At 43.5% G+C, this 288,358-nt stretch overlaps 2 protein-coding genes across 14 annotated transcripts in view; both read left to right on the top strand.

Annotated features, from left to right (window-relative positions):
- Positions 1-10,288: 10,288 nt before the first annotated feature.
- PTBP3 (polypyrimidine tract binding protein 3) lies at positions 10,289-211,479 on the top strand. 9 transcript variants are annotated; one of them, XM_075593948.1, is made up of 15 exons: positions 98,853-98,921; positions 99,042-99,192; positions 131,815-131,890; positions 138,914-139,083; positions 144,225-144,371; positions 153,654-153,818; positions 155,043-155,153; positions 168,932-169,106; positions 176,821-176,886; positions 182,102-182,226; positions 188,659-188,692; positions 190,649-190,741; positions 198,973-199,189; positions 200,657-200,734; positions 202,951-211,479. In XM_075593948.1, exons 3-15 carry the CDS (start codon positions 131,866-131,868, stop codon positions 203,081-203,083), a joined length of 1,539 nt encoding a protein of 512 aa, XP_075450063.1. In that variant the 5' UTR covers positions 98,853-98,921; positions 99,042-99,192; positions 131,815-131,865; the 3' UTR covers positions 203,084-211,479. The 9 variants fall into 9 exon arrangements, with proteins under 9 accessions (XP_075450053.1, XP_075450045.1, XP_075450036.1 ...); XM_075593938.1 differs by lacking the exons at positions 98,853-98,921; positions 99,042-99,192 and adding an exon at positions 10,289-10,407; XM_075593921.1 differs by lacking the exons at positions 98,853-98,921; positions 99,042-99,192 and adding an exon at positions 22,032-22,108.
- Positions 211,480-258,128: 46,649 nt separating this feature from the next.
- The window catches only part of SUSD1 (sushi domain containing 1), a 179,803-nt gene continuing 149,573 nt past the window's right edge, over positions 258,129-288,358 (top strand). For 2 of the 5 annotated variants that reach the window (XR_012800399.1, XM_075593999.1), the window contains exons 1-2: positions 258,129-258,425; positions 281,075-281,197. Coding sequence is in view for 4 of the 5 variants with exons in the window: in XM_075593999.1 (XP_075450114.1) it covers positions 258,341-258,425; positions 281,075-281,197 (208 nt within the window). In the remaining variant the exon portion in view is untranslated. Of the gene's footprint in view, positions 258,426-275,093; positions 275,238-278,520; positions 278,570-281,074; positions 281,198-288,358 lie in introns of those variants that run through there. The other 3 variants (XM_075594032.1, XM_075594012.1, XM_075594022.1) reach the window with 3 other exon arrangements.

Raw genomic sequence — 288,358 nt, forward strand, 5'->3', positions numbered from 1 at the left:
TAGTTAAATAGATTTTGTTATTAAAATAAAATGGTAAATACATGAAACCACCTCTATATACACTTACACTGCAGATATCTATATCACACACTGCCGCCCCTCTGTGTACACACGCACACACGCACACACGCACACACGCACACACGCACACACGCACACACGCACACACGCACACACGCACACACGCTCTAGACACACAACACAGCACCTCTACACACATAAACACACACAGCAGCTCTACACACACACACACACACACACACAACAAAGCAGCTCTACACACAAACGCTACACCCATAAACACTGCTGCTGACACTGACACACACACACACACTGGAGCTCTATACACACACACACACACATCAGCTCTACACACACACACACACACAAACTGCTGCTACATACAACAGCACAACACAACACACACACACACACACACACTGCAGCCACAATAAAAAAAGCTGTGTGTGCTGTGCACGCGCATAGTAAGTGAAACTTCTTTGACTTTTGTCACAGAAATTGTATTTGTGTTGGTGATGTTTTAATTAAAAATCAAAATACAATTTCATTGACAAAACGCAAATAAATTTGACTTATAATGCGGGTGCTCGGCACACATCCCCTGTATTAGCTATTTGCACTAAGTGTGAATTCCTTGTGTGAATGTGTGTCAATCAGTGTGTGTGTGTGTGTCAGTCAGTGTGTGTGTGTGTCAGACAGTGTATGTGTGTATGTGTGTCAGCCAGTGTGTGTGTATGTGTGTCAGTCAGTGTGTATGTGTGTCAGTCAGTGTGTATGTGTGTCAGTCAGTGTGTATGTGTGTCAGTCAGTGTGTATGTGTGTCAGTGTGTGTGTTTGTGTGTCAGTCAGTGTGTGTGTGTGTATGTGTGTCAGTCAGTGTGTGTGTGTGTATGTGTGTCAGTCAGTGTGTGTGTGTATGTGTGTCAGTCTGTTGCTAGGATACGGCAGGTGCTGGGTAGACAATTACCCTCTATTGGCTATAGAGGGCAGGGTATTTGCCTACAGTGCACAGATTTCAGGGCAGCTCCCTCTTTGCACATGAACACTGACAGGAGGGTTTCCTGGGTGGGGACAGTGACAGGAGAGGGTCCCCTGGGTGGGGACAGTGACAGGGAGGGACCCCTGGGTGGGGACAGTGACAGGTGAGGGACCCCTGGGTGGGGACAGTGACAGGAGAGGGTCCCCTGGACCCTGTGCCTCATACATCTGTCCTTAAGCCCAGGTCACAGTCCTGAGCCAGCCCTGGCTTTCTATCCCCCCATTACTCCCTGCCTGAGGTCCCGTCCCAGGGGTGGTTGCACTCATTGTCTCACAAGTGAACCTGCCTCCATACAGGAGACTGGGGACCCGGAAGTGTGTGTTCAGCAAGAACCACAAGTACCACAATGCACTGGGGGGGCTGGAACCCGGAAGTGGGGTTCTCAGCCTGACATGCGCCCATTCGCTGCACCCCGATATGTGACCCTTTCCCCTGCCCCCCGCTCGGACATTATTGGGGGTCTCCCTCACCTAACGGGGGCGCGCATGGCTCCTCGCAGCTGCTGCTGCCGCCGCCGCCCTCCGGGCCTTCCTCCCGGCAGGCCTCGCTGCTGCCGCTCTCCAGACCTTCCTCCCGGCAGGCCTCGCTGCTTCCGGCCTCCCCGGTACCGGAGGGGGCACAGGACAGGGATACTGTAGCCCGCGCCAGAGACATCAAGCGGTTTCCTCCTATGTGTGTCAGTCAGTGTGTGTGTGTGTATGTATGTGTGTCAGTCAGTGTGTGTGTATGTGTGTCAGTCAGTGTGTGTCTATGTGTGTCAGTGTGTGTCTCTCTCTCCCCCCCCCCCCCGAGGTACACGACCGCGGAGCAGCCCCCATTCTCTACCCCCGGTAGAGCTGCGTTTCCTGCTGCAGGAGGCTCCCGGCGGAGGTACGGGGCCACAAGGGGGTTACAGGAGGGCACGAAAATGCGCGTGGGGCGCTCTTCCTCACCCCCCTCTGATGGTGCTGTGGGGGACGCATTCCCTTGCACAGCCAACACCAACAGCCTCTTCTGCCGCCATCACTGCTGCGCATGCGCGGCATGGGAGCGGGAATGGCGGACGTTCACTCGCCCCCGATAGCAGCACAGTTGCGCAGCATGCAGACCCCGCAGCCATTGGTGTTGGCTTCCTCCGGCAGCCGGGTCTGCGGCCTCCAGCCCCCCGGGGAGCTGCTGTAACAATGCATCTGGGGGGAATAGCGGCACGCATGTGCTGGAGCGACCGGGGCTGAGGGGAGCGCATGCGCAGCATAGCAGCAGGCAGCGAGCGGGGAACGGCGGCCGTTAGGAGCGGCGTCGCATCTGATTTTGTGAGCAGTTGGGATGTCAGTGTTGGGGTCGGGCTGAGCCAGAACACAGCCCGGCCTCAACTGCCAGCACTGACGTCACAACATTTCTGTCTCCACAATCCATTTTTGGCCCAGTTCGAATGAGGTGCCACTAAAGAAGTTTCACTTAAAAAATGCAGCCACTTACTAAACTTTGCACTCCCCCCCCCACCTCTACACACAACACAGCAACTTCACAGCACCTCTACACACACAACACTGTACCTCTATACACAACACAGCACCTCTACACACACAACACTGCACCACTATACACAGCACCTCTATATACACACACACACACAAACTGCTGCTACACACACATGCTACACCCATAAACACTGCTACTGACACACACACTGGAGCTTTATACACACACACACACACACACACACACACACACACACACACACACACACACACAGCACCTCTACACAGATATACAACAGCACAGCACACACACACTGCTACTGACACACTCACACAAACTGCAGCCACAAAGAAACTGCAGACAGCCATTTACTTATTTGCCTTGCAGACTCTCAAAACCCCCCCCCCCCCCCCCCCAATTCAACTGAATCTGCTCAGAAAATCTGTCAGCTCGGGAGGGGGAGGAGTCAACCCGTGGCTGATATGTCCTGACCAATCCCCTGCCCTGTCTCAGAGCTGTTACTTCAATCAGACGAATCCCCTGCCCTGTCTCATTTGTTCTGAAAGCTGATTGGCTGGAAATAAACACATTGAAAACTACACATTCTGCTGCTTAAATTCCGGGCATTACTGATTGGTTAAAATTCTGGGCATTATCCAATCAGAGAGCAGGGTTTTCAATAATGCCTGAATTTTACTGCTTTAGCCTACAGCACCGGCAGCTTTTATTCTAACACTTCCCGCACGGCAGGATGCGTGCGGGAAGCGTGGTGACGCGGCTTGTTGCGGCGTCACTGTGACGTAAAGTGAGGTAAGCGGGGGTGCGGGGAAGCAGAGGGGCAGAGCAGGGGTCGGGAAGGGGGATAAAATGCGCGCGAAGTGGAGGGGGGTGAGCGGAGGAACACGCGTCGGCGCGCGGTCTAGACCGCGTGCCAGCTGGAGTAGATCCCGGAGTGCCGCCGGTAAAAGTAGTAATAAAAGCTGCCGCTACTGTATAATAATTCTTACTAGGAATTTTCAAAAATTGTTTTAAAGTGGGGCGTGGCTATGGGCATGTCTAGGTGGTGTCAATGTTCCAAATTGACAAACGGGGTTCAGTTGATAATGAGTAGTTTATTGCACAGTATCATCATACTCATTCAGAAGTCTACAAGACTTTCTCTGCCAGGGAGTGTCCAGGCAGCAACCTTTATACATTTCATTTCCTTTGTTCAAAATGTGTTACTAGGCAGATTATACTAACCACTCCTTAATTCTTAAACCAATCATATTACATCTTATTAAACTTGGTTAGAACTGGCCTCAAAACAGCTATGAATAGGTACCTGGTACTAACTCTCACAAGAATATGGGCGTTACTTTAGGCACAGTCGTAAATGTTCTTAGAAACGAAACTCTCTCATTCACACCACATACACATTCTTACTCACAAAATGGATACTAGACATAACTAACTTTACAAAATGGAAACTTAACATCACTTTCAATCCTTATCCAGAGACCCCCCAGTCCATTTCAATAATATATCAACAGTATCTTCATTTCAGCAATATTATTTCGTCAGTGGCAAGTAGATTTTTTGTCGACCACTGTGTGTGTGTGTGTGTGTGTGTGTGTGTGTGTGTGTGTGTGTGTGTGTGTGTGTATGTATATATATATATATATATATATATATATATATATATATATATATATATATATATATATATATATATCTCAAATGAAAGATCATGTGTGAGCACATTCACAGGTCTGCAACCCTGCTTTTCATAGCATGCAGTGCTTCTGCTGCAGTGAGGGATTCTGGGAAATGACATGCTGTATATAGACAGATCAGCAGTAAGAAATCTAAACAGTAATACAGTAATACTTTAAAGTTCTTTGTTCTTTTGTACCATTACTTCATTATCAACCCATATCTGACCAAGTATAGTCATTACTATGTGCAGATTGTATCATTGCTATACCACAGCCCTTATTTGATCAGCAATTAGAGCATGGGCTAGTTCTCTTCATTTAGCTTTCTCACCTATGTTACTGCACTGCAGAATATGCTGGTGTCTTAGAAATAAAATGATATTATATGTGTAACTCTGTGCATGCAAATTAATAGATGCACTGTGACAGTATTCGGGGAAAAGTGACAGAGGGAAGGTACTTACAAATGTGTCCAGAGTTCCTGTTTTTGATGCCACGCAATGCAAAGGGTAAATCTCCAACACTTACTAATTAATTTAGATTTTGGGTCCCGACAGCCGCTACTAAGCTATGGCTGCAAAGATTGAGTTTCGCGGCAGCCGTAGTACTCTGTAGTACAGATAGGAGTCGCTAGTGAGCTAGTGTATATAATGTAAATGCAATGTAACCCACTCCTTAGTCCCATTCATTTTATATTATATGATATCCCATTCATTTAAATGTAACCCACCACATTACCCCATACAAAAACTTCTGATGACTAGAAAGTATTTTTAACGTTAGAAACAAAGTATTAGTGTAAATAACAGTTTAACAAAGACTTTGTTCTTCTTCAATCTTCTTACAATAATACAAATCTTCTTCAACCAACATCTTGCTTTCTCTTGTACAGTGTCACCAGCAAACGAATTGTGAGATTGCATGCTCTATGCCAGGGGATGAGCAAACCTTTTTATGTCGAGGCACCCTTTTCTTCTCTGCTATTAGTAGGGCCCCTCTTGCCTGATGTAATCCAAATCACATGAAAAATAAAATAAAAACTTTATTCACAAATACGTAAAAATACTTGCATCTTTCAACATTTTTAAAACAGCAAAACATGACAAATCCGTGTAGTAGTATAATATAATACTGACTGCAATTTTTGTTCTCTCTGCCCCACCCTCCTCATCCTCTCTGCCCCACCCTCCTCATCCTCTCTGCCCCACCCTCCTCATCCTCTCTGCCCCACCCTCCTCATCCTCTCACCTTCCGCCCTCATCTCTCTTCTACCCCCATCTCATCCTCTCAACCCCTCCTCCTCATCCTCCCTCTCAGCCACCCTTCTCCTCATTTTCTCTCTCCCTCCTCGCCCTCTCTCCCCCTCCTCATCTCTCACTCCTCCTCTCTCATCCCCTCTCCCCCTCTCTCATTCCCTCTTTTCCTCTCTCATCCCCTCCTTCTCATCTCCCCCTCCTCTCACCCCTTTCATCTCCTCCTTGTCCTCTCACCCCTTCCTCCTCTTTTAACCCCATCCTCCTCCTCTCACACCCTCAACAATGCCTACCTGGCTTCGGTGGACCGCAGGAGTGGAGCAGGGCGGTGGCAGTGGAGGATGTAGGGTCCCCAGAGCAGAGCAGAGCAGAGCAGCAGAAGAGGATGTCCAGGGAGGGGCGCGCTGTAGCAGCGGCAGACATCGGAAGTCTGTGAAGACATCTGGGTCGGACCTCTGAGGCGAGCTTCTCCCCGGCCGTCCTCCTCTGCTGCCCTACTCCGCTCTGGCGGGCCGCCGTCGTCATCTTCTCTCGCCACCACCCTGTTCCACTCCCGAGGTCCTCTGCGCCCCCATAAAAAACCTTGAGCCCCCCCAGTTTGCGCATCCCTGCCCTAGAAGACCCATCAAACAGGTGTCAGTACATGTTTACTATATACATAGCTTCAGTGTATACTTTCTGGCAGAATACTAAAAAACATATATATAAATATAATGGTACAAAGATACAATGAGACCAGTTACTGACAGTGTTCATGCACTTCAAAGAGTGTCATTACCAACATGCCTCTTATGCATATGAATGAGCACGTGTTTACTTGGCATGGGAAATGCTAAGTTTCTGCCACTCCTAACACGTTTTATGACACAGAGTCGATTTCTAAAACATTCAATGGAGATTAATAGCCTATCTTTTAAGAAGAACAATGTATAGAGTTATTTAATTTCTTTCCTGAGCCCTGAAATGAGCGTCAGAAAAATGCAGTAATAAAAATGAACGAAATGGTGCGTGTTGCTGTGATGGGTGCCACCAGCACAAACTCCAGAAATTACCCTTTCAGGCCCATATTCACTAAAGGGTGCTAAGCTTTACCACAATCTAATTTTAGAAGTATCCCTCCGCCCCCATAGAGAATATGGCCCTAGAATCAAGCTGACTTCTAGTGCCGGCGACGGTGATGTCAGGCTGCGGTTGCTGGAAAAATCAAATAGAGATGAATTCCAGCGTTGCGCCGCGCTTCCTATAAGCGCACGCGACGGCGGCAATGCATTTGTTGTGACGCGGCTGTTGCCGGCCCTATGAGGCTGCGGTCCCAGTCTGCACTGCAGCATGTGCGGCGCGTGCACAGCGCTTCACTGCGATCTGCAGCAGATGCCGGAGATTGCGGAGGGGGGGGGTGGGGGGAGGGGTGTGGCAGGGTTTTTGCAGGGGCGTGGCCATGACCTCACGGATGGTTCGCCTTCATTGGCCGAACTGGTGTGGGGGCGTGGCCACCCCTCCGTCACAAGTTCTAAACACAATTTTGCTGCCTTTTGAAAAACTGGTAGTAGAGCGCGGCAGCCAAATGCGCGCGAAGGCACATACTGGGCCCAGCCCCATTGAGGGGCGGTTCTTGTACGTGCAGCACACGACGTGGCGTGGCACTGCAGAACGTACTGGGGCCGCAGCCTAAGGGATTCATAATTAACACTTCTCTCTAACAGGAGCATTGCAACAACAAGGAACCCTTCGTTTTTTACTGACACAAGACCTTTAGACCTCCATTTTGTTTCCCCTGAAGGGAACAGAACAGAGAAAGGTGCACTTCCCCCTACTTGTTCCCGCCCCTTATTTTTTTTTTTATACATGGGAAGCAAGGGTCCCCTGGAGCTGAACCATCACCCGTCGCTGCTTCCTATTGGCCCATGTGATGCTGAGAATGTAACTAACCAGGAAGTGCAGGCAGCACCTTTCCCAATAAGTATCTTGTGAACCAAAGCTACAATGAACACGGTTCAGCTCCCAATCTATTGAAAAAGGAGGTGCGCAGAGGGGGGAATTGCTCCTTTAATGAGCATAAAACCCACCAGAACTAAGGCAGCGTAAACATCCTCACAGCTCCTCTATCAGAATAAAATATTTATCAGTGTCTTATAAGAGAGGAAGGTGTATGCAGAGCTCGATAAGCAGAGTCCAATGGGTTATTTGTCCCAGCTTTGAAAACCCTGTATTCACAGTAGCAGCTGTATATCATTCTGGATATAATTTGCTCTGCACATACATCTACGTTTTGCTCTGCAACAAATTGCTCTGCATATACTGGTTCGCATTGCTCTACAACACATTGCTCTGCATATACTGCTATGCATTGATCTACAACACATTGCTCTGCACATACATCTATGCATTGCTCTGCAACATATTGCTCTGCACATCTATGAATTGCTCTGCAACATATTGCTCTGCACATCTACGCATTGCTCTGCAACATATTGCTCTGCACATACTTGTACGCATTGCTCTGCAACATATTGTTCTGTACAAATGTCTATGCTTTGCTCTGCAACACATTGCTCTGCACATATACACTTTGCTCTGCAACACATTGTTCTGCACATACTTCTATGTTTTGCTCTGCAACACATTGCTCTGCACATACACGCTTTGCTCTGCAACAGATTGCTCTGCACATACATCTACGCTTTGCTCTGCAAAACATTGCTCTGCATATACATCTACGCTTTGCTCTGAAACACATTGCTCTGCATATACTGCTACGCATTGCTCTACAACACATTGCTCTGCATATACAGCTACGCATTGCTCTACAACACATTGCTCTGCATATACTTCTACGCATTGCTCTACAACACATTGCTCTGTACATACATCTATGCATTGCTCTGCAACATATTGCTCTGCACATCTACGCATTGCTCTGCAACATATTGCTCTGCACATCTATGCATTGCTCTGCAACATATTGCTCTGCACATACTTCTACGCATTGCTCTGCAACATATTGCTCCGTACAAATGTCTATGCTTTGCTCTGCAACACATTGCTCTGCACATACTTCTACGTTTTGCTCTGCAACACATTGCTCTGCACATACACGTTTTGCTCTGCAACACATTGCTCTGCACATACTGCAACGTTTTGCTCTGCAACACATTGCTCTGCACGTACACGCTTTGCTCTGCAACACATTGCTCTGCACATACACGTTTTGCTCTGCAACACATTGCTCTGCACATACTGCTACGTTTTGCTCTGCAACACATTGCTCTGCACATACTTCTACGCTTCCTCCGCAACACATTGCTCTGCATAAACATCTACAGCTTGCTCCGCAACACATTGCTCTGCACATATTTCTAGGTTTTGCTCTGCAACACTGCTCTGCACATACTGCTACGTTTTGCTCTGCAACACATTGCTCTGCACATACTTCTACGCTTCCTCCGCAACACATTGCTCTGCATAAACATCTACAGCTTGCTCTGCAACACATTGCTCTGCACATATTTCTAGGTTTTGCTCTGCAACACATTGCTCTGCACATACAGATAAAAAATTGCGTGGTTATTTGTTTAGATGTATTGCTTTGAAATTAGCTAGATACAGCACATTGCTGTTTTACCTTGAAGCACATTGCTCTGCAAATACCGTACGAATACTGTACATACTGTACTACTTTGTTTGTCTCATTCTTCTGCATATATCTATCTATCTATATATATTGTCCTGTATCTATTCTTATTGCTCTGCATACCTTCTGCATATATTCTTGTTGCTCTGCACATATTTATATGTGTTCTTGCAAAACTTTGTTTATACTGCACTGCATAGCCCTGCACATACCGATATATACACTGCACTGCATAACCCTTCACACAAATATATACACTGCACTGCACAGCCCTGCACATACAGATATATACACTGCACTGCACAGCATAGCCCTGCACATACAGATATATACACTAAACTGCACTGCATAGCCCTGCACATACAGATATATACACTGCACTGCATAGCCCTGCACATACAGATATATACACTGCACTGCCCTGCACATACCGATATATACAATGCACTGCATAGCCCTGCACATACAGATATATACACTAAACTGCACTGCATAGCCCTGCACATACAGATATATACACTGCACTGCATAGCCCTGCACATAGAGATATATACACTGTGCTGCATAGCCCTGCACATACAGATGTATACACTGCACTGCATAGCCCTGCACATACAGATATATACACTGCACAGCATAGCCCTGCACATACAGATATATACACTGCACAGCATAGCCCTGCACATACAGATATATACACTGCACTGCATAGCCCTGCACATACAGATATATACACTGCACTGCATAGCCCTGCACATACAGATGTATACACTGCACTGCATAGCCCTGCACATACCGATATATACACTGCACTGCATATCCCTGCACATACAGATATATGCACTGCACAGCATAGCATAGCCCTGCACATACAGATATATACACTGCACTGCATAGCCCTGCACATACAGATATATACACTGCACTGCATAGCCCTGCACATAGAGATATATACACTGTGCTGCATAGCCCTGCACATACAGATATATACACTGCACTGCATAGCCCTGCACATACAGATATATACACTGCACTGCATAGCCCTGCACATACAGATATATACACTGTATACCACTCTTTCTATACTCCATGCTTTGCAGACCGTTCTGGCACTGAAGCCGTTAAAGCCATCACTCCCCCACCTCCTCTCCTCCAGTCGCACCTCTCTCCCTGCCCTCCCCCTTCCCTCCTCCTCCTCTTCTATCATCTTCCTTCCTTCTTCCCTCCTCTCGCACTGGGCTTCTTCTGCACTCTCTGTGTCTCCCTCTCCCCCTTTAATGCTCTCGTCCTCCAGGCCATGGATGGGTGAGTAACTATAAAATCCTTGCCTCTTTGCCCTGAACCCTAGGAGGGTGGTAAATGTGTATACTGTATGAGACATATATGTATGGCACAGGGGCAGAGAGAGGGGGTTCCCACCCTCTGCTTCTCCATGGTCCTCTTCTGCTTCTCCCTCGAAATTATAATCCCCTTTGAACAGCCCTCAAGGGTGGGTGTGTATCTGTTTGCAAAAATCTTGGCAGAGAAGCAGTTCACCGACACGAGTTTTAAGTGACTATTTAAATAGAAGCGGTGTATGGTTCTATACATAAAGTATATTATAAATATGTCTACCTGAATTTCTGTTTATATGTGAATTATGTTTGTGTTTATGCATACGTGTGTGTGTTTGTGTGCACACACACTTGTGTATGCATCCTCTTTCTGTTGAAGTTTGTGTGTGTATAAAAACTCTAAATACTTGTGTGTTAATCTATATTTAGAATCTCATTAAATATTTGTATTGTTCGTTCACAGTCCTTTTAGTTTACTCATCATTTTATTATTTCAATATATAGATATACTTTTTTAAAAAAAATATGCATAGGCCTATAATTATATATACACATATTAAAAAGTATAAATAAAAAATAAGGGAGGGAAGAAAAAAGGAACGAATACCTAAATGTGTGTGTGTATATATATATATTCCTTTTTTTCTTCCCTCCCTTATTTCTGTCTGCTCCCCTTGCTGGTGCTGAGACTTTGTGTTGCAAGCTCAGGCTGTCATTTTGTGAGGATGGTGTAGGTTTCCTCTTGTGAGAGAGCACAAAGTGGGGGGAGGGAAGGGGCTAAAGCTTTTAGTTCCTCCCTCTTGATGTAAACACACCTGTACTGTACAGCTCCTGTCCTACAGGCAGCTGCAGGCAACACTTGGGGAGTCTACTCTTCCTTCTATAGGCCCACTGAAGTGAGTGGACATTGGCACTATGGTTGATCAGTGACAGTCTCCGGGAATGGGTCAGTGAGAATAACGCCTCCAAACAATTAATTCAACTATTCATACCAGCAGGAAAGCTGGCCATTTAAAAACGTGCATGCTGTATGTAGTTGGTATATAACGATATCGTGCGCCTCTATCATGAAACTATCATGTCACTTTTATTGTGGGCTAAAGTAGTAGTGAATCTGGCGGAACGTCAGAGTAAGGGCGGCCCCCCCTGGGCAGTTCTCTTACCTGCCGTCGCGGCGTCATCAGGTTGCTGTGACACGTGACTGCACGTTGTCATTGCAACGCATCACCATGTGACATGGTCTCGCCATGACGATGCAGCGTCTCATGACACCGCAATGTCAATGGAGCATGGCTGCTCTCTTTCCCCCTCGGCAATCCGTTTCATTGCTGTGGGGAAGAGCGCAGGGCCTCTATAACCTCTTGGGGGCTGGGGGTGTTTCATCACAAGCATCGTTCCCGGGCGGTACTTGAGCCACGGCAGGGAATGGTGTGTTCCAACATGGTTTCCAATTCCAAAGATCCAAGACAGAGATGGATCCTAGACCCAAAAAAGAAAAGGGGCATATTTTTACGGCCGATTACAGACGTCTGTTAGTGAGACCCCAGTGCAGAATGAGTGACACCCAAATAAGTCACTCATTTAAAATGTAGTCTGTAGTGTGTGCTACAATTCTTAACTCTGTTTTATGTAAGTTGTCATTTTGAAATTCCAATTGCCCCAAATGTTAACTGTTAAGAAGAGATTTTACATAGTGTAATGTAACCTACACTCTGTTTGCATTCCATTGACCTTTACCCTTAATTGATAACAAAATGGAAATTCTCTACCAGGGGGAGGGGGAGAGAATTTGTGGGCAGTATAAACATGTAAAACTGTCATCAGATGTAACAATTGGAGCAACTTATTTGTCATATGATCTCTCAGTAGATAAAGTTGTAGGCCGTATAAAGGAATGTACTGTACAGTAGAATTAGATTGTTCTGCAGCCTGTTCACTTTCAAGTGGAGGGGACAAGCAACATAAAATGCTAGAGTATTACAATGATTGGAAGCTAGTATAATTTAGGATACCATGAAAGTGATCTCACATTTCTAGTAATACAACTCTTGCATTGCCCAATCATATTGGAGTAGTGAATTCTATGATCTGTGCGGTGATCAAAATGGGAAGCCAGAGCGTGTGGACAACTTAAGTGGGTTATTCATCAAGCTCTATTACACACCAAGCTGGCGTTGACTCCTATTCAAGATAATAAAGGGAGATGACGCCCATTTGGGTGTGTTCACCTGTAACGGAGCTGGATAAATCCGGGGGTAAGTCTTTTAGTTTTTATAAATGTGCATTTATATTGAAGTGTCTGTTTTCACAGCATAAATATACAGCTGCAGCGGCCGTTGTTCGAACACTTCACGCGTTGTGTACATCGGAATACCGATATCATGACGCGGGATGTCTTCCAACCTTACGCCTCAAGACGCGAGTGCAGAAAATGGCATTTTAGAGTTCTGGCTTTTAAACACCTTAAATTGACACAGTAGCACTGTACTGTACACATTGCAATTCATTCATTTCTTTGCACCCAAAGAAACAGAATCCATGAAATTCAACAAAGCAATCGGGATAAGCGCGGGTGCCTGGGGCGATTGGCCGCGTTCATGCTGCGTGGGGAACAGCAGAGCACACAAAATCGGCAGCATGATTTGTTCGAATAACGGCCGCTGTAACATAAATTTAGAGTCCATGTAGCTTTGCCCACTTAAATGAACATAATTAGGCTTTTAATGGCCCCTTGATAAGTGACACACAGAGTTAAAACATGATATATTTTGCCACTAAGGCCCGTAATATAGTGCACACACGTGCGTCAATTAGAATTGTCTGAGTCCAGGCCTGGCGTGCTATACTTCAGCCGCGCGCGCACACGGCAGTGAGTGGTGGTGCGGCAGATCACAGCAGATACGTGAAAAATTATATTTGCGCGCTGCTGCCACACCACATGACGCTCTTTAGCCAATCACAGCGCGGCTGGGATAGGCGGGGGAGGGGGGAGTTCCTGGGGCAGGAGGAGCAGGGCAAGTTAGAGAGTACCAAACCTAATGATACATAGATATTGTACAGTAAGTGTGATATTGAATTAACGATTCATATAAAGTCTAACTTGACAACTTAAAAAAAATGACATTTATTTAAAATGTGGACTTTTTTACTGTATTATTTTAGTGAACATAACATTTAGGATATTTGTATGCTAATTTTACAAAAATAGTTATTGTTTGAAAATTTTCATATACTGTATTTAGTTTCTGTCACTGTGGTTGTTGGCCGCTATACTTGTGTTCTGATCATCACAACAATACTTTTTTTGTTGCATTAAAAATGCCAGACAGATTAAAAAAAGCGGAGTGGGACTGGTATTGATGTGCAGGTTGTGTGAAGCCGGGTGGGACGTCCTAGCCACGCCCACCTGTCGCTCATTGCACGGACCCGTACACACACAAAGAGTGCGTCACGTGCACGAGCATTCGCACGCGTGCGAGCGCGCCAACTATAAAACAAGCCTAAGGTGATTCCGAGGTCTCAACGGGTTGGTCTTCGCAAAGCTCACCATACATGATATGTCCATTTCAAGCCCAACTCTGTTCAAGGGACTTTTTCTTTGTAGCCGTTCTGTGACTGGGATCACCCAGTTCAGGTGATATTCATCATGGGAGTGGTGGGTAGGGGAGAGAGGCCACTGGAACCCTTGTATCTAGCAAGCTAGTGAGCAATTCCCCTTCTTCATGTGCTGTAACAGGCCACGACCATATTTTAGGGAGGTGAGAGTGGACACTGCGCTTGCTGGGAGGAAGGGGGGGGGGGGGAAAGGGGTGTTTGGGGTTAAAAAAATGTTATTTGGGGGTGTGCTATTCAGTGTGATTCAGGATCTGTTAACGTGATGGGAGCAGGGAAAATATGTTGGTGTGCAGAAATGCGATTACTTATTCTTGTGGTATCTACATTGAGGTCCATATTTGCTATGTTTTGCAGGGACTGCCATGTAATGGCATACACATACACATACACATACAATAGGAAATCTATGAAAAAATAACATACAAATAAGCTTCTCGTGCTTTACAAATCCTTGCATCGCTTGAGTTAAATAGGAGTGTTTTCTGTTTTGGCTGCAGCACTTTTTCTTTCCCTCCCGCTTCCTGCACAAATGGCATGACCCCAGGATGACATGACTATCCCTCTTCCCCGCAACCATTTTCCAATAACCCCAAAACACAAACATACTATAAATAAATAAGACAAACCCATAGATGGTGGTGAAAGGCCACAGCACTTTGTTGTTTTAATTTTGGAAGAAAAAGAAAAAAAACATAAACCGCCTAAACCAAACCAGACCTTGCCAGCTATAAAATGAAATCCACACCTCCGGCCTTACAACGGAGAGGAGGATTACACCACACTTAATATATCCATGGGTGGTTGATATCCAGCTCTGCCTCCAAGCCATGCATTTAAATCGCCCTCCCATAGCTCCTCCGACAATTGGGAGAAGCCCAAACCTCATCAGAAATTGACTACATCATCAACCCTGGTAAGGCCGCACTGTGCTGTGACTAGCAATTCATTTTTTTTTTAATACATGTTTTTGTTGTTGTATAAATAGACTTTTAATTCAACAATCCTAATATATATATTATAAATATATATATATATATATATACAGTGGTTGACAAATCACCAAAAAATCTACTCGCCACACAAAAAAATCTACTCGCCACCTAGTACCAAACGTGTGCTGCTTGGGCCAATATTTACTCGCCCGGGGGTTAAATCCACTCGCCCGGGGCGAGCAAATGTATAGGTTTGTCGAACACTGTATATATATATATATAAATATATATATAAACCAATTATAAAAAAAATGATATATATATATATATATTATATCTTTTTTTTTTATAATTGGTGCTAATTATAACTCTTAAATTACAAAATGCACACATTTACCCAACAATCCACAGTAATTCATAAATAACTGCAACAAGGTAAAATATGGTGGGCAGGGAGAGCAAAACTGTTTTTGTGTCTCACAAACCGTAGGTGAAGCTGCACATGGAGCAAGTTGTATAACCATCAGAGCCTGCCAAATGGAACCGCCAAACAGGGTCCGCAGCATAATCTACCTCACTACCTTAGAGACCTAACACTATCACCGCCTACAGTAATATACAGCTGAAACGCATACCTAACCAGCCAATCAGACACCTGCATGCCACAAGTCCCCACCAGGTAAAAAAATACAAAACTCAAAGGGGTGGTTGGGGGGGGGGGTGAAAAAAACCCATTACAAAAGTGGTGATGAAATGGGATGTTGGAAGGGGACATGTATCCAGGGTCCAAATGCCCTTTACTGATTGCTCCGGGCTACCTAGAGTGTTGTTCTTCATGTTCGGCCGGAAGGTTGGGTCCCTCCTATAAACGTTCTCATTTGGCCATTCCAATCAGTCTGATTTACTGACTTAGTGAAGAAAACTATGCAAACAGTGCATGAGAGGTGTGGTCTTGGTATCAGGGAGTGCTTTTAAAACTTGTTTACACCTTTGTAGATATCAAAGTTGGTCTGCTGTGACTTGCCTGTCAGCCTCAGCCTCAGCTTTGGTTTGTTTTTGCCAACTTTTAATTGCAATGCCCATTGTTTGTATGCAGGCTGTTAATCTCTATTAAAGCAAACGCTGAAGCAATGGGCGAAATAAGGGGCATACTCTAGGGCAGGGGTGCGCAAGCTGGGGGCGGAGTGCGGCGGTTACAGAGGCCCCGCACTCTTCTCCAAGGCATTTAAATTAGATGCCGGGGGACCGGGCGAGGTCTCTGCAACTCTCTTACCTTGGCTTCCAGCGACGTGGCGTTATGGCAGTGCGGCGTCAAATGATACCACTGGGTCACGTTACCGTGATTCCGTGGCGTCATTTGACGCCTGAGCCAAGGTAAGAGGGGGACAGCATGTAGGGGGGCGCAGGAAGAAAAGTTTGCACACCCCTGCTTTAGGGCCTGGCATTGGTTCTATGCTTCACAATTTAAAACATTTTTTTTGGTTTATCTGCATCTTTATCGCTTGATGGCTCTTCTTTTTATGAATTATTACTCTCATGCTTTGTTTAAGGCCTGACCTCGGCTATCCACCTATTTTGAGGAACTAAAAATAGATATAATGTACCGCCTTCATTTATTTATTGGTCATCCTTTCTGAAGTCCATTTATATCGCTAAAAAAATGGCCCGGACATCAGAAATCGATAACGCGTGGCTCGAGGCGCAAGACATGTAAAAATGACGCAGTCCTGCTCGCTTTTTTAGACTTGGTGTTTTCGCCTAGGAGAAACCCAGTTCAACACCCAGCGAATGCTTGTTTGAGCTTATACAATTCATTCCTCTCCCAGTTCTTGTTGTTTTTCTGGAAATTAGACTGTAAACTATTTAATGATTCATCGTCCCTATATGTACAACACGGCATTTACGGACATTGGTATATAAAACAAAAGTATCATTTGATGAAAAGCATCTGACTTTTTGTTTTGTTGACTTTAAACCACTTCCTTTTAGAAACAGATTTATTAAGGACACAAGGGGAGAGTTAGCCACGAAAGTTCCCCTTTTTGTTGCTTGCAGATTCTATATTAGTAGGATAGAAAATATTGAGGTTTTTAATACAGTACATCAAATGCGAGCAAAGGGTGCTAGGAGACACACAATTTGCTTACGTCTGTCACTACTTTAAAAGAGCAATTCATGCGCATTTTTTATTTATTATTTTTTAACATAGGTTTGAAACAGGGGGTCTCCGGAACTGAACCCCGTTAATATAAGCTCTGGGTACCCCCTGCTTCCCGAGATACTTACCTCCAAAGGTGTTGCCAGTGTCTTTGCATAATTGAAAGCCCGTGTCACGTGGGCCAATAGGAAGCCTCACCAGATGAAGTCACAGCTTCCTATTGGCCCGCAGGAGCTTTGAAAAGCGGCCATTAAATGAACCCTGCTAGCCGAGCAGACCAGCTACTGGCATCACTTACATAAGGGGTCCCCGGAGCTGAAATGAATGGAGTTCAGCTCTGGAGACCCCTAGCTTGAATCCTCTGATAAAAAAAAATCGACTGCTTGGATTGCCTCATTACATTTTCCATGCAATATTTTGTGCCTTGCAGGAACTGTGCTGTGAGTTTAACACGGTCACTATCAAAGGAGCCTGCAACGGGGCCTTCAGTAAACAGCCCCAATAATCTCCCCCTCTGACACACAGATTTTCCATTTGACATTGAAAAATAGTGACACAAATCAACATCTCTGAGGTTCCCGCCCATTCGTCAGAGAAAAATGACGCAGTAACTTAGTTGGCAGAATACTGTTAATGTATACATAGTGACCATGTCACTTTTCTCTGAAGCAAGAGGTTCCACTGAAACTAGGCTAGATTAGGTCTCCACTTTTCTCTGTTTATGATTACAATCAAATGAACTGGATCTGAATGAGGGGACATAACTACACATTTCCTCTCTGTGTTAGTGCACCATGTTCTTTATTATGGACATCTGTTCAATTACACATGACACTTTACCCATCTGATGAAGTCACCTCTGCAGTGTCGAAAGCCTGTGCACAAGAAAACGTTGTACAATTGGCATGTTGGTTCATTAAAAGGTATCACAACGTACAAAGTATATTGCACATTACACACAGCAAGAACACCGCCAAATTGTTCTGGCTTACATTTTGATTTTCATGGCCTGGTGTTGGAAGGGGCGTGCAGTGGTTTCATTCGAGGAGCAAAGGGGTTTTCACAAATTATAATAACTTTATTTCATAGAGTGCGTTTCTCCCAATGGGGATTGAAAGCGCTTCAGAATTGCAGTGTAGTGCGCAGTAAGTGGCATTGTACATAGGATTCCTACAGACACAGCCCCTGCCCAGATGAGATTACAATGTATGCTTTTGGTACCTGAGGCACAGGGAGATAAAGTGACTCGCCCAAGCTCACAAGGGGGTGACACCAGGATTTGGTTGTTTTCATAGTCCTCGCCTTAAATCATTGAGCCGCTACTTCTGTATATTTTTTTAGGAAACGGCAGGGCAATATTTCTCAACATGCCGTGAAGTTTTTTTTGTTTTTTTTTTACATTTACGACTTCTCAAGTATGCTTACTCATGACCAAGTATAACCGACGCATAAGCGCAGCTTATGAAAGAGTGGGAGCTGGCGAATCCCGCGCATGCGCCACCCAGTTCGTGGTATACCCTGATTGAGTATAGATGTATCATTGTGGTGCGTGTGTGTTGTGTAGAACCGTGGGTTGAGCTGAGTGATATTTGGAATTGCATTCAATTACCGTTATAAAAACATTGTTACAAGTAGCTGCCCTAAAAATGGATAGAAAAACCCAGTTTGAGTGAGACCAGGTCAAATAAGATTTCTAAAGTTCGTCGCCCGTATGTGGGCAGTTATTTAAGTATGGGATTTTCTTGGTTTGGAGATAGTTTTTCCTCTCCCGTGTGTGTGTGTGTGTGTGTGTGTGTGTGTGGTGATTAAACTTTCGAACAAAGCCATGGTTCCAAGCAAAATAAAAAGCCATTTTACCATTAAACATGCACATCTCGAGGGAAAATATTTGAACTATTTCTAAAGGTTGGTGGTACTGCGATCGAAACAAGCGTGCAATTTTGAACAAAGAGTAAATGAGTCAGATTTTAAAGTTTAAACTGCTTCTCGACAGGTAGCAGAAATCATAGCACAGCAAATGAAGCCACATACTATAGCTGTGTCACTTATTTTGCCTGCGTGCCGTACGGTTGTTAGGACAATGTTCGGTGATGAAGCGGAACAAGACATGACCAAAACTCCGCTCTTAGATGATACAATCCAGGTGAGAAATAACATCAAACACAGAGGAAAAGGTTTCTAATGAGCGTAAAAAGTCCGGTTTTGTTTTACAAGTTGACGAGCCCACTGACATTAGCGTTTGTTAGCTTCATCCACGGAAATAAAATGAAAAGTACATTTTTATGCTGCAGAGAACCTCTATTTTCGATACTTTGCCTACCTACATAGAAAATGTAGAACTTTCATGGAAGTCATGTGTGGGTACTTGCTCCGATGGTGCTCCGTCCATGTTGGGATATGTCAAATCCAGATATGATATCTACCCATTGCTTTCTGCATAGGGAAGCCCTTGTTGGAAAGATTATTAGGGATCAAATTGAAGTCTGTATTAGACCAAGCTGGAGAGGGTAATCTTGAAATGTTTCCTCTGATACCAAAACCCTAACAAATTACATAGTGGCCCTCGTGGTGGAGCATTTTGAAACTATATAAAATTATATACATTTTACAATACAAGTATGTGTAGTTTTTATTTTCTATCCAAAGATCCCGAGTTGGAATCCCAGGTGCGGTGAAACAGCTGGGCGGGTTTCTTTGTCTCTGCTCAGTTGGCAGTATCGGCGCTGAATGACTATTTGGTCCCAGTTCCTGGCTATAGGCCAAAAATCCATATAAACCAATCAGTTTTTTAATTGTAGTGTGCCGCAAAGCAAAAACATTTTTTCAAAGTGCCGTGAGCACCATAAGGTTGAGAAACACTGCTGTAGTATGTATGTATAATTTTACTTATATATCTAATTGTTTCCAATGGAAAACCCAACTTGTATTCAACATCCATTCCTCCTGGTGCTTCGTATTTATTAAATGCGCAATATATTTCGTAGAAGTTTCTTAAACAAATAATGTCTCAGACTTAGCAGGTTAAATTACTGTGTTAAAGTATTATATTATAATATCACAAGCATTTTTTGTTTCTATAGCGACCATTTACAAAGTCACACCCCCTTCCTATTCTGAAACAGGCTCTGGCACACCCCTTTTTGAGCCCTGCCCTGTCTCTACCAGTGCACCAATTGTATTGTATTGTATGTCTTTATTTATATAGCGCCATTAGTGTACATAGCGCTTCACAGTAGTAATACATGTGGTAATCAAATAAATAACAGATAATATAAATAACAGATCATGGGAATAAGTGCTTTAGACATAAAAGTAACATTTCGGAAGAGGAGTCCCTGCCCCGAGGAGCTTAGTCTAATTGGTAGGTAGGGAGAACGTACAGAGACAGGAGGAGGGAGTTCTGGTAAGTGCGTCTGCAGGGGGCCAAGCATTATGTATCGTGTTCAGAATATCTAGTGACTGCCTGGTCACATGATCTTCCCCACAGAAGATCATCTTTGGTCCTCTTCTGCTGCACTGACAGACATTTAGTGAACCCCCGAGCCGAATCTTCGCCGATCGATCACAGGAGAACGAATCGATTGGCAACTTCGCTAATTACTTACCAACTGCTACGCGGTGCTCCGCGGACTGTCGAGGCATTGCACGTGGTGAACCAGCGCATTCTATGCAGCCCCATGACCGACCATAGCTGCACCTGTATCATTGTGTGGATTGTATTGCTGCACATATTAAAAGGAAAAAAAAATGGAAACCCAGCAACTTGGAATTGCTGCTTTTAAAGGCGAAGGAAAAACAAAACTTATCCATGTGCCATATTGGCTGATGAATAGCTACTAAAGGGGAAAAGCTGCACACCACATGACAATAATAAAAAAGATACAACTACCGGTGCTCCTGGCTAAGGATTCTCTGTGATGATCCAGCTTACAATGGAAAGTATAAGAAACAGGGCTCCACGCAATTTTAAAGATAAATTTATTGCCAACAAATTGACTGACGTTTCGGCCACAATTGGCCTTTCTCAAAGCAGCATGGCATAATGATTCTGCTTTGAGAAAGGCCAATTGTGGCCGAAACGTCAGTCAATTTGTTGGCAATAAATTTATCTTGAAAATTCCGTGGAGCCCTGTTTCTTATACAGTACTTTCCATATTGGCTGATGAAGCAGAGGATATAATAGCAGCCAAAACTGAATACTTTTATACATACAGTATGGTGTACATACCATGGCGTACCTGATTCATTTACTAGCAGTTTATAGCTCAATACTGTGGGAGTAAGAATGCAGAATACAAAACCTCGCCTTTTATCGTGCGTCAAAAATGATATACCACGTGATCTAATAAAGAGCATCAAAGTGTGGCTGTGCTCCCACAGGTGCATCTCTCTGGGCAGATATATATATATATATATATATATATATATATATATATATATATATATACAGTGTTCGACAAACCTATACATTTGCTCGCCCCGGGCGAGTGGATTTAACTCCCGGGCGAGTAAATATTGGCCCAAGCAGCACACGTTTGGTACTAGGTGGCGAGTAGATTTTTTTGTGTGACGAGTAGATTTTTTGGTGATTTGTCAACCACTGTATATATATATATCTATATATATATATATATATATAGATATATAGATATATAGATATATAGATACACACATACACACACATACACATATACACATACATATACACATACACACTGGGCTGTAGATGCTTGTGCCCTGGTATGTGGATACCAGATCCATGAATTACCTCTCGAGCATCATTCTAAAATGAAAGGTTAAACTAGCAACCTCCTACCAAATCTGTCGCTCTTTCTTTTCTGTTAATGCTACATTTCATTTTAACAAGCTCCAGCCAAGTGCTCACAGCTGCAGATCGCTCAAGCCACATGAATGTCAAATTGCCTTTGCGACCGGCGACTCGCTTTTCAGGTCTCTCCTCTTTCCAGGTACGGCAGGGTTTTTACTGCAAGTCCACTGGGAAACGGGGACAGATGGCCATTGTCTTTCACATATTTCATTATTATTTAAAATAAAAAAATTCTAGTGGTAAAATAAACCACACTGCTTTTACGTGTCTCATAATAGCCTGCAGTCATGACTATTGTCCCACAGTCGCTCCTACGAACCATTGTGGCCAAGCACTGCCATCTACTGCACTTACTCCCTCACCTGCTGCCTCTGTAAGTCTCCCATCATACCACTTAGGGCCTCATGCAGAGAGCAGCGCTATTTGAAATCTCGCCATTTTCCAGAGAAAATCGCGCTAAAAACAGCTGAAAATGGCGAGCTAGGGAAAACGCGCCATTTTTTTTTCTATTTCAAAATCTCGCCGCACGGCTGGCGAGAAACTACATCTCGCCAGTCTGAAAAATATCCGAATTCAGAAAGGCGCGCTCGCCATCTAGCGGCTGTTTTTGGCGCGATTTTCGTCAATTTTCTCCGCCAACTAAAGTTGGCAAGAAGCAGGAGGTCGCCGGCTATAGGGAAAAAAAAAATGCGGAATTTTTTTTTTCCCCTTTCAGCTGCGCGCATCTCCTCATTTACAATTCTCCACATGCAGTAATGCTAAAAATAGCGGATTTCGCCCATTTCTGCATCTGGAGAATAAAACTCCATTAAACCTACTTTTTATTCCCCTCTCCAATTTTAAAAAGCGCTGCTCTCTGCATAGGCCCCTCAGATTGTAAGCTCTCCGGGGCAGGGATTTCCTTTCCTATTGTCTGGCTTTGCGCTTATTGCATTATAATTCCCTGTACGGTATTGTCTTTGTAAAGCGCTGAGTACACTGCCCATACATACATATGTGCAAGAGGTTCTTCAAGAGCCTTGTAGAAATAAATGGCTTCCAGAAACAGCCATGGTGGAACATGTTATCTCCATTCAGAAAGGCCCCAGAGGCGATTTATCTCTCTGACTATTAAAATATGAACAAATAGAAGCACCCGTCTCTTCTAAGATCAACGGTGGCGCCATTTTTAAGAGGTTAAGCCTACTATGTGGTTGCAAGGACAAAGTGCCTGCCCCCTCATTGTGGGAGCGGCAGAGCTTGAGCGATTTGTGCTCATAGAGTTTGCACGACATAGAGGCGTGGCGGAGGCGTGACCGTGATATCACGTGAGCGGCCCGCCCATTGGCTGAGCCGCGGACGTGACCCGGCCTTCGCGCGAAAGGAGAAAATAATTTGTCTTTTAAAAAAAAAAATCTGCCGTGCGGTCTCTTATCGCGTGGTCACGCGCACTATGGGCGGCCTCATAGAGAAGAGGTCTGTTGCTCGCACCGCGCCCACTATAAACGCGACCTCAGGGTAGGTCAAAAAGTGCATGAAACACTTTCTTGCCATGCCATTTCAAGAGCCCCGTTGAAAAACAAAGTTAGATATTTGTTTTACGAATTATTGCATTGTTTTAAAGAAGGCGATTACATTGTCAAGTGGTATATTTCTTTGGAACTAAATGGGTCTGCCCTTGTAGGGTCAGTTCACCACAGAACAGAGGCCCCATTTGATTACATTATACATTATGTTTACAGTGTGACGTACTGCTTGTTTCCATGTAATGAGGCGCCATCAGAGAGAATTTATGCAGGATTAATTTTTCCTTACAGGCCGCATTGCACAATGTGTCTTAGGTACGCTTAACTGTAAAGTGTATATATTTTTAAAAAATATACAAATTAGATTAGACATTGTATAGCAGCAGCAGCAGCAGCAGCAGCAGCAGCAGATTGATTGATAAGCACGTCTGTACTGCTCCATTTTCTCTTGTTGTGCCATTTTTTTTTTCTTGTGTGTTACCTGAACTGGGTCCCCCGGATCCTGAAATGTCTGCACTTCTAGTCTGCAGACAAGAATACAGAATGGCAGCTGGGGACAGCTGCGCTCCGGCGGCTAATAAAGCGCATAGTTATTGCGAGATGACGTCGCAGCTTTTCTACCCCACTGCCATATGTATCTTTTTTTTATGTGTCAGAAACCGGCACAAAAAGCCACTGAGTGGTCCCTGGAGTTTGAAGCATCAGATCGGCTCTGAAAAATATAAAAAAATAATACAGAGGATTGCAGCTTAAAACTAGCACTAGGGGAGTAATTCATGAGGTTGCCCCGAAAAGCTCCATTTTAGATGAATTGGGGGTTTCGGGGGATCACGGTGCCATCGCCTGCTTCGCTGCATAATAAATTGCTCCCTAAATATTTTGAGTAGTTTTTTGGTCTGCCTGTCAGGATCTCACAGGTGTCCTATAAGCTAAACATGTGTGTGACTGCTGTATGCAGTATCACACCCCCTGCTGTTCCATGAGCTGGGGGTCGGGGTATATCGTGCCATGGCCAAGATGCACCAACAAAAGGCATGGATGTTGCGGGGGAGCCTAATGTCAGAGGAGATTGGTGGTGATATGTAATTATTTAGAATTTACGTTATAAATATGCTGTGTACTTGATATTACTGTAATGGAGATTTAAAGAAGCAATCCAAGCATTAAAAAAATAAATCTGTTTTAATATATGCAGCATTTGATTACCTTTTATTGAAAACTAATTACCTAAGCTGCCGATTTGATTCGTTCTCCCGTGATTGATTAGCAAAATCCTGTTTCCCAGGGTTCATTAAATGGCCGCCTTTCAGTTTCAAATCCATTCTTCAGTCAATGTAACTCAGCAGCTACAATATATTCTTATATGGTGACATTATCTATTGTCACAGTTTGCAGCTCAAACTGCTGGGAATGTTGGCAACATATGATCACAAAACAGGGCAAAGAGTTGCAAAGATCTTGCACTGCCGGGGAGGTGGGTTAAAACCGACTATAGAAATCAAAGGATGCGCAGTATATTAAAACTCATGAAAAATGGCGTTAAGAGTTGAATTTAAAACTAAAAAAAAAGTAGCAAGTATTATCCAGTACTACAGAACTGATTTATTTTTAAAAAAACATGTAGGAAATTGCTTGGATTGCTCCTTTTAAACCAAGTTATTTTCCATGTATAATTTTCTACCTCAGGAAAGCATTGAAAGAATGAGCAGATGACGTTTCCTTCCTTTAAAACAGGTTGACTGCTGGGGGGTTTGCTAATAATTCTCAGGATGGCCATAAATTGAAAATGTGCTTCTGACGCAAGCAGCTCCAACAATTAGTTCTTCTTGTCAGTCTGCCTCTCCTGCGTGTGGGATGTACTGGCAACACGGTGCCGGCTGTAGCTTTCTGTAAGGAAGATACAAATGCATGTTAAAACGAGTCCTCTTTGCTGAATTAACGCTTGTTTCGTGTTCCGTGGAAAATAACTACAGCCCTCCATTAAAATAATATCTCGCATGAAATAGCGATAGTGAGTATCGAAATAGGACCTTCGCCCCAACTAGCGCCATTCATTTTTTTTTTGTTGCTGGCTCTGCAAGGGTTAAACCACCACATTCTGGCTCACTCTCAGGAGTCTGACATTTCTGTAATGGTAGCGGTACAGGAGGATGCTGCCTCTTTCATGGACCTTGCTGGCAGGCTCGAGCGTCCTGGCTCGTCTCGCTCAATACTCGTAGAAAGTTCACAGCACAGCCGCCACACCGGGGGAGCTCGACCACTTGTAGAGTAGATTAACCACATGTAGAGTGGTTAATTCATCCGATTTATGAGCAGAAATACACCAGGTTTAACACAGCCTTAGCAGCTCTGCCCATTTGGTCTCATTCTGTACATGCCCCTGCTGCCTTCTAACGACCAGCAATAAGCTTTGACACAATGGTGGACTTTCTGTTTATACCCCGTGAAGCCTTAGGCTCCGTTCATAGACGGACAGGCCGTGCTGAGGCGTGCGGACGCTCCGCGCTGAGCCCCTGCATCCTCAATGAGGATGCCTTGAGAGGGGGCTCACGCGAGCGTCTGCAGGCGTGCTGAGGCATTGGAGGTTTCAGCCGAGCGCCAAGCTGTTTTTCAGCGCGCTGTCGGCTGAAAACCTCCAATCGGTGCACAGCAGCGTCAACGGCGCCGTGACGTCGGCGCCGTGACGTCGGCGCCGTGACATTGACGTCAGTGCGTCGCGGGCGATTGGCCCAGCGACGTCACTGCCCCGCCTCCAACCACCTCCCCCCGGCTCCCTTTGCGCACGCTGGCTCGCCTGCAAGTCCGTGCAATCGCGCTGACTGAAGCAGGCGAGCCTCAGCGTTAGCGCGCCTCCGCTCTCCCCACACCTCTATGGCCCGGGCCTTAGGCCTCGGACATGGTGCCGCAGACACGCTCAGCGAACAGACTGCCTTAAGGCAGTATTCTCGTCTATGCGGCGTGCGCGCGGAACTGGCAGGGGGCGCGCGTTGCGCAAGAAATCAGTCCAAACTGATTTCATGAAGCGACAGTCCAGTCGCTTGAGAGGTGCGCCCAATGAGGGCGAATCAGATCCGTGACGCCCCTCGGCACGCCCCCCACGGCCCGTTTAGTTTGGCCAGGAAAAGCACCCGCTCTCTCTCAGCCTCCGCACGGAAGAACTCACTATGTCGAGGCGTTATAGTGCGACATGTTCTTTATTTCCAAAAAGATCATCAACAATGACTCTAGAACGAGCAACATTCACATTTATGTATCGGCATCAGATTTCTGCAGATTTTGTTTACAATCGATGTCTTTCACACACTTTTTTTTATTTTTATTATTATTATTATTTTTTAATGCACCTTACATTTTTCACCATCATTATCATCGTTCACGCAGCTTCTGATCGCAGCTGGAATCTGTACGTCTAGTTGAAGGGAATTAAAAAAAAATGTATGTGAGAGGCTAACAGAAATGTATTACAATGAAAGCTAGCAGCACAGCCAGTTAATGGCCGTCATTAATTTGCTTCTGTGGCAGTAGTTGGACTCCCACAAGCCTCATGAAGAATTCCAGTCAAACCAGCACAGCAGCTGTAAGTCCCACACTGCTGCATTAACACTTTTATTAATGTGCAGTCTTTATTGGTATAGACATGTTACCAGGGACTTTGTGGCTAGCAATGATAGGAACGCGTTGAGGATCCGTTTGTACACCTAGTCAGCCCATTCTCCCTACCTGTAGTAAAATCACAGACTTTATTCTGCACTTCACATTGGTGTTTATCCTAAAATAAATAAATAAAATAGAAACTTTCCATTTCTAGCTATGAAATACAAAGTTAATGATGCAGTGTTTGTCCAGGCCCTGCCACGCCTTTGGAAATAAACGTGTTTCTGTATAATGGGAAGCGGAGTTTTACTTCACACTTACAACCAGCTTACACTTCTATAGGAGGGCTGAAACTTAAAATCAAAATATTGTTGGGGTTCCAGGTGCTTAACAACACGAATCATCTTCTGTACTCCACATTTACTATACTGTAAGTGTGAGATGGCAACAACCTTGCTCCAGGAGGCTCTCACCAGTCTTACCACTGAAAACCCACTCCATCACCCCTAATTGGGTAGATCTTCATCTCTGATGTTCTTTGCAGAGTATTGAAAATGGGCAGAAGCAACATAATTGCAGACAAACCAATATATAAGTGTATATTCGAAGCTATATATACATATCGCGCTATGGCACACAGCATTCCCCTCCCTCAATAGCTGTTGAACCCAGTGCGTGCATCTAACAGGAAGGAGAAGTACACAGAGATGACTTCCCTGCCTTTGAGGAGGGGTGAAGCTGGTTTGAATCGACGTGTCGGCTTCTTGTGACTGATACATGGTCACAGGGGCATATTGTTTATTAATGTCTCTGTTTGCACATATTTAAAAAAAATTGAATAAAAATATGGATAATATTTCAGGGAGGGAATAGTTGGATACAAAATTAAAATAAGGGAAAGGTCGCGGAATACTCAAACATGAGGTCAATCAATGCATAATTTGAAAGATAGAAATATTTTTTGCTATTCTGGGAAAGAGAATTGAAGGGACCGTTTCTCCTACATGTTTGTTTATTTATTTTTCATAATTTCTTCATAATATTACGCCAGATTTTTTGCAATAAGGGCTGTATTGAAAAGGTCATATGATCTGCAGATTTTACTTTTAGTGCTACAAAGTTTGAAAAATGCTTACAAAATTTCACGAGAAAAAAAGGGGAAATTACGCTTGCTTTCCAAACTTCAATCTCTACCTAAAAACTATATTAACCCAGCTGCTAATGTAGTGAAGTTAGTAGATTAGTCAAAGAAATGGGAAGATTTAAGATTAGACATATTTTTTTTTCTGATCAAGCCCTTTATTATCTGCATGGAAAACAGCTCTGTGCTACCTACGGGAGTGGACAGAGAGAATAAAGTGCAAAGGTTACCATGCAGACACACTACTACTTTTTGACAACTTTTAAATAAAAAAAAAACTAAAATAGAAATAAGGTTGATAATCTGCTCCGCACCCTGAATGACATGCGGGACGGCACACTAGGGGATTCATCATGTACACGGTATATCATGCTATAAAGGTTCGTCCATTAGAGTGGTTCACGCGATCGGGTTGGTATTAGACCATGCTCCCACATGTGAAGGGGGGGAGGGGGGCTGAGCGAGATCACGTGATCACTACACAAAGCGATCACGGAGTGGAGATCCAGCCGCCAGTCTTCCGACACTCCCTGGGTTAAAGGGTATAATATAGAGCAGGGGTGCGCAAACGTTTGGCCCTGCGCCCACCTGCCTGCTCTTCCCCCACTGCTCGCACCCCCCTCTCACCTTTTGTATCAAGCGTCAAATGACGCTGCGGACTCACGTGGTGTCACGTTATTTGATGCCGCTTTGCCATGGCAATGTGTCGCCCGGAGCCGTCCGAATCAAGGTAAGTGAGTTAGAGGCATTTCATTTAAATGCTTTGGGGAAGAGCACGGGGCCTCGGTAACCGTGCCTCCCCCCAATAAAATCTGCTACCCAGTTTGCACACCCCTTATGTAGAGAGCTTACTCGTCAATATCTCTGAAATGTCTAAAATGCTTATTTTAAGCGCGACGCGACGGCTTGGTCGCGATCGCTGGAAGTCATCTAAATTAGATTTTTCCAGCGTCCACAGCCTGACGTCACTGTCGCCGGCACTATAAGCGCAGCCTAAAGCCTGTTCTTGTTAGACTGCAAACTCAGGCAGGAGAATATATTCTGTCAGGGTGAGTATGAGAGAGTTCTTCCGCAGGGACGGCCTGCAGCTCTCCCGGAGCCTGCGACAGGTGGAGGCGCTGACCAACGAATGAAGGGGAACCAGATATCACCCCTTATGCCTGTCCTGTTTCCCCAGCAACATCAGCGGGATCTTAGATCTTCTGTGAGCAACAGGTATGCCGCAGCACTATACACCTGGTAGCCGGGGAATCTCCCATAGGGGGGGGGGGGGGGGGAGAAACACTGCTACATATGGAAAGAATGTTATGTATTGCATTTGCTAACCCTATATTTTCATGGAGGATTATCAAAGTAGAAATACTGACACGCTTGACTTTTTTATTAATGTGTATCATAAATATAAGGATAATTTGCCTGAGGAAAATATTTTCTGACTGCCGGTTCAGACAGGATCTGCCAGTTGCTTGTACACGAAGCTGAGCCCTTGTAGTGAATGTACAGTATATGTACACATTTTATCGGTGTGTTGTTTCGAAGTATAACAGTCGCATTGGGTTTTCCAGGGCTGCGTCCCTTTTTGTAATAGCCTTGCCGTTCCTAAAAAGGACATTAACCTTTTTTCGAGCAGGGTGTCACCGGAGCCGAAGCACATTCCTTTCAGCGTGTTGCACCCCCTTCTTCCCGAAATACATACCTGGTAGCAGCGCCGGCTGGGCATGGAAAACATCTGTTTCAAGAACAGGGGAGTTGTCCCGGGCCTGGCGGCTATGAGGGGCCAGACGGGCCCAGCCCAGCCAGAGGTTGGGCCCAACTTCTGTGCCTGGCCCCAGTTGCTGCTGCCTCGCCGGGCAATGTTGGGCCCAACTTCCGCATCCGTACATGACTGACATGGCAAGGGAGGCTTTCAACCCCCAAGGAAAAACATATATACAGGCATACCCCGCTTTAAGTACACTCACTTTAAGTACACTCACCAGTAAGTACATATTGCCCAATAGGCAAACAGCAGCTCACGCATGCGCCTGTCAGCACGTCCTGAACAGCAATACCGGCTCCCTACCTGTACCGAAGCTGTGCGTAAGCGGGGAAACTATAGAGCCTGTTACACATGCGTTATTTACATCAGTTATGCACGTATATGACGATTGCAGTACAGTACGTGCATCAATAAGTGGGATAAGGTAGTGCTTCACTTTAAGTACATTGTCACTTTACATACATGCTCCGGTCCCATTGCGTATGTTAATGCGGGGTATGCCTGTATATATATATATATATATACACACACACAGGTAAACCCCGTTATAACGCGAATCGGTTATAACGCGGTTTTCACATGGCTTCCGTTTTTTTCTGCACACAGCACACACTCACTGCACACACTGCTCACTGCACACACTGCACACAGCACACACTCACTGCACACACTGCTCACTGCTCACTGCACACACTGCACACACTGCTCACACTGCACACACTGCTCACACTGCACACACTGCACACACTGCTCACTGCACACACTACACAGCACACACTACACTACACACACTGCACACACTCTACACTGCACGCACACACACCCACTGCACACTCCCACTCCCACTGCATGCACACTCCCACTGCATGCACACTCCCACTGCATGCACACTCCCACTGCATGCACACTCCCACTGCATGCACACTCCCACTGCATGCACACTCCCACTGCATGCACACTCCCACTGCACACTGCACACTCCCACTGCACACTCCCACTGCACACTGCACACTCCCACTGCACACTGCACACTCCCACTGCACACTGCACACTCCCACTGCACACTGCACACTCCCACTGCACACTGCACACTCCCACTGCACACTGCACACACCAGACACTCACTGCACGCACTCTCACTGCACACACTCTCAATGCACACACTGCTCACAGCACACTGCTCACAGCACACAGCTCTCACAATACACTCACATGTCAGCAGCCCACCCCCCCTCACATGTCAGCAGCCCACCCCCCCTCACACGTCAGCAGCCCACCCCCCCTCACACGCCAGCAGCCCACCCCCCCTCACACGTCAGCAGCCCACCCCCCTCACACGTCAGCAGCCCACCCCCTCACATGTCAGCAGCCCACCCCCCCTCACATGTCAGCAGCCCACCCCCCCTCACATGTCAGCAGCCCACCCCCCCTCACATGTCAGCAGCCCACCACCCTCACATGTCAGCAGCCCACCCCCCCTCACATGTCAGCAGCCCACCCCCCCTCACATGTCAGCAGCCCACCCCCCCTCACATGTCAGCAGCCCACCCCCCCTCACATGTCAGCAGCCCACCCCCCCTCAGCCTGTTTTTCACACACACACCCCCACCAGCCCGTTTTTCACACACACACACACACACACACACACACACACACACACACACACACACACACACACACACACACACACACACACACCTCCCCCCCCTACCTTAGATCAGCTCAGCACATCCTCTCTCCCCAGTACTAAGCCTAAGCCCCGCCCCCTCATGCTCTGACCTCTCCGGAAGAAAAAAAAACACACGGCTGCCGGGGGCTGGGAGGGAGGGGGGAGGGATGAATCGCCGCCGTTTTTTAAACTTTTTTTTTTTTTATTTATTTAATTAACTGGCGCCCGGCCAGAGTCATCGCGGGCCCCACAGAGTGGCCAGACGGGTCGCATGTTGTGCAGGCCTCTTCCTTCCTTCTCTCCTCACTCCCTCCCGAACAGGCGCACGGCGGGCAATTTTTTTTTTTAATTAGCGCGACCCCGTTACTAACGCGGTGGTCTCGGGGTGGACCCCGAGGACCGCGCTATATATATATATATATATGTATATGTATCATGTAGAGGTATCAGTACCGTGTTAGCCGAGCTTCAATAATCAAAAAATAAATAGATGATACCGTTCTGTGGCTAACGAAATGCTTTTATTTGTGCGAGCTTTCGAGATACACTGATCTCTTCTTCCGGCGATGTTACAATGAATGAAGCAGGCAAAAGCTATACTATAAACAGTGTCTATTGGAATGTTATCTGTGCTTGTCATATGTATATGCTATGTATATATGTATGTATGTGTGTGTGTGTGTGTGTGTGTGTGTGTATTAGAAAACAACACAACAGCGCAATAACATAAGCTAACCGTCCTCAAACTATAGACATAACAATGATTAATGTGTATTATAATGAAATAATAATAATCTCATGAAATGTAAATAAATTGGTATAAACAAACTTATTAGTCCAGGTAAAATGTTAAGTCCAGGCTTCGATTCAGAGAAAAGCTGTAAGCCAATTGTTTGAGCGGGGGGCAGCCAAATCCAAGGAAGGAATCGCTTCCACAGCTGAAATGAAAAAGAAAAGGGCGCATCCCCTAGTGCATTATCTTCTCATTGAATTGCATTGAATATTTATTAGTAAAAAATAGATGGTGGGCAATGCTGACACAGTCGCGGACGAAACGCGTAGGGCTGACGTCACCAGAATCTCATGACACATCCGCGTTACTCTTGGAGAGAATACTATTGAACATTTAGGAGCCTATTTATCGCCTGAATTTGGGTTGAGGACCCTGCGGTTAAGCCTGGGTAGTGCCATTGACCAACGAGCGCAGGCTGTGTACGGCACGGGAGACGCACTCTGCCCAGTAGAATCGCAGTGAGTTGGTTGTGCCCCCATTCCATCCTTCGGTCAGGCATCCAGACTCCCTAAAAGAAACGTTTATAAGTGAACTTTGCTTATTTTATTCTTGTAAGTGTGCATTGCCCACCATCTATTTTTTACTAATAAATATTCATCTTCCTACTGTGAAGACAATGCACTAGGGGGTGCACTTGTTTCTTTTCTTTATATATATATATATATATATATATATATATATATATATATATATATATATATATATATATATATATATATATATATATATATATATATATATATATATATACACACACACACAGTAGAGGCAACTCTTATTCTAACAAAAACCAGTGGCAATTCCCAAAAATACCCAGGTTACACCCAGGTACATTCTGAATACATGCCTTAAACTTTCCTTAAACTAGCCCCAGCATTTCTGCATTGATTAATGGCCTATCAGATTAACAGCAGGGGGTCCCTGGCAGTCCCATTGAAACTGAATTGGACTGCCAGGGATCCCTGCTGTGTTAATCCTATGGGTCCTTTGTCAATGCAGAAATACCTCAAACTAGCCCAGAACATATCCAGCACATACCCAGCACATACCCAGCACATACCCAGAATGTAACCCGGCTAGTTTACAGCAAAGTTAGAATAAACGTTGCCTCTACTGTGTATATATAATATATATATATATATTTATTTATATTATATTATATTTTTTTTCAAGTGTGTGTGTGGGGGTTGATTTGATGTGTTCTTCCCTCCCTGCTGCCCCATCACCAGGGCGTGTGTCCCACACAGTCACGCGCTGTCCCTGAGATTAGGCCAGGGCTATGCAAGAAATGCTCATGCGGAGGGATTGAGATGGAGGGAAGGAGGCTGGGGTGCTCGGTCTGCTTCTCTTGCTGTCGGCTGAAGGGGCGCGAGGCACCCCGTGTGCTGTCCTGCCTGGTTACAGCATGTGCAGGCTGAGGCTCCCGTTACTAGGCAGTGGGACAGGGCTGATAACATTTGCTCAGACTGTTTCCTCTTCACACCTAATGTGTTTTAATGCAGCTTTACAATTGAATTATGGGGTGGAGGGGGTGAGGAAGAGTTGAATTATGGGTGGGTGGGAGGTGAATTGTATGTGTGGGGTAGGGTGAATTGTGTGTGTGTGTGTGTGTGTGTGTGTGTGCGCGATGAGGGAAGGGCAGGGGGGAGGGAATTGTGTGTGTGTGTGTCCAATGTCTGATTGAATGAGAGGCGGGGGGCATTGAGTAATAGAGGGGGAAATAGAGGGGGAGAGTGTGTGAGTGAGAGAAGGTAGAGGGGAGTAATACATGGGGGAGTGCGAGACGGGGGTGGGGGGAGGAAATTGAGAAGTGAGCATGGCCTTGCAAGGCCACCGACAGGGTGGGCCCCAGGGGAAACCCTAGTCCTGGGCCCCCGAGAAAGCTGTTGGCAGCCCATGGAAGACCGTGTCATCCCTTGCGGCTTCCTATTGATCTGTGTGGCATGTGACCTTTAAAGCAGCAACGCAATACTACAATCTCTCTCTCTCTTTCTCTCTCTTTCTTATGTGAAGCATGTGACAATGTATTATTCTGCATTCTTACCTAGCCTGGCAATTGCTTGGTGCTCCTGTTATAAATCTGTCAAACTACTAATTGTGCGACTAACATAATGGTCGCCTTTCAGTGTCAATCATTCCATCAGTCAGTGTAACTCAGCAGCTACAATGTATCCATATATTACGAAGGTAACATTCTCTGTTGTTACAGTTAGCAGCTCAAACTGCTTTGAAATTTGGCAACAAATGATCCCAAACAGGAAAGTGTTGCAAAGATCTTGCGCTGCTTGGGAGGTGTGCTAACCTGCTAGAGGAATCAAAGGATGCTTTTAAAACTCATTCAAAATGGCATTTAGAGTTGAAATAATAATACAAATTGCAGGAAGTATTACCTAATACTACTGAACTGATATATTTAAAAAAAAAAAAAGATTTCACATGTTTGCTGCTATAAACTGCCATGAGATACTGTCAGACCCTATCGCGGTAAATATCTTGGGGAACAGGGCGTCCCCAGATCTGAAATTAACCCGGGTCAGCTTAGGAGACCCCCGGCTTCCCACCTAGGTAATGCTCCTTTCAGCTGCATATGTCAGGGGACGTCTATAGGAATTGCTTGGAAGTACCTCCAGCCAGTACGAGAAAAGGAACTACAGCCGGTCCTCGCTTATCCGACGTAATGCGTCCCGCAAACCGCCGTCGGTTAACGCAGCGGTGCGCAAAGTGGGGGGCGCGACCCCCAGGGGGGGCGGGAGATTGTGCTGGGGGGGCGCGGGCAGTTGCAGAGGCCCCGCGCTCTTCCCCCAGGCATTTAAATTAAATGCCGGGGGATCGCGTGAGGCCCCTGCAACTGTTTACTTACCGGGATTCAGCCGCCTGTGTTGCGTCGCCATGGCAACGCGGCATCAATAGACGCCGCGGCACCATGTGACCTGACGTCACACGCCCACGCAGCGTCATCTGACGCGGCTGAAGGAAGGCAGGGGGGCGCGAGAGCCGGGGGCAGAGAGACAGGGGGGCGCAGCACAAAAAGTTTGCGCTCCCCTGGGTTAACGGACCGTGGGATTGTGGGTTCATGTTAATCAGCGGTGGTGACCAGTGGATAAGCGGGTCAGACGTCGGATAATGCGTTCAGTGGACTGCATTATGCGGCGTCGGATAAGGCATCCGTCAGAAAGCGGCCCATCGGATACCGTGGACGCCTTGTACAGTGGTATCTATTGTTATGTGCAGAATGGCGTATGATCTGGGAACCTATGTACTGTTTCAAGGTAAAAAAAAATGAGTTCTGTGACACATAGCATCTTTTCTTTTTTCCCTGCCTGTGGCTGCTGCAGATCACGTTTCTTATGCCTGACTCCGTTTGTTAGCTAGATATGTAGGTTTATGCCTGGAAGACTTTTTTGTGTGTGTGTTGTTAATTTAAGAGGAAAATGATGCATATAGACAGTTTGGTATCTGTGATTCTCATATCGCTCTCTTTTGCCCCAATTTTTCTCTCTTTCCACCTCTCTCTCTCTTTCCCTCCCCTCCGTCAAAATCTCTATTTCAGGGTCTGGTTGGGAGCTAGGCATGACTTAAATAATGTAGCGTTATTTCCTGGTGTTAACCTTAACGGAGCTTGGTGAATATGGCATGAATATTATTTAGGCTATATAATGAGCTCATTTGTAAGTCATTTACATTATGCTTAATGTTTGCCAAGAAGCCCACACATTTTAAATTCCCTGCTGGTAATGCTCCATGCCCAGTCCCCCTTTTGGGTGCCTAGGCCCAACCTCCTATGACTTGGGTAGGGTACGGTACAGCCCAGCTGCATAAATCGGCGCCTCCGTCCTGCACAATTTCCTCGGGTGACTTTACAATGGGACCAACCACATAAGTTGGCATCTCCGTTCTTGGTGTTTTCTGGCACCCTTAAGCTGAATAGCCTGACTGTTCCATCGAAGCTCTGACGATGAATCTGGTGACAGAAACTTACAGATATGGCTATTTTTAGGGTTGGGAGGGTGGGAAAAGAAACAATTAATTACCTTCAGGAAGGGGCACTGGGTATTTAAGTGCCATGCCCTGCCCCCTTTCATCCACTAGCAGATCTCGGTCGGCTAAACCCACCTACGACCCAGTAAAATCCATGAAGCACTTCAACACCTAATGGGGATGACGTAGCCTCATTCTGGGACCTCTGCTTTGTCTTGTGACCTCATGGATGGACTCATTTTAATCTGCGTCAGACCATGAAAAGCTACAAAGTAATTGGCACTACCAAGGATCGTAACTACAGATGCCTACAGAATATGTGCACAAGGCGCACAAGGCACACAAGACACGCAAAAGCAAAATATTACTCTGACAATCTTCACCAGAATACATAAAACCCAGCTAACTTCTGGAAGGTTATCAACAATATATTTCAGCCTTCTAGCCATCAATAACCAAGTAATATCACTAAGGAGGATATTACTCTGACAAACCCCACTAACATTGCAAATGCATTCAATGATTACTTTGTGGGGAGTGCTACTAATTTATTAGCGAAATGCAACCCAAACCACAAACATGAACCTCATTCGGAGAGTACCCCGATATAGCCCAACCCTCTCCCAACACTGCTCACAATTTTCAATTTGGCCCAGTATCCAAAGAGGAGATTAGACAAGCAAATTAAAACTAAACAGCCAATGTGCACCTGACTTACTGCAATCTAAGTTCCTAAGACTTGGTGCCCCAGCCATTGCCAAACCAATTGCATTCATAGTCAACTCTAGGCCACATCCTAAGACCTGGAAAACTGCCAGAGTTATCCCAATCTTTAAAAGTGGGGGCAAAAACCACTCTCGAACCGCAGGCCAATCTCTCTTCTCCCAAAACTATCCAAAGTCATGGAAAGATGTTTCCACTCCCAATTAAGAGATTTACTATACCAAGACAAATTTCCCTAGCCAATTCCAATCTGGCTTTCACCCCAAACACTCCACCGTAACTACCCTGCTAAAAGTTTGCAATGAGATCCAGTGTGAAATGGAACAGGGACAACTCACGTGTGCAATATTCCTAGATTTTATAAAGGCCTTTGATAGTTGATCATGTTATCTTGCTTAACAAACTCCAGTGCTCTGGAATAGGGAAACATGCTTTAAACTGGTTTCATTCATACCTATCAGATAGATCCCAACATGTGTCTATCTCAGGCTCTAACTACAACCCATTGTATATCACCTGTGGTGTCACACAAGGCTCTGTTCTGGGGTCCCTACTCTTCTCAGTGTTCGTCAATGACCTTCCTACAGCTTGTAAGGGAGCTTCAATACACATGTATGCAGATGACACAATCCTATATGCACACAGTCATAGCCTCTCCGACCTTCAATACATACTTCAATCTGACTTTTTGAGACCTGAAACTTGGATTTCCCAAAACAAACTGTTTTTAAACACTGACTAGACTGTAACAATGGTATTTGGGACCAAGACAAAAATGTTAAAGCTTCCAATGACTGAGGTCCAGATCAGAACCAACGCTAATACCATAATACCACCCTAACTCCTGTTACTAGTTTTAAATACTTGGGCATATGGTTTGACTCCCATTTAAGATTTGGGATGCACATTAATACCCTGACATCCAAAACCTATGCCAACCTAGGTGTACTTTACAGGAACAAATCCTCCCTAAGTATGTTGGTCAGAAAGCGTTTCGCACAGCAGATGCTAATGCCAATTATCAACTATGGGGACATAGTATATGGCTCGGCACCCCAAACCCACATAGCAATCTTGATACCCTCTACAATTCAATATGCTGTTTTGTTCTCCAATGCAACTACAACACACACCACTGTGAAATGCTCAAAGAACTAGATTGGTCATCACTTGAGTCTAGGCGCAAAGTTCTTCTCTCCTGTCTTGCCTTCAAATACTTTCAGGGCAAGTTACCTGTCTATCTGAACAAGCTCCTCACCCCTACCACATGCAGCATTTATCAACTGAGATCTGACTCGAAAAGACTGTTTATGGTCCCAAGGTTCAACAAAGTATCCGGCCGTTCCTCCTTCTCTTACCGTGCACCCCAAAACTGGAACAATCTACCGGGGACTCTCACAGCCACACCAATCTTAAGTTCTTTCAAAACTAAAGCTGTCTCACATTTTAATCAGCTCTGCAACTGTTACATATGCCTATAATATATATTATCTCTTAACTGTGCATGCAATGTCTTGTATATAATATATACCCTGTTCACTTATGTAACTATGTATTTATAACCATGTACTAATTGTCATCTTAACTCTATGCCCAGGACATACTTGAAAACAAGAGGTAACTGTCAATGTATTACTTCCTGGTAAAACATTTTATAAATTAAATAAATAAATGATGCCTAGGGATTTTTCAATAGGCTATTTCTCTGGTGAACCTTGCCTTATTTGCAGCCTTATTAAATATCCTTAAATTCACATTTTTTTTTTACACATTTTATATTTTTTAAAGGTGTATGAAGTTTTTAAATTGGACGCAGTACTCTGGTCATATTTGGCCCTTGCTCCTGTCAAGCAGTTGTGAGATTTGTTATGATACACATATTAGATTGCATGCTTCCATATACTTTTCTCTACTTTTCATGCATCATTTAAAACAGTGACTGCCATAAGGGCATGCAATGCTGAAGCAGTTAAAGCATCATACCAAAACTTAGATTGTAAGGTCTCCAGGGCAGGGATTTCCCTCCCTATTATCTGATTTTGTGAGCACTTATTGTATTATAATTCCCTGTACTGTATTGCCTCTTTTGTAATGAGATGAGTATGTTGTGGGCACTATTTAAACAACGACATACTGTACTAACATACATGCCATACATACTGTACATACATACTATACATGCATACATATATTTCCCCCTAACTATCCCCACTTATTTTACAGGATTGGAATTAAGGTTACTATGGAGCTTACCTTTGACATTTTCAGCTCTGGGGATGACCCCTGGGATACTTACTGGTGAAGTTAACAATATTACAAATAGCTTTCTAAAGGATTTAAATGGTGTTCAATGATTTTGCGGCTTCCTATTGGCTGCGATATGGCAGCCATTTTGTTGCACCTGGAGGGAGATTTAAACCTAGTAACTTCACCAGTAAGTATCTCGGGAACTGTGGTATCCTCGGAGCCGAAAAAAAACCAACCAAAAAAAACCTGTTTATACTCAAGAAAACTCCCGTTATACTCAGAGTCCCTGTCCTGTAAAAGAAAAAAAGATTATTACAAGAACATACAGTTGTAATAAATGAAAATAATGTAATCAAATAAAAAAAGATAACAAAGAATTCCTATATATATTGCCACTAAACATGTATATTGTTTTTTCCTCACAAAGATCTTGAGTGGCAAAGTATGAGACTTCATGTATCTTGTTGACGTCAGATACGCCCTTACTTGGAATCTAATTTTTTATTCACACATGCAAATCTTTATGTCCAAACAATCTGCATTAAAACCCATACCTTTTCATCAATCAGCCCAACAATTTTACGGCTTTAAAAGACGACATTTAAACTTTGCCTCAATATATCAAAGACTTCATAACTTTTTTTCCGTAATACTTAGACACACGTCATCTTCACTTTAGCGCCTGTGTACGTAATATACTCGCCTGGGTATGAAATATAACCATATACCTTCTATTTTTGCCTGAGAAACAGATATCAGAGATTATACATAGAAGACTCTGGTTTGTGGTATCATTTGATTCATGTAATCGCCGCGGTTACAAATATCTATTTATTATTCTTGCAAATTGCTGTCAGGTCCGCAAATCTAATAACTTAACAAACTTTTTTGGGAATACCTTCCTAGCCCAACACTAGTATCTGCAGATCCCCTTAAGAATGCCTTTGAAGGTACATTTAAAAGGGTCTTGTTTATTCTAGTGTCATGGAAGCCACATTTAAATCCCCCCACTTACAAGGACTTACAGATGTCCTCATCGCTAGATACCATCAGTCCTATAAACCACAGGCCCAGCCAAGGGTTTAACAGGCCATAAAAACAATTCATCTATCTTTAAGACCATTTGTAACCAACGTCAACCTCTTGAGTGCCAGATTGATTAACATACTTCATATCTCATGATATTATCATTATAGAGGGTAAAAAATAAAACAAGTAGGGAGGATTGCTGCTTTAACCAACAAAGGTCCACACATCCACCATAGGGTGCTGAGCTTTTATAAATGGCCAATAATTTTTGGGCGACAATTGCACGAACAGTGACTTTGGTATATACAGAATAAGTCTCTGTATCTGCCTAATCATTTTTCATCATGCAAATAGAATTGAAATATAAATTTGGCCTATATAGATATGCCGCTAGATGTGAATTTGTCAAATAAAATAAATATCAATAAAGTTGGATCCCTTTATGAAATGGAGGACCTGTAGGCATTTGTTTTTGTGTATAGTCTTTAATAAGACCGAGTGTTCATAATACCGGTATCGGACAGTAGAGAAAACAGAAGCTTTCTTGGTTTTGTAAAACTTGTTAAATACAATGATTGTTTGGCCAAGTCTGCAAGCAAATTTTTGTTAGTTGTGTTAAAAGACGTGCCAAGAGATGGGCGAAATTTTAGACGGAATTCGAATCCGTGCTTGCATTGGCCAGTTCCTTTCATTCGTGGTTAGTCTCAAAATGGCAGATTCTTTTCCCCTTCCTACAGTATTTCTTAAAATCCAACGGAATCCGTCAAACGGAATTATTCTGGGAGGAGGAGTATATAAATAGGGGGTGTTGCCTCAATTTAAAGCCATTGGGTTGTTGGCAAGGTTTGGGTTTGTGTTGGTTGGGTTGCTGCTGCAGCACTGCAGGTTATATATTTATACATTATTTACTATTTGTAGGCAGGAAGTGGGACTGGCAGTATTTCTACGTCCTGTTTAAAATCGCTTGGACTCCGTTGACGGATTCAATGTAAAGACGTTCCGCGGATTCGGATTTAAGTTGAATCCATTGATGGATTTTGAAGAATCCGCGTGACGGATTCAGACAAATCCGCCCATCTCTATATTAACAAAAGGTACATGAAACCTTTGAGACTATAAAAAAGATGAAGAAAAAAAATGAATTGGCAATTATTTAGTCATGAATATTAATTCGGATGGGTATTCGTTAACCTAATAAAACACTTAATGCTGCATTTTTGCTGTGGATTGTCTATGACATAATGTACTTGAGGATGATAGTATGGATTATTCCAGGGGAGTGCAAACTTTTTTTCCCTGCGCCCCCCCAGACGGCGGTTCACCTCTCTCCGCACCGCCCCCTCACCCAAGCTTACCTCGGCTCCGGCGTCACGACGTCACATTGCAATAGCAACGTTGCGTCACATGACCAACGCTGCATTGCCATGGCGACGCGTGTAAGAAGCTGCCGGAGCCAAGGTAAGTTAGGTTTACAGAGGCCCTGCAGCTCCCCCGGCACTTAATTTAAGTGCCTTCGGGAAGCGCGCGGGCCTCTGTAAACCCTGCACCCCCCCCCCCCCGCAGTCAGTCTTGCGCCTCCTAGTTTTCGCACCGTTGGACTATTCTATAGTATTCTGCTGTAAAGCGGTCTTACTCTTACCTCAAAATATTTAGGCAGCCATAATATTCCAGGGCAACTAAATCACAACTTTTAAAGCAGTGAAACATCAACATTAATGAAGGAAAAGGGTTATTTGTTTCAAATGCAAACATGTACAAATAAACTATTAAATGAAACAGTGTATTTGTCACTATTACATGTGCTCTGTATTGCTAGTTTTATCACTTTAAAGTGACTTTACCTCTTTTATCTCCAGGGCGTTCCTGGAGCTGAACCGCATTGATTTCAGACTCTGGGACCCCCTGCTTCCCGAGATACTTACATCAGAAGGGGCTGACGTTGGCAGCTCTGGCCAGGCACAGAAATGTCTGCTTAAAGGTCCTGTATCCAGCGGGCCAATGGGAAGCTGTACAAAGAAAAAAACGTGTCAAAGCTCCAGGAGGTTGGAAATAAAGCCTTTAGGCAGTAGTAAAGTGATAATAGGAGTTGACACCGGAAAATAAAGGATTAAGGGGCTGCAGTTTTCTGTGTTCAGATAGATAATGGTGACAAGGAGGGGACACGGGGGGACAACCAATTGTGAGGTGCAGTCACTATCGTCCCCCTTACCCTGGCTATGCCCGGCGTGGAGTACCCTTTACTCACAATGATACACCGCCTTGGTCATCCTTTCTTGCTGCAGCTGCCCTGACGCTGCCAAAAGCGTCTCCTCCAGGCATCCGGTGGTGAAGCAGATTCTCATACACAGCAATAGAACAAGGTAAGAATAAAAAATCCAGCCGCTCCATAATACAAAAAGTAGGCACTCGCCAGCAAAAAAGGGGTTAAAAAGGTATACTTTAATGAACTACATAAAAAACAAAAAAACAGACAGTACTAACTACTCTCCCACATGTTTCACGCCTACTGTGGCGCTTTCTTGAGAAACAGTACTTCCACTGCAGCAAGGGATTATGGGAAATGACATGCAAATGAGCACACTGTGTCACCTTTTGTCTGAAAAACCATTGTTACATGAGCCCATATAAGCTAATGCTCGCTGTTAACACAGCTATAAAGCCTAAGACATGTGAATGTGCTCACAAGTGATCTTTTTATTTGCTATATGCAATACGGTGGAGGTTTCTTGTTGCCTTTTCCACCCACCATAACTTAAAACGTGATGGTAAACCCTACAGTCTTGAAAATGCAAAGCCAGCAGTTCCACCAACTTCACACTGATTATCCCCATTAAGGTTGAAACATGTCTGTGAATAGTTTCTCTGGCTTTGCATCTGATTCCCATGCTATGCTTTAAAGCTGTGTTAACAGCGAGCATTAGCTTATATGGGCTTCATGTAACAATGGTTTTTCAGACAAAAGGTGACACGTGTGCTCATTTGCATGTTATTTCCCAGAATCCCTTGCACTTTATGCTGGGGATAATGGTGAAAGGCAAGGTTGCAGACCTGCCTAAGGCTGCGTCCATAGAAGGACAGGCCGTGCTGAGGCGTGCGGACGCTCCGCGCTGAGCCCCTGCATCCTCAATGAGGATGCCTTGAGAGGGGGCTCACGAGAGCGTCCTCAGGCGTTGGAGGTTTCAGCCGAGCGCCAAGCTGTTTTTCAGCGCGGTGTCGGCTGAAAACCTCCAATCACTGCAGAGCAGCGTCAACGTCACGGCGCCGTGACGTCGGCGCCGTGACATTGACGTCAGTGCGTCGCGGGAGATTGGCCCAGCGACATCACTGCCCCGCCTCCAACCACCTCCCCCCGGCTCCCTTCACGCACGCTGGCTCGCCTGCAAGTCCGTGCAATCGCGCTGACTGAAGCAGGCGAGCCTCAGCGTCAGCGCGCCTCCGCTCTCCCCACACGTCTATGGCCCGGGCCTAAGGCTAAGGCCCCGCTCCCTCCGTCAGCGCGCCAGCACTGCAGACAGGCGGGGCACTGACAGACACAGACCGCGATATGCGGTCTGTAGGGAGCGGGAGCCGGGGCTAGAGTGGGAGGGAGGGGGCGTGGTTTAAGCGGAGGGACCCGCTAATACGGTGCAGGTTTCTTGTTGGCTTTTTCACCCACCATAACTTAAAACACACATATATATATATATATATAGTATATCTATATCCTTTTGGGCTACAAACATTATCTTTAGACTGGTGTCATTGAGGCTTAACCATGTTTTGATAAGTGACCTCACTGCTAGAGAGGAAAGGTGCAGCAGAGGATCGTCTCCTAAGGCCTCGATTATTCCAGCTCCGGTTGGGCGGCCGCATGATCCGGTGACATCATCCTCCCGATGCTGCCGAGCGGCATGTGAACTGCAGGCAGGAGACAAGCAGAGGAGACGCGGAGACGTGGCCGTGAGCGGTTCGCCCTCATTGGCTGATCCGCTCATGCGACGCGGCTGTTGCCTGCCGTGAGCAAATTCTCAAGTCAGCCGCCCTGCCGTTCCAGGCCGTGTGCATGTCGCGCAAGGTTTGCTTGCTTTCATTGGATTGCTGCAATTTGTTTTTGAGCTGCGCTCAATCACAGCCTTAGCCAATCGCTCCCACTTGCACCAGTCACTAACTGCTGAGTCCATGGAGCCGTGCGGAGGCGCGCTGAGGCTGAGGGAAAGTGGGTGCTTTCCCTGGCCTTAGTTCGCGCGCTGTCGGGGGGCGGGCCAGTGACATCACGGAGCTGGTTCGCCCTCATTGGGCGAACCGCTCACGTGACCCGCACTGTGCTCCCGTGAATAGGCGGAGGTTTTTTGTTGCCAAATGCACACCAGTTCTTGAAAATGGTTCCTTTGGGCAGCAACAGGGTGTTGTTCTGTAACATCCGGGTCAGATCCAACTACTTCACTATTGCACAATGAACGACATAAACCAGTTTTTTTTTTTTTTATATCACTTAATTTACATAACAAGTCTTCCTTGTCTTAACTAAATCAAAATCAAATGAACTTTTCTATTACAACTTGTCCTTGTATGCACTCGTCATTTTCTTGCATTTCCCAAGGAGTCATTTATATAAAATTGAAAATAATGAAAATAAATGTCAGTGTACTGTGTTACCAATGTGGCTCTCCTGTCCCTGAAAACTAACATGCCTCAGCACCAGACAATGCTGAGATTTGCTGTGCTTTATTAAAAGCAACAATACAGGTTTGAGTTTTTATTCATTACAGGAGGGGAGCAGGGCTGGACTGGCCAGGGTGGCAGGGAGGCAATTGCCCACCAGGCCGGTCAGATCCTCTCTGCATGCTGCTGGTCATGGTTAGTGTGCGTATATATATGTGTATATATGATAAAAGGTGTGTGTTTGTGTGTATATAGAGAAAAAAGAATCTGCAGCACTCACCTAAAGATGTGCAAGAATTAATTTATTTGTACCATCTGGCAGATCACAAAAAAATGAGTGACATTTTGGACCATAATAGTCCTTTGTCAATAAGGTGTGTGTGTGTGTGTGTGTGTGTGTGTGTGTGTGTGTGTGTGTGTGTGTGTGTGTGTGTGTGTGTGTGTGTGTGTGTGTGTGTGTATATGCATGAATTGTGTATGTGTCTGTCTCTGTCAAATCAAATTAGCTTTATTGGTATGACGAAAGAACATTTCAGTATTGCCATAGCATGAGTTAAACAGTAAATGAATAATAGGGGGTAGGTTATAATAGTTACACAGTACATGGGTAACAGTTACACACAGGGATGTGGGGGTTAGTGGGCCTCTCTCAGCCTCTGTCTCTGTGTGTGTAGTGTGTGTGTTTATTGTGCTTTTTGTATGTGTAAGGAGATTTCTGATTGTATAGTGTGTGAACTTGCCAACCAGCCCCTGGTTTCTGCAGCTGAACACCACTAATTTAAGCTCTGGGACCCCCTGCTTCCAGAGATACTTACATCCGTAGGGCGTGCCGGTATCTCTGCAGCCAGGGAACAGTGTGCCTAACGAAATGGCAGTGTTAAAATGTCCTGGGCCAATAGTAAACTGTGATGTCATCCCTTACGGCTTCCTATTGGCCCACGTGAACGGGACATTTAAACTCCACAGAAATAGCGGCACGCAATACGGAGGTAAGTATCTCTGGAAGCAGGGGGTCCGCAGAGCTGAAATTAACACCGCTCAGCTCCAGAGACCCCTTGCTTCAATCCTGGAATTAAAAATAGAATTAAAAAAAATGAAACCTGTATTGCGGTTTAAACTGACTAAAGTTTCCTCAACTGTCTTTAGAGAACAGAGACCAAATAACATTAATAGGGCTTTCCAGAAATTACAACAGCCCAGTCTTCCCCAATTTCCCCACAGCCTTCTTCAAACATTAAAATTCCCTTCTGTGGGAATAGACCATATTGTTGATTTTAAAGGAGCAATCCAAGCCATTTTTTATTTTCTTCTTTTTTTTTTTTTGCAACGGGTTGAAGAAGGGGATCTCTGGAGCTGAACCCCATTAATCTCGGCTCTGGCAATCCCCTGCTTCCAGAGATACTTACCTCCGAAGGGGGTGCCGGTATCTACTGCAAGTTTAAAACTCCTGCGTCACATGGGCCAATCGGAAGCCGCACCGGATGATGTCACAGCTTCTTATTGGCCCGCGGGGCGCGGGAGCTTTGAAAAGTGGCCATTATGTGAACCCTGATAGCCGAGCCGGAACAGCTATTGGTACCCCCTACGGAGGAAAGTATTTCCGGAAGCAGGGGGTCCCCGGAGCTGACATTAGCAGGGTTTTAGCTCCGGACCCCCTGCTTCAATCCTATGTTAATAATGGGGATCCCAGTTTTCGGTGTGTTTTTTCGGAATATCGTTTTTTTTTATTGTTTGGGGGTTTTCATATGATTAAAAATTCAGTGTTCATCAGTGTTAACAATGAAAGAAGTGGCCAGGCATTTGAATGTGGTGTACAGTATATCGGACGGAGCACTTTGTTTTAGTTTCCATACTCCCCAGTGATGCCGTTGTCTCCGACCTGTGGACGAGCTGACACAAGAGGAGGAAATGTATCAAAATTCTTTCCGGGTTTTTATCGGTTTTAACCAAAAGGGCAAGATGATGAGTCTGTGTTTTTTTTTTCTGGTTAAAACCGGAATCCCTAATTATCAATGTAGGCTAGAGCAGGGGTCCTCAAGACCAGCCCAACAAGTCCGCTTTTAAGGATATCCCTGCTCACAGCACAGGTGGTGCAGTCTTCGACTGAGACACTGATTGCACATCTGTGCTGAAGCAGGGATATCCTTAAAACCTGACCTTTTGGAGGGGTCTTGAAGACTGGAGCTGAGCACCCCTGGGATAGATGGCAGGAGGTGCTGAGAAACAAAATGCTTATACATTTTAATTGTAGATGGGTGGATCCCTATACTGGATGCCATATCAATAACAATCATCAATCCAAGAAAGTGCTTAATTCGCAGGGAAGTATCACCGGAAGCAAGGGGTCCCCAGAGCTGAAGTGAATGGAGTTAAGTTCCGGAGGCCCCCTGCTTCAACTGTGTGTGTGTGTGTGTATATATATGTATGTATGTGTATGTATGTGTATGTATGTATAGTATAAAAAAATTGCAGCCTTGTATTGCCTCTTACACCTGATCGATGAAAATGGAAAGGAAAGGAAAAATGCACAAGCTATAGGTGCAAACTTTGATGCATTACAATATTAACTATATCATCCTGTAACTCCTACAATCACTGCCTAAAATGTCCAGCAAAACACTTTATAGAGAAAGGTGAAGCAGAGTGAAAATGACACAACTTACATAATTTGGAGAGAGACGTTGTTGATTTACTACACGAATGACTTCCAATGAAAAATGCTAAAAGAATAGTCTCTCAAAAACCTCATTTAGATGGATTTTATATTTGTATTGTCATCCTTTTTTCATCCTGGAAATCTATTGTCTGTGAAATTGTGAAATGGTTTTGGAAGATTGTGATATATTGATAAATGATTAAAAAAATACATTTTTTAAACACGTGATATAAATTTTCTTTGTACTGTAGAACTCGAGCCATGATTTCTACATGAGCTTCTAATGAAAACAGTGATTATTTGCTGTTGTGCTGAGTTTCAGAATCAATAAATTAAATATATTGTGCAACATGTTAAAAATGGACGAGATGTTGCATGAGTGATTTCTATTGAAAACACAAATGTTTATTGATTAGGATTGAATACACCACGAGGCTCTTTGACACTGCGGAGTAGGCTCAAGTTGTTATAATCTGTGGTGAATATAGTCCATTAATGCAGCGGTGTGCAAACTGGGGAGCGCGAGATTGTCTGTCTGCGGGGGGCGCGGGGTTTACAGAGGTCCCGCACGCTTCCTGAAGGCACTTAAATTAAGTGCAGTGGAAGCGGCGAAAGCGCCAGTAAACTGCACTTACCTTGCTCCTGGAGACGCGTCGCCATGAAGTCATCTGACGCCGCGAGGTCATGTGACATCATGTTGCCACGGCAACATGACGCCGGAGCCAAGGTAAGAGGGGGGGGGGGCGCGAAGAGAGGGGAAGAGACGGCAGGGGGGCGCAGGGAAAAAAGATTGTGCTCCCCTGCATTAATTGATGTCACTCCTGCTAACTAACAGTGTGATAACTATCCAGGCCAGTCAGTATGAAATACAGCAAGTCTTTTACATCGTATGAAATGTTGTTAACAGACCAGTAAATAGGAATACAAAACCAAGATTAGGCTGGAGTTAGTGGGCAGGTATAGGTGAGGCTTGTAGTTAGCATATGAAAGGAGTGTAAGATTGATACAAAGGATTTGTGAATATTAACAGGGAAAATATTTGGATTATTATTTTTTTTTACATATACATAACTCCTTGTAATCTAGCCGTTCCTTTTTTTAATTTAAATTTTTTGTTTTTAAACCGAGAATTAGTTTTTTTTTTTTTGTTTTTGTTTTTTATGTATCTACCTCCATGCATTTTTATTTTCATTACAATTACTGTATTGTTAGTAGTGAACGTGAGTGCAATGCAGCTTTTCACGCGATGGGGTCCCGATCGGCTGTATCGCAGTTTTAAAAAATGTTTTTTTTTTTTTAGATATCGCTCATAGAGTTCAGCTGTTGAGAATAACCTATGCGTTCCGAAACTTGTACCAGAAGCTGACATCTATCATGTTTTATCCATGAGCGAGGGTTTCTGTATGGTTTCTGTATGCATGCTGATCACCCCAAAAGTAAAACTCATTCTTTTAGAAGAAGCAATACTGGGATTTACATTGGCATTTTATTTATTTTTACAATATATATATATATATACAGCACAATTCTGTACAGACCTTTAAAGGAGCAATGTCCCCATAAATAATTTTCTATGCTTGCCTGAATCAGGGCTGCAGGGTCACAAAAAGAAAGTCGCAAGGCTTGATCCCATGGCCAATTTCAATCCACCAGCAACTATTCTTGTCGGCAGACAAAAACAGCTTGTTGCTCAGGAATTGGGAGTGTCGCTGAACATCAGTGGAACAGCTCTGGGGGATCCCTGGTTCAGGTAAGCTTAAAAATAAATAAAAAATACAACTTAAAAAGGAGCATCACCGACTAATTCTTTAAAGTAGATGCCCTTATGTAGCAGTCAAAATCTGCTGAACCGACAGTAAGTTCCTTTTATTTCGTTAAGGTAAACTGACAGTCTCGAGAGTAACGAGTTCTCAATTGTTGAGTCACCATTCTCTTATCTCGAGGCTCTTAACATGTCCCTGGGAGCCTGACTTGTGGTGTGGTCTCCAAACTCATTATTTTTGTTCTATGTAATTTTGCTCTTCCACGAGTACTTTTCCACTTCACAATAATACAATACTTTGAATATCTGGGTGCGCAGCCTTCGAATTGTCAGCAACCCTGTGACATTTTACCAGTCCAATTAAGAACATTTGGGAACAAAAGAAAAGAGATCTCCTCTTCATCTCCCACTGACTTTTGTATGCGGTTTGAGTAACCGTGGATCCTTCCTGATGAAGTATAACATTAATCTGCTGTAGATGGGCAAGACCAATGCTGCTAAAGTAAGTGAGTACATCAATGGTGCAGGGATAGTAAGACTTACTGTCCCCGGCACCCCGGACGCAAAAGCGATCGCGTGGTGGGTGATCCATGCTTCTGAATGGACCTCCCACCCCCGCAGCATTAATTCCCCTGTGCCGTGACAGTCAGCGGCTGTAGGTGATAATCAGAAGGGCAGTTCTCCTTACCAATTCTATCGCACCTTTCTGCTGCTTTTGATAGTTGGCCGTCCTCTCCTCCTATACACCCTCCATGTTATTGGCCTGGGTGACACTGCCCTCTCCTGGATTACTTATTACCTATGTGACCCCTCCCTCCCTCCGTATCTCCTTTTCTGGCATATCCTCCTCTGTGCTAGGGTCTCTGCTCCTCTCCATGTATACCTCTTCCCTTTCACTCATGATCCTCAAATCTAGCTTGTTCTCTATTTCACCTAAACATGAATGATAAAAACACTTATGAGCACATTCACTTGTTGCAGACTGGTCCCCAAACCTGCTTTACCCTATAATTACACAGCATATAGTGTTAAGACTGCAGACAGGGATTCTGGGTAATGACATCCAAATGAGATTTCACAGTATACTTTTTGCTTCTTATGCACTTTAACATAAATCCCTTTCAGCCTATGCCTGCTGTTTTTACACAGCTTTTACAGCAAAGCATGGGTTAAAGAAGTACAGTATATGGCCAGCAAACCCACTCAGACCGCTATGAGTGCTCATTTGTATTGCATTACCCAGAATCCCTGGCAGCAATTGACACACTGCTGTGTCATAATTGGATAAGGTAGGTTTGGGAACCTGAGACAAGTGAATCTGCATAGAAGTGTTCTTTATCTAAAAATGACATATAGTTTAACAAATCTACCTCAGTAGCAATTGTGCAGCCATCTCTGGTGGTCTGGCATGCACGTATATTGCTTAAACAAGTGTTACATTTAACACACACTCTTGTTTTATTCATAGCCAACCACTTAACCACTATGCAGCAGCAGTTAAAATAAATGTTCTGAAATGCATAAATCTACAGCAGGGATGGAAAGCGCCTAACATGTTGTCCCTGACGCCTGTTTTGTTGCAGTGCGGACCTGTCAGTCACCACTGCAGCCGGTCGCAATGCGCCCAATCCTGCTTTACTAGCGCGACGTCAGAGCAGGCTCCGGAGGGGGGAGACCTAGAGTGCGGGCGGCACAGGTGCACTGTGCCCGTCGCTGCTCTTCATGAGGTCCATATCGAGGTTAGGAGATGCTGTGCGTGTGTGTGCGTGTGTGTGCGTGTGTGTGTGTGTGTGTGTGCGTGTGCATGTGCGTGTGTCACAGATGCACCTGACACGCACACAGTCTGACATACAGAGCCACCAACGGGGAGAATTTTTAGGAGCGGGGCTGGGGGAAGGGCAGAGACTGCAACAGCCGCACGCCTTGTGATCCCCATCTCTCCTACCTTTCCTCTCCCCCTGATCAACAACACTTTGGCTCCTAAAACTTCTAGCTAGCTCCTAAGGGTTAAAAAAAAAAAAAAAAATGTGGTCACTCCTGGTTTTCAGTAATTTATTTCAAATAATCACGTGAAGGTCCTTAGTTACGACGTGGAGCACAAAGAATAATTGTATTTTCCCCCCCCCTCATATGAACAAGTCTCCCAAACTGACCAATCCTACACTTTGTAATGGTTCAGGGATACTCGTATTTTAAACAGAGCACCTATGTACATTTTTAACACAAAAAACATAAATGTTGTTTTGCATACCCAGACGATAAAAGGAAAATGTCGTTCAATACATATGCAACCTGTTTAATGCAGCAAAACATTTGAAATCTTTATTTTATTTTTATATTTTAATAAATCCGTTCTGTAGTATTAGATAATACTTATTGCATTTTATCCTTAAATTCAACTCTTAAAGTCATTTAAATGAGTTTTAAAGCATCCTTTGATTTCTATAGCTGGTTTTAGACCACCTCCCAAGCAGTGCAAGATCTTTGCAACAGTTTCCTGTTTGTGATACTTTGTTGCCAATTATATATTTATTTATTTATTTATAAAATATTTTACCAGGAAGTAATACATTGAGCGTTACCTCTCGTTTTCAAGTATGTCCTGGGCACAGAGTTAATACAAATAATACATAGTTACAAATACAGTTACATAATGAACAGGGTATACATTATATACAAGACATTGCATGCACAGTTAAAGAAAATATATATTATGGGCGTATGAAACAGTTACAGATCAGATTAAAATGTGAGACAGCCTTAGATTTGAAAGAACTTAAACTGGTGGTGGATGTGAGAGTCTCTGGTAGGTTGTTCCAGTTTTGGGGTGCACGGTAAGAGAAGGAGGAGCGGCCGGATACTTTGTTGAGCCTTGGGACCATGAAAAGTCTTTTGGAGTCAGATCTCAGATGATAAGTGCTGCATGTGGTAGGGGTGAGGAGCTTGTTCAGATAGATGGGTAGCTTGCCCATAAATAATTTAAAGGCAAGACAGGAAAGGTGAACTTTGCTCCTAGACTCTAGTGATGACCAATCTAGTTCTTTGAGCATTTCGCAGTGATGTGTGTTGTAGTTGCACTGGAGAACAAAACGACAAATTGAATTGTAGAGGGTGTCAAGTTTGCTAAGGTGGGTTTGAGGTGCCGAGCCATATACTATGTCTCCATAGTCAATAATTGGCATTAGCATCTGCTGTGCGATACACTTTCTGACCAGGAGACTTAGGAAGGATTTGTTCCTGTACAGTACCCCTAGTTTGGCATAGGTCTTGGTTGTCAGGGTATCAATGTGCATCCCGAATGTTAAATAGGAGTCAAACCATATGCCCAGGTATTTAAAACTAGTAACAGGAGTTAGGGTGGTGTTAGCGTTGGTTCTGATCTGGAGCTCAGTCATTGGAAGCTTTAAAAATGTAGTCTTGGTCCCAAATACCATTGTTACAGTCTTGTCAGTGTTTAAAAACAGTTTGTTTTGGGAAATCCAGTTTTCGAGTCTGATAAAGTCAGACTGAAGTATGTGTTGAAGGTCGGAGAGGCTATGGCTGTGTGCATATAGGATTGTGTCATCTGCATACATGTGTATTGAGGCTTCCTTACAAGCTGTGGGAAGATCATTGATGGACACTGAGAAGAATAGCCAATGTTCCCAGCAGTTTGAAGTGTAAACTAATGTAGCACCTTTCCCCCCCCTAAGGCCGTGCTTATAGTGCCAGCGACGGCGACGCGACGTTGGCCGAAAACAAAAGCATTGCGGCCGCTTGCGCTTATAGTGCGCGCGATGGCGACAAAGCGGCGTCGCGAAAACTGTTAGCCGGCAAAATTTGATTTTTCAAGGGCTGTCATGTCACGTGACGGCCCTTAAACAAATCAAATTTGCCGGAATTACGCGCCGCCGCCGCCCAGCGAAATATAACTTTCTCCGGTGGCGACGGGTGACGTCACCCATCATGTCGTCGTCGCCATCGACTGCACTATAGGCACGGCCTAAGGGAGATGTGTCCGCTACCTGGTGTTTTGTGGTGCTCACCTCTAGGTTCTCAGGAGCTCTGAGCGTCCGCCGATGGTATTGTGGATCAACAGGTCAGGCTTTTGGTGTTTCCTCTTCTATCTCTTTGGTGCTGCACCTCTATCCTCCAGGGGCCTTCTTCCTCTGGAATAACTCATACTCAGGCAGGCTAAACCAACAGTGTCTTTATTGTCAACAGCATGGATATATTCTGTCATTCCCTGGAGCAAACCAAGGGGCTTGAGACCCGAAGAGCGCCTCCTTAGCTCCCTTACCCCCGATGGGATAAGGGGAATCAGCTCCCACTCCCCTGAGGGAGGGAAGGAAAGAACATGAACCAGAGCTCTGTCTCAAACAAACACACACACACACACACACACACACACACACACACACACACACGGCAGCAGTGGGGTTATATGGCTACACTAACAATAGATAATGTTACCTTCGTGATATAAGGATACATTGTAGCTGCTGAGTTACACAGACTGAAGTGGCCATTATGTTAGGAAGACAATCAGGATTTTGATAGATTTATAGCAGAAGCACCAAACGATTTCCAGCTTAGGTAAGAATGTAGAATTATACATCGTCGCATGCTTCATATATACAAATAAGAAGAAAAAAAAGGGACTGTAGTATTGCTGCTTTAAGTTTTCATATTTATGCCTTTATTGTTTTTTTTTTTGATGTTTCAAACAATTTACCAGTTTGATGTCCTAGGATACAAGGCACACAATGAATCCTTTTATTTCAACAAGAGTCCTGGAAAGACTACATTTATGAGCTTTTTGTTCAATGTTTACTGTGCAGTATCTGCAAAAAAAAAAAAAAAAGGAAATTAATCAATAACCTGAGGAGATATGACTTGCAAGTCATGCAGCTTGTACACAATGACCAGTCACAAGCGGCAATTCTTTCTTTCTTTTTTATTCAGCTTCGGTGGATTCTAGTTATTGTTGAGTTTTAGCCATTTTTATCCAAAGAAAAAGTCCACTCCGGGGAAAAAAATGTTTAAAGTGTAATTTTTACACATTAACCCTTACCTTGAACGTCATCGGGGCCGGCACTCTTAGGAGCCCTTTGACATGTCATATAACGCAATGCATTTCTTGCACGTTTTTGCACGTGGATTGCGTTCACCGCTCCATCGGAGCGATGGACATGTTTGAAAGTGGAGCCCTCTCCACTTCCGTTAGCGTCACTTTGGGGCCACTCACAACCATGTAATCACTTCCCCGCGAAACGGTTAGGCTGAGGCCCAGCTGCGGTTGGCGGCGCGCGGGCCACCAGCCCCTTACCTCAAGGGTGCTGGTCCCCGCCGCCTCCTTGCGACGGGGTTGACTGCGTGCTGTGACGCGTCAGCCCGCCGGAGCTGCAAGCTCCTGGTGATTTGCAGCTCTCACGCGTCACGTGGTGCAGCAGTCAGCCAATGAGGAGGGGAGCCGTCAAGCTACGGGAGGGAGGAAGGCGGTTACGGGAAGGGAGGGAAGCGGCTACCCTCTCCCCGTGTTTGCTGAGGCGGTGACGGGACACAGATCCGCTCGCTGTCTCTCCCCGGCTATGGTTTGTGGGGAGCTGCAGAGACGGAGGGGAGGGGGGGGTGGCTGTGACATCCGTGGGGCCGCACAGCCTGGAGAGGACATTACCCCCTGTCATCGCCGCGCCCCCGTCCCGTCTTGGCCACGCCCCCTCGCTGAAAAAAGTCAGCTGCAGATCGCGGTGCAGTGACTTGCACGCGCCGCCGGCAAGCAAGGCGGCCGTGCGGACGCGTGCAGAGGGGCCTCAGCCTTAAGGAGCAGAGCTCTCCACGGGGGGAACTCTCATGCCATTAAAAGGTGAAACACCGCAAAAATAACGAAAGAGAAAAGGATGAATTATCTGATCACGGCAGACATGTTAATACTTGAGTGTCATTTTTTGGCGAGGATTGCTTCTTTGTGTAGTGTTCTGAATTAAATATTTAACATTTCAAATATTTGCTTTTATTCTAATTATATTCCAGTGTATACATACTTCGAACACTGTGGCATAAAACATTGGCCAGTGCGGGCACAATTATTTATAGTTTACATATTTATCATTCATGTGTGGCACATATTCAAAACTATGACTGGATTCAGGATTTAAAAAAAAAAAAGAAAAAAAAAAAAGGGGTAGTAACTTACCCTAATATGTAGTCTAATGAGGCTATTACCTAATTGGATTGCCAAAACTAGGATGCGTGCCAACGCAGTGTTTAGAGGGAATGAAACAGGCTGGAGTCAAGATGTGGGAGGCAGAAATAAATGAGTACTGGGAATATACATTCACAGAGGGCTCATCAGCGACCCGGTGTATATATTTTTTTAGCAACAATCCACCAGCTCTCCATTCTAAGACCTAGGCCGTAGATAGAAAAAATAGGCTAAAGCGCTCCAATGCAGGTATAACAAAATGAAGTAAGCCAAACTACTAAACCAAGGTATAAGGAATGAGTAATGATATTAGTACTTAATATCCAATAGTATGGGTACTATCCTCCTGAAGACAGGTGGTAGATGGTACATGCCCACCCACCATCAGTCTCATTGGCAGGTTCCCCTGAACATAAACAATACTCCCGATCCTAGGAGTGGTAGGCAGGCTGTGCAGCTTCCAATGTGTAGTATAACAGGAGTGAATGGAGGACAAAAGCGCACTAGCAAAAACGGAGCAGGAAGGACCCAGAATCAAAAATGAATTAAAAGGGCATTTTGAAAAAGAACGCTGTGACGTTCGAAACGCGTTGGATGGGTCTTTTGCCACATTAAAGTGCCCTTTTAATTCATTTTTGATTCTGGGTCCTTCCTGCTCCGTTTTTGCTAGTGCGCTTTTGTCCTCCATTCACTCCTGTTATAAGACCTAGGCCGTGTAAATATTTCAGACCCTCCAACTACAGTATGGTAATTGAATGCTGAATGCATAGTGCCGTTATGCACTGCGCATCGGCAGCGTTGAACGGCCTGTATATCAAGCGTTGCAAACTGCTTCTTGTGGGCGCATGTCAACTGCGCTTGGATGCGCTTCTGCGCTAACCTCGCATTTCGCAGTTGGCGCATTTTTTCCCCACTCGTTTTTGGTGCACAGAAATGGACGGCGTTTGGTGAAAATATGTAAAAGGAATGTAATTAAAAATAACGTTTTTGTGCGTCAACACAGCAAAGTAAAAAAAAACTCTATTATGGTGTTGGTCATCGAATTAAGTTGCTATGTATCAAAACAAAAATGTATTTGACACAGCAGGTGTAACGCGTAGCTCACCACAAACGAGGCGCGACCGCGGGGCTGAGGTAGGGATTGGTATAGAACGCCGACCACAACCGCGAGGGCGCGTCTAGCGTGTAGGATAGTCTTGCAGACAGGATCAGGGTAATAGAAGACACCGTAAACGTGATACTTGCCGGGTCTAGGAGTGTAGAGTATCGGATCGTTGGGGTACGTAGCCGGAGTCGGGATTGGAGAGAGTAAGAGTAGTCGTGGAGCCAAAGCCAGGGTCCGTGCAGGAGAGAGCAGCGTCGTCGTAATCCAATGCCAGGGTCAGTGCAGGAGAGAGCAGCGTCGTCGTAATCCAATGCCAGGGTCAGTGCAGGAGAGAGCAGCGTCGTCGTAATCCAAAGCCAGAGTCGGTGCAGGAGAGAGCAGCGTCTTCGTAATCCAATGCCAGGGTCAGTGCAGGAGAGAGCAGCGTCGTCGTAATCCAATGCCAGGGTCAGTGCAGGAGAGAGCAGCGTCTTCGTAATCCAATGCCAGGGTCAGTGCAGGAGAGAGCAGCGTCGTCGTAATCCAAAGCCAGGGTCAGTGCAGGAGAGAGCAGCGTCGTCGTAATCCAAAACCAGAGTCAGTGCAGGAGAGAGCAGCGTCGTCGTAATCCAATGCCAGGGTCAGTGCAGGAGAGAGCAGCGTCTTCGTAATCCAATGCCAGGGTCAGTGCAGGAGAGAGCAGCGTCGTCGTAATCCAATGCCAGGGTCAGTGCAGGAGAGAGCAGCGTCGTCGTAATCCAATGCCAGGGTCAGTGCAGGAGAGAGCAGCGTCGTCGTAATCCAATGCCAGGGTCAGTGCAGGAGAGAGCAGCGTCGTCGTAATCCAATGCCAGGGTCAGTGCAGGAGAGAGCAGCGTCGTCGTAATCCAATGCCAGGGTCAGTGCAGGAGAGAGCAGCGTCGTCGTAATCCAAAGCCAGAGTCGGTGCAGGAGAGAGCAGCGTCGCCGTAATCCAAAACCAGAGTCAGTGCAGGAGAGTGCAGCGTCGTCGTAATCCAATGCCAGGGTCAGTGCAGGAGAGAGCAGCGTCGTCGTAATCCAATGCCAGGGTCAGTGCAGGAGAGAGCAGCGTCATCGTATCCAGTCCAGGGTCAGCGCCGGAGAATATCACGAGGTACAAGTTCCAGGCAGGGTCAGGCAGCAAGATAAGGCAGACAGGCTCAAGGAAGTGAGGTTCAGCGTCACACAAACTGGAGTTATGCTCGGCAAGGTAACAGAGTGTAGAGAGTATATTTAAAGGGAGGCAACCAGGAAGTGGGGCTGTGGTTCCTGATAGGCTGCTGGATCGTGCAGGTGCGTCCTATTGCACAGCCAATTGCGACCACATCAGAGTGTACGCGCGCGTCACGCAACCCGGTCGCGCGCCGGTACGGGGGCGGAGACCAGAGGCGGGGCCCGTGGGAACAGAGGAGGAGCGCGGAGCACAGCTGCGCAGTGTAGTCCTGACGTCAGGGTGGGGGCGGGAACGAGGGGCGGAGACCGCAGACCGACGCGTCCAGACCGGAGGAACGTGAGCGCGCCCTGCGCCCAGAGACAGAAGAGGCCGACGGGACCCGCGCAGTACCAGTGCGTCGCACGTAAGTACCATCGCTAGGTTGCCACTCTTGAGTGCCACGGGGATCAGATAGGCGAGTAAGGGTTAAGGGGACAGAAGCACCAGAACGGCGAATCCTCACAGCAGGGATGTTTCATAAATAGGTTAAACAATGTATTATTTTCACAGTATGGCTCTTATAAATAAGATTACACAAATAATTGATAATTACTAATAACTACAGTACTTATTTTTTTTTAACTATTCATCATTCTGTTTTTAATTACGAAAATTTCTATCAATTGGGTATTCATCATGAGGAACGCATGAAAAATTATTTCAAACCACAAAATATGCTTCATATACAGTATATGAAGTCTACATTCAGGCCTATTTGATGAATGTCCGTATTTTTAGCACTGACATTTTTAACGCAGCACAGATTTGGAAAAATATGTTGGTACATAATCCCCCATGAGTGTGCTCCATTAAGCCAATACAGTACTCCATACCACAGACACGTTCGTGTGGATTTGTTTCTGCTGCTCATGAGCAACTCCCAATTATTACCTATCTACTTAAATGAAAATAATATACTAAAGGGGATTATAACAATAATTCTCTTTCCACCACAGCTGCTGTTTAGACCATTTTCAACCAAAAATACCCATTGACTTCAGTTAGGATTTTCGGCTCATAACGACCTAAAGATCGGAGGATACAGAATTACTTCTAAATACTGTAGAATTTTCTCTACAATTGCAAATGAGACCACATACACACACACACACACACACACACATACACACACACACACACACACACACACACACACACAAACACACACACACACACACACACATACATACACACACACACACACACACACACACACACACACACACACACACACATACACACATCCCAAATGCGCAGACACATATAACTTTGTAGATGTCCAAAAGTGTCAGCAAATACCCCCTGCAGCCTAATGCCTGGGACATAGTTGTTTTAGCAGTGCGGAGGCGCGCTGAGGCTCAGGGAAAGCACGTTTCCCCAAGCGTGCTGACGCGTGCGTGAGCCCCTGCTAAAGCGCTCTCATTGCGGCTGCAGCGGCTCAGTGCCGAGCAGCAGCACGGGTCAGCGCATAAGCGCTGACCATGTCCCCGGCCTAAGTCTTGAGCAGGTGCTCCGTTCGCCCGCTGTGAAATCCAGCCGGATCTCCAAAGAGAAGAACAAGAAGACAAAGTGGACTGGGGTAAGTATTCTAAAAATATATTTGACGATCACAAGTGGCATCTAAAAGTTACTATTCGTAAAATAACGTGGAGCTCCATAAGGCACAATGAGTCCCGCGGTCCATAGGTGGTATACAGCAGAGACCGGGTGCACCGGGTCCCGGGGACTGATATCAGAGAGACAGAGTTTTCAGGAGTGTTTGTGTGTAATGATGTGGTAACGAGCACTGACGGAACCTTAACACGTTCCAAACGTAGACATGCTACTGTACATCAGCGGGTAACGTCACTGTGTGTGTGTGTGTGTGTGTGTGTGTGTGTGTGTGTGTGTGTGTGTATGTATGTATATATATATATATATACATATATATATATATATATATATATATATATATATATATATATATATATATATCTTTATATATATATATATATATATATATATATATATATACAGACACACACACAACATAATTGGACTAAATAAAAATAGTCCAATGCATAAAATGAGGACTAATACTTATCTAGTGGAAAGGTATATATTCTCTATATGAAAAATTGGGTGGATTAATATATCAATATCTTTATCAATCTCATACATGGTGTAAAAAAGCCTTGCATACAAAGAGAAAACTGGTTTACTAATTGGAATATAGTGGAATCAAAATATTTAGATTTTGACCTCTCAAATCGAGCTCCACATTATTTTATGCATGTGAGTTTTAGATGCTACTTGTGATTTTTAAATATATTTTTATAGTACGTACCCCTGGTGCGCTTTGTCTTATTGTGTATATGTATATATAGAAACAATATGGATGCAGGAACACAGTGCTGCATGTTATAGTGTTCCTAGCACACTTACTGTAAAGGAGCTGCACAGCTGCTTCTGTTCTGTTGGACACAGGCTGGGATATGTTCTTAGCAGGGCTTCTGGTTAAGGCTCTAGGGAAACTAAAGTACTGTAGTTGGGAGGAGACCAGGGCAGAGTAGGACTGGCAGTAATAAATCTACAGTAGCTATGATTATGCCTGTAACTGCTACCATGTTAATGAACGCTTCCACTGAATTCAATTTCAAGACTGCATACTGTATCTCTCTCTGCGTCATTAATTAGTCTGATAAATACCCAGATATCCCAGTGGTGTCATAATGTAACAACAGGTTAACATCACCAGGGCCCACAGAATAAATAGGAATCCCTCTTTTTTTTTTTTGTTCCGGTCTTGTTGAGACCGCATGAAAAGCTATCAAACTGGCCTGGGAAATAGAGCTACAGGCTTTATAGACCGGCCTGGGAAATAGAGCTAAAGGCTTTATAGACCGGCCTGGGAAATAGATCTACAGGCTTTATAGACCGGCCTGGGAAATAGAGCTACAGGCTTTATAGACCGGCCTAGGAAATAGAGCTACAGGCTTTATAGTCCGGCCTGGGAAATAGAGCTACAGGCTTTATAGACCGGCCTGGGAAATAGAGCTACAGGCTTTATAGACCGGCCTGGGAAATAGAGCTACAGGCTTTATAGACCGGCCTAGGAAATAGAGCTACAGGCTTTATAGACCGGCCTGGGAAATAGAGCTACAGGCTTTATAGACCGGCCTGGGAAATAGAGCTACAGGCTTTATAGACCGGCCTAGGAAATAGAGCTACAGGCTTTATAGACCGGCCTAGGAAATAGAGCTACAGGCTTTATAGACCGGCCTGGGAAATAGAGCTACAGGCTTTATAGACCGGCCTGGGAAATAGAGCTACAGGCTTTATAGACCGGCCTGGGAAATAGAGCTACAGGCTTTATAGACCGGCCTGGGAAATAGATCTACAGGCTTTACAGACCCGGGGCCATTGGCGTAAGTACTTACAGATGTAGCACATGACATTATACTTTCATATAACACAACTTATATCACTGTAACGCAAAATATCACACATGTTCGGCAGGTTTCAGTTGCACTGCTGGTGCAGAATTTAATTTATCCCACCATGATGCTCCAGAGGGGACAATGAAGGTATATGTATGTCTGTATTTATATAGCGCCACTAATATACATAGCGCGTCACAGCAGTAATACACGTGACATCATAGAAATAACAAATAATACAAATAACACATAAAGGGAAGAAGTGCTTCAGACGTAAAAGTAACATCTAGGCAAAGGAGTCCCTGCTCCAAAGGGCTTCCAATCTGGATGGCTGCATATATACTTTATAATAATTTAGAGAGTTACAAAGAATATGTTTAATTTCTTGTAAAATATTACCCTAAGCCCTCGCATGCCTCCTGCTCTCCGATTACCTCTCCTCAACAGTGTGCTGGTGACTTGACTTGTCAGTCACTGCCGTGGTCAGAGCACTCTAGGTGTAGATTCGCCAAGCACCAATGTGGGGTATTACACCCTAATCCAGTGTTAACTGCTTACATGTGTAGCCGTGTTCTAGAATGACCCATGGTTCTTCCCATTTCTTCTCATTACTTTTTTTACGTCTTGCTTTTCCATTATTGGAAAGTTCAGGGGAAGAACTGCAAGCATAATTTGTTTGTCGTCTGATAGATCGTTGAGAGGTTTTTGAAATCTGTTAATAGCATCCCAACTTAATGTGGCCATGAGGAATGTTTTCCAAGTGCACTCGTTAGATTATTAGCAACAAAGAAACATGAAGAAAAATATTTCTCCTCCTTTGCTCTCACTTTAGCAGCAAAACATGTAGCACTGCACCATTAGGCTGAGTCCAGCGCTGACCCGTGCTGAGGCGCGCTGACACTTGTCAGTGAGCCCCTGCAGCCGCAATGAGAGCGGCTTTAGCAGGGGCTCGCACACGCTTGCGGAGGCATAGCTCCTAAAAAAAATTCTAGTTTGAGTGCTAACGGGAGCGCAGGGCCGGTCACTTGAGCGGTTCGCCCAATGAGGGCGAACCAGCTCCGTGACGTCACTGGCCCGCCCCCAGACGGCGCACAAACTAAGGCCAGGGAAAGCACCCGCTTTCCCTCAGCCTCAGCGCGCCTCCACATGGCTGCAGTTACCATGGACTCAGCCTTAGTATTTTACAGATTTGTAGCACGGGGGTTCTCCAGAGCCAAACGGTGTTATTTCAGTCCTGGTGACACCATGCATCCACAGATACTTATCTATGTAGCCGTGCCGGTATCTCTGCAGCCAGGGAGCGTGTGGGTCTAAAAAAAAATGTCCCATGTCATGCGGGCCAATAGAAAGCCATGATGTCATCCCTTGCGGCTCCCTATTGGCTCGTGTGACCTGGACATACTCCAGAGAGATACATGCACCCCGCACGGAGGTAAGTATCTCTAAAAGCAAGGGGTCACCGGAGCTGAAATTAACACAGTTCAGCTCAGGAGACCCCCTGCTTGAATCATATAATAAAAAGGACACAAATCATGCAGTGCTACATGTTTTGCTGCATTAAGTAGCAAACGCCTGAGGGGGACATGCAGTATGCTGAAAGAGATCCCATTGCCATACATGTTCAAGGCAGAATTGCAGCCAACTATAGACATTAGGTCGTGTTATCATTAGCATGTGTACTTCTATCCATATTCAATTAAAAAAATGAATAGTGATGATATATAATTGTTTTATATTATGTAAAAAAAAATATATAAATCTGGCATTTTTGTAGCCATATGAGACTAGACGTTTTAAAGACGCAATCCCCCCTACTGTTTTTGTGTCTCAAAGTTTTATTTTCTATCCACAATCATAACCTGGGGTGCCTCCAGAGCTAAACCGCACTGAGAAATGGGCCTTTTTGATTTTGTGCTTTAAAAAATTAATAATTTAATTCTCTTTTGGAAAATTAAAATTGCCACCGGTTCAGCCTCTCTCTCACAAGCCAAAAGGAAGCTGGAATGTCTTTGGGGCATTACATGGTGGCTTTCAATTGGGTGACCCCAGTGGCCATCTTGATTTTTTTTTTTTACTATCATTTTGCTAATAAATTATACAGATAACTTCTCTCCAACTGGGGTTGCCAGAGTTGAGAATATTGAGCTCCAGATGGTTCTGATTTGAAAAATAAAGTGCATTTACGGACCTAGATGTGCTAGCAGCACCAACCCCCCCCCCCCCACAGCCCCCCACGTTTTACCCCCTGGTTCCTGAGATACAAACCAGGAATGCTAGCACTGGTAGTTGAAATCCCCTGCTTCACACGGACCAATAGCAAAGTTTCGGCTTGGCGGGAGATTTAAACCACCATTTTGTTTCTCCTGGAGGGGACTTTACAGGTGCTACATTTTCCGGTGTTTATCTTGGTAACCGGGGAGGGTGGGCGGGGGGGGCATTAGAAGTGAACGCAGTTCAGCTCTGGAGACTCCATGGGTGTAAAGGAGGGACAAAAAAACCTTGCTGTCCTAACCTAAATTTACATTACGTTAATAGCAACACTGTATCCATGAAGAGCAATAACTCCATGGTTTCTCTCGTTAGCGTAGCATTCTTGTTAATGATGAAAATAAGAAATTATCGTATCATCTCCTAGGCATTAAAGACCATTACAGTTAATGGGGGGGGGGGATTTAGCGGTGCGTTATTTAAATCCAGGCTTGGCGTTAGTCCCATCCAGATTGTGAAATTAGGCATGCTTTTAAAAACATAGCGCTCTCTCCCTCTACTCTGTCTCTATTCTAGCAGGAGCCCTATTTCTGGGTGTGGATAGGAGTAATGCCTTGCCTACCGTGGCGTTATTGTAAGAAAACGCAACGTTATCCTGCCAAACTGTGACGTTAACCCGAGTTTGTATTGAGATGTACATAGGACGTTGACTCGGGGAACATAACTATGTCTGTTCCTGGTTTAGGTGATGTCATGTTGCATATGCCTAAACCGGGCGACACCTTTTTATTTGGAGTAAAACATAATATACATATTTTTAATGATTCCCATACTCTTGGTTAGTGCCTTATTCTGGCCTTTTTATTTGGACCAAGTAAATAAATGCAAAATCCACTCAATACATTTTTACCTATGTTTACTTTGACTATGTTTACTTAAATACCTGTTTGGGTTTTCTCTTCTTTTTTGATGTTTTTAAAACAAAACACTACCTGCAAAGTAACATTTGAATTGCTTTGTATATATATTATATATTCTTTAGACAAATCTCTGAGCCTGAAGCTTGCACATTGAGATAAAAAAACTGAAGTTTTGTTGTGAAAAAGTGTATACAGCCAGTGTTGCTGTTCAGGACGTGCTGACTGGCGCATGCGTGAGCTGCTGTTTGCCTATTGAGCGAAATGTACTTACTCGTGAGTGTACTTAAAGTGAGTGTCCTTAAAGCGGGGTATGCCTGTATTTTAAAGCAGCATCCTACTTTCCAACTTTTTTTCTTATTGTTATACTGTATGTGCAGCATGTGACGATGTATAGTTCTTTCCCTAACCTGGTAATCGTTTTGTGCTCCTGCTATCAATCTGTCAAAATCCTGATTGTGTGCCTAACAGAATGGCTGCTTGAGTCAGTGTAACTCAGCAGCTACAATATATACTTATATCACTAGGTAACATTATCTATTGTTAAAGTTTGCAGCTCAAACGGCTGGGAATATTGGCAACAAATTATTACAAACAGGAAAGTGTGGCATAGATCTTGCACTGCTGGAGAGGTGGGATACAGCCTGCTATAGAAATCAAAGGGATTCTCATTATATTAAAACTCATTAAAAATGACATTTAGAGTTTAATAATAATAATCATTTTTTTTTAAATGTAAGTAATATCTAAAACTACAGAACTGATTTATTTAAAAGCACACGTAGGATATTGCATGTCTTGCGCCTTCAAATCGTAGCTGGATCTTACGTTACGTTCAGTAGAGGTAAAATGTCTAAAACCCTCTCTAATAAATGGGGAGTGGAATCCCTGCCCTGAAATCATTGGGGGTTATATAAGAAGACACATTGGTGGCAGTCTATAGAATAGCAAATACTACGTAGCAGCTTCTACAAACTGAGAACTCCTTAAGTGGAATTGCCCAAAGCATAAAGAGATTGCTGAAGTTACCTATGCATTAGTGACGGGGGCATAGTAAAAGGGTTTCCATAAGTGCACCTGGGGATAGGTTGACAACAAAGGTGTCCACTGATTCCTGTTGTTTTCTTTGCTGGGGGAGGTGTTGAGTAATATCATCCATTCTTGAACCGGGTTAAAACAAATGGTCATTTGTTTTAGAGCGAACAGCCTGTTTTCGATGCTTCAACAGGTATGTAGTTTAAAGGAGCAATCCAAGCGGGCCATTTCTTCCTAATTTCTTTATTTTGTGAACATAGGATTGAAACAGGGGGTCTCTGGAGCTGAACCCAAGAGTTTCATCTCGGGGGACCCCCTGCTTCCCGAGATACTTGCCTCTGAAGGGGGTGCCGGGATCTCCTGCAAGTGTAAAGCTCCCACGCCACGCCGAACCTGATGACGTCGCGGCTTCCTATTGGCCTGCAGGGCGCTGGAGCTTTGAAACTCACGTGATCCCTGCTAGCCGAGCGGAGCGGCTCCCGGCACCCTGTGCAGAGGTTAGTATATCAGGAAGCAGGACGTCCTCTCTCTCTCTCTTTGCTTCTCTCTCTCTTTATTACCTCTCTTTCTCTCTCACCTCCGCATCCTCCCCAAACTCTTTCTTACTTGAAGCATCCTGCACATAACAAGAGAATCCCCCAAAATGTGCAGTTAGAAAGGAATATATTTATCGGTTTTGTTAATAAATGGGGAGAGAAAATGGTCGTCCAGTCAAAGGGGCGTGGAAGGAGTGGGCAATTTTCCTGCCTCCTTTTTTCCACTGAGCGCAACTCTCTTCCATTCTGCTTTCCATTGAAATATGATTGTGTGTATATAAAATGCATAGTCATAGTGTTGATAGCAGCAGTTCAGCAAAACATTATTGAGAAGAAGGTGGGCTGAAGAAGTAGCTTAGTGGTAATGTCACTGCCTTTGATGCAGATAAGTCTAGTTTGCATTGCAGTGTCAGCTTTCCTTGTAACCTTCGCAAAGTCACTTTATATCCCTCGGGTACCAAAATAAGATTGTAAGCTCTTAGGGAGAAGGGATCCAGTATGCCCACAAGTCTGTGTAGCGCAGAATACATTGTCAGGGTTGTGTAATAATAAACAAATATTATTACTTTAAACACATCCGTCTTCAAAAACAAGTATTTAATAATCATAAAATTAAAAAAAAAGTATATTCCTTGAAATTAAAGTTAAATGCATTTAATCAAAATGTATTATTTCCTCTAAAAAGGGAATGGCGGGAACTTGGTACATTGACATCCGCAACCCATATTCCAAATGTTTACTTTAGCATCGATCTCAATGGGAGATTATCATACACCCCACAGAGTTCTGTTCAAAGTTGTATTCAGCTGCATTGATTGACATTTTGGTGGAAAACTCCAGCCCTGGATCTTCATAAAACAAGACATGCTGTGTTCTAAAGAAAGAGGGCTTTATTTCTTTGTCTGTGAGTGGCACGAGTCTTCAGAAGCTATTGGAGAAACACTCCAGGAACATGACTGTCAGAGAATGCGTCTGTGTCGCTTTTTGTTTTGATAAAGTCGTCCACTTGATAATGGTCTGGTATAATTTGGTTCTCTCTTTGCAGTATTTTGAACTAGAGCAGTAGACAATTGTATGGCTATAGTTCAGAGCGAGTTGTTTAGCTTTGTGAGAGTGGGAGGGGGGGAGAGAGCTTAGGACCTACTTTATACAGTATATATAAAAAAAAAAACTATATATATATATATATAGATATATAGATATATATATATATATATATATATATATATATAGTTTTTTTTTTTTTTTTTTACCTATTCTGTCAATGGGCCTTCAAAACCAATCAGTGAGTTTAAGATGGCTTCTTTAGCAAAAGTATCTGTGGAAGTAAAGTAATCCTATAACAGCCCAGATTCATCGTGCCAGTTGCGGTAACACATACTGGCTCTTGATATATCAGGGTCAACGTGCTTTCTATTCAAAGTAGTACAGTACATCATAAAATAAACCGAATAGATGCCTAAAACCTTCTGAGGTGGATTTAAATGTGATTTAGGTAAATTGATTGCAGCTATGCAATGGAGAACGCCTTTTCATACATGATACATTTTTAACTCCTTGTTAACATATGTACTGTATGCCTCACATGAACTGTGACAGCCTGTGTATTATAATAATAATAGCATGTTCTTGTATAGCGCTGCTAGTTTTACGTAGCGCTTTACAGAGACATTTTGCAGGCACAGGTCCCTGCCCCGTAGAGCTTACTATCTGTTTTTGGTGCCTGAGGCACAGGGAGATAAAGTGACTTGCCCAAGGTTACAAAGAGCCGACACCAGGAATTGAACCAGGTTCCCCTGCTTCAAACTCAGTGCCAGTCAGTGTCTTTACTCACTAAGCCACTCCCTCTCCCTTACTCTATTACACAGTTCTATGCACAAAAATGAGATTGGGTATGCAAATTAACTAAAGGAATACATGCAGTGGCCTACTGGAAGTGGTAATGTCCGTTGGTAGGAGCCCTCACGGTACTGTGGTATACGTTGTCACTTGTGCACCACCAACAAAATCCAGGGGGGATCAGTATCTAGAATGAATAGCAAGTTGACACTCACAGGGTCTTGTAATGTAGAAAAATATCAATTTATTACAGAATAGGATCAACGTTTCAGCCCACTTTTGACAAAGTTCCAAGAGTGGACCGAAACGTTGATACTTTTCTTAAATACACTGATATTTTTCTACGTTACAAGGCCCTGTGAGTGCCAACACTTTTGTGATTCCTACTGGAAGTGGTAATATACCGTTTCAGGTTTTATTAAAGTCTCTTGGTTGCAAAAAGGAAGCGAAACTCCTTCCAAAAAATCCCATTATATTTTAGAATGCAATTGCATACATGTGGTGCACGCTTTTTCCCACTGGTATTGCAGCAGGGTGACGCAAGTAAATCATTCCAATTTGTGTCAATTATTTGTGGCCTTTGTGAAATGCCTTGAATATTATCTGTGCTTAAGACACAAAAACAGGAACCAATGGATTGTAAGCCCTTTTGTGATAATTACGTGTCCATGAAATGTGCTGCACAGAGAATCCCGAACATTAATAAATGGAACCATCTCAGTTAATTTCCCAGCTGCAAGACCAGTGCAAAAGAATTGTCGAGATCTATCAAACGAAAAACTCTTAATGGCTTTCAGTGGGATTTGTTCTCTTTATATATGGTGCTTTGTTTTGCAGGTGGGAGAATTTTGGAAATGACCCTAATGCAAAGGTGCATTTTTGGGGGAATGTTGAGATGGGCATTAAAAGTTTAATCTAATTTGTATAACTGAGAATGATTATGATGTAGTACTTCTACATGCTAATAGACAGAGTGCTAAATACAAGCTCAGTACTGACTCTCAAGGTGAGCAGATCTGTTAATATTTCACCATACACAAGGATGTGGATGTGGATAAAGAAGAGCTATATTGTACCATCCAAGCTGCTCAATTAATTGGAAATACAAAGCTAACACACACACACCCAATCCTGTGCTCAGCAATTGAGTAGGGGGTAACTGGGGGGGGGGGGAGAGAGCGTGCAAGACAAAGGTGGGGGTGAATCAAGCAGTCAGAGGGTGAGGGTGTGTGCAAGGCTTTCCTGGGGCCCAGGACTAGATTTTCCACTCCCCCCTCCCACACACACACACACGCACACCCCAGTGTCAGCGGCTTTTGCGAGAGGCAACCCCTCGCCCCTCTCCCTCCCCAACACCCACCTTTCCCTCACCCCCGCCCCTCTCCCTTCCCAACCCTCACCTTTCCCTCACCCCGCTCTCCCACCTCTCTCCCCAACACCCGCACCCCCACACCACCTGTCGCTATATCTCCCACCTCTCGCTCTCTCTCCCACCTGTCGCTCTCTCTCTCCCACCTGTCGCTCTCTCTCTCCCACCTGTCGCTCTCTCTCTCCCACCTCTCGCTCTCTTTCTCCCACCTGTCGCGCTCTCTCTCCCACCCACCTGTCGCGCTCTCTCTCCCCCCCACCTGTCGCGCTCTTTCTCCCCCCCACCTGTCGCGCTCTCTCTCCCCCCCCACCTGTCGCGCTCTCTCTCCCCCCCACCGGTCGCTCTCTCCATTTCCCCCCCACCGGTCGCTCTCTCCATTTTCCCCCCCACCGGTCGCTCTCTCTCCCGCCTGTTACTCTCTCTCTTCCCCACCTGTCGCTCTCTTCCCGTTTCTCCCCCACCTCTCTCTCATTCTCTGCCCCACCTTTCCCCCGCTCTCTGCCCCACCTTCCCCCTCCCCTCTCTCTCTCTCTCTCCCCTCCTCCCCCTTCCCCCAATACACACACCCTTACCTTAGGGGTATGCCTGACCATCTCCGGTAAGTATCTCGGGAAGCAGGTTCTCCCCGGAGCTGAAATTAACGCGGTTCAGCTCTGGAGACCCCCTGCTTCCCATCTACATAAGAAAAAAGGTGCGGAGGGTGGGGACGGGGAAGGGAGAGAGAGAGGACAGCTAGAGGAAACTGCTGCTTTAAGAAATGTGTTGTGAAATTGTGGTGCATGTGTGATACTTACAGTAGACGTTGAGGTGAAACATTGTCTCTCCACCTGTCTTTTTAAATAAACAGTAACGATCTGCTTGGCTCAGGGCTGAATGAAAAGCCCGAGTTGCTGATGTTTGTGGAGTACTTCGCCCTTCCGCTGAGTAACAATGCAGTTTCCCTGCATGCAGTGCACTGGCTGGCCATTTGTGAGCAGGCGTCAGATGCAGGACCCAGATTTCCTTCTATCAATGATTTCTTTTTGGTTATTATTTCATCTCCTGTATCTGTGTGTATGACCGTACCAGTTATGCACGTAGGGGGCCCAAATTGCGATGGCAACTTTAATCGTTAGCTTGTATTGTCAGCCCGAAACAAGTTCTCCACCCTATGCATGTGTGTATGTCTTTATTTGTGTAGTGCCAGCCATGTACATAGCGCTCCACAGCAGTAATACACGTAGCATAATATTATAAGACCTAAAGGAATAAGCGCTTTGATATCAAAGTAATAATAGGAAACGGAGCCCCTGCCCCAAAGAGCTTACAATCTAAGTGGTAAGTAGGGAGATCTTACATAGACAGGAGGGTGTTCTGGTAAGCGCATCTGCAAGGGGCTGAGGTTAGTGCATCTGAGATGTATAGTATCAGCCAGCTAACCATATGCTTCGTTAGAGAGGTGTGTTTTACTAAAGGTTCTAAAGGTAGAGCGGACGGTGCCAGCCGGATATTGAGGGGAAGGACATTCCTGAGGTGTGGGGCAGTGAGAAAGGATTTAGGTGGCACCTTTGCACCCCGGAGGTGGATAAACCCTTAAAGGCAAAACATAAAGTAACCTGCTGGTGTAAAAATATCCCCGACCAATTGTTTTTTGATGAATATAAAGGAATACATAGCAGACACGTAGCAATAGATAAAAGATTATTTTGTGTGCGTGCAAAAAAAGTACCAAGACTTCGGTCCCCTCATACAGTATGACCCTCTATCAGTGAGGTGGTTCCATTAAGGAACCGAAAGGTTTTTTGTTTTTTCTCTTTTTGTCTGTTATTTATTCCAGGTCAACAGTGTGATAATGATGATCAAGGCTGTTTTTTTTAAAATCCTCATTCGAGACTGTAAAGGGGATAAAAAAATAAATGGTATAGTGTTCCATTTCCTATGCTAAATGGAAGTACCGGCACGGTAAGGCGTTGGGTTGCACGACTCTTATCAGGTTCTGCCCTCGTCTTTTCAAACAGAACATTAAAATCGAACGTCTCCTCTTCCTGTGTTTTGTTACCTGAGCAAACTGGTTCATATTTCCTCTATTCTGTAGCAGGGACAGGAAGGCTGTGAGCGCCTCAGTTTGCTTTGTCCTTTAGCCTGTCTGTTGGCAAGAAAGCTTCTACCTCAAAAATGGCAGCATTCAGTAGTTGAAGTGAGAAGGTTCAAACCTAAGCTTGTAGAGTAATGTGTTTATTTTAAAGCTGCAGATCAAGCTGCCGTTTAAAAAATAAAAATAAAATTCCCCATTCAATATGTGCATCAGTACAATCTGCACACTGACAAGTGATTAGCTAAGTTGCAGATCGATCCATTCTCCTGTAATCGATCGCTTGCTCCGGGTTATTTAATTCAGTTCTTGCAAAGCATTCTGGGCAATGTAGTCCTAGAATATGATTGATTGGGCAGTTACTAGATACAATAGGTTCACTGCTAGAGAGAGGGCGGGGCTCAAGAGCCAGAGCCCATCAGAAGGGGAAGGGGGTGTCACTTTGGAAATGCTTCCTACATTAGAAACATTAAAAATGTCTTTAAGACATTTTTTTTTAAATGCTACAAGTATTTTCTCATAGAACAGAACAGATTTTTTTTTATTTTTTTTTTTAAACCACGTAGGATATTGCCTGAACTGCTGCTTTAAAAATAACCTCTTCACTTATTTTATTTTTTTTTTTTTTTTTTTTTCCAAACTTTTTTATTGGGTAGGTACACAGTTACATGAATACAAATGACAACATTTTTCATCCCAATACATAACGCCATTTTCAATTTTTGTAGGGGGAGAGGCAAGGCAGCTTGCCCATAAGGAGCATTTCCCAAGAGGGGGAAGCTTGGTATAGTACCAAAGTGGGGGAAAGGGAGAGGGGGAACCTGTATGGGGGGGGGGGGGGGAGGAACAGGGAGGGAGGGGAGAGGAGGGGGGGGGGGAGTATTCCTTCTTCTGGGCGTCCTGCGTCCCAGTTATTAGGGCTGCTAGATCTCCATGGGGGGGGGGGGGGTCCTGTTTTGACCCGAGGGGGACCCTCGTCCTATAGTGACAGCCACGTTTCCCACACTCTTTCGAATGAATTAGCTTTTTGCTTTAGGTAGGCCGTAAGCTTTTCCATAAGCATCACTTCGTTGAGTCTTTTTTTTATCATTCCCTTAGTAGGGGGGGCTACCTTCTTCCAGGAAGACGCTATTTCACATCTTGCCGCTGTGAGAATAAAGGAGATCAAATTCACTTCACTTATTTTTCTAATGGCATAAATATTTTCTCAATTGCTTTGCAGGATTATTCTCTACCTGCATTTGACCACAGTACTAGCGTAATTGCAACTACAAAGCCAATTTAAAAGGAAATCCAATACAAAATGGCTGCCCCCAATATTGTCCATGTAATTGGGCACAGAGACACACCCCTGATTCGGAAAAAGCAAAACATTTGAATTAAATTGTTTTTTTTTTTGCTGAGAGCAGATTGAAAGAGGGAGCGTATGTTTGTATGTCTTTATTTATATAGCACCATTAATTTACATAGTGCTTCACAGCAGTAATACACGTGACATTCATATAAATAACAAATAATGCAATTAATAGGTCATAGGATTTGATAGGAAGCCAGGAGAGTGATTTCGGCAAGGGAGACGCAGAGACAGATTGAGGAAAGAGTAGAGTGATTCTGGCAGCAGCGTTTAAGATAGATTGTAGGGGACACAGGTGAGAGGCAGGAAGGCCAGACAGCAGGAGGTTACAGTAATTGAGATGGGAGAGAATGAGGGCCTGAGTCAGAGTTTTAGCAGTCGAGCAACAGAGGAAAGGGCGTATCTTTGTTATATTGCAGAGGAAAATGCGACAGGTTTTAGAAACGTTTTGAATGTGAGAGGAGTATGTGAGAGAGGAGTCGAGTGTGACCCCTTGGCAGCGTGCTTGGGCTACTGGTTGAATGATCGTAGTTCCAACAGTAATGTGGATTGAGGTAGTAGGGCCAGGTTTGGGAGGAAGTATGAGGAGCTCTGTTTTTGCCATGTTAAGTTTAAGTCGGCGGAGGGTCATCCAGGATAATATCGCAGAGAGACATTCAGAAACTTTGGTCTGTACGCAGGTGTAAGTAAGGTCAGGGGTTGAAAAGTAAATTTGTGTGTTGTCTGCATAGAGGTGATAATTAAACGCAAGAGTTGTGTGATTAGGTCACGTAGAGAAAGTGTGTGCAGAGAAAAGAAAAGAGAAGAGGTCCCAGGACAGAACCCTGAACGTGCTCACAAGTGATATTTTTTATTGGCTATATGCCAACGGTGAAGGTTTTTTGTCGCCTTTTTCACCCACCGTAACTTAAAAAAAAAAAAAATACTATATATATACTGTATATATATATATAATCAAAAAATAAATGGATGATACCGTTCTGTGGCTAACTAAATGCTTTTATTTGTGCGAGCTTTCGAGATATACTGATCTCTTCTTCCGGCGATGTTACAATGAATGAAGCAAAAGGTATACTTAACAACAGTGTCTATTGGAATGTTATCTGTGCTGGTCCTTCCCCCGGTGTGGATGTGTTTTATGGCTAGAGGTGTCAAAAGGTTCCTGAAAGCAAGTGATACAAGAGTGTGTGTGTGTATCAGTGTGAATAAAAATGAATGGAGAGCCCACAGTATATACAGTGCTTTACGAAAGGTGTGTGTGGAGTGGGAGTGGATATAAATGGTGTGGGTGGGTGTGGAAATGTGAGAGATTGTAGCACAACTAAAAGTGTGTGTGGATACTTTGTGGTCCCTATTGGTGTATAGGGATGGAAAAACAAGGAGTATTAGTATGTGTAAGAGACAGCTGTGTGTGCATACATATAGCACAGTATGTACAGACATGGCCTTTAGCGCTCATGGGAAGAGAGTTCACTTGTGTCAGTAATGACTCATAAAATTTCGATCTCTGTATAGGCCACTGCTAAGTGTCCCGAACAGTTGCATAAATTTGTTTTCATGCAACCGTCTCTCTTTCGGTGTTTTAAGATTACCTTTGAGTATGGCAACCCTCAGATCGTTCATCTTATGGCCAGAGTCAGAGAAATGTTCGCCAACAGGACTGTCTCTTGTTCCGCATGTGATGCTGTGGCGATGCAGGTTCATTCTCTTGTTTAGCCCCTGCCCTGTCTCACCTATGTAGTAGCAGCCCCCTGGGCATTTCATGCACATGATGAGGTACACGACATTGCTGGAGGAACAGGTGAACCTTCCTCTGATTTTGTATTCCCGATTCCTGTGTGGTATTTGTATTGTGTCCGCTGTGTAGAGCATTGCGCAGGTTTTGCATCTTGGGTCCTGGCATGGTTTTGTCCCGCATTCAGTTGTACTGCTGAATACTTTACTCCTCACCATAATATTCTTGAGATTATGGGGATGTCTGTATGATAATAAGGGTGCTTCAGGGAAGACCTGTTGCAGTCTTGTATCTTCCTGGAGGATGGGTTGTAGTTTCCTGGCGATTTTGCGTAGGGCTCCTAGGTGTGGTTATACTGTATGTGACCACCAAAGGTACCCTGTCGCTTGTCTCCTTCTGTTTGTATTCAAGGAGATCACTTCTTGATATTCTGGTGGCTTTGTGAATTTGCTGGTCTACAATTCTGTGGTTATATCCACGGTTTATAAAGTCTGATCTCAAGGCTTTAATCCGCTGGTCTCTGTCTGCTGTGTTGGAGCATATCCGGTTGTATCGTATGGCTTGACTGTAGATGGTTGCATGTTTGGTGTGTGTCGGGTGGAAGCTGTTGTCCCTCAAATAGCTGGGTCTGTCTATAGGTTTGCTGTATACAGAAGTCTGTAGTTGGTTGTTCTTTATAGTAATGTTTGTCTAGGAAATGTACTTCATCCGGGGAATGGGTGAGTTTGAGGTTGATGGTCGGGTGGAACATATTGAAGTTGTCATAGAACTGTAGGAGGTCCTGTTCGCCAGAGGTCCAAATCAGGAGGATGTCATCGATGTAGCGAAGGTATGTAAGGGGTTTCAAGTGACAGGTGGAAAGAAAGTCACTTTCCAGTTTTGCGCAGAACAGATTGGCATACTGTGGCGCCATCCGAGTATATATATATATATATATATATATATATATATATATATATAAAGTAGATTTTACCAGATTGGAGTCCGGAAAAAACGAGACAGCACACAGTCCAGTAGTTCCAATGAAGCTGTATTCAGAGTAACATGGCACCACCTCCATGTGATTTATTTATATATATATATATTTTAAAGTTACGGTATATATACACACACACACACACACACCCCAGACACAAAAAGAAAAATAGCCACAAAATAGTGTAATATGTCCCCACAGGGAATGAGTAATGTTGGGGTTTGGTGGATAAATTAATAATCCTACTAACATATTCCCACTCAAAACAAGCATAGATAATTAGATTGTAAGCTCTTCGGGGCAGGGACTCCTTTTCCTAAATGGTATTTTTATGTCTGAAGCACTTCTCCCCTTTATGTGTTATTTATATTATGTTATTTATAAGATTGTCACGTGTATTATTGCAGTGAAGCGCTATGTACATTATTGGCGCTATATACATAAAGATATTCATACATATATATACGTATATCCCAGTCTGTGGCCGTTTTATCAGTGGTCATTGAAGAGGGTAATCGCAGACAGAGAGGAAACGATAGACGGTCTGCACTGTATGTATCGAAGCGTAAAACAAGAAAATGCGCGCTCACAACTTGACACAACTAGAATGTATCTGTCTTCCCGAGCTATGATCTCACCGCTTCAGCGTCCCACCTGATCTTCACATCGGCGTGTCCAGTACCCGGATGAAAAAGGCAGGAAGGAGCACCACGTCTTTCTGGTCACGGACCTTCCGGCTCAACGCGTTTCACCCTTGTAGGCTTCCTCAGGAGTCAGTGATGATGCTTTGCCCGAGCACTAGCATTTATAACTCCACTTAAATTGATTATAATTTTTCAATCTAGGATATATTAACCAATTGGTGCACATGATATTATGCATGATGTTATTATAATTTCGGAATCTGGAAAATGTGAAACAGCCTCTTTCTACAAGTTAATGTGCCGTGATGACAGCATTAACACTTCCAAAATATGTCTTGCATCTATCTCTGACACATATAATCTACATAGATCAGAATCACATTTAGTATGACTACAGGGGGTAGGCTATACTAATTCTTATCATATATGGAACATCTTGCGTAAGAATTATTTTAAAAAGAAATATGTAATCTCATATCTCATTATGTAAATATAAGACACATGTCTCTATTACAGAAAAACACATTTGCAAAGGGATGATAAAAAAATAAGAAAAAGGGGAGAGAAAACATTTTTGTGAATCCAGAATTTCTCCCGTTTGGTTAATTCTGTAAATATTTGGGGATTTAATGTGTCTTCCCACGCGGGAGAGTGACACAGAATTAACCAAATGTGAGACATTCTGGATTCACAAATTGAAGACACTTATACCAGGAGGGCTGAATGGGGATATTGAAATCGATGCCTTTTTGGTGTATTTATGTTACCGTCCTAATTTTGACACACATACTGTAGATCTCAGACCCAGAATCATGTCATCAAAGTCGAGGTCAAACAAATGTGATAATTCGGAAGCCCTTCCTGTCTGAGTAAAGAGTTTTATATGGATTTCCAAACTTTAATGTAAATATATAAATGGACCCTGCAGTTCTGGGTACTGTATAGCAAGAAATGGGACCTCTCTAATAAACAACTAACAGATGTACCATAGATATATGAGCAACAAAAGACTGATTTTGAGTCCCACAAACAAGTTCTCCAGATGAAAACAGGGAACCTCTATGAAAGTGTATCTATGTTGTGCATAACAAAATGTTAATGTGTGTTTTCTCTCCCCTTGTTCTTATTTTTTTTATCATCCCTTTGCAAATGTGTTTTTGTATAATAGAGACATGTGTCTTATATTTACATTATGAGATATTTGAGATTACATCTTTATTTATAAATAATTCTTATGCAAGATGTTCTATATATGATAAGAATTAGTATAGCCTACCCCCTGTAGTCATACTAAATGTGATTCTGATCTATGTAGATTATATGTGTCAGAGATAGATGCAAGACATATTTTGGAAGTGTTAATGCTGTCATCACGGCACGTTAACTTGTAGAAAGAGGCTGTTTCCCATTTTACAGAAACATAACATCATGCATAATATAATTAACACATACATTCCCAGCGCGCTGTAACTCCAACACCCACTATATATATATATATATATATATATATATATATATATATATACTTTTAAGTTATGCACCGTATTGCATATAGCAAATTCTCCCTCATATATATAGATATATACAGGCATACCCCGCATTAACGTACGCAATGGGACCGGAGCATGTATGTAAAGCGAAAATGTACTTAAAGTGAAGCACTACCTTTTCTCACTTATCGATGCATGAACTGTACTGCAATCGTTATATACGTGCGTAACTGATGTAAATAACGCATTTGTAACAGGCTCTATAGTCTCCCCGCTTGCGCACAGCTTTGGTACAGGTAGGGAGCCGGTATTGCTGTTCAGGACGTGATGACAGGCGCATGCGTGAGCTGGCGTTTGCCTATTGGGTGATATGTACTTACTCGTGAGTGTACTTAAAGTGAGTGTACTTAAAGCGGGGTATTCCTGTAGATAGATAATACGATACCGCGTTGAAACGAAATCAGAGGGAGCACTCCAATGGATAATCAAAAAAGTATATTGTGAGTTACCAAGACACCATAACCATTTGGTTATTATCCACTGGAGTGCTGCCTCTGATTTCGTTTCAACGCGGTATCGTATTGCCTATTATATTCTACAGGATTTGCACCCACTATATTGACTATTTTGACGGAGTGCCTGCTGCTCCTTGCTTTATTCTATATATGTGTATATATATATATATATATATATATATATATATATATATATATATATATATAAAAAGGAGTGCTACTGAGCGTGGCCAATGTATACAAACAAAAGACAGAGTTGCCCAATGCTACATCCAATTGACAAAATATATAAAGTAATAAGAATAAAGTTGAAATACTTCAATAATAATAATATTTACTTGGTTATTCAGTTAAACCCTTTGGCCACAGCGACATTAGCCTGCATACCACGTCATGGTATAACCAAAGTTAATGCAGGTCCTAACACTAAACTTTGGTTATACCTTGACGTGGTATGCAGGCTTATGACGCTTTGGCCAAAGGGTTTAACTGAATAACCCAAGTAAATATTATTATTCTTGATGAACTTTATTCTTATTAAAGGACAACAGGCAGAATGGTGCACTGAGTGGCAAATTATTTATTAAAACCCCGGGGGTCAGGCAATAAGGAAATAATAACAATGGTACACAAATAATGAATGGCAATAGGAAGATGTTGAAACAAAAGACAGAGAGGAGGTGGCGGGGCAAGTAATCTCACTGCTGGTTTAACAATAGGGACACCCGCGCTCTCCAAACACAACCTCCGCAGGGACACAGGTCCACAGGGGCAGCTTCACGTAACCTCTACGCGTTTCGCACGTAGTGCTTCGTCAGAAGATCCAGGAGCTCACGTTTTCAGGGGGTGTGGAGTCCCTTAGGCAGACGGCAGCAAGAGGGCTATTATTCCTGTAAGACAGCACCAGCGCGGAGTGACCCTTCTGTTTTTATTCTTATTACTTTATATGTTTTGTCAATTGGATGTAGCATTGGGCACCCCTGTCTTTTGTTTGTATACATCATGCATAATATCGTGCACCAGTGGGTTAATATATGCTAGATTATAATTTTTCAATCAATTTAAATAGAGGTATAAATGCTAGTGCTCTGGCACAGCATCATCACTGACTCCTGAGGAAGCCTACAAGGGTGAAACGCGTTGAGTCGGGAGGTCCGTGACTGTAACGCTGTGCTCATCACAAACAAGGTGGGACCCCGGTACTGAGGTGGGAATAGGTAGAAACGCCACCCACAGCCACAGGGGCACGCCTGGAGAGTGGATGGTCAGGATTGGAGAGTATAGGTTAGTCTTGATACTTGCAATAGTCATACCATTACTCAAAAACAGCAAGCTTGACCCTACCTGTCTTTCTAACTATCGACCTGTCTCCCTCCTGCCTTTTGCCTCTAAACTCCTTGAACGTCTTGTAGTCTCTCGCTTGCTGCATTTTCTCAACACCTATTCTCTCCTAGACCCTCTACAATCTGGCTTCCGCACTGCTCACTCGACTGAAACAGTCCTCACTAAAATAACTAATGACCTCCATGCTGCCAAAGACAGCTCTGCTCATACTACTCGACCTCTCTGCAGCATTTTACACCGTGGACCACCCTCTTCTCCTTCACATTCTCCATACTCTTGGTATTCATATCAAAACTCTATTCTGGATCTCCTGTTGCCTCTCCCATCGTACTTTCAGCGTCTCTTCTGCTAACACCTCCACCATCGATCTCTATGTGGGGGTACCCCAGGGGTCTGTCCTGGGACCTCTTCTCTTTTCTCTGAACACACTTTCTCTGGGTGACCTAATTACATCTCTTGGGTTTAAATATCACCTCTATGCTGACGACACACATTTACTTTTCAACCCTTACACCTGCTGTACAGGCCAAAATTTCTGAATGTCTCTCTGTGATATCATCCTTGATGGCCCTCCGCCAACTTAAACTTAACATGGCAAAAACAGAGCTCCTCATACTTCCTCCCAAATCTGGCCCTACTACCTCCTTCCACATTAGTGTTGGAAGTACAACCAGAATTCACTCAGTAGCCCAAGCACGCTGCCTAGGGGTCACACTCGACTCCTCATATTCTCCTCTCACATTCAAAACGTATCTAAAACCTGTCGCTTTTTCCTCCGCAATATTACAGAGATACGCCCTTTCCTCTGTTGCTCGACTGCTAAAACTCCGACTCAGGCCCTCATTCTCTCCTGAGATTACTGTAACCTCCTGCTGTCCGGCCTTCCTGCCTCTCACCTGTCTCCCCTACAATCTATCCTAAACGCTGCTGCCAGAATCACTCTAATTTTTTGTTTCTATAGCAACCATTTACAAAGTCACATCCCGTTTCTCTTCTGAAACAGTCTCTGGCACACCCCTTTTTGAGCACTGCCCTCTCTCTAGCAGTGCACCAATTGTATTTAGTGACTGCTTGGTCACATGATCTTCACCACAGAACTTTGCATCTTTAGTCCTTTTCTGCTGCACTGTCAGCCATTTTGTGAACCCCCAAGCCGAATCTTCGCTGACTGATCACAGGAGAACAGATCGATCGTCAACTTAGCTAATTACTTACCGACGTCTAAAAAAACCCGGCAACTTGGACTGCTGTTTTTAGTAGGGGGGAATCTAATCTGACAATGCACACAACATAAGAGAGGCAATCAAACCCCTCCCAAGCCTAACTTTTAAAAATAAAATAAATACCTATGTCAGATTTGGGTAACAAAAAGGTATAAATGACCCAGATGTGACCCCTTAAACATGTCACTGGAATTAGTTCACTTTGGTCCTAGGAGGTATTGCTCTTTTAAAGAATATGGCTATAAAAACACAGGCTTGAAATTCAGTGTATTGTCTCTCCTTGGTACGAACAGTCAGATATATTGTACTAAGGACTTGATTATACCAGATGCCGCTGAGCGGCAGCTCGATCTGGTGACGTCACCCTGCCCTGCCGCTGATGAGCATCTTGAACATACAGGGGAGAGGATGCAAGGAGGCGTGGCGGAGGCGTGCCTGTGAGCGATTCACCCTCATTGGCTGAACCGCTCACCTGACGCGTCCGTCACCTGACAAAAAATTTTTTTGCAAATCTCTTCAGGAGACTGCACAGGCGGTGTGCTGGTATGTAAACATTCATCAGATTTCAGCTATTTGTTTTCCAGCCGAGCGTGCCACTGCTGCCGGCGATTTCTGGTATAATCACGACCTAAGAAGCTGCATTTCTTGCGCCGCTACAACGAAATATTCACGCAAGTTTGTGAACAAGGTGAAATTTTCCTTCCCCCCCCCCACGAAAACTGCAACCTGCACGAAATATTCACCAAACATAAAAAGTGGACGTGCAAATTCTAACACCGAAGCAAAGGGCAGCAGGTCTCATGGCCCTTTATATACTGCCATTTTCGCAAACTTCTGCTGAAAGCCGCAAAATATTGTGGTGGTCTGATGGGAATGTGCCTTTTTTTGTCTTTACACACGGCTGAGCAATTTGAACTTTCGTGACACATTGTTCAAAAATGCTAAATTAGGAAAAAGATAGAATAGGATAGATGTGATGCATCCAAATTGGTCAAAATTCCTCCATAGCATGTATAGATAATACTGGATGACAGTAGAAAGTCCATGAATCATATGGCAATTTGTCAGGTACGGGCTAGGAGTCTAGTGGGGTCCACTTGACCTCCACAACCAAATAAACCTGCAATAAACCTGACCTGTTGCTCATTCGAGTGTTCACCTTGTTATTCTTTCCGGTCTCATTGGGAGTTGGAAACCGAGGCAGTGCTTCACATCTTCACCTCTCTTCTTGTAAATTAGGAAAAAGACTAGAAAGAAAAAACGTGCCAAGCAAATTTCTAGCCATTTGTACATCTAGCTTCTTTCATTCACTCTGTGTAATGTTTTCAGAACCTCGGGTCCCTTTGTTATGTGAGAGACTGTACATATTACCGCGCTCTTCCCTATGGAAGTTTGCTGCTGGTTAACAGATTGGCCTTACGTATAGCAAAACAAAAAGAACGATTCCTGCGCTCCTACCAATTAGTCTAAAATAAAATAGTGATCTCATGAATAAGGGTTATTTTGTTAAACGCTTTGGCCAAAGCGTTATAAGCCTGCAAGCCACGTCAAGGCATAACCACATTTTGCAGGTATCTACACTCAATATATGTAATTATTGTCCCAAGGACTAGTGAAAAATGTGAGAAATCCCTGAAGGGGTTAAATAAAGCATACGCTTTTGTGAGTAGTGCAATTAAAAGCTGGCCAAAGCCAGTATCATAGTTACCTTACAATCCTTTATGTGTACACTGCCAGACCGTATATATGAATAGGTGATCTGCAAGGTCTCGAGAGCTCTCTCCTTTGTTTCATACAGGGTGCCACAAATGACACTGAATCTGCACTTCTACAGCACGTGTAGCTAGTAGAACTTGGCACTTAATATACCCAGCCATTTTGTCACTAATGCCTAACAAGCCAGTGTAAAATAGCATGGCATTATTTGGCAACAGTAACCACAGGAAAGCCTATTAAATATTGGATATCAGCTCCTAATTATCCCATTTGTTGGTGGAAAATGGTTATATGGAGGTTATTTATATGGATGTAATTGCTCCTTCCTTTGTCTCTTCTGTTTATTTTCTCCTTGTCCCTTTCTCTCCCTCTTCAGGGTAACACGGTGCGTGGCAGGCCCCCTGGGCTGACGGGCCAGCCCCATACTCACTCATTTCTTGTTGCTGCGGTCCTTAGCTCAGCAGCGATTTAGCAGCTATAGCCGTGGTGGTGAAGCACCGACAATGAACACAGCATAGAATGTTGCACCTGAGATATTGAGTGGCAGTCACAGTGAGAGCACAAGGTGCAATGTACCCGGGTCTGCTCCATATTTAGTTTTAGATCAGGCCTTGTCCTGCCCTTGACTGATAATGGAGGACACTTTCTCTGGTATTTTGGTTTAAAAACAATGCTGTGTTTTTGGTTGTGTCAGAACTCGTTTTGGATTTGTAAACAATTATGGGAAAACCGTGGGGGTTTTTTTGTTTGTTTTTTGACATTTGAGCAAACTTTTTGGAATTTCTAACATTTTGCAAAAGTTATTTTTTTTAATTCACGAATTCAATAGTTTGCCCAGTTAAAAATAAAATAATTAAATATATATGTTGCAGGGTACATGCAACCACACGCGGGTTTTCTTGATAAGGCTTATTTATTGAGCCTTAAAGTACAGCACACAAAAACAAAACAGCTTCTTGTCAGCATACAAAAACAAAATAGCTTCTCTTCAGCATGCAGGACACAGACAGTTCATCAAACATGTACTTTGAAAACAGACCTTGTAGCAGGAATCTTACTCCAGCATTTTACTCCTGTCTCCTGACCAGCTAGCTCTCATGTGTGTCTAGCTTGGTGTTTTTAAAGCCCCTTGATGAGGCAGCTGGGGTCAGACTAATTAAGCAGCCCTCTCAACTGAAACTTAACCTCGTCACTGCTGCACTGCAAACCTAAACATAGGTTTGCCAGGTATATGGCTGGTGACGTTTATTCACCGTCACAATATACATACATAATATATGTTTATATATTTAAAAAGGGAGCTAGATCACTACCGGGGAATTACAGACCTGTAAGCCTAACTTCAATAGTGGGAAAACTACTTGAAGGTTTAATACTGGATAATATTCATGAATACCTAATGGAAAAGAAAATTATTAATAATAGCATGGAGATCATGCAAAACATTTGTTTCTTTGAGGAGGTAAGTAGGAATTTAGACCAGGGTAATGCAGTTGATGTTGTCTACTTGGATTTTGCAAAGGCTTTTTATACGATTCCAAACAAGAGGTTAGTGTACAAAATAAAGCAAATTGGACTCAGTAAAAATATATGCACCTGGATTGAAAACTGGTTGAAGGATAGACAACAGAGGGTTGTTATAAAGGGAACCTTTTAGGTTGGGCTAAGGTTGTGAGTGGAGTACCTCAGGGACCGATACTGGGACCCCTGCTTTTTAACTTGTTTATTAATGACCTTGAGGTTGGGATAGAGAGCAAAGTCTCCACCTTTGCTGATGATATAAAATTGTGTAAGGTAGTAGAATCAGAGCAGGATGTAATTTCTCTCCAGAAGGACTTGGAGAGACTGGAAACTTGGGCAGGTAAATGGCAGATAAGGTTTAATACAGATAAATGTAAGGTTATGCATTTGGGAAGCAAGAATAAACAAGCGACATACAAATTAAATGGGGATAAATTGGAGGAATCCTTGATGGAGAAGGATTTAGGAGTGCTTGTAGACAGCAGGCTTAGCAATAGTGCCCAATGTCATGCAGAAGCTGCAAAGGCAAACAAGATCTTATCTTGCATTAAACGGGCTATGGATGGAAGGGAAGTAAATATAATTATGCCCCTTTATAAAGCATTAGTAAGACCACACCTTGAATATGGAGTACAATTTTGGGCACCCCTCCTTAAAAAAGACATTATGGAACTAGAGAGAGCAGAGAAGAGCCACCAAATTAATAAAGGGGGTGGACAATTAAACCACTTATGATATATATATATATATATATATATATATATATATATATATATATATACAGTGTTCGACAAACCTATACATTTGCTCGCCCCGGGCGAGTGGATTTAACCCCGGGCGAGTAAATATTGGCCCAAGCAGCACACGTTTGGTACTAGGTGGCGAGTAGATTTTTTTGTGTGGCGAGTAGATTTTTTGGTGATTTGTCAACCACTGTATATATATATATAAAACCAGGTGTCCCACCAAGGAGACAAAAAACAGCACTCAAGGTATATTGCAAAAGTGTATTTGAAAAAAGGCAGGCACATATAAATCCAACGTTTCGGTCCTGTATAGGACCTTCCTCAGGGGCGTGCTGGAGAACACTGCCCAAGGAAAACATATATACCCATCACCCACCTGTGTGCATAATCAAGAACCAGCTGATTGTAATTAAAAATGGGAGTACTGTAGGCGCATGGGAGCCCTGTCATCACTGTCATCACTGTGCAGCAATGTCGATGAGTTAATAAATCACCTTACACACACACACACTGCTCACACCCCAGAAAAAAACTACGTTCAAGGATGAGCCTTTCTTCTTTCTGAAGTTCCCCTCTGCCAGCGAAAGGGTTTATTAGATCAGTGGTGCGCAAACTGGGGGGCGCGCCCCCTTGGGGGGGCGCAAGATTATGTAGGGGGGGCGCAGGCTGCGTGCGGGGAAACCTGGGGGCGGGCAGAGCTGTGCCAGAAGCTCCGTGCAGAGGCTGCTTCCAGTTCTCTGCTGTCTTGCAGAGGGGGCGGGGCCTTGTAGAGGGGGCGGGGCCTTCCCTGCACACAGACAAGCCCTTCTCCTCCTCCTGTCTTTTACCCGCCCGTTTTCAGCAGCACATGGGGGGACCGGAGCAGGTTTAGTTACTCCCTCCACCCAGTGTGTGTGTGTGTGTGTGTGTGTGTGTGTGTGGAAATGTGTGTGTGTGGAAATGTGTGTGTGTGGAAATGTGTGTGTATATGTATGTGTGTGTATATGTATGTGTGTGTATATGTATGTGTGTGTATATGTATGTGTGTGTATATGTATATGTGTGTGTATGTGTTTTGTATGTATATGTGTTTTGTATGTATATGTGTGTGTGTATATATGTGTGTGTGTGGGTATATCTATATATGTATGTGTATGTGTGTGTGTGTGTGTGTGTGTGTATATATAAAGTATGTGAATGTGTGTGTGTGTGTGTGTGTGTGTGTGTGTGTGTGTGCATATCTATATATATATATATGTGTGTGTGTGTGTTTGTGTGTATATATATATGGATTGTTGTGTGGGTGTGTGTGTGTGTGTGTGTGTGTATATGTGTGTGTGTGTGTGTGTGTGTGCGCGCTGTGCGCGCTGTGCCTGTTGGTTGTCTGTGGGTGTGGGTGTTGGGATTGAGTGTTGTGTGTGTTGGTGGTGATTATGTGAGTGTTGGTTGTGACTGTGTGTGTGTAGTGATTGAGTGTGTGCTGTGTTGGTTGTGATTTGAGTGTGTGTGTGTGTGTGTTGTGATTGAGTGTGTGTGTTGGTTGTGGGTGTTGTGATTGAATGCAGCGTTGCACAAACTGAGGGGGGGACGCCCCAGGCGCAAGATTATTTCGGCGGGGCGCGTGCAGAAAAAAAACCTGGTTGTGCAGGCGAAAAAGATGTGCGCGCGCGGGCGGCCAAATAGAATAGTGCAGGTGGGGCCACGTGATTCGGAGGTACGCGGAGGAGCACGCCCCAGCGCTGTGATGTCAAACGCCCCTCCCTCCGGTGTCTACCTACAATAGCGCTGTGGTCCTGCTCTCCTCCGCTGGCAACCTGCTTAGCTGCGATCCTCTTCATGTGAGAGGGTAGGCTGCCACTATATCAATCATACTATGAATGTACAGAAATAATAAAAAAAAGTGTAAACACTTCCCCGCTCGTGCTTGCAAAATTATGCAGGACCCCCTGTGCTCATGCTTGGAGAGTTGGTGATGTCACCGCTCTCAGCGGCAGCGTGGACGCAGCCTAATTTTGCAAGAGCGAGCTGTTGAAGTATGTAAGTATTTAGGCTGCGCTTATAGTGCCGGCGACGCGACGTCGCCCGAAAACAAATGCATTGTCGCCGCCGCCTCGTGCACTTATAGTAAGCGTGCCGTGGCAACGTGATTTTTTGAAGCCGGCAATATTTGATTTTTAAGGGGCTGTCGCCTCATGTGACAGCCCCTGAACCAATCAATGGCCTGGTCGCCCACGCCGCCGCCGCAAAGCGAAATACAACTTTTGCTAGCGGCGACGGGTGACGTCGCGGGCACTATACGCGCGGCCTTAGACATATTTGTATTTACATTGTATACCGTTTAATAAAGGGTTTTTTTTCATGGGATTTTGATTACATCAGGCAGGGGGGCCCGAGAAATTTCATGGATAAAAAGGGGGGCTCGGCATAAAAAGTTTGCTCACCCCTGTTCTAAGGGTTGGGAAGATATGTGATTTTAGGCACGTAATGCACGTGAACTCTGGCTTCTTACAGCATCAGTTTCAGCAACGTATACAGTTTAACTAATGCATCCAAGTTGCAATTATGTGTTGTGCAATTCATTCCTTTGTTACCATAAGTGGAACTGGGGATGGTGCCCTAGTGCAGGGGTGCGCAAACTGGGGGGGGGGGGGGGGGCGCCAATCAGCTGTCAGGTAGGGGGAGTTTTTTTTTTTTTTTTCAGCGCGAGCAGGGAAAATTTCAGCGCGAACGGGGGAAATTTAAAAAAAAAAAAAAACACGTGTGCTGCTTGGGCCAATATTTACTCGCCCGGAGGAGGTTAAATCGTGTAAATGTATAGCATTGTCGAACACTGTCTATATATATATTTATCATACTTTATGTAATTTATGGTGGGTAAAAAAGATGACAAAAAACCTCCACCGTATAGTGTGTAATAAATATATATATTATATACACACACCCACGCTGCTCATTGTCTTTTAATCCCACAAAAGTTAAAACACAGCCATCATTTCCGTTTGCTTCGTCCAAGTGCACATTAAGTGTTTATTATAATCCCCCTGATTTATCGGTCTTCCACTCTTCAGCAGGGTTTTAACCCCGTTAGGGATGGAAGGCCTGCATAACATTGATTATTCTCAGAAATAGTTCTGCAGCTCACCACCCGTATGTCTTCACATTTACTGTACTTCCTGTGCATCAATATTACAAGATGATAACATGGAAAGTGCAATATTCTTACCTTATGGTCCTAAAACAGGTGATGTTACCATGCACCGATATTGATTTTATTTGATTGTGTACTGTTGTATTATTTTAAATTGACTCCTGTGATTCTGAGTAGATACTCGGGCATAAAGGTCATTCTGTTTTGCTTTATACAGGTATCTCTCGATATAAGTGTAACACCTCCCACTTCTAGGCCCCAGACTGACACCTGGTGCTGAGGTGGAGGCCCGAGTCCTTTATTGCTACTCGATATGCCACACGTGGCTTACAGTCAGACGGTGGGAAATAAGTACACGGTGTGTGTGGTATAACTGCTTTTTATATAATCATTACCCAGGCATAACAACCTCGTGATCCTCCGCAAAGGATCACTACACTCATCATACAGCATATATAACTTATCATACTTGGCAGTAACGCTGCCAGGTGTGTGTCGGTGTCAGTTGAGAGTTGGACACCCAATCCTGGATATATGGGCCTATGTGATGGTGCCGGAATACCGTAAGAGCTCTTAGTGCACTAAAGCGTTGCAGGACTATACTTCACAAAGGTGCTTCGGTACCACTTTAACTGCAATCACTGAGGGTCCCATCTGACAGCGCTTAATACTCCGTGCAGCTTCCCGGCGTGGATCTGCTTGGCCTCTCGCCACAATGTACTGCTCTCACTCTGGCCACTCTCGTCTCACTAACAACGAGACTCAAACTGGCCACCAGGTCACTCTCGATCAAGCTTGAAGGCAATACTCATCAGTCACATGTCCATAGCACATTGGAGAGGAACCTGCCAGTGGGCAGAGTGTGTGTTGCTTGCATCACACAGGGGTTACATGCTGAACAGATATATTCCTGAAAAGTCCCTAAAGTGAAGTTAAAGCGTGTGAGGTGGTGGTGCAGGGAGATGTGGTGATCGCCGTGTGAGGTGGTGGTGCAGGGAGATGTGGCGATCGCCGTGTGATGTGGTGGTGCAGGGAGATGTGGTGATCGCCGTGTGAGGTGGTGGTGCAGGGAGATGTGGCGATCGCCGTGTGAGGTGGTGGTGCAGGGAGATGTGGTGATCGCAGTGTGAGGTGGTGGTGCAGGGAGATGTGGCGATCGCCGTGTGATGTGGTGATCGCCGTGTGAGGTGGTGGTGCAGGGAGATGTGGTGATCGCCGTGTGATGTGGTGGTGCAGGGAGATGTGGTGATCGCCATGTGAGGTGGTGGTGCAGGGAGATGTGGTGATCGCCGTGTGAGGTGGTGGTGCAGGGAGATGTGGTGATCGCCGTGTGAGGTGGTGCAGGGAGATGTGGTGATCGCCGTGTGAGGTGGTGGTGCAGGGAGATGTGGTGATCACTGTGTGAGTCGGTGGTGCCAGGAAATGTGGTGATTGCCGTGTGAGGCTGGTGCAGGGAGATGTGGTGGAATGAGGGTTACTGGGAGGGACAGGGAGGTACAAGGCGTTATCAACACCAAGGAACTGTTACACCGGAGTAGCCCGCAGACCAGACCAGACCAGACCTGTCCCTAGAACTGAGGTGGCAGGTATGAATACACACCGACAGAGCGAGGGACGTGTCCGGGTTGTGGTATTAGATGGTGCCAGGCCAGATGGGGAGTATTGCGTGAATACTTGCCGGTACCGGTTTTTCCAGAAGAATGGTCGTTGCCGTTGCCGAGATCAGGGGTAGGAGAAGTATGGAAGGATCGAGGTGAGAGTCGTGGTCGAAGGGAGTCAGAAGGTACGTAAACAGGAACAATCCAAAGTCGAGAGCCAAAGGGGGAAGTCTGCCAAGCCACGTCAAAACTGAGAGAATCAAAGAACAAGCACTGTGAAACACCCATACAGAACTATGATGAGCGAGGAAGCACAGGACAGAGAGGGTATATAAAGCTGGAACAGCCAACCAGGAGATGGGGCGTGCCTGGAGGATCCCAGGGAGCTTCAGCGCATCGGCTGCTGTTCTTAGAGCCCAGGTGACACTCGGCAAGAGCCAGATTGTAACCGTGCGGTGTTTGGGGGCAGAGCCTGAGCGGGGATAAGTTCAGGGGCTGTTGTGTGCGCGCTGTAAGTCCGACGTGCGCATGAGAGGAAGCAACATGGGGTGCGCGCGTAGCGGTGATTCCGTGCCGACGGCTGCGGCGTGGAGGAAGTACCTCGTGGAGCATCCCACCATGCCGAGGGGTAAGTGATGCAGCTGAAGGGGGCTTGCTTGTAGCGGAAGGGTCTGAGCAGTGTAAGGAGAGAGCCGTGAGCTCCGCCTTTGGCGCTGTGTGCTCACATTCCTAACAGGAACTAACCAATTTTGGTGGCATGAAGAATGTGGGGAAACCAGTTCAGTATGAACTGCGCTAGGACTAACGAGAGACCGTTTATTGTGCGATTTTCTCCCCGCCCCAATATGTGAGATTCAAAATTCCGAAAATTTGAATATTTAACATTCTGTATATCGAAGTTCTTCCCCAATTTATACATTCCGTTATAGCGAAATTACGTGTATCGAGTTGCCGTATATGGAGGGCTGCCTGTACCTTCAATGCCAGAACGGCGAACAACCACTTTCCATACTAGGCTAGCCCCTACTCTCTAAAGGGGTAAAACTGGTGGACTTCATTCTACAGCCGCGGCCCCTTTTAACCTCCTACATCCCCGAAAAAATTCGTGGATGTTTTCCGTTTCTCACGGACTTTGCCGCGCGTCAGCCGCATCCACCAGACAGCGCTAATGGCGCTTAACATTGAAAGCGCCCGCGGCGCCCAAACCGGCGGAAAACATGCCGCATCTGCCCGCGATTTTAAAAATCGCGGGGAAACGGCCGCAGGAGGTTAAAGGCGGCCGCCACTGTATCTTTCATATGTATAGGTCTTTTTTAATACCTTTTTAGTGTATTGCTAATAATCACACAGTAATACAGCTCAACCCCATAATAGCGCGATCCGCTTATAACGCGGTTTGAACATGGACCCCGAAATTAAAAAAATAAATAAATACATTTTACATTTTTTTCACTGCACAACACAGCACAGCACAGCACACACACACACACACTGCATACACACACTGCACACTGCACACTCTCACTGCATACACACACTGCACACACTCACAACACACTGCACACACAGCAAAAGCACACAGCACACTCTCACAGCACACTGCACACACAGCCCAAACAGCACACACAGCCCCCCCCTACCTTTTGTGTCACAGCCCACCTTTGGGTGCATCGTGGGGCTGCTGGGAGGGGGGGGGGGAAGGAACGGTGCAAGGCTGGGGGATCAGCGTGAGGCTGGGGGGTCGGTGCGGGGATCGGCGTGAGGCTGGGGGGGCGGTGGCGGTGCAGGGATTGGTGCAAGACTGGGGGGGGGGCGGTGCGGGGATCAGTGCGAGGCTGGGGGGGAATAGGTGGGGGGGGGGAATCGGTGCGAGGCTGGAGGATAGTTGCGGGGTCTGTGGTTGACTGGTGTGGAGCTGCTGAGGGGAGTGCGGGGAATGCTGGGAGAACTACAGTGGCTGCTAGGGGCCATGTAGGGCTGCCGGCGCCTCACTCCACCTCCCTCCTCCCCATCGGGCGCGCGGCGGCCATTTAAAAAAGAAATAAAAATTAGCGCGACTCCAGTTATAGCGCGGTCGGATCGGGTTTGCCCCCGAGGACCGCGCTATAACGGAGTTGAGCTGTGCTAGGGAGAAGGAGCAGCACCGTGAGTAAAGACACTGACTGGCATGTAGTTTGAAACAGTTCAATTCACGGTGTTGGCTCCTTGTGACCTTGGGCAAGTCACTTTATCTCCCTCAGGCACCAAAAACATAGATTGTAAGCTCCACGGGGCAGGGACCTGTGCCTGCAAAATGTCTCTGTAAAGCGCTATGTAAAACTAGCAGTGCTATACAAGAAAAAACAATTATTATTACTACTCATTACTATATTACTGCAGTGTGCACAGTAATATCTATAATATGTGGCCCAAAACATTCCATATACGAGACATATCTATAATATGTGGCCCAAAACATTTCATATAGGAGACATATCTATAATATGTGGCCCAAAACATTCCATATAGGAGACATAGGCCCTTATTGTATAAACTGCAATAGGGCAGGCCTGGCACTATCGAAGGAAAACTCCCACTATAAACAAACCAACACAATCCTGCATTAAGGAACGTAGAGACATAGTGATGGTCAACAGTTTGCCAATTTGGACCACTTGCTGGGAAATGGCTTTTTCCATATTAAAAATACCCCGGTATCTATTCCAAGTAGTTTTAAATCCAATAGCCTCCTTTGCTTCTGCTGAGCAGCTGTTCTATTAATCCACTACCCTTTCAGTCTAAGCACTTCCTCGTTTTTTTTTTCTTCTCTCCAGAGTCTATCGTCATACAGTTTCAGAGCTAATTTTGGGAGATGTGCTTTGATCTTGTGCATATTTATATAAAGTGTGGTCGTCATTAAACTTTGATAGTGCCAATGAAGTATCATAAGGAAACTCCCATTGACTTCAAAGCAGCAATCCAGGTTTCATTTCCATTACAGGATTTGAAGCAGGGGGTCTCTGGAGCTTAACTGTGTTCATTTCAGCTCTGGGAACCCTCTGCTTCTAGAGACACAAACCTCCTAAGGGGGTTGCCAGTATCTCGGCAAATTGAAAGCACCCGGATCACACAAGCCAATAGGAAACCGCACCGGATGACGTTACGGCTTCCTATTGGCCCGCGTGACATGGGACATTTTAAAACTGCAATTTCATTCGGCACACAGTTCTCTGGCTGCATACGTACCGACACCCCATATGGAGGTAAGTATCTATGGAAGCAGGGGGTCCCTGAGGCTGAAATTAACACCGTTCAGCTCAGGAGATTCCCTGCTTCAATCCTGTAATAAATAAATAAACAAACAAACAAAAAAAAACAATAATAATTGAAACCGGTATTGCTGCTATAAGCGGGGTCTCAGTACACTGTGGTTTAGTGTACACTAAGGGCCTCATTGTACATGCTCTGAAGCGGCCGATTGGTCAAACATTCCTTTTTGAAGGCAATAGGAGTTTTCAGTCAATAACGATCCGAATGGCCACGTCGGACTATATTGAATTATCACCTTAGAGCCTAATCTATATTATCCAAACAGCTGGTCTGGCTACCATGATCTAGCATTTCTAAATCCGCCAAAGTTTGGGGCACAATTCCCTCCTTAACTTGACAAGTGCTACCAAAACCGTCCCAATCGGCCACCTCGATAAATATAGACTAAGCCCCTTAGTTTGTATCCTTTCCCCACTCTCATTGCTTTCTTTCCATGTTCAGTTAAACAGGGAGAGGATTGCTAATTTAATATTTAAAGGCCCAGAAATGCATTATGGTTTTCTGGTAGTGGTACCACGACTCAGCCAGTATGATTTTAAAATCCTCATGTGAGACTTACAGTAAATGTCCATGCAGCAATACTACATTAGAAATAAAAGTATATTTTTTGCTGAATGTGTCTTAACAAATCTGTTAATTTTGTGTAAAATTGTTCTCAGTATTTGTTCTAATATATATATATGTTCCTTACACACCGGGGGAAGGACCAGCACAGATAACATTCCAATAGACACTGTTTATAGTATAGCTTTTGCTTGCTTCATTCATTGTAACATCGCCGGAAGAAGAGATCAGTGTATCTCGAAAGCTCACACAAATAAAAGCATTTCGTTAGCCACAGAACGGTATCATCTATTTATTTTTTGATTATTGAAGCTCGGCTAACATGGTACTGATACCTATATATATATAACACAGAAAAAAAGAAAAAGTAGGGTCAAAAAGGTGCACTCAAACACTGTATAATGAAAAATAGAAAAAAATGGACTTTATTAGCAAAGAGTATAAAAAACACATAAAACAGACCCACACAGATCAGATAACAAATCGCTGTGTGACACAACGTTGAAACACCAAAGAGGTACAATAGGTCTGGTAAGAACCAAAACAAAGTAAAATGTGTTATTGCAAATATACCATAACAGAACCAGGGGAAAAATATTTTTTTCCCCTGGTTCTGTTATGGTATATTTGCAATAACACATTTTACTTTGTTTTGGTTCTTACCAGACCTATTGTACCTCTTTGGTGTTTCAACGTTGTGTCACACAGCGATTTGTTATATGATCTGTGTGGGTCTGTTTTATGTGTTTTTTATACTCTTTGCTAATAAAGTCCATTTTTTTCTATTTTTCATTATACAGTGTTTGAGTGCACCTTTTTGACCCTACTTTTTCTTTTTCTGTGTTATATATTTCCTTTGGGTCGGTAGCACCACCAGAGGGTCACTCTTTACCCTGACCTTTGGTTAACTGAGTACCTAGTCAAACAGGGGTGATTTGACTGCGGCATCTATTGTGTGTTATATATATATCCCGCTTTCGCTCACTAAACTCTTTTGTGCTTCAACAGTGGACTGCAGCCAGCACCCACAAGGATGGCCACAACCTAGGCTTGGTTTTCACTAAAAACTTCTCTCTCTGATTTTTCCATTTTCCCGACAATGCATTTGTTTTGACACGGCGCTATATGCGCAGCCTTACTCAGACCACCCTCTGCTGCCTGTGTTTTTTCTTCCATCTCACCTTAGAACTTTGCTGACTATTTCAAGGAAAAGGTGGAATCCATACATCTGGACATCCCCTCTGTACCCTCCTCCTATCCTACACCGCTTCCTAACTCTCATACTGCCTTCCTTGACTCTTTTTCCGCTGTCACAGAGAAGGCTGTATCGTTGCTGATCGCCTCCTCGCCTACCAACTGCCATCTTGACCCCATTCCCTCCCATCTCCTAAAACCGCTTGGTTTTACTCTAATCCCTACGCTCACACACATTTTTAACTCTTCCCTCTAATCTGGCACCTTTCCCTCCTCCTTCAAACATGCAACATTTATACTATTACCAAACAGCAAGTTTGACCCCACTGTACCTATCTTTCTAACTATCGTCACTTCTCACTCCTGCTTTTTGCCTCTAACCTCCTTGAACATCTTGTATTTTCTCACCACCTATTCTCTCATAGACCCTCTACTATCCGGCTTCCGCACGGCTCACTCCACTGAAACGCCCTCACTAAAATAACTAATGACCTACATGCTGTCAAAGACATAGGTCATTACACTCTGCTCATATTACTCGACCTCTGCAGCATTTGATACTGTGGACCACCCTCTTCTCCTTCATATTCTCCATACTCTTAGTATCCATAACAAAGCTCTATCCTGGATCTCCTCTGACCTCTCCTGTCGTACTTTACGTGTCTCTTTTGCCAACACCTCCTCTTCATCTATAGATCTCTCTGTCCTGGGACCTCTTCTCTTTTCAGACTCTCTAGGTGATGACACACAAATTTACTTTTCGACCTCTGACCTTAAACCTGCTGTACAGACCAAAGTTTCTGAATGTCTCTCCGCTATATCATCCTGGATGGCCTTCCACCGACTTAAACATGTCAAAACCGGAGCTCCTCATATTTCCTCCCAAACCTGGCTCTACTACCTTCATGTACATCACTGTTGGAAGCACTTATCATACACTTAGTATCACAAGCATGCTGCCTAGGGGTTACACTCTCACATTCAAAATGTAGTTAAAGTCTGTCGTTATTTCCGCCACAATATTACAAAGATACGTCCTTTTCTCTGTTGCTCTACATCTAATGTAAATAAAAATCACCCGGCGCTCTTAGTGCAAATGCAAAAAAATGTATGAAGTGAATAAATGCAAAGTGATATACAAAGTGTATAAAGTGATCTTCTAATAATATAAAGAAGAAATAAACCACTTAAATAAATATGATTGGCTCCTCTTCAGCCTCCACCCACGATGAACCCTCCTATTGGATTCTGGCTGCAAGTTTGTTGGAAGATGCGGGGAGCTCAGGAACCGTGCAATAAAAAATGAAAAATATATAGTGCAATAACGTAGATGCAAGTGTGCTGGTATAATGGGATATAATACCTTATAGGTGTATACTCACATGGTGTAATATTTAATATAGCATTTGTGCCATTCTAGGCTGTCTGGATGGGTAGATGGCTTGATTACTCTGATGGTCTTCTGGTCACCTCCGTGATCCAGGTGGACGTGTGGAGCAGAGAAAGTAAACAAGAGAGACGGACTAAGTGTAGAGAATAACACTGTAATGACAGGTACATGAATGACAAATGACCACTCACATGATATGCCTCATATAGTACAGTGCACGAAGTCTGCCCTCTGGATACCGGCACTCTGCTCGGAACAATTGTGGGTGCTTGGGGAAGGTGTACCGCATAGGCTGCTGTTGCGCATACAGCAGCTGTCAGCTCGCTTCCATGTTTCCCCAGCCGTGTCGCAGACGCTCCAAACTGACGTCACAAGCCGTGACGTCCTTCCGGTCTACTTCTAAACCTCGGCCACAGGCCCTCATTCTCTCCCGTCTCGATTACTGTAACCTCCTTTATTGAAAACAATAAAGGATGACAGAACACATCTTAATACTAACCACACTAACCTATTTACAGACAGGACTCACGGAGGAGGACCCCCGTCAGAACTCTGAAGAACCTGCTTCTAGAGCATAAGGGGTGGCTATATATAGCCTTACATTGACATCATACATCACATGATAGGAGGGGTGAAACCTGAGTGAGCCCACACAGTCAACCCCTTATTGCAATCAACCCTTTACACAAACTAGTAGCCCTCTAGGGGGGGGGGGGGTGGGGGTGCTACATAAAGAACAGAGCACCACTGCTGTTTCTTTCCAAACAGTTATTCAAAATCCACGATGCTTTAGATCAAACTTTTGGCATCAAAAGTTCAAGTGAAATGGCCCAAATAGTTCAAAGTTCACGATTTAGTTTTTTTGAAATTGGTAGGATAGGAGCCCCATGAACATTCCTTTTTTTTATAACGTTAATTTAAATTCTAAAGCGAAAGAAATCACAATTGATCACATGCAATGCTCTTTCACTCTTTAGTGTTAAGCAAACTTTGTCACCTAACCTAGAAGTGTACTGGTACCACTTGCACTGTGGCAGCATCACGCTGTGTTAGGCTGCGCTTATAGTGCCAGCGACGTCGCGTCAAAACAAAATCATCGCCGCCGTCGCGTGCGCTTATAGTAAGCGCGATGCGACGGAGCGACGGTTTGATCGCGATCGCATGAAGTCATCTCAATTTGATTTTCTCCAGCGACTGCAGCCTGCCGTCGCCGGCACTATAAGCACAGCCTTATGGCTTAGGAAGCTATGTGATATGATCCTTTATTTAATTGGAGCCATCATTTTCCGCAGCGCAGTACAATGTGGGGTTAAGGACAAAAACAAAACATTAAATACATACGACTTAGAAGGTAATGAGGTCCCGAGATGCATACAATATAACAATTAAAAAAGAATAAGAGAGCGATGACAGGATGCTCGGTGATGACAGGATAGCTATAAGGCCGCTCTGCATGGTATTTAATGCAGCAAAGCGTGAAATCTTATAAGGGGTTCTTATTTTATTTTTTTAATAAATCAGTTTCTGTAGTAATAGATATTTGTGACCTGCTTTCTTTTGTTGTTTTTTTTTATTTATTCAACATTTTGAATCAGTGTTAAAGCGTCCTTTGATTTCTATATCCGGTTTTAGCCATGGCGGGGCGTATCTGCCCTTCCATTGGCTGCTCGCCGAGCACGTGACTGCGTCGCGGCCCGGGAAGACAAAATGATTGTCTTCCCTGCCAGCGTACGCGTCACAGCGCTTTGCGCCCCTACGCACACGGCCACTGGGGCCTGCCCCATAGAGTGGTGTGGCGTGCATGGCGCAGCATGCGCCGCAGCGGCCACCACGGTCGCCACCTTCTACTGAGGCCAACCTGGAGAAATTATTTTTTCCCCCAACTGCTCTTACGTATCGGCGGCGTCCTCCCGGCATCTTCCCTCTGCAAGTCCTCTTAATAAGGCCGCGCGGCGTCACATGGCGCTGCATTTCCATGCCAACGGGATGCAACGTGACACGGCGTCAAGTTGCCATGGCAACGGGACGCCTAGGCATCACGTGACGGTGCTACGCCACGTTGTGACGTCACGTAGCGTCTCGTCATGGCAACGGCCGTCACGTGACGCGGTTACGTCACGTGCTTCCGTTGGCATGGCAACGCGGCACCATTAGATGCCATGCGGCCATATTGAGTACAGTTGCCGGGGGAAGATGCCGGAGCATGCCGTATCTCCGCCCACTGCCCAGGGTTTCCAGCACACGGAGGTACGAGGTCAAAAATCCTGGCGGCCACTGAGGACCTGGTCTAAGGCTGCGCTTATAGTGCCTGGCGACGGTGAAGCGATGTCGCTCCAAAACAAAGGCATTGTCGCCGTCGCAAGCGCTTATAGTAAGTGCGACGGAGCGACCAAAAATTTGGTAGCCGGTCAAATTTGATTTTTCAGAGGCTGTCGCCACATGTGACAGCCTCTGAACCAATCAATGGCCAGGTCGCTAGCGGCGTAACTTTCGCGGGTGGCGACATCCGTCGCGTCACCGTCACTATACGCGCGGCCTAATACATTGTCGCTTGCTTCACATATAACAAAAATAAAAGTTGGAAAGTAGTATTGCTGCTTTAACCGTAGGCTTATCAGAATATTGCTAGGTAGGCCTCTTCAAAAAGCTAGGTGGGACAGGGGAACTTGTATTCAGGGAGATTTGTTCTTCTCTCTCTGATAGATATATAGATATATCTACATCTATCTATATACAATCTCCTCCCTGGAATCAGGCTACCTACTACAGACGTCTATGGCATCAGGCTGCCTAATTACAATGCAGCGCTTGCTATTGTGGGCCCGTCAGGTCTCTTATTACAAGATCAAGGGGAGAGCTTCAATAATTGATACATGAGACAATCGGTTGCACGCTAACCGAGCAGGCGAACAAACAGGCCCAGCGAGCAGCTGCTGCTCCCACAGCCAAGCGGCAGGCGGGTTTCTATGGGAGATCGCTCACCAACCTGTTGAGAGCTGTGTGTGTGTGTGTGTGTGTGTGTGTGTGTGTGTCGTCCCTCCCTTCCCTCGCAGCACCCTGCTCCCATTCATCTGAGCCGTGCGGGTGAAATGACAGCCCTCTTTTGTGTCAGGGTAATTTGTTTATCTACTGCGTGCAGCTCCCACTGCTTCCTCTTTTCTCTCCTGCTTCCCTCTCGCTCTCTCTGCCCCTCTCCGTCTCCCTCTCTCTCTGAAATCTGCTTCTCATGCTAGGGGCCTACATGGCAGCTCGCACTCACTTGCTAGCCTGCCTCGCACACCACCTCCCGCGGCTGGACCTGCTCGCTGCCTCTGCTTGTTGCTCTGCTGCATTCTTTCGCCATCACGTCTGAAGGAGCCGCAGCAGAGACAGAAGTTTGGAAAGGTAGTATTATTATTATCATTACTCTCTGCTCTCTGTGGGAGAGATCACAGTGTGCTGCAGAGCTAAGCTTTTTTTTAAATTTTTTTTCTTTTCCCAAAGAGGTTGGGGTGGAGGGGGGCGAGGGTTTTTTCAAAAGTGCAGTTCTGTAAACGAAATAAAGTGACAGACTTTCCCCTATTTATAGTAGTTTGTGTAACCACTGCTTGCTGTATATCGCAAGTTGTTTGCTGCATACGAGAGCTAAGCTGTTAAGAGTTTATGGGAGTTTTAGTGTCACTAGCGTCAATAACATTTGTTTCTTTACATGTTTTCATATAAATTATTTAAAACAGGAAACATATATAAAAAATTGTGTGTATATATATATAAATAAATATATATATATATATATAAAATGTCTCTCTGCAGACACGTCCCTTCATGCAAAAAAAGTGAAATATGTTTATGCTTACATCAACATTGTGAACTGCGGTTGCACCCTTGCTTTTTACCTTGTTTCAGAATTAAAAGTCCCCTCACCACACCCCTCTCTCCCTTGCTCTAGAGTCTATATGGACAGCGAGGTAGGTTTGTGACAGTGGCACTCCAACACTCATAACCAGTATCTTGCCCAGGTGCTGACGTAGAGGGTTAATCTGAATTCTAAAAACCGAGTGACTGGCACTCACAGAACTTGTATTTTGCATTGTGAACATTTCTGTGCTATCCAGGACTTTTATCAAGTCTTGCTGTGTGTGTGTGTGTGTGTGTGTGTGTGTGTGTGTGTGTGTGTGTGTGTGTTTACACACACACAACACTATTAAATTATCTTCAACAGGCATCTAGTCAATGGGAAATATTCATTTAGCTGCAATAGTGCCGATTGGGGCAATCGCATGGAAACGATCACGAAATTGAATAACCCTCATTGTAACACATAAACGTTGTCTTGTTCATTGGCTTAGAATTTGGAGAGTGTCATTACGAGCAGTTGGGAAAAGCGACGTAGATGCCAAAATTGGACTTATCCAGTTTTGTTACTCCAATTTTTTATGTGACCGGTCTGAGGTTTGGTTTACCTGCCTGGCTAACACACATATGTACCTACACACAATAGTGATGTGCAAAGTACATAGATTTTTTTAACATCTGTTTTGCCACTCCTCAAAGGGCTAATAAAGTCTCAGAAATAGTACATTTTAAGTAAATATGGCCAGGCAGTGAGGGAAACAGGGTGCCTGCGCCCTATTTATAAGTCTTGGCATTAAGCAAATGTAGCAAGTTTGAAGAACTTCGCAAATGAGCATGTTAAAGGAAATCGCAGTGCGACGTAATGCTCGGCGAATCGCTGGTGCACGCTGACTCAGGCTTTTTTTGTGACTTAAATTGGCCACACTTTTCATGGTTCGTGACTTTGTGTTTTGCACCTCTTATTGCCCTTGATGGAATATGACTTAAATAGAAATAAGGGAGGTAAAGTAGGATGCCAAGCCCATTATAGGTTTTGGGCCACGTCCTCTTAACATGTCCATTTCCTCTTAAATTTGTCTTCAAAGGCATAGTCGAAGACTAGGAATAATTCTAGACAATATTTTCCCATGCTGTTGCAATTTTTAAGTTGAATTAATTATAAGATTAAACTCTAGGCACAACACATGTGTGATAAAACTTCAGCCAACAGGGGGCGGATCTAGTGTTAATGGTGATAATAATATTAATAATGCAAATGATACCTATTTATAATATATATAATATTTACAGGTGCTTTATGCTTTACTGTGGAGGGTTTTTGTCACTTTTTATACCCACCATAACCTTAATAATAGTGGTGATTACCTAGTCTAGTCTCAAACCCGCTTAGCCATTAAGACCAACCTGACACTGATGATACCCATCAAGGTTGAAACATGTCTGTGAGTGGGTTCAATGGCTTTGCATCTCATCCCAGCCTCTGTCTAAAAGCTGTGTTTAAAACAGCATGCATTGGCTTGAGGATTTGCTTGTGTAATACGAGCTTGAGACAAAAGGTGGCACTGAGTGCTCATTTGCATGTCATTTCCCAGAATCCCTTGCTGCAGTGGAAGCGCTGTATGCTGGGCGATAATGGGGAAAGACAGGGTTGCAGACCTGTCTAAGACATGCAAATGAACATACAGTAATATTTACAGTTGATATATATATATATATATATATATAGCATTTCACAGTGTGATTAGAAATTGAGCAAGAGCGATCTAAAACCATGATTTTTAATTTATACTAACCCTGTTGGTATGCAGATTATAATTGCATATGAAGTTGAATATGACCTTTTTGTCCATGTGTTTATTACTGTAGTGCTCCATGCAGGTAATTAACCCTTTCAGTGCTGGGTGGGGGGTACAGCACCAGTGTCCCAGGTTCCCCCCTGGCACTTGGGATGGCAGAGTGGGAGGGGTGGAGTCTTCCTCTTTTGCGTTCCTCTCCCTGTCAGATTGTGCGGTGGAGCTCAAAGTGCCATCTCCCCTAGAAGGCCGAGCATGAAGATTATGACATAGCTACTACGCAGTGGGGCCCCCTGGAGGGTCAGACCCCATGATTGTAGTACCTACGTCTGTGGGCCCCCAAAGTGTCAAGCTGTGATAGTGCAGATTCCACACTCCTGCTCGCATCGCCTATTCAAGTCAATGGGAGATTCTGTGCCAAATCCGCACCATTGCACCTTGTAGAATTACCCCCATAAGTACAACTCCAAGAAATATATTATGTTTTTCTTTATACATTTGTTCATGGTAATACTTTTAAAATATGTATGGGTTATAATTTCTGCCCTTAATGGGGTTTTTTTTTGTTTACCACCGTTTTAATAAGAATGTGGAGGTTTTTTTTTTCCCACTGCTAATTTAATGATTACACTCTACAACCACCATTGTAATGTCATTTTTTTTTAATTTCTACTCCTAATTTTGAAGCGCATGTAGTTCCATTTCTGCTTCATGACTACAATTGTCAGGTTATTGTCTACAACCTCTCGGTTTCAATCAATCCTACAAAGGTAACATGTTGTTACAGCTTACATCTCAAACTACTGAGAACATTGACAACAAATTATCCCAAACACGAAATTGTTACAAAGGATCTTGCACTGCTTGGAAGGGGTGCGCGAACTGGAGGTTGCTTGATTTTCTTGGGGGAGGGGCGGGGGGCGGCACTTACAGAGGCTGGAGACAAGGTGTAAGGGGGGTGGGGGGGGAGAGAGCAAGCAGGGGGCTCAGAGGAAAAAGTTTGCGCACCCCTGTAGCAGCATGCTATAGAAATTGAATGATACTCAGTATGTTAAAAAGGACATTAAAAGGTTGAATAATAATAAAAAAAGAAAACAGTCACTATCTAATACTACAGAACTGATTTTTATTTAAAAAAAAAAAAAACCATATAAGATTTGATATGGTTTCTTTCTGCTTTAAGTTCGACTTCAGGGCAGCAATTAAGTGTACTATGATTTGGCTCTGTGAGTGGTATGACCAGTGATTTTATGCAGCAATAGAGGAAGTTAGGGGAGGAGTTACCCGTCCCATATACTGTAATGCCATGCATCAGTTCTAGCGTCTATTGCCATCATTGTGTCCTGTTTTCTGTGTCGCTACACGCTGCCACGTCTGAGCTGGTATTAACCTGGTTTAAGTAGGAAACTCGCATCAGAAGTATCAAACTTGATAAAACAAGTTGCTTGTGTTTAACACAGACTGTAACGGGTGGAAAGAGAATTGCTGACTGAAGACATGGGGAGTCTTCACATTTGGCTTCTTGGAATTTTTTCGTGACGATGGCGCAGTTTTACCATTAACGAAAACATGTTCTACCATTTTTACAGAACTGACACTTCTTGCCAGAACTTTGGTAAAATAACAGCATATAAAGGTTCATGTGACATGCACATTGACTTTTAATGCGCTGTGAATTTTTTTGAGAGGGGGGGGGGGCAACTTTGAAAAAAAGGAAGTCATATTTTTTCGCTGGAAAATAACACATTTTTTTTCAGGGTCAGCAAATATTTCACGCATCTTTTACTGATGCATACTCGATTTGTTAGAGAACTATTTCCATCATTAGCGGGTATTCAAATGTTTTTATCAATGATCCGTAATGGCTGTCCATATTTAGTGGATAATCCCAAACGAATTACATTAATGCACTCAGCTTGACAGAGAAACCCCTCACAGCGTGGCAATTTCTAAGGCATTATCATCTGACAACGCCGCATATTAAACATCCAGTTTATTGCAGCATGGGCCTTGGCACTACAGTACATGCAATTTAACATTTGGAAATGTCTTTCTTTTCCCTCACAAGCAAACCACAGCAATGCAATTTGTATAGAGATCTTCAAATACACTCATCCCATGGAGTGGATTTATAGAATAAACCTAATGAAAACAAATTCATGGGATATGTGGATTGCTATTGTGTGTGGGTTTTCTTTCTTTTCTTTTTTTTTCAATGCGTACAATTTTGCTTGTAATCACGGTTTGCACTCGGAATTGCGTTTATATAAATATATTTTCTGGAAATGAGATTAAAACATTTAGGGGTTTATTAAAGTCTGCTGGTTGCAAAACTGGGGCAAAAAAAGGAAAAACTCCAGTTGCTCTCTTTAGGACTACTTTTCTCTGCTAAATATGGTGCTGCTTTGTTGCAATAGTTATTGCCCAAGTTTCACAGCCAGGAGACTTTATTAAAAATAAACCTCCATTACAATACCTGAAAAACAACTGTCACGCTAATACAGTATCATTAAATATTAAGTATTTTAAACAATAGGGAGGGACGTGGGGAGGTGTGGCATGCTATCGCTGATGGCTCACTAAAAGTAAAATGTGTGTAATTTAGAGGGCTATAGACAATAGCCAGATCCTGGGCTTTCAGCCTCACAGAAAACTGTAACATTCTTGAATTATTGAATTATCATTCATATCTATCTTGAATTATCACTTGTCACATCCCAGAGAGCGGTGACAAAGAGTCCTCACCACTTAGTTGGAGAAGTTTATTAAATATGAGAAATGATGTGCCTGACAGGAATTCATAAGAGTAACAAATGGATATGTGTCACCGTGGCGATTTAGAAACATCAAATCATACCACACCCTTGCATGGGTAAGAGGTGCAAAAAAACTGTTTCTCCGGCGAAAATAGCCGTTTGGCTGCAAGCGTGTATGGGGAGAGTACAGACGCAACTGTGAAGATGGCGTCTATCCAAGTACTCAAGACATTAAGATATGAGGTCTTTCATATATTTAGGCAGGCTTTAAACGACAAGAATTTTTTTCTTTTTTCTTCTATGTCGTAAAACTGTCAACCCCAATAGCTGGTTTACGACAGGGGTGGGTCTTATGTGTGTTTAATGCAGAAGGTCTGGGCATAAATGTTGGCATGTTTGAATAGAAAAGCAGAATTCAACAGAGGTGTGTTTTGGGATCAGACACGTGAATTCTCCTCTACAGTGACCTCTGACAAAGACCTATGGCATATGGTAACGTACATATAGGGATTTCTGTTTGTTTTATCTTTTTATTTTAAGAAACGGTTATGCATTTATTGTAACTATGTTCTTGTAGTAATCTAAGCACTGTATTTTTGTATATGAAAGCCAAGCATTAATACTTAATGCTTTGGGCTCTGATTGAACTGGTTGCACATTTTGTAGAGAGTAAAGTAAAATTTTGGACACATTTTCCTACAATAGATTTGTGTGTTAAATGCATAGTTTTTCTTTAATAAAAAGGGACTAATAGATATATCTATCCTATTTCTTGGTTAATGGAAGTGGATAGATATGATTGCAATCTAGTAAGGGGTTACTATTAACTCATTGAAATTACATTGCGCAGGAGAAAGGGGGATTGGCTAGAGTAGGTCATGTGTGTATTAATGCTGGTTGCATATAGAATTCAGGTGCTCACTAGTGTGTTCATAACAGATGGTAGATTGGGACGGATTGAGGGGAAAAGTGAATCATTCACCTTTGCGAAGGTGAAAAGTGTTAATCTAGATACCTGTGTATTAACCCTCGTCACGTGTTCACAGGTGTGCCGTATGTGACAACAACTATTTGAAACAACAACATGAATCTGAACATCTAAAAGATCTGTCATCACCAGAGGGGCATACACATGGCTTCAGATTATAGGAACAGCGGGAGCCAGTCCTTCCTTTTCAATACTCTTTTTTTTGTGAACATAAAAAACATATTTGTCAATTCCAGAATGCTTTGAGAAATAATTCACATAAAGAGGACTGGTTCAATCTGTCTGTAAACTCTCTGCAATAAGTAGAGTGGCTTTATGATTGGCCTTTCTTTGCCTAATTCTAAGGTTCTCCTGGGACATGATGGCCCAGGTCTCACCTGTTGGAGATCTGAGTCCAGCAGTTACCTGCTTACATTTTCCCTGCATTTGAGAGAGGAGTACGGGTATTAGAAATGATACTGTACGGCCATTGAATAAGGAGAACTAGAGATATCAACCTCCAAGAACCAAACTCGGTGGGTAAAATAAATAAATGGTCATGTTAACGCTACGTATTGATTCGTATCAGTGAAATTCCGTTGGACTGGTGCTAAAAATGGGTGAGACTGGTCCCAAATCCATGAGATTCACAGAAACTCGGTGAAAGTAAACTTGTCACGAGAACGTCATTGTTGATTGTGGCCATAATATTACGCCTAGGACGTTTCGCTGCAAAGGTAAGCCCTAACCTCACAGCTTACCCTAATAGCCCTCTTACCCCAAAACCCGTACCTTTAACTCCTTACTGTAGCTCCCTTTACACCTTGCTGTAAAAAGCTTAACCGCTTACCCTAAAATCCCATATACTGTACTAATAAATGCTAATGCACTTACCTTGGCGGCGGCGGCGGCGGCGAGATTAATTCCGATTAATATTAGCCTAAAAAAGAAAATGGCAAACACAGGCTGCTATTTGCTAAACACAATGGCCGTTATTCTATAAAGTGTGAAGAGCGCTGATGCAATTGAGGCGGATTGGTGCTTGTAAGAGATGTGTGCAGAGGTACATATAATGGTGATTGTTTTAGGGTGAAATTATATCTTGGCTTTGTTGAGTCTGTTCCTTTATCCAGGCAAAACATACAAAAACAACAAAATAACAAACCCCTATCCCTTTGTAAGGCCTAACTTACTTCCCCAGGCCCTATCTACAGGACTGGAGGAATATTCCTTTTACCAGCCTATCGTCCCAAAGTGTCAGGAAGTACCTTAAGCAGGTAGCCCTCCATGTCAGGTTCCTGGGTTCTCTGTGTCCAGGAAATATACAGTAGGTGTCTGGGTGTCTTGATCTCAGCACAGCCTTTGTACTCAAGACCGTGTGTGTGTGCAGGCTTCTCTGCTCTCCTTCTATCAGCCCAAATGTGAGCTAATGGATCTCTTTTTCCTGTTCCTTACATGAGGCTTTTTACAGAGCTCTCATTAGTCCAGGTGGAGACTAGTTAATTGAGTGGCTGCAATCAACTCTCTCTCTGTTGGGTTCTCAGAGCTCTGAGGCTGCTCTATTTAAACAGGGATAAGTCCCTGCTACAGTGCTATTCACACTTTAAAGAATTATCGCCAAAGTTGGCTATGCTTGGGGACATCACCCCATTCAAGCAGAGTGAACGTACGGGTTTAATACCTTCACTGCCAACTGGGCCAGTAAAGCAATGCCATGCTTGCTACTCTGGCATCGAAAGGGTTATTCATTTTGTGAGGCCTCAAACACCTTTTAGGCCTGTCTTAATTCTATACACCATGAGCAATTGCTGCATTAACAAGGAACTGAGGCCCTAGACATTGGCCTGGTGCTAACTCCCCCTGTTTAATGCTACGTTTGCAGCAATATCCTTTGCCTTTAACACTTCCTGTTTGACATTATTCCTAGGAGTGCTTCTGCAACTTGGTCACGTACACAAATAAATCTACAATAAAGCACGCCATTAATTAGTGCTTTGTAATGAGTGTAGCTGGCAAACCTTTGTTCACGGTCTAGTCATCAAAGGCTTGGTCTTGTAAACCCTAGATATCTTTTAGGGAGCTTTTTATCTCAAATTATTAACACGTCAAAGAAAAAGTGGCTGGCTGGCGTTTTGGCCTGAGCGTACACTATTTAATTAGTTTTCTTCTATACCTTTTATTTTCATGTTAAACATATTGGCACAAATATTATTGTCCAAACTGTCTAAGTAAAATCCCTGCTGTTAGAGAAATCTTGACATAATAATGATAATAAATAATGGATTTTGATATACAGTAGCACTGCTAAGATAAGCGGTTATACATCTTAAAATGATACATTATGAACTATAAAGAAAAAAAAAACTATTGCCGAGATCGAGCTAAATAAACTGTACAAGTTGGTGCCTCTAAGGATACTTGCTCCATTCGTATTACTGGTGAAACCCTAAGCGGTTTACCTGGCTCACTGTACTGACCGAGGCTGTGTATCCACTTACCTCTTCACATACACGTCTCATCTTAGAGATTTGCAGTGACGCAGTGCATGGCATGTTCCTTTCATAAACCCCAACAGGTGCAGGACGAAATCAATCCCTGCCCTGTAGAGCTTACAATCTAATGTTGCCACCTAATTCCTGAGACACAGGGAGATAAAGGGCCCTGGTTACTAAGTGGTGCTAACCCGCAAGGCACCTTACGTTCATTCGAAAGAATGGGCCAGAAGGTAAACACTATGGCTTTGCACCGCTTAGTGCTGAGGCCCAGAGGGACTAGCTCAAATGGACAAGAAGCGGACATTGGTATTTGGACCAGGTACATCAACTTCAAAGAAAGTAGCATTATTACTGAGCCGCTCCTCCCACTATCGTTAGTACCGAGCCGCTCCTCCCACTATCGTTAGTACCGAGCCGCTCCTCCCACTATCGTTAGTACCGAGCCGCTCCTCCCACTATCGTTAGTACCGAGCCGCTCCTCCCACTATCGTTAGTACCGAGCCGCTCCTCCCACTATCGTTAGTACCGAGACACTCCTCCCACTATCGTTAGTACCGAGCCGCTCATCCCACTATCGTTAGTACCGAGCCGCTCCTCCCACTATCGTTAGTACCGAGCTGCTCCTCCCACTATCGTTAGTACCGAGACGCTCCTCCCACTATCGTTAGTACCGAGCCGCTCCTCCCACTATCGTTAGTACGGAGACGCTCCTCCCACTATCGTTAGTACCGAGCCGCTCCTCCCACTATCGTTTGTACCGAGCCGCTACTCCCACTATCGTTAGCACCGAGACGCTCCTCCCACTATCGTTAGCACCGAGACGCTCCTCCCACTATCGTTAGTACCGAGCCGCTCCTCCCACTATCGTTTGTACCGAGCCGCTACTCCCACTATCGTTAGCACCGAGACGCTCCTCCCACTATCGTTAGTACCGAGCCGCTCCTCCCACTATCGTTAGTACCGAGCCGCTCCTCCCACTATCGTTAGTACCGAGCCGCTCCTCCCACTATCGTTTGTACCGAGCCGCTTCTCCCACTATCGTTAGTACGGAGACGCTCCTCCCACTATCGTTAGTACCGAGCCGCTACTCCCACTATCGTTAGCACCGAGACGCTCCTCCCACTATCGTTAGCACCGAGACGCTCCTCCCACTATCGTTAGTACCGAGCCGCTCCTCCCACTATCGTTAGTACCGAGCCGCTACTCCCACTATCGTTAGCACCGAGCCGCTCCTCCCACTATCGTTAGTACCGAGCCGCTCCTCCCACTATCGTTAGTACCGAGCCGCTCCTCCCACTATCGTTAGTACCGAGACGCTCCTCCCACTATCGTTAGTACCGAGCCGCTACTCCCACTATCGTTAGCACCGAGCCGCTCCTCCCACTATCGTTAGCACCGAGCCGCTCCTCCCACTATCGTTAGTACCGAGCCGCTCCTCCCATCATCATTACTGCCAAGCCTTCTCCCACCATCATTACTGCCAAGCCTCCTCCCGTCCTCAGTACTACAGTGCCTCCTCCCACCATCAGTACTACCGAGCCTCCTCCCGTTTTCAGTACTACCGAGCCTCCTCCCGTCATCATTACTACCGAGAGCCTCCTCCCGTCATCATTACTACCGAGAGCCTCCTCCCGTCATCATTACTACCGAGAGCCTCCTCCCGTCATCATTACTACCGAGAGCCTCCTCCCGTCATCATTACTACCGAGAGCCTCCTCCCGTCATCATTAGCACTGCTGTTGCAATCATCTGTACCCCGACACTATACAGTATTTCCTTTTGAAGGTGCTGAGTGAGTGCTCTTTGGGTAGTTTCTGAGTGAGTGCTCTTTGGGTAGTTTCTGAGTGAGTGCTCTTTGGGTAGTTTCTGAGTGAGTGCTCTTTGGGTAGTTTCTGAGTGAGTGCTCTTTGGGTAGTTTCTGAGTGAGTGCTCTTTGGGTAGTTTCTGAGTGAGTGCTCTTTGGGTAGTTTCTGAGTGAGTGCTCTTTGGGTAGTTTCTGAGTGAGTGCTCTTTGGGTAGTTTCTGAGTGAGTGCTCTTTGGGTAGTTTCTGAGTGAGTGCTCTTTGGGTAGTTTCTGAGTGAGTGCTCTTTGGGTAGTTTCTGAGTGAGTGCTCTTTGGATAGTTTCTGAGTGAGTGCTCTTTGGGTAGTTTCTGAGTGAGTGCTCTTTGGGTAGTTTCTGAGTGAGTGCTCTTTGGGTAGTTTCTGAATGTGTTCCCTTTTTGCCATGAACTGGTATTAATCTCCAGCAGTGAGGGAGGTTTAATCAAAAGTGGACACAAGACACAGTGATATGAAAGCTGCAGAAAACGTGTCTGTGTTTTGTTTAATGCCTGTGTTCTTTCTTGTTTTTCCATTTCAGCCCAGCAAACCATAGCCAGCATAGACAAATGTAATTAATTAAAAATGTAATGCATCAAAATAAAATAAGGAACAATCCCTCCTTCAAAATTATGCAGGCAAACAGAGTTCATTGTGAGCCATTGACGAATCAACCATTTTATTTCTCACCAGCCCCCATTGTCCTTAAATCTCGGATTACAAACAATGAATCTATACGAAGCAAAACCATTACATCTTCAAGGCAGCCATCGTTTTCTTAGACCTTAATATTCATATTTTTATCTCTGGAGCGCTACAGTATGAAAAAGAAACATTAGAGGCACTGCAGAGATCATGTTTTTTTTTTTTTAAATCGTACAAAAAAACCAATGTTTTATTAAAAGCTGACCAGCAAAAGAACATGTTTTTCACTCTGGAGATCAGGGATTGTTTACCCTTCAGGAGTGGAGAAGCTAGCAATGCATTGCAAATTCCTTCCAGTCCCCAATGGGTTAAACAACCCAGATCTTACCTGGTGTATGTTCTTAGCCTACAATTACCATGCCTCAGGTGTGAGTTCAGGCAGGTCACTAAGCAAACCTGTGGCTCTGTGAATAACTGGAGCACACAGCATGCTTTTACATCTGAGCTTCAGGTACTGTGGTTAATTAAGCGGGTGCCCCTCGTAATTCATTTTTGACGAATATGTGACAGAAGCAAATGGCTATGTCTTGAAAAGAGCCCACTTATGGGGCTTGGTGTAATGGCTTTTGGCTGTTCTGTGGGCGTGTTCACATTTTTCTGTGATCTTCTTGTGATTGTACTGCCCTGTTTTATTTTTTTCTCTGGCCAGGTTTTTAGGTGCAGGTTGTTATACTTGCATAATATTTGTATTATTATGTAGAGCTGACAATATTTGTATTGTGTGTGTGTGTCTATATATGTATATGTACAAAAAAATAAAGCTACCCCTTCAACCCTAATTCCTTAAGGTGAAGTCCCACTCTGGTGGTACAGTTTCTTTATTCCCAATGTAATCATCTGAATAATTTCTGAAATCCCCCCCCCCCCAAAAAAAAAAACATTTCTATTTTGTGTTAGAGACCATGATCTAAAAAAAAGTGTGTGGATTTAAAAACAAAAAAATGGAAGCTGTTGTTAAATATAACACCCCTCCTTCCCTCCTCTCCCCCAAATCTTCCCTCCTCTCCCCAAATCTTCCCTCCTCTCCCCCCCCAACCCTTCCCTCCTCTCCCCCCCCCAACCCTTCCCTCCTCTCCCCCCCAACCCTTCCCTCCTCTCCCCCCCAACCCTTCCCTCCTCTCCCCCCCAACCCTTCCCTCCTCTCCCCCCCAACCCTTCCCTCCTCTCCCCCCCAACCCTTCCCTGCTCTCCCCCCCTTCCCTCCTCTCCCCCCCATCCCTCCTCTCCCCCCCATCCCTCCTCTCCCCCCCCCATCCCTCCTCTCCCCCCCATCCCTCCTCTCCCCCCCTTCCCTCCTCTCCCCCCCATTCCTCCTCCCCCCCATTCCTCCTCCCCCCCATTCCTCCTCCCCCCCCATTCCTCCTCTCCCCCCCATCCCTCCTCTCCCTCCCTCCTCTCCCCCCTCCATCCCTCCTCTCCCCCCCATCCCTCCTCTCCCCCCCATCCCTCCTCTCCCTCCCCCCTCCATCCCTCCTCTTCCCCCCCCTTTCCCTCCTCTCCCCCCCCAAACCTTCCCTCCTCTCCCCCCCAACCCTTCCCTCCTCTCCCCCCCAACCCTTCCCTCCTCTCCCCCCCAACCCTTCCCTCCTCTCCCCCCCAACCCTTCCCTCCTCTCCCCCCCAACCCTTCCCTCCTCTCCCCCCCAACCCTTCCCTCCTCTCCCCCAACCCTTCCCTCCTCTCCCCCAACCCTTCCCTCCTCTCCCCCAACCCTTCCCTTCTCTCCCCCAACCCTTCCCTCTTCTCACCCCCCAACCCTTCCCTCCTCTCCCCCCACAACCCTTCCCTCCTCTCCCCCCCCAACCCTTCCCTCCTCTCCCCCCCAACCCTTCCCTGCTCTCCCCCCCAACCCTTCCCTGCTCTCCCCCCCTTCCCTCCTCTCCCCCCCATCCCTCCTCTCCCCCCCATCCCTCCTCTCCCCCCCCATCCCTCCTCTCCCCCCCCTATCCCTCCTCTCCCCCCCTTCCCTCCTCTCCCCCCCCATTCCTCCTCCCCCCCATTCCTCCTCTCCCCCCCATCCCTCCTCTCCCTCCCTCCTCTCCCCCCTCCATCCCTCCTCTCCCCCCTCCATCCCTCCTCTCCCCCCATCCCTCCTCTCCCCCCCATCCCTCCTCTCCCCCCCATCCCTCCTCTCCCTCCCTCCCCCCTCCATCCCTCCTCTTCCCCCCCCCTTTCCCTCCTCTCCCCCCCCAAACCTTCCCTCCTCTCCCCCCCAACCCTTCCCTCCTCTCCCCCTTCAACCCTTCCCTCCTCTCCCCCCCAACCCTTCCCTCCTCTCCCCCCCAACCCTTCCCTCCTCTCCCCCCCAACCCTTCCCTCCTCTCCCCCCAACCCTTCCCTCCTCTCCCCCAACCCTTCCCTCCTCTCCCCCAACCCTTCCCTTCTCTCCCCCAACCCTTCCCTCCTCTCCCCCCATCCCTCCTCTCTCCCCCCCATCCCTCCTCTCCCCCCATCCCTCCTCTCTCCCCCCCATCCCTCCTCTCTTCCCCCCCATCCCTCCTCTCCCCCCCATCCCTCCTCTCCCCCCATTCCTCCTCTCCCCCCCATCCCTCCTCTCCCCCCCCATCCCTCCTCTCCCCCCCATCCCTCCTCTCCCCCCCCATCCCTCCTCTCCCCCCATCCCTCCTCTCCCCCCCATCCCTCCTCTCCCCCCCATCCCTCCTCTCCCCCCCATCCCTCCTCTCCCTCCCCCATCCCTCCTCTCCCCCCCCATCCCTCCTCTCCCCCCCCATCCCTCCTCTCCCCCCCCATCCCTCCTCTCCCCCCCCATCCCTCCTCTCCCCCCCATCCCTCCTCTCCCCCCCATCCCTCCTCTCTCCCCCCCCATCCCTCCTCTCTCCCCCCCCATCCCTCCTCTCTCCCCCCCCATCCCTCCTCTCTCCCCCCCCCATCCCTCCTCTCTCCCCCCCCATCCCTCCTCTCTCCCCCCCCATCCCTCCTCTCTCCCCCCCCATCCCTCCTCTCTCCCCCCATCCCTCTCCTCCCCCCCCCCATTCCTCCTCTCCCCCTTTTTTTTTTTTTTAGAACCCTATGCTGGTCACTGCCACTGTTGGATTTATGCTACAGTCTTTAGGTATTCACCATAACAAAAGCAGTATTTATAGCATGTGTTTATCTCTGAAAAATAACAGAATCAAATGTTGCAAGCTTAGGCTTTTAAGCCTTAAATTGAAATGCAAATGTAGGTCCTGAATTAGGGCTGGGACCCGCTGCGCCCGGCGGCTGCACGAGAGTTCCCCACCAGCAGGGGAATCCTCCCGAGCCGGTCCCGGTCCCCCCTGGCTGCACAGCTCACTACACGCTGTGACGCGTCAGCCGCTAGGGGATTCAAGAGAATTGTCATCCCTAGCGTCGACGCGTCACGTGATGTGGCTGTGAGCCAATGAGGAGAGGCTTCGTGGAGCGGGGAGGAGTGTGGAGGGAAAGCAGCGTGAGTGCCTGTCTGTGTTCGTGTATTTGTGTGTCTGAGTGCGTGAGGGCCTGCCTCTGTGTGTGTGTGTGTTGCTTTTGATTACCTTCCATCAGCAGCTCGAGCCCGAGCCCGTGGAGGGAGGGGGGGGGAGTAGCGGGTCCCTCCGCTCAAGCCACACCCCCCCTCCCGCTCAAGCCTCCCACTCCCGCCCACCTCCCGGTCCCTACAGACCGCATATCGCGGTCTGTGTCCGTCAGCGCCCCGCCTGTCTGCAGTGCGGGCGCGCTGACTGAGGGAGCGGGGCCTTAGCCTTATCAAACAACCATTAAACATAGTGGAGAGGTGTGTATGTGGAGATATATATTGTACTGCAGAAAATGTAGGTGCTCCCCTATGGGGGGACCTAAGCGTTGACAAATGTTTCATACTTTTTTTTGTGCGTATTTTAATATTGACAACCCTGCCGTTATTCGGTTTTACTTCCTAGTAAGAGTGTCCTCCCCATTAGGGTGACCAGACATCCCGGTTTAGCTATACACATCATTTATACTGTATGAAATGCTTCTTTTAATGTGCCTAATGTCGAGCAGTGTATTTGCAGCTTCAAGAAATGCGATGCCCCCATTTCCTTTTCCAACTTCTTTGATAAAAGTGCATGGTCTCCAGCGATATCTCTTTTATAGCTGGAGGGTAACATAGCAACAGATGGCAGATAAGGATCATTTGGTCACAAACAGTATTTTGTTCATATATCTCAGCAGCTATGACCAGACATTAAAAAAAGTTATGGTGGGTAAAGTGTTATAAAACCTTTAGCCGCCTCGCTTTGTATCTTAAGCAGTTTGTGATGGTTTCCTCTTTGCGGTGAGACTGACTCGCGTATCCACTACCCTTTCAAGAAAGACGTACTCCTGTTGCCTTCCAGCTTCAGTGCATCACTGTTCTATCTTCCATGCTGCCTGTACCTTATGTGTTGCCATGGTGTGTGGCAGTGGTTTTCACCCTGCGGTTGTGCTGGACGTTACCAGGGGTTCCATGAATTTGATAACTCCATTTTATGGTACATAGGGAAGTTATAAATAACATATACAATTATTACACACAGTTTTCTAAATCAAGTGCAAAAAAACAGCACCATATTTATCAAAGAGAATGTATCCCATTGAAAGCAATTGCAGTAATGCAGATGACATTCTTGGCGATACTTTAAAAAAAAATACTGTGTGTTGTTTTTAAAAAAATTTTTGAAGTGAAACTTCTTTAGTGGCACCTATTCTGATGGGGTAAAACGGGAGAGATGGGGGACAAATGTGAAACGGAAGTGATGTCACGGCTCCCCCTCCCCCCCCGCATCTACTGTGACATGCGGCGGCGGCGGCGATAGCCGCCGGCGCCGCTCCTAACAGCCGCTGCTCCCCCACACACACCCGCTGTGACATGCTGCCCACACACCTGCTGTGACATGCGGCGGCGGCGCCGCTCCTAACGGCCACTGCCATGGGTATAGCAAGATGGCTGCCGCAGAGCTTCCGGTGCTGCGGGTGTAATAAGATGGCGGAAGCCCCGCAAGTACTCCGGCTGAGATAGGAGGAGCCGCTGCTCAGCCTCTCTCCTCCCTCTTCCCTACCTCCGCTTCCCTGTGTCCCGCTGACTAAAGGGCGCCGCTCTCCTCACACGGCCGGCCGCTGCGCCGCTCCTAACGGCCGCCGGTCCCAGCTGCCATTCCCCCCAAACGTGCACTGCCATGCACTGCCATTCCCCCCCAAACGTGCACTGCCATGCACTGCCATTCCCCCCAAACGTGCACTGCCATGCGCTGTTGACATGCCGCGCATGCGGTAGTCATGGTGACGCCACGGCTCTCATAGGGACACTGCAGCCCACACTGCTCCAGGCCCTGATCTCCTGCGGCCTCTCCTCTCCTCCCGGTGCATGCCCGTGTCCCTGCAGGCCTCCCCTGGCCGCTGCCTGTGGGATGAGCCGCTGCGGGTCAGTCTCAGGCCTGAGCTCCGGGCAGGAGGTGACTGGTGAGGGCGGGGAGACTTTCACCTCCCTGGGCCGGTACTGGGGCGGGGAGCTGGAGCTGAGCCTCTCCCCATCCCTGCAGGGCGGCAGCTTCTGTGGGGTAGAGCCCGAGGGGCTCCTGTGGTCCCTGCAGCCGTGGACTCCCTTCAGGAGGCTGCTCCGGAGGGATGTGCAGACTAGCCGTCCGGCCGCCTGCTGGTCACGGCCGCCTAGGAGAGGAGCTTCATGCGGGAGGTACACACACTGTCACACACACGAGCACTCAGACACACACTGTCACACTCTGTCACGCGCGCGCACTCTCAGCCACGCGCGCACTCTCAGCCATGCGCGCACTCTCAGCCACGCGCGCACTCTCAGCCACGCGCGCACTCTCAGCCACGCGCGCACTCTCAGTCACGCACACTCAGTCAGTCACACGCACATATGAGGAATTCACACTTAGTGCAAATAGCTAATACAGGGGATGTGTGCCGAGCACGCGCATTCTAAGTCCAAATTTATTTGCGTTTTGTCAATGAAATTGTATTTTGATTTTTAATTAAAACATCACCAACACAAATACAATTTCTGTGACAAAAGTCAAAGAAGTTTCACTTACTATGCGCGTGCACAGCACACACAGCTTTTTTTTTTTTAATAGGTTTGATGCCGGGGCTCTCTTAAGCTGAACTGTGTTGATTTAAGCTCTGGGGACCGTCTGCTTTCTGAGATACATACCTGGGAAGGGGGTGCTAGGTGGGGCTATCAAGATGGTGGCTTAAATGTCCCGCAATCCAATAGGAAGCAGTGACATCATCCCTTGCGGCTTCCTATTGGCTCACATGACGTGGGAGATGTCGGTTCAGCTCTGGAGCCCCACTGCTTCAAACCTATTTTTAAATAAATACATAATGCCGCCAGGCCCAGGCGTTCTCCTTTAAGTGTATAACAGGCACAAACCCTACTACAGTGATAGTATATTTGGACACACACGATAGGTTGCCTGGGGTTCCATGTACATTATTAATGGGTATCGTTTTCCCCCCTTTCTATAGTTTCTCCCGGAGTATTGTATTGTATGTCTTTACTTATATAGCGCCATTAATGTACATAGCGCTTCACAGTAGTAATACACGTGGTAATCAAATAAATAACAGATAATATAAATAACAGATCATGGGAATAAGTGCTTTAGACATAAAAGTAACATTAAGGAAGAGGAGCTTACAGTCTAATTGACTGTACATGTACATGATCTGCACAATTAGTCATTCTTGATATGTTTTACTATTCAGACCATATGCCATTTGAATTGCTCTTTTTTTGCCATGCTTAGGTTGGGCATGTTTTACGAGTGGCACTTAGAGAAGTGTGAAATGCTGCAAAATTGACTTTTTTTTTTTTATGACATCTTTTACTAAATGTTTTTTTATAAGGAACCAAAAAAAATAAACTACAACATTTGATAAAGAAACTCATATGACCAATGTGCAGGTCACATTAATCATGCAATCTCAATTATTTAATGCAATTAACGAACACTTTGGCCAACATTTTCGACATTTCCACTGCTTGATAACCTCACAAAATGCACGTAGTTTCAAACTTCTGTAACCCTCCATTCAACGGCACATGGAAACCGTGCCAATACACATCCTTGTAAATCCCCCATCTTAATGAGATGCTGCATTAGAACATGAAATCCTTCGATATATCCTAATTCTGAACTCTGTTCACACATTTTACTGCTGCACAATTACGGAAACCACCTATACGCTGCACGTCTACCAACGGGAGCTGCAGAGCAATATCCCTTGGTAGTTGGGCAGTCGGAAGTACAAATGTGTGTACAGGTAATGTCTTTCGAATGCACAGTTTTAGCAAGCTCACCTAAAGCAAAGTAATGTCAAACCTTTATAGTTTCCATAGGAGTGCTGCTGCATATTCCCCAGCAGTACCTATTTAGCAGGTACACTATGTGATTGGCTCCTGCAAGACCAGCTGTACCTATTACACAGAAAGGTGTGTGTTTGTGTTTTAAACAGTATAGGTTATGGGACTTCAATAGGAATCGCTTGGAAGTACCTCCAACCAGCACCAATAGAGGAACAATAGTGCCACCTATTTTGATACCATATTATATAGTACATAATATTTACATGGACTCCGGTTCCCACCCCCTTCAAACTTGGCAGTCGAGGTGCCCTGATGACATTGCAGCTTTGTAGTCGGTGCCGTAGTGATCGCTGACTCCCTGGCCGTTTTTGTTACAGGAAAATATGCTTATTTATCGGGCCCTTGGCTAGGCTTGAAAAAGGGCTAGACTGTTCTGATCCGATACTTTGCTTCTTTGTTACCGCTGGGTATTTTTTGCTTTTGGATTGCTTTCTTGTTATCCTGTGTGTTTTTTCCCTTAAGATTAACATTGATGCAGTGCTGCTTTTAAGATTCATGAAGTGCAGTGTAGAAACTGGCCTTTGTCGGGTCATATGTTTTTAAGGAGGCCTTGAGGCAATGTTCAGATGGCCTAAGAGCGCTGGGCGCCCTCACTCAACGGGCCCGGGACAGTAGAACTAGCTGTCCACCCCTCAGCTCTGTCAGTGGCCCTGATTTTGTATACTCCGTGGTCTCAATGACATTGCCACATTCTAATGGCTTGTTGGGATGAGTTTAGGTGACAATGTTGATTTCACTTAGGGGGTGGACTGGCCTGTGGGCCAGTCAGATTTAAAAAAAAATTAGGCTGGTAGCAGAGCTATGTGCGACTCACTGTAGATTCCGGTCAGAAGGTGGCGCTGTAGAGCTCAGCAGCTTCTCCTCCCCCAGGCTAGTGTGTGTGTGTGTCTGTGTCTGTATCTGTATCTGGGGTACGTGTTTATTGTGCATTTGTATGGATCTTTCTCGTTGTATAATGTATGTGAGTTTTGGGTACGTGTAGCGTGGGCCCGTCCGATTTTTGGGCCGGTTGGTCTTGACCCCTGGGCAAAAAATTGCCAGCCTCTGATTTCACTCCACCCCTCCCCCCCTTCCTCCCTTTCCCTTCCTCGCCCCAACCAAAAACTATAAAGATGTTTTGAACTGAGGATCTGGGGGGGGGGACACTTTCCAGAGCCCAAAAATATTGCCTTTCAGCTTCAAGTGACCTCCATGGTTCAGAATAATGAACAAAAATGGTTACTGGGAGGAGTGCAGCTTGAAACACCAGTTACCGGTATGGGGTTAGGAATTCTAGCCCACAGTCGTGTAAATGTTTTATAGCTTGTCAGCTCAGTACAGTTCCTCTTTCCATTCTCCAAGTTGTGTCTCATTAAAAGCACTGCTGTGTGTTCACACCATCGCACACACACACCTTTCTTGCAACAGTAGGCTTGGGTACTGCGTTTCCCATGGACTGCTGATGTAGTCACACTGCTCAGCCTGTTTAGGAAAATACCCCTGTCATTTAAAAAAAAAAAAAAAAGGTTTGCAAGCATGCCCAACCCTTTCACTCCCTTCCGGAGGTTAAAGGGATTGTGGGAACAGCATACCAACGCTCGTGTTGAATCACTGAGGTAAGCTTCTTTGCTGAAAGCTCTGCTGAGTTCTGGCTTTCCCCCCTTCCTCCTTATCCTGCCTAGTTCCACCCCGGCTTGATGGAAATTACTTTGTGTACATACACTCGCACTTATAAATGATTCTCAATTTTTTTTAATTTGTTTTCTGTTTTTACTTTTACTTCATCATCTTCCTGATCTCCTCCTTTACTGTGAAATAATCCAGTAGTTTCCATTTTAGGAATAGACTTTTTTTTTTTTTTTTTTTACACGTGACGGTGGCCGACATTATTTTTATCAAATGGACATGTCGCTCGGCTCTGATGACTCTGGCTTTGGAATCACCGCAGCAGATGGTTTTTATTCTCTGTTGCTTGTTCCGTACCGTTTTATTGATCTGCTTTTTCCATTTAGGGTTTACCGCCTAAGCTTGTGAAACTAAAAAAAACAACATACATCAAATTTAGGAAATTGGTATTTAAAAAAAAAAAGTAAAGGAGTGGTTTACCCAGTGTTTTTACTTTGTTGCAACTCCTATATATGTTTTTAAATTGGACACCGGTTTAAGAGCAGTTGATGTTCTGCAGATCTCTGAAAGTAAAAACATTGCATTACATAATGATTGGGCCATAACTGCTTAGCAATACTTTGTAAGTATGGCTCATGGTGTCATTGACTTTAGGTTTTAGTTGGGACTGCCCTTTAATCATTTGTACAGTAGGCCCCCATGTTGCTATTGCTTTCCTAGTGGGTTGTGGCTTCTCAGTCCCTTGCACTGCAAGCTGTTACACTGCTCCTCGGTCCCCTGCACTGCAAGCTGTTACACTGCTCCTCGGTCCCCTGCACTGCAAGCTGTTACACTGCTCCTCGGTCCCCTGCACTGCAAGCTGTTACACTGCTCCTCGGTCCCCTGCACTGCAAGCTGTTACACTGCTCCTCGGTCCCCTGCACTGCAAGCTGTTACACTGCTCCTCGGTCCTCTGCACTGCAAGCTGTTACACTGCTCCTTGGTCCCCTGCACTGCAAGCTGTTACACTGCTCCTCGGTCCCCTGCACTGCAAGCTGTTACACTGCTCCTCGGTCCCCTGCACTGCAAGCTGTTACACTGCTCCTCGGTCCCCTGCACTGCAAGCTGTTACACTGCTCCTCAGTCCCTTGCACTGCAAGCTGTTACACTGCTCCTCGGCCCTCTGCACTGCAAGCTGTTACACTGCTCCTCAGTCCCTTGCACTAAAAGCTGTTACACTGCTCCTCAGTCCCTTGCACTGCAAGCTGTTACACTGCTCCTCGGTCCTTTGCACTGCAAGCTGTTACACTGCTCCTCGGTCCCCTGCACTGCAAGCTGTTACACTGCTCCTCGGTCCCCTGCACTGCAAGCTGTTACACTGCTCCTCGGTCCCTTGCACTGCAAGCTGTTACACTGCTCCTCGGCCCTCTGCACTGCAAGCTGTTACACTGCTCCTCAGTCCCTTGCACTAAAAGCTGTTACACTGCTCCTCAGTCCCTTGCACTGCAAGCTGTTACACTGCTCCTCGGTCCTTTGCACTGCAAGCTGTTACACTGCTCCTCGGTCCCCTGCACTGCAAGCTGTTACACTGCTCCTCAGTCCCCTGCACTGCAAGCTGTTACACTGCTCCTCGGTCCCCTGCACTGCAAGCTGTTACACTGCTCCTCGGTCCCCTGCACTGCAAGCTGTTACACTGCTCCTCGGTCCTCTGCACTGCAAGCGGTTACTCTGCACTGCAAGCGGTTACTCTGCACTGCAAGTGGTTACACATGCGTGGAACACTGCGTATCCCGCCCCTAAGGTCACCACCATGTCTGAACAGACCACGGCTCCTTCATTTACTTGCCCATGGCTGTGCAATGTTCAGTTCTGAACTTTGAACACATTTAAAATGTTCTGACATTTACATTGCTGTCAAAGCAGACTGCCTTCAAGACCAGAGCAATGGCCAAACGGTCCACTAATCCAGTAGATTCAGTGATTTTCTGTGCTTTTCACTGCAAGTTGTCAGGTTCAGCACGATCATTGTAACAAGCAACGTTTATTTTCAGGGATGGAAAAATTCCAGGTGCCTAAAATTCCCCTTGGCGTCTGTGCTGTCCTCCGTTATGACTGGCCTGTCAATCACCACTGCGACCGGCAACAGCGCTCCCAAGTGACATCAAAGCCAGATCTGGCACTTTGGGGCCGTCAGCGGAGGTGATTAACAGGTCAAGTTTATAAATATTTGTGAATGAATCAATGTGCTTACTTACGGTCTGTGACCAATATAAAATATTCAAAAACAAATTCTTAAATATTACGTGGACAATACCAAAAAAGTGATCCATTTGACCAATGAATATTGTCTTTGTCCTGCGAAGCTGCGTTCAATCCCAACTGATCCTCCGCTGAAGACACTCCACACATCATTTCTTATATGCAAGTTTGGTTGTTTTTTTCCCTTTCATTCCTAATGCTCATTTCCATTTGAACTCATACTTGGCCTTTTTTTTTCTTCTTGGGACTGTTTCATTTGCGCACTCCTGTCTTTTGAGACTTTGCAGTGACCTAATATATATGACCTAATATATAAAGATGCCCTAATTACAGTATATACATTTTGGCCTCGCATTTTTCTTACATTTGTGCTGGCACAATACTTTGAAAATCTAAATAAGCTTGCTTTCTTCTGAAGTAATTGGACCCTCACCATACTGCAAATAGATATTAAAACACCAGTCTCCCCCCCTCTCAAATTGATTTCTTAAAAAAAATATATTTAAAAAAAAATATATAGATAGATATATATATAGATATATATATATATATCTATATATATATCTATATATATATATATATATAGGCAATACGATACCGCACGTGGACGAATATCAGAGGCAGCACTCCAAATGAATATCAAAAATCCTGTATTATTCAACAAAACATCATTGTTGAATAATACAGGATTTTTGATATTCATTTGGAGTGCTGCCTCTGATATTCGTCCACGTGCGGTATCGTATTGCCTATTTATTTGTACAGGATTTGCACCCAATTTTTCTATTCAGACGGAGTGCCTATGGTTCTTTATTACCTGATATATAGATATATTTATATATAATTTTTTTTTTTTTCAATGTATTGTGCCTGCGCAAATGCAAGAAAGATGCGAGGCCAAAATGTATATACTGTAATTAGGGCTTCTTTATATATTGATGAGAATTCCTCTTTAACAGATGTACCGTATTAGTTCAAGTGCCTCTTCCATGATAGTACCAAGGAATACCATACAGGGAACTATAGTAGTGCGTGTATATGTTGTATCTCTTATTAATCATAGTGCAGTTACGTTGACCTCCTTTCTGAACAAAGGGAAATTGTTTAACACAATCAATAGATTTGGGTCACATGGCTTGTTACATTGGAGTTGTCCAACCTAACAATCGTCCATATTCTCGCTATTTCAGTCATTGGTTCACACTTTTCCAAGGTCTGAAAAATGTATTTCTGAGCAGCTATAGCATGATGTGTTGTTGATAACAACCATATACTGTATAGAATAATGGAACAGACTGTGCGCTTAATTGATTGAAGTCTCAATGATAGAATCATGTGAACTTCGCAAGTTGGTTCTCTTGAATAAGGCAGGATTGTGCACATTTAATGTATTGTAATGAACCGAAACAAACGTCCAGTGTTAATGGTTGGAATAGTAGCTCTTGGAATCTTTGGGGACTTAATAAGGGGTTAATTCTTTCCTTTTTAGGTTAGTTGCAATGGGAACGTATAAGAACAAAACGTGTAACATTGTAATAGTTTTGTGCTGTATTGGTACAGTAGCCCTGGTGGCTAGATGTTGTTGCCATTTTCTGGAACCCTTGAGGAAGGGGTTATAGTTACTGTAAGGGGGCTGAACTTGGGTCAGTAGTTGCTGCTGTTAACCATGCCAGTCTGCTGTGGCTGAGGAGTGCTGCTGCATTCCTGCTCTAGGACTTGCCAGCAAGACGTTGTGCGAGTCTGGAGTGGGTTCCCAAGATTGGTCTGAGCGGAGATGGGAGGGATCATTTTCTGCCAAGATGCCGGACTCCCTTCTAAACTGGAACCTTCCAGAGACTTTTCCCAGTTTCTATACTAAGCTTGACCCATGTCATGTCCAGTGCGCTCTTTGTGAAGTGCTCCTGAAGCGGGGGTGGTGTTTAATTGTTGCTGTAGTTCATCTTTGCATAAAGAACCACCTTCAAGTTTTACAAAAGAAGAGTGCCTCGTGTGTCTGTGTCCATAGAGTCCAGCAGTAGAAAAAGCTGGATAAAGTATTATAGTTTTTTGCAGTATGTTACTCCTCTTCCAACCATATTTGATATCTACCTCAGATAATACAATTAGATTGGGGTATAGATACCAAACATCGTGGTTTATATGGAACAGTCTTGCTTTGCACAGGTATACGTGAGCAAAAAGACCAGGCATAACTACGGTTAGCACAAGTCTCTTGTTAAAATACTAAAACCACATTTTCTATTAAACAAAGCCTCACAGATTACATTTTTAGAGCATCACCCTTATATATCGCTCCTGTAGACCACGTGACCCTTGCAAAAATGTGGTACCCATAGATTAGGTGGCAAAATTCAAAGCCATGGCACATTTTCTCTAAGGCTGTGCCGCGCTGTGGAGAGTGGCCGCGCTCTCCAGCGCTGATGCTCACCTCTCGCTTACCATGCGGCTGGTTTTCATGTTCTTGCCCCTCAGACAGAGTGTGTGCTCTGGTAGGCGGGGCTTGTGGGGCGGAGGTGGGTCGGGAGGCGGGACAGGGATCTGTGTCCGAGCTAGGGCAGGGGGACAGGAGCCTGTATCAGATAATATATATATCAGAATATATATAATATCATATATATATATATATATATATATTATTTGTTTGTTTACAATATAGATATATAGATAGATATATCCAAAATATATATATATATATATCATATATAAAATATATCTCATTTAATATATATCCCCTATATCCATGCATAGAATGGATATTTATATATATGGACACCGAATTAAAAAAAAAATTCAATTTTTTTTGCACACACACTGCACACACTCACTACATACACTCACAGCACCAGCTCACTGCACGCACACTCTCACAGCACACTCTCACAGCACACTGCACACACACACTGCACACACAGCACACTGCACATACTCACTGCATACACTCACCGCACACACATCACCAGCTCACTACACACAGCACACTGCACACACTCACTGCATACACTCACAGCACACTGCACACACTCACTGCATACACTCACAGCACACACAGCACCAGCACACAGCACACTCTCACAGCACACTGCACACACTCACTGCATACATTGCACACACACAGAACACTGCACACACTCACTGCATACACTCACAGCACACAAAGCAGTGTGCTGAGAGAGTGTGAGTGTGTGCAGTGTATGCTGTGAGTGTGCGCAGTGCTGAGAGTGTGTGCTGTGAGCTGTGTGCGCAGTGTGTGCAGTGTGCTGTGTGTGCTGTGAGCTGTGTGAGCAGTGTTTTTTTTTTTTTTTAATTAGCGCGACCGCGGAGGGAACGGGGAGCGGAGGGAACAATGGCCGCTCTCGGGTCTAAGCTCATTTCTGAGCTACGCTCTGATTGGACGGCTGTGCGGTCACGTGCCTCCTCTCCAGCAAGCGCTGAAACACAGATTTGCCTGTAGCGAAAAGCTGAGCGAGATCACTCAGAATGGCACAATAATAAATAATGGGTCTCAGATAATATACTAAGCGCGCCTCAGCGCGCATCAGCAAGCACAATGCCACTGTAAACACAGCCTAAGACTAATAGCAAAGATATTTATTTAGAAAACAGATTCAAAGTTGTCACCTTCGGACCCAAGTGAATAATTGGCAGTGGTGAGTTTAAAGGCGCAATTCAAGGGGCCTTGTTTTGTTTTTAACATAGGATTTAAGCAGATGGTCTTCAGAGCTAAACCCCATTAATTTCAGCTCCGGTGACCCCCAGCTTTCAGAGATGCCTCCGAAGGGGGTGCCGGTATCCCACTGCTTTTTAAAGCTCTGCTTCTCGTGGGCCAATAGGAAGCCACACCGGATGACATCACAGCCTCCTACTGACCTGCAGGCCATGGGTTTGAAAAGCGGCCATTACGAGAACCTCAGCTAGAGAGCCAGAGTAGCTACCGCCTCCCCCTATGGAGGTCTGTATCTCCATAAGCAGGGGGTTTCCGGAGCTGACATTAATGGAGTTCGGCTCCGGAGCCCCCCTGCTTATACAACACTGTAAAAGTTGTTTTTAAAAGGATTAGACTAAATGAGTCATTTCTGTGTGGATTGCATAAATAGGAAGAATGTTTTGCTTCTGTATTGTACACACTCGTCATGGTAGATTTTTTCAATTTCTTATATGTTATGTTTAGTTGTCGGTACACTTTCTTTTCTTTTTTTTCTTCAAAGTAGCAATGTCTGCTATTTTTTGGGGGGGGGGAGTTGTATGGTGTTTGTTTTTTTTTGTTTTTAATAGAATTGGGACTGGACAGTCGGAAACTGGGGGCTCCAGTTGCTACAGTATACATAGAGCGGTCCGGCTCTGGGAGACAGTTCTGATTCTGGGAGGGAGCGATAGGGGTTAGAGGAGAGAGAGATTTTGCTGCTTTCAAAAACTTCCTTGTCCTTTTTTAAAAAATTATACTGAACTGAAGAGCTGAGCAGTAAGGTATTGCTGGCAGCAAAGGGGTTAAAATAAACACTTCCCTCCATTACATAATAATAATTAAAAAAAGAATCGCATTCATCAGTTTGATCAGTGGTTGAGTTAGTTGGGTGTGCAGAGGCAGGCAACACAGCTTCCGGCATCAATATAGTTCTGAAAAGCAGCGATTGTATTGATCGTGAGGCGAACATATCTAAACTATGGAATGCTCAGTCATTTAATTTATTTATTTATAGACCTCGAACACAGGTTTGGAATGTGCAGCTTGGAAGAGACACTCCATTCCTATTCTTCTCAGGAACGTTTATTAGACCAAAGTGACTTCATAGCAACGTGGTCTAATAAACTTTCCTTTGAAGAATGGGAATGGAGTGTCTCTTCCAAGAAATGAAGCCCCCCCCATTCACCATGTTTCACGCATTGGATTAGAAATGCAATCATTGATAATGGATTAGAAAACCGCATTTTTGTTTTTCGACCAGCCTTTTTTTTTTTTTTTTTAATAAACTTTTTTTTAATTTTTCTACTGTCGTTTTCTTTTTTTTCTTTGTCGTTTAAAATATGGCTGCAGTGTAGGTTTTTTTTTTTTTAAAGGCATTAATGGAGCCGTGTCTCTTGACTGAATGGTGATTTATTTCTTAACTGTGATAGTTAATCAGCATTATTATAGTTTTAATGCAGGGGAGCGCAAACTTTGCAGCTGTGCCCCCCCTGCCTTCCCTCCGCTGGTGCTCGCGCCCACTCCCTTACCTTGATGCGGCGTCAAATGACGCGCGTCATGTCACATGACCTGTTGCCATGGACACGAGTGACACCGGCAGAGTCAAGGTAAGCAATAGAGTTGCAGAGGCCTCACGCGATCCCCCAAAAAAATCTCCCCCCCCACCCCCACTTTGCGCACAGCTGGTTTAATGAATAAGCTCTAATGCATATTGATTTCTAAAAATACAACACAAAGAAAAAGTTATCCCAGTTGCACTCAGACTTTAAAAAGTGATGGTGTATTTGTTGCAAATTAACTTTTAATCAATTTCTGAAGTCTGACTGCACGCAACTGGGATAACTTTTTTCTTTGTGTAGTATATTCTGTGTACGTATCCCAGAGGAGCACCAACTTCATTTCATTTAAGCTGAGTGATTTCTATGCCGAAAAAATATAGACACTATATATGTTCTGAATATTTATTGCAGTGCTTTGATTTCCTGCATCTTGCCCTTCATATAGCGAAGCATTTGAGGAGAGGTAAAAGCACACATAGAAATGATGCTGGTACCGATGACTCGGCTGGTTCACAGACCGTAAAAACGAAGCCAAAATGCATCATAATTATCCAGACCTAGTATGATCATGTTCTGGCGAGCACTAAGAGGAACAGTATTTTTTTTTTGTTTGTTTGTTTGTTTTTATTTTCCCCCGTGCCTCTCCTTTTTTTTTTTTTGCATACCTGCTAGACTAAGTATATAGCAGAATAGAAAGGCCGTCTATTCATGTTCTTTTTGGGAGTTTAAGATAAAGACCCCAAAGCTGCAGTCTGATGGGGGTGAACTTTGGCTCAACTGTATTCACAGGTGGCGTTGAAATGCCCTTCTGTCTAACGCCTGCATTTCTTGCAACTCTGACAACGAAGGATTTCAAACGGGCAACGTCTTCACATGTCCACTAAGAAACTTCCATTTCTGCAGATAGGCTGTTTGTATGCGCTCAAAACAATTATTCCTTACCATATTTATTTATTTATTTATTTATTTATAAAATATTTTACCAGGAAGTAATACATTGAGAGTTACCTCTCGTTTTCAAGTATTTCCTGGGCACAGAGTTAAGAGAAATAATACATGTTTACAAATACAGTTACATAATGAACAGGGTATACATTATATACAAGACATTGCATGCACAGTTAAAGATAATTTGTATTATGGGCGTATGAAACAATTACAGACCACATTAAAATGTGTGACAGCCTTAGATTTGAAAGAACTTAGACTGGTGGTGGATGTAAGAGTCTCCGGTAGGTTGTTCCAGTTTTGGGGTGCACGGTAAGCGAAGGAGATGCGGCCGGATACTTTGTTGAGCCTTGGGACCATGAACAGTCTTTTGGAGTCAGATCTCAGATGATAAGTGCTGCATGTGGTAAGGGTGAGGAGCTTGTTCAGGTAGCTGGGTAGCTTGCCCATAAAGAATTTGAAGGCAAGACAGGAAAGATGAACTTTGCGCCTAGACTCGAGTGATGACCAATCTAGTTCTTTGAGCATTTCGCAGTGATGTGTGTTGTAGTTGCATTGGAGAACAAAACGACAAATTGAGTTGTAGAGGGTGTCAAGTTTGCTAAGGTGGGTTTGAGGTGCTGAGCCATATACTATGTCTCCATAGTCAATAATTGGCATTAGCATCTGCTGTGCGATACGTTTTCTGACCAGGAGACTTAGGGAGGATTTGTTCCTGTAGAGCAGGGGTGAGCAAACTTTTTATGCCAAGCCCCCCTTTTCATCCATGAAATTTCTCGGGCCCCCCCCGCCTGATGTAATCAAAATCACATGACGTTAGTGCATGTGCAGTGCATGACGTCAGTGCGAACCAGCTTTGTAACGCCCCCGCCACGCATCTACAAAAAAGTATTTATAGCACAAATTACATAACTTAAAAATAAATATTATAATATTTGTCTAATAGCGTTCCCATTTCTGCTGTATTATTAATCTCTCTCTTCCCGCCACATTAGAACACCTCAGGACCTCTCTAACCTCTTCCAGTCTCTCCCTGTATTTCTCACTCCCCCTCCAGTCCCTCTCTATTCCTCCCCTCAGTGTCTCCCCCTCCCCCACACTCTCTTTCCCTCCCCCCAGTGTGTGTCTCTTTCTCCCTCCCCCCATTGTCTCTCACTCTCTCCCCTCTTCCAGTCTCACACTCCTCTTCCAGTCTCTCCAACTCCCTGTATTTCACACTCCCCCTCCAGTCCCTCTCTATCCCTCCCCTCAGTGTCTCCCCCCACTCTCTTTCCCTCCCCCTGTGTGTCTCTCTCTCTTTCTCCCTCCCCCTAGTGTCTCCCTCCCTCCATTGTCTCTCACTCTCCTTCCAGCCATTGCCTCTCCCTCCCCCCAGTGTCTCTCTTGCACTCTCCAACCAGCTATTGTTTCTCCCTCCACCCGGTGTCTCTCTCACACTCTCCCTCCAGCCATTGTGTGTCTCTCTCCCTCCTGCCAGTGTCTCCCTCCCTCCCACCAATGTCTCTCTCATCCCCATCCCCATGTAGCTCTTTCACCCCCCCTCCCCATGTCACACTCACTCTCACCCCCCTCCCCATCTCACACTCTCACCCCCTCATGTCACTCACACCCTCCCCATGCCTCAGTCTCACACTCACTCCCCCATGTCCCAGTCTCACACTCACTCCCCCATGTCCCAGTCTCACTCTCCCACCCCCCCATGTCCCAGTCTCACTCCCCCCCCCCATGTCCCAATCTCACTCCCCCCATGTCCCAGTCTCACTCCCCCCCCATGTCCCAGTCTCACTCCCCCCACATGTCCCAGTCCCCCCCCACATGTCCCAGTCTCACTCCCCCCCCCATGTCCCAGTCTCACTCCCCCCCCCATGTCCCAGTCTCACTCCCCCCCCATGTCCCAGTCTCACTCCCCCCCCATGTCCCAGTCTCACTCCCCCCCCATGTCCCAGTCTCACTCCCCCCCATGTCCCAGTCTCACTCCCCACCATGTCCCAGTCTCACTCCCCCCCCATGTCCCAGTCTCACTCCCCCCCCCATGTCCCAGTCTCACTCCCCCCCCCCATGTCCCAGTCTCACCCCCCCCCCATGTCCCAGTCTCACTCCCCCCCCATGTCCCAGTCTCACTCCCCCCCCCATGTCCCAGTCTCACTCCCCCCCATGTCCCAGTCTCACTCCCCCCCCCCATGTCCCTGTCTCACTCCCCCCCCCCATGTCCCAGTCTCACTCCCCCCCCATGTCCCAGTCTCACTCCCCCCCCATGTCCCTGTCTCACTCCCCCCCCCATGTCCCAGTCTCACTCCCCCCCATGTGCCAGTCTCACTCCCCCCCCATGTGCCAGTCTCACTCCCCCCCCATGTGCCAGTCTCACTCCCCCCCCATGTGCCAGTCTCACTCCCCCCCCCATGTGCCAGTCTCACTCCCCCATGTCCCAGTCTCACTCCCCCCCCATGTCCCAGTCTCACTCCCCCCCATGTCCCAGTCTCACTCCCCCCCATTTCCCAGTCTCACCCCCCCCCATGTCCCAGTCTCACCCCCCCCCCATGTCCCAGTCTCACCCCCCCCCGTCCCAGTCTCACTCCCCCCATGTGCCAGTCTCACTCCCCCATGTCCCAGTCTCACTCACCCCATGTCCCAGTCTCACTCCCCCCATGTGCCAGTCTCACTCACCCCCTCTCCCCATGTCGCTGATGCAGGAAGCAACGAGATGCTGCTGTGTACTGTAGCACAGGGCAGCACAGCGCCACCTAATGGCCAAAAGAAAAATTGCAGCTGCAGACGGCTTTTTTCCCTCTGCTCCTGGCAAAATCGCCGCTGCTTCCTGCGCCCCCCCTAAACAATCTTGCGCCCCCCAGTTTGCGCACCGCTGCTGTAGAGTACCCCTAGTTTGGCATAGGTCTTGGTGATCAGGGTATTAATGTGCATCCCGAATGTTAAGTGGGAGTCAAACCATAGTCTCCATAGCTTTTTTTTATACCTCATCCCTAAAATGTGAATTGTCAAACTCTTTGGTATATTCAAACAAGGTTCAACAGAAAGTGAATCAATGATGCTCTTAAGGCGGTAGCAAAGAGTGCTATTCCATTTCTTTGTTGCATCTTTGTTGGTATATTTTGAGTCACACCACAATTTTGAGTATTTTATTGGGCGGTGTAATTCTTGCACCTGAGCTAGTTTGTGTTCTGTTGTGGAACAGTTTGTGGTTATTAGTCCATTGCTTTGAAGGTTTAATGATGATTACAGCTGTCCATAGAGATGAAGAGAAGCCACAAACTTCTATACCTCGGCAGAAGGGAGTTGCATATATGTTTTTAGGTAAAACGGTCATCTAATATGGCTGGTGTATTGAAGCCCTAGCATAAAAAGGATCCAGAATTCCGTTAGATGGAAGACGCCAGACAAAACTCCTAGCCTCAACTAAGGAAATGCTTCTAAATGGTGGTGGTTTTCCAGTTCTGGATATAGCATACCAACAATCATTACGTACAGATCTGACCTAGTGACCAGGAGAGGCAATGTTGTCCATCTTGCTGTGTATTAAAACACTACCATCATTTTGGCCACTTAAGTAATTGGTACAGTATGCAACCACGTTAAATGTGACATTATGCCCTGGCATATTGTTTTGGTATTTGGAGATAAAGCACTTAAATATCGCGGGCAGCAACATGACAGACCTGAGAGCTACCATGACCAAACCACTATTTGGTAGAGACCTCTTTTGAACGCTTCCATATAATAGACGGGCGAACTAGAGGCATGAAGATTGAATAGCAGCACACACGAATATGAAAAGGAAGACATATTCAACAAAAAGCACATTTAGAACATGTCCTCTGCAGTGGTCTTTACCTGGGGTCGCACACAGATTTAGCATTCTCTTATTACTGTTTAGGTTGTGCTTTTTTTGACATGTCTGAAGGACCCTGGGAATTTTTGAACGGGGAGATACAGTACCCGTACCTCACTTATTTTTTTTTTTAGGTACCCTTCATTCCATGTGGGGTCTTCTAAACTTTGCAGTCAACAGATTAAGTGGTTCCACATCAAGTCAGGTGGCTTTTAATTATGTAATCCAATATAGTATTCTGAGGTATGTGGCCAAGTAAGTGTGTACTGCTGCCATTTGCCATAACACAGGTGTATCTGAGCTAATTACAGTCAATTCAGGATGTTTTTTTTTCTTCTTTCCATTACAATTGGACCTTACTGATATACACTGTTTTATTTTTTTAGCGGGGATCTGACGAGCTTCTCTCTTCTGGTATCGCTAACGGGCCTTTTACCATGAGCCATTCCACTCCAGCTACAGGTACAGTGAGAAAGTCTTTAAGAGCCAGCGTGCGGTGCTTTGCTGGTCTCCAACTGAAATCACAATTTCTCATTACAGCTTGCATGTTTCCAATAGTGCAGAGAGTAAGGCTTCGTATGTAACATACTGTGAAGCCGTCCTTCACGTGCTGGCGAACAGATCAGCTCAGTTTAAAAGACTAGAATAAACATGTTCTCTGGCACTGGGAAGGCGTTTCCACGGCATGTTGAGCAGGATCCGAAGATATTACCTGACCATACCTAAGCTGGTTTGTTTTCCAAATCATATCTGCCCTAGTTTTGCCTATTGGAGATACCCAGGTTTAACCGCTATTTGTATCAGTTCCTCAGCACCTTCATTTTTCAGGAGACTTAATATAAAGGCAGCAAACATTTGCTCACACGCCAATGAATAGGGAGAAAGCTGCAGAATATCTGCTGAAGTGCAGGGATCCCGGAGTTGGAACAGTACAGTCACGATTGAGAAGAAACGCTTTTCAGATGCAAGTGTAACCCCCCCTGCCCGGCTGTAAGGGAGCTTACATAGATTTCTGTGTATTTAGCCACTCTAGGTGCTTTACTTTTGTCAGGGCTGCTAATCTGCGCAGGCTGGGCGTATATATAGGTGTTAAATATGGGCGCCAGGAACTTTGTAGTTAAAAACAGGACAGGCTTTATTGATGATTTATAGGTTACACTTTCTTCTCCAGTTGCATGACTGCATCCCTGGAGAGGCATATCTTTGAACTGGTTACATAAACGATACATTTATGATGGTTCTTCTCTTGGTACTATATTACTATCTTCTTTCAGGGTCTCTGCTAGGGCTAAGCTGAATATCCCATCTAGTGTTTCATGAATGAGGTAACAGAGAGCATGGTCCACTTGTACTGGCCTACTTCATTCCCTTGGGGATGCTCACCACAGGGATAGCCTACCAGGGGTGAGCAAACTTTTTCGGCCGAGCCCCCCTTTTTATCCATTACATTTCTCTGGCCCCCCTGCCTGATGTAATCAAAATCACATGAAAAAAAAAAAACCTTTATTAAACGGTATAAAATGTAAATAAAAAATATGTCTAAATACTTACATATTTCAACAGCTCGCGCTTGCAAAATTAGGCTGAGTACCCGCTGGCGCTGAGCGCGCTCATGCTTGGAGAGCACTGCAAGCATGAGCACCGGGTGTCCTGCATTTACACGCACGCGCGTGCAGGGTGGGGCATTGTGGGTAGTTGAGCGAGCGGGAAAGTATATATTTTTTTGTTTATCTAAGCGCCTACCGCGGGTGAGCGTGTGTGCCCGCGCGTGCACAGCGTGAGTGGGGACTTGCATATATCTATATATGTAAGTAACCGCCGCAAGCACCGCCCGCTCAGCGCTAGCGGGGACGCAGCCTAAGCTGCATCCACGCTGCATCCACGCTGCCGCTGAGAACAGTGACATCACCAACTCTCCAAGCATGAGCACAGGGTGTCCTGCATAATTTTGCAAGCGTGGACCGGGGCTATTTTTGTGTGTGTGTGTGTGTGTATTGACTGCTGCTGAGGGCGCTTCAAAGTCAATTTTGTTTGTCTCTCTAAGCGCCAAGCTTGGAAGAGCGTACGTGCACAAAGGCAATTCTTTTGGGACGGTGGTGGTCATTCATCCACCTCTTTGCTACCTCCCTTCCCACTCCCCCCCACCCCCCTTTATTTTCCCTTCCCGCTTCCTTTTTTCCTTCTCCCATTTGCCTTTTTATTCTCCCTGCTCTTTTGCTCTTTGGCTTGCTGTCCCCAGTATCATCCAAACTCCTACCTACAGTATTATGTATTTATTTATTTATTTCCGTTTTCAATGTTGTGTTTTCACTTTTTTTTTAAATTATTTCTGTACATTCATAGTATGATTGATATAGTGGCAGCCTACCTTTTCACTTGCAGAGGATCGCAGCGAAGCAGGTTCCCAGTGGAGAGCAGGAACACAGCACTCTTGCAGGGCAGACACCGGAAGGAGGGGCGTTTAACATCACAGCACTGGGGCTGTCTCCTCCCCCGTACCTCCGAAAGCCCTCGCGCGTGCACACACACCATCATGTGGCCGCCACCTGCACTATCCTGTTCGGCCGCCCGCACACAGCTTCTTCACCTGCCCACCCGCACACAGCTTCTTCACCTGCCCACCCGCACACAGCTTCTTCACCTGCCCTCCCGCGCACACCAGGCTTCACCTGCCCTCCCGCGCACACCAGGCTTCACCTGCCCTCCCGTGCACACCAGGCTTCACCTGCCCTCCCGCGCACACCAGGCTTCACCTGCCCTCCCGCGCACACCTTTTTCGCCCTCCCGCGCACAGCGTCTGCCGGCCAGGTTTCGCTGCTCGCCGCCTGCGCCCCCCCTAAATAATCTTGCGCTTCCCTCGGTTTGCGCACCGCTGCATTCAATCATAACATTTCCCACACACACACAATCACAACACAGACACAGCACACATACTCAGTCACAACACACACACACACAGACAGACACACACAATCACAACCAACACAGACACACACAATCACAACCAACACAGGCAAAACACACACACAATCACAGGCAACACACACACAACACACAAACTCAATCTCAACACCCACACACACAGCACACATACTAAATCAAAATACACACACACACACACACACACACACACACACACACACACACACACACACACACACACACACACACACACACACACACACACACACACACTCATAAGTCATAATACACTTTCACCTGCGGAGTACTAAGCATGCTCCGGTGGGGAAACAGACTGGAGGAGAAGGGGATATCTGTGTGCAGAGATAAGCCCCACAACAAGCCACAGAGAAGCAGCAGCACAGAGCTTGGCCGCCCGTGCACAGCTCTGCCCGCCCCTATGTTTCGCCGCACGCAGCCTGCATCCACCCTAAATAATCTTGCGCGCCCCCCAGTTTGCGCACCGCTGGCCTAGCCTACTTCATTCCCTTGGGAGTGCTCACCACAGGGACAAGCTTTCAGTGTCTACCTGTTTGTCTAGCAGAATAGTCCCAGAGCTACAGATTGGGCAATTTATGGGGTCACAGGCCTCCCCTCTAGGAGCTTGTACTGCCTACATTTCTAGGGAGCCCATCTATCAAAACAACATAGGGGCTGCTACCCTAGACTACCTTATTACTTAACTGTGTACTTATATATTTACAGGTGTTACCACCTCCTCTGGGGATCTGTGGGTGGACTCCTAATCCCCCTCCTATTTATATCTACCAGTGACATCACTGGTCACCATGCCTACAGGGGGAGTAGTTTGGATTCTGAAAAGTCATTCTATACCAGGTGACAGGCTAGGCACCTTCTAGAAGGTGGGTGGAGCTAGAAGTATACTTGGTGTCCTATACTAATCGACGGGATGAACACCTAATATCATGCTGAGCAACTTTGCAAAAAATATGGACAAGTACTTTGCAGCAACCCATACAGTTAACTCTTAGGCCACGTCCATAGAAGGACAGGCCGTGCTGAGCCGTGCGGACGCTCCGCGCTGAGCCCCGGCATCCTCCATGAGGATGTCTTTAGAGGGGGCTAACGCGAGCGTCCGCAGGCGTGCTGACGAGTTGGATTTTTCAGCCGACAGCCAAGCTCTTTTTCAGCGCGCTGTCGGCTGAAAACATCCAATCAGCGCGAAGCAGCGTCAACGTCACGGCGCCGTGACGTTGACGTCGGTGCGACACGGGCGATTGGCCCAGCGACGTCACTGCCCCGCCTCCCTCTGCCTCCCCCCGCCTCCCGATCGCGGACGCTGGCTCGCCTGCATGGGCATGAAATCGCTCATGCTTGATCAGGTGAGTATCAGCGTCCGCACGGCTCAGCGCTGCTTCACGTTCTATGGGCGCAGCTTTAAGGGGATTTAACTCCTCACCTGCCCAATATATCCCGGGAGGGGGGGGAATTACACTATAAATATTAATGTTAGTATTGCTGCTTGAGGTATTCAGCTGATGGCAATATTGCAGTAGAGGTCACTATGACCCTTTTCCCACTGGCATGACCGCACAGACCTTGCATGGTTTCAATTTCCCGTCAAAGGAGTCAAGTGGCCCTGGTGGAAAAGCAGATTTGTTTACCCACAGAGATACGAACATTAATTAAAATGAATGCATTCTAGCTCAAGGGTGTAATATGAATGCAGGTAGACTTTGCGAAGAAGGGAAGTAGGATGGTAATACTGTCTTGCACATTTTAAAGCCAAGATGATTTGTCAACGTTTGATACCGTTTTATATCATTATGTAAAGAAGAGAGAGTTTTCCTCTCGGAATAATTTTCATGTGTGTTGAATAATAGTTTTTATCTTTAGAAGACTCACTGCGCAGAGTTTTGCCATTCTCATGTCTAGGCCTGAATATATTGGCAAATATATTCAAATTACTTTCAAACTATTCCCGATTTGCTTTCAGACATTTGGTGAAAAGGTGGCATTTTTACTGTACAGGCTGCAGCTGGGGAGGTTGTCGCTGTTGATTTAGCACTTGGAAATTGATAGTGTAAAAAGTGATAATTTTTTTGATGTATTTGACTCTGAGTGTATGGTCTCAAGAAGGGGTTCTCAAACTTTTTGATATATTGGACCAAATCATAAAGCTTTCATAATCTATATAGTGATACTGTGTGGTGTATATATGTATCTCTCTCTATAGATGGAGAGATTATCTCTCTCTCTCTCTTTACTAGTAGTAGGAAAGCCACAGATTGCAGGAGGGAACAGTCTGAAGTGAATTTTCCACAAAAGAGCGCTAAACATCATCACGATTCATATGAATGGGGGAGTAAAGGTGTGCTTAAGCTTAGCACCCTTAGGTTCTGAGCCTTACTGTTTGGCTTTAACGTGTGTGTGTGTGTGTGGGGTGGGGAGGGTCAGTCTTTGTTATGGTTCTAGTTCTGTCACAGAATTTCGTAATTCTTTTTCCCCTGCACTATTAGAACAAGGGTGCTCAACTTCAGTCCTCAAGCCCCCCAACTGGTCAGGTTTTCAGGATATCCCGACTGAGCCTGTGATTGAACCCCCTGCGCTGAAGCAGGGACTGATTGAGCCACCTGTGCTTAAGCAGGGATATCCTGAAAACCTGATCCGTAGGGGGGGTGGGGGCGGGGAGGGGCTTGAGGACTGGAGTGGAGCCCCCTGCATTAGATAACGAGCACAATGGGCCCTTTTTTCTTCTTTTTTTACCGAAAGGTGGTAATCTGATTTTATAATAAATCTGTAATTTTATTTAAAACCGTAGATGAAAAAATCCCACAAACAAACTTTTTATTGACATGGCAGCTAATGTGGGGAGGAAACGCGAAGCAATTGCATTTCTTGCAACGACTAATAAAATAAGTTTATAATTCAGCATTTCGTTTTGTATATGTATTTATTCGTATACTCTCATCTGCCCGTTTCTTCTCCACTCTATGGTTTCAATTGTAGTTATTCTGTCATTGCATTTTGCAGTGGCAACAAAACCCTGCTATACACTTTTAATAATACAGAGACCGTATGCACAGCACTGTACTTAGAATTTTTACAGCTTAAGATCTAATTTTAGTTCCTGAAGCACAGGTAGTGACTGAATAGTGACTGAAAGGCAGTGACATTTCCACTGAGCTACACCTACTTGGGAATGCATAGCATTCAGCGGCGGATTTCAGAATCCGCCGTCCCTAGGCACTTGCCTGTGTGGCCGCCTCCTTTCTGCCGCCCTCCTGCTTCTTTGGCATTGCAGCGTCAAATGACGCAGCGGACGTCACAGATGTGACGTCTCGCGGCGGTGCGTTGCCATTGGAAACGCAACATCATTTGACGGCGCGACGCCATGTGACGCCACATTTGTGCGGTGCGCAGAGTCATTTGACGCTGGGATGCCAAAGGAGCAGGAGGGCGGCAGAAAGGAGGCGATCACACAGGCAAGGCCATTCCCCTTAGGTCAGATAGGCCAGAGAGTGCAGCAAAAGCATATGGGAAATGCTATTGGAAATCTGACACATGGCATTGCAGCTTCAAGAAGGTTTGTGCTCTTTTTGGTCTATTCTCCCCAACCTTCACTACACAAAGATATTTATTTCTCACTGTGTGGGCAGAGGTCTGCAGTCTTTAAGTTCTGTCTGGTAACCGAGCACTTTTAGACCCGAGTAAAGAACCATGGAAGTGTAGTGGGATATACTATTCCTAATGCTTTAACCCTTTGATTGCAGGAGTGGTGGGGGGAGGGGGGGGAATAAAGAGTACCACTGCCCCACAAGCACTCCGATCACGGACCACCTTCCCTCATTGAAAGGGAATTGAAGGGGAATGACTCCTCCTTTTCCGTTCCAACAGCTCAGATCTAAGGATCTGCCCTAGTAGAATGAGCAGGATTGGGGAGGGGGTGGGGGTGGTTACACAACAGAAACAAAAAATGGGGCATAACTAAATCTAACAAAAATTAAGGCAAAGTAAAACAATGGAGTGAGACGCAAGAACAAACCCCGATCATGGTTACAATGTACATATAGGAACCGGCCTATAGTACATGGGGAGACCCCCAGCCGGGTTACATAGTAGATGATGTTGAAAAGGACATATGTCCATCAAGATCAACCAATGCTAAATTTAGACAGATACTTTATCCTATATTTGTATTTACAGAATTTTGTAGTACATGATATTTTGCTTTTTGTTCTTTGATTACTTATATTTGAATACCCCCAGTGATACATTATCCAATGGGGATAAGGGGTGCATATGGTCAGCAGTACTACTTAATCTGATAGTGTTCATAGACCTGGGCTTCTTTACATGCAGATGATATATTACGTCCTGGGTGTATAATTCTGCCTAGGAACCTCCTCAAACCTTCCTGGTGGTTTTTTTTAAAATTATTATTATAATATACAAAGGGTCTTGGTGTATTCCTTCTTTGTACATTTGAAAAAAAATGTTTGTGTTGCAAAAATATGAACTTTAAATGAATGTTTTCCTCTCTTTCTCCCCCCCCCCCCCCAGCTAATGGGAACGACAGCAAAAACTTCAAAGGAGACCGATCTCCCTGCTCCCCTTCACGAGTCCTCCACATCCGCAAGGTTCCAAACGATGTCACAGAGTCTGAGGTCATCTCATTAGGACTACCTTTTGGCAAAGTTACCAATCTTTTGATGTTAAAAGGAAAAAGCCAGGTAATGACAGACTTTCCGAAGTGTATAATATATTTATTTCCAAATCACCTTTTACTTTTACATCCTCCTTCCTTCCTTTAAATTGAATTAAAGGGAGGGATAGCCTAGCCCTGGCGGTCATGAGGCTCCCCGTCGCTTAGGGCTCAAGGCGACTAACAATGTACTTCAGCCGTATGTGGCCCAGTTGTGATATATCTATAAAGGTTATTGTAAACAAGATGATCATTCATGTAAGTGAGTTTATTGATTAAAAAAACGGTGACATAAACTTTTTAAAGCAACAATACCCACTACGTCTTTTTCACAGGATGGGAAACGGGTGGTCCTCTGATGCTAAATGGCATTCATTTCTGCTCCGGGGACCCAGCGGCTCCTGAGATACTTACCAGTGACGTGATCTGTATCACTTCCTGGTTTCTACAGGGGGGTGTTTAATGGCCGTTCAATAGGGAGCCACAACGGATGATGATGTGTTGACCCACATGACACAGAGATTTGAACTTGTTGGAAACTCACTAGTTCCCATCAGCCATGGCAAAGAGACGCCGTGCAACGTCGCAGCGATATTTGGCGCTGCAGAAAGGAGACGGCAGCAGGTAAGGAAGTTCCCATCAGGCCCGAGAGCGCGGCCTCTGTGTTTTACTGCCCTAGGTCGGGGCCTATCAGACCTAATGGGAAATTCGACACTGGGTATAGATGATAAAAACGGTAAAATGACCAAAAGTACGTGCTTCGATCTTCTGTGCAGTTTGACCCCTAAAAACTGACATTTAAAAAAATTGCTAGAATTCTTTACAAAAGATTTTATATTTCTTTAAAGCAGCATTCCAAGCGGACCGTTTTTTTTTTTTTTTTTTTAAACATTGCATTGTAGCACAGGGTCTACGGAGCTGACCCCATTAATTTCCACTCCGGGAACCCCTGCTTCCTGAGATACTTACCGCCATAGGGTGTGCCCCGGTATCTCAGCGCTGTTTAAAGGTCCTGGTCATGTGGGCCAATAGGAAGCTGCACCGGATGATGTCACAGCGTCCTGTTGGCCCGAGTGACGCGAGAACTTTAACACTTATTTTTTGTTGGTCAAGAAACATTTTTCTCTCTATGCAATTGTTGACGTTGCTCAACATGCACAATTTAAGAATAGAAAGAGAAAACAATAAGGTAAAGGACATAACGGAAAGGGGAGAGGGGGGCGCGGTTCATGTACAGACAGCGGGTGTACATCTGGTCTCGGATCGCATACATTTATGGTACAACAGTAGGGTGGTTCAAGACAACCACAGGTCAGAGTGTGTAAACGTGGCTGATATGTACCTGGTTCTAGCAATGGTTCCGGTACTCTTCAAAATTTCATCCAGGAGTTGTTGATATAGCTTGTTAAGATATCCTTCTCCCTAACGGAGAGAATTTGACTTTTTTAGGGTGAGGAATGTGGAAGAGGATGGGCTCTTCCAAGACCTAGCAATAACACACCGAGTGGCTAGCAGTATCTGGGAGATAAATTTGTTCTGTGCTTTATCAGGGTTTGGGGGGAGCATTCCCAGTATTAGTGAGGGAGAGGGTTTATGTAATCACTGTGAGCGTGTGTATGTAGCTAAGGATTTTGCTCCATAGTTGGGTAAGCTTAGGTCAGTCCAGCCATATATGGTAAATCGTTCCTCTCTGACCAGAGTTTCTCCAGGACAGAAGGGATGATGTTTGGTATATGGCTTGGAGCCTCGCCGGGGTGAGATAAGAGTGATAGAGCAGCTTGTTGGCATTCTCTTTTATTGTGATACACAAGGCGCTGGTAGCAGTCGCTTCCCAGATCTCTTGCCAGTCTTCCCATTGTAGCCTATGGCCTAGCTCCCTTTCCCATAAGAGCATATACTTCTCTTTTTTAGTATCATCGTTTGTAAATACCGGGGCCTCAGCCTAAGGCCTGGGACATAGTGCCTTTAACCAGTGCTGAGGCTCAGGGAAAGCGGTGCTTTCCCTGGCCTTACACAGCGCGCCATCAGGGGGAGGGCCGCGGGCGGGACAGTGATGTCACGGAGCTGTTCCGCCCTCATTGGGCAAACCGCTCACGTGACCGGCCCTGCGCTCCGGCAAGCGGGGAAATTTCAAAACGCCGTCAGACACGCTTCCCCAAGCGTGCTGATACGTGCGCGAGCCCCTGCTAAAGCCGCTCTCATTGCGGCTGCAGGGGCTCAGTTTGGTTGCCAAATAAACATTACAGGTTTTTACTACTGGATTTTTGTTTTTATTGCCAGGGGGACAATGAAACCACGTTGCAAAGTAATGTGCTGCTGACTCTACTTACAGCAAAAAAACTAACTAACAGGGAACTTCCCATTTATAGGTCACTACTTCTGAACCCGTTTGAGAAGGGACATTTGGTGCAGAAATGATCTGTGAAGCAGTATATACACTAAGCACACAGCCCGCTGTTGACAATGGATTAATTAGGAGATTGTCAAAAGAAAACATTCAATCTATTCAGCATTGAAAGTCAGAAGCCTTCTGTCTGCTCCGATTGGGAGAAACCTGTTTTTCTTCCATATGAATCCTTCTTAATTTTTTTTTTTTTTAATTTTTGCGTATTTTCCTAATGAGGTGTTGCTCCCCCTACATTTGTTTGAACCTGTAGATTTCTGAACTGTTATTAGGTAAAATGATGTCCTGTCAATGCGGCAAGTACTCAGGATGTTGTCCTTTTTTTAAGGGCCGAAAGCAGTGCGATTTTTATTTTTTTTTATTTTTTGAGAGAGAGAAGAATTTGTACTTGAACAGAAAAATGAAAAATCTTATCAGTGAGACTCCATTGAAGTCTATGAAACACCGATACTAAAAATAAATGAGACCTGACTCCAAAGAGAGTTAACATGTCTTCAGGCTCCTTTTTTTCTAACCTGATGAGCAGGTACCGCCAAACTTACCAAACTTGTCACAAGGCCTTTTTAAGATGTTTCATGCAACCTTAAAGTGCAGTCCCTTCCCGGACCAAAGCAATGGAAGTGCCATGTTTAATAGGTTAAGGGCCATATGTAGTCCATGCTAATATGTCAAAAGAGCCCTTCTGGTGTCCGAAGCCATCCTACATGCCACTCAGGAGACTGTGCTGTAAAGTATATGTACGCATGCATTAATAAATAACCTGGCTCAAAATAACGTGACACGACACAGGAACACGGTGGTAAAGGCCACAGCAACATTTTATTAACCTTCAATTTAAAGCCCGGGAAGGTGTCTTCTGACATAGCACTGCTTGGTAAATATGAGCCACAATCTGAGTGGTTGAAGACTTCTTCTCTGATGTATCTCTTGATGCCTATGAAAACTTGGATACAATTGCAATAGAATCTCTAGGGAGAATGCAGGGCCGTTGCTATGGGGCTGTGTTGTTTCCTACATACCGATTTTGGCTGTGACTGTCTGCCCTGTTTTTGGTTTTTTTCCTGTGACTTCCTTATTTGTGGGTGTAGCTGTTGGCATTATTATAGGGGTGCCTCGGTAACTGGGTATTACGAGTGCCTCGATAGAGGAAAGGTTGAAAACCACTGATCGACAGTGTCCGTTTTCTCATGTGCTGCTGTTTGGATCACTTGTACCTTAAATTGCTTGTTTTGTTCCTAATTGCATTTTTTCCTTGTCTTGCAAGGGTCGACCAGTAGAATTAACAAACAAGGCCCAGATCCACAAAATGGTGCTAAGCGTTAGCCCACCTTGGTACTCCCATTCTCAACCACCTCATGTGTTGACATGATTACTGTACCTGTATATAAAAGGAAACCATTTCTCTTAGTTTAAGCTGCAATGGATCGATTTTATTCAGTTACATAACCGGTGGGACTGGGTCACTACCACAGACTAACTACAGTACAACATTACTCTTATCACTGTATGCTCAAAGCTGACAATTAATTGTCCCTGGTATCACCAGTCTTCCTCCGCATCATCATCATGAAAATCTAGTGCAATCCGGGATTCCCAAATATCCGCTGTTTTTACAGAAATAAAAAACTATTGTGAACAAGTATGAGCTGTAAATCTAACTTGAAAACGAGGACTAGATTGATGTCTCATGATGGGGTTGGTAATGGGCCATTTCCAACCCCATCATGAGATATCAATTTAGTCCTCGTTTACTAATGGCCATGTCCCTGCTTGTCTGACTCCTCGCCAGCTTCCCATTTCACCACCTCCCGGGAAACTAACTCGCAAACGTAGGGTTAATTGTATCCATTCTAAGCAATATGATGAAATAAGAGTGCTAATGTCCAATGAATTGTATAGGCACTTCTGTATTTTGTGTTTAGTTATTAATACCTTGGTGTTTCTTCTCCTGTGTCATTTACCAAAATAGTCCTAATAAAAAGCACCGGGAGGGTGCAAAACAATGATTGTATTAATTAAATAACCTGAATTACCACAACAAATGTAAAAATTACCTTTTTTTCCCCCAAAGCACGACCATGCCGCCTTGTATATCAAAGCTGTAAATCTTTTTCCAATAACCATTCTGAGTGTACAAAGATTTCTCTGATCGTCATCGTCAATTTTTTAAGTAATAACACGCCTCCACTTAAGGGGGCACCGCAATACTTTACAGTCCGTTTGAGAACAACTACAATTAAATACAATTATTTTGTTACACAAGTCAGACAGGAAAAGCCAGAGCTATGATACATGGTTACATTAAATGAGCAAAGGTTATACATGCAAATTACACATTTCATGGACAGGCAGAGATATGATTATGGGCATAAGTAACATTTACAGAGAGCATTAAAATTGTGTTAGAAGTAGGATAGGCCTGCAATGTGTTAGAAAGAGACCCTGTCTCAAGGAGCTTACAATCTATAGGCGGCAGGGTGAGTTGAAACTTAGGGTGCAGGGGATGAGACGGTTGGTGAGTTTTCGATTGCAATAGAACAGCCGTAACATTACCAAACATCAGCAAACGGCCGAGACCCTTTGGCTGTCGCCTTTTGGGCGACGTTGATGTAGGAAAGAAAAGTGTAAATATCTAGAACGCCATGACTATAATCTGAGTTAATGGGATTTATAAGCAAACACGGTCTGTTTGATGCCAAACAGATCATTCCATCGTTGTTGTGTGGTTGGATTGTAAAGGGCCATGTTTTCCGTGTTGATTGCAGGCCTTCTTGGAAATGGCTTCAGAAGAAGCAGCTGTCACCATGGTGAACTACTACACTCCCGTCACTCCTCACCTGCGCAGTCAGCCTATCTACATTCAGTATTCCAATCACAGAGAACTGAAGACCGATAACCTGCTTAATCAAGCTGTAAGTACACCGCTTTCTTAGGGACAAGTTGGCAAGACCATTGCTGTTCCAGCCTGTACACTGTTGGAAGAGCAGAAGGAGACCAAATTAAAGTTTACATTTAATTTACTAGGACTAAAAGTCATAGGGCGTTTTTATGCTTTGCTAACGAGTGTAGTTTTACAGATTGGGCTCCTTTTTTTTATTTTTACTGTAAATTTAAACGCAAGGCATCCATTATCTATCCATCTATCCATTATATATATATATATATATGTATATATAATATATATATATATGTTTTTACTCACCATAACTTAACTCAGTATTATGGTATACCCTATTCCATAGCCTCTTCGCATTCCCAGTTAAATCAGCCCCACACTGATGAGACCCATTAAGGTCGAAACAGCTGTCTGTGGGTGGTTTTCTGGGTATGCACCTTAACCCTGGCTGTGCTCAAAGCTGTGACCATGCAGCAAGCTTAAGCCTATAGGGAACCATGTTAAAAATGGTTTTTGAGGCAAAAAGTGACACTGTGTGCTCATTTGCATGTCATTTCCCAGAATCCCTTGCTGTATGCTGGGTGATAATGGGGAAAGGCGGGGTTGCAGACCTGCCTAAGACATGCAAATGAGCATACAGTTGTATTTGCATATATATATAATATATAATATATATACGTGTGTATAGATATACACTTTATACTTATAATTTGTAAAAAATTTAATTTTAATGTGAACAAAATTAAGGAAAACAAATCAAACTGCACACAAATGTAAAATAATATGAATAAAAGGTAAACAATTAAATTTTTTTAAATTTATTTATTTTTAACTTAAATCAGGGTAGATGTAAAAGAGTTTACCCATCAGTCAAATAGAACAAAAAAAAAAAAACGTGTGTGTGTATACACACACACACACACACACACACACACAAGGCCGCCAACAGAGGGGGACAAAGGGTACTGGCGCCCCGGGCCCCCTCTGCGGCCGTTCCCATTAATTTAATATATATTTTTAAAAAACTGCACCCGGCACTGGTCTCCCTATCGGCAGCGCCGGAAGTAAAGTGGCTTTAGCTTCCGTCGCGAGAGGGAGGTCGGGCGCAGCGTTGTGGGACAGGTGCCTGCAGTGGGGCTGGTGGCAACTGCTGTGATCAGCCGCCGGGCCCCCCGCAGCACCAACCAGCACCGTCATCCCCCCTCCCCCGTCACCCACAATTAGAACTTGCACTCGCCACTTTCACACTAGTTGTATTACTTTGGTGCACAGGTCTTGCACCTGCAGCACAGGGTACAGAAAGTCTGAAAGCATGTGTGCAGTAGACACATACACAAATTTGCCGACTCCTCATGAATTCTTCCAAAAAGGGTTCTCTTCCCCCCCCCTTTTTTTTTTTAAATCATCATTATATGCAAAATGTGTCTTCCTGATCAGAAGTAAATACGATTGCAAAAATATTCCAAAAACCTAAATGAGGCACATACTTGTTGCAGGCAGAAACGTTAGTTTCAGGGCTTCCTTGCCTTTTCTTCAGACTGATCAGGACAAATTTCTTCTGATCAGCAGGACACATTTTGCATATAAAGGTTTTTTGTTTTTTAAATAATAAGAAAGGTAACCCCCTTTTTTCACAAGAATCCCTGAGGACTCAGGAAGTTGTTTGTGTGCTGGTCTAAACATTCTTTCAAATATATTTTTAGCACCATGAACCTTCAAGTGCCGGCTTCTTCAGATGTGTACAATACTTATACTTACTTAGCATATAGCAGTGCACCCGACCTTGAGATCTCTGCACTTTCCATAGCAGGAGTGCCCTGCACTAAAAGTGTGTGTGTGTGTGTGTGTGTGTGTGTGTGTGTGTGTGTGTGTGTGTGTGTGTGTGTGTGTGTTCAGTATTAGGTGATTCCTTTTTTATTTGGACTAACAATTTATGTCATAGGACAAGCTTTTGAGAGTTCTCCTTATATATTTATATAATATATATATATATTTACAGTTGCTATATATATATATATATATATATATATATATATATATATATATATATATATATATATATATATATAAATAAACAAGGGATGATGTAGCGCCTGCTATGATCCTAAGCTAATATAACCTAAATAGCCATGATGAATTGCTTTCAGAAATAATAATCTAAACTAGTGTTGACCAACCTGACAATGGAATGAGTGCAGACTATTTAAATACACTAAGATAAGATCACTAAATAAAAACAATTGTAGAATAATAAACAAAAAAAGGTGTAAAAAACAGTCCCAGTACACAGTCCCCAGGAGTCTTTGCAGCCTGAAATATAGGGATCACCAATCCCTCAAGGAAATCTGGGGGAAAGCAAAAAGAAAACAGGCGCACTCCTAGTGTATTAAAGTTTCAGCAATTTCTATAGGACTGGAACAATATAAAATGCGCACTCACGAAGCGCACTCACGATGCGCACTCACAAACATAAGCGTTTAATAATCTCAAACCCCAGCACTGCAGCACGGATCCAACGGAGCTTCTTTTGTAGTTAGATGCCTCTCTACTCCACACACCGGATTTGGAACCTCCTCTCTCACTCCGTGAACCGGATGTGGTCATTGCGCGCCGCGTTGCCCTTCAGTTGTGGCTCCTCCGGCTATCGACACTCCACCTCCAATTCCACTCCACCTCCACTTGGCGCCTATCGGGATTTGCCATGTGAATCCACTGCTTTGGCTGCCCTCCGTTCTAGTGTCTGTTTGTGCGCAATAAAATTAATAGTTACTGCACTTCAAACACACTCTCTATATACATTTTGTTTTTTAAGTGTGTGTATGTATATGAGAGGAGAACTCTCGAAAGCTTGTCCTATGACAAAATAAAAAAGGAATCGCTTAATACTGAAGTTCTCATTTATTCCACAACTGGACTAACATGGCTATTTTATATATATATATATATATATATATATATATATATATATATATATATATAAAAGCGAAATCCTATATAGCTGTTAAAATTAAGGGAAATTTAATAAAGGCAAACAAGCTTGGTTGCTGGACAAACAGATACACAAATACAGATAAAAAATAAATAACAATGGGTCAATACAAATGGATTGAATAAATGGAGGAAAAATAAATGTCCAAAAAAATGTCCAATAGATCTATTGTGAGGGAGTAGCACTTGTGAATAATGATGCATTCAATTGCACGATATTGATATCAGAGTCACTCCACTCCCCATTAATTGCTCTATTTACAATCAGTATCGTGCAATTGAATGCATCATTATTCACAAGTGAAATAGATCTATTGGACATTTTTTTGGACACAGCTTTTGGACATTTATTTTTCATCCATTTATTCAATCCATTTGTATTGACCCATTGTTAGATATACAAATACAGATAAAGCATAAATGTTTGTCCAGCAACCAAGCTTTTTTGCCTTTATTAAATTTCCCTGAATTTTAACAGCTATATAGGATTGCGCTTTTTTCTTTTCTTAATTTTTTAGGATAGGCATATCTTTTTAGAGCTGGATGCCAATGGCTCATTTCCCTTTGACCAGTGCCTGATATTCCTTATACACTAATATCAATTTTATTTATCACTTAATAATTTTCACCTAGTGTTAGTCCTAGCGCTGTCAATGGGGCTTTGAAATAACTTAATCGTTTCTTTTCCTGAGTTGTGCTAGCAAGGGTCTCATACACATTACAGAAGCATTATACTGTGGTATTTTTATTTATTTTTTAACCAAAATATGGCACCCGTAAGTAATTTTTTTTTTATTTTAATTTTTTTAAATCCTTAATTAAAGTTAGTGTGTAAACATGGTGAGCTGAGACTCAGGGTTTCATTTTCTGATATGTGTTCAAGCTCCCTTCTCTGTTCCTCCTCTTGTGTCTGTCGGTTCTTAGGGTGGGTTCAATGTAAAGAAAACACTTGATTGACAAACACTTACCTCATTCAAAGGGCCAAGAATAAGATAACATTCCTCATTCACGTCCAAACAAAACATGAGCAGATCTTTTGCTTTTAGCATGGTTACATTTGCCATGGAGGTCAATTGGGTAGTTAGGCATTTTACAAAGGTTGTTGTTTGGCTGGCTATGTAACATTGTGCAGTTAAAGGGTGAAAAACAATTTCGGCACCGGGCTGCTATGTTTTTTAACATGTTTTTTGACAAGCGGCCAAGAGGAAGAACTGGATATTTTAGTCCGAAAGGAAATGAAATGAAAAATGGAATATGATGACCTCGTGCTGTACAGCTTATGGAAGGCTCTAGTGACAAAGGGAGATGTAGCTCTGAGATGCCTTGGGGGATAATAATAATTGCTAATGGCCCTTCTGCTTCAGTATTTAATAACCAACTTCTTCCAGAAGAATACAGGAAGCATCATGTTACAGGGCTTTGCTCATACAATGCTCGGAGATTTACCCCTTCACAGCTGGAGGATCTTGCCGTTCAGGACTAAAATGCAGCTGAAAGTGATTGTTTTATTTGTAAAGCGCCAACATATTCCGCAGCGCGGTACAGAGTCGGGTACAGAGTTCTGTATATTACATGAACACGTACATACAGGTGAGGACAAACATGCACAAAGCGGTAATGAGGGCCCTGCTCCTGAGATCTTATAATCTAGAGGGAACGAGGGACAATGTTGAAACAAGAAGTTGAGGTGGCTGCTCGTTGTAGGATGAGGTGTGACTCGGGTATGACAAGATATGGCCCAGCCTGACAACTGAATCCATTAAGGCAGGGGGGCGCAAACTTTTTTCCCTGCGCCCCCCTGCCGGCTGTCCCCTCACTCCCGCACCCCCAACCCCAACTTACCCGCGCTCCGCGTAATGACGCCGCGTTGCCATGGCGACGCGGGGAGGAAGCCGCCGGAGCCACGGTAAGTTAGGTTTACAGAGGCGCTGCAGCTCCCCCGGCACTTAATTTAAGTGCCTTTTGGGAAGCGCGCGGGGCCTCTGTAAACCCCGCGCCCCCCCGTCGGCAGTCTCGCGCCCCCCCTGGGGGTCTCGCCCTACAGTTTGCGCACCGCTGCATTAAGGTTTGGGAGGGGGCAAGTAGGCTTCCTACATATCAGTATTGATGTCTCGTTATGCCCCTGCTCGTCTCCTGAAGTCTACCCGTAACGGTTTCCTCTCGCCTTTAAACCCTTTTCCCTCTCTGCACCTTACCTGTGGAACTCCGTCACACTCGGTATACACCAAGCACCTCCTCTCCCCACCTTCAAGACAAAGCCTGAAAACTAACCTCTTAAATGAAACTCCTGCCAGGCACTGTCATCTCCAGCACTTATTCCCTCACCTGCTGTCTCTGTAAGCCTCCCAACACACCATTTAGATTGTAAGCTCTCCGGGGCATGGATTTCCTTTCCTATTGTCTGACTTTTGTGCTTATTGTATTATAATTCCCTGTACTGTATTGTCTTTGTAAACCACTAAGTACAATGTGGGCGCTATTTAAATAGTCATGCATGCATACATACATACATACATGATATTCATTTCTAGACCCACAACACACCGTATATGATACTACACCTTATACTACACTACATACTACATATCATTTATTCTGCTGCGCGGTACAATGGGGTACAGAGATCTGTATATTACATAAACCTGAACAGTTACATACAGGTGAGGACAGTCTGTAAAAACAGATTTTTTTCCTTCCTCCCTCAAAATGTTGGACACGTTGAGAGCAGGAAGGGAACCGTTTCATTAGTAATTATGATTTAAAAAAGCAGTTTTTTTTTCTCTCCGTAGGTTTGAAGCGGGGGGTCCGAACCCCACTAATTTCAGCTCCCTGGACACCCTGCTCCCAGAGATACTTACCTCTGTAGACCTGCAAGTATCTCTGCAATCTTAAAGCTGCTGCGTAACCGGGGCCAATAGGAAGCCACACCGGATGATGTCATGGCTTCTTATTGGCCCGCAGGGCGCGGGAGCTTTGAAACTCCACCATTATGAGAACCCTGCTGGCCAGCAGGAGTGGCTACCGGCACCCTCTATGTAGGTCTGTATCTACCACAGCAGGGGAGCCTCAGAGCTGAAATGAATGGGGTCCGGCTCCTGGGAGACCCCTTGCTTCAACCCAATTTGAAAAAATGAACGTGAAAAATGACCAGCTGTGATTGCCGCTTTAAATCGCGAGCACACACATGGAAGGCTTGTTTGAATGCTTATGAAATGAATGCTGGGTGCATTTTATGTTTCCGTTCACGCTCCTGTGGCCTCTTCATGTGAAGACGTTCGGAGAGACCTAACATTCCCACTAGTGCAGCAAATGGCACAGAAACACAAGGTGCAAGTCTGGGCGTGAAGAACACCTGGACCGCAAACTGGTGCACGGAAAACGTGTCACGTCGCTTCCTTTCCAATCTTTCAAATGCCAAGAAAACAGATCAGGCAAAAATTAGCCTCCCCCTCAGTGTGTGTGTGCGTGTGTGTGTGCGTGCGTGTGTGCGTGCGTGCGTGCGTGTGTGCGTGCGTGTGTGCGTGCGTGTGTGCGTGTGTGCGCGTGCGTGCGTGCGTGCGTGCGTGTGTGCGTGTGTGTGCGCCAAATAAAATAGGACATGCAACGAATTCTAGAAAAATACAATACAAATGTACGTCTCGGGTTTAACATGGTGTTACAATGTTTTCGAAAACAGAAAGTTGATCGTAGCACTGTACACCTAATTAAAAAAAAAAGGATTCCAAGTGTTGTGCATGGAGCCCCATTGAAAGGTGTCTTCTAACCATAGAGGCCTGCAATGCATCCTCGCAACATATTTATATTAAAATATTATAGTACACGCACATGTTTAACCTGTAACATTATTTTAACAGGGTCGGGGGGTGAGGGGGGAGAAACCTTTGCACAACCTCATAATGTGATTTTCTTTTGATGTTCTTGCACCCCAAATCTATCTGCTGGTGGTTTTCGGGTTGGTGCCACCGGTCTTCCGAGCCGTGACCACGTGATGGCATAGTATAGCGACCACAAGGTCGCGGTCAGGTCCCCCACCGTGAACTCCATCTCTGCCTAGTAAACGAGTGTTTATAACATGGCCTACCCCGTATGTCACAGAACCCCTAGAGCAGGGGGGGCGCAAACTTTTTTTCTCTGCGCCCCCCTGCTGGCGGTTCCCCTCTCTCCGCGCCCCCCGCTTACCTCTGCGCTGGCGGCATGACGTCACGTTGCCATGGCAGAACATCTAAGAAGCCATCGGAGCCAAGGTAAGTGCAGTTTACAGAGGCCTTCGCAGCTCCCCCGGCACTTAACTTAAGTGCCTTCGGGAAGCGCGAAGGGCCTCTGTAAACCTCACGCCCCCCGCAGTCAGTCTTGCGCCCCCCAGTTTGTGCACCGCTGCCATAGAGCACCATCCCTCTTGACGTTCAGTGTCCATGTGGTGCGCTCAAAGGATTAAATGGCTGCCGTTTCCTCTCCATTTGCGTTGTTGTTGGTTTTTTTTTGCGAGATGTGAATTATTTCATTTAAATGGAGCTAATGTCCGCACTCCCAGGGTTTTAATTCAAACTGGTGAACAAAAGCCAGCGGTTGACGTGTGATGGTACTAATGGGGACAGAGGGCCACTACATATCTACAAATAAAGTGGAATTGAACATTGGTGAATAAAGAAAATAAGATAGCGCTTAGACCACTTCTCTTCCCGTCTATTCTTGCATCTTAAATCTTGCTAAAATATAATCTAAAGAATTTTGCATCAATGTGTTTTTTAAAAATAAATAAATCAGTAGAGCTGCTTTCATTCGTCTGCTTCAATAGCTGCATAAGGCCCCGCTCACACTGCCTGTGACGCGTGCGCACGTTCGTCACTCTGTGATGCTAGTGGATGAGAGTTTTCACACTAGAAACTGCTTGTGGCGGCAAAGTACAGCGTTGACGCTGCAACATTTTGCCGCCACAACCCAAATTAAAATTTCGAGCTGCAGTCGCGTCACGTGAGCTGGTTCCGCCAATAAGAGCGAACCAGCTCCATGACGCCTTCGTCACGCCCCCAATCGCCACGACCCAACTCCTGCAGCTAGCGCACAGATCGCTGGGCTGCAGGAGCACGCAAGCGCGGGGCCGTAGCAGGCAGTGTGAGCTCGGCCTAAGAGCGTTGTCAAAGTAAAAACAGTCCAAGTTATCTGATAACACATTTTGGAGGCAGCACTGAATTTTTGTAAACTGCTAGAATCAAACAGCAACAAAGGGGTTAATCCACAGTCCTACATAGTAAATTCTAGGGTGGGTGCACTAGGGGAGAATAAACAGAGCGAATGTGTCAGAGCCTCCAGAGGGAGGGTGAGGCACCGCGGAGTCCCCAAATTAAATGCACTCGGCACACCTATGTTATGACAATCTGCTAAGTAGCAGTAGGAAAGCCCAAAGTGGTACAGTGTACGATGATGCTTAGATAGGTAGTATACGTGTGATCAATTATCAAGCAATAAATGCCCCAAACAGTTGTGGATGGTTAGATAGTTGTAAAGTTAAACTAAACAATGTTATTAGTATATTACACAATAAAACAAGGGGGTAATTATATAGTGAACACTAAAAATGCTGGTGAGCAACAACAAGCAAATCAAACCGTAATGCTTTTGTATAGCAGATGGCAACTTGAACTATTGTTTGCGGCAGTTGTCGCACCCCAGTTCGTGGTTGCTTGCCGATAATTACTGATATTGGTAATCGGCGCAAGAAGTCGCTGCCTGTGAGGAGCGCCTGGGCGGTTAAGTGGGATTCCTCTGTGTTCAGATGTGGTACTAAATGCCGCAATTGATACTTAGTAGCATTGCAAGCCAATCTATATAGTCAAGTGGTTGCAGCAAATGTAGCAGCCTGATGTTTGTGTCTAATTGGCCAATAGATCAATGCAGCGTCCAAGTAGTGGGGTGGCAAGGTAATTAGCCTCTATGTATGACCTGTGGCTAGATTATGCGTTCTTGTAGTGCCCAAGTAGAGCCAGGGTAGTTATGACAGAGATCCACTAATTGCCTATATTACGAACTAGTTTGTGTACTTCGATGTTGGTGTTGAATGTAGCAGACTGCTGCTTGGTAACCAGAAAACCAGTAACTCATTAAATTGTTTGCAGCAATTGTAGCAGCCTTGTGCTACTGTAGGTGGCTAGTTGGGTAATAAATCACTGTAGCGTCCAATTAGTCGAGTGGCAAGATAATAAGCCTGTGCATGTGTGTGTGTGTGTGATCTGATTATAGGTGCTTGCACGTCTGTTTAGAGACCGTATGAGCAGTGCTTGTTCATAATACAGTGATTTTTACTTTATTGCAGAGAGCACAGGCTGCCTTGCAAGCAGTGAGCACCGTCCACTCAGGAGGTCTGGCTCTCTCGGGCGGGCCGGCTGGTGAAGGCTTAGTACTCTCAGGACAGAGTCCAGTTCTCAGAATCATTGTGGAAAACCTCTTTTACCCGGTCACTTTGGAAGTACTGCATCAGGTATAATGGAAGACGTGCACCAGTCCCTGTGCCGTCTGGTTTGTTTTTTTGTTTGATTTTTGTGGGTTTTTTTTTGTTTTTTTAGAGCAATACAGGAAAACTGAAGAGGATGCAGACATCTGTACTTGTAGCTACAATATAGTTATATGGTAGAGTCGATTGTTCGTCTTCCTGCTGTAAAACTTGTCAAAGCAAAGGAATCCCGTTGAAAGGAATTGTTTCTTTTCCTTTTGATAACTCTGGTGCAGTTCTCTTGCAGTGGTTATACCACTTACAGCCTGGATATTATTAATGAAACTTGTTCCCTAAAAAAACGCATCAGATTTTATGTGCTTATAGCCCACACACAAAATAAAAACTCTCTTACTTTAGCAAAAAGTTGAAGAATAATATGAATTGTGGTTTTGGTTGGGTTACTTTTCTAATGGACCGACATGAGTTGTGCAGGTACAGGTTGCCTGGAGAATGTCAGGAACGGACATGAAAACAGGTGTTTTTATTTAATTCCATAGTGTTTTCCTTGTGTTACTGCTTACATAGTGTTATTCACCTATCAGGAGAATTAAAGGTGCCAACTTCTATAAAAAAAAATATCTCTAGAATGTAATGTCGGGTACAATAATCTAGAATATAATTTAAAAATGCCGTATTGTACATCAAAACTTGGATATTTGTCATTTCTGGACTGCTGATACACAGGTAGAACGTTAAAATAAAGACCATGTCACTGTTATAGTTACGATAATGTTGGCAATTTATCAAGGCATTTTTGGAACAGAGTAGATGCAGATGGGATCATTTTCATCTTGAGCCTCTATGCGTCAGTGTATAATGCACTCTGCCCCATATCAGTCAGCTTGCGATACAGAGAGTGTTAAAAGAAGCGGTTATGGAAGCATTGTGACACACGCTAATGAGAGGTATCAAATTGTGCAGCTCTCCCTTCAACCTGCATCAAAAACTCTGCCAAGTTGAAGGTGACATAACTTTCTGGCCTCTTAATAATAAGCACCAGATGTACAGTAAGAAACATTTTGTTACCTTTGACGCAACTATGCTTCAAAATAAATGAAGCAATGCATCAAATGCGCGTTTTCTGTTCCAGTACGGCCTTGATACATAGCCCTGAAATCCTAGTAACTCCAGCTCTCAGTGAGATGTCCCCAGGGTATCTACGATAGACTATTTCTCACATTGACTCCTCACGTGTGTTCCACATTGCAGATCTTCTCCAAGTTTGGAACAGTATTGAAGATCATCACTTTCACAAAGAACAACCAGTTTCAGGCTTTGCTTCAGTACGCTGATCCAATGAACGCACATCACGCCAAAGTGGTAAGAACTCACACACTTAAGGGGGAAAAAATAGTCTATATTCCTTTTGTATGTTTTTTTTACTGTTATTCCTGATTTTTGGCAGCCTTACGTTCTGCATTATCGGAGCCACAAAGCTTCTTTGTGTAATAATGTTCCTGGTAAACAAAAGCCTTTAGTAATGAATGAGCCTGAAATGCACTGGGATCCAGCGCTGGGAGAGCTGACCTATTTTGCAACATTGAGATAAGTGGCGCTTATATACTGTACACTGGGAAAAGGGAATCTACTTTTTTTTTATAGGGCTTACTGTGTGTTTATTTTTTACACTATATCTGAACGTGTGTGTGTGTGTGTGTGTGTGTGTTTATGAAGATGGGTATTTAATTGTGAAGACCGGAATCTTAAAAGTTAGTGTCAAGTAATTGATCTATGGATTACCCATCACATGAAACATGCAACGCCTCCTTACACTTCTTCACTCAATAAGAGAGAGATGCTCTCTGACGCCTATTCAATATGCTGGGAAACCACTCTGTAAGAGTTCCACTGATCCCCATTCACTTGAATAGGGCTCAGCGGCTCCCCGGACATGGAGAGACGGCTTCACAGCATATTGAATAGGACATAGGTGTCCACACCACACAGAGGAGAAGTTAAGGGACTGACGTTCAAGAGGTGGGCAATAAGAATTTATTGGGGCAACCCCATACATTTCACAGAACATTATAAAGAATATACAGACACTCGTTCTTCTGCTAGTGCTTTAGAGCGGGACAATCACGCACCATTGTTTTGTAAATGGCTGCACATGGGGGTGGGGCTGTGGGCCCATTGCACCTGCTGGAGCGCGCCATATACAGTAACAGCTGCTACATCTGTATTGTACTTATTGGAATTCAACTGATAAAGCTACAAGTTCTTAAAAAAAACCTCTCAAACCTGCCATGCTGCTTTGAGCAGAGTGATATAATTGTGTTTCTTTTCATAGTAGCGCAAACACGAGCGACGCTGAAACTGTCTGAGACAAACAGTGTATGACATCTGGAAGTGAAACGCCTGGGATAGTAGGAGCCAGGGACTATACATGTAATTGGAAAGCAGGAGTGACAGAAATCAGCTGAGATTTTATTTATTTTATTTATAAAATTTAGCAAATCGCCATTTCAATTAGTTAGAAGGCAATGGTCTGCTCATGTAACAAGGCAACGTGGTTTTTCCCCCCACAAATGTTGTGTAACCCGTGTCTCCCCCCCTCCCCACTTGGGATTACTAGGACCTTAGAGGGTAATAAATACCACATCCAAGCCCCTGAATAATTAGTTAGTACCCAAAAGCTAGAAATAACTCTTACATAAATGAGTTCTAGCAGTGCTCAGGGATAAAGTGAATGAAAACAACAAGAAAGATTCCCTGTAAGAGCACACGGGTAAATCAAGTCAAATATAAACACATTGTATTGATGTACCATAAAACTGTATAAAGAAATGGTAACATGGAGGGGGACTCCTACCCATGAATTACAATGGACATGCATGTACTGCAAGGCTAAATATGTAATACTACTGCTAGTAACCACATGGGACGGTAGTATAAAGTGATGCACAGAGGGCAATAGTAATGACCAAGAGATGGCAAAAACTACCTACAGTATACTGTAGGACACACAAGCCTGTTGGAAAGTAGGTTGTAGCTAAATAATTACTACACGCAGCTATAATGTTGCAAAGAATGACATGTAAACAAACACATGATTATGTGTAAAGACACAAAAGATGCACCTGAATTATTGAAGAAATACAGTCTAGCATAGACAATGAGGCACAATAACAGAGATGTCCACAAGTGAAACAATGCTGCAGTGAGTAAACTGAATTCACAAATTAAAGTCCATCTGATGAAAGCACAGTCATTCTCATGATATAAGCATCAACATGCTAGTGTCCTGAGGCAGTAAGCAGAAAAAGCATAGTTAGTCCATGATACTTCACCGCTAGAGAGTTAGCATATGCAGACTTGTCAGGTCCAATAGATACAGAAGGGGGGTCCCCCGCCATCTCCCACTCTGCGCGTTTCGTCGATTGACTTCTTCGGTGAGTGGTGACGGTGTATGAAAAAGTAGACCTTTAAATGGCAAACGGAGCCCTGAATTCGTGCCGAAACCGGTGATTGTACAACCAGCTGTAGGCAGAGCTTATTATACCACTGGTATTTTAAGCTCTGCTTACAGCTGATTGCTCCGGGACACTGTCGCTACGTAACTCCGCCCACTAGTACCCGATTAGTTGCTTATCCAATCAATGGGGAAGAAAATACTCACCTGTGGTATAATAAGCTCTGCCTACAGCTGATTGTACGAACACCGGTTTCCGACTATTTTGGCAGAAATTCTGGGCTCTGTTTGCCATTTAAAGGTCTACTTTTTCATACACCCTCGCCACTCCCCGAAGAAGTGCTCTTCCAGGGAATCTTTCTTGGTGTGTGTTTATGTGTGTTTGTGTGTGTGTGTGTGTGTGTTTGTGTTTGTGTGTATCCTATCTATCTCTCGGATCCCTGGAGTTCTTCACTGCGGAGTAACCTCACTGTGCGTATAGGTTAGTGTAAAGGGCAAGAATTCCATTTTCTTGTTTTGGAGTTAGGGACAGTGCCCTTCCCAGATAGTGCCCATAGAGATGGCTGTTCCCTACTCTCCTAATGTATATGGAGGAAGCCTATGCATAGACGGGGCTCCCCAAACTGTGACTTTGAGGCATAGCAGTATCAGCCCAATTCGAGGGTCGTTCGCTAGCTCACCCAGAAGACCACAAGGTGGCATTCAGTACCCGAGAGTAGAATACTGAGTACAGCCTCTAGGACTTGGGACTAGGCCAAGAAGGTGCCCCCCCAAGAGACAGGGTGCCACAGACACTATAAGGGAAATGGACCAGTTGGGTAACACAGGTGGAATGAAGCCTCAGAACCTCCCTAATGGGCCAAGATTGGGGTCACTAGAGAAGAGAAAAGAAGCGGTACAAATAGTGGCGAGAGCAAAGACTGTACATGTTGTCAGTACTTATCCACTGCAGTAAATAAAGCTGTTTGTTGAATAAAGTTCCTGACGCCCTTCATAGCATCTTCTATGCCTAGCCTGCACGAATCCCGCACCCTGACAAGGTAACAAAGACTGAGCACTGCCACGTACAATAGACACTCCACGTAAACTCCTCATGAGCCGGGCAAGGAGGGTTACAGTTGTTATAGAGTAGAAAAGGAAAGTATATTGTGTCATTTCAAGATCATTCCAGATCAATTAATCTCAGCAGTTAAGCACAATTATTTGAATAGTCATGTCCCCCATGAGATATACTGTACTGTATGAGTAATTATTTTTACAAGATGTATACCTCATAACACAGGCATATATGTACCTTCCTTTTTGGAGAGGAGGAGCGCAAAATAGCTCAGTGATATATGTGGATAAAAAGATAAAAACACATATAGTGCATTGTGTAGATACTATAAATAGTCAATCATATAGCCTGAGATAGTTGCACTCACAAAACTTCTAGTTTAAATAAGCATGTCAGAGATCCTTCTCTCTCTGACTGGAGCCCTTGTGATGGATGTATGTAGTAATTCTCAGGATATCCCTCAATGGGTTAATGGTATTGGCATGGAAAAGAAAAAAGCCACAATAGTGTATACTATTTGACCAAAATGTATTAAATACAGAGTAAAAGAGCTGTTAAACTCACATTTCCAAAGAAAATAACAGGCATTGGAGAGAACCACTGGATAAGGTAGGACCCCGTCGGTATACAGCTTCTTGGCACTTCACTCGCGTCTCACGATCTCACGGTCTAAGTTCCACATTCGTCACTTCCGGAATTGCGTCACAAGTGAGGGCGGAAGTGCGGTCTGCCTCTGAAATCGGCTCCGATTTGCCAGTCCTTCAATCCCCAGGTCCTCCAACAATGCTAACGCTAACTACGCGTTTCGCAGATGCTTCGTCAGGAGCTATGATTTTTGGGAGCGCCCGGTCCATTTCCCTTTTGCCTGCACATACTTTAACTGGCAGGTACATATATATAACGTAAGATCACACCATGTAATGGTCACCCAGTCGTGCTTTTGAATTCCCATTTGCTTGTTTGTTAGCAACTTTGATATGTTAGAGGAAGCTCTGGCCTGTGTCATTGTTACACTGTTAAATTAGAGTTGGCAATTAGGTTTGGTTATGCTGGTAACAATAAGATTACGATCTGTGCTGTATCTCCTCCCACACCGTTGCAACCATGTGTGACTTGCTAGCAAAAGTTGAGTGTATTTTATATTGTTAGACATGCTTTTCAGATCTGGGCTACTGGACCACGTCAAAAGCTACCAAATATACACAAATGCGTTGAAGCATTGAGCAATCCTAGAACCTTGTGTACTGTATTCCACAAAAAGAGGTTGAGGAAGCACTGATCTAGTGCTTCAGTAATCTCTGCTTTCTTTACTTATGTTTTTAGGCAAGTGTGTAACATGAGTGACATTACTCTGCGGAAATAATAGAGTTGCTGTGTAATGAATAAATACATTTGATGGTACCTAAGGAAAAATAATTATGAATACAAGAAGCAGCCATTGGGTGTATTTAAATTGCAAATAAAATGTTAACGCCAAAATAACCTTTGGAATTGCTATAAAGTCTAAGATGATCCTAGCAAAGAAGCTGTGTGTTGAAAATTGATTGCTTTTACGGATTTTCTTGAGTCAATATTGACTGATTAATTAAGATGCACGGATTCCTGTCTCATGTAATAACCAAAGACTAATCAAAAATAGGCTTTGTACAACTGTACCAAAAATGTCTAACATTTTAATTTCCAACACTGAAGCATTTATACAGTAGAATTACTGTTGCATAAATGTGCCCAATTCTATTATTGCTTAGGCCGCGCGTATAGTGGACGTGACGTCGTCACTAGCGAAAGTTATATTTTGCTTTGCGGAGGCGTTGCGGGCTTCCGGGCATTTGATTTGTTCAGGGGCTGTCACGTGAGGCGACAGCCCTTGAAAAATCAAATATTCCTGGCTTCCAAAGTCCGCGACGCGACATCGCTCCATCGCATTGCCACCGTCGCGCTTACTATAAGCGCACTCGGCGGCGGAAATGTATTTGTTTTTGGGCGGCGTCGCCCGTCGCGGGCTCTAAACGCACGGCTTTAGTCAGCAGATTTTATTTTGTTCAGTTAGGTTTTCCGAGAGTGAAACTTTTGATTAATTTACGACCTGGTAATTGCTATCCCTGCAAAAAAATGTATGTGCTAAAACACTCGAGGAATTAAAAATTCCAAGCGGAAATTGGGAGATATTTGGTACATGGCAGACACACAATATGGCTTCGCTGCACGCAGACCTTAAATATTTTGCGTTTCTCTGCAAGCTAAAAGTGACACACTTGGTGTATTCATTTGCTTGTCCACTCCCAGAATAGGAATATTTGCTGTTTCAACACAGGTTGGGGAACCCGTATGAGAATGAATGCACTTGAGTACAGTATGTTCTCTCTTTATCAGACAAGGCAGTCCATTATTCAGTGGTCTAAATGCTGCCATCTCTTTAAAGACGTGTTTAAACAAAGTCAAGAAATCCGACCACTTTTGTAAGTATTGAGCAGTCTGGAACTCTGCCCAATATATCATACACCTGTTAATCATTGGAAACCAGAAAGCATTAGATACTATGGCCCAGATGCACCATGCTCTGTTAGGCTATTTAGCGCAAAGTTAACCTAAATTAACGTTGCGTTTATAGTAACTTATATACAAGTTCCAGATATTACAACACTGGGGGTAGGTATGGCAATACACACATTATCTGGCTCCTCCTAAGCCAAACAATTAAGTATTATACACCAAAGGGGTTAATGTCCTTGTAGATAATCATTAGGAACATAGGATATGCCTATTCTAAATTAAAATGTATGCCCCGTTTAATACGGGTATAAAATGAGATGCATATCACATGCTAAACACAATTGTGTTCACTGTTGTGAATCATCCTGCAGAGGGTATATCTACTGTACTGCAGAGGGTATATCTACTGTACTGCAGAGGGTATATCTACTGTACTGCAGAGGGTATATCTACTGTACTGCAGAGGGTATATCTACTGTACTGCAGAGGGTATATCTACTGTACTGCAGAGGGTATATCTACTGCAGAGGGTATATCTACTGTACTGCAGATGATATATCTACAAGTTTGAAGGTTTTGCAGAGACCCAGTAGGTAACCATAGAATTGAAACCACAGTACAGTATACAACAAATGTAACAACAATGTATTTTGTGTTTAGCATGTGATATGATCTAATTTTATACCCGTATCAAACGGGGCATACATTTGAATTTAGAATAGGTATATCCTATGTTCCTAATGATTATCTACAAGGACATTAACCACTTCGGTGTATAATACTTTATTGTTTGGCTTGGGAGGAGCCAGCTAATGTTTGTATTGCCATACCTACCCCCAGTGGTTTAACTATATTTATTGTATGCCCTGAATTTATCATTATTTGATTAAAACTTTATTATTTTTTATTTTGTGCATATGAATGGGAAATCTGTTCGGGATTATATATTTTCCTACATATCTGTCCCCCTCGAGTGCTTTACCAGGGATTCTTTCCCGGGTGTTACTTTGTAATATCCGGACCTTGTATATATGTATACTCACTTCCCTATGCACCATGGGGTTTTACTTCACAAATTACTCACTCCATAATTAAGCTGAGCGATAGGCTAAATTGTGTATATAGTGTTTATAGTAACTTATCCACTAATGGGAATAACCCAGTTTTACTCCTTTGTAGTGTAGGGTTCCATTTTGCCAGCCGTTGGTGCTAGTCATTTGCAAAAGAAACATTCCCCCTAGCATTGCATAGGAATTTAACGCTGTTCCGGCTAACGCAGGGATTTCACTTTCTCTTTATCTTTCACCTTTAGGCAAGATATACATAGCGCCAGGTTATTTTAATCGAACATGATGTAGTACTAATTTAACCAGACGTTAAGCCTAATGAAATATACAACATCTGTTTTTGCCTATAATTCACTTTCTGAATATGCATTAAACTGTGAGAAAATAATACAGCTAAACCCCGTTATAACGCGGTCCTTGGGGTCCACAACCCAAAGACCGCGTTACAACCGGGGTCGCGTTAAAATTTCACCTCGCGTTAAAATTTCACCGGCATCAGCTCTGGAGCTTCCTCATTACAGATTTAAATCTCCTCCATTTTGCCGCCTTACCAGTGCTCTCCTCTTCCTGCTGTCCATGTGCTCATATCTCTCTGCTCTGCTCATCTCTCTGCTCTCTTGCCGTCGTATGCCATTGTTTTTTTCAAACATTCAATTCAATACTTTATTGACTACCAGACACAGACACAAACACAATGAAACATTAATACATTTTGTACAAAACACATGCAGGGATTGAACTCGGGACCTTCTGATACCAATGCCTTGCTTCTTACCTCTACACCATAGGCTTGGTGTGACAAGACAGAACCTATAAATATAATTATCCTCTACAACACACGGTACATGTCAATGTAAAATCTTAAGTCTATTTCTAGCTGTCTATGACATCACACAGTTCTGTGGTCTAGTGGAAGAACTCTTACCAACATATGCAAGGGTCCTGGGTTCAATTCCTTGTGTTGTAGAGGATAAATATATTTATAGGTTCTGTCTTGTAACACCAAGCCTATGGTGTAGAGGTAAGAGGCAAGGCATTGGTATCAGAAGGTCCCGAGTTCAATCCCTGCATGTGTTTTGTACAAAATCTATTAATGTTTATTTGTGTCTGTGTCTGGTAGTCAATAAAGCATTGAATTGAATGTTTGAAAAAAAAAAACCCCGATGGCACACGACGGGCAGAGAGATGGGCACAGAGATGAGCACGTGGACAGCAGGAAGAGGAGAGAGATACGGGCAGAGAGATGATGAGCACAGAGATGATGAGCACAGAGATGATGAGCACGTGGACAGGACAGCTGTAAGAGGAGAGTGGCGGCAAAATGGAAAATTTGACATGCAGGTAAGCCGGCAAAGTGGAGGCTTTCAATTCGGGAGCCATGCTCAGACCGCGTTATAACCGATTTGCGGTATAGCGAGGCGCGTTATAACGGGGTTTAGCTGTATCTGTGACTATTTTAGGTGACCTAACGTTATTTGCTCGGATTTAAACAGAACTTAGTGTATTGGGGCCTATGAGAAAAAATTGCATCCGGTTTATAGACTCCTCAAAAACCTATAAAATACAAGCAGATGTGTCTGGAGTGCTATAACAAAGGAAACGTGTGCACTTAAAGCCATCTCATACAGGCTTTGCTCCCCATTGCACTTAGATTTACTCTTGCTTTCTCTCTAAGTTTCCCAGAATAGCACTTAGAATGTAAGTTCTCTGGGGCAGAGTTCTTTAACTTACTGTGTTCATTAGACTTCTGTTCTAACTCCCTACAATTATATATCTATTACTCAATGCTAATTGCATTGTGTAACCCTTGCTTGTATTAGCCATATTATGTATGTATAATCTGTATTTATACAGCGCACGCAATGTACTTGGCACTTTACAAAAGATACAGTACAGGGAATTATAATAAGTGCAACAAACAAAATCAGACAGTATGAAAGGAAATCCCTGCCATGGAGAGCTTACAATCTAAATGATACGTGGGGAGACTTGCAGATGGCAGGTGAGGGAAGAAGTGCAGTAGATGGCAGTGCTTGGCCACAATGGTTGATGAGAGCGACTGTGGGTGTGGGACAGTAACAATAGTTTTAAGCTATTTGGAGGCTTAATTTAAGAGGTGGGTTTTCAGATTTGTCTTAAAAGGTGGTGATAGAATGTGCTTGGTGTATACTGAGTGTGAGGGAGTTCAACAGGTAAGGAGCAATGGGGGAAAAGGGTTTAAGGCTAGAGTGCAGTAGAGGTGAAAGGGGTGGAGAGGAGACATTTATGGATTGAGCGCAGGAGACGAGCAGGGGCATAACGAGAGATCAAAGCCGATATGTAGGGAGGAGCAGAAGAGTGGAGAACCTTAGAGGTAAATGATGAACTACTTTGAAATCTAAAACTAATTAGATGTTGGTAATTTATAAAAATGAAGAAAGTTCTCTGTTTTAAAATTCGTTTTTCGTCTGTTCTTTGCAGCACTGATGTAATAAGCATCTCTGAGGCTGTAATGCACTGTCTCTTCACTAAAATGGAGCCCTGTAACAATAAAGCAACTCTATTGCATTAAATCCATTGGGCAGTACTGAAAATGTAGTGTCATTGTTTTAAAACACTAGGCAACAGAAAGTTACAGTAAGTGTTTAATAAAACACAGAGATTAATCAAAATAGTTTGTTTGCAGCATCATGATAAAAAAAACTAAAAAAAAACTGATTTTATTTTTGTAACTTTTTTTTAAAGAACTGCTCTATTTATTTTATTCATAATAAATGTTACCAGGAAAATAGCAGAAGGGAAAAAAAATACCTTGCGAGTTACCTCTCGTTTTCAAGTATGTGCTGGGCACAATAATAGCAATAGCAGTTAGAACCTTTTGCATCTGGAGAGACACTCTTCTTATCCCCCTCCCATCTGGCTCTCATCAGTGAAGCATGATCTTTTAGAGACTAATGACCGCGACACGTGTAAGTGCCACTTCACAGTGATTATCCTGCCAGAACACAGACGGATCCATTTGTGGCTGTCATAAAGTGATGGTGTATTGCCTCCTGCCTGGGCTTTTCTTTTCCTCTGAACCCCTTTTTAATGCCGGAAGGCATAACAACGACTTGCATAAAGTAGAGGTGGTCCAAAGAAAAGCAATTAAAAAGCTGCATGGCTTACATCAAACTACTCCAGCAATGTCTGAAGGACCACTACATGTCCACTCGGAAAGCAGAATGAAAGATGAAAGGCTTTCAAATACCTTTACAGGCATTATTAAAATATTGTAGGGAAGCGTTTTTAAAGAGGAAATAATGGTGTTAAAAACACTGGAAGACGGTATAGTTAAAAGATTGTCTTTTTTAATCCGTTTATCCAAGAAAAAGATACAAATATTCAACATATGCGTTGTCTCTCCGATCAGGTGGAAGGAGAAGCTTATCTCCTTAACAGAAGAGTTCTGTAATTGTATGCGGTGTGTTCAATTAGATCAACACACATTCCATGTTGACAGCACCATTGCTGGAGGCGAGGCGGGTTCCTGGGAAATGTTAGAAAATACTTAGTCACAGAAAGGGTAGGGAGCGCACGGAGAAGCCTTTCTGTGGTGAGGTCTTGGAAGTGAATTAGAAATGCTTATGAGTCAAGAGGGAAGTCTATATGGAGGAAAAACTAGCTACGCATTGGATTTAAATTATTTATTTTTTTATAGAAGAACATGCTTTTTGTTGTCCATGCCATTTAGTAGATAACTCCCTGTGTTACCATGGCATGCATCGTGTTGCAGGGGTTTGCAGGCTCTCTGTCCTCCAGGGGTTAAACAAAGCAAATGTTGAGACATAATGGAATGTTGGTTTCATACTGTCTTCTTTTGTCGGATAAACCCTGTGAAGAGAGCTGAGCCTGTAATACAAGATTGTGATGTAATTAAACTCCCACAACTAAAAGGTGAATTGTAATAGGTCAGGATTAGCCGTTAAATGCGACAATTACAACTTTTATATTACTGCATCAGCAATTCTACTCTATTGAGTGCAATTGACAGACGGGATCCTTAAACTAAAGTTAAACACATCCGATCAGATAAATTGTGCATTTGGGCAATCTGCTTTTTAGTTTCAAAGTACACTACAACTAAGATGAGGGAAACCTATGGTAAAGTCACAGATTCCCCCAATAAAGAATAACGTGCACACCGTTAGCCTAATTCTTTTTTATTGGGGAACCTGTAACTTTACCATAGGTTTGCCTTATCATAATGGTAAGTTATCCCTATTTGCAAAGGTAGCATCCGAGGCCATCTATCCTGGATCACAATCACAATTTCATTACTATTTTGTTAATTCCTTGTTGAGTGGTGTATGCACCCTCTCTTGCTTTGTTTTTTGTTTTAAACCATTCAATCTGGGGGTTCCCTGGACTTGTGGCACTCCCAGCTCCAGCAAATTCCTAGTTGTAGAGAAATAAAACCTTTCATTTTTACAGAGAGAGGGTTGAGACATCAATATGGTTTTTAACCAAGAGAGACCCTGGCGATGTTGCAGCTTCCTATTGGCCGCTGGAGTTTTATTTTTCTGGAGCTGGGAGTCTTGCAATTTAGACCGCAAGAGGACACTTCAAACAGAGTACAGTAAACAATTGTCAGTGAGAGGGATTGCTGCTATAAAAAGGCAATCAAAGACTGTTTTTCTTTCATCGTTCTTTTTATACAGGATTGAAGCAGGGGATCTCCGGAGCTAAACCCCGCTAATTTCAGCTCCGGGACCCCCTGCTTCCGGAGATACTTGGTGAGTGTCGGTAGCCACTCCAGGGTTCACTATATGGCTGCTTTTCAAAGCTCCCAGGCCGTATGGGCCAATAGGAAGCTGCGATGTGATCCGGTGCGGCTTCCTATTGGCCCATGTGACGACGAAGCTGAATACTACAGCGGTACTGGCACCCGCTTCAGAGGTAAGTATCTGTGGAAGCTGGGGTCCCCGGAGCTGAAATTAATGGTGTTCAGCTTCAAATCTGTATTAGAAAATGAAGAAAAAAGGACATGAAATGGCTTGGGTTGCTCCTTTAAATGTATTATATAGTCTTCTCAAGTCCTGCTAGTTTATTGTGACGGGAAGGAAAGGAATGTAAGGATGTTCTTTTGTTTAGCATTTTGTAATGCAGCTTTCCATAAAATGTCTTTTCGTAAGTCCGTTTGTTTTAAAGGGATAAAATCACAGTGCATCGTTGTGGCAGTTAAACTCCCGGGTCACATCTGTCCAATTTACTACTGCTGTTAAAAATAAGAAACATTTTTTGTGTAGTATTGCTGCTTTGAGAAATATGAATGTGCGGCCCAGAACGGTTGTTTTTCCTGCTGGAGCGCATGTCATCAATAGATCCTTCGTGTATATGATGATTTCGTTTATGATGTGCGAGTCAAAGATGTCCTATTCTGCCTATTACAATGTGCACCAGGTTGCAGAAACGTGCTCAGTTTGCAACAGTTAATCTCTCGGTATGATCAGGTTTCAGACCTGCTTGATTTTTGCTCACCGATAATGCTGAAATACAACCTTGAGACGCACAGGTTGATTTATACCGTTTTGATAAGGATTTCCATAGCCCAGCTCGCTGGTTCTGAAACTTGTCCCTAATTACTCTGGTAGAGGTACCCAAAGCCTCTACAATTCCTCTGGGGCACATTATGGGTTTTTTTCTATTGCTATTAGAAGCTCTGTGCGGAAGGTTGTTTTGTGACATACTGCTTTCAGACACTGTCTCACTAACCTTCATAAGTATGATATGTATATGTATTGAGGATATAATTATGTACTATGGTCCTCCCCTGTGACTAACACTTGAAGCTTTTCAGGACTCCTCGTCTAACGTCTTCTTTTGCTCCATATAACCGCCAGCACAAACTGAGCAAAATAGAAGTAGTGATTTAGTGACTGGTTTATGAGCCATTGTGCTAATCGCAAGTGGGGCAGAGCAAAGTTCTGTCAACAGGCGCATGCTCTGCAATGAAAGTTCAATGAGCTTTTTGTGATTTATAAATAAACTATTAATGTCTGCTTAAGCCAATAAATGCAGTGAAGTTTCTCACTCCCTTACCACCGCTTACTTCACTCGTCATCTGAAAAAAAGTGCTGATAAACTAGTCTGTGGCTAAATGAAAAGCAGAACGTGGCTGAGTCATGGCATTGGCTTTATAGGAAATGGCAGCCAGTGAACCATGATCAACTGATCTTGCAAACTATGATTCAGACCCATTAATCTGCTCCCACCTGCTTTCTCATACCCTCATTAGTGACACCCACAGTTGAGTTTCACCTTATACTAATAATTCAGTAGACAATGAGTTCCCGAACATCTCCCATCATGCACTGCTTCAGTGTTAATCATCTGGGGGGCAACATAATTACTTAGCCTCTCATAGAGCAACTGTTAGCGCTGATGTGCTGGCAATGATATTAATACTGTACTACACTGAATAAGAGATACAAAAAGAACGATTCCTGCGCTCCTACAAATTAGGCTTAAGATAAAATAATAATATCGTGAAAAAGGGGTATTTTGTTAAACCCTTTGGCCAAAGCATTTGTAAGCCTGCATGCCACGTCAAGGAATAAGAGATGTCCGAGAGGTTTTGTGAGCGATTACTAGGATTGCCAAATCTATTGAATGTAGCGGTACTGTCCAGAATGTGTATTAAATTATTATAGGGGTCCATGTAAAAATTAATACGAAGTGAAAAGTGACTCCGTGTGAGTGCTCCTGTCTAGGAAATGTCCAAATTCAAGTAGTGAGCTGATGTAGACTCTGCAGAAAGGAGGAAGAAAGCCAAGACCGAAAAAGAAAGGCATTCGGTTACTCATTGCTTTAAAAAATAAGCTGCAGTGATGACTCCTGGGAAATATATATATATATATATATATATATATATATATATATATATATATATATATATATATATAATCTGTGTGTGTATATATGTTAGATTTTAAGTGACCTTTTGTATTTAGATCATTTGTGTTCTTGCCGCCGTCTGCTTTTCTCTTGTCATATTTAGCTTCATAGCCCCTCAACATATAACCTGTTTTGTTGTCTTCTGCTCGTAAAGTCACTAGATGGGCAGAATATTTACAACGCGTGCTGTACGCTGCGCATTGAATTCTCCAAGTTGACCAGCCTTAACGTCAAGTACAACAATGACAAGAGCCGAGACTTCACACGCCTTGACCTACCTACTGGAGATGGGCAGCAATCCCTTGACACCACAATGGCTGCAGCTTTTGGTAAGCTAAAGTCCTTATTGCTAGAGGGGGCTGCTATGTAAGGTAGATATATATATATATAAAAGTGAATCTATTGTGCCACAAAAACTATTCATCATAATTAGCGGCATTTGTTGGTGCTGTATGTCATAATTCATGTTCTTACACTTGGCGCACGTTCTCTTATTCTGTCTATGATGACCTGTTCATACATATGAATGCATTAAGAATTGTTTGCGTCTACTTGCATCCTTTACACCAAGAAAAACTTGTTTGACAATTTTGAGGCATTTAGAGCGCCCAAAAGTGGTGCATACTTGCATTGTTTTATATCCATATAATGTGCATATGTGCACCAACAACAAACTCCAAATTCTACCTGTAACTCCACCCCCTAAAGACCTTGAATCCATAATAGTTTTTTATGACCTGTCCCCAAAAACACTGTGGTTTGTAGTCTTTTTCAGGTTTTCTTATTACTTTTAGTATTTCTTTTCTTTTAAAGGGCATTTAAAGCCGTATATACATGGCATAAAAGATGCACATAACTGTGCCCTGTACTGCGGTGGAAATATATTGGATAGTCTTCTTTAAAAATAAAAATAAAAAATTCTTATATAATATAGTTTTGTTATGTAGCTCTACAAGGGGCCTTACATTGTATATAGAATGTTTAAAGCACAAGTCTCTGCCCTGTTTTGACAGAGGGATTGTTCAAAGTCACAAAAGCCAAAGCTGATCCAACTATTCAAAAGGCTGAGACATTACCACCTAAACACTCCTTCTACCTTATCTTTGACAATATAACCTATTATGAGCTAATAATAAACAAGGGAGAGAAAAGAAACCCCCACACTAGATGAAGAAATAATGTGTGGTAAGTGGTGATTATCTTCAAATATAACTTTTAATATAAATCTAGTCTAAAAGTCGGCATGACAAGTGTACATACTGTACACAACATATAATGTGTTATTACCATCTCCAAAGTACAGTAAATCTGCCAGAGATTAGACAGTATTTTCTATAATCCCATCGTTTAGTGAAAAAAAGTGGTTACATACCACAGTGGGGTTACTCTTGGTACATTACCCTTGTTAGCTCCTTACTCCTTTATTTTTGGCTGAGTGCGAGCCCCTGTGTTCCCTGCTTAGGGGCACATTTCTGCTTCTCACTATATTAGGAGCTAACTCGGGTGCTCCACTCCAGTCTTCAAGCTCCCTCCACAGGTCAGGTTTTCAGTATATCCCTGCTTCAGCACAGGGTGGCTCAGTCAAATACTGAGCTTCTGATTGAGGCACGTGTGCTGAAGCAGGGACTCATTGAACCACGTGCTGAAGCAGGGATATCCTGAAATCCTGACCTGTTGGGGGGGGGGGGGGGGCTTGAGGACTGGAGTCCAGCACCCCTGAGCTAACTTAACATGCAAATTGATAGTGACCTTTCCAAATACTATGTCCATTACTGGGATAAATGACTGTGCAAGTTATTTCTTTGTTTGTTTATTTCCATGCACAATAATAGAGTAACTCATTCGTTTACAACGATCAGTAGCACCTTACAAAATAGTATGAATATGGTATTGTCCCTGAGAGAGAAAAGACAGATTGGCCTTCAACCATAATGATGAAAAGCTTCATTGACCCGTTTCTCAATTGTAACTGTGATCAGGCTCATTGGCCCACCCCTAACTAGTAGCTGTTATAGAGACTCACTAAAGTGTGATAACATCACCAATTATTAATGGCTATTCAATGGAATGGTGTTAATATTGGGGATAGTCAGCACAATCATTTTTTATTTTTTTTTGTTTGGGACAATGGCCATGTCCAACTATTGTATATGAAATTAGGTACTATTGTGCTCTTGGAAAAATAACTTCTTATGATTTAGGGGAGTACAATGTTTGCATCCTAACAACTTTCTACTTGAGAAATGGCAAGCATGCGGTTATCCTACCGAGCCGAATTTGAATACGTGCAGATGTAGCACATGTTCTCGCACTCGCTGCCATGTGCCAGCAGGTGCAGTAAGCCATTAGCCCGGCCCCTTTTTCACTTGCGCCTAATTCAAAGGTCGTGATATCTATTCCCGCTGGTATGTTATGTCCCCCTCCACTACAACGCGCCACTGCTAGCAATAAAGTCTGCTACATCTGTACCACAATATCAATTCACATAATGACATTTTTGGTATTGAAAAGACTGCAAAGATGTACAGTATATTTTCAATTTAAAAAAAATTGATTTGGTAAGGTGTGAGGGGGTGTGTGTATTTTGTTTATTTGTATATGTTATAAAAATTTTATATAGATGTAGCAATCGTTGTTTTACATTTTACTTCCTGATAATGCAGTATATCCATAGGATTTAATGGCAGTGATAAAACAGAATATCAAACCATAACTCCTAAAAGAATAAAAATGGGAAATAAATCCAAGGCCCACATCTAAATCTGATTATAAAAATATAGACATGATAGAAAAGTAGATAACAATGTGAATTTGAAATCTAAACAATTCATATAGCAAACAATATGTAAAGAGGGCTAGACTTAAACATAATGCCAGTAACCTTCTACCGGTTAAAATATGTTGAACCCCTTTTATGTTGGCTCACTGGAGTCTTGTGGTGTTTTTTGCAAACACAAATACCACTTGTGAGCGCATTCACATTCTGCAACATTGCTTTTTCCCATTATCTCTTTGCATACAATGTTCCACTGCAGCCAGGGATTCTGGGAAATTACATGAAAATGAGCACTCAGTGTAACCTTTTACATCATGTCCATGTACAGTACCATGGAGCTCTATAAGCTTATGCTCGCCGTATTGCACAGCTTTTCTGCACAGCCTGGGTGTATTTTGCAATGCCTTGAGACACTGTGTGGAATATATAGATGTCCCTCACATGCTCCTGAATCCTATTTTTCTCCCCCTCTTATTAGTGTCCGTAGGAGTACTCCAGTAGATATATGCTGTGGGACTGGGAATAATACCTAAAATGAGGAATGGGGCACCACTTTTTTTTTTTTTTTTTAAATGAATGTTTTGTTATTTTTATTAGAATATTGGCGGCCGCCACATAGACGACCCCAATAGGTTTAAGCCAAATGTACCTGCTTTGATGTGCTAATAAAGCATCTCTGCTTATGTTTGCATCTCACTTTGTGTCTGGGCACTATAAGTTGGAAAATTGGTTCCCTAAGGCAATTGGAGCTCACCAAAACAGATTTATCCTTTATAATCTCACTGTGAGACTCATTTTTGATCTTTGATTTCATGTTCGGACCATTGTGATGCCAGCTCCATTCAGTGTTTCAGCAGGCGATGTGTCTATTCCCAAAAAATGTGTGCCCCGCCCAGGATAAAATATTACATGTCTAGGGTTCCAGAAAGTCCTTCAAATGACCTCCAGTAAGAGGTTGTACCTTTTTTTTTTTTTTTTTTTTTTTTAAACGCATCTTTTTGCTCATACACCCATTTTTATCAAGGCACTTTGTGATATACATTGTTACATTGCAATTGTTACTCACAATGGTTTGCTGAGATTGACATTCAGCACCAGATCAGATTTTAGTTCATTTTCAATACCGAGTTTTTTTTGTTGTTGTTTGTTTTGGGTTATCTCGTAATATTGTCTGTAGTATAAGAACATGCAGCGAAAAAAAGCGGAAAAGCGGTCGGTGCACTGCAAAAAATGGAGTAGGGCTAAGCATAAAAAGAATTTAAAAAAAAAAACAATATCCTCGGAGAGGATAAGAGGCAAAATATCTTAGACGTTTCGCACCTGTAGGCGCTTTGTCAAAGAATGGATATCCCAGTGCCACACTACCGGATTATATACAGGCCCACACCAGAAGTGATGCTGTGCATGACCCCGATCAGCATGCACCGGACCTGTGTCTAGCAGACCAGCCGGCACCGCCCCAGATCTCGTGCACAGCGACCCCCTTGGGGGAGATCAACTATGGACAATTTATACATAAAATGTATACAACATACAGAAATTGCATGAATTGACAATGTCATATGCATGGATTAAAAACAAATGCCTCTCGAATGTTACGAAGATCACTTAATAGTTGATCGTGATGCTATTGCACCTATTTATCAATGATCTGTAACATTTATCATGCCATGATTCATTTATAAGTAGGAGTGTAAATACTAAGGAACCTGTCTCTAAAAGAGAATGGTAAAATAAATATTCTATAAATGTGCACATTAGATTTGTAATATATTCATGTACACGTCTCTTTAGTATATCGATCCTATAATTATGAAACCCACAAGGGATTTTCAATATATGCCCGCCTAATTAATTAAATATTGAAGCTGAAAATTTATACATTACAAAGCTCAAATATATAATGGCCAATCAAAAATTGGTCATTTTCTTTAAACACCAACCTGAGTATGAATTGAATGGAAATTACACCATTCATTACAACAGAGAACAGACATCCAACCTGTGTGGCTCTCCCGCTCTCTAAGGAACTTTTTAAAGACATAAATCTGGATCCACCTTTATCAGTGAACATGTATTGATATTTGTATATCAAATACAATTGTGAATATTGAGTAAATCTACTCACCTAGTGAGTGATCTAAACTCATAAAACACGAAGGTTATGTGTGATGATGTGAGAATGTTTTAACTCCCAGTCTGTATTGATCCCTCCGGGTACAGAGTCCCTAGAGTGAAAATCCAGTACATTTCTCTACGATTCAATGTAGTTTCTTGGTTGCCCCCTCTCTAGATCACCTCCCATCTTACTTTTGGTTTTCATCGTGGTCTATTAATCTCTTGGAATCCAGTCGAGTACTATCTTTCTCCAACGATGATCATTTCTTCTTGGGATAGGTCCAGCTCACTGCCATTTTAATTTCTTCAGCCTTGTGATAATGCCACAGACGTATTTGATTTTTTTTCACCCATTCATTGTTTTCCTGTCTCTTTGGTTAATACCCAGCATACATCTCTCCATAATTCTTTGCGTTTTCTGAAAACGTAATTATCTTTGCATGTAGGCTCCAGGTTTCACATCCATACGTGAGCATGGGCAGAATACACTGGTGGAAAACTTTCTTCTTGAGGCACAGTGGGAGGTTCACGTGAAATGTGCTCCAGTTTCTTCCAAATGCGCCCATCCCTTCTTCATTCTCTTATTGATTTCATTCAAAAGGTTCCCATACATAATGTGTAACGTGCCGCCATTTTTTCAGGATCAAAGACTTGGAGGTATATCATGTTGCCAACCACTGTTATAGATAATATGAAACCTGCTTTGTTGCTATGCATACGCAGCGTTTTTATTGCATCTGTGAGCACTGTGGGAGGCACACAGGCAAGGACAAATTGCATTGAATTATTAATGAATAATGTTTCCATCCATATAATGTTATCCTTAGTTCTTAACATACAATAAGTGTTTGCAGCGTCTCACTCCCCTCCTTGTGTGTGTGTTTGTATATACTGTATCACCTGATTGGGAAGGCCATGGAACAGATATACTAATTACTTACATACGGGGAAAGCAAGTGCTAATTTCTTGGTGCACACAGAAACCAAAATGTCTGCCACCATCCGCACCGCCAGTGAAGTGGCGATCGCGGTAACAGTGGTGCTGCCATTGCTGATTGTCTGCCCCAGGCGGCACTCGCATCTTGCCCTTCTCCACTGATAAGAAAGCAGGGATTTTTGCTCTAGGGGACCTGCTGGTTCAGGCAAAATCTTTGGGGGCCTCTAGTGTGTGGATGAGGGTAAATGTAAAACCTTTTATTGACAGGGGCTCGTGACCGAGCAATGTCTGACAATTGCCGCTCATTGAAATTGAAGGATGCAACAGACTTATGTGGTGGTAATCCCCCTTTTTTTAGAGCCTTTGGAGCATAGTGATGCAGTTTATGCATGTAAAAGGATGAGGATTGTGTCTGTGGGTCTAGGTTAGAATATAATATTTTCTGCTACCATTGTGGCCAAAGGCATGGGTCAAATCTCCTTAGTGAGATATTGCAAAATGTACCAAATTTTTTTCTAGTCTCCGTAAAAAAAATCCAGCTCCTGTCATTGCAATATAACATATTTTATTTCAATGTATTACATTGGGTTTTTTTTTGGGGGGGGGGGGGAATGTTTAGCTGACCCTATATATATATATATATATATATATATACATACATACATACATACATACATACATACATAGGCTGGGGTGTTCCTAACAGCAGTGGTGCAGCCGCAGCAACGCAGTAAGAACGAGACAGCACTCAGAGGTAATTTTCAAAAAAATTATATTAGAGTAGGTGGCACAAATGATACCTACTCTAATATAAATTTTTTGAAAATTACCTCTGAGTGCTGTCTCGTTCTTACTGCGTTGCTGCGGCTGCACCACTGCTGTGAGGAACAGCCCTGCCTGTTAACTACTGCTAAGGGACATGCACCTACCTTTTACTGCATGCACGTGAGTGCCAACTACTCTCCATTATATATATATATATATATATATATATATATATATATATATATATTTATACAGTGTATATTTATATTATTATTATGTATATATTTACTGTGTCTTTGAACTCGTATTATTACAGTGGGTTACATCTCAAAAGTGTATTTCACAATGTGTATAGAAGTTGCATTGTAAAATGACAGCAGCCTGAGGGTCACTGTTATTTTTGTTCTTTGAATAACCAGACATTCCTACCTATGAAAGCCCCCAAGTCTTTGTATGTTCTCACCTCCACACCCTCGATTTACATGTACAGTATATTGCTCAAGAGAAACATCTTGCCTGTTTAGAAGGGTTTTGGCAGGCTTAAATGATCCTATTGTGCAGGTGTCATTCTGCTAGTACAGCACCTGCAGACTTCAAAATGGAAATGTTAAACACGTACATTAATTCAGATTTCATTTTGTGGAGTGTTCACTGTATACAGTGTAGCTTATTATAAAGCAGATTATCTTTCATATTGATTTGCAATGCATTGCTGATTTTTGGCTGCTGGAGTTACATACAAAGTAGTCTTTTCATTGCTGCAAAGTAGTCTTTTCATTGCTGCGTGGGGGCCATTTTGATGGCAGCTACATTAAGTAAACGTTCAAAAGGTTAAATATCCAGTATTCCAATAAATCCTTTAATTACCTACAGTAAGCGGTTTTAAAGGAGCTCCTCAGATACCTCATATTCCCTTCTCTTGCTTCCCCAATTCTTGTGTTGGCAGCTATGGGAGGCTGATGGAATGAACCTCCACCCATGGTACTATAAGGAAGGTGTTGTATTGCTAACATGCACTAGTTCTTTGACGGTTGGGACAGAAAAAGTCGCAGCCCATTTCTGATCAAATTTGGCGAATACATATGCTGACTTTCTTGTGATTTGACACTTTTTTTCCCCCTCACTGAAATTGTATTGCTTTATCTGCCAGACATTTTCCAGTATAAAAATAAGGCTTTTAAAGAACGTTTGTCTGTCACTTCTACTGTATAATTACCAAACACTGGAAAGATTAAGCAATAGAATAACACATTCACTCTGCTCCTATCCATGCAAGAATCTTAGTATGTGCACTCTAAGTCTGGGAGCACTTGGGGAACCGATTTAAGACATGGATGCAATTCTGAGTGGGTTTTTTTTGTTTGTTATTATACCAATGGCTCTTCCAATACTGTTCTGATGATTTTTCATTCCTTAACCCATGTTCTTTTCTGTATAAATTCCTCAGGTGCTCCAGGTATCATCTCCTCACCTTATGCAGGATTTGGCCCAGCTATTGGCTTCTCTCAGGCAGGTGAGTGTAATGTTGAGATGTTTTGATGAACGTGGAGCAAAGCTCACCATCACTGAAGCCTGCACAGATTCCCAGTACCAGACTGGGTGTGGCATGAATTCAGGGCTGCTTTTGAGGTAGAGGTTCCAAAGAAGATGTGACCTGGGTAAAGGACATGGAATGTACAATAATGTACAACATTGTCTCGCTGGCGCTGTTTTCTGATGTCTAACAAACTCCACATGGATGAGAATTAACACAGCACACTTACCCCCTGCCACCCCAAAAATAACCTTTTTAAATTCTTACCCATCTCTTGTTTCTGAATAATCTGGGACCGCTTTCTATATAGGGAAAGACCCTATATAAAGAGTAGTGTGTGTGTGTGTGTGTGTATAAAAAACAAACAGAAACGCAAGCTCCATAGCACGTAACTGTTTAAACAAAAGAGTACATTTATTAAAAAACTGCAGCCCAAAGGAAATGCACTTACAAGATTTAAAAAAGCAACCATACGTTGGAGAGAAATCTCTGTGTAGTCATCTGCGGGGGTGAGAGGGTCCCATGTGGGCAAGGTATAACTGCACAGCTTGTAGCCACCACCAACCTCTGTCACAGATTGGCGCCAGGAGACTGAGTCAATCAGTGCCTCCAAGTCCTCTGCTATTGCACAAGATATTTGCCAGCGTTTGGAAATGTAGCTAGTAAAATCGCAGGGACATGCAGGACTCCGTGTAGACACACCCACAACGCGATGATGTCACCAACCCGACGCGTTTCGTCACGCAAAGGCGACTTCGTCAGGTGTTGTCTGGTCAGGAACAGCTAATGAAATAGACTGGGTGATGTAAAGCTGTTCTTTAACCAAATTACTGATTCACCTCAAAACGGAGGTTTACAACATAAAAAAACATAAAAACATTCTAAAATTTGCACAATTCATCAATATTCGTGTTGTTCACATCAAACACAAAGAATAACCCAACTAAATAGTAATAATAATCGGGGTGAACGTGAGGCACCTGAAGTCTCGCTGGAATGCGACTCAATGAACTTTCTTCACCCGGCAGCTACAACTTAAATGAACACAATATCCTACTGGCTTGCAGTAAAGCACTATAGTGTTGATAGTGTTAAAACTCACGGTAACGCTGGACGAACTCCATACGTGCTCCCATGCGCTGGTGATTGACACTTGAAGGAGATCCATAAAGGAAAAAATGCGGGTGCACAGCTAATTCAAAAGAGGGAACATAGTGATCAAAAGTATTTATTGACTGGTAAAAAACAGAGCGTAGTACTGACACTCTAACGCGTTTCACACGCAAAGTGCTTTATCAAAGACTTTGATAAAGCACTTAGCGTGTGAAACGCGTTGGTGTCACCGTTGGTACTACTTTGTTTTTTTACCATTCAATAAATACTTTTGGTCACTATGTTCCCTCTTTTGAATTGGCTGTGCATCAGCATTTTTTCCTTTGTGGATCTCCTTCAAGTACAGGCGTTAATAGGTTCACCTTACTGTTTAGAAGCGAATGGGGCAATATGCTGTAAAGACGCTTCTCTATGCCCCATTGAAATGAATGAAATGCAGAGGCATTCCTGGCAGGACAGTTTCACAACATATTTAATACAGTAAGTGCTTTAAAGGTGAAATGATGTCCATACAGGATTAAGGATTATTTCGGTCACAAATCACTGCCCTCACATGCGAGGGAGAGCCAATAAACAGTGACGGTAAGGGAAACAGGGGATTCTGGTATGGGAAATAGCAACTGGATAAATAGAATTATTTTATAATTCAATACTTTTTTGTGGACACATTAAGGTAGTACTTTTAATTGGCCACCCTTTCATACGACATGTTTATCTCCTCTCATAGTTGATTTAGAATGGAATTGTAGTTTAAAAAAAAAAAAAGAGCTACCGCCCCCCCCCCCCCCTTCACTCTACCCCCCTTCTTCTCTGTCCTACTCCTTTCCTGTTTTTTTCCTCTTTCTCTCTTATTTTTCTTCTTCATCTATCCAAGACATTATACCCGTAATGTTGAGCTGCTTCCAACTTAACGATTAGGGTGAAGAAAAAAAAAAGGGTTTATAGATATAAAGTTGAGAGCAAGTTTGTTTTTCTGTTGAGAGCCGGGTTTTGTTTTCCCCCAAAAAAAACAAACCAAAAAAAAAACATTGGGGGTTCAGGCGTAATCGTCTCTTCGATATCATCATCTCGTTTTTGCACAATGTAAAAATGCTGATTCCTTGTATGCTCAATAAAAAAATTTGTGAACAAAAATAAATAAATAAATGAGACATGACATCCACTTTTGTCTGCGCTGGAATCCTGTTTGAGGAGATTCACTATGCACCAATGATATTGCACCCCGATCCAGGGTATTTTACACCGAATCATGGGATACCCCTCATTGGTGCTTAGTGAATCCCCGGTGTTTCAATGCAATAATACGAACCTGGGAAGGGATTGTGCCTTTAATGATGATTTTTCTTTTTACTTCAACATCCGTAAAATAGCCAAGAAAACCATATAGTGTTTATGTGTTTATTTTAGTAAAGGTTACAGAAAAAAAGAGCAGCGTCTTTTGGCATTATTTGTGTTAGATGTTCTTACAAAGCAATTATCGGAGGTGGCGGTTTTCTCAAAGTCTGGGGACATCCACCATCCATTTATTTCTAATGTGCCAAAATAGATCGTAGAGAGTAGTTACCAGGTAATTGAGTTTAATACACCCTTTAGTATCAACCGCACATTTACCCGCTCTGTGGGATCTTGTATCCATGAGATTTGAGAGGGAGAAATATTTCTCACTTGTTTTTGCTTTGGGAGGGAATGGAATTTATAAACTTTGGTTTAGAATCCAAACGTCTCCCTAAATACAAGGAGACTTAGCCCGCATGTTTTAACCCTATCCAGGAGCTTCAAATGCATTACGAGTCTCTCCACCAGGAAAGAAGTTTCACAGCAGCTTCTGGGGCAATTAAATATTGTCATCTGGTCTTTCATGGGCAGTTAAGAGTGCTCCCAAGGCTAGTAAAAGGTTTCCAGGTTTATGCGTGCACATAAAAAGGAAGTTGAACAGCTTTTTGCTTATTACAAAACGTTATGGCTTTATCCTCCCATATTTTATGGAAGTATTATATAGGCGTCTGGATTGTTACCATGTAAAGTCTGGATACATCTAGAAGTTATTTGATGCTTATTGGACAAATGTGCAGGCAATTGAAGCCTTATAAAAAGTCATAAAATAAACTTTGACAAAGGAACATACAATAAAAAAAAACACATAATGCAGTTGCAGTGGATTTGCCCACTGTAAAATGTTGCATAGTAGTTATCAGTTTGCAGTGTATCGGTTACAAAGTTAGACACGTGAGCCCTTGTCAGAGTGGTTACAAAGTGGTAACCTTGTCATCTTCATTCAAGATGGTGAAAATAGTGTAAGTCTGGTTATACCACTTCTTTTTCTTATATCCAACATGTCCCTTTTATATAATAAATCACATTTATCATTATTATGCTACCTTGTACTGTATTAACACACATTACCACTATATTTATTAGTCACACCTGACTGCCTATTTAAGATGCTGTGAAGACATCTTACTCATGCTAAAGAAGTGATGAGCTTCATATGACCAGGACTAAAATCTTCTCGGAGAATATTTAATAGGGACCATAGAGAGAAATCATTATTTCTCTGATATGTCACCAAAACGGATAGCATCAAATATGTATCCTGGTTTCGGGAGGGGGGGTGAGTGAGGAGCAGGCTGGGACTTGGAGGGCCGCGTGGGCTATGCCGAGGGGGGGGGGGGGTGAGTTAGGAGCAGGCTGGGACTCGGAGGGCCGCGTGGGCTATGCCGAGGAGGGGGGGTGAGTGAGGAGCAGGCTGGGACTAGTAGGGCCGCGTGGGCTATGCCGATGAGGGGGGGGTGAGTGAGGAGCAGGCTGGGACTCGGAGGGCCGCGTGGGCTATGCCGAGGAAGGGGGGTGAGTGAGGAGCAGGCTGGGACTCGGAGGGCCACGTGGGCTATGCCGCGGAGGGGGTGTAGGTGTGGGGGCATGGGGGGGAGGAAATGGATGCCGGTGGTGGGAGGTAAGGAGCAGGTTGCGGCTGGACTCGCCGTTGCTAGGGGATGTGTAGGGCTTCCGGCCACCTCTTCCTTCCTTCCCTCCTCACTCCCTCCCGATCAAGCGCGCGGCGGCCATTTTTTTTAAAATTAGCGCGACCCCGGGTCTAGCGCGGTCGGATCGGGTGGCCCCCGAGGACCGCGCTATAACGGGGTTTACCTGTATATATATTTTCCAAGTCCCATATCCATTGATGGGCAATAGACGTCCCCTGGGGCTTTACCTGCCGCCCCTCAACCTCTTACCAACCCAGCAGTCTGCTCTTCCACTTTTCCCAGTGCAGAGGGAGTGGAGAAGATGTTGGTGTGTTCCCACTCCTTGTGCTGCCTAATGATCATGCTAATTCCCAGTGTAAGGAGAGGAGTGTGACCGTGTTAATCAGTGTGCAGGCATTAAGAAGCTGGGGGAAGGGGGGAGCAAAAAACTCAGACCCACTATATAAACGGCCTTTCAATGGGCTTAAGCGCATCCCTGCAGCCCTTGAGATATACCATTTATTGGAAGATATGCAAGTTTAATTTTTGCATACTTTACTGTAAGTCTGATATTGGTTTGCCTCATATTACCCAAACAAATAAAATATAAGTTAAAGAAACATTGCTTTTTTTTCCAACCACATGCAGTTTGTGTATTTTGATTTAAAAAAACACTGCTTGAGTTTTTGCAAATGCGTAACAGTGGTAGACTCTGGAATGTTTAAATTGTTTGATAAATGGTTCTTTAACCCTTTAGTTTTCGATACATTGCTGGCCCCTCTGCATACTGTACAATGTGGTGTGTGTATTAATTTTAAACGTGCTTAAAACACCGCACCAACTTGTTAAGCAAAGGAAACATTTTTTGACCTCACCAATATTTTTTTCCCACTGATTTTGACATCCAGATCGATATTGATCTTATACACTTAAATGAACTATCACTCATAGAAATCAGTGGATTTCCATTAAAATGGATGGTCTAGAACCCCCAAATCCAAATGATTTAGCTCTTTGGAGAGTTCTGTTGCATATATACTTCTATAGGTCTTTTTACTATGTCTATTTTTTTCTGTGAAAATAGAATTAATCCTGTTTTTGTTGTTGTGTTTTATCAGGTCTTTCAGTCCAGGCTGTACCTGGAGCTCTCGGCCCTCTTGCTCTCACTGGGCGCATGACAATTCCCGGCATGACCGGTATGCCGGGACACTCTGTTCTACTCGTCAGCAACCTTAACCCCGATGTAAGTTAGTCATTATAGTATAGATATTACCTCATGTAGCAATGCACATACGTTTCCTTTGTGTTTGATCCAATTGACGTGTGCTTAATCGCCATTGACTCTGTATGCTGCTTATCCTTGCTGTGTTCCAATCATTTTGCGGTCAATTGACCAAGGCAAAGGTTTAATAAACATAAATTGAAAATGCATTTTCTTTCCTGTCTCTGTCAACAAATGACATGGGGGATATGCTCCTCCAATCTCAGGTAGGATACAGAACTTCTGACTCTGCAACCTATTTAGGCCCTCCTACATTAGTCTCTAGTCGGTTGTTCTGTGTCCTATGCTGGAGGTGGACATGTTCAATCTTATTACTTGCCTCTAGAGCTGCTTTCCAGCTGCTCATGGTGTCCTTTGTTGATGGAGCACATACATGGGTCCCCACCTCCCATATCAAAATCTTCCCTGCTTCCTGCAAGTTCCACTGGTCATACGAGCAATGTGGATGTTGACCAGTTCCAGATGCAGGACCCCAAGCAGTAGCCCGGATGATATGACCACACACCGGGAGGTGGTCCCCGTGGCGACCAGAAGTTCTTGCTGCTGAGGAGCTTAAAATTTAGCTGGTTTTTCTTCCCCATATGGTCGCAGGTATAGGGTTTGAGGAGGTGGTCCCCGTGGCGACTAGAAGTTCTTGCTGCTGAGGAGCTTAAAATGTAGCTCGTTTTCCTTCCCCATATGGTCGCAGGTATAGGGTTTGAGGAGGGAAAATTGTGAGCTGGACTGTATAGTGCACTATTTTTCTTTTATTGTACTAGATTGTGTTCTCTATCTGCCATCTGGGAATTGTTAGAGACCTACAAACCCCATGACACCAGAAGATCCTAAAAGATTCAGTGATTGTGTCTGAATTATTAGATTTTTTATGCAATGCCTTGTTTGATTAAACTGCTAGCAAGATCAGTGCGACACACAGAACCCTGTGGCTGAAACAGTGGGAAGCAGATGTTTCTATCAAGAAGAACTTGATCTCTTCTACTCTAATATTTGGTCAGGAGCTGGAGGCCATAATAAATAAAATTACGGGAGGCAAAGTATCCTTTTGGCATTGGGATCAATTTCAGGGGCATCCTCTTCCTTACAAGCCAGGGGCAGTCCTTTTGAGTGACCTGAATCTTCAGAGGGCAGAGAATACCTATTAAGCAGGAGGCAACATCCTCAAACTATTCAAACCGAGGGAGAGAGAGAGAGATGAAGCAGGCCAGCCTTTCCCCAAAAGTTCACCTTTCTGAAGATTGGTGGATCCTTTTCCTGGGCCCTCTGACACTGGGGGGCAGACTCAGGTGGTTCAGAATGAGTCGATCCAAAATACAACAGATCACTGGGTTCTTCAAATTATAGACAGCGGTAATATCAGAATTTTGTAGAAAATCCCCAAGCTCAAGATTTCTATCGCCTATTCCTTGAAATCCACAAAAACTGCAAGCATTAAAATAGTGTCAAGCTTCTTCAACCCGAAGTTGTTCTAGAATTTCCCAGAGGTTAAAGAGGCAAAGGTTTTTTATTCCAGCTTGTTCATGGTTCCCCAAAAAATGGATTCCTTACGACCAGTTCTGAACAACAAGATCTGAACATGTTCATCAGAAAAAGGTGCTTCAAAATGGAATCCATCACATCCATTATCAGCATAGGACATGGATTTCTTAGAGACACTGACCCTCAAGGATGCTTATCTGCATATTCCCATCCGAAAGGCTCACCAGATATTCCTAAGGTTTTTAGCGATGGGTTGGTCACTTTCATTTCCAAGCACTTTCTTTTGGCCTTTCTACAACCCCTCAGGTGTTTACGAAGGTACTAGCGGACACCGTAGCAACCATCAGGATCTTTGTGGTTCCTTATTTAGACAACATCCTTATAAGGTCAAGCTCCAGATCAGATGTTATTCTTCATGCGCACACACTGTAGTGCAGCAATCCTTAAAGAAGCAGGGTTGATTGATCAACTACATAAAGAACAGGCTGACACCCTCTCAATGCCTCAGATTTGTAGGAACGAGGTTCGACAGAGAATGCCACAGTGTCATTGCCATTGTCCATTATACAAGATGGAGTTCATTATACAGAGGGCAAAAACCATGTGTTTCCCAACAGCAGAGCATTATATGGGATAACTCAGGAAAATGGTTTCGGCTGTAAAAGTGGTGCTCTGTTGACTCTTCCACGTTTGGCAGCTACAACAAAATGTCTTGTCCACCTAGAACAAGGACTCTCGAGCTTTATTGCAGACTAACTCACTCCAGAGACGCGCTTTTCCCTGAGATGATGGGAATGAAGAACAAATCTAGCCAGACTCAGATCACTGATCTCCCATAATTGAGCTCTATCGACAGAATGTCAGTTCTTCAGGTTGAGGAGCCAGCCTGAAGGGACAATTTATACAAAGAATATAGTCCAAATCCGATACAAGACTCAAAATCAATATACTGGAATTAGGAACTACTGTATAATCTAGGCTCTACTTAATTTCAATTTCTCGCATTTTCAACGTCAACCTGTGAAGGTCCACTCGAACAACATGACAACGGACTCATATATCAACCACTAAGGAGGCAGAATAAGTTTTCAGACAGAGACAAACAAATCTCAAACAGATTATTTGTGTCACAAGACCATAGACCCGGAAGAATGGTCATTGAGTCAACAGATATTATAGCAGATTGTGCGCAAATGGTAAGAACTATCAGAAGACTTGATGACAATGAGTATCAACACCTTCTCAAGACATTGAGGCACATGGAGTAGATGCGCTAGCATTTGGTTTGAGATTATCCTCTATCCCTGATTTTCTTTCAAAACCTATTAATCTAGAGCACTATGGGAACAAATCAGAGATCAGAAATTGGAGGCCATTATCGCCGCAGGATGGCCAAGAAGATCATGGTTTTAAGACCTAATGAAGATGTCAGTGGAAATACCATGGACGCTCACGATAAGGCTGGTACTTCTGTCACAAGGGCCAATACAAAGTTGAAAATGCTTCATCTGACGGTTAGGATCACACGCTCAGTTTCCAAACACATCAAGGGCTTTAATTTCATGTATCAGATAAAGCCAGTAACAACCAGAATCTATTACCGAGTTTAGAGAGTCTTTAAGTTATGGTGCATTAAAAGTCGGATAATTCCAGAGTCGGCATCTATTTTTGATATCCTGGATTTTCTGCAAGAAAGCTTTGAGAAGGTCCTTGGCCATTCCTCCCTAAAAATGCAGGTGTCAGCATTTAGGAAGACTTTTTTTTTTTTTTTTTTTTTTTTAAAAGATCAGATTGCAAATCCCAGGTACAGTGCAGTCAGGATTTCATCAAAGCCACTGGGAAGAGAAGACCCAGATTCAAAGATCCAGTACCTCCTTTGGACATAAATGTATTTTTCCAAACTCTTCAGAAACCTCTTTTGAACCATTACACTCAGTCATTAGAGTTAACCACTTTAAGGATACTATTCTTCTAACAGCCATCACATAGTCACCAGGTCCCATTTAAGGCACATTTATTGCGACTTCAGGCTTAATATGGACACTGATATTTTTTTTTCATAATTTGAGTCGCAAATAAATAGAACACATTTATTTTCGTAGTTTAGCTTCACGTTGCATGGTCAGCAACCTCACTTGCACTGATGAGACCCAAACGGTGGAAACAGCCGCCTGTGAGTAGGTATCACTGGCCATGCACTTCCTTAACCCAGGCAGTGCTGAAAAACTGTACAATACTGCAGGCATGTGCATATAGGGATCCATGTTGACATGGATGAGAAATAGTGTCACTGTGTGCTTATTTGCATGTCATTACCCAGAATCCCTGGCTTTAGTGGAAGCACTGTTTGCTAAGCAATAATGGTAAAAGACAGACAGAGTTGCAGACCTGTCTGAGACATGCAAATGCACCACAGGTGGTATTTTTATTTACTGTACACTGTACTGTGGAGGGTTTTTGTTACTTTGTTTGACCCACCATAACTTATATAATGTCTGGTTATACTCGTACCAATATTAATTAAAAGTGAAGTTTTATGTAACAGGCATGCTTTTTAAAAGATCTTAAAGTTTTGATGAAAATGTTGTGTACTGAAAATGTTAATAATGTTAATGTCAATAATTAGGACAAAAATAATTAACTTAAAGGGGATAACAGGTAGAAAAAATATACTCATACAAATGTAATATAAGAAAATCTAACAAATCTTTAAAAAAAAAATGGAAATGTTTAAAAATAATTATCTTTTGAGAAAGAAAAAACCTACTTCTCTCTCTGAATGGAGCAATGGATCAGGAACTCCACATGTATAAACCCCTTTGTTAATCTTTTCTTTCCATCCGTGGTTGGTATACCCAGGAAATAATGAAAAATACTCATTGCGTAGTATATCTCAAATTGTATTACAATAACAATAAAAGCATATAGATGTGCACTCACATTCAGTACATATTGGCAGTTCGTGGTACGAAATCCCGACTGTTATTCCACCTATTCGCCGGTACACACACTGTAAGGCTCACTTCCACGTCTCGGCTCACATCCACGCCACTTCCGGCTGGGTGAAGTTGAGGGCGGAAAGGCTGTGTAGAAAGATCTCCGGCTGCCAGGACTGCGCGTCACGAATGTGCAATGGACGAACAATGATTCAACGCGTTTTGTCGGTACGACTTCTTCAGGAATCTAATTACTCTACCCCTTCTCTGTATATTTATAGGCATGATGGTACTGATTAACTTAATTGAAGTTATCACCTACTTTCGATTACAATGTATTTATATAATAAAAATGAATTTTACCCACTGCTCATTCCATAACTGTTCTAATCTGTTATTTTAAAATTAATTGTTTTTATGCATGTTGTTGTGCACTTAGAAACTAATTGTGTTGCATTATATGATTTGGACCACTGCTATGGAATGATCAGTGGGTAAAATTAAATTTTTTATTATATAAATACACTAATCGAAATTAGGTGATAACTTCAATTAAGTTAATCAGTACCATCATGCCTATAAATATACAGAGAAGGGGTAGAGTAATTAGATTCCTGAAGAAGTCGTACCGACGAAACGCGTTGAATCATTGTTCATCCATTGCACATTCGTGACGCGCAGTCGTGGCAGACGGAGATCTTTCTACACAGCCTTTCCGCCCTCAACTTCACCCAGCCGGAAGTGACGTGGATGTGAGCCGAGACGTGAAGTGAGCCTTACAGTGTGTGTACCGGCGAATAGGTGGAATAACAGTCGGGATTTCGTACCACGAACTGCCAATATGTACTGAATGTGAGTGCACATCTATATGCTTTTATTGTTATTGTAATACAATTTGAGATATACTACGCAATGAGTATTTTTCATTATTTCCTGGGTATACCAACCACGGATGGAAAGAAAAGATTAACAAAGGGGTTTATACATGTGGAGTTCCTGATCCATTGCTCCATTCAGAGAGAGAAGTGTCTCTGTACTGCCTTAATTAAAAGGAGGAAAGTGTGAGTGGAATATATTTCACTTATATAGTATCCATTCGGGTTGAAATTGTACTACACCATGCTGTTTCTGTTATTTTCTTTCATGACGGTGATGTGAACGCTGGCGCTCCCCTGAACTTTTGAAGAATTTCTAAACTGCTGTATGTCTGATCAAGAAACATTGTGACCTATATTTACAAAGCACTGGTTGACAGTGTTTTTCAACCAGGGTTCCCCAGGCATCCCTAAAGGGTTCCCTGTAATTTTAAGGTCATTTTTAAATTGTACCAAAATAGAGAAGAATTTACAATGCATCTGATCTCGGACGCGCCATTAGAGAGGGTTGGGGGTCCTTAAAATGCAACTGATCTCAGACGTGCTATTAGAGCACATTGGGGTTCCTCAGAATTTCCATAGGGTTCCTTGACCAAAAAAAGGTTGGAAACCACTGGCTTAAGACCTAAGACACCTTCCAGCCCATTTAAGCGAATTGGCCATAACGCGTCTTCTGTCATTGGTAGGTGTCCAACGGCATAGCGTTGCTTAGTAAATATGGTGTATATAGTAAATGTGGGCTTATATGTGTTGCAAAGCTGTAAAACTTGGTTACTTAACTGCCATCGCTTTTGGCAAATTCCTATTTAATGCCTTTGCATTTTACGGTACTTCAATTTTTTTTATTGGAGTGTAAAATATGACTGCCAAGAGCATTGAATGATTCAGTGGAGATTAAAAAAAAAAAAAACAATGTTTGATTTTGTATGTTCTTCTAACAGCTCTTTTTGCAAGTTGTCCCTTTAGCACTTGCATATTGTAAGGTTTAATGGTTCAGTGGAACATATATTATCCTTGTCGCTGTGATTGCACATCCTTTTCACTGGCCTGTTTTGAGGCATTAGATGGATTTTGCACTTGCTTATAACTTTTCCTTTCTTTCACAGGTCATCTTACCTCACAGTCTCTTTATCTTGTTTGGTAAGCTTTTTCAGATGCTTTTTATATAAACGGCCTTGATATTCACGTGCACTTTGTACTATTGCCTTTGTATACCATTCTATATACAGTAGTGTTGTGCTTGGTCCTACTTGAGCCATATTTTAACTTCTTGTTCTGTAATGTATTGTATAGTAATAAAAAAGGAACGGGAAGTTAAAAAGAAAATTCTCCGCAACATAATGGGGGCTAGGGCCGTTCTGAAGAAAAAAGGATCCATTTTGATCTCGTTAATGTACCATGCACTTTGCACCACTTTTTGCCCCATAGTGTCAGCTTGCGATTTAGTGTCAAAAGGAGGCGATGAGGACATGGTGCACAGGTTATAATGAAAGTTTTCCAATTGAACGCCTCTGTGCATCACTTTCTCCCTTTTTAATCCAATGTTAAAATCCTCCATATTTCAGTTGGCATTACTTTCTTGCCTCTAACAATCTGTACCAGGTGTAAGAAACTATTTGTTATATTTCTCAAGAAATAGTGTAGTGCGTCAAATTACATATTCTTGTATAAAACGCTAAAGTATAATCATACATTTTTTTACAAGGAAAAAAAATATATATATTTATTTATTTAGGAATATGCATACTATTATTGTTAATTTAAGACATCCTATAAATAATCCAAAAATCGGTTTCGATATCCCATTTCGACATTTTAACACGGTAGGTTCCTAGCGGGACCTGAAAAGATCCTATATGTACAGTAGTATGCACTGTGGGGGGAAAAATGTAGGTGGACTGATTGTCCGTGAGATTCAAGATATCTCCACAAGGGGGTCAATAGACTAGAGGCTGACCATATATTGACATATACCCTGTAAGATATATGTCCACATAGGACTAAAAAGTAAAAAAAAGATACAATTTTAATAAAAATATATTTATAAACAAGTGAACATACTGTATAATACACAGTGTAATTAAAAATCCTCATAAGAGGCCGATGCTTACTTGTGTATAATTGATGGAATATAGCATATACTGTACCTCTATTCCATTTAATAAGGCCACCACATAAAGTATATATAATAAAGGTGGGAGGTAAAGCGATAAAATGTATAGAAACACACCAACAATTCTAAGAGCTGCAGCAGGGCAATAAGTAACTCACAGGCTGAATAGTCCTACGTAATATATACACATCAATATATCAGAGCCTACTGGAATATTGCAGTAGGATAATATTGCTGTGTGGGATCTAATGCATCAGTATATGTGCAAAGAACAGCGTGGTCTCTATAAGTGGAGGATGGGACACACAGACCTCGGTATAGTATACATAATAGTTGTATAGATGGGCTGAGTAAAACTAATACAATAGTTCATGATAGAAATGAGGAGCTATAACCCAATGCTGTCTCGTGTAATGTAACTATACGTCTATCATATAGAGTAATGGCGTTAGAGTATTAGTGGCACCCCAATTGTTCATTATTACAAAGCATTAAAGAAAGCTGGTCAAAATTAGCAGGAGTTTAGGATTTGATGTTCCCAATGAAAATATCAAACAATGCGCTAATATGGCTAAAATAATATTGTAAGATTTGAAACACTAATGTGTTATACTTTGGTTATGAACAGGTGTTGGGTGAGTAGTGTCAAATAAAGTTTCGTTGCCCCTTTAAGTGGCACTGACAATTGATTCCTACTCTTAAGATTTAAAACTTAGGTGCCATCTGATACAAAAACAAAGTATAGGTTACAGGTGTTCTTCCTTTTGTGATCAATCTGAGGCTTTGTGAGAAATACAGCACATGTTGGATAAGAAATGTAAAAAGTGCATTCGTTCAAATCACCATGTGCATTTTCAATCAATAAGCCCTTTTGGTAGGCAGTCATTCAATGCTATTGGAAGGATTGCTGTACAGAGAGCAGCCACTGTATAATTTAGATGTGACTACAGAACTGATTGGTTAATTGTTTCTTCTTTGATAAGGGGTCTACGGGGATGTCCATCGTGTGAAGATAATGTTTAACAAGAAGGAGAATGCCCTGGTGCAGATGGCAGATGCAACCCAAGCACAACTCGGTAAGCACCCAGTAATGTTACAGTTGAATAAAAAAAAGACTTATTAAATGCTGAACTGAATAATACTCCTTGGTTCTACATCTGAGTTCATGATTTACAGGAGTTAATAAAACTGCATGGTAATAGTTTTCTATTTGCTTGAGTTCCCAAGGCAAACCTATGCACATCATTGGTAAAATGTGCAATAAACCGTTCTGTTTATTTATGTACAGTATGTATAGTTTTATTTTCATAGTGCCAAACGAAGTATGCCATTCTTTCCAATTGTACACCATTCCAATATTCCAACGTGCCCCCCGCCCCTTAGCTTGACTCTGGCGTCAAATGACCCCGCGGCATCATTTGGCAACGCATCACCCAAAGCCAAGGTGAGGGAATTTACAGAGGTCACGTGCGGTCCACCGGCATTTAATTTAAATGCCTTGGGGAAGAGCGTGGGGCCTTTGTGACCGCCGCACCTCCCCTGGAAAATCTCTTGCCCCCCCAGTTTAAGGAGTAGTAGTCATCCAGGGCTATTGACACACTTCATTAAACAGATTAGTTTTAAGATGGGTTTTTTAGTTGGAGAGAGCAGGTCCTTGGCAGACGTTAAGCAAGAGGGAGTTCAATGGTGAGGTGCAGCATGCGAGAAAGGGTTGTAGGCGCCACAGAGCTGTATTGATACTGTGGGTAGAGAGAAGACAGTCCCGAGCAGAGAGTACAGAGTAGGGATATATATCGAGAGATTAAAGCCAAAATATAGGGGAGGGGCACAGGAGTGAAGAGTGAAGAATTGCGTAGTGAATGCGAAGTGTAAACGAGAGCCAACATTTTTTTTTCAAGGAAGAAAGAATCGGAGGCAGAGAGGGAAGTTATCTTCGCACCAGCAATTTTAATAGATTAACGGTTAGAAAGATGCCAGAATTGGAGGCCAGTTAGAATGGGGCAGTAGTCCAGATGGAGAGAATAAGGCATGAATTAACATTTTAGTAGGGCAAAGACCAATGAGGGTTCGTTGTATGGAAATAACTTTACTAAGCTAAAAATTGTACAGGCATACCCCGCTTTAAGTACACTCACTTTAAGTACACTCGCGAGTAAGTACATATCACCCAATAGGCAAACGGCAGCTCACGCATGCGCCTGTCATCACATCCTGAACAGCAATACCGGCTCCCTACCTGTACCGAAGCTGTGTCCAAGCAGGGAGACTATAGAGCCTGTTACAAATGTGTTATTTACATCAGTTATGCAAGTATATAACGATTGCAGTACAGTACATGCATCGATAAGTGGGAAAAGGTAGTGCTTCACTTTAAGTACATTTTCGCTTTACATACATGCTCCGGTCCCATTGCGTACGTTAATGCGGGGTATGCCTGTACTGAGTTTTGACCGAAGGAATTTGTAGAGGAAATTGGTAAGCATGCAGGATTTCTTCCATTAAGGCTTGCAAGGGTTAAAATAAAGGCCAGAATCTCCAAGCCTCCATCTTGTCAGGAACACCATTTCTGCCTGAACTTTTCCTTGAACTAAGTGATATATGTACGCAAGAAATGACCTCCAAACATGCAGGCCGTTTCATCAGCTTTCGCCAGTTATTGTCCGGAAAAACAGCACTGTTCTGTTGTCTGGACACCAGTACTGTACCGTGTTTTCTTGGAATCGGCTTGGCTGCCACTTTTGCTTACACAAACCAAGGCTATAGGTAATGTGTATGAGTGGAAAATTCCCAGCTAGGTTGTCATTTTAGTCATATGCTAATATTGTTACGCATCTAATTAACACTTTATTTTCCTGTATAAGTAGCATTGCTTTTCCGTAATAAAGTTGAGATGAAGAATCAGAATCACACACTCTGTATCTTTTTCTTCATTTTCCGAGCGCTCGTACGTCATCAGATCAGATTCCAACAGCCCAGGGCGTGGTTAAGTCTCCCCGGGAAGAGCAACACTCTTGCCAGTCACGGCCGTTTGACCTGAGCTCCCCGGCCCGTATTGAGTTTAAGAAACTTACCGGTGCCTGGGACAACCTGAGGTTCCCGGCCCATTTTAACTGGCAAGAACCCAACAAGGCTCAACAGATCAGGTGCATGAACGGAGAAAGCATGTCCAAGTATTGAGACCGGGTTGAGGGTTAGAGCAGGCAGAGGGAAAGCATAGAGTTATAGTGCTTTGCACTAATGCTAACTCGATGTTGACTGTGAGATTTAGTGCAGCTCCATTGAAAACAATGGTAATAACATCTCCTACTGTATATGAAAACTGGTGACCAGGTTGTCGGGGTCAGTGGAGGACAGAGAAGAGCGTTTAAAGATGAGGGATGATTGCAGAGTTTGGTTATCCATGAATCGTAAGTCTCTGGAATGGTGAGTGTAGACAGGAGGGGATGTGTAATACAGAGCGAGCATGTGCTTGCTCTAACCATGTATGCAGCTCTGATTAATTTCTGCCGAGTATGTTTATGTTCAGATAAAGAGATGAGCGCACCAGACCATGGAAAACATTGGTAAAGGGGAATATTTGCCCTTAAAATCTTACAATCTAAGTGGTAAAGAAGCACCCGGGGCAGTATGCAACTTTATTCGTTCTAGTATAGTTAGGGTGACCAGTTGTCCCGGTTTAGCCGGGACAGTCCCGGTTTTTCATGTGCTGTCCCGGTTTCCAATTAATTCTCAAAATGTCCCGGTTTTTACTTGGGCTCCCGGCTTTTGGGGCTGCGGGGAGTTGAGGATGCTGGCTGTGATTGGAGGATGCGGGGGGGGTGTAGTTTTGACGAGGTGCTGCAAGCCGGACCTCCCCTTCCCTCAACACCGCCCCACTCCCTTCTCTCCTCCAGTAATGCCAGGTCCTCCCCATCCTTAGGCTCTGCCCCTCTGTCACTCCCTTTAGGCTCCCATGGCCTGCCAGTCTCATCTGCAATGGCTACCTATGCTGCTCCAGCAGGCCCATCCCCGGGCCCCAGGTAACCCACATGCCCCCTTATACCCTCCTCCAAGGCACCTTACCCACCCCAAGGGGGGAGAGGCCTTATTTTTGTGTGTGTTTGCAGAGGTGGGCTTATTGTGTGTCTGTGTGTGTCACTGTGTGTCCGTTTCAGAGTGTGTGTGTGTGTGTGTTTGTCACTGTGTGTCACTGTCTGTGTGTGTCACTGACTGTGTGTGAGTCACTGTGTGTGAGTCACTGTGTGTGTCACTGTCGGTGTGTCTCACTGTCACTGTGTGTGTGTCTCACTGTCACTGTGTGTGTGTCTCACTGTCACTGTGTGTGTGTCTCACTGTCACTGTGTGTGTGTCTCACTGTCACTGTGTGTGTGTCTCACTGTCACTGTGTGTGTGTCTCACTGTCACTGTGTGTGTGTCTCACTGTCTATGTGACTGTGTCCTCCCCTTCAAATTCCATAAACATGGCTGCGCGACGTCACGTAATGCACATTGCTAAAACGAGACACTCCATGACGTCACGCGGCATCAAGTTGATATGACAACGGGACGTATTATGGCGCCCAGGCATCACGTGATGCCACATTGCCATGGCAACATGTCACCGCCTGATGTCAGTGTCTCGTTGTCATGGGGTGCGTCACGTGATGTAATTTGTTTTATAAATAATTTTTTAATGTGTCCCGGTTTTTCATTTTGAAAATTTGGTCACCCTAAGTATAGTTCATTTTAGCACAGCAGAAATGTGTCATGGTGACATGTGTTAAGGTTGTAGTCCTATAACTAATTTCCAAGGTTTTGAAAAAGTGAATTTTGAATAAAGCATTATCAAGGAAATAGTATAATGGATTCTTATGGAAGTGATAAACTTGTGTGGTTAAGAGGGAAAACTCAAAATATTAGCAAGGGAACAGCAGAGGAGAATACAAGGATGGCAAAAGTAATGTAGATCCTTATTAAAATAATAGTTATTGGTGCAGAGAAACAATATTATAATATATAATGTTGAGGATATTTGGTGTGGTTCTACTGTATGCCCTATTTATTTAAACCCCCCAAAATTTGTTTTGGGTACCTAGCAGTGCTTGACTGTGTTGTAGTGGAATTTATTTGAGCCAGCCACTATTCTACCAGTATAATCTGGTCTGCTTAAAGAAAATCCCAGAAATGCTCCAAGGACACCCATATTCCATCATCTCCCAAAGATCCATAAGTCGCTGGTTGACCCCCCTGGTCGACCCATTGTGGCGAGTATTGGATCTTTGGGAGATGGGTTGTCGCGGTATGTGGACGGTTTCCTTCAACCCTTGGTGTACCAATTACCATCCTTTATTAAGGACACGTCAGATCTGATTGGATCTATCAGGGGACTTCAGTGGAAACGTGGATACAGGTGGGTCACCTTAGACGTGACCTCCCTGTATTCTATCATTACACACGAACATGGCATTCAGGCTCTTCAACACTTCTTGAATTTATCTGATTTATCTGTCACATTAAGCACTTTTTTATTGGAATCAGTCACTTTTTTACTCACACACAATTATTTTATGTTTGATTCACGTTTTTTTCTTCAGAAATTAGGCACTGCTATGGGTTCTTCTTTTGCGCCATCTTATGCGAATCTTTTTATGGGCTATTGGGAGGCACGACACATTTTTCATGATTCTAATTTATTTCGTAATCACATTATATTTTATCGGCGTTTTATAGATGATCTTATTTTGGTGTGGGACGGGGACTTGAATTCACTGAGCACTTTTATTAATACACTTAACACTAATGATTATAATTTACATTTCACATTTACACAGAATATTCACCACATAGATTATTTAGATATGACACTTTCAATAGATGTAGATAAGAAAATACAGACGGATATTTTCCGTGAACCCCATTCCAAGAATGCACTTTTATGTGCGACGAGTTGTCATCCACCAGCACTCATTAAAAGTATACCCAAGGCGCAGTTTATTCGGTTGAAGAGGATATGTTCCACGAAAGAGATGTTTTTGAGTAGGTCACATGAAATGACAGCTAACTTTAGAGAAAGAGGCTATAAAGAGGAGGACATCATTAAAGCATTTAAATATGCCGATTCCCTGGATAGGGATGAGATTATTAAAACCAACAGAGGTAATAAAAAGAAACGAAACATTTGAGGATAATTCGATTTGTCCATCCTTTATTTCTGTGTATAGTAAACAATCGAAGGCAATTAAAGATATTTTTAAGAAACATTGGAAAGTACTTACCTTAGACCATGATATTGCTTCCCTGGTACAAGGAGGACCAAGATTCATTTACAAAAAAACGAAAACTTTAGGGAATCATTTGTCTCCTAGTTTATTCAACGCACAGCCCATTAGCCAACCACTACGAAATATTCCAAAAGGTTTTTTTCCCTGCGGGCGGTGTTCAATTTGCAAATATTCTAGATCTATAAAAAACATTGCTACATGTATGAACCACAATGGGGGACGGAGACAAAATGCACATGCCAAGGCGAGGGAGTGGTACAACTACTCCCCTCCGCTCTTTCTTTTCCCCTCCTTCTCTTCCCTTTTCTACTTCAACTCTCGCGTCACCCCGACAGACCCTGGAGGAACAGGGGGACGTCGAGACTTTTCTTTAATATGTTAAAAATTGTGTTAGGCCACAAATGGAATGTCATAGAAAATATGTTAACTGTTATAACTGCCTAATAAAAAAATTGAAAGAAAAAAAAACATTGCTACATGTGAGGGCAATCATCGTATTAATAGCTTTATGAATTGCCATACAAGTCATGTTGTTTATCGCTTACAGTGTGGTTGTAAGATGTCTTACATTGGACGCACAATTAGACCTGTAAGAATAAGGATACAAGAACACATTAGACACATTCTGAAAAAAGATATGTTGCATCCTGTTTCACGGCATTTTTCAATGTGTAGCTTAGGTGATATCTCTAATTTTTCTTTCTCCGCTTTGGAACATGTGAAGATCCACCCTAGAGGTGGAGATAGATTAAACAAACTTAATACAAGAGAAATGTAGTGGATTCATGTTATGAACACATTACATCCGACGGGGATCAACACTGATTGGGATTTAAAACACTTTTTAGTTTCATTATGAGATTTTATTCAAATTTATTTATTTTAGGATGGTTACATTTATATTCACATTTATTATTATGTTATATTAATTATATATACCTTTATTAGTCACTTTGGATAGTTTATGATAATATGGTTAGGATATATGTCACATATAGTTCTGTTATATATATATATATATATATATATATATATGCATTATTAATTAGGTTAGCTTAGCAATCAAATATTACATACCCTTAATATCAATCATATACATGAATCCATTTACATTCGATAATAGGTCCTCTCATCTATATACATTGTTTATGTATGATTTAGATATGTTATTTTATACCATGTATGTTACCAGTATATTGAGGTATTAAGAGTTCTATTTGTTATTTTAATCAGAGCTTTACAAGGCTCTTTATATATATATATATATATATATATATATATATATATATATATATATATATATATATATATATATATATATGTATGTTGCTTGGTTGTGCTACTCAGTCACTGGTACTTGTAATATATATACTATTTTGGTTTTATTATACAAGTATTGTTTTTAATATGTATTTTGTGTCTCTTAGTGTCTTGTTAATACATCTGCACGTTCATGATGATGACTTGTAAGTGAACTCCATTGGTTATCTAGGGGCATGTGTTCCCTGAACATTAATTAATGTGTTATGCAATCACCTGGTGTTGTAGGTTGCTCACCAATTTAGTTGGACCAATGGGCTGTTTGGGTTCACTATATATACATCATCATGTATGGTACCGGATACTCTTTGACAAAGTCCCAGGCAGGGACGAAACGCGTCAGAGTTCGCTCTGTAGCACTATTTTCAGTGTATATGCACTCAATAAATACAACCTTTTATTTATTTATATTGCGTGTGGATATCGCCTTCTTCTAACCCTGACGGCAGCAGTGCACCGCCCTTCTGTTCTATTTTAATCTGGTCTGCTTGACTGGATTTGGCCTGACAGTGGTGTGGCAATTTGCAGCCTTTGTTGCCAGTCTTCTAGTCCTGTCTAGTATTGCCATAATGTTTTTGTAGACTTTTGTGGTCAACTACTGTCTTTATCCATCTGTCTATATTTCATGTTTGTCAATTGTTTGATTTCTTTCAGTATGATATTTGCGGTGGTGGTGATGGGCATACTATGTGCAGTTGTTTTTTTTTTTTTTTGCTGTGTCAATCGTTCTGAAAGACCTGAGGCCAATAATCTGATTTGAAAGGATAGTAAATGAACAAGTAAAAATAAATAGGATAAATAGGACCATGCAATCAGATTTTGATTGCAGATGTTACAGTATTGATTGCGGTATATTAGGTGTTATAATATTCCCTTTACATGACAGGAATGCAAAGAACTGACACATTAAAGCGGTAAGCCACTGTAGGTTTGAAGCAGGGGGTCCTGGAGCGGTCCCATTGATTTCTGCTTTGGAGACCCTCTGCTTCCAGAGATGCATAGCTACATAGGGGGTGCCTGGAGCCACTCAGCTCGGCTGGCTGGTTTCATGTAATGGCCGCTTTACAAGGCTCCCACGCCCTGTGGGCCAATAAGAAGCCGTGACGTCATCCGTTTCAGCTTCCTTTTGCCCAGCGTGATGCGGGAGCTTTACATTTTGCCGAGATTCCAGCACCCCATACAGAGTTATGTATCTCTGGAAGCAGGGGGTCCCGAAGCTGAAATATGTGGGGGGGGGGGAAATGGCTTGGATTGCACTTTTAAACCAACATTGATAATTATGTTTGTTTCTTGTATACGGTAGCACTGCCAGGGCTTTGCTGTCGGTCTCGGTCCATGAGGGCTTACAATCTAATTTTGAGGCAGTAAACTGACTTGCTCAAAAAGAGCTAACACTGGGATTCAAACCAGCTTCCCAGTTACTGCTTGAGCTACTCCATCAGGAAACATGCTCCTTTGTAAAGGCAAAGTCCTACAAAAAGAGAGCCGGTCCACAGCATCATTCGTACAACTCTCTCGTTATGGCGCATATTCAATATTTCACAAAAATGTGCTGTGCTGTGCAGTGGATGATTTCGGCTTCGATTAAATTCGTGAACCTGGTCTTCCAGCACAGGGAAGATGACTTCACAACTTATGGAAGCAAGGCCTATGTTTCCATTGAATGAGGAGTCTGTTACAATATAATTTTCCCAGTCCATTAATTTTTTGTTCTTTTGCCCCTATAGCCATGAGTCACCTGAATGGGCAAAGGCTTAATGGAAGGGTACTGCGCATTACCCTGTCCAAGCACCAGGCAGTTCAGCTCCCTCGAGAGGGACATGAGGACCAAGGCTTAACCAAGGATTACACCAACAGTCCTTTGCACCGCTTCAAGAAGCCAGGCTCAAAGAACTTCCAGAATATCTTCCCTCCCTCTGCAACGCTGCATCTATCCAACATCCCGTACGTATCCGACATATTTACTTCTTACCTCAAGGGTTTTTCAATGACCAAGCTTTTGACTTATCTGTTTGCAATGAGGTAGGTTTATAAATGAACTTCTCGAGGAGTTATTGGGTGGTATAACCTGCTCTATCGGTATGTGAGAAAGATTCAGCCACCCTTACAGTGACTATTTTACTTGTGCAGCTTGTTAAAAATGTACGTTTCTCTTTTCTCTGCTAAATTCACGTATATCAGCCATTTGGGTTCATAATTACCTTTGATAATAGAAAAACAACTATTTGCTTGTACAGTCGTATCAAAAAATAAAAACAAAAACGTTTTGTTTACCATTGAAATTGTAAATGTTGAAAAAAATACTAATAGCTACTTATAGGTGCCTGATTTTTATTTTTGAAACCCCTTAAGTGTAGGAGGGTCCAGTCACCTCTGTGGCCACTGCCAGTGATCACGTCATCACTCTCGTGCAATCACTTTCTCCTTCCTGTGATGTAAACAGAAGGGGAGGGTCTCATTACACACACGCCCATGAAAATGAGCAAAACCTTGCTGTCGTACTGCGTATGTCATTAAGGCTCTGAAGGGTTAGAGACACCTGCTCCATTTAAACTATGAAGCATGCCACTGCTATTCGTTCACTTTTGTCCTAGGAGGGACTCCTGCTTTAAGGGGGCAATCCCATCTAGCCGTCCGGATAACTCATTTCCTTCCTTAAGCAAATCCAACAATGCTACGTTACAATGAGCTAGTCGTCTTATAAAGTGGTTTTATTCAAACACTAAAGCAATATACAATCAATCTGAGCAATTTGTAACCATATTTCAAATCAAAGCCATTTTGGGGGAAAAGTTGAGGGAAAGGAGCCTTGTTTATTGGGTGAAATGCCGATTATCAATCCCAATAGATAAATGGCTTGTTTTGATGTAATGTGTCGGCAAAGTCTCTTGTTCCATTATTATGGTAATATCTTGCTGCCGATGTTCATTAGAGTTAGGTAAATGTTATGCATTGTCTTTTTCCTTTGTTCTTTTGTGCTTCCATAACGAGTGCAGTGTGCACGATCTAGTTCTCAAAATTATATTTAGAATATTAAATGAAAGTATGCATGTGTGTATTAATAAATATTTAGTAAATGAAAAAATATATAGTAATAGTTTGGTAATTTAGCCAGTAAAGACTCATGTTCCATGTGCAACTCTCTATTGTTTCTCTTGTGTAATATAAGATACAGTATGTGCTTTAAATTCAATTGCCTGCATTGAAGGGCTTTTTACCACATATGTAATACAAGTTTTGTTGTGTTTTTTTTTTTTTTTTTTTTTTTTTTTTTTTAGAATTATTTCAGTTAAATCATTTTAAATACAAAATACTACCCAGGAAAAACAAATATCTGGGTTTATCAATTCTAGAAAGAAAGAAAAAATATTATTGTTTAACTTTTCCTATTTCTTCCCCCCCACCCTGAAGACCTTCAGTCACTGATGATGACCTCACATCACTATTTTCAAGTACTGGATGCACTGTCAAGGCCTTTAAATTCTTCCAGTAAGTAGTGTATCTCACTCCACTATCTCTTATAATCTTCTTAGCATACGCTATATACTTTAATAGTAATATATAGTACTATATTTGGAAAGAATCAGGATGTTTTTTTTGGGGGGTGGGGGGGCAGAGGGGTTTTAGCTCCTGACTGTTTCTATTCTGATGTTCTATGATCTGATCTATTAATCGATCACAATGTGAAGGCCCTTGAGGTCTGGAGTTGGCCACTGCCGCTGTAGATGATATACAGTATGATGTGCCGGGTGGTTTTACTTCTCCAATTACATGAGCTTTAGAATAATACATGCACACATTGGGGGGGGGGGGGGGGTATTTTTGTGGGGTGATTATTGTTTGATACTCACATATGTATATGGATTATGTGGTCTTTCTATTTGGGCAATAATCTATATTACCACACAACTGCAGTATTAGAACCACTCCCCAAAACACTTAAGGAGCATGTGGAGAAAAAAATCGGAATTTGGGGGTCATAAACCTAAAAGTTACATTTAAAGCACTGTGGGAGTTTTTATACTCTCTACATTTGCAGAACCGCTGCAGTTGGGGGTGGCCAACCTATGCCCACAACGGGGTTTGGTTTGGACACCTGATGGAGCAAAAAAGACAAATTGACTGAAAAATCTATCAAAGAACAATACGAAATCCTTAACATTTACCCCCAAAAATAACAGGGATAAGCGTATGAATATTTGAGCAATACAGTGCGCGCTGTCCCTTAGTTCCTTACCTCTCCAAAGTCAATGTGATTCTCCTTGCCGCTCCCAATCTCCTGTGATCAGCAGGGCAAATCCATATACACAAAAAAAAACACAAAAGGGGCGCAAAAGAGAAATGACAAAGTCCAAATTAGTATAACATAATACAATTTATATGTAAAAATAGAACAAAATACACTTGCATAAGCAGAGATGGATAGCAGTGATCCAATCATCTGCAACGCCACAGAGCGTCGGGCTCCGATTGCCAGAGACCCCGCGATCTCCAAGTCCCAGATATTAAAGGGCAAAGTCCAGCTCAAGAGGTTATAGCAAAGTGCCAGACACAACTTTCAGTCGGCGTCCTCGTGGTGTTAAGTACTGCTCAGTACTGATAGACCCTCCTGTGGGCGCCGTCTGCTTCTGTTACCGACCTCAAAAATCAATCCTAATATTGAGAAACTATTACCTGAAATTCAGGTTCAAAAATCACATTGGGACATTCTACATTCAGGTTGTTTTTTAAATTGTAATTAGGATTTCATGTCTTCTCAGTAAAAAAATAAATAAAATAAAAATTGTAATATTTTAATGTTTTTTAATTACCAATTACCCTTGTTGACTGCTGGCGTTATGTAAGTTAGGTTTAGTTATTAATTTAAATAGGTTGTAGGGGGCAGTAGGACAGCAGCCCACCCATAAAATGTGCGCCATTTATTAGTACGCTTGAAAGAAAAAAAAGTGGGCCGCCCCTGCTCTAAAACATCTTGCGTAGGGTGTATGCATGTTCTGTTTCTGAACATACAAAGGGCCAGTACCTTACGGCATCTAAAGAGACTTTGTGCACGGTGTCTTCTGGTTAGGAATTCAGGTGTTGGGTTTTAACCGGAAAACCGCACCAATTGATCACCTTATACTTCCCACTAAAACTGATTTAAAAACAAACAAACAATCAAAAACGTAAATCTAGCATCATTACCTATAAGTTCTGCAGCCCAGATGCAGATGGGAGACAAAGGCCATACACGGGGGAGTAAGGCAAGTAAAAATAAGTGCACTGATGAACATGTGTCAATTTTTGGATTGTAAATGATAATTAAACACTTCCTTTTATTTTTTTTAAAAAAACACCCCACTATTTTTTTGATACAGCAAAAAAAATTTTTTTGCAAAAAATGAACAGTGAAAACTGTAATCCATACCAAGCACCATTTGGTTTCCAAACCCCTTATACCATGATTTTTCACCAAAGTTTCAGTCAGTTGAATTATACAGATTGTCCCTGCTGTATAACGAGTCAATAGCTTTGATCTAATGTGCGTTGGGTTAAGTAGATATAGATGCAATGCAGTTTTTTTTTTTATATATTTAGAATGTTTTGTTGAAACAACTGATGTTAGAATACAAATGTGCATCTTTATGTATACAGCATTGACTTTTACACTTTGAGAAATGCAGTACAAAATGTTCTTTCTTTCTTTATTTCCTGCCGTTTTGTAGGAAGGATCGAAAGATGGCTCTTATCCAGCTTGGATCAGTGGAAGAAGCGATCTTGGCCCTAATAGAGCTGCATAACCATGACCTGGGAGAGAACCACCACCTGCGAGTTTCTTTCTCCAAATCTATGATCTGAATTGCAGTTCCCCTACCCGCTCCCTTCCTTGACTTCCTTACCCTTTAAGACTGACCACGGTTTCAGCAAAAGCCCTCAGATAGAGACTGAAGAAGCTAAGACCAACTCTGCCTCGTCGTAATCTTGAACATAGTTGAGAAGACGGAACTCTGTCCGAGTTTCATACATGTCATCGCTGACTGAACAATGCAGAATGTCCAACACATGTAACATTCTGCTGGCCGGCAGTCAAACACATAAATTGCTCGTTTTATGGGGGAAAAACTCCAAAACAGAATTACCTTTTTCTCTCTCTTTTTTTTTTTTTTTACTGATTTGTTGTCATTCCTAACTCCTGAATGCCCTTTTCCTTTTCGTTCCAAGTCAGCCTTACACATCATCATTATTACAATCATCACCTATATGTTTAAAATGCTAGGACATGTACTGTATAGCTACAATGCAGAACTAAGAGGGTTTTTTTTCTTGTAAGTCTTGGTCGTTTGGAGAATGTTTTTCGGATGCCACTAGACTTCAGCATTCCTTTGGTTGGGTGTACATTATTTTATGGCGTTTTTAGCTATTAAACGGTTATAATAGGGAGGTAACATGAAAGCTGTTCTCTATTTAAAAACTTGCTTTATATCTCCCGAGATGTTTTTTTTTTTTTTTAACTTTTTTTTTTTTAACTTTTATTTTTCCTTCAGACTATTGAGCAAAATGTCTCCATTGTTTTGCCTTTAATAATGGTTAGGTGTATGACCAAATGTATTTTAGTTAAATAACATAGGCTTAATATATGACGTAACAAATAGAGTAGATAACGTGTGGCAGGAAACAGCAATCGTGTTTGCGTTTGTACTAATGAACATCGGATGTTGGAACAGTGGCATTTATGTTTTGATGCTTGCTGAGCAGCTCCACATCTGTGTCTTTCTAATAAGGGGCCAGGGTCCCCTGTCTGCAGTTTGCTGGTAAGAGGCTCCAAGAGCTAACCGGTTTCTAAGAGAAAGAAATACAACGTTGTACCCAGTCAGTTCTGAGAGGGAAACGACAGCCAAGGCCGGGAGAAATGTTTTATGTGAAGTAGCAAGGCAAAACGTTAATGTGTGTAATATATCTATATATCTATAGGCCACGGCACTTCCTGCTAGTATTACTCGCTGGGTGCTACTGGAACAGGAATTCTCTCTTTGAAGAAATGAACCAGCACTCACGGGACTTGAAATGCAAATGGAAAAAAAAGATTTATTTGCAGATCAACATTTCGACTTTGATTCAAGCCTGCTCCGTCACCAAGTGTCGATATATAGTGTGTGTGTGTGTGTGTATATATATATATATATATATATATATATAATCTATTCATACTAGTTTTGTGCTGCCTCTTTACATAAAACAATGTGTATAATGAGATTAGGAATTAATCATTAGTCTTTTTCATGAAATGAAACATTGCCCCCAGGACTTCCAGTAGTTCCATCATTTTTACAGATAGGTGCCCTCTTGACAGAGCTCCTTAAAGGGCAGCTGCACCTGCACAAAGATGTTGGAAACCTCCAAAATTTTATTTTCCTGATTTTTATTGGGGCTTACTATCATCTTTTTGTCTGTGGCAAAGTTCTTTCTATGCAAGTCCACAGATTTATATTTATTAGTTGGGGTTTTTTTGTTTTTTTTCAAGCACATCACTAGGTTTGTGCTCCTTCATGTTTCCCTTTTGCCATTTTGTTTTGCAGTCAATGTCTACAGCTGTTTAGACAACTGACATGTTTGCATTAATTAAATATATTCAATATAGGTCATTGAAACGGAGTCAATTGGGCCTGCATGTATTATTTAAATGCAGCTCAAATGACGAAATGAATGGCTGATGGCCTGTAGCTGATTGTACGTTGTGTAAGACAATGATTTTAGAACTAAATCAAAAGGTCCACTGTTAAAGAAAATCATAAACTATTTTTTTTTTTTTTTTTTAAATTACAAAAAAAGAAGTTTACAGTCTTAAGGAAACTATTCAGGTCTATCATTTGGTATGACAGATTTTTAAAAATTATTTTTGGTAATGTGTTTAAAAAAAAGATACTTAAACCTCAAGGTTTTTTTTTTTTCTACCACTATAATAACTAAATATGTAAATCAGATTTACTGTGTATTTACTTAATTTACTTATGTGCCTTATTACGTGCTTATAATGAAACAATAGGTTAGATTATTACCTGATGTATCTTTGAAATTTGTATTGTGGGCTTGTTGAGAGATTTATTTTTTTCCTTTTTGGTCTTTTAGATTTAAATGTTTCTTGTGATTTTTTTTTTTTTTTAAATTTTGTCTAAGTAAAAGTCTGCAATCAGTGTAATTTTCTGCAGGGGCAGAGAACATGTGGAGGGAGTGTAGGGTGGCCCTCTGCACATTCTGCTGGCTCACTTATTCCACCTCCAGTCCTATAGTCAAACAGCAGGTTTTGTAATACTACAACTGAATCTATGTTTTCAGACATGTCAATTCTCGCTGGTTTTGCAGTGCGTCACACTTTTATGATGTCATTCTCACTGATTTTAGCATAGCAGCTTCATAGTCTTAAATCGTGTGTCAATGATAACACCCCCACCCCCTTCTCCCCCTCAATACATTTTCATTCATACTGTACAACGTTTTCAGCCCAGAACCCCCACATCTTGCTGGTTTCAACCATTGGAGGCTGACTTTTAATCTAATAACATATGAATGGTGATACTGTAACTTCATGAGGTTTTGTCGAGCCTTTAAGGCTGGATTTTGGATAAACTACTGTAGGCCTCGTGTTGTATCATAGCTGATGGCCTAACTTGTCTCCTCCGTCCTTTTTTTTTTTTTTTTAATTCTTAAAATCTGCGAACTGCTGTCTCACTTAGAATATCTCAGGATATCCGGCATCTTTTCTGTTTTATCTGTTGAGAATGGAGTACAATAGGCGAAAAAAACAAACACAACATATCTTTCTGAATGTCTCCATGGCCATTGAATGTCAGCTGCTACTGCTGGCAAGAAGATTCAGTGGTTAAAGTATATAGTATAGCGGAGTTCTGAATTTTGGTCTTAGCTGGTCTAAGTACAACAGGCGGAATTAATCAAGTTCCCACTCTATCTTAATTTAGTTTTTTCATTGCATTAGGTAAAAAATTACTTAACTAAGAAAGTTGGAATTGTAACAATTGGCATTGCGAGCTCCAGTTTCAGCATTGTTCCTGAAGAAAAATAAAACTACTGTAGATGTCCTTGAAAACTGTAATATGTTTTGCTGGACCAGCTATAAACATTTTTATAGATGTTTGTTGAACCTGGGCTTTGAAGGCCACATGGGAAACCAAACAAGATACAGAGACGAGATACATATAAAATGTTTAATCTATAGGGAGTTTTCAGATGGTACTTAAACTTGCACTCATGCCCAGCAGCTTGTACGTTGAAACTTAGCTGTATTTAAAGTGTAGGGAAATGTGTAAATTACATATCCGTTTATTCATTGAGATGTTCGTAAATGCTGCCATCTCAAAACTAAATCCCACCTCCCAATTGTTGTTTCTTTTGTTTTTAAAGTCATCTAAAATTCCCATCTTCTGGTTTTTATCAATAGACAATATTTATAGCCAACATTAACTAGCATTAAATAAAGGCCAGATCAATTCCACCCACTTGAATCGGGGGGGGGGGCTAAAATGTCACCCATATTGCAAAATGCATCTATCTAGACTGCTGGTAGAGGTTAGTTCTTCGTTAATGTAATAACATTTTTTCATTGTTTTGTTTTTAAAATGGGTCATATTTACGAAGTGAAACTGCCATAACACACCTTCCTGTGCTAAAAACGCCTTGCAGCTCATTGACTTGAGAACTGGAAGGTGTTTCATGGCATAGCAGCACCGGGTAAATATGGGCCATGGCCTTATATGGTGAATCCTAGTAGCTTCCCTGTTTTGTTTTATTGATAAACGTAATGTTATCCATCGTTTCTGTTTGCCTTTTTTGTACTCGTAATTTAACCACTTTAGCTTCAAACCTGGATAAATTATCATTCTTTCAGGGGGATATTCAATATATAATTTTTTCTTGCATTTACCATTTTGGTACTAGTTTTGTTTATGCAGAGTATTGTAGACCATTCCCATATGTAATGGATTAGATCTACTTCTCAATGGTTTTTAGTCTTCCTTATGATGGGGGTTTCACCAAATATTTACAGCGTACATTTGAATGCAGGAGCTTTTGGAGCAGGTCAGCCTTCTGTGAGAGAGTGGATATTTTTAGAGACCGTTATGTATCTATTAGAAGAAGGTGGCCATATCTTTGAGGCATGTCAGAATCTTTTTGAAAGGGAAGAGAAGTTGTTAGGAGAACATTCAGTACTTCGACTTCTATGAGAAATTCCTCAGTGTCTTTTCATAAAACCAAAGAACAGAGAACTCTGCATCTGTTATGGAAAAGACATTAAGGAAAGATTCCATTTGGAGTCCACGTCAGTGGCATATCATTGTATTTTATGTGGGAAACATAGGGTTGAATGGTCATTTATTTTTTTACCATTTGTTTGTATTTGCATGGACCTTTGAAAAACACTCATGTTTTCTTGAGTTGCGTTACCTACTAAAACAACCTCCCCTAAATGAGCACTCACCCTTCCCACATTGTATCCGTTACCTACCATTGCTTTCCACAGACTGGGGGCAGCATCACTTCCTAATACGGGTGCTTAAAAACCAAGTTTCTGCATTTAGCTTCCTATGAACCCAGGGATGCTTTTAGGAAAGGTGAAGGGGGCAAACTGTGCAAGGGGTCATTTTGGTGCAATCCAGTGATAGCCCTTGACGTACTTTAAACACAGGTGCATGCAAGTCTGTCGGTGCTGGAGATGCCAGCAACACATTGCAGAACAAAGCATTTAAATGAATCTTCGAGGTTGTAGGGATGTGAACCCTGTATGTCTAGTTGCTATGTATCTGTCACAAAGTAGTCCTGCGTTGGCCATAATTAATGGGGGGCAAGGACTACATTGAGTGCATGATATTAGACGTAAGAGAATTTTAAGTTGTTTGCTAGTTTCATTAACGAGCAATCATGTCTTAATCAGAACCTATTTAAGTATACCATTTGAAGTTGAATAGTCAATAGTGCAAGGTGTCACTTGTGAGACAAACTCTTCAGTCCTCAACCAGTTCTCTTTGGGTTTTGTCTTATTTATGTTATATTTAAAGATTTATTTTATGTTGTGTTAATCTGTAGTTCTTTTGCCTGTCAAGTATAACGTTGTTCAGGATTTCGGGTATGCAGTGCTGTTTTTTTAAGCAACTAGCTTTTCATTTTATTTTTTAAGTTTGTGCTTGTATCCTCTTGCTAAATATTGAAAGCTTTTTATGTTAACGTGCTATGACAATGATATTTTTTTTTCACCTGACTTAAACCTAAGTACAAATGTATGTTTAAAGTAGCTTATTCATGGGGCATGATGAGAACGATTGCTAAAAAAACCTTTCTGCCACTAAATTAAACATACTGTATGATATCCAGTATACCTAGATTTACTATTAGTACAAAGATCACCTTTTGATTCATCCGTTGGGATATGCTTTGAGGTGCATTAAAGCTCCACACTGTTCACTAAATCTGAGCCTTGGTATATCTACAGAATTTAACCCTCTCAATATGATTGTTGTGGGACTCCAATAATGTTCTTGGGTAGCTGTAACTGCATAGTTATATTCAATATTGCTACAAGTCCTGGTTCAATAGGGAAGGTCTTGCATGGACTCCGCTGAAAGAGGATTTGAGTTGCACTGATCTTGTCATACTGTATGTCCCCTGCTGCCTGGACTCACCTCAAATGTACATGTGGAGTAGTCAATAAGAGATTTTTAAATAAAAATTGAGATACAAAAATATTTGTAAACCGTGATTAGAGGTATAGTGAACTATCGAAGAATAAAAGGTGCCTTAGGAAAAAAACTTTGGTGCAGGTCTATGGTGATTGCATGTTGTACAATAAATACATTATAAGTGACCCTAATTTGCCCACAACTAAACTGAAAAACCTTGACCACTGAGCATTAATTACTTCTTCCATCTTTTATTATTAATGGGAGTTTACCTTAAACAAAATAAAACAGACACACACCATATACATTACTTAGTATGTGGTGTCCCTGTTAATTCAGCTTAGAATAGGAAGTTTAATATACTCAGAACCATAATGACTTTTTTCAGATAAGTGCTCATTTATCATCCGGGATGGGCTGCCTTAAAGGGATGTCGGATCTAGGTTATGTTTTCTGGAGTGTTTATTTGGGGGGTTCTGTTCCTGAGCCTGCGTGTATGGGCCGATGTAAATGCATGCATTGCTTTGAATGTACACCAGCGAAAAGTACAGATGGGGTAAACCAAACATAGCCTCTATTTACCTGATCTAAAAAGTAAACAAGTTGCTATGTAAAACAAGTTTGCGGCACCTCTCATTTATCTGAATCTTGAATCGCATGTAACCCACTTTTGGTGGGTTTTTGTATTGCATCGGAGTTGATTGAACCATTCCAGTGTAATCAGCGGTGCCAATTAATTTGCCAATTTCAAATACATATGTAGCTCTGTGTTAAGGTTAGTGCCGACTAGCAGACAGTGTACCGTTTGCATGTGGGTGACTGTCATTGGGTCCACATGTTTTCAGTGACTCACCCTGATATTAATATGCCAGATAGAGGCATACTGTACGATACAATGCTATGCATTCTGTCATTCTTTAAATCGTATCCAGTAGATGATGACACTACTGCCTTACACTGGCGTAGAGATTCTTCGTTGATTTTTTTTTAATGTGTTCATATGGCTTAAGTATCCTATTTCCATGAGCTGCCGGCATCATGTTGGAGACATTTGTCTTTGAGAAAACACCATCGTGCTACCTTCAAATCTCATAATGAAAGCTTTTTTTGTTGTTAGTTTTTTTCCCCCTCCAGGGCTGATCATAAAAAGCAGGTTGGAAACAGGACCAAAGTTTATGTGCCTTTAATTCATCGAATTCATGTGTTTTTGTCCAATTTTGGTTTTATTTAGAACCTTGTCACCATTTCACTTCACGTCACATGTTGGGGAGAAAAAACCCCCAATATATACATCTTACTACAGATCATACTGTATGTGCAGTGAACTGGTTTTACTGCAGAAGAGATCTAGTTTGCTGCCTTTAATACTTTGCGTTGTTGGTGAGTCTGGCAGCATGTTCCTACACATTACAATACAGGACTCTCCAGCAGTGAAAGTGATCTTTTTACTACTGCAATCATGTTTTATTGCTGCACTCCCACTAGAAACCTAAACATACTCTTGATTGTAGTAACATCTGCATAAATTGGTGAACCTCAAGACCAAAAGTGCATGTGTATGTGGTAATAATACTCTGCTTTACATGTGGAGTCTAAAGCTGAAATCTGAGTCATTACTATCTTTTGGGACTTAGCCGAATTGGTACAAAAATGTAATAAGCTGTACTGGTTATTTTGTTATTCTTATGTTGTCCAATATCCATTATGTGCCCTCAACTATATGGATATTTATTCTATACCGTTTTGAGCCCACAGTAGCACAAGTCAGTCACCTCATTGCTGTGACCAAAGACGTCTGTCCTGGTATTACTGAGACATTCATACTTGCTGTATACACTATTTTTTTTTTTTTTAAACTATAGATGATGAAAGAAGATTAATTGCAAAAGTGGCCTTTTTTTTTTTCCTTTTTCTTTTTTCTCCTGCTTAAACTGACTACGTAAAAAAAAATTTTTTTATTGTGAACAAAACAATTTAACATATAATGGCAAGAGGTTAACCGACATTTTCAGTACTGTATTGAAAGCATGGCTAGCAGGCCACTGGCTTATTTTACGCAGACTGTTCTAAAGGTTCATTTTGGGGTGTTTGTTTTTCCATTAGCAAGAATGTTCATCTGACGTAAGAAAATGCTGTAAATATTTGTAACTTTTTTTTTTTTTTTTACTGGGCAAAAAAAAAAAAGGTTTTTGGGAACAATTTAAAGTATAAAGTGATTTTATAAGAATAAACACACATCACTTGTCTTGTATATTTTGATAAGGAACAGTACCAGCTTTCATTTGTGACAATGCAGAGGGTGGGTGGGACAATAAAGGATTCCATATATGTTATGATGACTTATGTTATGAAATAAAGAGAAGATGAAATATTAAAGAAAACATATTTTCTAACTGTTGAGTGCATGATTGATTCAGACTTATGTATGCTATATTCCATTTTTTGTTTTAGTTTGTGTATTTACTGAATACGACTTGAGTATCTATACTTATTCTTTTTCCTAACAACTCTAGTTGTTTGTAGCATGCTTTTTAATAAATGTCATTACATCTATACTCTCTTAAACTTCCCTGTGTTCTTGTCTGTTGCTTTGGGTTCCCCTTGTCTTTAATTATAAATCTAATAATGTCTTCCATTTTTATTTTGTTTCTTAAAAAGTGTGTGTGTATACAGGCATATCCCGCTATATGGACCTTCACTTTACAGACACTCGCGAGTACGGGCATATTTACAATAGCACCATTCCCCTGCGCCCGTACGCTCGCTTCGCAAGTACGGACACTTATTCAGAACTACAGAATGCCGTAGTTGTGCAACGTGCTGATTCCCTCGCCCAATTGGAAAATGGCAGCTCGCGCATGCGCCTATGAGTAGGACACGTCCTTAACAGCAATAGCGACTCCCTACCTCTACCGAAGTGAAAGCTTCCCTTTAAGTACATTTTAGCTTTACATACATGCTCTGGACCCATTGTGTACGTTAATGCGGGGTATGCCTGTATATATCTATATCTGAAAAGAAACATAGTGCACACACCTCTCGTAGTGTAATACGTTTATTTAATATAAGTATAAATTTAAGGCAAAGACAAATTTATACTCGCAATAAAAATTGACTTTAAGTAAATAGTGTTGGATAAAACAGTGTACAGACTGACTGCTCCTGCACTGGAGGTTTGTATAGCCTATAATGCTTCTACTATCTTCTGGTTACTCTGCTGTACCCCAGCCGGTATTCCCCCTTGACTGTCTCTCCACTATGCGTCTTGAATGGCTACTAGAAGGACGATCGGGGGCTGCTGTCCCCAGGACTCCTCCACCTTGTCTGTTTCCTCCATGTGCCTGCCAAAGATCAGCTGAGTGTGGCACTGTGGGGATAATGTCAGTGGGGGCACTCAGTCACTCAGACTGCTGCAGGGATGCCTCCTAGCTTAACCCTACACGTTTCGAAACTGTTTCTTCCTCAGGAGTATTTGGTGTATTGGCTATTCTAGGGGAAGATATCTATATCTTCGTTAACCCCTTCATAGCCATTTACACTTGTCGCCAAACAGAATATATATAAAACATATAACAATGAATGGTAACTTATACATGACAAAACAGAACATTATATACTGATGCATGATAAAATGTACCTATAATATCAACAACATATAAACTATAAACAGCCATAGACACTCAAACTGATTAGTATTACCTAATGAGCTTCGTTAGACCCTATTTTTTAAATATACAGTGACGAGATCTCCAAAGCACACTTGTATTGGTTGGCCAATGTACACCTATGCTGTAATGACCTATGCCCATAATGCATTTATAATTACAAACATGAATATTAACCTAATAAAATGTGATGTTTAAAAGGTATAAATAACATTAATATACAATGAATACAAATTTAAGCGAAACTGCAAATCTTACTATTAGTCCTCTAAAAACGCTGCCAGATTTTTCTACAGGCTAAGGCCAGAGGGGGATAAGGTTTGAAGTATGTGGATCCAGTATGTCTCTCTTGGCTTTTTTTTTCATCCTAAGACAATCACCTTTCCTCCTGTCTGAGGGGACCACTTAGATTCCTTTTACAGTAAGTCCCTTCGGATCTTCGTTATGAAACGAGAAAATGCTGCGAGACTCTGTTTGCTGAAACCTGCTATGATGTTTCTCCTATGTTCTACGAACCTCGTTTTTAATGTTCTTTTTATATAGCCCACATACTGCTTTGGCCAGGGGCACTCTAATACGTACACCATGTACAGAGGAATTGCAATTTACAAAGTCTCCAACTTCAAATGTTACATTACAGTACATTGTGACTCCTGGAGCTGATACTTTCTCTTTTTGATATTTAAAATCCTATGTGAGGCACCTGGCTGAATTGCATCTGAAGCATCCTTTCAATCTGTTAGGGTTATGTGAATTCTCATCGCACCTTTTACGTTTACTCAGAGCTATGATACTCTTCAGATTCGTTGTTTTTTTTTGTATGTTGGATTATCAGTGATTTATTTTTTCAAACTAGTATCCTTCAGTATGCTGCAGTATCTCTTAAAAATGCTTTCAATGCTCGGTGCTCCCTCATTGTAGCGTGTTTTTAATTTGGTTTGGAAATCTCAAGTACATTTTTCTCGTCAATGGTTTGCTTTGTCTCACTGATTATGGATTAGATCTTCTGGATAATAATTCTCGACAAATCTTCTATGCAGAGCTTCTGCTTTGGTAGCAAACTTTTGATCTCTAGTGCAGTTCCTCTGGGTCCTCCTATATTGACTACCCGTTTTTTTTTTGTTTTTTTTTATCCACACTGAATTAAGGCCACTCCTGGCATCTATACTTGTTCCCTATACTGTAATGCCCACGGTTATTCTAACACAAACCAAAAAGACCCAGGTACATGCTGGATACATGCCTTAAACTTGCCTTAAACTAGAGTAAAGAAGGGGGGATCCTCCGGCGCGATGTCTTACTCCAGTCTCCAGGACATATGTAATATAAACAGACAGAGGGACCACAATCAGGAAGGGTTAAAACACAATAGTATGCTAGAGATAAGGTATTGAGGAAGCACACTTACATTAAACCTCTATATCCACCTTGAGTATGGTGTGTGTTTCACTGCGGAGCGGCTGGCAGGAGGCTGGAAGCCGCTGTATGTTTATTTATTTTTGCATTTGACAAAGGCGATCGTGTGGTGCGCGAAGCACCGAATCCCACCCAGTGCGCCCGGCTGCACCCGCTGATGTGAGGACCCAGAGCCGCGCCGGGGATCGCAGGGTGCTGAGCGCAGGGGTCTCTTCCATATCTGTAATACTGAGAAAATTACACTGCATAGACGAAAGGCACCCAGCGTTTAATGTTGTTCTGTGAAACACACACCATACTCAAGGTGGATATAGAGGTTTAATGTAAGTGTGCTTCCTCAATACCTTATCTCTAGCATACTATTGTGTTTTAACCCTTCCTGATTGTGGTCCCTCTGTCTGTTTATATTACATATGTCCTGGAGACTGGAGTAAGACATCGCGCCGGAGGATCCCCCCTTCTTTACTCTTCTGTAACAATCAAGAGGTTGTTGAATCACCTCTTACAGAGACTCTGGCAGCAGGACTTTACTCCAAAAGGGACTGAACTCTGAACCCCATTTTACACGGTTGGCGCAGTTATTTTATTTTCTTTGCCTTAAACTAGACCCAGCATTTCTGCATTGATTAATGGCCCATCAGATTAACAGCGGGGGTCCCTGGCAGTCCCATTCAAACTGAATGGGACTGCCAGGGACCCCTGCTGTGTTAATCCTATGGGTCATTAGTCAATGCAGAAATGCCTTAAACTAGCCAGGTTACACCCAGCACATACCCAGAATGTAACCGGGCTAGTTTAAGGCAAGCTTTAGAATACTCGTGGTCTCGCCTTTAGCTCTTTGTCAAGACCGGTCCTGGACCATCATGAAATAATTCAATGTCATACATCTGTGTATCTCCCAAGATGTTATATTTAACGTCTGCCTGGGGATGGATACTATCCTTTTAAACAGTGTACCCAACACATAGATTCAAATGTTAGATACTAGCTCCTCAGTGATATTTGTGATAGCTCTTTGGCTAGTGTGATCCTAAAGCGCATGACCTGATACACTGGTTATAACCCCTGAGACATATATGACAGTATGAGTCAGTGATGCATAGTATGATCCTCATCACTGATACTAATCCTTTGGACAGGCTGTCTCAATATTAGTGCCCTGCAGATTTTGAGTTATCACCTCTGATTTAAATGTAAGTAACAGTTTACATGAGAAAGCCACTTAGCCCAAACAGTCTGACTAAAGTGATATCAGATTAGTTATCCCTCTGTGACCCAGACCACAGATGCCAGGTGTAAGCCACAAGGAAGTATACAGGCACACGGTACACTGGATCATACTATGCATCAGTGACTCTGGCTAGTGTGATCCTAAAGCACTGACAGTATGAGTCAGTGATGCATAGTATGATCCAGTATACCGTGTGCCTGTATACTTCCCTGTGGCTTACACCTGGCATATGTGGTCTGGGTCACAGAGGGATAACTAATCTGATAGCCCAAACAGTCTGACTAAAGTTCTAAGTGGCTTTCTCATGTAGACTGTTACTTACCTTTAAATCAGAGGTGATAACTCAAAATCTGCAGGGCACTAATATTGAGACAGCCTGTCCAAAGGATTAGTATCCTTTGACAAAGGGCGTCCCGCCCGAAACGCATCAAAGTACTTGACTGGTGTTCCATAGATTAAAGCTGTATTTTTTAACGTACTGCGTGTGTTTAGCCCCCTATTTTTCATTGTTGTGCTCCGCTTCTATCCTCCCGATTTCTTGGAACTAATTAGAATGCCATCATTATCTTAATGACAAAATGTGGAAGATAATATGTAGTTACTAATAAGATAATGAGCAACTAAACAGCTTGGGAGTTACGTATCAGAGTCTCCTGCCTTTAAAAACGGGAATCAGATTTATCAAACACAAACTTCCCATGGAATAAAATGAGACTTTTTGTTTTGATAAATATTGTGCCATTTTTTGCCCAAGTTATGCAGCCGGGAGACTTCGCTACAGAGCTCCCTGTTTCTGCTAAGTGGTACTGTCCTTTTACATACTGTATTTATATAACTTGTGTAATGTATTGTTATTGTCACAAAAATGGGATAACTGTATAAGCCTGTTTTGAAAAAAATAGTCTACAACCGTTTTTTTTTTCTTGCAGAAATAGTGAAATATTTGAGGAGGCAAATACGACATCGTGTTTTCAGCATTTAAACCATGTACAGCTGACAGGAAGGGAGGATCTTTGCAAAAGATTGAGCTGGCATTGTTGCAAACTGCCCACTTCCCAATTTGCTTCCTATCCCTTTGCCAATTTTTATTTCTAATCTGCTGAGAAAGTAATTTTTAAACTAGGCCTGTACTTGTCTGACTTATTATTTTCCTGCCTAATATGTAGTGTAGCCCTGTTTCCCCCACCCCTAAGTGAGATCAGGGGGGTGGCTGTAAATAGCTACTGGTGCTCCCATTTACCTGTTGGCTCATAGGAGCATAAGCCTCCACCGCTGGGAGCCTGGGGTGAATTACTCTTACCACTTACTAATATATGGTGCAGCGCCTCCACCTGTGAGGGATCCCAGCAGAGTGGAAGCAGCCCCTCACAGGACACTCTTACAATGAACATACACATTAGTAAAAATAGGGCTTTACTGGTAGCATAACTATGTATAATATTCTATATGGATCACTAATACAACTATCCATTCAGACCTCGCAGGGCAGTATACCAACGCAGGAAATACCAACGTCCCCGCTTGGATTACACCAAAAGTTACACAATAAAAATGCAGTGCATAATTTGTACAATTTATCATGTTTTCTCTAACCGTACATGGCATATCACTCACAGTAATACCTGAGGCCAGCTGAATATTAGCTTTTTGCTGAGACCCATTGTGGGGTGCCCCTAACTGAATGTATGAGGGCGCCTCACTTTGACTCCTGTGAGTCTCTGCCTCGGTAGTCTCCTCAAACTCATGGTCGGGTGCTACAGTCTCTGCTTCTACTCCACTTCCTCCCCCTGGTGGAAGGAACAGCAAGGAGTCTCTGTACCAGACCCTTATCCAGTCATTCGCATCAGGGATGCGGTAGACAAGGAGGTCTTGGCCTTTTCCTCGGTCCACCACATGGCGAATAGAACATTTCAGCTTGCGCCTGAAGGAGGCAATAATTACCAGAGTGGTCACCACATAGGCCTGGTTCACTCCAGCAGTTGCTCCAAAATTGCCGTCTTCTAGGAACATCTTGCAATCTGGATGCAGATCCAGGTCTTGACACAGATGTGCTTGGGGATCGTTGTAGGCCGGACCGGCCGCGATAGGGCCCATGGGCCCACAGCAGGGTCTGCAGTAGATGAGGCAATCAGCTCTTTGGCCTCAGCTTCACTTGTCATCTGTGGTTCCATCATCCTTGGTTCCATCATGGGAACCGGATCTAGAACCAAGTCTGGAACTGCGGATAGGGTGCACGGGCCCTCCAGAACTTCCGCTCTTGAGGTGGGTGGGTTAGCCGCATCTTTCTCTGCGGGATCCGTAGGCTGTAGCAGCATGGGCTTCAGGAACTGTGCCCCGCAGCAGGCACACTGGGGTCCCTAGCTCAATTCGCCATCTGGAAAATCACACTTTGGTCATAGGTACCTGACGTACCTTTTTTCCTTCCACTTTCACTACCTGAACCCCTCTTGGTCTCTGATAGGGATCAAAGTCCATACCACCAAAGAGATTAAGGTCTTTCTGTAAGCACGGACACAAAATAAATTTACATACAGTCCTTCTGCTGGCCAAACACCATACAACTGAGGATGTGGTTCGCTGCATCCTGTACTTTCCTCAGTGGAGACCGCATACTGATTTGAGACTCATAGTGCTCCCTCCCCCTGGTGGTCTCCAGAGGTGGTGCACACATTAGCAAGGAGAGGTTCTGGCTCAGCACTGAGGCACTCACCTCGCAGGGGCGGGACTCTGGTTTTCGCACCAGACCGGACAGAATTCTGCAATCATTTCTTGTACAGTCCTGGTGCTTGCCAGACTTGGTGGGATGGTACTGATAATGAGAACGACATAATTTCAACTGAATTCGGGCACCCCAGGTCTGAATCTCAGCAGTGCCTCCAAATATAGCCCTCTTTCCCCCACCCCTAAGTGAGATCAGGGGGGTGGCTGTAAATAGCTACTGGTGCTGCCCTTTACCTGTTGGCTCACAGGAGCCTAAGCCTTGTTCCCAATACTGTTTAACTCACACAGAGGCCACAAGAGTCCCACAATACCCCAAGGGTGTGACTGGTGTTAAAGTTGGTGCACTTGACTGCCCGGGGCTCTTGCACCCGGGTTCAGCAGAACGACAGAAGAGGACCCATCTGAGTCCAGCACCGAAGTCTCCGTGATGGCATCCTCCTTCCAACAGAATGATCTTACCGTACAGATAGTCCCTTTATCTGTAGTGAGACAGCTTTGGTCCCAGACCTAACTTTCCAGGCCACGTCGCACACAGCTGTGTCCCTGACTATACTGGAATGCTAAGGGGATCTGTTCCCTATCTAGGGCATGTCCCTGTAGCAGCCACAAACTATATATTGATCTGGGGCCTAGGGGGGTTTCTGGCCACTTGCTCCCTGCACTAGGGGCCACTTGCTCCCTGCACCTACACACCCTCCCCTATCTGTGTCCCAGCTACTACTGACATTCGTGCTCCACTGTCAGCTTCCTGACTCCAGCGCGCAACAATGTATCTCTCCTCCAGGGAATCATTTAACCCTATTGGCTCCCTGGCATCAGGTGACCTACCTGCCCCTAAGCACTCTGGGGGCTGTAGTCCTTCATGACCCTCTTTAACATTGGGGCCACGTGCGCAATCTGCACTGCGCATGCTCGAGTGTGTAATGGCCGCCGCTAGCCCTACCTGCGCATGCGCAACCTCCAAGAGCCCCTGCACTAACTTTAATGGCCGCCGCAACTCCAACCACCTCCAGCGCATGTGCGAACCTTGCGCCAACCATAACATGGCCGCTGGATTGCCTGCGCATGCGCGACTCTCCGCACATGCGTGGACACATTAAACATGGCGGCGTCCTGCGCAGCTACCACCGGGAGCCCCCGGCGACGCGCTCGCCCTGCATCGCCCCCGCAAAACTGGAGGTACGGGAGAAGAAAACCAGGAGTCAGGGGGACCGGAGGGACCCTGACTACATTAGCATGCTGTTATCCTTGTAGTAACTCACCCTGATATAGCTTTGAGACTGCAGCAAATGTAAGCTGGAGAAGGCCTATGCTGATAATGCCCAGTACCAGAGCTTCATGGCTCAAGTTGGCGCAAAACTGGAAGCCTCTGAGGAGAAGAATTGCCACTTCAACACAGAACTATGTTCATTGAGAGAGATCTTCGAAGGGTTAAATAGCAGTTTTGACATGGTAACCCAGGAGTGCAAGAATCTCTATGTCCAAGTTAGTGAAGGAGATAAGAAACTCCATGAATTAGGAGAGGAGAAGAAACAGTTGGCCCAGGAAAAGTTAGACATGCAGACAGCACTGCAGAATGCAGAGAGAGTGCTGCAAGAAGAACGTGTCTCCCTGGAGCGGCGCACACAAGCAGAAAATATGCTGCAGAGTCAGCTGCGAGAACTGCGTACACATCTGCAGGACACCAAGGAGAAATGGGTGAATGCTGAAGAAAAGCAGCGGGTTCTGCAGGAAGAAAGTTTCCAGACTGCCTACAAAATAAAGATGCTGCAAGATTATTTGAGTACCCAGTGTGTCCCCAAAGAACAGCATAAGGAGCTGAAGGCCACACTGAGCATAACCAGAGCCTCGCTGGAGGAAGAGCTAAAGCTAGCAGCTGAACACACATCTCAGCAACTCACAGCGCTGCAGGCGCAGATCGCTGAGCTCAAGACACAGCTTGCCAAAAAGGAGGAGAGAGAGAAGGTGTCCGTCTGTCAAGTGGCTGGCCTGACACAGCGCTATGAGGTCAAAATGGCCGATGCCTGCAAATTATTGGATCACACAGCCCGTGATAAGGTCCGGCTGCAGCTGGAGCTGGACAATGCCCGGGAGGAGTACCGGCAGCTGCAGATCAGAAATGAAGAAGATGAAACATATTTAAGCTTTACTCTGAGTCAGCTGGGAGATATGGAGTCGCGTCTCAACTCCAAAGAAGCCGAACTGACAACTGCATTGAGTGGGAAAAAAAGTGCAGAAGGACAGCTTCAAGAGCTGAAAACTCAAATAGCTGGTCTTAATGAGAATTTATGTGATACCACGAAACGGCAGTCACAAAAGGAGACCATGGAGCGTGAATTCTATGTTCCCACTTACCCATGTGAAAAGTCTGCACCCGTCCTTGATGCCCACATTCCTGATGTCCATGCCTCTGCAATGGAGTTGAACATATCCATTGGGAAGTTCCAGATTTCAAAACTAAAAGAGATATATTGGTCACAAAAAGAGACCACGGAAAGTGAATATGTCCCCTCTGCCGCATGTGAAGAGCCTGATGTATCTGTTCCCGATGCCCCTGCTATGACGTTAGACGGATCCCTGGTGAAGTTCCTTGCTATGCCTAATGTTCTTGATGCTGATGCCAACGCTCTTGTGATGAGGATAAATGCACCTCTCACAGATTTTCCATCAGCACTTGACATACACATTAAGTTGGCCTTTCATCAAGGTTTTCCTGAAGAGCCTGGAGGGTTGTCTGGAGTTGTTGCTGATTCCTATGTTCCTGCAAAACATGGAGTGTTGTCCGAAGGCCATCGTGAGTCGGCCTTCCATCAGGGACACCCTGCTAAACCTGGAGGGTTGTCAGGAGGATCTACTGGCTCCTCTGCTCCCGCTGTGAAGACAAGCGCACGTTCTTCCGTTTATCTACGAATATCTAATGCGTCCTCTGCTGAGCCTGTGACCTACTCTGCAAAGTCAAGCTTACTGCTCACAGATTCTCTGGCATTTGGGTTGATGCATCCTGACATTCAACTGTTCCGAGAGAGAATTGAATTCCTCTGTCGGCTTTCTGATGGACTTTTTCAGTCTGTACCTGTGGAGTACTCTCTGCCCGCTGACAAACCACCAGAGGTGGGTCACCTTGAGTCCACTTTTCATCAAGGCCTCCGGGAAGAGCCTGGAGGAGCGTCCGGAGAACGCTCTTGAGAGGGGGGAGTAATGTCAGGGTCTCCTAGACCTCCTGCCTAGCCATAGTTCTTCTTTGTCCACTGGGTGTGCTGCTGTCTTCTGTTTCCTCTAGGTTCCTCTGTCTGCCTGTCTGTCTTCTTGTTGCTCCTGTCTCTGTCCTTTATAGGTTCTGCTTCCTGGTTGGTTCAATTGCCTTTGCTTCCAGTCAGACTCCTATGCACATGCCTCTGTCTTTGATCCTGATCTGTTCCTGTACTTGTATTTGAGTCTGTTCACAGTAAAGGCCCTTGCTGGTAATCTGGCTTGTCCCTGTTTGTTCCTTGCTCCCCGGTCTCAGTCCCTGCTCCCCGGTCTCAGTCCCTGCTCCCCGGTCTCAGTCCCTGCTCCCCGTTCTCAGTCCCTGCTCCCAGACCTGTCCTGCCCCGCCTGTCCTGTTTCAGTCTCCTCGTTGCCGACCTCTGCTTGTTACCTGACTTCGCTACCTGCCGCCTGCCTCGGACCCCTGCTTGTTACCTGACTTCGCTATCTGCCGCCTGCCTCTGATCTCTGCTTGTGACCCCTACTACGCTCGTGCTGTTCTGGCCACCGAGATCCTACCCACCACAGGAGTCTCCTGTCACAGTCAGTCAGTGTGTGTGTATCACTGTGTGTGTGTGTCACTGTGTGTCAGTCAGTGTGTGTGTCAGTGTGTGTATCACTGTTTGTGTTGCACTGGGGTGGAGGGTTCGCTAAGCATGTCCCGCAGGCTCTCCCCCCTGCCCCCTGCCTCGTCTCCTCCCTCTGGCGGAGCTGCGGGACATGGCACATCTCCCGGCCGAAGAGGAGGAGATCTCGGGGGAGCCGGGGCACAAGCAATGCTGTGGGGAGGTGGGGGCTCGGTGTGTTACCGGAGACGAGCTGTCAGAGTCCCCCAGCCCAGAGCAGCCCCCCCCTCTCTCCTCCTCCCGGCGGAGCTGCGGGGACATTAGCTATGGGGACATCATGATGATGTCACATCCTTTGAAAAAAATGGAAGCTGTCATATGGTACTTCAACCAATAGGATGACCCCAATCCTATTGGTTGAAGTACCATGTGATGGCAGTCATATTTTTTTTTTTTTTACCAGGATGTGACATTGTCCAGGGATGATGTCACATATTTTTTTTTCAATCTTTTTACTTTATTGGAATCATATAATAAAAATAAGATGAACATAGACAGTGAAGTCATGGCACATTACTAAATTATACAGAGATTGAGTTCAATAAAGCATTTTCCTTTTTTACGGTTTAGAGTAGAGAAAGGGACAGAAGTGGGAGGGAGGCATGGGGGGGAGGATGAGGGGATGGGTGACCATCTTCCCCCCCCCCCCCCGTCTCCATCCACCCGGCCGACCCGCATCTCAGAGCGTGAATCAATAGAAAAGCTGGTCCCCGGGACCAAGCCATAGTTCCCAAATTTTGTAAAATTGGGGCGTTTTCTGTCTGAGCATAGCAGTGAGTCTTTCCATGGACAATACTATATTTACTCTTTTAATCTTTTTATCTGTTTCCAGGCTGCTGCGATTGAACATCTTGCAGCCGTAAGAATAGAAGAGATCAGTCTAGTTAATGGTGCGGGTAGGTCTTCGATTGATTTTCCCAGCAAAAAAGTCAGAGGGTCTAGGGGAATTTCCAGCCCCAAGGTTTCGCGTAGTAGTTTCTGAACCATAGACCAGAACCACTGAATCTCTGGGCATGACCACCATATGTGGACCATGTCTCCTCTTTGACCACTTCCTCTCCAGCACAAATCTGGTGTGCCGGGGAAGATCTGGCTCAGTCTACTCGGGGTTAAGTACCAATGGAATAGAATTTTGTATATGTTCTCTTTTGTGCTAATTGAGGTTTTGGTAGCTGATTCCCAGACAACCTTCCAATCGTCCACACCTAATTGCAGGTTGAGATCCGCACTCCACTTTTTCATATAGTCGTGAAGTGGGATGTTCAGTCTCGACTCCATCCCCTTATAGATCTCGGAGATTAATCCCCTTTGATACGTGCCATTGATACAGAGAGACTCAAATTTGGCTAAAACAGGAAATTTGGAGTTTTGGGAGAGCGCTAAGAGAAAGTGCCAAATTTAAACAAATGGAGATCTCGCGACTGGTATTTATCTTGAAGCTCTTGGAAGGGCAAGATCTCCTTCTTCTTCAGCAGGTCTGCAACCATTCTAATATTTAGGTCCTGAAATTGACCGAACTGCCTCTGTGAACACTTAGGCGGGAAATCTGGGTTTCCAAAGATAGTTGGTGTCCGAGAAAGCCCTCCGACATCTACTCCAATAGCCACAAGCCTTGACAGGCAAGAGTGGTGACATAGGCAGCTCACAACCCGTGGTTGCATCCAGCTGCACCCTGACACAGGCTTCTTAAGGCGGTCACACGTGAACATCTCCCCCTCGGCAGTCTGGCAGTTTTTCCCAGTGGTTATAGTACAAGTGGATAAAGATATCTTTATGTGAATTTCTATTTAATCTTTCTGTAAGTGGGCATTATCTGCTTTTATTCTTTATTAAAATGTTGTCATTTGTAATGCACTAGAGTTGTGCGCTGTTTTCTTGTTTTTTTATGCAGATTTCTCTTGGGGAGGGATTCTCCCAGATACAGCAGCCTCCTATTTGCATTTGGCATTCATTCGTACCCATACCAATTGGACTTATCACATTTATTTATTTATCCTATTTATTTATACATTTTTTATTGTTAATTATTATTTTTGCCTTTTGTTTCAGAAATTTGTGATTACAGTGGCGGCCGCCTTTAGCCTCGTGCGGCCGTAGCGGCGCAACTCTGATAACCGCGGACAGATGCATTTTTTTTTTGGTCCGGAATATATTGCGGTATTTTAGCGCTCGTAATATTAGCATTTTATTATCGCTGTCTGCAATAATGCAATACCGTCTAAAAACTCAGGGGGCGTTCGCGAGCTGTTGTCTTCGAAGTCTAATACTTTAGCAGTTCAACCTACGTCAGTACACAGTCTGCGTGTGCGCGCGGAGTAATTGTAAATTTGCATATTTATACATGCATTTGCAGTGCTGTATGTCTCATTTGAAAATTGTTGAAATGCATAGGCGTGTACAGTACTGTAACAGTATCACATTTCGGCATATACAACGCTCTCCCCTTGCTCGCCCCCGCATACACACAGGGTAATTTACTGTACTGCACTGCAGTATTTCAACTTCTTATCTTATCTACAGTACACCTCTCCCACACCATTCCTTTGAATGTGTGTATTTCTGGTTTCAATCACATTCCTGCTTGATAGCTGATGATTACTGCGCATGCGTCTGTAAGTTCACCACTGCTTGCTTGCGAAGTTCAAGAGTGAGTGACCAAAAAAAAAAAGAAATATTTTTTTCTCTCCTCATTTTTTTATTTTTATTTTCTCCACAAGCCTGCCTAAACCATCTTGATATTACGATATTCAATCTGTGCTGTAGCTTTTGACTGCGACACTGTGCATTTGACTGCACATGGTTGATTTGTGTGCTTTTTATGTACTGTATTTGGGGGTGTAAGGATCAAATTATTATGATGACCTGCCTTTTGAAAATATGCCATTTCTTTGAACTGCAGTACAGCTAATCCTTCATGCAGCTGTACCCTGTACCCCCCTCCCCCACGCACACACACAAGGCTCGCTCAAGGATTTGAACCTCTTATCGACAGACACCTTTCCAGAGCCATTCCATTTCTAAAGCTTGCCATTGTGTTTTTAATTGTCCATCCGTAGCCGAGCATCACCTCTCTGCGCCTGCGAGCCTAATTTTCCTATTGTTGGTTTAGTGTCACCTCTCTGTAATCTGCTTTGGGAAGGGAGCTAGCTGATGATTACTGTGCATGACTCACCCATCCACCCCCCCAACCCTTTGAGGCTGCGTGCCTAATTTTCCTATTGTTGTCTTAGTGTCATCTCTCTGTAATCCGCTTTGGGAAGGGAGCTAGCTGATGATTACTGCGCATGACTCACCCATCCACTCCCCCAACCCTTTGAGGCTTTGTTTACGATAACGCCTTTGATAATCCCTTCTCGAATTTGATATGTAAATTTGATTTGCACAGCACTGTGAAATTGAGAGTTAAAAAAAAACATTATCTGATTCATGTTGTTGATGCAGTAAATTACCACTTTTTGTCATTCTTTCTTTGTGTGTGTGGGGGGTGTTGTCAATGATTATGATTATCATGAATGTAAAGAAATATTTATTTTATTTTATCAGGAACAAAAAAAACAAATATAAAAATAATCATGAATAATACAAAATGCAGTCTTTATTCAGTTCTTCTGTCAGATGAAAATTGAGGGCCGGTGGATAATCATGAATAATGCACATTGATAATAATATTAATTAATAATATATAATATATAATAATATAATTTTTTCCGTCTTTATCTTCTTCCTCATTCTGTGTACAGGGAGGAAAAAAGTAGAGCACTGCTAATAAAAATAAGAAAAAGGGCCAGTTGCAAAATAATTGTTTATTTATTAGGCATATAAGCCAAAAAAGGGGACAGACACACTAACATTTAAAACTCTGACGCGTTTCCCGCCGTGGAGGCGCTTTATCAAAGGCTCTTTGATAAAGCGCCTCCACGGCGGGAAACGCGTCAGAGTTTTAAATGTTAGTGTGTCTGTCCCCTTTTTTGGCTTATATGCCTAATAAATAAACAATTATTTTGCAACTGGCCCTTTTTCTTATTTTTATTAGCAGTGCTCTACTTTTTTCCTCCCTGTTCCTGATTTTTTACCTAGTATTGCAGCACGCCGGTATCTACTACACGGAGCAGCTGTTTACACCAAGAGGATTTCTTCTCCTAGCTGCAGAGATCCGGGGTTTTTGCCAGTGTGCAGCCGGTCACCATTCCCCTCACCTGTTCCGGGAATCAACATCGCGGACGGACATCCTACGTACGAGTGGAGTGTCCTGTCCGGTCTTCACTGCCAGCAGCCAGCACTAACCCCACCGACAGCCACGACCCGGCAACTCGGAGAACATCGATCCGGTACCCGGGGGAGACGGCGGGAGACCCTGCACACGGAGCTACATTTCCAGCAGCCAGTCCCCATTTACCGGGTTACCGTATTCTCGGCTGAGGAGGTTACTTAACCCCATTCAACAGCAATCGGTGGGGATGAGTGTTATCCATCGGCGTGGCGAGACTTCTCCTACGGCAGCATTCAGGTGAGGTGGGGGTTTCCAGGCACGCACACACCATCGGCTCACCCATTGGACTCTATAATCCAAGTATCATTTATTTTGCATTATACCGCTTTATGGACATATATTTTTCTTCCTATATGGACTTCCTTGTTTGGTGAGAGCATCACCGGGGGGTAGTTACCCCTATTTTCTACCTATCATTCTGTGTACAGTACAGTACTTCATTGAGAGAGGAGAGGTTTTGTGTACATCATGACTGCAGTTTAGATACTGTACACTTAACTGTACAAACAGTTTACAAACTTTACACGATACCCCCCCTCGCCCCCAGTCCATCCTTTTTTCTGAAAAGACAAGAAAACAAACAATTAGTGCAGTTATGTGCATACTGTATTATGGCATTGTGTACTGTATAGTACTGTCAAACTAGTCTATACTGGAACTACTGTATACTGTGACTACTGTTAAATACTTTGTAACCAGATGGCTGGTGCTGCTCTCTCTGGAAAGAAAAAAATTGAGCAGTTAGGTGCATACTGTATTATGGCATTGTGTGGGTGGTTGCAGCGCCTCCATCCAGTAAGGGTCTTCAGAGGAGTGACCCCCACTGACACTCTTCACATACCAGAGACAGGGATTCCACACAGCAGTATCTTTCTGTAGCTTTATTCCAGTGTCACAGCACAGCATCACAGCATAGCATTAGTATAGCAGCACAGTATCATCAGCCTCCTTCCTGACTCCCTAGCTCAGAGCCCTGGCTAGCATATCTTCTTCTTGGCCCTCTCCCTCCAGCCCAGCATGGGTGGAGGGAGAGAGTTCCTATAATCACTCCTCTCTGCAAGTAGTTCTCAGACTCCACTGACTTCCAACTAACTGACTAACTGAACCTTAATTTAGGAGGTGTGTCTCAATTTGGACATCTCAGGGGAGTGTCTCTAACTTTGAATCATTACAAGACAAAGCCGGATACACATTGGCCCACACACAGCAGGGGGCGTTCCAACCAATATCCACCCCTTTGATTGAGAAACCTCAGTTTGCAAGGCCCGCCCTCGAATATGGCTACATATTCAAGGCTGAATACACATACAGGCCTTTTGAAGGAACTAACCTTTCCACTGCCTGTTCTAACAGGACTGACAGAGGCAAAGTCCCAGACAAAGAAGTAACTGCCGGGAGGCCATGTTACATTTGTAACACATATCCCCCCCCGCCCTCCCCCAATCGCAGATAGAGTGCATGTGAGGGGAATCTATATGTATGTTACCAGGTGTGTGGTGCTTTTACCTGTCCGGTTCACAGGAGGCCTGAACCTCCGCTAGTGAGAGCCAGGGGTGTATCCTCTGGAACGATCTTATAAATACAGCGCCTCCACCTGTGTAGGATTCTAAGGGTAGAATGACCCCTAACACAGGACCCACATATATAAACCACATACACCAAAGGTATATATAAAACAGGTTTGCTATATATGCAACAGAACACAAACATATCACATCACAATATGACATCAACAGCAACCTTCAGTGTCACCCTGTAACACTGCTCCTCATGGGTGATAACCCCACACAGTATTCCCAAAGTCTTTGTACCCAAAAGTCCCAAGAGTCCCAAAACCCCACCCACGTGTGGAACAGAGCTGCCCACTAAGATGAAGTGTAAGTGGTGCACTTGGTGATTTGGATAGTTCCTGCCCGGTGCTCCTGCACCCGGGTACTGCAGAACTGAAGTGGACCCGTCTGTGTCCAGCGCTGAAGCCTCAGCGATGGCGTCCTCCTCCTGGTGGATGGTCTCCTTATGAGAGAGCTCACTGCTCGGATAGTCTCTGTCTCTGCTACTGCAGAGAATGATTCCCTGCATACTGACCCTTCTTGTCAGAGCACGCAGCACTGCAGCTGTGTCCCTAACTAAGCTGACTGCTAACAGGGCAAAGTCCATAACTGCATGGGCAGCCACAAACTGAAGGGGAGTTGGGCCTAGCTGGGGCCTAGTGGGTAACCTGGCCTAGTGTAAGAAGCCACTTGCTCCCTACACACTACCTTCCCCTACCTTATCCCAACGCCAACTGACTCGCATGGTCTGTGCACAACAATGTATCTTTCTCCAGCACTATTGGCTGCTGTGGCATCACCTGAGCTCCAGCCCCTGGGGCTGCTGGGAGTTATAGTTCCCTACGGGCCTCTTTAGCATTGGGTACCGCGTGCGTGAACTGTAATGGCCGCCGCTGCTAACTGCACATGTGCGAACTGGGGGATGACCCTGACTATGGTGCGCCTCTTCTCACTCCCTGTAATGGCCGCCGCATCGCACCTGCGAATGCGCGAACCTAACGCCAAATGCAAGATGGCCACTGTGTCGCTTCTGCGCAAGCCTCCGCACATGTGCGGACATAACAAATCTGGCGGTGCCCTGCCTCCAACGCCACCGGGAGCCCCCGGCGACACGCTCGCCCCCTCAGCTGCCTTCTCGCCTACGAAGATAGGGGGAAAGGATCGGGGACCCGGGAAGCCAGAGGGGACCTGGCTATATATATACATTTTAAGTTATGGTGGGTGAAAAAGGCGACAACAAATCTCCACCGTTAGCATATAGCCAAAAACGAATATAACTTGTGAGCACATTCACATGTCTTAGACAGGTCTGCAACCCTGCCTTTCAACCACTATCACCAAGCATACTGTTCAGTGCTCCCACTGCAGCAAGGGAGCACTGTATGCTTGGTGATAATGGTTGAAAGGCTGGGTTGCAGACCTGTCTAAGACATGTGAGTGTGCTCACAAGTGATATTCTTTATTGGCTATATGCTAACGGTGGAGGTTTTTGTCGCCTTTTTCACCCACCTTAACTTAAAATATATATGGTAAACCTACCCAGCTTAGAAATATTTCAAAGCAAGTGTAAGCCAGCCTCACACTGATGCCTCACACTGATGATACCCATCACGGTTGAAACATGTCTGTGATTGGTTTGTACTGTACTTGCTTTGCTAGTCCCATGCTGTGTTTAAAAGCTGTGTGAACTGCGATGCATCAGCTTAAATGGGCTTCATGTGAATGGATATTCCTGGCAAAAGGTGACACATTGTGTGCTCATTTGCATGTCATTTCCCAGAATCCCTTGCTGCAGTGGGAGCACTGTATGCTTGGTGATAATGGTTGGAAGGCAGGGTTGCAGACCTGTCTAAGACATGTGAATGTGCTCACAAGTGATATTATATATATATATATATATATATATAAATATATATAAATATATATATATATATATATATATATATATATATATATAAATATATATATATAAATATAAATATAAATATATATATATATATATATATATATATACAGTGGTCGACAAATCACCAAAAAATCTACTCGCCGAACAAAAAAAATCTACTCGCCACCTAGTACCACACGTGTGCTGCTTGGGCCAATAGGAGCTCGCCACGATGTTAAATCCACTCGCCCGGGCGAGCAAATGTATAGGTTTGTCGAACACTATATATTTATATATATTGGTATTAGTGTGGTAATGGAAAATGGTGATTTAATATTAACTCTAAAAGGAAGAAGAATACAGGGAGATGTGTGTACTGTATGTATATACTGTATCTGTACAAAAACAAAACAAAATGATAAATAAAAATAAATTAAAAAAAAAAAATGAAAATAAAATACAAATCAAAATAAAATAATGTTCCATATGTAGCCATGTGTAAAATTGGTATACAGATCTCTCTCATGCTGGCAGTAATCCTGGTAAGAAGGCAGGGTTGCCAGTAGCTATCATGGAGGTTTGCCCTCAAACCCTGGTGAAGTGTCATATGTAGCAAAGGAAGTGACAACATGCTTTGTGTCCTCTGTTAGTGACATAGAGGTGGTTGTTTCTGGAGGCTATATAAGACACCGAGCTGCCTAAAGTTAGTGGTTATGTTCTTGGGTTCTAAGTGAAGTTTTTGCAGCAGTTCAAGTCTGCCTGTCTGAGTCAAGGGCAAGCTGATTACACACTGTGTCCAGGGACCTGGCACAGCTGGTGCTCTCCCTTAGGGGAGAGGTGGACCAACTTAATTAAGAGAGGAGGAACCTTCTGCATGGAGTACCTCAAAGAAATGAGCGGCTAAGTGTGGGCCGCGATGAGGGGCAGTCTGCCAGAGGAGATGACATTAAAGATGCCCTGGTTCAAATGATCCCTCCTGTGTGAGGTGTGGAGTTATTCACCAGGAGGATGCACCAAGAAGGAGTACCCCATCAGATACTTCCCCCTGCTGCCATAGGGATCCTGATGGGGTAGAGGTGCTGTACCGAATGTGAGTAGGACTCAGAACACTACCTCAGACACCTGTCATGGTGATATTCCCCAATACCAACCCCGCGGGAGACTCAGGAGTCCTGTAAGCAAGCAGGTGCACCACACATACACATCCATGTAATTGGGGGATTTTATTACATATGGGTCAGGATCAGAAGGGCCTAGGGAAAACACCGTTACACATATGTAGAAAAATATTCAAACGGAAACAGAAATGGAAACAAAACGGGTAATAAAAATGTAATGTGAGAAGGCAACTAGATGAGGAAAGAGTTAAGGTCTATGTCAATATTTAAACCCAAAGGTTGCAATGTTTGCAATTTGTGTATACCAAAGGATTCTTGTTGGGAAATATCCTTACATTTTTGCCGCTTCTCCAATTCGGTCTCACAGTGTCTATCCCCAAATACATTAAACCTGAAGGGTTAGGCTGCGGTCCCAGTCATCACTGTGCCACGCGCGCCCGGCGGGGGGGGGGGCGGGGCGCGTGCACAGCGCTAACCGCGATCTGTGGTCTCAGGAGAGAGGGAGAGGTTGCGACGGGAGGGGGCGTGTTCGGGTTTTTGCGGGGGCGTGGCTCATGCAGCTGGTTTGCCCTCATTGGCTGAACCGCCGGTGGGGGCGTAGTTCCACACACAATTTTTTTGTGTGTGTGGAATCTTGCAGTACAGCGTGGCTGCTGAATGTGCGCCGACGCATGTACTCGGCCCTGAGTGACTGGGGGGCCGGTGCTTGTGCGCACAGTGCACTCCGAGGCGTGCGCTGTGGCAGTCACTGGGACCGTAGCCTTAGAGTTGTGGAACTTCTTGAAGTGGGATCAGACACAGTGAAATTCTAGACCTACAGTATCGTTATGTTTCAAATATGCTCCCTAATTCTGATGCGCAGAGGGTGTAAGGTGCGTCCAATGTACTGCAACCGACAAGGGCACTCAAGCATGTAAATCACTGATTCGCTCTTGCAGTTAATGAAACTAGAAATTTTACATTTTATTCACTATTTTACAGTGATTTCTTGTCACTTTCTCGTCACAATATATTATCAGGATCTCTTCTGATTTAGAGCACCCATTACCTATAGGGTTTGTTTTGTTTTTTTTACATTTTTGGTGCTTTTCTATGCTTTATATTTTCCTTTTTCCTAACCCTTCAGGTTTAATGTGTTTTGGGGATAGAATTGGAGAAGCGGCAAAAAACGTAAGGGTATTTCCCAACAAGAATCCTTTTGTATACACAAATTGCAAACATTCACCCACCGGACGCATTATCCGACGCCGGACCCGATGCCACCGCCGATTAACATGGACCGGACATCTAAAAATAACAATGAGACAAAAATCATTTTTACTCAAATAAATATAGGTTTTCACTTGACTAATTATGAAGCTACTTCTTGGAAGACAAAAGGGGAGTGCAAACTGGGCGGCATGCCCCCTAGGGGAAGCGCAAGATTTTCGGGGGGGTGGCAGTTATATAGGTCCCGCACTCTCCCCCCCCAGGCGTTTAAACTAAATGCTGGGGGACCGCGCAAGGCCTCTATTACACAGTTACCTTAACTTTCAGCGACACGTCGTCATGGTAACCCGGTGTCAAATGACGCCGCAGGGTTACTATGGCAACGTGACGTCACATGGACTCCGTGCGTCATTTGATGCCGGGGTCGAGCAGGTGGGGGGCACGAGCCACAGAGGAGAGCAGGCAGGGGTGCGCAAGGGGAAATGTTTGCGCACCCATGAGCTAGCATACAGTGGGTCCATGGTTAATATAATAGCTTCGTGTTTATATAGCATTTATATGAGCAGAATACTGTATGTTTTCTCAACATGAGTTACCTTGTAAAGAATGACACTACCATGACTGTATGTACCGTGACTATATGTCCCTGTATGTACTGTAGAATACAAAAATTTGGAATACTGTATATGTTTGTATTTGGAATACTGTATATGTTTGTATTTGGAATACTGTATATGTTTGTATTTGGAATACTGTATATGTTTGTATTTGGAATACTGTATATGTTTGTATTTGGAATACTGTATATGTTTGTATTTGGAATACTGTATATGTTTGTATTTGGAATACTGTATATGTTTGTATTTGGAATACACTGTATGAGTTTCTGGGTGACAAGAGTTGAGCCTAACCCATGATTAGATCACAGAAAACCCGCAGAAGGCTGTATAGCAATTCAGCATCAGCATGAACGTGTCTGATAAGAGATAAGATGATGGGATATCACAAGAAAACATTTTTTTCTGTGGGATTCTTTCTGTTGCGGGGAGCATGAAACAAAAGCAGAAACGGAAAAAAATTACCGTGGGAAATTAACATTAAAAATAATGTGCAATGAATTACAATGGCAAAAAGTTAAATACAGATGTAGCCAATGTTATGGAATAATGTACATAATAACGCAGTAGAAATCACACGCGTGCAGGTGGTATCGCATGAGTTTTCAATGGCGCTAAATGTAAAACTTGCGTGATAACATGCTGTCGTTGATGGGAGTAATACTGTCTGCTAGATCTGTATAAGAGAAATGGGTGCAGGACTGTCGTTAGATCACTCATTAGGAGTTCATTTCAGTTATTTTAAGTTCCCAATTTATTCAATGGAGTTTCACTCCTGCATATCAGAATATTTCCTTACAAATGTAATTTTGAACTAGAATCCAGCACACCTCAATCATTTAGATGCTAGGAACTTTGCAATCTAAGAGTTTGGTATGTTTAAATGTTGTGACTTAAGTTGTCAAGCAACTCATCAGTAAAACCATTTATTGGTGTACTTTCATTTCAGAGGAAAATATAGCAAAATATACATGTAGCACTGTTCCCCACTCTCCCCCCCTCTCTGGGAGATCTTACTGGTGTTGTGGTGCTTGCATACCCGTGAGTGTCCAGGAGATGCTGAGTGGTCCGCGATGGCATGGGGAACAGGACAGGCTTTCGTTGGCTTCTCATAGTTCGCTCTTGGTGTCAGCGCCTCCAGCTCCAGTGGCTCTAGAGTAGCCAGAGACAGTCTCCCACTGGTGCACATTACAGACATACTCCTACCCGATAGACTGAGAACTCAGGCATGAATATATATAGACAAGGGTACTTTATTGCAGTCACACAGATTATACACACACAGCGATGCAGATGCTGATCAGAGGTTTCCAGGCTTCAGGAGGGTGCATGGCCTCAGGTAGTATTGAGGCCTAATTGTCAATCTTGAGGCCTTTGTGGCAGTAGATGTTCCCCAGCCCCCTAGGGGCTGGAGCGGGCACGCTCATCCTGATGGGAGAGACTCACAGCCCTTCCTCCAGTCTCCAACCCTGGACTGGACTGCCCAACTAACTTTTAGCACCACCCCCTGATCTCAAGAAGGAGAGGACATAGTGTCTGTACCACCATTGGCTACACACAAACCATGTCACCTCCTCTCCTGTCAATCAGAGGATAGCAGAAGGGTGGTCAGTAGCCCTAGATCATTTTGTCACAGCCTGCATTTCCTATCAGGGCTTATGTGACATAAGACAGAGAAGCAACCAGACCAGCCATGTTACATACAAATTCTTATAACCTTTGGCACAATTAGCTATGTTCTTATATCTAGCTATAGGTTTTGTGAGATGCACAAGGTGACCCCTTTAATTATTGTACTTATTAAATACGTTAAAGGGGGTTTGTGCAGATCAGCAAAGATTAAAATGACACATTAATTAATGCTTTGCAATGAGGGTAACAGAATGGAAAATAGAGGATAGAGAAGTAGATTAACAAGTTCAGTGAAGGAATGAGCTGCTACACATTGTATTGTATTGTATGTCTTTATTTATATAGCGCCATTAATGTACATAGCGCTTCACAGTAGTAATACACGTGGTAATCAAATAAATAACAGATAATATAAATAACAGATCATGGGAATAAGTGCTTTAGACATAAAAGTAACATTAAGGAAGAGGAGTCCCTGCCCCGAGGAGCTTACAGTCTAACACATTGCACAGACCACTATCTTGTTACTGACTCCTCAAGCAAAATGCTCCCTACTATACAAAAAATATAGGGGGTGATTGGGCTGATTGCTCAGACAGAGCGGTCAGCTCGAGCGACACTGAATTGGTGTTCCCTTCTCATCCGGAGTCTAGGCACGTCATGTTATTGCTTATGAAGCATTCACATGTCATGGTAGTACCGGAGGGTACAAGGTACTCTGGTGCCACCGGACCCTGGCACTGTGAAGGTTGAAGCTTTCCATTGTGATTTTGTCACGGCTGTGCTCGCCACAAACCTGGGTCGGACCGCGTGGCTGAGGTGGGGTTGTAAAAGCACCGACCTTAGACCGCGCAGGCGGATCCGGATTGCGCAGTTCGTAGTCGTACGTAGCAGGATCAGGATAGGAGAAGACAGCATCGTCGGTGGACACGCCAGGGTCAGGACTGGAGACATCAGGGTAAACGTTGTTCAAGCAGGCGTTCGGCAACAGGTAGTCAGGAGAGCCCCGCTTCAGCTTAGGAGCGCGGGAGTGGCTTCTGCGTGTGCGGCGACCATGGCCCATGGTACTGGTCTCAGGAGGTGGTAGACAGACCAGAGTAGCACACCGCCTAGCTGCACTGGTAAACCAGTGCTTCAGCGCAAGAGTCCTGAGCGGGCTGGGGAATCCTCCGTTTCAACGCAGGAACCAGGACACGGCCTCTCTAGATTAGGGAAAGAGTAGGCCCCAGGAACCAGGAAGCTGAAGATACACAGGGAAACCTCCGCTTCAGTGCAGGAAACCAGGAGGCTGAAGACGCAGGGGAAACCTCCGCTTCAGTGCAGGAAACCAGGAGGCTGAAGACGCATGGGAAACCTCCGCTTCAGCACAGGCGACAGGAACAGACCGCTGCGTGAATATAGCAGCCGGTCACAGGAAACAAGGAGCTGAAGTAACAAGGAGAGTACTCAGCTTCAGCACAGGAAACAGGAACTGACCGCTGCATGAGACTAGCAGCAGGTCACAGGAACCAGGGAGCTGAAGACAACAAGGAGAGTACTCACTTCAGCACAGGAACAGACCGCTGCGTGACACTAGCAGCCGGTCTCAGGAACCAAGGCGACAGACAAGACAAGGCTTATGGCAGAACACAGAGACATCCAGGAAGGACTATGCTTGGCAGGGAGCATTGTGGGAAAGCAGTACTTAAAGGTCAGAGAACCAATGGCAGAAGGGGCGTGTGGCAGTATTGCTTTGGTGAGTGAATCCAGGCTGCAGTAAATATCCGGGAAAGTGTTCCAGGACTGCACATGTCTGCAAGTTAAGGCAAACAGTAAACCGAGGAGCGGATTCCTTACAGTACCCCCCTCTTCACGTGAGACCTCCGGGCGAACAAGACCACTCATAGAGTTGGGGGACCAGGAGTTGTTCCTGAACCGTCTAGGATTGGTGTTAGTGTCATGGTCCAGAGACTCGTGGTCACTCCTTTGTGTACCCCCACCCCCGGAGAGAACTGCGGCCAGACAGGGCCATCCATGGGTCTCGGGGACATCGAGTTGTTCCTAAAGTTTTTTAGGCGGAAAGGGGATCAGTAAACGAGTAGTTCCTTGGTGAGTACTGTTCTAGGATATGAGAGTGGTGGTAGAGATATCATTGGTACATGGCTCGCACCGCGAAATGGCTTGGGAATCCAAGGCTGTGAAGAACCAGAGGGTTCCGGAGCAGAAACGGCAGAAGAACCCCCACTGGGAACCCAGTTTATAGTAATGGGACCAGAATTTAGGATAAGCGGCCTTGATAGTTGATCGAATATACCAGGACGACCTTCGGGACAGACAAAGTCTTGGCTGACCTCTGCATGTAGGAATTTGAGAGGGACTTCTCCTCCAGAGGTCTCCCAGGTAGTGGTCAGCGAGGGTATAGGGAGGGTGGGAGCATTTCTCGGTATTGGTATGGAAGGTGACAGGGCAAGCAGTAAACCAGACATAGAGACCGAAATCTTGGGATACGAACAGAGTATTTCCAACTCAAAGGAAATAACAGGGGCAACAGAAGGTTCCGAGGGGAAAAACCATGGTTTCACAGAGGCAGAGAAGCACTCAGCAGTGGAGCTCCCAAATACTGGGGAACCCTCAGTGGGAGATAGTATTGTCTGGGGAGTAGGAATAGGCTTTGGGGCTTTAATATCAGAAACTTGAGAATCAGGCAGAGCAAGGGTAGCGGAGGAAGGGGAGCTAACCTCAGAAGCTGAAGTCTGTACTTCAGTGACAGGGACCTGAGAGACTACAAAGACAGCAGCGAGTAAAGGAATTGACTCCGGAGCTGGAGGCTCGGAATCCATAACAGAAACATCTCGCAAAGCAGGGGTACCGATAGGAGAACTAGCGTCAGGAGCTGGTGCCTGGGAATCAGTGACTGGTAATGGGAGATAAATGATGGGAGTTAAAGAGACAATAAGCGGTAAGTTGGAACCGTGGAAACTCACAATAGCAGAAACCTTTGAAGTAAAAGGAGTCTTATCCAAAACTGCAAGGGCCCTAACAACAGGGGTGCTTGTCATGACAAAAACAGATTTAGGCGTGTTTACTAGTGCAAAAATTCTGATAACGGGACTCCTAGCCAGTGGTGAGGGTGTCAGGGTTTGACTAGTGAGAAAATCAGATATAGTGATAAGTGACTTAGAATCAATCACTGAGGTTCTATGTTTGCTGGACATGTGTGAGAAAGTACCCTTTAAGACAGGAATTTTAATTTTTACCCCGATTAACCCAACGGTTGCTGGAGCACGTTTAGCTGCCGTGCTGAGGTACTGAGGTTTAGCAAGGACAGTAAAACTAAATAGCTCAGATTTAAACACCAGGACTTGTAATATATGCAGGGTGGTCTCAGACTGTACTAAGGGGGTAACAACAGATATGCTGATCCCTGGAGGGTTTGCATGGGCAGAGAAATCAGGGGAACTAACAGCAAGGACGACCTCTATAGAAAGAGATTCTGAATCTGAAGGGAGGATTTTACTTCTCCGAGTATCAGGGCCGGCAAGGCAAATTTCAGAGAGAGGGGAAACTGTGTGCAGGCTTCTAGCTAGCACATATGAAAAAGCGTCGCTTTTAAGTGAAAACAGTGTGTCAGCAAACATTCCTGGGAACACAACATAAAGCCCAGGAGGGGCATACTGACCACTGTACGGTTTTAACCCTAAGCTTTGAGAAGGGGAGAACACAGACAGTACACGGGGGGTAATCACAACTGTACTGGTCTCTGAAGTGGGTATTTGGTAAGGAGTGTCTGGGAAACCAGAAATGACTGCAGATTCCACGATGTGGGGACTATGTGCTGAAGCAGGGATCATCGCAATCTGGGTGACAGACTGGTTCAGCGAAGTACCCGGGAATGGGAACTCTGCGACCAAGCTTAGGGAAAAACTTGGTAACTGAATACATTTAACTGGAATCAGAACTTTAGCCGAAGTTTCAGGGGGCACAGCAGCTGAGACTTGAGCTGAAGCAGGGGTTTTATAGCAAAAACTAACTAAGGATTCAGCAACCTTGGGGAAGTCATTTAATGCAACCTCTGCTGTGGGACTTGGGGACACATTCTCTGAGGCCAGAACGAAGGCATTAGCTTGGAGGCAGCAAGAATTTACAGGAGTTAATGCAGACAGTACCAGAGAGTAGAACATACTGTAGAGAGTTTTTCCTCTGTAATAGGTGAGACAAGGGATTTTTCCTCTGGAGCTAGGGACGTGACCATGGCTGGCGGAGAACAGGGGGTTACCAAAGGGGACTCAGAGAGCTGCCCCACAGGGGTTAATACAGGAATGACCCTGGGAACAGAACTTAGAAATTCAAACTGAGTACGTGGAGGTAGGAGGGATTCGTTCTCTGACAGGGAAGGCATACAGAACTGCCTAGCAGGGGTTAAAGCAGGAAAAACTTCAAGGGTTGAAAAGGGAGATTCAGAGTTAGGAATAGAGGGACAAAGGGACTTGTTCTCGGATACTAGAGCCTTAGTGTTGGCTAGAGAAATATACGTATATACCAGGGGAACCTCACAGGACTGATCAGCAGGGGTTAACGTAGACGTATCATTGGTGTCAGAGTACCCAGGTGTACAATCAGGGCTAGGGACCGTGGCAGCTTCTACGTTAGGGGGCAGTGATAGTGGGTCAGTTTGGTCATTTCCTGGAGATGGAGATACGTCCCCAGGTTTAGCGACAGGACTGGCAGCACAGGTGGACTGCCAAGCGGCAGCGTAGCTGGCGAGGAGAGGGTCCTGTTCCTTTATGCAAATGTCCAAAGTCTGGGAAAGTGCACGGAGTGTGTCTTGAGCATGAACCAACATGAAGAGAGGGTCCTGTTGTACTACGGGAATGTCCAATGATAAGGCCAAGGTAAAGAGTATATCTTGGGCGTTGGCAAGTTTGATAGGATTCACATTATCCCAGGTTAAAGGGGAACCAGGGGAGCAAACACAAGCGTCCAGAGACTGTTTTAAGTTCTTGAGGCAGTAAGCCTTAATAATGAGATCGTTACGGCATTGTCTTTGCAACGGGGTTAAACCTTCATACATAATCTGTTCTTCAATCAGGGGTAGTATTTCGCACAGATACTGGTTTTCAAACTGGGACTGGTCTACAGGCCGGGACAGGATTTCAGACAGAAACTTACCAACCCTCACCACAGGGCGGTCCGAGTTTGTGGGGCCGAGCATACTGTAACTGCTGTGCTCGCCACAAACCTGGGTCGGACCGCGTGGCTGAGGTGGGGTTGTAAAAGCACCGACCTTAGACCGCGCAGGCGGATCCGGATTGCGCAGTTCGTAGTCGTACGTAGCAGGATCAGGATAGGAGAAGACAGCATCGTCGGTGGACACGCCAGGGTCAGGACTGGAGACATCAGGGTAAACGTTGTTCAAGCAGGCGTTCGGCAACAGGTAGTCAGGAGAGCCCCGCTTCAGCTTAGGAGCGCGGGAGTGGCTTCTGCGTGTGCGGCGACCATGGCCCATGGTACTGGTTTCAGGAGGTGGTAGACAGACCAGAGTAGCACACCGCCTAGCTGCACTGGTAAACCAGTGCTTCAGCGCAAGAGTCCTGAGCGGGCTGGGGAATCCTCCGTTTCAACGCAGGAACCAGGACACGGCCTCTCTAGATTAGGGAAAGAGTAGGCCCCAGGAACCAGGAAGCTGAAGATACACAGGGAAACCTCCGCTTCAGTGCAGGAAACCAGGAGGCTGAAGACGCAGGGGAAACCTCCGCTTCAGTGCAGGAAACCAGGAGGCTGAAGACGCAGGGGAAACCTCCGCTTCAGCACAGGCGACAGGAACAGACCGCTGCGTGAATATAGCAGCCAGTCACAGGAAACAAGGAGCTGAAGTAACAAGGAGAGTACTCAGCTTCAGAACAGGAAACAGGAACTGACCGCTGCATGAGACTAGCAGCCGGTCACAGGAACCAGGGAGCTGAAGACAACAAGGAGAGTACTCACTTCAGCACAGGAACAGACCGCTGCGTGACACTAGCAGCCGGTCTCAGGAACCAAGACGACAGACAAGACAAGGCTTATGGCAGAACACAGAGACATCCAGGAAGGACTATGCTCGGCAGGGAGCATTGTGGGAAAGCAGTACTTACAGGTCAGAGAACCAATGGCAGAAGGGGCGTGTGGCAGTATTGCTTTGGTGAGTGAATCCAGGCTGCAGTAAATATCCGGGAAAGTGTTCCAGGACTGCACATGTCTGCAAGTTAAGGCAAACAGTAAACCGAGGAGCGGATTCCTTACAGATTTATTCCACAGCCATGATCACTGTAGCATTTAAATCGCTGCTGTTTTCTTTCCTATTGTATGTTTTGTTTGCCCCCTCTTGGATGACTACTGGTTTTTATAAGGGGTTAATTGGTTGGGATCACTCAGGTTTTGCCCCTCCCCTTTCTACCTCATGAGCAGTGATGTCCCATGTATTGTGAATGTCTATGTGAATTGTTTTTGGATGGCTTTTCCATTCTATACTGCCCTTTCAGCCACGCCCAGCCAGCACTTACCTACTGTATGCACCATCTACGTGGCTGAGAGACTGACCATTTACTTTATGGACTAATCTGTTGTGACATCATTCATAGCTAGGAAATGGGGTGTACCGTACATGTTTAAAGCTGGATAAGTGTTTGTATGTGTTATATAAAAGTATTGCCATTGAATGACATGGGCTACCAACAATGGTACAAATGGTGTTACCTATTTAATTGCTTTCACATTATTGGTTTTCTTCAGCTCTTTGATTTCTCCCGCAGAGCACCTGCATCTTTTAGTTTTATGCATTAAAGTCTTCCTGCTTCAAACCTAGCTTATAAATGTGACCTTCCCTGAGTGTCTGTGTTATGGCTACTTGGGGTGCATGACCTTGTTCGGGGTGTAGGCGTCATGCGGCTGGGCGTTGGTAGCAATGATGGAAATGATTGGGCGCCAGGAACTTTTATAGTACAACAACAGTCTGAATTTGTGGCCCCTGGATGCTTGGGCTCTTCTCATTCGAGTACATACATATTGCCATAGTCGTTGTCTGTTTCACATATACTGTCGGTACTCTTATTAAAGTGGCTTCCTCACACATACTCTTCATACTCTGAGAGGGTGTAGACACTTTACTGATTTAGTAACATTGAATCTCCCTCACACTGCACAACGTCCACTATGCACAGTCTCTAATTGCCCCTTGTTATGTCCTGGTCAAATCAATATTTTAGGGGTGTATGCTCACTGCTCTAATTGCTGTACTGTCACCTCTAGACAGAGTAATATGTGAGGCAGGTGTGGATCTGCTTGTAGGGCTGATCCTAGGGCACCTGGGACACCTCTCATAGAGATCTCTGTGGCATGACTTCCTCCTCTTCTGTGAACTTCCTGCTTAATCTTGGCCATACTTTGGGACTCTCTCTTGAAGGGCACTTTTCCTATCTGAAACATAACAAATGGGACTTGGTGATCCATAAACTCTTTCATCTTAACTATATACACTTAGGATCCTCTGCTCTCAGCCTCCAGGAACCTGGAGTCAGAAGCTCATTACAACTCCATATATGCTCCTTGATGACATCACAGATCACCATCTATATCGTGGGAGTGGCTCTAATTATACTTAATCCCTTACGCCAAGTGGCAGGCTCAACACCTCCCAGAAAGGGGGCAAGGCTAGGGTTTTCTGCCCAGTGACTCCCTGCATGTGATAAAAACAGTTACACTGTAGTTACCCATACAGTTAAGCTTTTTAGCGCCCTTAAGTGAAAACAGTAAATCCCCCAAGGGGGGGTTACATACATACACTAATGTAAAAAAAAACGTCAGTACATTTTATCAAAGAAGGAAACTGTTTTTTTTCTCTCTGATATGTTTCAGTGGTTTTTTTCTGTACAAGTCTTACCACTGAGAGACTTGGATAAATAATATTTTTATTATAAAAATCAACCATAACATAAACTTGAAAGGTGTGCCTACAATGTTGTGTATGAAGGGGCGATTGCAAGATCTAAGTTGCAAAACAAAATACATTAGACAAGGACCCTCACTGAAGTCGTCGTTCTCAGCTTGCTTACAACAATGTCTCACCATTATATGCAATTTACAATGAGAAAATCAAAGCAGCCAGCCAATGGGGCTGATATAATGGCCCATATTGAATAAGTGGTGCTATCCCGCAACCCCACTTATCATTATCATTTATTTGGAAAGCGTCAACATATTCTGCAGCGTGGTACAGTGGGGTACACAGTAACCTCAATTACATAAACGGAATGCCATACTGTACACATAAGGACAAACAAGCGCAAACAGATACAAAGAGGTAATGAGGACCCTGCACCTGAGAGCTTACAATCTAGAGGGGATGAGGGACAATGTTAAAACAAGAAGGTAAAGTGGCTGCTCATTGTGGGATTGAGTATGCCTCAGGGTGTAGTTTGGTCCAGCTGCACAGCTGATGACATTAATGTTTGGGGGTGTTAAATAGCGTGGAGTTTGGCATTATCCTGTATTTAAATAATATGCCAATATGTTCTGCCGCTCAGTACTATCGGGGTAAAAGACCAAACAGGCACAACACGCAGATTAACATCAATTTACACAATATAACATAATAGGTCAGGCGGTCCCTGCCCCAAGGAGTTTACAATGTAGCACCCAAGGTAGCCATTAATCAAAGTGCTTAATAACTGAAAGATGCTGACATGCCTAATTTGCAACTCCTGAAGATGAGCCCTTGATCCGTTTGAATGAAGCTCTGATTGCAGTAGTGGAACATGTTGTTCTCTCTCTATGATTTGTTTGTAATATAAGTGATATCTGGAAATGTACTATGTACAGATAAATGATGTTGGTGTCAAACTATTCCCTCTTGTATAGGTTTGTGGGGACCAACCCTCCTGAACAGCAAGTGCCATGTTTATTAAGCAGTGTTACGCTGTAAGGCACCTTATGGCTCATGCACAAAAATGGACCTTATGCCTTTGCACTGCTTAGTAAAATCTGACTGCAAGTGTTTTAAAGTTGGCTATTTAAACCTAACATTTTCTACCATTTACTAATAAAACTAAATTCTATGAATAAGAAGAACAAGTATACTTGGTGAGATAATTTTGAATGGTTTTGCGTGATGGACGTCCAGTTTGTACTGGCCTGTAATAAACAAATAGAATTGGAATCCTCTGAAAGACTTTGTAACACAAACACAAACTAAAAGAAAATCTCTTCTGACATGATACTATATTTGGTCTAAAAATAGGCCCCAGTATAGTGCCCAGCTTCTATAAAACACCAGTATGCGCACTTAACCTTTTGGTAAACAATGAAATCTCACTTTGTGATCTTTGCCAATTCAGAATGGAGCGCATTTGACATTACAACCCTTCAACACAACTAACAAATAGAAAAAAAAAACTACCAGTGACACCCAGTACATTTTCTATAACACACCATTCAAGTGTAGAGGGACAATGGCTTATTTAATACAATCAGTACTATTTATAGCCCCAAAAAGAAACTGTAAAATACATTTCAATCATTTAAACATTTTTATTTTGTCTTTCTATATGTGTGTGTATATATATATATAGGATAATAAAGAACCCTAGGAACTCCGTCTGAATGACTAATAAAGTGGGTGCAAATCCTGTACAGAAAGATAGGCAATACAATACCGCACGTGGACGAATATCAGAGGCAGCACTCCAGATGGTTATCAAAAATAATGTATTTATTCAACAAGACATCATTCCAACGTTTCGGTCCGCGAACGGGACCTTTGTCAAGGTGATGATGGATATCGTATATATATATATATAACAAAGAGAATGGATATACGATGGATATCGTATATATATATATATATAACAAAGAGAAGACAGCGCGGGTCCCATAGTATAATACTGTAAATAGATAGTTTATTGATAAATGCTGCTAGATTACAGACACTTACAATAGATAAAAAGGTAATAAGCAGTGGTTAAAAATGATCTTGGCACATCACCCATTAATCCATCCGTGTGCCGATCCACGTGCAGCTGGTCTGGTAAGTTCCCGTTGCGGATGCCAGGAACGTGCGCGCGCACTCAATCTCTTCCTGGTATTCAAGTCTTGCGATAGCTGGTCACCGGGTAGTAGCACAGGATCCAGGCACAATTCAATAAGCACACTGTGCACTGCTCCAATACAGGAATGGAATGGAATGGCACCAAACTAATGACGAATATACTTCTGATACTTCTGATGTATTAAAGTCCAATATTGACTCTTTCCCTACGCGTTTCGTCGCTACATGCAACTTCCTCAGGGGTTAACACTAAACTGCTGGAGAACCACATATATAGCCAAATACTTGATTAGATGCTTCAAGGCACATGGGTATTAATTAAATAATTAACTTCTTGGGGCTGGGTGGGGGGAAAACATGAAAAAAACATGAAGTTAAGAAAAAAGATACAATTACATAAAAAATGCATCAAAAATACATAAAAAATACATGAAATGATAATTGTAAAAAACATACTATATGATGATAAAAAATGTGCAAATTATACATGAAGACTAATTATTTAAAATGTGATAATAATTAAAAACATTCAATAAAAGTGATAAAATATACATGTATAAAATAAATGATACCTGTATGCTATAATAATTGACATAAGATAATGTCCACACGATAATATAGATATGTTGTTAGGGCCTTTCAAATATAACCTGATATACATTCAAGGCAACATACAGTAAACCTTTAACAAACAATATTTCACATGTCGTGCAGATGGCAACTACACAGAATAAGGAGATAAATAAAAAGTATTTTTGAAAGTATATCCAACCAGCTAGAATATCTATAAATACCTAGGAAGCTCCTCAGTCATATATAAAGATCACACATTAGTAACATAATAAACCGCAATCTTTATATAATTTATAACTGTACATACGAATATGCAGTACAATATAGCTATTAAGACAATTGATTTCACAACTAGCTTTCCACCTGACACACCCTTCCCCCCTCAGGGGATCATTTTTATTCCTTTTTTTAACTCACTTGTACATACCTACACTTGTTTCGGCGTGACTACCTGTCAACATTAAAGTTTTGTTATTTTCAGTTTTTATACAGACCGTCTGTCTGTTATTGTTGATATACCCTCATTGGGGTAGTGGGATTTTGGTATAAATTATGGATATATATCCTTGTTAATTGTACTTGTGCATCATGAGTGCGTGCCAATAGGGACCTGGGTGACTCTGTTCACCATTTGTGTTTTTGCTTTATCTCCTCCCTACGCACCTGGAGCCTGATACTAAATTGTTTGTCTTTGGTACTGAGCGATAACTGTATTTTTGTGTGTTCATTACCAGTACGGCCTACCAAACACTGAAAATTAGTTGAATCTCATGCGCCTACATTAAAGACTCGCATATGCATTCCATAGATCACTCATGCGCATACTGTACTTTAAATATTTATTATTTCTTGTTTATTAATAGGGTACTGTAAATAATCTCACAATTATTTTACTAAATTCAAGCCATCAAATCGAAAGGCAGAAGAAGTCAATTGGTCTAAAAACTATTATGTTTTTTAACCTTTTTAATACTGTTGAAAACATGTTATATTGTAATCGCAGTAGGCACAACGCATAGACACAACCCCTGTAGCCTTTATTTCTGCAAGTACAGTATAGTGACTAAGTGTAATATTTTATTTTAAAAAAATTGCAATCGTATTGGGCCCATAGAGATACTGTAAATATTATAAGAGACATATACATTATTGACACACTTTTATACTAGGGGAGTTTCACTGAATAAAGACGTGGCTACCAAAAAGCATTGCAAATGCAATGCACAGTAACTCCTTGTAATACAGGGGTTTCTACTATTTTATATTTGTATATTTTAATTGTAGTGGGCACATAGAGATATGTTGTATACATTATTATACTTTTATACTACTGAGTGGGTGTTTTACAAAAATAAAAACATTGTAACCGCAAAACATTGCAAATGCAAAGTGACTCGTTTTTGCTGTAATGTGTACAGGTGCAGTATTCACATTAGTGTTGTGGAGTTTGGTCACACTATCGACTGGATGTTTGCATAGAATAGACAGCAGATATACTGTATACATTATTAAAGACATACATTATTGACACACTTTAATAATAGGGGAGTTTCACTGAATAAAGACGTGGCTACCAAAAAAAGCAATGCTATTCACAGTTACTCCTTGTAATACAGGGGTTTCTACTTTTTACATATTTTAATAATTCAGTTGTTAAGTAACCTGAAAACAGGAAAAAGTTAATTATTCTACTGTTATACTGTTGACCCAAACTTGAAAGAATACATTATAATAAATCTAACGCATTAAAGTTCCCCTCCTCCATGTAAAAGAGATGGCAATAAAATGTCAGTTGGTGGTTGAAGAAGATTGTATTATTGCAGTATTTAAAAAAAATGTAAACATTCATATTCTAATCATTGTTTAATTCTTGTTTTCATTCATGTTTTGCAGGTTTAGCCGGCTGATAACAACACTGTTTTCGTGCAGGAAACACATCCAGTGATACTGCCAGGTAACATACTGTAACTCATGCTATACTAATAGTATTTTCTTCTCTAAAAAAACAATCTCACAGTTATTTAACATTTGACCATGTAAAAGAGACAGCAATAAGATGTTCATTGGCTGTTGATGAAGATTGTATGATTGTATGATTGTATTATTGTAGTTCTTCAAAAATGCAAAAAATCCTATTCTAGTCATTGTTTAATTCCTCTTTTCTTTCATGTTTTGCAGGTTGGTGGGCTGATGAGCATCAACACAGTGTTAGTGCAGAAAACACATCCAGTGATACTGTCAGGTAATGTTATGTAATTAATGCATCTATTATTTTTGACAATACCCTGAAAACCTGTGCTGTGCAGAAATTCAATGACACACGTGTGTTTCAACCAGGTCCCATAGAAACACACGCATACTACACACTGTAATTCATGCACTATACTACTGTATTGTTTCTCAATTGTTAATATACAACATATTCTCTTTACAGGTGAAAATATACAAGAGTCAGCCAGCCAGCCAAAGAAGATGCCGATTGAAGAAGATTGTACATTTGGAAGAAGAGTAAAGACATTTGTAGTATTGTATTTTTCATAGTTATTTACTGTAAAGTAATAAAAAATATTTAATATTTTAAAATACTTTTTAGTCATCTGAAGTTTTTAGGGGAATACATGGTGGGTCACATTTAAATACCATTACATATCATAGTGTATGAAATAAATGGGAATAAGGAACATGTAGTCAAGATTAAGGGTATATGCTGCACACTAAAAAAACGATACATTTACCGGTGCTCCTGATCCTAGGGAAAACCTGTGAATAATCCAGTATATCCCGTAATGAGACGAACCAGGGCACTTTGTATTTTTTTTTAACAAATTTAAACTTTATTGTGCCATGAGTACACACAACGTTTCGGCCTCTCTATTGGCCTTTCTCAAGTGAAGTGGCATGAAAAACGACCGTACAATTGTCCTTTAAATCATCCCAAGAAAAACAAAAAAGATCCCAGGACTAGGTGGTTCACAGCTGATCCTGAGTGTGTATTGTTTCTATGATGCTTCCTCCAGCATCTGATGTCCTTGTGGGCATGTACTGTGTCCACCTCGTCAGGTAACAGGGGGGGGGGGGGTGTTCAGTCGTATTGACTCCTCCGTCTGACGTCAGTGCGCCTGCGTCACTCGATCCGGGTCTCGCGACGTCTAACGTCATCTTCATGTATATCACATGGAAATATTACTGTGTGCTCATTTGCATGTCTTTGACAGGTCTGCAACCCTGCCTCTCGCCATTATCACCCAGCATACAGTGCTTCCACTGCAGCAAGGGATTCTGGGAAAATACACGCAAATGAGCACACAGTGCCACATTTTGCTTCAAATCCATTTTGACATTGATATGCTTGCTGCATTGCACAGCTCTTCATGCGATTTATGACTTAAGGTATTAAATGGTCCCTGAATGTTTGTGATGTTAGAGTAAGCATGTATGTGTGTATGTGTGTAAATCTTAATTGATAAAGCGCCCACAGTTTATACAGCGCTTTACAAAAGGTGTATGTAGAGGGGGAGTGTATAACAATGGTGTGGGTAGTTGTTGAAACGTAAGAGGGTGTTGCATTTCTGTGCATGTGTGTGGGTACTGTGTGGTCCCTATTGGTATAAAGGGATAGAATTACATTGTACATTTGTATGTGTAAGAGGAAGGTGTATGTGCATACATACAGCGCAATATTCAGACATGGGCCTTAGCACTCATGGAAGTAAGTTCTCTTGTGTAGTGGCTCATGAAGCTGTGGCTCGGTTTAGGCCACCAATGAATACTAATTTAATAAATTTGTATTCATGCAACCGTCTCTCTTTCGGTGTTACTTAAGTAACACACAACACAACTGCACCCCCCAAACACACGCTGCTGCTACACACAAACTCTGCTGCTACACACACACATACACACACACAAACTCTGCAGCTACACATGCACACACTGCAGCAGACAAACTAACACACACACAAACTCTGCGACACACACACACACACACAAACTCTGCGACACCACACACACACACATACACACACACACACACACACACACACACACACACACACACACACACACACACACACACACACACACACACACACACACACACACACACACACACACACACACACACACACACACAATAGACAGAAACTGCAGCCACAAACAAACTCTTCAGACAGACACTTAGACCATACAGCCTTCGTGGAGGCGTGCGTGTCCATGATGTCACCCTTTGTGAAGCGGGTGCGTTTTTTGGACATGCTAGACGCGCTGATGGGGGGGCATGTCTAGGGGCGTGTCAGTGACGTCACAGAGCTGGTTCACCCTCATTGGGCGAACCGATCATGTGACCTGCCTGTCACACCGAGATATCAGTTTCAAACTGATTCCCCGCGTGTCGCGCGCCTCCTCCTGCTGTCACCTGCACAGTCTATGGGCGCAATCAATGCCTTAAGGCAATGTGACCACGCCACATGCCGACGTCTCCACGCGGTCTGCAGCAGCATGGACTCAGCCTTACTTTGCAGCTACAAACACGCTCTCTCCCTCAACTCACCTGTGTTCGTGGAGCTCTGTTCATGGATGGTGGGGGAGGAGTCACTGCCTGGCTGCTGCTTCCTGACCAATCCCCTGTCCTGTCTCAGAGCTGTTCTGACAAAGCAAAAGCTGGTTGGCTAGAAATAAACACTTGGCAAGCTGCCAAAAAATCCAGGCATTACTGAATGAATAATGTCTGGAATTTTACAGCTTTAGCCTATAATTAATTCTATATTATTCTATATATTTGTTATAAGGAGGAGGAGAAGAGAAGAAGAGGCAAGTTACCAGGAGAGGAGACATGGATCATGGCAGTGGCACTCCTGTACCCCACTTTAAAATTAAGCGTGAATACAAGCTACAATCCACTAGTAACTATCCACTACCACATCAGAAACAACAGCAATAGGGGAAGAAGAAGAAGAAGAAGTAGTAGGACATTACACTTTCCCGCTCTTTCCCCTATATCCACCCAGCAGTTTTGCATTCAGCCTCTTACACCTGTCAAGGAGGAGAAGAAACAGACACTGGCAAAGGTTTTTTTTACTCAACTTCATCGAGCCAGTACTATATTAGAGTGTGAGTTGTAGTCAGAGTCGGGGACTGAGTGAGATAGCGGCATTATTCATCATGCTTCATAGTAGAGGTGACATTGTTGCTGCTGCTATTGTGTCAGTTGAGGAGGAAGGCACAGAAAGGTGGGCAGTCAACGAGGAGGGACCAGATCAGGCCACTAGTAAGGGGTCTAGTGGTCACAAAAGAGGCCCTGATCCTCCTGGGTGCAGTTATGCTTTACTTTGCTACCCCTGCTCAGCAGTTGCCTACTGCAATATGTGTAGTGCAACTTTACGTATAAGGCAGAAAGGGCCCAACATTTGTACCACCACCCTGCACATCCACCTGTGACTGCATCACCTGTTAGTCAGCAATCTCTCTGTGGACTGGCCAAAGGATTCACAATTTCACCACCTTCACCACCTACTAGTTGGAGAGCCGCCACCACCACCATGAGACCTAGGAGCCACAGGGCTTGGGTTAATCAAACAGAAAGTCCCACTCCTCAACCAGTGCTACTGACCACAGTAGTACCACCATCACTGCAGAGATTGGATAGGCAGAACAAGCAGGGACCATTGAAGCCATACCTCTCTGCATCATTTAAGATCAAGTCCCTATTCTGTGGGAAAACTGTTTAGTTGGCGTGAGAGCTTGGCTGTGGCAGAATAACTGATCCTAGAAGACCACATGGTTAGGTATCATCCCACAGAATATAACCAACAGGGGAAAATTTAGGAAAGGGGCAAAGAGTTGGCATTTATCATTATCCTCCTCGTCATAATGAGCCATCTTCCTGTCCCTCTCTTCCCCTCCCTGGGTCATTAACCTTGTCTACTTGTTCCAGTCTCAACAAATACCCACTAACCTTGACACTGAAAATTGAGGAAAGTTAACACTGGTTCATCATTGGCGCTCATAGGTAGGGAGAGTATCCGTTTATCATTTTAATACGGAATCTGGTCATGGGTTTGTCTAACTAGTATTATACTGTAATGCTGTTGTTGAGCTGGCACTATTCCTCAAATTTACGGTAGGAACTGAAGGGCAACCTGGTGGTACTAGTACGTGGTACAATACTTGGTTGTAGCTACTGAGCTCTAGGTAGATATTGCTGTTTGGTGATGGGGGTACTACTGTAAGGTGGCACAACCATGGTCAGCTGAGCTCAACTTTGTCTCTCAGCCATGCTCTCACTCTCAGTCCATGAGTGTATATGTTGGTTATGTTGGTATGGTATACATTTCCTTGTGCAAGTCTTAAGAGGTATTTCCAGTGCTAGAATTTAGGACCAGTGGGTAGACACCGGTGTTAATGGTTAATTTGGTACCAACATAGTAAAATAAACTCCTTTCTCTTCAGACTTTCTGCAGGATGCTCAGCTGTTACAGCTCCTCAGGTATATCAGAGAAAACTCAATCCCGCCCAACATCTTCAGTTCCCTCCTGATATGTGTTCAGATATCAGTCTACAAGGTAGGTGAAGTCTCTTAATTTATGTGTAGATGAAAAGACTTGGTGAGACCTTTTGCCAAAATAGCTAGACATTTTTATTTTCATGGTCTACATTGTCTGTGTCTGTATCTGTATTAACACCCCCACCAAACTGTACAAGCCACATGGTGTGTGTACGATTTATAATCTCTGCAGTAAACAAAACCTAAACGACACATACAGTATGAGTAATTGTAATATGAACCGACTTCTAATGCTTGGCTAACTTTGCAAATGTAGATTCATTGCAGGTTGTGATTCCTTTTAGGATTCAACATGAGATGTATTCTTACAAGAAATCTTGCTCAAAGCCCTTGAATTCTTTTCTTGTTAAAGTTATTGTGAAGGTGCCATTTAGGATTTATACTGTACAACAAAAAAACAAACAAAAATGCCTAAAGCTACTTCCAATGTGACAAAAATACACAGTGCAATACCTATATATTCTCTTGAAAAAGGGTCATTTAGTTTAACCCTTTGGCCAAAGCATCTTAAGCCTGCTGCCACTTCAAGACATGACCGTTAGCAGGTCCTAACACTCCCTGAGATAAAATTCTTCTTTACCGTATAGTTACAGGAAGAATGATCTGCATTGGATCTGTCGTAACCTGGCAAAATGAAACTGACCTGCCAACTTGGAAAGTGGGGAGGGGCGAGCTTACACCTTGGGGGGGGGGGGAGGGGCCACTAACCTCCCAAAAACAGCTGAGACCAGCTGCACAAAGTTAATAAACACACAGATACCCAACAATCTCTGAGAAACCCAAAACATTACCATATATATATGTTTGTGTCAAAAGGAGTGCTAGTGGGTGTGGCTAAATTTACATAACAATACAGATGCCCAAAGCTACTTGCGTATCTGTGTGTGTTTATACTGTAGCATGAAGATTCGAGATGAATGTTTGTGAGAATACAAATAAAGGAAATCCTATTTTTGGCTCACTCTTTATTCTGATATGATGCACTATATCTAATTAGCAAAACTTCACTTTCAATTGTTAACTTTAAAAAAAAAAAAAGGATAAAGGAAAACCACTAATGAAGAAGAAGAAATGTGCTCTATTTACATTTGATTCATCTTATGTACAATATACTTTAGCAAAATAGCTAACTACCAGTTGACTAAGTATCAATACATTATTTTTGTCCCCAGACATTGTGGTTATTCTTAAAGGGACTTGTCTTATAAGGCTTTCTATATGTTCTGTAGATAGAGAGGAAATTAGGGTTGTATTTATATACAGTAGCTGTATGCTGATTCTTGTGTACAAAAATAGACAAAACAAAAAACACACATTGGTATAACTTTTCTAACTTAGTCCAGACTGTTATACAGTTAGTGGGTGCTACCTAATTTATTTATATATTTTAATCAGAATTAGTTCTTTCTTCTACAGTGCAAAAACATAATAAAATAGTGAAGTTGTGTTCTTTAGGATAAATATTTCTGCTATGTCTCCTATACCATAATAGGTAATACCATAATGTTTCTTCTTAGCACCATGGTGAAAGAAAAATTGTATATTTGGCATATAGGGAAACAAGAGTTTAGAGGTAGTGCTTATGTCTTACCGGTAGAGCTAACTGATATTACAGATATTGTTGTGCATTTATACATTTATAAGATAAGTCCCTTTAAAAATATCCACATAAGGCCTCATGCAGTAAGCAGTGATAAGCCACTTATCGACAGCTTATCTCCAAAAAGCCTACAGCGATTCAATAAACCCCCGATAAGAGCAAAACCCCCCGTTTTTTTGCAGAGAAAAAAATCGCTAAACGCGTGGCGGTAAGCCACTTATTGCCACGTATTGACAGTTTCTCAAACTCGCTCAATTCTAGTAGCCCCGATCAGCTTATCGAGGCTGATCGCCGCTCTAGAATGGAGATTTCCTCTCCAAATCGTCCCGCCAGAAGAGTGTGAAAAGCTGCCGTTAAGCGGCTAGACGGCAATTAAATGCCGGGAGACTCCGGAGCTGATATCCATTAATATCACCACCGGAGACCCCCGGCATGAATCTGATGCATGAAAAATGCATGAAAAATGCAGGGGGTGGGTGAAGGTGGTATTTGGCACAAGGCGGGTGTTTAGGCCTTGCGGGGGGGGGGGGGGGGGTTGCGGGCAGACTTAACCGCTTCATTACCTTAGCTGTTAATACTGCTTAGGTAATGAAGGGGTTAACCCCTCCTGCTACCTATCCGGTATGCCTAAACACCCAGCCTTGGGGCCACTACCCCCTTCACCCACCCCCGCTACCCACAATAAACAAAAATACACACAACAACCCTACTACCCACCTCCTAAGCCACCAATAACCATTACAATATATAATAAACACCAATACACAACCCACCCCCTGTGCCCTCACATAAAACCATAATTTATTTATTTGAACACAGGATTAATAACATAGGCTGGTGGGGGTCCCCGGGTGGTGTTAGCAGGTGTCTGGGTCCCTCAGGTGGTCCCCGCTGGGCTGCGGTACCATTCGTGTCGTGAAAAAAAATAAAGATGGCCTACATTTCAATAAATATACCTTCTCCCCCTCCCCCAAACACATACAGTACAGTAATGAGCAAGCTAACTATTATCCAGATATGGATAATAGATCATTTGCCCATTATTAAACAAAACATTAGCCAGCCATCATAAATAAAGTAAATAAAACCTTTCTACTTACCCCTGCCATTATGAAGGACGTCCTGCAGGGCCATATCCTCCGTTGCCAGAAAGAAAACGATCTAATGGCCCCTAACCCCTTAATCACCTAAGCAGTTAATAACCGCTATAGTAATTAAGGAGTTAACCCACCCTCCCCCACTACCCACCCGGGAGACCTAACCACCCACCCCGGACCCACTATATCCACCCTGTACCCATTGAGTGGCATAGTAGTACATCATACCCATATAATATGGGCATGATAAGCTACTATAGCAGTCAATGGTCATACTAATACAAAAGCATGAATGTCCAAAATACACAATAATAAAACATATACAACAAGCACCTAAACCCCCAGAAACAAAAATGAAAAACAAGCAATTACCTAAATAAAACCACTAGTCAATCAATGAAAGAAATAAAACCACTAGGCATTCAATAAAATATTAAAAACCATTAGGCAATCAATTACAAAAAACAAACCACTAGCCAAACAATACATTTAATACATAAAAGCAGTAACCAACATAACAATTAATTCATACAACCACTAGGCAACACATAAATTAAAACCAGTAGGCAACAAAATACATCATTAAATAAAAATGCTAACAAATCTGTCAAAAAAACAATAAACAAGCCATCACTATTCAAAACAATTTAATCTAAACATAAACAGAAATAAAGAATATAACAGTCAATAGAAGAAATGCATTTGGCCAGAAATGCATTGGCTACCACTGTATTCATCTGTACCCTTGACAGGCACAGGTTAATACATTAGCAGTCAATGGGCAATGAAAAACAGCGGTGCCGGGGTCCAGGGATATAGATGGTAGAAGTCCAAATGCAAGCCGAGTCCAGGGATCAGAGAAGACAGAGGTCCAGGTACAAGCCATGTTTGCAAATGTTGCTATCACTGTTATTCGGGGCTTTCTGCATACTGTGATAGCAACGCTGTAAAAAAATGGTAAAATTAAAAATCGTGGCGATTTTTCTATCAGACTACATGAGGCCCATAGTCTGGGGACAAAAATATTTTATTGATACTTAGACAATTTGTACTTGGCTATTTTGCTAAAGTATACATAAGATGTATCACATGTAAATAGAGCACATTTTTTGTTCTTCGTTAGTGGTTTTCCTTTATCCTTGTCTTAAAAAAACAATTAAAAGTGAAGTTTTACAAATGATACAGATGCAGCCACGAGTATTAGAACTATTGTACCTGGGAAATTCTGGGAGGTTCTGGGGCAGTCTCACAGTAAATGCCTCAACATTTCTGTGAGATTCTTAATGGCCCATCGGATTAACACAGCGGGGGTCCCTACAGTCCCATTCAAACTGAATGGGACTGCAGAGACCCCTGCCCTGCTGTGATAATCCGATGGGCCATTAAGAATCTCACAGAAATGTTGAGGCATTTACTGCGAGACTGCCCCAGAACCTCCCAGAATTTCCCAGGTAAGTGTTCTAATACTCGTGGCTGCATCTGTATACATCACATCAAAATAAGGAGTGAGCGTAAAAGACGATTTCCTTTGTTTGTATTCTCCAGAACTCTTCTCAGGGATTGAGATGTATTCATAGGTGAAAATGTAGTTCTTCAAACTAGAGACCTCTAAGGTCTCAAAAAAGCTCCATATTTCCATCTATGAAGAATCTAAACATATCACAACCTACAATTTAACAAATCTATATCTGTGTTTTTGATGGATATTTCCTGATAAGTACTTGATAAATTTGGGCTTTATTTTTGTTAAATAAATCATGACACGGTGTAATATGTCATGTGTTGTTGTTCATCTGAGGTTATATTTATCTAATTTTAAGACCTGCTAAGGAACAGATGATTGTTATTATGTCCTGATATGTAAAACCATGGAATTCAAAGAGGGTGTACTTTATTTTTCACATGACTGTATATATAAATGTAACGGATTTTCTGGCCTAGCCTGACCCACCCAATCTCACATTGGCCCCTGTAGTCTAACCAGTCCCCATTACATGGTCGTGTCTGGTGGTTCACCTGTTGGCAACAGGACTCCTGAGTTTCCCGCATGATGTTGTGTGGGGATTGCCAACCCAGACAGGCAGCTGAGGTAGTGTGCTTGAGTCCTACCTATATCCAGTGCAGCGCCTCCACCTCATCAGGATCTCTGCGTCCGCAGGAAGATGGTTCTGATGAGGAACTCCTCTGTGGTGCCTCCTCCTGTGCAAGAACTTCACACCCACACAGCAAGGATTTGTTGAACTTGAGCATCTTTATTGTAGTTGCGGTATGGGCTAGCTGCCCCTCGCAGTGATTGACTCAGCCGCACATCTCGGCGTGTGATCCCTTCAAAGGTACACCCTCCCAATGGAGTGGGATCCCCTCTCCCCTCAGGGAGATCACCCCTGTGCCAGGTCCCTGGACACAGTATGGCGTTAACAACTTGATGCTGATTTATCAGTATAGGGCCACTAGTTACCGCACTAGCGCCCTCTATCCCCAGGTCTCAACGCAGACCTGCTCCTTACTCCAACACCCTAACTTTGAACAGTGCTGTGCCTTATATCTCTCAAGAGGCAGGCACATCTCTGATGTCACTATGGTGGACTCAGAGTATGTAGCCACTCCCATCCACACATTGGGCACCTCACCAGGGTGTGAGGGCAAACCTCCATGATTACTGCTGGCATTCCCATAACTTACCATGCCTTACTGCCAGCAGAAGAGGAAACTGCAGTCCATTTTACAGCATGGCTACATAAATATATAATTTCTCTACCCCAATCTTTTCTTACCGCAATACATGTCAATGGAATGTAAAATCCTCACGAAACCGTCAAACATCTCCCACAGTAGTGCCCAGATCACAAACATGGTGCTAAGCTTTAGCATGCCTTTACTGCCATTCACATCAATGGGAGTTAAGGGGTGCTAAAGTTTAGCACCCTTTTGGGGATCTGGGCCAAGGTTTCATTTGGCTTGAAGTAAGTAAACATAACATTTTCTTGCTCCTCTGAAAAACATTTGACTATTTCAGTGCCAGATCGGGAAGCAAAGCTGCACTAAATGAAACCATGTTCTTGATTCGTCAACTGAAACACGGGCCTTATCAGGCCTCACCTCCTGTTAACCTTGTTCCACTGCTCTGCTAAAACTGCTGAGATGACCAAGGAGCAAAAGTAGGGAGGAAGCATGATGGGGCAGACAGAGCTACAGACTGTGTGCATGTCTGGTGGGAAAGATATGACCCAATGTGACCGCATTAGCTATTCAAGAGCATATTTGATATGCTTTCTTCTAAGCATTTAAAAGGAGAATCTATGTGAGTGTGTGTATATATATATATTTGTAACATTGCCAGAAGAAGCGATCAGTGTATCGCGAAAGCTCGCACAAATTAAAGCCACAGAACGGTATTGAGTATTTGTTTTTGGTATATATATATATATATATATATATATATATATATATATATATATACACACATATATATATATATATATCATACATTACCAGAAACTGGCAAAAAGGAGACAGCACTCAGGCAGGTAAATTCAGGTAAGTGTATTAAAATACAAAGCACAGAAGTCCAACGTTTCGATCCCAGGGGGATCTTCCTCAGGGGGGGTGCAAACTTGCTTTGCTAGTCCCAAGCTGTGTTTAAAAGCTGTGTGAACGGCGATACATCAGCTTAAATGGGCTCGATGTGAATGGATATTCCAGGCAAAAGGTGACACATTGTGTGCTCATTTGCATGTTATCTCCCAGAATCCCTGGGGAGGGGGGGGGTGCTCATGGGTACACACTCACAGTTTTAACATTGCTTAAAAGAAAAGTGCACCACAATGTCTTGTTTAGTCACGTGGCATGTTTTTCACATATAAACAACATACTCCGGTTATGAAATAGGGTCAGTGCAGAACGCGCCGTACATACACATACAGACATTGCTACTGTATCTCACATGCCACACTCTCACCCTGATCAATTACCTGCCTTCTACAGTAACTAGCCAAAGGTATAATGCACAGAGGTGATGGTAATTGAAGAGTATACTAGTTTGCTCTATTTTTACATTGTATTTAAGGTTCTCTATGGCTAGCCTGTGCCCTGGAGGGAGAGGTGAGAGTAGCTGCAGTCTGAAGACCTAATAAGAATGACTCAGCCCACCTCCCCTCATGTGTGCGCTCCATCCTGCCCGGGAGTTGTACTGTATGAATGAGCTGCCCACAGGAAAAAGACGTTCCGTATCTGATAAAAAGGGTTCTCTTCCCTCGCCGCCTCATACAAGTGCTGAGGGGGGACGGAGAAACAGCAGAGAAAGACGAAAAGAAGCTCTTACAAGGAGGAGTGGCGACAGGGCAAAGTTTGTGCCATGGTGACACGGGGTATTAAGGAGCAGCAGTTGCTGCTGCTGCACATCTCTCTTCTACTGCTGTGCGGTGTCAAGGGGCTGCCTGGTGAGTTTAAACATCTGCAGGGATAGTTAAAGCACATTAATTGGAAGCAGTGATCAGGAGTCGGAGAAAGGTCTTATTTAACCCTAGACGACGAACCAGTTTGTGTCCCCCATTTCATCTTACGCTTACCAAGGGGGCACACAGAGAGTCACAGTGATAGTCACACGCACACACGCACACGCACACGCGTACAGAGTGGCACAGACAGGCTCTTCTTCCTGCCTAGTTAATTCATTTACGTCTCGGCGGGCACTAGGCAGGTGCCTGTCTAGTAATCTGGGCCGGATCAAGTTAACACGATTAACCCCTTCAGTGCCGGAGGCGGATCAGCAAGCCATTGCGGTGCCCTGAAAGGGTTAATAGTAAATGATTACAATACAATCCCAGAAAGCAATGATCCGAATGCTATTATTAGTTACCAGCTATAAGGGAACCCAAGTAACTGAATCGAGTTGTATTGATGACAGTTGTGGTGAAAATAAATATGAAAGAATAGCAATGACCATGATGTAGTTATTACTAGAGATACGTTCTCTGTCCTGTACAGTAATTACATTTGTGTAAGCGGCGGTAGGAATAATGTCATTTATCAGCGATGCTAATGTAGTTATTAAGAGTGATAGAGAAAATGTATTTGCTGGAATTAAATGTAATTAAAGAAAATAAAAAGCGTCATTTTAGTTACTGAATGCGAGGAGAAGAAAACAAAAAATAGCAGTGACTAACAATATAATAGTATTAATGGAGTAAAAATAATTGAAGAATTGATCATTATTTAATTCTTCATGAAGCCATTAATGGGACAAATTTCAAAGACAGTAAAAAGGTAGCAACACCTATTATTGAAATGAAAAGGAAAAACTGTGACCAGTGTCATTATGAGATGTTAAAATGAAGCAAAACAAAATATAGCACTAATTGTACTTTAGTAATATTCTTGAGAAAGTGATAAGAATATTACTAAAGAAAGATAACGTGTTATGACACAGATGTGGAAAAACAGTGATTATATAAACAACGATGAGAAGTGATTATAATACCATGAAGTCATTATTGTGAGAAACAAAGAAATTCAATGAAATAAACTAGGGGTCAAAATATACCTGTTCCAGAGAGCAGGGAGGAGGATAATAAAATCCAAAGAAAGCAGTGATTAAACTACAGTCATTGACATCTGGGATGGTTAAAGTAAACACAAATAACAGGGATCAAAATGCATAGCGGTCTGTTAGCTAAAGTTTCCCAGGGTGTAAGAGGGTGACAAAAGCAGTGGAACAACAGCACCATATTTAACAAAGAAGAGAAACCTCATTGAAAACAATTGGAGTTTTTTCCTTTGAGAAATCTGGTACCATTTTTCTTGCACGTGTTTTGCTCCATTGTCTGGTGGCTTCAATTAATAACTCTTATCAAGTGTAGAATTTTCTTATCAAGTGTAGAATTTTGTCCATGGGCCACAAGCTGTTGCATTAAAAAGACCTGTTCCTTTTCTCCCTTTAAGGTTGTACTTTAGTACACATTTTATTTACAGTCTTTATGGTGAATTGGTTACAGTAGCATCCATAAATAATACAGCCAGCTCCAACCTGACTTTATAAACAAATGCACACTTCCCTCTTCAAACTTTTTATTACCCACTATATTCTGTCATTTAGAGAATTATAACATGCCTGGTGTGCAGGCTCATGCAATGGAAGCTATTGCATGTGCAAAATATCATTTGTTTTCTGACTATAACAAGCATTATATTATGCATCTTCTTTATATGCTTTAGCAATCCAAAGATATGTCCCTGTTTTTGGTAGATTTTTACAGCAGTATATCAAATAACTACCAATTATTTATTTAAAACTTTTACCTAACGTGCTACTCACCAAGAAAACTCAGTATTAGAGCGCATGTAGGAACTTAGGGAGGACACCCATCCCCGACCTATAAGTAGAACCTCCCAAAAACACGAATATGTTGGTTTTCTTGATTTTATGTATACCATTGTTTTCTATTAAAAAGTATTAGTTTGATTAAAAAAAAATAATAATAATTTGTGTGTATCATATGCATTTAAAAAAATGATACAATACCATTTAGAGTACTATCATTTAAATAGGGGTGGACTGTACCTCAAAAAATAACTTTGTCATACATCCGTTACCGTACCTTTCTTTTGAATACGTTTCAGCCCCCAGCAGATTTTTCACATAAAAAAGGCACTACTGTAGTTTCCTCTACATGTTTTGGATGGAGGTACTTCCAAGCTATTCCTATGAAAGTGGAACTTCTCACAAAAAAAAAAAACTGTGTTACAGCTAGTCTTATAGGACCTCAAATCATGTAGTGACTGTGTACCTGCTAACTAGGTACAGTTGGAAGGACGTGCCCCCGTAGCACAGAAGTGATTTCCTGAATGCACAGTTGGATTAATATTTAGGCAGTGCAAGGGTTGAGCTATCCAAGAACATCTTCTAGAGTAGGAGAGGAGCAGTTACAGAATGCAGTCTATAAATCAGAATGTTGTTAAGTAATAATCCAGAAGACATGATCAGATTTTTTTCCCTTATGTAGAAGGGCTAGAGGTGTTCCACAGGGTAATTTTTATGTATAAAAAACATACCACACTTCAATATTATGAAAGCAATGACAACATCTGTACAATATTCTGTTAGCTTTACAGTGAGCTTTAGGGCCTCATGCAGAGAGCAGCGAGAAGCTGTGTTTCGCCAGTTTGCAGCGAAATATTTCATCAAAAAGTAAAGAACTGGCGCGAATGAGGGGAAAAGAGAGAAAAGCGCAATTTTTTTTTTGTTTGAAAAACGCGCCGCGCGGTTGGCGAGACCCTATATTTCTGCAGTCTTTTAAACCGCCGTATGCAGAAAGGCGCGATCGCCATCTAGTGGCTGTTTTCGCCATTAAAATGGAGAGAAATTCTACTATTTGCTCCGCCAACTAAAGTTGGCAAGAAACAGGAGGTCGCCGGCTATAGGGGAAAAAAAAAATGCGCGATTTTTTTTTCCCTTTCAGCAGCGCGCATCTCCTTATTTAAAATTCTCCACATGCAGTAATGGTATAAATAGCTGATTTCGCCCATTTCTGCATATGGAGAATAAAACTCTCAATTAAACCAACCTTTTACTCCCCTCTCCAATTTTAAAAAGCGCTGCTCTCTGCATGAGGCCCTAAGTGTTTAACAATTCCTTTGGCTGCATCAGCAACTGCAATGACATTAGCAGGGGCAGGCAGTCAAGGGGCCACAAGACGGCTTTTATCATGTACAGTATGGCTTTAAGGATTACTAGACTTGTTCTGTGAGTGTGGCTTGTGTATGACCCAACATATACACAACACCTGGCTTGGTTTCTAGAAGTGACTCACAATTGAGAAAGTTTCTGCCTTCCTGGCTGCCTTGTGCAATGCAGAGAAGGGAGAATGTTTTCAATTTTTTTTGCAAAATGATTTGCCCTTTTTTTTCTTAAATTGCGCTTTTTTACGAAAGTTCCCGTCACTCACAATATTGCTATTTCGTCAGCATTTCACCACTTTGTGCCAGAATTGATCAAAAATGGCAGTGTATGATAGGCCATGTGACCTTGCACAATTACTTTTAACACTTGGGCAATTTTTCTTTGCTAAGCAGGTGCCAAAAAATAGGAAGATTTTGCCTGGGTTGCAAACAAATTGAAAATATTGCAGTAGGACCATGATGGATGAACCTGGTGGGAAATCATAAAATCTGAGCGTAGGAAGCAGATATTGTGAATCTCCCATTGCTATGATAGGGCTCCTTTATAGTGGGCGCGCGCGATGGAGCTCGAGTGATTTGTGCTCATAGGGTTTACGTGATGGGGAAATTTGAGTATATTAGCAATGAGTGCATTCTAGTTAGGTTCTTTTCACCCCTCTCTTGGGTCTTTTCTGTGTACTGTATATAGTTCACCTCCATGCACCTGCCGGTACATTTTCTTAGGACGTACTATAAAAGGAGAGCAGTCTGATTCATTTGTTGCATTTGAATGTCCGGTCCATAGTAATGGACCTACAGAGGAAAGATACTCTGAGTTCTCGTGGGGCTGATCTCCCCTAGGAAGGAAGGACACGAGACCGTGCTGAAGCGGGGACATCTGCTCCATAACCTTGGAGTAACAGATAAGAGAAAAACTATATTGCTGTGTGCAAAGACTGTATATGTTTAGCTATAATAGTACCTGTTTTGGGGTGGTAACAAGCTTAGCTGTCCATCCAGTTAGTAAGGGCTGAAGCTGCATGTATAGATAGTTAGTCCCCTAAGAGAAGTAGGCATTTATTTTATGATTTGTTTTGACATAAAGGGATGGGGTGCCTGTTAGTGTATTATTTAACCCTGTAAATAAACCCCATATAGAGAAATACCACATTTCCTGCCTCAATCTGTGACATAGGATCCTACTCTGTGACGTAGATATCTCATTAATATATATATATATATATATATATATATTATATACACATAATATATATGATCACTAACAACTGTTATAGTTCATGAAAACAAGTCTTCATGTTACGTTTTTGAAATTTGAAGTTACGCATAACGGTTCTTGAACTTAGAGTAAGACACTTGACAGAGAGCAACCAGTACTCCTGAGAAGAGATGCCTACTGTAACAAAACAATACATCATTTTATAAATTTAGATGTGCATAGCTATGTACATGGTGTACATGTGCAATAATTATCATGTTAAATTGTTGATATAATTTAAAAAAGCATGTAGCCTGCCTTTAACATAAACTCAGTGGAGCACTTACATAAATATTTGCGCAAAATTGCTATTTTCTTATTTTTTTGTAAGTCTTGTTGTGAAGCAATGATCTAATTTCCTCTTGTTATTGAGGGCAAAGTAAAACCACTTATTTCATCATTTCTACCCAAACATTGCCTTTTATAATCGCATGACTTGGCGAAAGACCCAAAGTAAACAATACAGTACAAAATGTAAAATAAGTACAGTAAGTAGACCTTGTTTTCTCAAAGTAGAAGGAAACCCCCAGGAGAAATGGAGAAAGCAAAGTCCCATTATCAGGCCACATCTACTTGTAGACCTATGTATTTCCTGTTTCTATAGCAGGTAAAGGGTCAAATATCCAGAGGTAGACACAATTGTGGTAGTAAATATATGGTGGAGTGTGTTAATAAGTCTGAGGGAAAGTAGTGATAGCGAGTGGTCAGTGGGTGAAGTAAAATATAACATTTAATAGATTCACTAAAAATAAATGACATTAAATTGCTCATAAAACGATGACAAGTTTTTCATAGTGTGGCGACAAAAGAATTTGTTAAGTGGATAAATAAATACAACCGTTTGATAGTCTATCTGAGAGACAGGTCCTCCACTAGCAGCATTAATCGAGTCTGGACCAGCCTTGTATTTTAGGCTTGCTCTGGGACTGAACACAGTTAGGCCGCACGTATAGTGCCAGCGACGGGTGACGTCACCCGGCGCCGCTAGCGAAAGTTATATTTTGCTTTGCGGCGGCGTCGCGGACGTACTGCCATTTGATTTGTTCAGGGGCTGTCACATGAGGCGATAGCCCTTGAAAAATCAAATATTGGCAGCTACCAAAATTCGCAACGCGATGTCGTTACGTCGCATTGTCGCCGTCGTGTTTACTATAAGCGCACGCGGCGGAAATGCATTTGTTTTTGGGCGACGTCGCGTTGCCGTCGCGGGCACTATACGCGCGGTTTTAGGCTTAATACACTGCAGTACAATATATATAATCAAATTGCAACAGAATAACACAATAGTATCAAGGTGTGATTAGGGTGACCAGATTTGTCCCAGCAAAAACCGGGACAAATCTCACACATGCGCAGTTGGCACTTGCCGACTGCATATGTGCGATGAGCACTTGCCGACCGTGCATGCGCAATTGGCACTCCCTGGCTGCTCGTGCGCAGTTGCCGACTGGCGTTTGCAGGTCGCTCATGTGCATGTGAGAATGGAACAAGCTAGTTGCACATGCACAAGAGCAGTTCACGAGTGCCAATCGAGCATGCACAAAAGTAGCCGGGAAGTGCCGATCACGCATGCGCGTTCGACAAGCGCTCTTTGCGCATGCGCAATCTGTGCTCACCAGCGGCACAGAAACTTGGGACAGAACACAAAAAACTGGGACTGTGCGGCTATAACGGGACGTCTGATCACCCTACCCAGGCCCATACCTTACCCTCCCAGGCCCATACCTTACCCTCCCAGGTCCATACCTTAACCCCCAGGCCATACCTTACCCCTCCTCCCTTCCCCACCCCTCCCATATCTTATCCCCCAGGCCCATAACAGACAACTTTCGAGGTAACTTAATAAAACTATATTAAAATAAACAGATTGCAATGTAATCTAATTTTTTTTGTCTTCCAATAACACAAGAGAATATTTAACTAAAAGTTATGTCCTATAAAATGTTTTTCAAGGTAGGTGCGCTATGGGTTGGGGGGTGGGGGAGGCGCTTCTTACATCTGTCCTGGGTCCCAAGATTTCTGTTGGTGGCCCTGGTTACAGAGGACACAAATTGGAGAAGGAAATGATGCAGTGCGTCAAAAACCTTGCTGTGGACTCTCAGAGGTGCCAGTGTACAAGTGATGTTGGTACCAGCACACTCTCCTGGAGTCAAACAATAGCAATGTTAGAGGTGGTGATGGTTTGGTCTGTGTAGGGAATATGAATCCCTTTACTACACTAAAAGTAGTAAAGTCAAGCGCATTTTAGTGGTCGTTTAAGCCCCTTAGTTAGGGACAAATATTTCACCTGACGAAGGGGCTTAGACCTCCAAAACATTGTGCTATCTGTATCGTTCTGCAAAATAGACAGGTAAAAAAAGCTGGAGTTGAAGAAATTATAGTGTCGTATCCAGGGTGTCACAGGTACTTTTGCTTAAATTCCCAAGTGGTAGTTTAAACTCATTGGGAAAGCATGATCCATGAAGGAGTGGCTCAGTGAGTAAAGACACTGACTGGCACTGAGTTTGAAGCAGAGGAACCTAGTTCAATTCCCGGTGTTGGCTCCTTGTGACCTTGGGCAAGTCACTTTATCTCCCTCAGGCACCAAAAACATAGATTGTAAGCTCCATGGGGCAGGGACCTGCGCCTGCAAAATGTCTCTGTAAAGCGCTATGTAAAACTAGCAGCGCTATACAAGAACATGCTATTATTATTTTTTTTTAAAATAAGCTATTTTATTGCATTGTTAAAAAATATGGGCAGTAAGTTTCCCCCAAGGTATAGGCTTAACCAATTTCTGCAGATGTGTTCCATCAGGGATTTGAGAAACAATAACCTAAGCATCGTCACACGGGAAACGGGGATATATAGCTGTAATTCCCACCTGCCAAAGACTAAAATTTCTTTTTTTAAATCTTTCCCGATTGACTTTTTACTGCATCTGTTTATCTGATTATCTGATGTTTTATGCGTCCTTGCAAACAATGCCGTCCTAATGTATCTACAGATCTCTTTTCCTCTCGATTGTACTTCTACAGCTAATCACTTTCAAAGCATGTGATTACTCTGATGTCACATGTGCCCTTTTGAACAATGCTGTCATGTTCTATACAGATATCCCCTTTTCTCCTTGTTGTACTGTAATTATATCTATGCCAGCTGTTTTCAATCTAGATATCAGACAATATTAATCCCTGCTGTTTATATGTGTCCTCTATTAACCTCAATCAAAAAAATGTTCTTACATTGAAAGTACTTTTAAAACAAACATGCTCACAGTTTTTTCTGGTTAAAATCAGTCATCGTTTGCCTAGTTCATAAATGAGATAATTAGGATTTGTAAAACTGTCCAATAGAAAGCAACTCACTATTGCAATGATCAGGATTGCGTTCTAAAGCAGTTTTAAAAATATATATTTTTCCAAAATTGAAAGCTGCTGTAGAATTTCACCATGAAGTTTGTGACCGGTTTGGGGGGACGGGAAAACATAACAAATAAAAACACTTTTTTTGTGGTCATGTACATCTTTTATGGTTCTTGGCCTAATTGGCAAACGTGCCTGTGGTTTGGGGGCAAATCTTTATGCATGCTGACAAGTTTGCACGAGCGTTCTGATAGGTTGGGCCTCCCAGACAGTGTCCCATGAGAGATGATCTAACTCATGCAGTCTGGCACACTGAATGATACCATGTTCAATATTTTAAAGTACGGGTGCTCAAACCAAGACCTCAAGCAACATGTCAGGTTTTCAGGATATCCCTGTTTCAGCACAGGTGGCTCAATCAGTGCCAGTTTAAGCACAGGTGGCTCAATCAGAGTGTCAGGCTTCAACTGAGCCTCTGATTGAGCCACCTGTGCTGAAGCTGGGATATCCTGAAAACCTGACCTGTTGTGGGACTTGCAGACTGGAGTTGAGCCATAGAATGTTTTTCTAAAAGATGAATGGTGGAAGCCCAATGGGAGATTAGCTCACCGTACAGGAAAAGGAATTCATTTGAATCCTCAATCACTTGAATGACTAAATATTTTCTTATGCTGGTTATCCTGCTGATCTGAAAGGCAAGAAGGAAGCTTGTTAAGAGATGGGAGGAAGTCCTAAATATAGCAGAGATTGAGTTATAAAACAATGACCATCACGTTGATGTAATTACGCTAATGATGTTACTGTATAAGTAAGCAAAGGAAGCGGTTATATTTTATTTGGGCATTCTGAGCTGTTAAGATTTCAGCTCTACAGGCTATAGGTTTACTTAGCAGCAGAAATAAAAAGTTGACCTGTGCCAGAGTTGGAACATATTGCAATGTATCACAATGCACAGTATTTAATAGTAATGCACAGCCAGTATTTTACAGTACAGTCTATAACACAATATATAGGGCCATATTTGCTACGTGGTGTTATGCCAGACACTAATATACAGTAGGGCCCGGCTTTTCGGCATTTCGCTTCTCGGCGATCCGCCAATGCGGCGGTACCGAGAACGGGGCCACCATGTCTGTGCATGTGCAGAAGGGGGACGGCCAAGTTCACGCATGCGCTGAAGAGGGAGCGGCTAAGTTTGCGCATGCACAAAAGGGTAGGACTGCAAGTCTGCGCATGCACAGAAGGGGGGGACTGCAAGTCTGCGCATGCGCAGCAGGGTAGGAGACGCCGAAAATCGCCGGTCCAACTTTTCGGCGGCGCCATGGAATGGAATCCGCCGTATGAGCGGGGCCCTGCTGTACCATATTTTTTAGGAGGTGCTATGCTAGACACAGACATGCTATATTTTCAAACCAGTAGTGTGTCAGACACCTTCTAGCCCATTCAGCTGCAAATGATAATAGGTGGACTACTGTGTAAGAAGGGGCTGCAATTCCGAGGCTCTCTTAAAAAAGATTTGGTAACTCAGTTCCCTTGGGGTCCTCCACAAATACACACCCATCTATTTATATATGTGTGTGTTTTAAATGCCCTTCCTCTTGTTTTTCAAAGACCGGGATACATTTCTGTGAAGACACCTCTACTATAGTAATTGCCATAGTTTCATAGCATTCATTTGTTTCATCCATCACATACATAAAGGCAAAGTTGAAGCAAAACTAGCGTAACAAGAGGCATTTTCATATTGTGCTCATTTGTGCCAATGTGTCAAGGCACCTTGTCTGCTATTTGTCCCCAGTTTACGATTTAGAGAGTGGTCGTAGGAGGGATTATATCGTTTAATGGAATATATCACATTGGTTTAATGGAATATATCACTGTGTCCATTTAAAAAAATTTTTTTTTATCTGCCCAAACGTTCTGCCAGAATTGAGGTAATCTCAACCTCTCTGCTTAACTTCACAATCCCTTCTGGCAGCAAGTAGGTTAACAATCTATATTGGATATATAAGAAACATCCCTACACAAGCTTCTTACATCTGAAATCCACAAGAGCAAAAAAGGAGCATTGCCTTGATTGTATTATGTGCTCTCTTTGCATGATAAACGTTGGGGTGTGTAATAAGTTAAATGAATCACCGCTGGTCATTTACTCTCTTTCATTCTGATCAATGCAAGCCATGATGTTATATTACAAAGGAGATCATATATCATGTGGACATAGTTTGTTTTGCATTCCACAAGATTATTTTGTCAAATTGTACAAATATGAATCTTTAAACTCAGAGTTTCTGCAAACATCAGAAAACATGCAGAGTTTGGTGTCCATGTGATAATTAAATCAGAATACAAATGTAGCCATGGCTGGTCAAGGTTATACTTTCCGCCTCCTGTCACATAAGTCCTAGTAGCTACAGACAGTGACCAGGGCCGCCAACAGAAATCATGGGGCCCGGGACAAATGAAAGGAGCAGGGCCCCCCCTCCCAAACCCATAGCGCACCTACCACGAAAAAATATCTTTTTGCGCGCAACTTTTACTTAACTGTTTTCTTATTGTGATACAGAAAAAAACATTACAATGCAACCTGTTTATTTTTATATTTTCAACAAAAGACATGTGCCTGTCTGCCTGGGTGAGTGGGTGGGTGAATGACGATGGCTGGGTGGGTGAATGACGGTGGCTGGGTGGGTGAATGACGATGGCTGGGTGGGTGACAGTGAATGATGGTGGGTGGGTGACAGTGAATGACGGTGGGTTGGTGACAGTGAGTGACGGTGGGTGGGTGACAGTGAATGACGGTGGGTGGGTGACCGTGAATGACGGTGGGTGGGAGACAGTGAATGATGGTGGATGGGAGACAGTGAATGACGGTGGGTGGGAGACAGTGAATGACGGTGGGTGGGAGACAGTGAATGACGGTGGGTGACAGTGACTGGGTGGGTGACAGTGACTGGGTGGGTGACAGTGACTGGGTGGGTGAGTGAGTGACTGGGTGAGTGAGTGACTGGGTGGGTGGGTGAGTGACTGGGTGGGTGAGTGAGTGACTGGGTGGGTGGGTGAGTGACTGGGTGGGTGAGTGACTGGGTGGGTGAGTGAGTGACTGGGTGGGTGGGTGAGTGACTGGGTGGGTGAGTGAGTGACTGGGTGGGTGAGTGACTGGGTGGGTGAGTGGGTGGGTGAGTGACTGAGGGGGTGACAGTGACTGGGTGGGTGACAGTGACTGACTGGGTGGGTGGATGACAGTGACTGGGTGGGTGGGTGATGGTGGGTGGGTGACAGTGGGTGGGTGACGGTGGGTGGGTGACGGTTTACTCACCTTGACCGGTGGGTGCTGCTTCCTTGCCACCAGACACTTCCTCCTATTGCCCCCGATATCACCGGCAACTGCCAGGGGCGGGAGGGGGGCTCGGGGTAGGGGGGCGCGGGTGGTGGGCAGCTGGAGGGGGGGCAAGGCGGACTGGGTCAGGAAGTGGGCGAGGGGGAAGCCGAGTTGGTGCTTCCCCCTCCGTATCAAGTTGGGAGCGGGGGTGGGGGGGCTGGGTTGCGTGTGCGGGGGTTGTGCACGTGCGTGACAATTCCCCCTCCGTCCCAAGTGGGCAGCGGGGAAGCTTGGTTGCATGCGCGGGGCCTGTCTTGGCGCTTCCCCCTCCGTCCCACGTGGGGAGTGGGGGCGGGGGGGTTGGTTGCACGCGCGGGACCTGTCTTGGTGCTTCCCCCACCGTCCCACGTGGGGAGCAGGGGAACGGGGAGCAGGCCCACAGGCAGCAGGCAGGACACCCTGCTTGCCCTGCGCATGCGCGGGGACCACGAGAATCGCCGCCATTTTTTTTAAATGTAATTAACTGGCGCCCGGCCGAGCAGGGGGCCCGGGCCACCCTGACTAACGGGGCCCGGGATGCCAGTATCCTTTGTCCCCCCCGGTTGGCGGCCCTGGCAGTGACAGGCTATCCTGTGGGGTTTACCCCCCCCCCCCTTATGCTGCCTCTCTGCACTCAGGGGGGGTGGTGAACTGGGTCTGTGTGAATATGGGGGAGGTGAACTGGGTCTGTGTGCAGCCAATCATGGTGCAGACCTTGTGCCCTCCCCCTCTGTGCCTTAGGGAGGAAGTATTCTAAATTATAGTCCGTCCAGGTCTCCCCCTCCTGGGGTAGAGACATGCAGTCCAGGTTTCCCCTTGCTGGGGAAGAGACATTCAGTTGTAGTCTCTCCCTCCTGGGGCTGACTGCAGCCAAAGATCTGAACAGAGTGCCAGGCCTCAAGACTGCAAGAAGGCCGGTACCATCCAGAGGTCTGGGACCTATCCTAAAACCCTATGCATTCGCTGAAATAACAACTGCAGTGGATGCCAATAAAGGATCCTGTTTTACTGTATGTAGCCATGCATGTAAAATGGTCTGCAGTTGTCTCCCCTGCTGGAAGTAAACCTGGTAAGTTACAGGGATGCCAGCAGTAATCATGGAGGTTTGCCCTCACACCCTGGTGAGGTGCCCCATGTATGGGTGGGAGTGGCTACATGCTCTGAGTCCACAGTTAGTGACATCAGAGCTGTGACAGCTCCTGAAGTACATAAGGCACAGAACTGCCCAAAGTTAGTGTTGCTGCGTTGTTGGAGTGCGTTTTGAATGAAGGATCCACTAGTGCAGTAACTAGTGGTCCATTTCTACATCTAAGCTGATAAGAGCCACACTGTGTCCAGGGACCTGGCACAGGGGTGATCTCCCTACGGGGAGAGGGGATCCCACTCCATTGGGAGAGCGTACCTGGCAAAGGGACAGCAGAGAAATATGTACGGCTGAGACAGCTGGCTGTGAAGGGCAGCTTGCCCATACATCAACAATAAAGATGCCCTGTTCAAAGATACCCCCACTGTGTGAGTGTGAAGTTACTCTCCAGTGGAAGGCATCACCAAGAAGGAGTTCCTCATCAGGACCCTCTCCCTGCGGACGCATAGATCCTGATGAGGTGGAGGCGCTGCACGTGATATAGGTAGGACTCGCACACACTACCTCAGCTACCTGTCTGGATTGACAATCCCTGAATACCATCATGCGGGAGACTCAGGAGTCCTGTTGCCTACAGGTGCACCACCAGACACGACCATGTAATGGGGGCTGGTTAGACCACACGGGCCAATATGAGATTGGGTGGGTCAGGCTAGAGGGCGTACCCGTTACATGTATATACCCCTGCCTTAGTTACAGTCTATTGGGTAGGGGTATACTTGAAGACTGTCATGGTGGGGACTGTCTCCAGTAACCCTGGAGCCTGCTATGACTGGAGGCATTGCACCAAAGACCGGAATTCAGCCTGAGGATCAACAAAAGCCTGTCCTGTTTCCCAATACCATCGTGGACGCTTGGCCAGCTTTTAATTGCACTACTCAGAAAAGCATATGCTTTATTTAACCCCCTCAGGGCTTTCTCACATTTTTCACTAGTCCATGGGACAATTTTTACATGTATTCAGTGTAGGTACCTGCAAATTAGGTTATGTCTTGACAGAGCTGCAGGCTTAACGCTTTGGCCACAGGGTTTAACTAAATAACCCTTACTTATGAGATCATTATTCTATTTTAGCCTAATTAGTGGGAGCGCACAAATCGTTCTTTTTGAGTCTCTAAAGTATGTTAGATATTTGTAATATAGAATAATTGGGGAAAAAATTAAAAAAAAGATAATGGCTCATGTTTGCTGAGCAGTGCTATGTTCAAGTCAAATTCCAGTGGCTGGAAAAAACCTTACAGCTGATTAATTTTTATGGAATAGCATCATTTAGTAGAAATGGGGCAGTGTCCCATACTGGTTGTAAACTATCACTAATATAAAGGGAGGAAAACCTGTCTTTTGAAAAGTGTGTAGCCCTGTTTCCCCCCCCCCCCCCTCTCTGGAAGATGTACTGCTTGCTACAGATGTCTGTGGTGTGGTCATACCTGTGAGGGTAAAGGAGAGCTAAGTGTCCGCGGTGTTGTGGGGTAACAGTACAGGCTTTTAGTGAGCTTTAGGTTCCACTCAGGGTGTCGGCACCTCCAGCTCTAGCGGGCTCCAGGATTTCAGAGACAGTGCCCTCCAGAGCAGACTTCTTCCATACCCCTACCCAATAGATTGTAGACTCAGGCAGGGGTATATACTGTAAAAAGGGATGCTTTATTTAACAGCCACTGCTGGTGTCATGCAGCGGAAACAGATAGATTGAGATGGGTCTTAGACCTCTGGATGATGCTTGGCCCTCTGATAATATTGAGGCCATGTTCTCAGTTCTGATCTCTCTCCCTCTCTCCCTCTCCCCAGGAGGAACTGACTAGCATGTCTCACCCTCAGCCTGGAGGAAACTGCTAACACCTCCTCTCCCTAGGAGGGGTTAAAGAGAACTCCCTATAATTTAGCACTTCCTCTCTGAGACACCAGAAGGGGAGGGTGCAAGGTCTGCACCATTATTGGCTATACACAGACCCTGTGTCACCGCCACTCAGAGAGTCAGCATGAGGGGGGGAGGGAGAGTCAATGTCCCTAGGATAGCCTGCCACAGCCTGTAGCTACTAAAGACTTACGTGACAGGGGCCAGAGAGGCAGTTTGGAACAGCCATGGCTACACTTGTATAGTTTCACTGTTGCTGAAGCATACATTTAGTTCTTGATCATTTCTTCTTGTGAGTGAAGGGTTTACTCACAGTGGACATCTTTAACCAAGAGAGCAACTTGTTATGGTTATTTCTAAAAATGTTTAACCAGGAAGTAATACCTTGAGTTTCCACTCTTTTTCAAGTATGTTCTGTGCACGGAGCTATGATGCCAATACATAGTTACATTAAATGAACAGAGGTTATACATTCAATTTACAGTTATTTGTGGACATTCGAGATAGTATATGATTGTGGTCATATGTAACCATTACAGACGAAATTAAAATGGAACACAGCTGAAGTCTTGAAAGAACTTAAACTGGAGGCGGTTTTGAGAGTCTCTGGTAGATTGTTTCAGTTGCGGGGTGCACGGTAAGAGAAGGAGCGGATGAATTCCTTGTTGAAACTTGGGACCGGCAACATTCTTTTGGAGTCAGATCTCAGTTGATAAGTGCTGCGTATGGTAGGGGTGAGGAACTTGTTCAGATTGGTGGGTAGATTGCCCAGAAAGTATTTGAAGGCAAGACAGGAAAAATTTACTTTGCTTCTGGAATCAAGTGATAGCCAATCTAGTTCTTGGAGCATTTTTTTTTTTTAACTTTTAACAAGGTTAATAGTACCTTTGCATAGAAACTGCAAAGTTAAGCATCCATCTGGTAGGCACACCTCCCTGAAGTCCTTGCTATGTTTTTTTTAAGTGGTTATACAGATGTGGAAGATGGCCCGTTCATTCAAACGGCAGTGTAAAGAAGATAAGGGTGCACAGATGTTTCCCTCTGCTGTCCTGGCTTCCTTAGTAAGTCAGCGGTGTACTTATCTAATTCCAGGTAATACTGTGTACTCTAATCACCAACTTGTTTAGTCACATCTATCAGAAGAAACACCATACATGCTGGAAACATTGTTAAATTTAGTATGCTGTTGCTGGACCCAATAGAAATATTATATAAATATTATTAAAACAAGCATTATAAATGTTGCTGCCAATCATGATTTGAGTGTATTATTATTATTATTATTATTGGAACCCTCCTTGCCCGGCTCCTAAGGAGTTTGCATCTGTTGACTACATACAGGGCTTGGCTCAGTCTCTCATACCTTGTCAGGGTGCTGGATCCATGCAGGCTGGGCAAAGATATGCTGCTGTAATAAAGATGAGTGCCATGAACTTTTATAGTACAAAAATGAGCTTTATTAACAGCCATTGATAATGCTCTTCACATTGAGACACACTTCCCAATATTCACAGTTCTGATATATTCACAGGGTTTGTACTACTGTATTTGCTTCTTCCCTATGTACCCTCATCTTAATACACTAGGGAGGTACTGAGGCTTGTTTCTCTCTGAGTTAGCTGACTTGTCCCTCTTCTGTATAGTGTCCAGAATGTTCCCTTACTATTGGGCCCCCGGTGAGCTGTGGCCGACATCTAGTTCCTCAGGATCAATATCCTGACACGTCGGTTTCTGGGTAGACTGGGTCAGAATTAGTTATGGGCCTTTCTGTAAGGATTATCCAGCTATGTCCCAAAGTTCCTCTCTGGGGAACACCTTTTGGTCACATGCTTCCTTGACTATGAATAAGTGTATTCATCTTGGCCATTTCTCCGAATGCTAATGTAGGGCATTTCCCTAACTATAAAACAGCAAACGAGGACAGATCAATCCTAGCACATACTTATACACTGAAACCTATTTACTTACTTAACAGTGAGGCTCCCCCAACTGTATCTCGCAGGAGCCTAAGTTCTAGAACCTTTGATAAACCTGTATATACACCCATGGTGATATCACTGGTCACCATGCATACAGAGAGAGTGACTTCTTTCCTGCTAAGTGTCTCTGCGTGAGCCAACACTATTAACCCCTTAGCTGACACAGTAGTCCCTGGGGGGAGTGGGGGGGGCTAAAATATCACTTATTTGTAAAGCACCAAGATATTCCATAACATGGTACAATGGGGGTACATTGATTTGATAGTTACCTAAACAGTTACATACAAATAAGGAAAAACAGATGCAAAGAGGTAATGACCTTAAGGGGTAATGACCTGCTTGTGAGAGCTTACAATCTAGAGAGAATGAGAGAATGTTGAAACAAAAGTTAAAGTGGCTGTTCATTGTGGAATGGAGTATACATCAGATTGGAGTATACGTAGTCCAGATGTTCCTGATGAAGCTCCAGTGAAACGCATTTAATCTACAGTGTGGAGGACCGGAGTCTGGAGCCCTGGCACAGCTCTGCACAGCTACATCTGCCCAGAGTTGAGACGTTACAGGAAGTGACGTAGAGGCAGAGAACGCCACAGACCTCCGACAACAATCTCTCACATCCACGATACCAGTGTGCTAAATGTGAGTGTGAATTTGTGAACTGTTTATTTCCAATACATTTGTCTATAGACATATGTGACAGAGCGTCCTGTAGGTGAGTTCAGATAAAAGTCCACAAGCTGTATGTAAGGGTAAACCATAATGTTTGAGTGGCTTTATTTCTCCACAAAACATCGGGGCTACTGCCCCTTTAAGGCAAAACACAACATAAAATAAAATCCTATTCCTTTTAGGGAAATTAACTAAACACTCCAGCCCATTCTAACTGGGCAGCCAGCTAAGCTGGTTGCCAGCCCAAAACATGCACTATTATATGCAAACAATATAAACCGAGACCAAGGAACAATATATAAAGTCTTATCTTAGTGTTGATCCGGTGTCTCTGATTTTTCCAGGCATTCAAGATGCAGGCGTTGAAGTCCTGCTGCTCCCAGGAAGTCTTTTGCCCTATCTCTTTGCAGGCTTCTCGCTGTGTGGGGCTTTGGATTCCCCACTGTTCCCAGACAAAATCCTCTGGTGAATAAAGCCTTGATCCCTGCGGGCGGGAGCTCTGTTATCTGTGATCCTCTAACAGAGACTCCTACAGGGCCCCCGACATGCTGTTATTTCCTGCCTTTTACACCTTGCTCAATCAGGAGTTTCACATACAACATGCATGAAACCTGACACCAGTGTAGTTTCCTGCCCTGTAAAGAGAGTTTAACTCCTTGACTCCTTTACAACATACCACACTATTTTTAGTTTCTTTTGCATTTCGAGTAACACTGGATGAAATGCTGACACATCCTTTTGGAGAAGGAACATTTGTGAGTGGGACCAACACACCTTGATAAAAACACATAATTTTGTCACAATTGGTAATACCATTTATTTGTATTTGTTTTATTCCACATACTGTATCCACGTTGTGGTCAATCTGCACTCCCCTTATCTGGAAGACATAATTATCTAACTTGGACCTGAGGATGGTCTCTAAAGGGTTTAGAGCTGCAATATATATATATATATATATATATATATATATATATATATATATATATTACCACTTATTATTATTTTCACTATTTGGTGGTGGTTAAATAGTTACACACACTTTAATATTGTTTTTCACACTTGTGAATCCAGTACTGTATATGTTTATTTCACTTATACAAGACACGAGCACGTGTGTTGATTTTTTGTATTAGAAAGTACACTTACCCCAATTAGGAGCGCCTGGTTACAACCCCCACTTTTTTTTCTTTTTGTAGTATAGTCCAGCCAGACAGCTGATCCCATTAAGGTTTGAGGGTGGGGATGAAAGGGGGTGTTACATAGCGTGGAGTTTGGTCCAGCCATAGAGCTGGTCCCAATGGGGTTGGAAGGCATGGAGGCGGAGTTTAATGTTTGGGATATGCCAGATAGGCTTCAATATAATTGTGAGATTTCAGGGAGTTTATAAATGTATGAAAGCTGGGGAAGAGTCTGATGGTATGTAGTAGGCAATTCCAGAGAGAGGGGCCAGTACAGCAGAAATCTTGAAGTGAGAGGAGGTCAAAAGGCAGGAGGAAAGGCAGATGTCGTGGGCAGAATTTAAGGGGCGTTTAGGGATATATATGCAGGTGACGCCTGAGATATACTGTATCAGGGGGGAGGCAGCATTGTTGAGACCTTTGTAAGTTATGACTAGGGTTTTACATTTTATTCTAGAGGAAATGGGAAGCCAGTGTAGGTATTTTCATAGTGGAGCAGAGGAAGTAGAGCCGTGAGTGAGGTACACGAGTCTGGCAGCCGTGTTTGGATGGATTGGAGTTGGGATAGGTAGATAAAGGGAATACCAACTAGGAGAAGGTTGTAGTAGTCCAAACGGGACAGGGTGTGAGTGAAATAGGATCTCAGATGCTTTACCTGTAAAGCTTGGACTATGCACCAGTCTTACTGTGTAATGTATTTTTAATGACAAAGAATGTATCTAAACTCAGAAACACGGAACCCGATATTTCAGAAGTTACATATGTTTTAGAGGAAAGCAATTATAATTTGATAAAAGTCAAATTGAAAAATGAATGATTTATTGGGAAAATTATATATAAAATGATACAGTAATAACGTATATAATTAATGAGAGGGCCTCCAAGCAGGTGATTACATTAATCCATGTGCTGCCTGAAGAGTCTGCAATGCATTGCTTTGTACAATAATGTGTTGTATGCCTCTTTGGTGGGACAGGGTCTCACTTATTTAGTACTTATGGGTCTCGGTCTCTACACAATGTGGTGTTGACACCACACCATATAATGTCTTCAGTTCTTATCAGCATATTTTTCACTGATTGATGTTTGCAGTTTTGGATGAAAACAGCTGGTCTTTCCTGTATTTAACGCAGTTCCGTTACATCAATACTGTTAATAACCGATGTTGTTTATGCAAAGCACAAAAGTATTTCCTTAGACAAGAATCTGTTTTATGAGTGAATACAATGGTGCAGGAAGGGATTGTGTGTGCAAATGAATGAGGAGCCGCTGTAACAGTTTGGATGCCAGATTTGTGATGCGTAACAGAAATATCACGTGCAAAAAAATAGACAAATTGGATGGGTGTGTAGCCACAATCGGGGCAATAAACATATACAGTAGAACAATATTTACTAAGCTATATGGTGTTAGGGTACTCTAAGTCACCTTTCTGCCCATTCACTTGAATGGGATGTGAGATATCTGAAGGGATTGTATATGGTATAATGGCTTAGCAGGACGTATGTGCCCCATAATGCTTTATTGAAAAATCAAAATGGATTTATTATTCGGTTAACAGTTCAGGTTTTCATTATATTTAAGTTACCTCTTCTGTTCATTACCAATGAGTAAACAACTGCTTTTCAATGACAACATCCAACCTGTGTTCTTGTAGTCTAGGCACAAAGTTAATCTTTCATTTCTTGCCTTCAAATACTTTCTGGGCAAGCTACCCACCTATCTGAACAAGCTCCTCACCCCTACCACATGCAGCACTTATCATCTGAGATCTGACTCCAAAAGACTGTTCATGGTCCCAAGGCTCAACAAAGTATCCGGCCGCTCCTCCTCCTCTTACCGTGCACCCCAAAACTGGAACAACCTACCAGAGACTCTCACAGCCACCACCAGTCTAAGTTCTTTCAAAACTAAAGCTGTCTCACATTTTAATCTGGTCTGTAACTGTTACATACGCCTATAATATATATTATCTCTAACTGTGCATGCAATGTATTGTATATAATGTATATCCTGTTCATTTATGTAACTGTATTTGTAACCATGTATTATTTGTCCTCTTAACTCTATTCCCAGGACACACTTGAAAACGAGAAGTAACTCTCAATGTATTACTTCCTGGTAAAACATTTTATAAATAAATGTGTTCATTGCCAGAAGTGCCTAGTTTTGTCTGAGATTATTACACACATACAGTATTCATACTCATGTTGTTGGCGAACATACAAACATTCACAGATTTGAAAACCAGAAATGAACCCACACTCCTCCTGGGCCAATACAGCCAAAAGAACTCGGCTATATAAAGAGCTTTGAAATATTACAAGGGCAGACATTGTTTGTTTTTAGATGAATACATACATAGTTGAAAAACTGTGAATCCAACAAAATGTAGCTGCTTTATTGTTTTGGCACTTGAAGCATATAGAAATATATGTCCTTCCTGCGGGACCGCTGTCTGCATTACAGTATAGTATACAGTAGATACCACTATGGCTCCATGTTTTGAGTTCTGCCTATCATGCAATATTCTATATGTGATTCTTTTAAATCAGTTCTGTAGTATTATACAATACTTATTACTTTTTAAAAATGTTATTCAACTCTTAATACCATTTTAATGTGTTTTAATATACTGAGCATCCTTTGATTTCTATAGCAGGTTTTAGCAGACTGCCCCAGCAGTGCAAGATATTTATAACACTGTCCTGTTTGTGATCATTTGTTGACAATATTTCCAGCAGTTTGAGCTGCAAACTGTAACAATAGATAATGTTCCCTTAGTAATATCAGGATGCATTGTAGCTGCTGTGTAACACTGATTAATAAACACACAGATACCCAACAAGCTCTGAGGAAACCCTGCCATTACCACATAATATATATATATATATATATATATATATATATATATTTATATATATATATATATATATATAAAAAGAAGAGAGAGAAGCGCGTGCCCCATAGTGCAATTCTGTTAAAAATTTAATGCCAAATTTAAAAAATCATTGAATGCACACTCACAAACGAAATAGATAATTTAGCAGTATAGAGAAATAAATCTCTGATGGTTACTCTTCTCGGGTAGATGTCAGTCCTCCAAGGTGTATGATCGAAGGGTTCCCCGTTGTAACAAGCACAGCATGAAAACAGATGAGCAGAGAAGATGCCAGCTGCCAGATCGTATGTTTGTGAATATACTCTTCCGGTATACAGAGTGCACCATGCGCTGGAGCTGCTGCTAGAGAGCTCGTGGACGTCAGCGTGCGTGATGACGTCAGTCGTCAGTAAGATCCGGGTCCCAACGCACGTTTCGTCACAGTCATGTGACTTCGTCAGGATGTGTTTTATATATATATAGGTCTTGTTTGTGCTGCTGTCTACTTTGAATACAGGTTTTTTCATGTATCACTGAGTGCTGGCCTTTGTTTACTCTTGTTGAGTTGACTACCGTTTTCTATATATATGTATGTATATAAGGTCACAAGGAGTGCTAATGGGTGTGTGCTTGCCCCTCCCCACTTTTGAAGTTGGCAGGTCAGTTTCATTTTGCCAGGTTACGACAGATCCAATGTGATCATTCTTCCTGTAATTATACAGGTTAATAAGAATTTAAACCCAGGAAGTGTTAGGACCTGCTACGGTTATGCCTTGAAAGTGGCAGCAGGCGTGAGACGCTTTGGCCAAAGGGTTAAACTAAATGACCCTTTTTTCAAGAGAATATATAGGTATTGCACTGTGTATTTTTGTCACATTGGAAGTAGCTTTGGGCATCTGTCTGTTTTTTGTTGTATACGTGTAACACTGATTGAAAGATTGTTTGAAGCTGAAAGTCAGCCATTTAGTGAACCCTGGAAGTAGGATCTTTGCTGATCGATCACGGGAGAAGAAATAGATTTTTTTAAAGTGCCGCTTAGATTGAAGTTTCTAGCATGAGCCCCTTAAAAGGCAAAGTGGCTGATTGCACTGCGTTAAGGCAAAAACTTCCATTCATGGTAGTTTTTGGTCAATCACGGTGCAATGAGCCGCTTTAGAGAGGCTAAGAATTGATACATAAGTCCCTCACTATTGAAAACTGATTCCATAAAATTGAATTTGTTTTACACCATGAAATACTCTGGTGTAACATATTTTCGTCTTCTTTTTGAGTGTTTTATTATATTTAGATCCGCACAGCAACATTGACGAGCACTAGACTTAAGCAGCAATTCCACCTATTTTCCATAGTGTTTTTATTTACAAAATACAAACCAGGGGGTCCTCCGGAGCTGAACGGCACTATTTTCTTTCGCTCGGAGGACCCCATGGTTCTTGAGATGCTTACCAGATAAATTGCTGGTTTACTTCCTGGATTTTCAAAGATGGCACCTGCGGTAATCCAATAGGAAGCCCCAACGTCATCCCTCTGATGTTGTAGCTTCCTATTGGCTGGCAAGACGCATGGAATTTGGCACCATTTTTATTTCCATAGCAGAAGCATCGTCAACTAGATTAAGTCTCTGAAGAACCAGTGGGCCCCTAAAGCTAAAAATAGCATAGGATTGCTGCTTTAAGATGTCGTGTACATGGACTGAATGCAGAACGTTGTCCTGGTGCTAACATTATAATTTCTTTGTCCTACAGTTACATCTACGAGAGAAGTGTGTAAAACTTGCCATGCAAATGCCACCTGTATGCAAAAAGACAACAAATATTTCTGCATGTGCAACTTCGGATTAATTGGAAATGGGAGGATGCATTGTCTGGGTAAGAGAAGTTTCCTTGTCTAGAAATGCTTAACATGTGACTGAGCGCCACACATTGCTATTTCATTTGGTGAATAAGTTTACAATTTTGGGAAATAAGTAGGGAAGTCAGAATAATCCTCCCAGCTGCAAAACTGGGGCAAAAAAAGCCAAAAGTATCAATCAAATTTTTCATTGAAAAGAACCAAATCTGCTACAGTATTTGTGCTTCAGTTTTACCAGCAGGAGACTGATTAATGATCCCCAACATTGTTTAATTCATAATAAATTATACCGGTGATATCTGATGAGCTTCTGTAAAAATATAGCTTTCTCCACAAATATTCTGTAATTTTTCACAAAGTTTTGTTTAAAAAAACGCATAAAGTTTAGGGAAAGGCTTTGGGGCCTATTCTAGTAGCCTTCATTAAAAAAAATCACCGGGCCAGTTACGCCACCAGTTTGTTGTGCGTTGCTATCTCGGTATTCAGAAAGCCTCGAATACCTGCGATAGCAAAATGTCCAAAACTGGTGAGGAACCAGCAAAGTGATGTTTGCCTCTCGCTAAAGGGCTCACCCGGCGATCTGCAGCGAGCTGGCCTAGCTGCATAGAGAGCTGCACAGGGAGAGACGCCTCTTCCTGCGCATATCTCACCAGCGATCGCAGGCTTTTAATAAAAATGTTAATACTAGTGTACGTGAGCAGGGGGTCTCCGGTGCAGAACCGTGTTGATTTCAGGTTCGGGGACCCGGTGCTTCTCGAGATACGGGCCCGTTATGGGGTGCCGGTACTTCCTATGCATTTAAATGCCTCGCGTCACGTGACCATGGGATTTAAATGCATAGGAGATACAGGCACCCCATAACGGGGCCTGTATCTCTGGAAGCCGGGGGTCCCCGGACCTCAAATCAACGTGGTTCTGTTCCGGGGACCCCCTGCTCACATACACTAGTATTACATTTTTTATTAAAAACAGCTTCATTACCTTAGCGGCTAGCTGCAAAGGCAATGAAGGAGTTAACCACCAGTGCCCAGGTTGTTGTCGGTAGCGGGGCTGGGTGAAGGTGGTATTTGGCCCTTAGTGGGTGTTCTAATGGCCCCTAACCCCTTAATCACCATAGCGATTAATAACAGCTATAGTAATTAAGGGGTTAACCCACCCTCCCACGATACACACCCAGGAGGCCTAACCACCCACCCAAGGGCCACTATACCCACCCTCTACCCATTGATTGACACAGTGGTATTTCATACCAATATAATTTGGGCATGATAAGCCACTAAAGCAGTCAATGGCCAACCTATTAAAACAGTCCAGCACAACAATACACAACAATTAAAGAAATAAACAAGCATCTAAACACCACAAAAATAATATTAGAACTTAAAAGCCACAACTACACATCAATATAATTATTCTTACACCAAAAACCGCTAAAGAATAAAAATTATATTATACCAAAATAATAGAAAACTATTAAAGAAACACCTAACCAGCAAAACAAATCAAGAAATAAAACCGCTAGCCAATCCACAAATGTACTAAAAACAAGCCATCCAAATTCTAAAAAATGTAATCAAAACAATAAACAGAAATAGAAAAAATAACAATAATTCAAAACCAGTATTTGCCAAAAAATGCATTGCCTATCACTGTATTTATCTGTACCCTATAGGGGCACAGCTTAATACATTAGCAGTCAATGGGCCATCAATTTAAAGGAAGTGACATAATCCCTTAAAGTGATATCACATCCTTTTTAACTAATGTGACATATCATATGGTACAGGAACCAATGGAATTGACTCTAATACCATGTGATATGAGCCATGTGGTTTTAGGGATCTTACGTACCTCCATTGGCGATGACGTCACATCCTTAAAAAAAAAAAAAAACGGGGACATGATACAGCGTCCAATCAGATTGAGCTGTACCATCTGACCCTAAAATGTGACGTCGCAGGTCCTATATAAGGCCTGTTCCGTCTCATTTTAGCTCAAGAAGAAGTCAAGACAACATTCATTGTGGATTTAACATGGGGTACTCTGGATTGAAAGAATGAAGATTAAAGAAAATAAGAAAATAATGACAGATGAAAATAGAAGAAGGTGAAAGAAGATCAAAGAAAGAAGATTTTTTTTTACCTGATGCTGTTCTTCAAGGAGGATGGAGACGGATTGCGAGTGATAACGTCGCGGGTCGAGAGCTTCCTGATACCCTGGGAATCGGAGGGCGAAGACTTCTAAAGTATTGAATGTATGTAATGTAAATGTCTTTTTTCAGATTTTTTAATTGTATTTATTTTTATGTTTTTCATTACCCATTGACTGCTAATCACTCTAATTACCCTATCCTTTTTTTGCAGGAGACACACTTCAGTAAATCTAGTGCCCCCAAATATCTTGACAAAGATTTTACCCAGGTTTTCACATCTGCAGCAGCAGTTAAAAAACAAGGGGTAGCTATATTAATCTGGAACAGCATTCCGTTCGCAGTGCAGCTAACTAAACGTGATATTGATGGTAGATACATTATTGTTGTGGGAGCAATTAGGGGGCAGAGAATCACGTTGGCTTGCTTGTACGCCCCCAGCGAGAAAAGCACGATCTTTCTCGATAAGTTTTTCAGAACCCTGAACTCAGTGGCCCAAGGGTGCGTCGTGCTAGCTGGTGACAATAACATGGTCATGCAACCGCACCTGGATAGGTCAGGGGCTGTAGGTCAGCACAACAAAGGAGCGGGTGTATCTTTGCGCCGGGGCCTCAAGACCAACCAGCTATCAGATATATGGAGGGAATTACATCCAGCAGACAGGGATTACACTTTCTTCTCTCACCCCCATGGCTCGTACAGCAGAATTGATTACTTTTTTGTATCCTGTCAACTGGTTCCTATGGTTACAAGCTGGGATCCATGATATTTCATGGTCTGACCATGCGCCAATAGAGCTAAGGTGCAACAATATCCGAACTGATAGACCCGGGACGAATTGGAAACTTAATGAATCAATCTTAAAAATTCCCGAGATCTGTGATATTATTGGTAACGAGATAGACCAATTCTTTACTATAAATACAGGCTCTGTCACCTCACAGTTAGTGCTATGGGAAGCCCATAAGGCAACTTTGCGGGGCACGCTAATCAATATCACAGCCAGACGAAAACGAGAGAGAGAGACCAAAATTGTCACTCTCCAAACCAAATTACAGACTCTCTCCTCGAAACATAAAAAATCTTTAGACCCTAAAAACCTACAGAAGGTAAAAGATGTCAAAATTGAACTTAACATGCTACTAGCTTCCAGAGCTGATAATTCACTGAGTTGGTCAAGGAGAAAATTTTACGAGAAAGCGAACAGGCCGGATACAATGCTAGCCCGCATGCTAAAGGACAGGCAAGCTAAGTATAACATCCAAGCTATATGCTTAAAATCTGGTACCCCCACGTCTAATCCTCAGAAAATAGTAAACGAATTCGGCTCCTTCTATGAAAAACTATATAACGGTGAAAAAGTGGCACATAACTCTATAACGAGCGGTGCCCTAAGAGATTTCTTAACCAGCTCGAAACTAGGGAGATTGACGGACACAGATAGAGCAGCCTTGAATACTGACTTCACTATTGAAGAACTATCTCAGGCCATTAAAGAACTGAAACCATCAAAGGCCCCGGGGCCAGATGGATTCTCAGGGCTTTACTATAAGAAATTTATAAAGCTACTCGCCCCAAAGTTGCTCCGCGTGTTTAACGCAATTTTAGCGGGAGCCCCCATCCCCAAGGAGATGTTAAAGGCGTCAATATCACTAATTCATAAAACTGGGAAAGACCCACTAGATTGCAAAAGTTACCGGCCTATATCATTAATTAACACTGATGTTAAATTGTACGCTAAATTATTGGCCAATAGACTTAGTCTCATCCTACCCAGACTTATACACCCAGATCAAGTCGGATTTATCAAGGGCCGGCAAGCAGCGGATAATACACGACGATTTATTGATCTGTTGGATTTGGCAAATAGTAAGGCAACTCAAAGCATGTTGTTAAGTCTGGATGCAGAAAAAGCTTTCGATAGGATAGACTGGCCATATTTTAAAGAGACGCTTACAACATTTTATTTATTTATTTATAAAAATATTTTACCAGGAAGTAATACATTGAGAGTTACCTCTCGTTTTCAAGTATGTCCTGGGCACAGAGTAAAACAAAATAATACATGGTTACAAATACAGTTACATAAATGAACAAGGTATACATTATATACAAGACATTGCATGCACAGTTAAAGAAAATATATATTATGAGCGTATGAAACAGTTACAGACCAGATTAAAGTGTGAGACAGCCTTAGATTTGAAAGAACTTAAGCTGGTGGTGGATATGAGAGTCTCTGGTAGGTTGTTCCAGTTTTGGGGTGCACGGAAGGAGGAGGAGGAACGTCCGGATACTTTGTTGAGTCTTGGGACCATGAATAGTCTTTTGGAGTCTGATCTCAGGTGATAGGTACTGCATGTGGTAGGGGTGAGGAGCTTGTTCAGGTAGCTGGGTAGCTTGCCCAGAAAGTATTTGAGGGTGAGACAGGAAAGGTGAACTTTGCGCCTAGACTCTAGTGATGACCAATCTAGTTCTTTGAGCATTTCGCCGTGATGTGTGTTGTAGTTGCATTGGAGAACAAAACGACAAATTGAATTGTAGATGGTGTCAAGTTTGCTAAGGTGGGTTTGAGGAGCCGAGCCATATACTATGTCTCCATAGTCAATAATTGGCATTAGCATCTGCTGTGCAATACGCTTTCTGACCAGGAGACTTAGGGAGGATTTGTTCCTGTAAAGTACCCCTAGTTTGGCATAGGTCTTGGTTGTCAGGGTATCAATGTGCATCCCGAATGTTAAGTGGGAGTCAAACCATAAGCCCAGGTATTTAAAACTAGTGACAGGTGTTAGGGTGGTGTTAGCGTTGGTTCTAATCAGGAGCTCAGTCACTGGAAGCTTTACAAATTTAGTCTTGGTCCCAAATACCATTGTTACAGTCTTGTCAGTGTTTAAAAACAGTTTGTTTTGTGAAATCCAGTTTTCGAGTCTCAAAAAGTCAGACTGAAGTATGTGTTGAAGGTCAGAGAGGCTATGGCTGTGTGCATACAGGATTGTGTCATCTGCATACATGTGTATTGAGGCTTCCTTACAAGCTGTGGGAAGATCATTAATGAACACTGAGAAGAGTAGGGGCCCCAGAACAGAGCCTTGCGGTACACCACAGGTGATATCCAGGGGGTTGGAGTTAGAGCCTGAGATGGACACATGTTGGGATCTTCCTGATAGGTAGGACTGAAACCAGTTTAAAGCATTTTTCCCTATTCCAGAGCTCTGGAGTTTGTTAAGCAGGATAACATGATCAACTGTGTCAAAAGCCTTTGCAAAATCTAGGAATACTGCACCAGTGAGTAGTCCCCATTCCATTCCACACTGGATTTCATTGCAAACTTTTAGCAGGGTAGTTACGGTGGAGTGTTTGGGACGAAACCCAGACTGGAATTGGCTAGGGAAATTTGTCTTGGTGTAGAAATCGCTTAATTGGGAGTGGACACATTTTCCCATAACTTTGGATAGAATTGGGAGAAGTGAGATTGGCCTGTAGTTTGAGACAGTGTTTTTGTCCCCACTTTTGAAGATTGGGACAACTCTGGCAGTTTTCCAGGTCTTAGGGATATGGCCTGCAGACAGGATAGAGTTGACTATGGACGCAATTGGTTTGGCAATGGCTGGGGCACCAAGTCGTAGGAACCTAGATTGTAGTAAGTCGGGTCCACATTGGCTGCTTAGTTTTAGTTTGAGGAGCGCTTGTGTAATCTCCTCTTCAGATACTGGGCTAAATTGAAAATTGTGGGCAGTGTTGGGAGGGGGTGGGACTATAGGAGTACTCCCAGGATGAGATTCAGGTTTGGGGTTTGTGATGCGTTTCGCTAATAAGTTAGTGGCACACCCCACAAAGTAATCATTGAATGCATTTGCAATGTCAGTGGGGTTTGTTAGAGTAATATCCCCCTTAGTGATATTACTTGGTTGTTGATAGTTAGGAGCCTGGAATATATTGTTGATAACCTTCCAGAAGTTCGCTGGGTTTGATGTATTTTGGTGGAGATTGTCAGAGTAATATTGTGCTTTTGCATACCTTGTTTGCCTTGTGCACATGTTCCGCAGGCATCTGTAGTGATTGAGATCCTTGGTAGTGCCAGTTACTTTGTAGCTTTTCCACAAGGCATCCCTGAACTGGTAGAGTGCTATAAGGTCAGGTGTAACCCATGGAAGGTGGGCCCCCCGTACCCTTATTTTGCGTAGTGGAGCATGGGTATCGCAGAGTTTTAAGAACTCGGATTGGAAATAGTCGAGTGCAGAGTCAGGGTCGGGAATTAAATTGATTCTGTGCCATGGGCAGTTGGTAAGGTTATCCAGAAACTGTTGTGGGTTAAAGTTTTTAAATGTTCTAGTGAGGAGAACTTTAGGGCTTGAATGGGGCGGTTTAATTTCCCTTACACAGTACACTATTGCATGGTCACTGAAAATATCAGGAAGGATGCCAGAGGATTGGATTCTGCTTTGGATTGGATTTGGCTTTGGAGATCGGCTGAGCAAGGCGATTCTGTCGCTGTACTCTAACCCCACCGCCAGGGTCATACACCAAGGCTACCCCTCTCTGCCATTCCAAATAAAGAGTGGCACGAGACAGGGCTGCCCATTATCCCCGCTTTTATTTGCCCTATGTATCGAACCACTGGCGGCGCAAATCAGAGGAAACCCAGACATCTCAGGGTTAAACGCATATTCCCAGACCCATAAAGCAGCCCTGTATGCGGATGACATCCTCTTGATTATCACAAAACCCCTTACTTCCCTACCCAACCTATTCGACCTACTAGACCGATTCTCTAAGGTCTCCGGCTTCAAAATCAATCAATCCAAGTCGGAAGACCTCAACATCAACCTCCCTAGACACATAGAGAAATTACTAAAATTGAATTTCAAATTTAACTGGCAACAAAACCACATAAAATACTTGGGTGTCCACATCACCAAAACTGTAAAAGACGTGTACAATGCAAATTACCCCAACCTGATTCGGACCTTAAAATCTGATTTACGGAAGTGGACATCCAAAAGGATATCCTGGATCGGACGTATCCATA

The sequence above is a fragment of the Ascaphus truei genome, chromosome 1 (assembly GCF_040206685.1).
Source record: "Ascaphus truei isolate aAscTru1 chromosome 1, aAscTru1.hap1, whole genome shotgun sequence".
NCBI classification, from domain to species: Eukaryota; Metazoa; Chordata; class Amphibia; order Anura; family Ascaphidae; genus Ascaphus; species Ascaphus truei.

Excerpts from the sequence above, each read along its gene's own strand:
- PTBP3 (XM_075593921.1), top strand. The coding sequence starts at position 22,049 with ATGAATGTCAAATTGCCTTTGCGACCGGCGACTCGCTTTTCAGGTCTC. Across the intron at positions 155,154-168,931 it reads ACGCACATCACGCCAAAGTG|TCACTAGATGGGCAGAATAT; the intron begins GTAAGAACTCAC and ends CTGCTCGTAAAG. Across the intron at positions 169,107-176,820 it reads CACAATGGCTGCAGCTTTTG|GTGCTCCAGGTATCATCTCC; the intron begins GTAAGCTAAAGT and ends TAAATTCCTCAG.